A 227,081-nucleotide genomic window follows, 5' to 3' on the forward strand; every position below is an offset into this window, starting at 1 on the left:
TCATCATCGACTTCAAGCCGGTACAACCGGATTTCTAAAACTCGGCCCAGTTCAACATGCCAGACCAGACCAGACCAGAAGAAAAAAACACATTTTTTAAATAAAATTTTATATATTTTATTTCGGAAACTATTAAAGTGACATTTAGAAAATCAAACATGATTCTCTATCCAAGTAAATTATTTTATTTCTCAAGCCGGTTCAAGGATGTGCTAAATCATTGGGACCGGGATTGTACTACTCGGCCGGTTGATTGAACCAATACGGGCTTACAGGTTTACAAGTTTTAAAAAATCGACTCTTCGTCCTTTCCCAGATGGAGGGGACTCTGGAGAGGACTCTGCTACTCGCAACGAACAAGAAAAAGGATCAGATTTTCAATGCGATTTGAATGATCTACGGGTGGAAGTCTCTACGCTCAGGCTTTTCTTCCGAACAGAAGGTGTGATTTCTCTTTTCTCTTTCATCTCCTTTCGTCACCTGATTTATTTATATGTTAAGGCTTACGCGATTTCATTGTAATATCAAATTTTCTCCTTCTTTTAACTTTGGTATCGTAAATGATCTGTCAGATTAGGACAACGGAGGGCTAGTCTCCATGGCTCAGAAAAATTCTCTTGAAGAACAATTCAAACCGTCTCCTGTTCCTCATGCACCAGCACAGCGTCGGAAGGCTGCTGGAACAACACGTACATGGCTGGTTATCTCCAAGACGGGCGGCTCGCATGTTGAAGACGTTGGGAAGCATTCCATCATGCGCCGGACTGGTCTTCCTGGACGGGACCTGCGGATTCTGGATCCTATGCTTTCCTACCCTTCGACCATTCTCGGCCGAGAGAAAGCAATTGTGGTCAAACTCGAGCATATCAAGGCCATAATTACAGCCACGGAAGCTTTAGTCCTCAATCCTAAGGATCCAGGTGTCGAAGAGTTTGTTAAAGATCTCGAGTATCGCGTTTCCAATCTCCCTGGCACCCCTCAACTGGTAATCTCCTTCCACCTGATGGTGGCATCCGCGGTTTTCTCTTTTTCGAGTAACAAGGTTTTATTCGAATTTCTGTAGACTTCTTGTCGAATTGTTCATGTTGCAATCTGTCTTTTCTTTTGGAAAATTTTGTGAACTGTAATCTGCTGGCTTACCGTGTTGTCTCTGTTTATATAACTATTTTATATCAGTAAATTTCGATTGAAATGTTAATTTTCTATATGTTGCATTCCTGTGTCTTTGTGGACTATGGCATCTGAAGGTGAGAATGTTATATTGTACATCGAGATGTTGTGTCATTTTGGAAGCATCCATGTTGGTTTCCAATTGAATCTATAGCGGAGGAACGTATGTGACCATCTTTTTAAACTTGAGAGTTATTGAGATGGAGATCCTACTGAAGGTTGGATTAGTAAGCCAGCGTTTGGGTCTTGAGTCAAATAAAGAGCAAGAGAGAATTTTCTCTGCATATGATTGCACCACCTTTTCTACCTCTCTAAAGTCCCGGTGCTGGGAACTATCTACTGTCTGGCTGTTTCTTCTTATTTTATTCCTTCTGATGTAAAGCACATTCATATGCTAAATTGGCTTCAGCATTCATGATCTGAGTAATCCATCCTCTTGGCCACATCGTGGATGGCTTCCAATTCAAAAATTATTCATTGATTGCAGGACCATATTAAAAGGCAGTTATCTTCTTTTTTTTTTTTTTTTTTTGAACTCTATGGGCAGTCATCTTTGAATATGTGACATTAGTTACAAATTTTCATTAGTATGATTTTGTTGTACACATTGGTGTCTACTTTGTATAAAAAATTTATTAGTGTTTTTATATATCTTGTTAATATGTGATGGAAGATGGTTAGTTCTTGCTTTCATAAATAAATCTCAGTTACACGAGTAATGACAGTTTTACTCTATGTAGGTGACAGAGAGTGATCCTGACATAGGCTCACCCTCCATTCTAGATCATGGATCTGCAAGCCCCTCCAATATAGTTGTTTCTGAAATGCAACATTTGTCCTCAGAAAGCTCTACCATAATACCTGACAGAAAAGAAGGTGGTGCCATGCCTATACCTGCACTGTCAAGAGAAGTAGGAACAAAGATATTACCCTTTGAGTTCAGAGTGCTAGAAGTTTGTCTTGAATCTGCTTGCAGATGCCTTGAATCTGAGGTATATAATTAAAATGCTTAAAAGTTAATTTATCCCTATTACCTCTAAAAAAGATTTTTTTTACTTGGGGAAAAAATAAAAAGTGCATGCCTTCTTTTGCGCTGCTTGTTCTGGCAGGAACTACCCTTCACTTTTGATTTATCTAGTATATACCAACACTAGTAAAAAGGTTAAGCTACCTATGAAAGCATGGGTAATGTTACAAAAGAAATTGTTTCTTTAACTATTAAAGATCCGGGAGGATTTTGCTTGTTTTAGTTGTGACTTAGCTGCTGCTTCTACTAATCATTTCTTCTAGTCTCAGGATGGTATAAATTACCATTTTATAAATTATGATTGGGAGGCTAGAGAAAAAGTGTTCTTTCCTATACTTAGTACGGAAACAGGAATGAGTAGGTTTAGGGACCAGACCTTAGCAAAATACAGAATATAAAAGCATCACAAACAATCTTCTCATTCATTGTTCATTTTCATTGAAGGTGTGGGAGTTTTATGGTCATTGACCTTGATAACAATCTTCTCATTCAATGGGATGGTTTATTTTAAAATTGGTAAAAAGAGCTCTAATATAACATGTGTTTATCATTTTAGCTTTTCATTCTTCTGTAGTATAGAGAAACCTTTTTTGTCTGTGTTACTAACATAATTTGCATCACATGTCGAGCTTTGATGCTTTATTTGGGAAATATGATATCGTTCTAACTGGTTTTTTACTCGATTAGACCATTACTAACATAATTTGCATCACATGTCGAGCTTTGATGCTTTATTTGGGAAATATGATATCGTTCTAACTGGTTTTTTACTTGATTAGACCACTACTCTGGAGAAAGAAGCTTATCCAGCTTTGGATGAATTAACTTCTAAAATCAGCACACTTAACCTGGAACGTGTTAGGCAAATAAAAAGCCGTCTAGTTGCAATATCTGGCCGTGTGCAGAAGGTAAAACTCCATCTCTGTGAGTTCATGTATTTGTTCACGTGCACTTGTATGAGTTTAGGAAAAAAAAAAGTAAATGTAAGAGCGAGAGAGAGAGAGATGCAGTTTACACTTTTGAAACATCTAACTGGCAGGCCTTATATATTTTGCTTGTTAAGTTCCGCAGGTAAGGGATGAACTGGAGCATTTATTGGACGATGACATGGATATGGCTGAAATGCATTTGACAGAAAAGCTTGCAGATGAACAGTATGTGGAAGCCTTCTCAAAAGAAGATAACATTGATGATGCTGATGCTGATGCTGATGATAATGCATTTGAAGTTGAAGATGGGAGGTCAGTTGGTAGTGTATATTTTATTGAATTTCACAAAGTTCTCTCCGTAACTCAGCCATCTGGTTTCTGCTCTCACAGACCTTATCAGTAATTATCTCTGCCTATTGAACCGATTATGAAGTGCTTACTCCTTGTATAGAAAGACAAATACATCCAATGATGATCTTCTTGTCCCAGAACATTTTTGGATCATAAAGCTGTTTCTCTTATGAATTTGATCTGTATGTCAAAATTGTTGAAGTTCGGCAACTTGGGTCAAGGTCCATCTTAAAATGACTAACTGAAGTTAGAGGTCTCTTCCCAAATAATATGCATAAACTCTTCTAAATCTTGGATTTATGTGAGACTATTTTAACACTCCTTATCACTCCTTATCACTTGTGGGTCTTCTTTGTGACTTCTAAACGTGAATAATTTTTGTGAGAAGCCCCACATACAAGAATTGCTTTAATGCCATATTAAAGTTGGGTCAAGGTCCATCTTCTAGTGATTAGCTGAAATGAAGAGCTCTCTTACAAGTAATAAGCAGAGGATTTTTCTGACCTTAGATCCATGTGAGAGTATTATATCACAAGTTATCAACATAAATTCGTAATAAATTTGCTAAGACTTTTGAAGGAAGTTCATGTCATACCATTTAGATAAAGCGGATATATTGGATAAATGTAGTAGAATTCAGGTAGATTGTTAGCCTATTTTGGTATGGAGTAGGAAATATTGAGGTGGATGTTAGGCAAAAATAGGAAATAAAATTTCAAGTGACTACGTTAATGAACAGCTAGCAGTAGCACCAAATAGAGTAAAAAATAGAAAAGAGTCATGGATGATTTGAGGCATGTTAAAAAGAGACCAGTGGTAAACTGGTTTGGAGGTTATCTTAGTGTCTGATGGGATTTGAACAAGAAATGGATAAAAGTAATGAGGAAAAACTTGAAAGAAGCCAACCAAACAATAGAACTTACATTTGATAGAACAAAATACAAGATTCACATAGCAAGTGATGTTTCTGACTAGGCTCTTCATTACTGATTGCATACATTGGACCAAAGAAGCAATGGAGGCCACATAAAATTGTTTACTACATCATTATTCCCTCCCCCCCCCCCCCCCCCCCCCCCCCCACCCCAGATTTTGCACAACTGAAGAATCTCTAAAAGGAAGATAGGAAAAATCTGGAGAGTCTGAATTTGTTTACATGACCGTGTTGTCAGTGTGCCCACCTTATATAGCATGAAATTTGTCTACAATGCTAACCGCTGTCAATCAACCTATGCTGTGTGATTTCCTTGAGGTAAACGATTTGGAATCATCCAGTTCCAATTTGATTTGTAATCAGACTGGAATCTGCTTCCAAAACTTAATGTATTCCCACCATATTGATTAGGACGCAGATATTTCTACTACACGCATGCAAAACTTCTCTATTGTGAAAACTAGTCTTCCAAAATTAAAATCCATATTCTCCTGTGCATGTAGAATTTACTGTATTAGTTATCAAATTCATATGACACTTGTATTTTGGGAAAACTAGTCTTCCAAAATTAAAATCCATATTCTTTTGTGCACGAAGAATTTGCACATAAGTTGTCAAATTCATGTGTTCACAAAGAGCACAGTAATTTGTGGAAAACTCAAAATGATACACAAGGATCTGCTCGCCCAGTATTTATTTCCAACAAATACTTCCAAGTATCATTGTCATCTGATATTTTTATGACCACCTTCTCCGTATTCTTGTTCAGGTATGCAGAGTATAATAAGAGCAAGAGCAAAAGTTTCAGTGAAAGTGTGAGCGACTTTAAGCCAAATATCGAAGAACTGGAAATGCTTTTAGAAGCTTACTTTGTACAGATAGAGGGCACTTTAAATAAACTCTCCACGGTATGTCAGCACACTACATTTATTTGTAATTAGTCCATCTCAGTAGATGCCTGTTGCTTGGAAAATTCATATGACAAATTGCCCAGAAAGAAGGATATATTTTGATTATCAAATGGAGTGATATGTGGTCTGAACATTCTAAATATGTTCGGATTTTGATGATACAGATGAGGGAGTATGTGGATGACACGGAGGATTACATAAATATAATGCTGGATGACAAACAGAACCAACTGCTCCAAATGGGCGTGATGCTTAGTACTGCAACATTGGTAATCAGCATTGGCATTGTTGTGACGGGTATATTTGGCATGAACATCACAATTGAGCTCTTTTCATCTAGCAATCGGAACTTTTTGGAGACCACTTTTGGAACCGTTGCAGGTTGTCTGGCATTGTATGTCATAGCTATAGTGTTCGGCAAGAAAAAAGGACTAATTGGGTGATCTAACACTAGTCACCATTTTTGGATAATCTGGGAGGTCTTTCACGTTTTTCAACATTTTCTTCTGTAGGGAGATTGAGAGAGGTAGATAGAAGGAGAGCGTTTTTTGTGATTTTTTTCTGTCTTTTGATTACGATTTTATTTTAATGTGTCTCCAAACAACAGAAATTAAAATTTTCTTCTATTCTCTCTCATTTTCTATGGGCATCCAAACAACAAAAATTTACCCTTATCTTCAAACACTTTCCATGTATTACTTTATTTTATTTTTGGTATATTAATTCATCGGTATTATTAATACATTAAATAAATTATTTTGTATATCATTTATTTATCTATTTATATTATTTATCGAGTAAACAAATAAATAGTAATAAAAACATAAATTTATACCAAAATTTGTATATTATCAACTGGATAAAGTGAAAATATGGATTCTACAAATATGCTTAGAATATGCATTCGGGCAACATTTTATGACATCCATAGAAGCAACAATAGCAGATCATTATCATCACCTCCTTGAAACCATCTGGAATCACCACGATCAGGTTACCAATGAGATGCCACGAGTTGATTGCCTCTGACAACAACAACGATCTGCACAAGTACAAGAGTTGAAGCAACATGTAGAACGAACCAAATTAAATAATTAGGCAAAAACATCAAATGTCACAAATAGATCACATAGTCCTTTGAGGGGTTTTCTTTTCCATTTTTTTTATTTTTTTATTTTGGCCATTCGCTCTTCTTTTTCTTCTATTTTATAGGAAAAGTTTCAGCCAAGCCAGAGTGAGTCAAAAATAAATAATAAGACAAAATCATCAAATGTAACAAAATAGATGAAATAGTCATTGTTGGATCTCCTTTCTGTTGGAAACTGTGGTACTTCTCATACCACAAATGGTTTACTGATCCTTAAAAGGGAATGAGCATTCAGTATCTATTTCAAGTGATTTGTATTCTTCCCACTTCCCACATTGTTCAAGTACAAAGTGGGCTCTGCAGGCTCATCTCATGGCCCCCCAAGTGACTTCATAATAAAATTAAGGTTTTTACTACTTCCCTCTCTTGTTGGATGGGGAGGCAACAGAAACATCAAAGATGTACCTCTCTCATTGAAAGTTGATGATGAGGGTCATTCCTCAGACATAACATTGCAGCAGAAGCCATACACTCAATCTTCTCAACATCACTTCGATCAACTCTTTGATCCATCACCTGCTCAACAGAGCTACTCTCCAGAAGAGGCAACACCTGCAATTGCAAAGCAACTGTTTCACTGGGGATGGTATACACCGTCAAATCCAAGGATTCCAAGGACAAAAAGAAGCATGAAACTAAACAAATTAATGCCTACATGGGAGGATGCAACTTTCATTTCTGTAACGGCATTAACAATGGTTACCCCACAATCCATGCCTTCTGACCAGTGATCAGTTAAAAAGAAGGTCAATAATCATTTGACCATCTTAGGACTCAGGAGCTCCAGCGGGATCACCCACAGAGAGTCCTCGGAAGGAGAAGAACAAAAACATTGCTAGAATGTGCTGAGAATGCCTGATCAAGAATGATTTGTCAACAGCCATTTATAATAGCTGACCCGAAATAGGTCATCCATTTGTCCACCTCCAAACTACACAAAGGTGCTTCAAGCCCTCATAATAATGTACATGTTAACACTTAAGGCATTTGGTGGTGCCTCAATAAATAAAGGAATGAAGTTTGCTCACATTAATGATGACACAATAGGGCAAACAGAAAGTGTACAAAGCTGCTAAACCAATATTAGTGAGTGTCTATGTGCCCTTTGCTACTTGTGTATGAAATTCTCCACTTCTAACAATCACAATATTTTATTTCCACCTCAGCATCTATATTCTTTCCAAATTTTAGAAACTTGCATTTTTTAATTTCTCTCACATACACATTAACAAGATATCTTCGGCAATACCAGAGACTTGCCTGGTCCATCGGGATTTGTCTATCCATGCAGGTATCAAAGCTGACCACTCTTTGACCAGTAATAAGTTCCATCAATAGCAGCCCATAGGCCTGTACATCAAGTGATAGAAACTGTTCTGCATCAAGTGCTGAATACCTTCTACAATTATAAGCACAGAAAAAACTAGTCAAGACTTGAAGGCCATCCTAAACTTTGTTTAAGATATGAAGATTTTTTAAGTAGCAGGATGGAGATGATGTAACGTGATATCTTACTGGCTGGGCTCTTCCAAAGATGAAGATCTCTCGTTATCATCCAGCCACTTGGCCCAGCTGAAGTTGGTAAGCTTAAATATTAAGACAGGTCATAATCATATCATATTGTTGCAACCCTCAAGAAACCAAACTATTGAATGAGCCTTGTAAAACTTACTAGAACAGAGCCATTGTTAGATAACAAAATGCTGAAAGAGGATATAAAACGATGAAAGATGGGCCCACCAAGGCACTCTTCATGAAGATAACAGAGGCATCTACCAACTTCAAGTGCAATGTCCCACCTTGATTTCCAAGATAGATTTTTAGCCATATCATCACCTACAATGTTGACTCTCAATGTTACTAGGAATGAAAGATGACAAACAACATAATGCATCTACTGCATAATGTAGGGTGGATTCCATAATTGCTGCTCTAAAACTGTGGATAATTTTGAGATCTATAACCTAATCTGACACCAACAAACAGAGTGTCCAACTCAAAAGCACAAGCATTAGTTGACCAGCCTTGCCTACATCCCAATATTACACAACAGATGTGGATCAGCAAAATACACATAATGACCATATTTACCATTTTAAATTATGCATGAATTGAAAGTGATACTGAAGGGGCAATAAATAAGCTGGCTTGAATCTAGTCAATAAATAAATAAGTTTTTTAACGATTTATCTCAACTGACAATCAGCCAACTGAAGAATCCTAATTGAATGGCTGTACTTGTCACGTGATAAGATCTGTGAACCATAGCATGTCCATCTTGACCCTTTGCTACTTGTGCATGAACCACAGTGAGAGCTCAAAAGTCCTTTCAGTAAGGAGTGCAAAACCCCTTTTGTAGATGATTAAACTAATCATAACAGAATCCATTGAGCATAAAGAAAAAAAAAAAGAGTTCCTGAAAAGGCAATTCATATGGTGATAACAACTCTACCAATACAACTTTAGATGTTGGTGACAAAAAGCAGCCATGGTGTTTCTAAAGGAAATATCATGATCAGTGAAGCTACTTACACCTTAGGTGCACATTGAGAGAGCTGTTAGATGGATACTCGGTAACCAGAAACATACAATCTTCAGTGCAGCAATAGCCAACAAGGTTCAAAATATTGCGGTGACGGACCCTTCCACAGATCTTGAGTTCGGACCAGAATCTTTCATGGTTGCCAGAAAAACATTTGACAACAATAGAAGCATCACATAGCATGCCTCGGTAAGCTTGAAAATTCTCCTCCTCAAAGATTATATAATCATCTGCAAAGCCATTTGTTATAGTTTCAAGTTCTTCAATAATAAAGCTGCGAGGAAAACCAGGTTGCCATGAGAGTGGAGCCCAGCAAGGACTTGACAGAGATTCTACATGTAGAATGTTCCCTTCAGTAGAATGTAGATCCTCTTTCTTTAGCGGGCTTCGCTGCTGCTTCGTTTCTTCAGGAAATCCATTGGTTTCCATGGTAGGCTTGCTTATAACAGCATCATAGTTTGGTGAAGTCATTATGGTTGCGACACTTTGACTCTTCATAACCGCAATATTGCAGCCTACTTGGTCATATATAGAGGCTTTGTCTTTCTTTAAATGACTGCCAGTAGCATAAGATAAGTGATTCAAGAAATAGACATTGTGAAAGATCAAAATGAAGAAGTTGTGATATACTTGGATCTCAATTTAGCGTGGATTGGGTAAGGAAGAGATCATCAATTAAGTAGCCAAAAACCAATTTGCAAAAGTTTATTGCTGTAGTGCATATAAACACACTTGGCATAAAAAACAGTACACCAAATAATAAGGTTGAGGTGCCGCCATATCATGTCAACATGATCCAAACTCTCAGCCAGAGAATCTGTAACCTAACCCAAAAAGCAAACTCTCACATTTCCACAAGAGAATATCACGCAGAAGTAGACCAATCTCTTGGTAGTGGTTCATGTGCAAGATACAAATTAAAATGTAAGATAAATCAATTTTAGTTTGTAATGACATGTTACAGTTAGCTCAGAGTCAGTATCACTATGTTTTTTATTAAGTAAAACCGGTCAGTTACACTATTTTGAAAGATTAAAAGCAACACTGGAACACCTGTCTAATACAATCCAGTGAGTGTTTCTCTTCTGTGCTTCTTCGATGGTTAGCTTTTGAGGAGAACCAGCTGTTAGCTTCACTTCCAATTTCACCTGCACATGAAAACAAAATATCAATAAACCAACTCACTTATGTAATTTCTTTTGAAAAAAAACAAATTAAAATTTGCCAGGAACCTACTTCGTTTCTCCTGCACTGTCGAGAAAATGGTTGGACGGCATTCTGGTATTCTTCTCTTTTCCTCTCAATCTCCCGTGGAAGCAAAGGAGTCTCCAGCACTTTACGAGACCTTTCTGCAGATGACGAGAAGTCCAACCTCTCCCCTATATGTCATATGATTTACGAGTGTTAGATGTCAAGAAACAAGAAGACATGACGAGAAAACAAAGACAACTCCCCTGTTTCTTATAAAAACGCTGATCAGAATACGCGTTTTTACTTACTCTGGATGTTAGAAAACATCATTTTAAAGATCCGTGAAGAAAACAGAAAAAATTAGTCAACTCCAGTATCCTTAAAGAATTATCAGCCAAGAGTAACGGAAACAGAATCGCAAATAAGAAAGAGAAAAGATCTTATACATATAGCTGAGATGCCGATTCCCACAGGTAATGGAAAGCATGAGTTTTTCCTCCCAGTCCCAATCTCTGACATAATTCCAAGAACAATGACAGTGTCTCTTGGTCGGACTACACTGTTGAGAGCCCAAGTGAGGGCATCAAGATTTCCGCAGCTCCGAGTCGCGTCCAGGACCACAATCACGCTGTCGCCGGACGAAGAGGACTTGATTCCCATGTCTCCCGTTTCTACCTCTGGTGAAGAAGCAATCTTTGCCTGAGAGATCTTCGATTAAATAAGTAGAAGAATGCTCCATAGCTGAATCCGCCAATAAACCAAAATAGCAGATGAAACTAAAAAGAGATTCTCTTAGAAGCGACGTTGGTTCCTAAGGTCGAGAAAATCAAGGTTCTGGAAAGGAAGGCAGAAGTTACTGGTTGCCTCCAAACTGTCTCCTCTTTGCCCTTACGAGTCTCGACAGCAACAGTTGACGATAATCCATCGGAACGTCGGGCGACTTCGCCGAAGCTGAACAATGTTCAAGTTGGCAGTGATTGGTGGGTTCCAAATAAGCCCTTAGTGAATTCATTGTAGCTCGTTCTTATAAAAACCAAGCGAAAGCAAAATTCTTTCCTTCTCTATCAAAATTTAGTCTCTCCCATCACTTTTGTCTTTCGACCCTCACTCGTTCTCTCCCTACTCTTGTCTCTTCTTTCCCTGAGCTCGTTCTCCTCTCCCTATGATCTCTTCTCTCCTCGTGCTCGTCTCCTTGAGCTTTCGATTTCTTCGTCATCTCATGATTGCCCTATTCCCAATGCTCTCACTCTCTCTCAGTCAACCTCTCTTTTTCTTACAACCGCCCTCTCCCATATCTCTCTTTCTCTCAGCTACACCCTCTTCCTCTCCAATTTATCTTTGGCTCCCGATTTCCCTCTCTTTCTCCTGACCTATATCTCATGTCTCGTCCTCTCAACCCCTCTTAGTTGAATTTCAAAAACCCCCTCCGGCTCGGATCTTGTTGTGGTTTTGTGACTAATGTAGTTATTAGTGTTTTACAGTATAATTTGATGACCAAATCTAAGTATTTGTATGGGTTTTAGAAGGGCGGAGGAAAAAAAGAAATGGTATATTAGAGGAAAGTTCTAGAAGAATCTATGACTCATGGACAATTGATGAAGACAAAAAAATATTTGTTTTACTAAGAGAAAATCAATTTGGGCAACATGTTGCTAAGTAGAATTGGAAACATGAAGTTTTCTCTAAGTGTGTGAATAAGTTTAAGGAAGACACGATAAAAAAAATGATCAACTAAAAAACCGCACTAAAATTTGAAAGAAAACTTACCAAAATGTTATGGTTTACCTCAACACTAATGGCTTTGGGTGGGATTCGACGACTCGAAGAGTCACAACAAGTAATAAAGTGTGGCAAAAATACATAAAGGAAGTTGCGTTTGTTGCATTACTAATAATGAAAAACAAGTTTTTTGAAAAATATATATTTTTCTTGTAGGAACACAAATAAGCCAATAAATATTGGTGTGAAGGATATCCACTGTATGAAAGATTAGTTTTATTGTTAGAAATTCCATAGTCATAGGGATAACTAATAAAACAAATCTTGAATTTGATAAAGATCTCCCTGGAATGGGCATTAATTGAATATTAGATGAAGATTTATGAGCCACAACTTTGTGTACATAGTAAAAAAATGAAGATCAACAAAAAGATAATGCATAGTCAAATTATACGTTTGGAGGATCTTTTACTCGTCCTAAAAAAAGATCCTAACTGCCTCCAAGAGGTATTGAAAGGTTCATTGATGCGCTTAATAATATAACATCAACACTTGTGCAAATATTTAAACAAAAAAATGTTACTGTAAAGCTTGCATGATACGAGATTATTCTATAAATCTCTAACTTGCCTAAATAAGTGAAACTTTGTCTCCTAGTTGTTGGACTCAGTAGACTAAAAGGATACTTTTCATTTAAACGACACTAGAAGAGTAGTGTGAATGACTCATATTTAACTATAATGCATTGCCATAGATTGAGACATGATTGTTAATAAAGTTAATATTGATTTTGAAACATTATATCTAATTTTGAATGAAAGTCGTCGTCTGTTATTAATGTCATTGTAAGACTTAAGTGTGATTGTGAATGGATGTGTTTTTGTGGTTAAGATATGAACATCGAGACTTATTTGATGATATAAATTGTGTTTTTGTGGTTAAGATATGGATGTTTATTTGTATTTGAGTATTTATTTTTATTTTTTAATGTTCAACATTGCAAGTACTCATGGATAATATTTCAGACATTAGCATTATGATTACCTTTTACAAAGTTGTATTTGTTATTGTAAGATATTATTTACATCACGATAAATAGTAAATGCAACATTCTTATATTATGAGTGGTCCTATATATTCGAAAAAAGTATTATAAACATCACATGTTAAATTTAGAAAGATTTGCAGGACGAATCAAAATATTTTTTCTTAAAATGTTGAAGAGTAGAAGATTATTATTTTATAAAATAACTATTTCAATTGAAGAATAACATGCATATTTTTTGTCTTACTGTTGGTCAACAATTATCAAATGGTGTTACCTCAGAAATGTTTGATAGATCAAACTAGATTACCATTAAATATTTTAATAAGGTATTGGATGTTATTGTCAAACTACAGTCTGATTACATTGAATGAACTTCAAGACAAACTCATTTAAATATTTTGTATAACGACATGTACTATCTATAAAGTTATTTTATGAATAATTTTAGGTTAATATCAAATATATATTTATATTAATTAAATTAGTTGGCGTTATTGATGCATATTAAAACACATATTTTGTTTGATCAATAAGTAAGATATTTGAACTACGAATTATTTTGTCTTACAAAATATAATGGTAACATGTACATTTGACATACAATTCATTTATATATTTATTTGATCGGAGGGATCACTAATTTGATTCACCTGTACGAAAGTTTTGGAGAAATTAAAGCCATATTATTGTGATATGTGGCAAGTGAGTTTTTTTTTTGTTTTTTTTTTGTGTTTTTACCCGTCCGTCTACAGCCGAGACTGTGAGACAGTAATGCGAAAGTCAAAAGTAAGTCGCAAATGGCAAAAGAGACTTCGTGGCTGCTCACAGAAGAGGGCGTGAAGGCCCGAGGCTAAACATGATCAGCTCATGAGATTACTGACCTTTCATCACTTTTCTCGCCCATACGAATGGCGAATTTGCGGACAGATTCTCCCATCTCGCGTCGCATCGCTTCTGCTTTCTTGGATTTTCTGAAATCGGGTTCGCTTTCTCAATGTTGAACCGTCTTAGATTGTTAGGGTTCTATATTCTCTTATTATTTATCACTTCGAAGCTTCTGAATAGCTGCATCGTTGATACTTTAAATTAGAATGTAAGAGGATGTGGTTTTTGATTCTCAAATGAGCAACTTTGGATTTTCTGAACTTGACCCAAATTCTTTGTGGTTATTTAGTTCGGGGAGTACTTTAAACCAATGAAACAGTCTGATAAATTCTGACTCAATTAGATCATGCAATTTAGAATATTTGTAAGAAGTGTCCGGTATCATGAGTTTCTACGATTTCCACTTTTCGGTGGTTCAAGGTATTCTCTACTATAGTTGAAGAGATCTATTGATGACTTTAGCGTTGTGTCTCTGTTTGTGTTTGAGACATTGAATCAAGTAGTACTACAGAGTGTGCGTATTGTCGTAAGGAATGGAGGGTCGCGGCCTAGTAAGCGTCACTTATTCCTTTGGTGCAAGAGCCCCTTTTTACGGGTCTTTCATTGACATCAAATCTCAAAAGCCCTAGTTGGAAATGCAGTCGTTGAAATGATTTTATGCGTTTTTTTTTTTTAAATGAGACATCATATTAATGTATCCTAGATTTCTGTTATGGACATCTTTTGGGTTAATTATTTGTGTTATGTTTTTTTCATACTACCAATTTCTCCTTCCCTGAGACTTTAGGTGGTAGCTGCCGTTCAAAATAGATATCCTTTGTTTAAGTTGTTCCTTGGTCTTATTCTGGTTTTTATTTTTCTCTAGAACAGTGGAACCTGCTTCCGGTGTTGACACTGAAAGTATTGAGGTCATCAGTGAGTGTTTGGAAGAGGTTTTTGGGCTCAATTTATCATCAAGTGATGTTCGAACTCCACCAGGTTTGCTGGTTGATTTATTCAGATCAAATGGTGCCAATGGACAACATGAGTTCAGATCAGCTAATGCAGAAAGTTCATCAGCTCCCCTTTCTATGTCAACACTGCAAACCACGGCAAATGACAACACTTCAGAAGCATGGAGATCGATGGTTTTTTCTCTAGCTCTTGACAGTGATTCTGGATATTTGTCTATACATGCTACTCTCATGACGTTTTTCAGTGAAAATTGTTAATCGATTGGGTATTTTGATATGTGCGACCACCCCTTTTTCCTTAATTTTTTCTCTACTTTTACCTTATGTTTTATTTGATTTCATGGTTGATAATTTATATTTTTCAGAAACGGCTTGTTCTTGTACATCATAGAAATGACTCGACGTGGTAAAACTAAAATTTTATGGAGGTTTTGTTATGCACCTAGCCAATATTACCCAAAAGAGCGGCCTGTTAGGAGCGGAAGACATAGGTACATAACCCAGGACCATAACAGGTTTTATACAATACATCAGTTTCTTGATGGTGATCAGAGGGGGGAAAAATTCAAGTTTAACTTTAAAATATTTACTCCTGAAAAGAACATATAAATTTTTTCAAATCACCTTTTATTGAGAATTTCATTTAACTTTTGAAGCAACTAGCTTTTACTAGCTCCAGGTAATTACTTGTTTGAAAACGGGGAAGATGGGCATCGTTTTATTATACGACTCCCTTTTCTTATTACAAGAGCAACTTGCCATGATCGTTCACGGGAAGCACCTCTACATGAATATGGTGCATTCCATCTAGTTTTTGGGCATTTCCTTTCTAGGCAATTTGACCTTGTGAATATTGCATGGAAGCTTTTTTTCATCCTTAGCTTTTCTAGAGGTAGACCTCTCTTTTGTAACATTCATTTGGGTTGAGAAGTATACTAAAGAAGAGGAACTCTAGTCATTTAACCTCGATATTTTTTCCATGTGAAACCCACGGTTGTACACTAAGAATTTCTTTGTGTGCTGAAAAATTATTTCTTACGGTTGTGGATAAATTCTTTGAGACATTAATTCTTACCTTTGCTTGGTATTAAAGTATATAATTGTTTCTTCTATGTCCCTATCATTGTGGAATTAGATTTCAGTCTTTATCAGCTGGATGTCAAAGGGTATATAATTGTCAAGGTTTTTTCTACTAATTGTAGATGTATCTTAACATTTGAATATTTCATGGCATGTGTTCTTTCTAGCACCTTCTGGCTGATTCCTTGGCTTGGCAGGGATATTCATTACAACATCTTGTTTTGGGATATTCTCTTCCATTGGAATAATCATCACGTTTTGTATTTTTTGTGTTTTATTTATATTCTTTTCGAAATCATATATTTTTCCCTCCTTTAAGGAGTTAATGTACTCTTTATCTTAATAAAATCTCATTTCTCATTGTTTTGAAAAAAAATGGAATAAGGAGGAATTTTATTTTCTTGTAATTATTCTATTTATTTATTTTTTCAAGGGAGGAGGAACATATTGGCCCAATTGATACCTACTGATACCTACTGTAGAGTCCCCTTCAAGAATTTAAGGTGCAACTAATCTCTCTGCATAGAACTGAATGCCTTGAAGTAGAACCCTCAACTTCGCCACAATAGCATGCCCAATACCAAAAGAAGTCGAGCAGACAAGAAGGATGTTACCTGAGGAGCCTTTAAGAGTGTATTTCTATCTAATAGATATCCATTCTATGTACTTAAAAATACTTGCTAATATTTTGTGATGGTGCTAGAGATTGTTTCATGTTAACATTTTGTCTCAGTATCCCATCTTTACCGTCAACATTCATATTTCTGTCTTAACTGCAGATTTAATATTGAAGGATCTATAATTTGTATGTAGTGGTTCTGATTGTGGTGATAAATATGCTCTGAGGGAGCAATTAACATTATGAGGGAATAATTCCATATGGGTTAAATATCAGGAAACTCATGATGTTATTACTTGGAAAATGACCTCCTAACCTCAACCAGTGACACACCCAGTTTTTTTTTAGAGTGAGAAAGTTCAATTAAAGAAAAATTACTAAAGTTCAAAAGTAGGGCATCTTTAGCAAATATCTTTGAGGTGTGGGCTCCATAGTTTGACTTTTTTTGCTAGACTTGTCAAAACTAGCATATTATTTTCAGTGATTCAGTGTCACATGTTTCCAATTATAGGTAGTTGCTAAGGATAGTTTTACTAATGAATAAAGCTGTTTCAGGTTTCCTTGATGATTTTTTTTATGGAGGTGTTGAATAATGTTCTTGTTAAGTTAGTATCCGTTATAAATTTTGTAGCAATCAGGTGATATTTCATAAAAAAGTGGTCCAACAATTTAATAGGATAATGCTTTGTATTTTAAATGATTGTTTTCTTTTTTAAAGAAGCTTTAAATGGAGGTACGAAGCTGCATTCTTGATGAAAATCACATGGAGGGAGAATTTTCTGTTCTTTAGGCTTTCTTGACTGCTAAGAGTCAATTTGGTGTTCTCTGGCGTGACATAATTTGATAGTTTAACTATTTACCTTTTATGTTCTATGTGCTTTCAAGTTAGATTGCATCACGTGTAGCAAATATCCCTTGTAATTGATATACCTTGTTTTTTTTTTTTGCTTTTAACCAGAGTGAGGAGCTAACTGGAGATAATCATGTTGGAGGTATGATATATGTTTTTTATAGCTGTTTCTTGTTCATTTAGCTTTTTTTTTTTTTTGCTTTTTCATAAATGGAAGTGGAGAGCTTTACATAAAGTGAAAAAGTGGAACTAGATTTAATTGTTTTACTTCTTGAAATACTCCATCTTATTTTATTTCTTTATTTTTATCTTTCTGGATAAACTTATCTATGCTTGGACTTCGCGTATGGTTGTGTCTCTATATTTTTTAGCGGTTCATGCATTGATATTTAATGCTGATAATTTATGATGACAGGGGTTTTAAGTGATGAACTGTTTGGTCAATTCTGTGGTGCACTTGAAAGAATTCATTTTTTTAAGGCGACCCCAACTGGTGATGATGACCATGTTCAACTGGCTAAAGCAAAGCGCATATTTGATGAGGCTTTAGTGGTAGATACAGTTTCTTTAGTTATTGTTATCATCTGTATTATTTATGTTCTTTAACTGCAATCGGAAATCAAATCTTACATTATTAGTAAATTGCAACTCCTATGCTGTCTTTTCTCATCTGTTTCTCTTTAATTTAGAATCAGTGGGCACTCTGCTAGTTGCTACCTAAAGAGGATAATTGGATTTTGATAGGTAGCAATAAGGTCTGGAAACTCGATTACTGATGCCAAAAGCATAGCTGAGACATTAAAGTTGCAAGGTACTTCTGCCCTCCATCCGTTGACATGGTTATCATTTCAATGCTAAGCATTGTTATCAGGTTATATCTTTTTTACATATTTCAGGTAATCAAGCCATGCAGTCGAAGTCATACATTAATGCAGTTGAGTTGTACACTTGTGCCATAGCACTTTGCCAGAACAATGCCATATACTACTGTAACAGGTACATATTGGTTTGGCTAGGCTATGTTGATTATGAAGGACTAGTTCATATTAAACCCCAATGTTGGAAAGTATAATAAGAGTTCATTTAGTTTACTTTGTTTTCTAAAAAAGTTAATTCGTACCAAAAATAGTTGCCTGGGGTTTATGGGCTGTAGGGACATAAATGTCATTTTGTATATTATTTAAGTTATAAATAAGAGAGGAGGGTCCATAAGCCCTAATCTTTGCCATCTTTCTTCTTCTATAAATTCAACATGGTATCAAAGCAGGCTGTCTTCTAGATTCTAGTAAGCTGGATAAACTCACAAAGATGATGGCAAATCTTCCTCTTCCTCTTCGTATTTTCTCTGTTTTTTCCTTTATTAATTTCATCATAGTTTATTCGTACTGCTATGTTCTTATCACCATTGTTGAGGGTAAACCTTGGTACTTTTCTTTTTTTTGGTTTTTACATTCATCTGTTTTCGTCGCCCATGTGTTCTCGCCCCACTCCTTCGCAGTCTCTATCACTAAGCCTGCTTTTGGTATTGAGTTGAGTATTACGCTTGATTTGTGTTGTATTTTTTGGTTTGAACCCTTTCTATGTGAATTCCAATAATCCACGATACGCAAAGGAGATTGGGAGAATCAGTCATAACCCTCTAGCATCTTTCAAAGATCTGCTGTGTTACTGACTTCTCCTATGCAAGAAGACCTCATGACTCCTTTTGGTACTGAAACCATCGAGAAATTTTACTCACATGCCGACACTTTTGTCAGAGGTCAAGCAAAGGCAGATAAAGCCAAGGGGTGTCTGCACCTGTTGTTGTTGCTTCTCCAAGAGTATTCTCTGTTTCTATTTAATTAATGGAAATAGTTAGATATTGAAACTACGTGAGCCGAGTTTTTCTCATCAATGGAGAAGATTGGAATCAAGGTTTTTCTGGTATGAGGTTTATCGTGAAAGAATCAAAGGATCGAAGAATTGAAGGATCAAAGGGCAAGATACTTTCGTTATTGCAATCCTTTTCGTCATCATGAGCTTCATCTTCATCACAAATAGCTGGTGCCTTCAGCAAGGCCTCGGGATATGTAACAAGTTTTTTTCTCACAGATTTGAATTAAAACTACTGCTTTAATTCCTTATTCTCCACACGAATCATGTGATTTGCTCGAGCAATAATTTCGATTGAGGAAAGGAAGAAGAACTGAAATAAAGTTGCTTCATCTGTTTGGAAAATTTTCTTTTTTAAGGTCTGAAGGTTGTCCTCTTTTTTCAGTCTCTTCCTTTTCCCTTTTGGATTACCGATGCAGGTACTTGAAAATGCTGAAGTAAGGCTAGATGGAAACAACACCCCCCAGTTGCCACTAGTTGAAAAAACTGAGAGAATCAGCTATAGCAGCCAAATCCATACCAAACATAGTAAGCATGACCTGTGCCCTTTTGTCCTGGTCTTTATCATATCTCCTTTATTATGGCATTGCCTGTTTATTGCAATAGCCTTTTTGGAGAGTTGTGGGCCCTATGCTAAGAAGTTGCTTGTAGAAGGCAGTCAAGGCACATGTTATGCTATGATGAATTGTTGTCAAGGCATTTTATGAAGCTGAGGTGCATAGTGGATAGATGCGGGCCGATGTGGTTTATGATAGACTTCATAATTTTTTGTAATTAGAACTAAACTCACATGGGCCATGTAAAGGGGGGAGCTAGGGGAGTTAAAGTTAGAAATCTTGAAGTAACTTGGGTGCCAAGCAAGAAAAAAGTGGGGGGGAGGGGGGTTGGGCAACCTTTGAGGGTATTTGGGTATTCTTGGGAAAATAAAAAAGTTATTCAAGGATAGGGGTCTTAAGTTAGAAAGTCATGTTTAGGGTGTGAGTCTTAGTTATAGTTTCCTATTAGGAGTTTGTTAAAGTTCCTATTAGTAGTCCTAGTTTCCTATTTGATGTAATTGAGAAGTTATAAATAGATGAAGCTTGGCTAGGGCAATGCATTGCCTAAAGCCTTCATTGTTTTTGCGTTCTTGTTCCTCTCTTCCCTCCCCCTACTTGAGCCCTATCTCTTCTCTTTTATCCCCTTTCTCTTCTCTTCTTTTCTCTTCTCTTTTCTTCTCTTCTCATCTTGGTTTTTCTTATTTCTTCTTCCAACCCTCTTAATCTCCCTCTCTCAATCTTCCATTTGCACTTGGCTGAAAAGATTGGACCTTTCCAAAGAGTGTTCTATCAAAGTGGTCTCGAGCAGTCCTTCCTTGGGATCATTTCCAATCATTGTGAACACAAGAAGCATGATAAAAGATATAGAAGCAGCTGCTGCCCTTCCAACCCCTAAGGACTTAGCTGAAATTCTTGTTCAGCTCGAGAAGATATCTTCTTGGGGAGACTAGATTTCAATTATGGAGGTAAAGCTCTCAACTTTAGCACCCCAAGTTGACAAGCTTTCACTTTGGATGGATCTGTGAATGAAAGACTGAGTTTTGAGGCCTCCTTCCCCTTCTCATCAGGCACCGGAAAGGAAGCTTCATCAAGGTCAGTCCTTGCAATAGCCTCTTCACCCTCACCCCGAGTACCTTTATTGCCCACATCAAGTCAAGCTTACCTTTCAACCTCTCAACCCTCATACTTCTCTACCATCTCAACCGCTTCCTCTCTTTCCCAACCGAATCACTCCTTCCACTACACCCATGAAGCGCCCCTCCACCCTACCATACTATTTTTACCTTTACTTTGTGTTATCTGTATTTAATGCCGAGAAAATTTCTATTTTCTTTAGTGCTTTGGGAATTATATATTTCAATCCTTTGTTTGAGTTCCTTGGTTGGTTTTCTTGTTTTTTGATATATGGTTTTTATTGTCCTTAATTGGGTTTTTTATAGCTGTTCTTTGGTGACTGCCTTTTCTTGCATAGTGATTATTATCACTATTTTGTGTTTGAAATCCATTGTGTTGGTTTCAAAATTACTATCTAAATCAGCTATATTTCTTTTCCCCTTTTCTTGGGTTTTCCTTTCTAGTTAGGGTTGTAGTAGTCTATTTCTGCTTTAATATTTATTCTTGAGACACTTTGAGATGGTCTTTTATTAGGGGGAGTTGGAGGAAGACGATTGTTGTGTTTCTTTTTAATGTTCCAGTTGGGATCATTGCCATATACTTCTCAGCTGTAGGGGAGAAAGAGAAGAATAATTGTGCTAAGTGCAAGTTCAAAAGCTGAAAACAACAAAAACCACAAAAATCCACAATTTTTTTTTAAGTTTGAAATAAGATAAACCAATTTTTTTTTAAGATCAAATTTTTTGTTGTATACCAATCTTTGTATTTTTTTTTTACAAGAATTGAGAGACAAAACTCTTAAACAAACTAAAGCTATATGTTTCAGTTTGAAAGAGAGTATTGGAAAATATAATTAAATTTTATTTAATTTACTGTAGTTTCTAGGAAAGTTAGTTCCTATAAAAAATAGTTTCTTGGTTTGTTGGATGTAGGACATGGATGTGATTTTTTATATTGTTTAAGCTATAAATAGGAGGAAGAGGTCTATAAATCATAGTGTTTCCTATCTATTTTCTTCTGCAAATTCAACACCCAATAAAGAGTTTAGTGGCTGCTAACCATTTTAATGTTGTAAGAATTCTTTTCACTATTTGATGATTCTTCAGGACTCCCTTGCACCAAAGCCTTTGTAAATTTTACAGTTTGTTTGATGCTATAGTAAGAATAGAAGAGAAGATGTTTTGAATATTTATTGCTTAGTCTGTTTGAATTAGAAAAATCTGCTGCTTCTTTTGCCCATTCCTTTCTAAGTTTATGTTTTGCAATTTTGGACATCTTAAAGGTAAATAAATATATGTAGGTTGTGGTATTACTGTAAAGCATTTAATCACGTAAGAGTTCTTTTTCCAGGAATTTCAATTATTAAATGCCTAATTTTGCAGATATGTTCATAAATTTAATTGTTGAACCGGAGTAGTGGACTAATAAATGGCTTTCAGGGCAGCAGCTTACACTCAAATTCATAAATATTCTGAAGCAATTGCAGATTGCAAAAAATCTATCGAGATTGAACCGAGGTACAGCAAGGCATATAGTCGCCTTGGAATGGCTTATTATGTGCAAGGGAATTATAGTGATGCTATTAATCTTGGTTATCTCAAAGGTTGGCATGAGATCTCTTTTTGTTATCCCATGTTTTATTGTTAGTATTACTTTGCAGTTTTTTTTTTTCCTTCATGTGACCTGGGTTCCGTGGACATTCTCTTGAAATATGGGCTAAAGTTTTAAATTCAATACAAGGTGATGCAAAATTGAGTATGGAATTGACACCTACGGAGTGAAAAATGTTATATGCTTCTGAAGTAACAATTCCATCAATATAGTATAGTTTTTAGCTTTTCAAGTGTATGGGTCTGGACATGTTCCTTTCATTACTGAAATAATGACTTTCAAGCTTCGTTGTTTACCTAAGTCTATCTTTTGATTAACTTTTGGTTGGAGATTTGTTAAACAAACGGAATCGGCTTCCATCAAGATAGAAATAACACCTAAAGCTTCAGCCTACATCACTAAAAAGACTAGTGTGAGGGCGAAGGCTGCATGCCATGTGGGTATAGTTCTCATTGAAGGGTCCAAATGGAAGATCTGTTAAAAGCTGGTTCCTGGACTAATTTTATTAGTATGAACAGAGTGCACTATGAAGTGGTCATAAATCTTAGGTCTGTTCTCTTTGAGAGATGAATATTGAAACAAGAAGCATTAGATTTTGAATATGCAATAACTGTAAGATAGTCATATGACTATCCAGAAAAAAAAACTGGATGATAGTTATACATGAGTCAAACTACTCTAGTCTAGAATGTTGAGTAGAAAAAAGTCTTACATTGAGAAATATTAAGGAATATTAATTGGTTATAAGGTTAAGTAATAGGCCTTTTAAGTGGCTAGTCTTTTTGGGATGGAACCAGGATCAACTTGATGGTGGTATCAGAGTAGGATCTGTGTGTGGGCTGAGGCCCAATTTGTGCTCCCTAGGTTATTTGTGTGTTGTGGGCTCTATTAGGTGGAAGTTTATATGCTATGGGCTCCATTAAGTAGGAGTTTGTGTTGTGTGCTTCATTTGGAGTTTGTGTCCATGTTTCAGGCCCGTTATGTCTAAGCTTGGATGTGGTGAGGGGTGTTGAGTGGGAAAAAGTCCTATATCGAGAAATGTTAAGCAATATTGATAGTTTATAAATATTGAGCAATAGGCCTCCTAAATGACTAGTCTTTTTGGGGTGGAAGTAGGCTCAACTTAACGGAAGGATCATCCCGAAGATACTTGACGTTCGTTTTGTCCTCGTGTTTTTGGGTTTATTTGCTTCATCCATGTTGTCGGTTTAGTACATGATAAGTTGTCTCCATGATCAATCAAGTGTATTTTCCATGGGTATTCTCGCATCCAAAAAGGGTACAAGTGTTATTGTCTTTCCATCAGAAAAACTTGTGTCTGTTGATGTAACCTTCTTTAAAAATGTCCTTTATTTTTCACAATCTGATGAGTCTACCTCTTCACCTATTGATTTTGATCTTGTTGCTTTTGTTTCGGTGGAGGATGTTTCTAGTGCCACACCAATTGCTGCCCAACCGAAGCCCTTGCAAGTTTACTAATGACAGAAACCTCCCAAGTCACCATAAAAGGATCCTTCCTCTCTATCCTTGCTAGTTTCTTCTTTGTTGGTGGCTCCTAAGGGTGTCCTATTACTTTTCACAAGTGTCTTTGTACTTATACCCAACATCCCACATCTAAATTTGCATCCTTTGATTCGTTATCTAGTCCTTAAAAAAACATTTGCTTTGTCTTTGTCCTCTTCCTTCTTCAATGCCGGATGCTTTGTTGTCTCCTTGATAGAATCAAGCCATGGATGTTGAATTGGAAGCATTGGTCACTAGAGGTACCTGAACCTTGTGTGATTCTCACCTAAGTGCTCTACCATTGGGTCAACACTATGAAATATAAAGCTGAGGGTTTAATAGAATGGTACAAAGCAAGGCTAGCGACCAAAGAGTATAACTAACATGGTGTCCCTTGGTAATAGCCACAAAAATGAATATGCGACAAATGTCAATTGAGACATAGGCAAGAAGGTTTCAATTAGACATAAAAATGCATTCTTATATCAGGACTTGGATGAAGAAGTATACATGGAGCAATCATTGAGGTATGTTATTCTGGGGAAAACTAGGAAAGTATGTAGGCTAAACAAGGCTATTGATGGCCTCAAAAGCTCTACAATATGGTTTGATAAGTCCAACAAGGTGATTATTTCCTTAAGTTTTACTAAAAGCCACTGTGACCACTCATTATTTATTTTTTAGAGGGACTTAGGAGTTGTTGTGCTCATTGTGTATATGAACGACATAGTGCTATCAAGAAGTGATGTGAAGGGTATTGAAGAGGTGAAAGTCCATCTTGAAAAACATTTTCACACTAAGGACTTTGGTTCTCTCAAATATATCTTGGGATTGAGTTAGCAAGTAGTAACTCAAGGATTTTTTTGAGTCAAATAAAGTATGTCATAAATATGCTAAAAGAGTATGGATTACTAGGAGTAAAGCTGGCCGAGACACCCTTGGAAGTGAACTATAATCTCTACAAAGATGATCGTGCTGAACTCAAAGATAAGATTGTATATAGAAGGTTAGTTGGCAAATTCATTTATGTCGTAGTTACGTTGTCTGAAATCTTGTTTGTGGTAAGTGCAATTAGTCAATTAATGAAGCATCCAAGAAAGGTTCATCTAGAGGCTGTGCACAGAATATTGAGATATTTGAAGAGAGCACTGGGTAAAGGTTTATTGTTTGAGCCACATGGTTATCTATAGATTGAAGGATACGATGCTGAATATGCAAGGTCTAAGTTGGACAAGTCTACCATGGATTATTATGTGTTGTTGGAGGTAATTTGATTACTTGGAAGAGCAAGAAACATAATGTAGCGGTCTGATCTAGTACAGAAGTAGAATACCGGGCAATAACACACGTAGTTAGTGAACTCTTATCAGTTTGGTCAGTTTTGTAAGAGTTGAGCTTCCCAACCAAGGGGGATATGGTGATACATATGATGATCAAGTTGTGATTTTCCTAGCTAGCAATCTGGTATTTCATGAACGAACAAAGAATGTGGCGGTTGACTATCATTTCATCTATGATGTTGTAATGATTGGTGCATTGGCCACTACATATGCTAATTTTGTAGATAAGCTTGGAGATGTGTTTACTAAGGCTTTGAGAAAAAAGAGAATTTTGAAAATTTTGTAAAAATCTAGGGCTTCTAGATATATGATTCCAGCTTGAAGGGGAGTATTGAAAGGGTAATTTGGTTATTTCCCATATATTAGATCGTCTCTCTAACTTAGGAGTAAGTTTTACTTAATGTATGTGTCATATGGTTCAAGTTTGAGTTAATCTTGAGTTGTAATAAGAGAGTTATGGTGAGTTTAGGTTAGAGGGGCATTTATGTATTTTTCTCCTATTATGACTTATATGAGATTAATAAGAGGGGTCAATGTTTTGACCTCTTTACAAGTGCTGAGAAGTCGCACGCTTCATCTCTCTCTAGATCTTTCTTCTCTCCCTTCTCCTCCCTATTTCCTCTTAATCTTTCAATTGTAATATAATGGCATTCCAAATGTATGCTTACTTATGAAAAGAAAAAAAAAATCCCTTGGTTTGCAATTGTAGGTATTTCTTCTACCTATACTCTTCTAGCGTTAGTAGCGCAGTTGGTAGTGATTCTAAAGTTTGTTTAGTAGTGTTAGAAGTTTTAGGTGTATTTTTGTCTGATCTAAGATCATTTGTTATTGATCGTAGCTAGGGGTGCTACAATCATTTGTTGTCATAAAGAAGAAAAATGTAGGAGAGAAGGTTGCTTTTGGACATGACAAACAAAGTCATCTATGATTTTCTTTTGTTTTTGTTTATGTGTGTGTGAAAAGACACTGTTTATTAAAGCCCCAAGGCAAATTGCAACATTGAGGGGGCTCCCTTATAATGAAGAATTGGAGGGTAACCCCTTTCTAGCTAAAGAATCAGCTATACAATTAGTCGATCTTGGGATTTGAGTCCAATTACAAACAAAGCCCCTAGAAATGTCTAAAACTTAAAAAAAAAAAAGACATATAGGAACATTACTGAAGTTAATTACCGAAGCTCTAGGCAAGAGAACTAGTGTTAGAAGAAAAACCGGTTTATAGGCTGAAAATTTTCAACTGCTTAATAACCATATTGTATTCATCTCAAGTAATAGGCATCACATTATTATTCTGTATCCAGCTGAGGTTAGATTGCCCAAAAATTATCTCTAAACATTGCCCCATGTTGGCCTTCCAAATCTTCACTCTTCCTCTACCTTGGACTCTCCTAGGCTACCTATCATTGCTCTTCTAACAATTGCCACGATAATGATTACCAAAAAGTCAGAAGAAACCAAGTGGTATGCAACTTTTTGTATACAGTCACCATTACAATTTGAGGCCCTAATCATTGTTTGAAGTGAAAATGCTACACTTAAGAGGCAGAATCTCATCAAGGGTCAATACATGACTTCTTGCAGCAGGGTACTCTATATTCAACTCTTGCAAATATTTTGTAGATTCAAAGGCCCTCTCTTTCCTCCTCGTTACATTCACCCTTGAATTTTTGGGCGGACTTCTAATATTCTTTTAGTGAGCTTTCTTACTCCGTAAAGGAACATCTGTAACATTGACTCAACAACTCAGTGAGAGTAACTATATCTGTTGCGCTGCTCTTTTCGTACCAAAGTAAAAAAGTACTATTGGGGATTGGATTACTCTTGCACAAAATGACACTCCAGCGAACACTACCCTTTGTGTAGTAACTATGACAAGAAAATGCTTAGGGCTGATTGTTAGTGGGAATAGTCTCACATAAATAAGAGTTTAGGAAGATCCCGCAATTATTAGTTAGTGACTATGACAAGAAAATGCTTAGGGCAGATTGTTAGTGTAGTAACTATGACAAGAAAAAAGATGAGAGAGAATGAATGATCAAGAGAGCAAGGCTGAGAGGTGTCAACCAGCTTAACGTGGAGAAGAAGGAAAAAAAATCAAGGTAGTTGATCTCTTTCCCTCAGTCAGTGATGGGTATATACAGGGACCTAAAAAAATCTGAATTGCAACAGGCGCATTTGCTGATATGTCACCCCTATATCGACCTGTATTGGCTGATACAAGTGTACTGGATAGGCCAAAATCCTATACATATCAGTGATACTCCAACCCATGCCCTCAATATATAAATCATTTTAGTTTTTACAAGACAAATGACATGAATACTCTCTTACGAAACATGAAAATGTAATTACTGATAGAAATACCCTGACTCTTTGAGTTTCAACTTTATGCATATCACTTCCTTCTATTAAGTGTCAAATTCATTAATGTAATACACACTGTATCATATATGTCTTAATTGACACGTATTTGAGTGAACCGGCACAGCTTTTGACTCATGCCGCATTTTCTGCAGCCTTAGAATTAGATCCAAACAACAATTCCATCAGAGAGAATATTCGGGTATGCTCACTTTGGATAGCTATTCTGGATCAATTTATTTCTCTAATTGGCTTAGTAAGTCTTATCTTCCTTGTGGTTATTTTAGTTGATTGTGCTAACTTACATGGTTCTCAGGTAGCAGAACAGAAGTTGAGAGAAGAGTTTATACGAATGGAGTATGATCAGGTAGTCAAGTTTTACTCCTGTGGCTGGTTGATTGTTTCTGTTAAAGATGTGTTGCTTCTCTTGCCATATGTTTTTTTCTGTAAATGTGCTATTTGCAAACTGGAAATTTCTTGAATATTCTCGTTATACTGTTTGCACTGCATGGGCTCATACATGAATAGAAACCTGTAATGCTCATTCCCTCCCTCCGTCACTCCCTCTCTCTGTTTTTTAATGTTTATGCTACCATTCCATCAAAACTGCAACCTCAATGTGTGTTGCCTTGCTTTCTTTGGTAAGTGTTCTTCAACCACTGAAAGCATGACCAATACCTTTTCTTGTGTATCTTGTGATAGTTGTCAAGGAATAGTAATGATCTTGCATAAAGGAGGGGAGAGGGGGTGAGGTCTTAAGTTCTAATATCTAAAGAGGGTGTGTGTATAATCAACATTAAAAGAAAAAAAAAGCATTTCCTAAAAAATATTCCCATGGTTCAACTGGTGTATCGATTTATGCAGTACCTTATTTTTTTGTTAAGGAAAAGCACAAAAAACAGATGCAGTTTACAGCACAAATACATCCATTCTATATGGTATTGGAATGCTAATCACGTATCAGACTGTTGAAGTGAGTTTTGTGGGGATTAGTCCTACTACAATGCCCTGGACATCATTTTACTTGTTGCATATTTTGCTTTTGATTTGTCTTATTTTGTTCCTTCTTGAGATGCTTCTATTTTCTTTTCTTCATTTTTTGTTAAAATTGGGTCCAGGTCTTTTACCTAAATAACTAGCTAAAGTTAGGAATTTTCTTCCCAGCTAAATCTTTTCAGATCAAATTAATATGGGATCATACAAAATTCTACTTCATGTCTAGGCTTAAACCGATAACCTGACTAAAAAAAATGGAGAACTCGTAAACACATGGGCTATATAGAACAAACACAAAGGCCAAATCAAACAGTAATATGGGTTTTGATTTTGATGCCATGTTAAAGTTGAGTTCAAGTGCATCTCAAAATGTCTAGTTCGAGTTAGGTGACTTTTTCCGAATCAATAATAATAAGATCTTTTCAAACCCAAATTACTCTCAATCTTAGACAACTAGACTCAGACGTGGAGCACACGAACAACTATAGATTGGTTGCCACTGGACTGGGTTAGTTCATTCAGCTACTTATTTCTTTTTGATAAAAATCAAACTTAAAGAAGAGGATCATCAGGTTGCTCAAAAGTGGTGGATTGATTCTTCTAAACCTAGACAGGTTGTAGGATACTTCAATTTTATTTTCCTGATGTAGCTTGCAAGAGAAATACACTCAAATCTTCTAATTTATCTTTTCTATTGCATGCACAGAGCACGGAAGCAAGAAATAGCCAAGATCCAAATAACGATGGCAGTGGGGGTACCCCATCCGTCACATTTGGCGCAAACTTCCCTACCGATTTTGCAAATATTTTTATGAACATGACTTCAAATAGTCAAAGCAATAGTGAAAGATCGGAGAATGCTGCTACAGGGGGTGGTTTAAATGAGCCTGAAATAAGAGGTGGTAATATTAACTTGAACATCGGAGAAAATGTCCCTGAGGAGGTGAGTGGAGCTTTGAGGTCCGTGATGGAGATGTTGTCATCATCCCAGGGCCCACAAGGAAATGCACATAGAGGTTAAATAGCAGTTTAATGTGCCTTTGTAGTAAACACAACTGTGGCTCGTCTTTGTGTTTTCTTTTCTACAGTTGGGTGCCAATCCATGTGAAGCTCGTCCGTCTCACTTGTGTTAGACGGAAAGGCCAATCCATTTGTTTTGTTGGTGTGATTAAACGGTTAACACTGTTGTGGGGTGATATATGCTCTCCTGCTGCGCTGCTTGACACAATTCAACACATTTACCAGAAAAGAGATGTGAGCATTTTCTTTACTCTTTCCCGCCCCTCGCCGCCGCCCCCTCCCACCACCCCAACCCCCGACCCGACCAAATAAACAGTTCTTTTCTGCTTCTTTTTGGGAACTGAATTCGAGCATCTTCCTGGTTTTTTTTTTTTGCTTTTCTCTTTACAGAACAGAGTAAAGCAAATCATGAGCGGAGCCGTGAATACAAAATCATGATTTCTCTTGCCGATGCAGCTCACAGCTCTGTATTCGCGCCTTGCACAAAACTCGAGCAACATGACGACGATCAGGCCCACGATCGTACGGCCAGCACCCGAGCTGGTCCTGCACGTGCCTTTACTTATCGTGTTTGTAGACGTGCGAATTTAGTTTTACTTCTAGAATGGCGAGATTTGCACCTGTCTTAAGCTTTTTGATTCTGAAATCAATATATTAACGGTTGATGACTACGCGAGGGGCCCCGTATTTCCATTAGTAGTTAACTCTTTTCAATTTTTGCTTGGAAAATATTCATTATTAATTCATTAATTCTGCTTAAGCTATGCTTTTGACCATTTACAGTGATAAAAATATCGCGATGGTTGGTTGGTTCCATGGTCTTAAAAAGTAACTCATTATTAGGAGATCTGACGTTGATGATTATTTTACGAAGACCAATACACTCCCAAAGCGTTCAATGCAAGGTCGGGATCATCCAAATGCTACTTAGATGAACGGTGAGATCCTTAAATAATAGTGGGCCAAATCGTAGTGTAACTCGCGACCTGGGACAACGACAGCCAGCTCTCTTTTTCAGGCGCCATCGACAATATCAAGAGCATCTCTCCTCTCCGTGCGCGTTTTCTCGAGATAACCATTCACGTTCGTCCTTTTTCGCGCCAATCAATTTCCCGGGAAACTGAAATCACCCTTTATTTGGTTTGTTTTCTGGCCTCTCTCCGCTGTAATGACTAACGGGAAAATGATCCCAACTGCACATCTAGCGGGACCCACATACCTTTTTAAAATTAATGAGCAGATTAGTTTTCTAGCCTTAGCTACGGGTGGCCGGTCTCGCAATAAAATCGATTTTTTTCACTGCAACTGCACTGCTTGCAATTTTCTTATAGGATTGGAATATTATAAACGATCTAAAAGCCAAAACAAAAGTTAGAAATCGGAACCCCAAATTGAAAATTTACCAGCTCTATAAAGAACTGGGGATTCTCAGATAATTTCCATTAAAGGCAAAGATTTGAAAAGAAAATGTTATATGAAGAGCATGGAAACTGCAATTCGTGATCCTGCTGGTGTTCTGAGGGGCTTCTCAATACAGAAAGGAGACAGAAAATGATACAAAAGTGAGATGGAGATAGACTAAAAAAAGAAGCATCATCGTAGTTTGGTCGATCTACTAGCAGTTTTGCTTTTGTAAATTTATGAGCTTGCTTTTTTTAATGGAAATGGTTGGGTTCTCGTGCAAGGGAACGGAATCAGATCTTACGCAGAAGAGACTGTAATATCTCCAAAAGGCTATAAGTTTCGAAAAATAATGCAAATCTATTGAGAGCAGTGAAGCCCACAAAATAACTCGGAACTCTTTAGCGAATTCACTCACTGAAGTAGCTACCCCCTCTTGAAGCTGAGCTACTCGTTTTCCCCTGACCATCGACGCTCCCGCAAATCTGCTCTCCAATGGCAGAAACCAAAATCCAGAAAAAATCCACCAAGAAAAACCATCAAAAGCAAAGGGAAAACCAGAACAAGCACAATCAGAAAACCGGAAAGCCGCCTTCATGGGCAGTAATGAGGAAATTTGCCTGCTCTCGCTCCTTTTGTAGTATGAGAGATAACACGAGGGTGTTGCACAGGACTGAAAGCTCTTCTCCTGAGGCTTTCAGGAAATTGGTATCTGTTTCTGGTGGTAACTATTCTAAGAGAAGCATGAAGACTCCGTTGAATGAGATTAATGGGATTGTTTCATCATCTTCTTCTTCTTCTGCTTCTCTTGGGGGGTCCTCTAGAGGAATGCCGCTTAGGAGGTTTTCTGGTTGTTATGAGTGCCGCATGGTGGTGGATCCGAGTAATCGACTCGGAAGAAACCAATCTCTGACTGCTTCTATTTGCACTTGCTCCCAATGTGGGGAGGTGTTTAATAAATCAGAAAGTTTGAATCTTCATCAGACTGTTCGACATGCAGGTTTTTTTCTCTTTTTTCTTTTCCATTTGGCTCAACGGGGCCTTCTTGTTGTATGTGGTTGTCGTTTATATTACATTTTTCTGAATTATTTTTTTATATCTTACCTCTATTGATTCTCTTTTCTGTTATCACTTGTTCTTCTTGGGTTTGTCAGAAAGAACTGGGGCTCCAAATTTCTGTTCCCCATATTTGTTTTCTTTCAATCCCCCTGTTTTTGTGCTTTCCATGAATGGTGTCCTGTTTTGATGCCCAGATACAGACAATAAACTTTTGTCAACTTGGATTCTTTGATTTCTTAACACAATTTTCCAGCATAAAAAAAGATACGAAGGCCTAAATACAAAGATGAAGTTCTACGAATTTCATACAGGAAATGTCATCCAGAAGCTTGTGACTGGAGCGAGCTTTCCGTTTCCTCTGTTGTTGCTTCAAGGATGGCACTTGGGATATGAGGAAAGCAATACATTATGGTTTGATCTGTTGTTTAGTGGAACAGTTGCAACGTTTGCTCATAGATTGCACTCTTCCCTTCTATATCCTCTGTGTTTAAGTAGTTGTTCTTGTTTTATTATTTCATGATATGTATCACAATTCTCTCCAGTTTGGTATTTTCTACAGCACTTTATTTTCCCTTTGGTAGAACTAAACTCCCATATTTCATTTATCTGTTATCATAAGTGTCTTCTGATCATCTGAAGTGCAATTTTCTGTGGTTTCAGTAGAGATGCTCATTTAATTCACTCTTGTTATCTTTTTGCTTTATTATGCAGTATCTGAACTTGGTCCTGAAGACACCAGCAGAAACATAGTAGAAATCATATTCCAATCCAGTTGGTTGAAGAAGCAATCTCCAGTCTGCAAGATTGACAGGATCCTCAAAGTCCACAACTCACAATCAACCGTAGCCAAATTCGAGAACTATCGTGATTCCATCAAGGCAAAAGCTAACAAGCTCCACAAGAAACATCCTCGATGCATTGCTGATGGAAACGAACTCCTAAGGTTCCATTGCACCACTTTCGTTTGTTCAATTGGGATGAAGGGTTCCACCAACCTCTGCAACTCAATTCCCACTTGTACCATTTGTAATATAATTAAGAACGGGTTTAAAATCGAAGGAACTGGAGGGATCTGTACCACAGCCACCAGTGGGAAAGCACATGATAATACTTTGATTGCCTCTGAAAAAGAGAAGAAGGCCATGTTGGTTTGCCGGGTTATTGCAGGAAGAGTGAAGAAGAGCCAAGATTCAACGGATGATTTCGATTCTGTTGCAAGTCCAGGAGGAATCTACTCTAACTTGGATGAGCTCTGCGTATTTAATCCCAAGGCTATATTGCCCTGCTTTGTTGTGGTTTACAGAGGTTTCTAGTGTAACTGAGGACATGTTTCCTGACTATCAATTTACTTTTGTTCTCTTCTAATGTTCTCTTTACTTTTGCCTCTTCCAGTTGAGTCTTTCTCTCCCTCTATTAGGAAATTTAACATAGTATCAAAACAAGAGTTCTAGGGCCAATTTTTTTGCAACTCAAGTTACTCAAAGGAGGCTGCATGAAGACTAGTATGAAGGTTGAGAGAGGTGGTTTGGAACGAGCCACATAAGTACACTTCACTGAAGTTGTTTTTCCTTTTTTTCTTGTCCCTTAGCAGCTTAATTCTGGGTCTTAATCTTCTTTCTATGTGCACTACCATAAAGAAAAACTGGGGGCAATTTGCCTTGCCCAATTTATAGCTCTATCTTGATGTGGCCAAGTCTCAGATTCTCAACTCGTTTACAATACCTTTTTCAGATGATATTTGTGCCACAATGCTTGGAATTCCAGCCAAGGTGCACAGCCTGGTCTAAAATACCTAGAGCAAGTTCAAGGAATACTCGACCCACATTGTCCCTTGTTTGCCCTAAAACCTCGGAATTTGGGTTTGATTAGCGTAATTCGACTCAAAAAACCCTAGTTGACGTGTCCGTGTTTCATTGGTCAGTCGCTGTATTGTTTTGGTTTTGGTTGCTACCCATTTAAGGCCAGCCTGACCACCTAACTCGCGAGTTTCCCATGTGCTCAAATGGTCTTTTGAGTCCACTATCCGATCCTGCACCGCGAAGGCAACGCGTTAATATTGTCCACTTTATCACCTTTTCCACGTTCAAAGACGTAAACGAGTGCCTCACTCTCATGCTCTGGGCATCTTGGGTCTTGCCTGCTCCACTTCCATTTCCCTTTTCGAATGACAAATTCGATCTTTCGAAGTTGATTGGGGCATCGGTTTTCCAGCGACAGACAATTCGACGATGGAGGTTTTTGGCTGCATACCGAAGAGAACTGCACTGTCTTATTCTTGTCAATTCGATTTTCGAGGACTTCCCAAGTTCGGGTTCCCAACAGGACGGTATCCCAATTCTAGATTTCGGTTCAGGGCCGTCAGCAGCTCATCCGGAAACAGGTGGAAGTTAAACGATATCAACCCAGGTTGGATACTCTCTCCTTTTGGCTTGTAAGTTTGTAGCTTTACTGGAAATGCTTGCGTGACTTTTTTATGTGATTTTATTTCTCTATAGCGAAAGAATACATGTTAATAAATACCCTTGTGAACGTTTTGGTATGTTTTGTTCTTGGTTGTTCAAGAAGCTACTCCTTCCGTTAGTTATAAAATAATGGTACGTTGTCGTAAACTCGAATTTTTCATTGTACCTGAATCAATTTTAGATTTGTAGTTTTCCTTTCTGTGCTTCCATGCGATTGTGCTAATATTACTTACGAGACATGTAAAAGTGATAAACTAGATGTCAGCATGCTTCTTTTATAGAGGAAATCTGTTATTGTGAAATAGATGTATCGGTTGCTTACGTTGGCACCTCATTCATTACCGAGTGAAGAAGTAGAGTGGAGAATTCAAACCAAAAAAGCTTAGAACCACTGAATAGCATTTAATTTTTTTTATGTGGTATAATAAGTCAGAGAGTAAAGAGTCCACTTCTTGAACGCTGGAGAGATTTTATATTTCTAAATTGAATAACCTATTCAATTTTTATGAACAGTGATTGCGACCAAAATAATAAAATTTGGATTTTCACAAACTAAATTTAAAGGTTCTAGGGTTGCACCTGCATCCAAAGTCTGGAAGTTCTAAAGGAACGAGCCTTTCATCAATGAACTTCAACCTATTGTCCACCCAATGTGATTACCTGGGTTTCGTCTCACCTCTTCCAATATTCTGCAGTTTGATTGGACCAAGCCTTCGTCTTTGTTTGGATACTGGGGATCACTTAGAATAGATTCCTTCTGTTATTGTCTAAAGGCTCTGCTAGTATTCTATTGTCTAAAACTGTTTCTGCCCGCCTGTATTCTTTTTTTTCCTATAGGCAAAATCTTCCCCATTATAAGAAGATTTTTTTTATAAATAAAACAAAATAAAATAAAACTGGGTTGTTGCGGACTGAAAACTGCACCAGCTCATATTTAACCCTAAATCCTTAGCCAGATAGCAGTAGATGGTGCGCTAGGAGGCAATAGCTCACATAGAACTTTTGCGTATTGCATGACATGAATCCTAAGGATAGCCAGTGCCAAGACTGTCAGGAAACACTGAGAAGAAGATAGAGTAGTAATAGTAAGTTACAGGCAGAAGATCTGTGTAAATGCATGCATAATAGTTTTCTGTTGGTGACATTACCATATGAAGGTGAGGCTTTAGAAAGGACCTTCTGTATGTAGTAATGCACAAAGAATTCGTCATTCTCTTTATTGAGAAGAAACTGGTCCCTTGTTTTAGAGAACACCAGCCTTTGCATTTTATAGAACAAATTGAAACTTCTATTCACTTGGACACTGTGGTCATTGGATGTGGTAGTCAAATTGTTGGGTAACTTGTGGAAACACTGTCAGATTACCTGATAGAAGGCCTAGCAAGGAGGAAGTTCTTGCTTCTGTAAGGCAGGGCTGCAGTTTTTGGATGACTGAAAAGGATTTTTGGAGGAAAGTTAAGTTGGTCCATTTTCAACCCGAATTGAACGGCCATTTGGGAGGCCAGTTGTCTAAACTTATAAACCAACAAAATCTGATCCATTTTCAGATGTGGAACTTTTACCCACATTAACACCCCTCCCTTGTCCATGCCTGATAGAATAGATTGGCAGATGGGCCTGCGACATGGACTAAATGGATGAAGCACAGAACATGTACACAAATGGGCTTGGACTTAAACTAGCTATAATGCAAAGTTAAGTTAGGCCTAGTTCTATCCCAAAATGATTACCCATGTACTAGGTTTATTGGCCAACCTTGTAACTGTTAAGTTGGGTCTAAGGCCCATCCTAAAATGACGAGCTATTGCTCGATACTCAGCCTCTGCACTGGACTTAGCCACAACTGCCTGTTTCTTACTTTTCCAACTTATCAGGTTGCCTCCAACAAAACAACAGTAGCCTGATGTAGAATGTCTATCCATCTTACACCTAGCATAATCGACATCAGAATACCCAAGTACATCAATTTTCCCATTATGAGTATACAGAAGACCTTTTCCGGGTGCACCCTTCAAGTACTTCAAAATCCTCTGAGCAGCTTCTAAATGGACTTTTTGAGGATTTTTCATAAATTGGCTCACAACTCCCAAAACAAATGAAATATCCGGCCTGGTAACTGTAGCATAGATCAGTTTACCTACTAACTGTCGATATTGAGTTTTATCCTTGAATGTAGGACCCTGGGTGTCATGTAGACTATGATTAACTTCCATGGGGGTGTCTATAGGTTTAGCACCTAATAAACCATACTCCTGTAACATATCCAATATCTATTTTCTCTGAGAAAGAACAATACCTCGCTTGCTATGAGCGACTTCAATGCCAAGGAAGTACTTGAGAGAGCCCAAATCCTTTGTCTGAAAATGTGTGAACAGATATTGTTTAACTTCTGTAATACCATCAAGATCATCACCAGATAACACAATGTCATCTACATAGACAACCAAAACCGCCATACCAGTTTTCCTTGTAAGTAGGGATCACAATGACTCCTATAGAACCCAAATTGTAGTACCACATAACTAAACTTTTCAAACCAGGCCCGTGGACTCTGTTTAAGTCCATAATTAGCCTTCTGCAGCTTACACACCTTTTCTGTCTCCCCCTGAGCAACATACCCAGGAGGTTGCTCCATATACACTTCCTAATGTAGATCACCATAAAAAAAAGGCATTCTTCACATCTAGTTGAAAGAGAGGCCAACCCTTATTAACAGCCACAGATATTAAGATACGTACCGTAGTAAGTCGGGCCACAGGAGAGAATATCTCAAAGACATTAACTCCAAAAGTCTGTGTATACCCTTTCGCTACCAGTCGAGCTTTGTACTGTTCAATAGAGCCATCAACATTATATTTGATAGTATAAACCCAACGACACCCCACAATAGCAGCTTCTGAAAGTGGATCACATAGATTCCATGTTCCCCGAGACACCAAAGCACTCATCTCATCATCCATAGCTTGTTTCCATTCTGGAGAGCACAAGGCTTCCTGCACCGAACGAGGTATATGGGAAGTAGACAATGACATAGAAAGGACTTGAAGGATGGGGACAAAAAATCAAGTGACACATATTTGGATATCGGATGAGAAGTACAAGATCGTTTACCTTTTCGTAGATTAATAGGCAGGTCCAAATCCGAGACAACAGGATCTGCAGGCAATGAGGAAACTGGTGGATCATGAGGAGAGAGCTCTGTAGAGGTAACTGCTGGAGGCACTGCAGGAGTACGAGAGCGACGACTGTAAACACAAAGAGGCAATGAAGAACTCGATGATGCTGGTATATCCAAAACTGCAATAGGAATAGGACAGTCTGAAGGAGATTCAGGTGATACAGGAAGCTCAGTAGATGATGAAAAATATGGAGTATGTTAAAAAAAGGTCACATCGGCTGACACATATGTTTTCCGTCGAACAGGATCGTAACATTTGTACCCTTTTTGTTTACGAGAATATCCCAAAAAAACACATTTGACAGACCTAGGTGACAACTTATCGACCGAAGTTCCAAGCATATGAACAAAACAGGTACATCCAAAAATACGAGGAACCACACCAAAAAATTTACAATTGGGTTTTAAAACCTGAAGTGGAACTTGACCACTCAAAACAGTTGAGGGCATACGATTAACCAAGTAGCAAGAAGTTAAAACTTCATCTCTCCAAAATGATTTAGGAACATTCATATGCAATAATAGTGTCCTTGTAACCTCAAGGAGATGTCTATTTTTACGTTCAGCCACCCCATTTTGTTGTAGTGTATAAGGGCAAGATGTTTGATGGGTAATATCATGAGACTCACAAAATACTGAAAATTTATGGTTAAGATATTCCAAACCATTGTCAGTACGAAGTACATGAACACATGCACCAAATTGATTTTTTATTTCATTGAAAAAATTGAGGAATACATCAAATACTTCGGACTTCTCCCGTAGGAGATACACCCACGTGACTATAAAATCATCAATGAATGACACAAAATACTTAAAACCAAATGGGCTAGGAACCCGACATGGACCCCATACATCAGAGTGGACTAATTCACAATCAAACGAAATATTGGCCGGCAGAGAAGGAAAAGACTGACGCAACTTAGCTGGTGAGGGATGTCCCAAGCGCAGATGCCACAAGTAAGAAGAATCTGTAGTAGTGAGAGCTACAGCTTGAGAAATGGATACACATCCAGCATGTAGAGCCTTCCCTTTTCATGTCTTGAACCAATCGTCTTCTTCGTTTGCAAGTCCTGGAAAACACAAGAAGTAGGATAAAAGGTTACTGAGCAGTTTAAGGATTTAGTTATATGACTCACAGACAAGAGATTAACTGGAAACTTTGGTACAAATAAAACAAAATCTAAGGATATTTGTGGAGTAGTGCGAACTATACCCTTCCCCTGAATGGGAGAGGTGGACCCATCAGCTAAAGTAACTTGACGATATGAATGAGATAGACTAATGAACTGAAATAGAGAGGGCATACCTAACATGTGTGTAGAGGCTCCAGAATCAATTATGAGCTTATGTGGATTAAGTCTGTGCTTCTTGAGTTTGGTTTTATGTTACCTGACCCTATGGTTATGAATTATGATAACCATGCAGCCATTTTTATTGCCAGCAACCCTGTATTCCATGAGAGAACGAAACATATAGAGGTTGATTGCCACTTCATTAGAGATGCAGTTATGCAGGGGAAGGTGGTAACTCCTTATGTAAAGTCTTCAGACCAGTTGGGAGATATATTTACCAAACCTTTGGGGAGACGTGAACATGTATCCTTTAGTGACAAGCTGGGATTGTTTGATATCTACTCTCCAGCTTGAGGGGGAGTGTTAAAATACAAGTTCAAGGGTATTTTGGTCATTTATTATATTTTCAATATTACATTTTTCTCTTATAGTATGGCTATTAGATAGAGAATGTCTTATTTTATCTCTAGTTAAATTTTCATTCAATTTAGACATGTATTTTAGGAGATATGTAATTTTGAGTATTGAGGGTCTTGGACCCAACTTAACAGTAACCAACAGCGTCCCAAACTATTTTCAAATGTGAGATGTTTTACCCACACTAACAAAGAAGAAGAATAGACACTGGGCATGAAATGTTGTTTCTATTACAAGTTTATGCCTTTTAATTTCCTAGATGATTTCTTAATTACTTAATCAATTACATTTTCTATGTTACAGATGATCGTTTTCATCAAAGTGAGTGAGACTAAGGCTAGTTTATGGAATGAAACATCAGGCATCTATGAAATACAAAAAATACTATGTAACATATAGTGAAAACTAATCTTTGGTTTGGAGTGAAAGAATCAATCACTAAAAGCTAACAATTGATAAATTAGGTGGAATTATGGGGTGTGGTGTGCATGTAATCAACATTTAAAAAAAAGAAATGGGAAAAGTCTCATTCAAAAAAAGGGGGGAAAAGAAGAGAACTGTTTTATGGTGGAAGAACTTTTCTAAGGAAGAATCATGATGGTGCTTATGTTTGATCCATCATCGTGGAGAATAGGACCTGCTGAAATTAAGCCATGATTTTCTGCTGTCTGTCTCACTTCTATGTTTGAATTTCTGTTTCTTGATGGGCTAAACTGATAGTTAATGATATTTTTACCTTTTTCATAAAGGAACAGTGATTTTTTGCTTCAAATTGTCTTTCGGGTGACTATGACTTGTTGATTTTGTTTGCTGTGTATATTTTCTCTGTATTGATGAGCAGATTTGAGGAAGATAATGTATGTGATTTCTGTTAGACTTATTTGTGATGGTTATTCCTTATTGGCAGATGTGGTTCATGAAAGACTAAGCTCATGGCTTCTCAAGACCCAAAACTTTTTGAATGAAGTTACTGCTCCCTTAGCAAAAACAGGGCAAGGACGAAAATCTGAATATGAAAAAGCAATTGATAATTCTGATATTGAAGAAATCTTTATGGTTGAGCAGACTGTTCACAGTACCACGCCAAGGGGAAATCTTTCTTTAGCTGCTGTTGTTTCAATTGAGCAATTTAGTAGGTAAAGAAACTTATCTAGCTTCATAGTTAACTTTTGAGATAAATGGTATTATGAACCTTTTGGAAGTTTTTACAAGTCATATGGACCCTTGTCTTTATATCTGACAAGATATGTGTCCTAATAAGATAATAAGATCTTTTTATAAAAAATAAGAGAATGAGATCTGGAACTAATCAAATTCAAAAATGTTTGATGTTCTTTCATACTTTATGTGTCTAAATATCGAAATTCACTCAAAGGAGCTTAACTATTGTTAGTGAGAATAATCTCACATAGGTTAATGTTAAAAAGAAAATCTTGTGGTTGTTAGTTGGGGATAAGTCTTCCAACTTTGGTTAGTTATTTTGGGATGAACCTTGGACCCAAATTTAATGTGGTATCAGTTCAAGACATCTATTCAATTGGGTATAGTTTGTACTCTGTTTAGTTTGTGCCTTTTTATTTTGTCCTCCAGTTCATTGTCTATTTTTTAGCTTGGACATAAAGGGTAGTGTGTATGGGAGTAATCCCACATAGGTTGATGTAAATAATAATCTCAGTAATTATTAGTAGGGAAAAGTCTCCTAACCCCGGTTAGTCATTTTGAGATGGAGCTAGACCTAACTTTGACACGTTTAACTAAAGGACCTAGGATGAGCCTCTTATTCACATTCGAACCTCCTTTAATGAGTTGATGGGTGTAAATATATTTTATGGGCTTTGTTGCTAAAACTAGATAGGTCCACTGAATGGTTTATATTATAAGCTAATCAAACTACCAATCAGACAATGAAAAGATTGTTTTTTGTTTTAGACTTGCTGTGTTCTAAGCTATAAAGTAGGAAACGCGTACTCATACTTATATTGAATAGCATATTGTACATGTCTTGAATAGCAGTTATTGTTTATTTTTAGACTCATACTTGAGAATCCTAGATTACATACGATCTTTGAATGGATTATGAGACTTAATTTTTCTATCTTGCATGAGACACAGGTTGAATGGGTTAACAGGGAGAAAAATGCAGAAAATATTTGAAGCACTAGCTCCTGAAACTGTTCGAAGTGATGCTCAAAACTTAGTGGAGTATTGCTGCTTTAGGTACTTGTCGAGGGATAGTTCTGATATTCATCCTAGCTTGAAGGTTTGTGGAGTCTTAACCTTGTCCCTTTTTTCAGTTTAGTATAGGAAAAAAGATAGAAAGAGAGAAACACTTTGTTAAAAAGTGCCATTTGGAATAAGGAAATAAAATGATCAGTGACACTTTGCTTATGTCAGAATTTGGCATCATTTTCCTTTTCCTTTTCTAAGGCGTCATTGGCAACATGGCCTACTCTTGTATGTCAAAGATTGGATGGTACTTTTCTCTGGTGTTTAGTTTGGATTGGTCCAGTATAAAATTAGCCAATCTTTCTATCCTTCCTAGACTTTAATGGCTTATATATGCTCAGTTTCATCATACAGATAGCATATCCTATTTAGGAGAATGGATGAGGAGTGCTAATTTGTCCTTCAGAGAGGCTTTTGATGTAGCCTAAAATATCATTACTCTGGTCTTCATTTCAGTTCTTTCTCAAATATTTTGTTTAAAGAAATGGAATCCTTTTCGGGTACTGTTTTCTATGATTTTCTCTCCAATTTTTCGTTTCTTCTTTAGCTCATTCATTTAGATTGTTACTTTATGAAGGACTGGTATTGCACATCTTGATGGGAACAGTTAGCTTTGGTGATTTTCAGGAACCTGCGTTTCAAAGACTTATTTTTATAACCATGCTTGCTTGGGAGCATCCTTACAGCACCGATAGTGATTCTACTGAGCATTCTTCTGTTCAGGTTTGCTTCTTGACCAGGCACCTGCAACTCAGATGCTTATTTTATAAAAGACTTAGAATTAAACTACCCATTAAATGCTTATATGTCTGGACCTATTTTTTTTATTGTAACAGGAACTCTCAATTTCTAAACTTCTTTTTGGGTGCTATCCTACTTCATAGCTCACATATTTGCACTCTATTGCACCTGTCCAACTAGGTTATTTACTTGTTGTTTTATTTGAATTCGTATGTTGCCTCAGTTCATTCACTGAAGATACCTTCCATTCCAGTTGGTTATTTTTCACAAAAAGCATATATGAGATAACTGACCTCAACTTCATCAACTATGGGTTTCATTAAAAATCATGATTACCTCAACTTATCAGAGGCGTCGTAGAAGCCCTGCTTCTATTCCCCCTCTTGGGGACTCTTTTGGGGTTAACCATGGTCGGCATGATCAGGCCTTGGTCACTTCCCCCCCATTCCCACGGAGGACAACTTAGAGCAAACTGCAGCCACTCTCCAGTCGGAGCGGCACTAATATGATGATGATACCTGGCAGCAGATTATGAACCTTGCTAGACTCATGGGAGTAGTTTGCAAAGGCTATTTGCCCGGTGATGGTGACCCAGGAGTCCACAAACGAACCTAGAAATGATTGTTCTATCCTGGAATGTTCGAGAAGTTGACTCGCCCAGAAAGCGCGCCGTTATTAGCAAAGTGCTCGAATCCTACAAGGCCTCGATTGTGATCCTTCAAGAGACGATGTGTCAATGCATGACTAACTCCATTACGCGGGAATTGTGGTCTTGCCCTACCTTGGAGTCGTGTACTATTGATGCGGTGGGTCATTTCGGTGGTCTAATGGTTCTCTGGAACTCTTGCCTAGTCGACCTCACGGATCTTTGCCTTGGTCAATTTCGATTGGTTTGAAATTCCGTGACTGCTGCCTTGGTTGCACTTGGGGGCTTTCCGGGGTATATGGACCCACTAGATACCGACATTGTAGATCTTTTTGGGAGGAGTTTCATAATCTTCTTCAACTATGGTCGCTGCCTTGGCTCATTGCGGGCAATTTCAATGCGATCGGATTTTGCAATGATAAATCCCTTCCTGCCACTTCTATTTCCACTTCCATGAGAAGTTTTGCCGACTTTATAGGGGGTGCAGAGCGAGTTGAGATTGCTCTATCTGGAAAGACATTTACTTGGTCGAATGGGCAGAAACAAGCTATTGTCTCCAAGTTGGACAAATTTCTTGTGAGTAGCGATTGATTCTAGATCTATGAAGATGCTTCGGGCAGGGTTCTCAACCGGGTGGGATCTGATCACTGGCCGATTCTCCTTTCTACATCTTTTGGTAGATGGGGTCCTACCCCCTTTTGCTTTGAGAACTCTTGGTTACCTAAGGCGGATTTTGATCACCTCCTTGCTGATCGGTGGTCCGAGTTTACTGATGGTCATCGTGCGGAATGGGACCTCCCTCATAAACTTAAGCTTCTCAAAGGTAAGCTGAAGTCTTGGGCCTCCAACCTGAAGTCCTCCCTTGGTGCCGAGAAAATCTCTCTCACTTCCCAGATTGATGTCCTTGACCAAGCTGAAGAACAAAGGTACCTATCCAATTCTAAATTCTCTTCTCGTGCCGCTCTTCAGGCTCGTCTTTTTACTCTTCTCCCCTCGGAGAAAGTGAGATGGAAGCAACACACCTGCTTCAGATGGCTGAAAGAGGGAGATGCCAATACCAAATTTTTTCATGTTGTCGCCTCGGCGAGGCGGAAGACTAACTTCGGACAAATCCTCCTTTACTGATTCTTTGATCAAGTTTTATGCAGATCTTTATTCAGAGGAGTGCCCTCATCGTCCTAAGCTCCAACACCTCAACTTTGCCAAAATCTCCAATGCTGCCGCCTCCCTGATTGAGCTCCCTTTCTCTGAGGTGGAAATTGAGAAGGTTGTTCTTGGTATGATCTGTGATTGTGCACCTGGTCCAGACGGGTTTAATGGAGATTTCTATCATAGAGCTTGACCCTGTATTAAGCAGGACGTACCAATATGGTTTGAGGTTTTCACAAGAATGGCATCGCCTTCAGAATTATGGGGGCTTCTTTTATTGCCTTAGTCCCAAAGAAAGACAATGTTGAACAACCAGGTGATTTTCGGCCCATAAGCCTCATCTCCAGCTCTTACAAAATTATTGCTCGACTCCTTGCTCGGCGATTGAAGCCCCTCCTTCCCTTGGTCATCTACAATGGTCAAGGTGCTTTCCTAAGGGGGTGGAACATCCTTGACTCTTCCATGGCGGCTCACAAGCTCTTCGACCATTTCTCCCACTCTAGTAGCCCTCGGTTGGCCTTGAAGCTTGATCTTGAGAAGGCATTCGACAGGGTTAACTAGGATCTTTTAGATGACCTGCTAGGTCAAATGGGCTTTGGTGACCGTTGGAGGGGTTGGATTAGATAATGAGTCTCATCGGCCTCTTTCTCCCTCCTTCTCAATGGGACTGCTTGTGGCTTTTTTAAGGGCTCTAGGGGTATTCAGCAAGGGGATCCGCTTCTCCTATTCAATATTGTGGTTGAGCTTCTATCGGCCATGACTTATTGAGCTAGAGAGGTTGGTTGGCTTGGACTGATTAGCAGTTGTGAGGCTTTTGACATTCCCCTTCTCCAATATGTGGATGATACCTTACTGTTCGGGGTCGGATCCTTGGACTATATTGTGAAGATCAAGGCTTTATTGGGGCTTTTTGAGATTGTATCGGGGCAGAAAGTCAATTGGCAGAAAACATCTTTGGTGGGGTTTAACATCAACACAGATGAACTCCAATCCATGGATTTCTTGGGCTGTTCTATATCTACCCTCCCCACCACATACCTCTGTCTCCCTCTTTTTACATCCCGCATCAGCAAGGACTTATGGAACCTAATTATTGAGAGATTGGATCACCGATTGGCTACCTGGAGGGGTCGTTTTCTATCCAAAGCTGGGAGGCTTACTCTACTCAAATCTTGTTTGGCTCGGATATCAAACTATTTCCTCTCGTTCATGCATTACCTGGCCATGATTTGTAATCAGATTGATGGCATGATGAGAAGATTCCTTTGACGAGGCACCTCTTCCGAGTTGAAGTACCATCTAGTGAGATGGTTAGATGTATGTATTCCCAAATCTAGGGGAGGTCTGGGTATTAGGCTCTCCAAGGACATGAACATGGCCCTCCTCCTTAAGTGGATTCGGAAATTCAACACTGCTGGCAATAATCTATGGAAACCTATGGTGGCATCCAAGCTTAATCGGCATGAGATCTGGTGGACCTCGGGAGGGAGGAGAGCTTCTCTATCTCCTATTTGGAGAGCTATCTTTCCACTCCCATTGTTTCACTCAGGCATTCGTTTTCATGTTGGAAATGGACGCTCGATCCGCTTTTGGGAAGACTGGTGGGTTAGCTTTGGGCATCTAAAGGGCTCATTTGGTAGTATTTGGCGGGCCTCCACACAATGCGATATGTCAGTTGCGGATGCCTGTAGGCTGGATAGTTTGGATCTCCAATTACGTAGAGGATTGGATGACGTGGATGCCCTGCTTGCTGCTCGGCTCCTTGAGGTGATCTCTGACTCTAGGCCTCGTGACCCTGTGGAAGATTCGATGATTTGGTGGTAGGAGGCGAGTGGTACTTTCTCGGTCTCTTCCGCCTACACCCTCATCAAGGGTTGGACTTCAGTTACCCCTAAGTACAAGGTTGAATTTATTTGGCGTTTCTCCGCTCCCTCGAAGATCAAACTCTTCCTTTGGAGTGCCGGGCTCAACAAAATTCTCACTGCTGTCAACCTTCATCGTCATGGCAATCTCACTATTTGCACCTCTTGCCCCCTTTGTGGCTTGGAGGAGGAGATCTCTCGGCACCTATTTGCTACCTGCTTGTATTATTGGTCTATTTGGATGAGCATCCTTAGCCGGTTCGATGTCCAGCTTTGCCTGCCAGAGGACATTCTTGCGATTGGGAGACTACTCCTTGGGATCTTCCTCCCTAAATTGGGGAGATTGATCATCTCTGCATGGGTTGCTTCTCTTGGGGCATCTGGATTGAGTGCAACAACAGGCGTTTTAACGCCAAACATCTTCCTCGATTACTGGCCACATATATGCTTGGCTCCACTCCAAGAAGGAGTTCTCGGCTCTCTCTCAACTAAAATTGGAGCACCCTTGTCCAATTAGGAGTTCCGTTGAAGCCTCCAAAATTGCAGGAATGGCGTCCCCCTGATGCGAGCTACATCAAGATGAATTTTGATGGCAGCTCCCTCGGCAACCCTAGTGTGGCTGGCTATGGTGGGGCCTTCCATGACTCGGCCGGTACCCAGCTTTTGTCCTATTCCAGTCCTATGGGCATAGCAGACTCCATTGTTGCTGAGCTTTAGGCCCTCCTCAGAGGCCTCTTCATCTTTCGTGAGCATTTCTCTGGGCTGCTTCATATTGAGGGAGATTTCGCGGTGATCATCGGATGGTTCTCCTCTCCCTCTCCCCCACCATAGTGTCACTGGGATGTTTACCATTCCATTTTGGACATTCTCCCCTTTATTACCTGTATTTGGTCCCATGTTCCCTGTTTTGCAAATTCTGTTGCAGACGGTTATGCTAAGCAGGGGGTCTCCCTCCATGCTCCTCTTGTGAGGAGGAGGCCTGCTTAATCTTGTTTTGTTTTGTTTTGTTTTAATGAAATCATCACTTTCTCAAAAAAAAATAATTAAAAATCATGATTACAGTTTAGTATAGCAATGTGCAGTTAATAAAGGGTTTTAATATAGTGAAAAATTATAATATAGATATATAGATATATATTCAGTTTTCTTGGAATTTGTAATTTCATCATTGTCATGAAATACTTAATCAATGACAAAAGAAGAAAAAAGTTTCTGCTATCACTCTAATTTGGAATAGATCTTTCCAAAGGGAAAAAAGAGTTGGAATGGATTATGATTATTTATAGTTGTTACCAAAAAATGCTCTAGTTTTTTGGATATCTTGTTACTTCTGTGAGGGTCTTTGACAAATTATCTGGCATTACACCTACATATATGCATATTTAGATGCCTAGGGAGAAGAAAAAGAATCTTCTGTGTTTTAATTCACTTTTAGATTGTCATTTTTGTAAAATTTATAATACTATGCTATTCACTTTGCCCATAAAAGGTGCTTTCTGGATAAATCTTCTGAAGTGGAGTATTTCCTCTTGTGCATTGAAGAGCAAGCTTGTTGGTGAAGTGGCTTTCTTTCGTTTTGCTTCGGCTGTTTCTGGAGTTGCTGACAGATCAACCGCCCATAATCTTTTCAAGGCTCTTGTTGGAGAAGAAGCTGGACTGTCTTTGGGCTTGTGGACCACATATGTTACAGAACTTCTCAAGTTGGTATCCCTTTCATCATGATTATGCTGGGGACTATTATGTTGATTCTGGATCCTTTCTGCTTATTATCATATCGTCTGTCAAGTTGATAAAACAACATAGGAAGATCTGCTAAAAAAGTCTGGTTTCATCTTCCCATTTAGAATTTTAGTGATAAATTGTCTTATTTTATCTGTTAGAAATTGAAGTGCAATCTACATAGGCATGTTGAGAACGTACCATATGTGGTGTAACTGTCTTGTGAATGAAGGTTTAAGTGTTTAGCCCGTTGTACTTGTCTGAATTGTTGACTATGCCTACAAATATTCGAACCCTATACTTTTGTTCAGAGGAAGTGTCATATACCTGTTATCAAAAGAAGTGTCATGTACCTCTTTGAAGACTGAAAAACAACAATGTCTAGAATAAGCACCTTAAGTTTCAAGATTTAATCTGGCAGCATATTCTTATCATATCAACAATCGTTTGGATCAACATACTGCATAGAGCATTCGTTTCTCATGCATTTAATGGGCTATCAAAGATGAATAGGATGGTCTATTTGCATCAGTTGACTCATTTTGATGCCCAGATTTAGTTCTTCATTCTCATATCCTGGTTTCCAGGAGACAACATTTGCCTTGGGAAATTATTTATATTGGATGCCTCCATTGTTTCCAAAGTTTCTAATGTTAGCATATTTGAGGTTATCATGGACAATATGTGTCACTACTGTATTATGTGCTACTGTTGCACTTATGCACTTCTTTTTTGCAGAGTACACGAGGGAAGGAAGTCTTACCAGAGCCTAGACAGTGCTCGACTTCAGGATGAGCAAATCCTATGTATAGGTTCAAGCAGGAAGCGACCAGTGCTAAAGTGGGAGAATAATATGGCGTGGCCAGGAAGACTTACTTTAACAGACAAAGCACTCTATTTTGAGGTATGTTTTTGTATTCTTTATGGATTGTACATTTGGAAAACTTTCTTGGAAAGCACTTGGGTCAAAAAGTGTGCTTCATTTTGAAAATCATGGGTGAGCTTGTAACTTCAAGTTCGATTTTCAGTTTCATATCAACCCTTCAGATTTCAGAATAATTTTGAATTCCTTGTACTGTTGGCTCCATGCTCTTTTAAATTCAACTTGCATATCATGTTTGCTGCTGTATTTTTTTCATTTTAAAATACCTTCGGCTGCAATCTTTATACTCAAATTCCATTTATCAGGCAGCTACTCTGACAGGTCACAGAGAACCGGTAAGATTAGATCTCACCCGACAAGGTTCACGAGTGGAAAAATCAAGAGTGGGACCCACGGGATTTGTGTTTTTTGATTCAGCTGTCTCTGTCTTATCTGGACCTGAGTAAGTTTATTAATTTTAACTTCATGAATATGTCTAACTAAATATGACATTTACTTACAATTCTTCTATAAGTTTCATCAATTGTTTATTCTTGATTGCTCATCCTTATCAAAGATTTAACTGCATAAGGTATCGACCTATTAATATATGTAGGTTCTGTTGTGCCTTTTGTCTTCAAAATTTTCACTGACAAGGAGCACAGATACAGCCTCTTGCTGAACAAAGTGTTGATGTTTGAGGCATAGTCATAGTGTTATTCAAAGAGGAAAAGAAAAAAGAATGCCGAAAGCACTGACACCAAAAGTTTTAAAGGAGAATTAGGAAAGGAAAATAGCAGTGGTTAAAAAAAACGATAGATTAGAGAAGTGAGAGGTGGAAAGAATCTGTCAAACTTATCTCTTGGCTTCTTATTTCGAAAGAAAAAAAAAAAAAAAACTTATCTCTTGGCTCCTGTTGACCTCTTTAAAGAGGCTTTGAAATTAGGTCTGCATGCAACAGAGAATCCAAAAATTAAGTTACATATCCTAACCAATATTAACTTACTATGTACCACTCGAGTTGGGTTGAACTTCTGCCTTTGGGTTCGCTTGGGTGACAGTGGCTTATGAAGGAAGTGGGGAGAGAACTTTTTAAGATATGAAAGCTGTAGTTCATATAATTACTTGAGCTGAAAGTATATCTTGAAATAGATTGCAAAACTTACACTGAATTGAGAACATCGTTCTGCATATTGTACTTGAATCAGTTAGTTTGCTTTAGTGATGGTTCCATTCATTGTATCCTGAGCAGGTCTAAGCCATGGGTATTGGAATTTGTTGACTTCAGTGGTGAAATGAGACGAGATCTGTGGCATTCTTTTATCAGTGAAATCATTTCTGTGTATGGTTTTATACGTGAATATGGACCCCATGATGATGATCCATCTCTACACCATGTATATGGTGCCAATAAAGGGAAAAAAAAAGCTATGACAAGTGCCTCAAACAGCATAGCACACCTACAATCGCTTCAGTATATTCAGAAGTTACCAGAGGATCCATCCAAACTTGTTCAGTTTACATATCTCAAAAATGTTCCTCATGGAGATATTGTGTGCCAAACACTTGCAGTAAATTTTTGGGGTGGACCATTGATTAGGAAGGTGGACTACCAAAGTAGTAAAGAGGACAGATCTTTTGAAGGTGGGCCTGCCACCGGACATGTGTTTGACATAGATGGCAGTGTATACCTAAATAAATGGATGAAATCTTTATCTTGGGCATCTAGTACATCGATTTCCTTTTGGAAAAACTCCACAATAAGACAAGGGGTGGTTTTGGGAAAAAATCTAGTTGTAGCTGATTCGAGTCTTTTGGAAAGAGCAGCACTAACATGCAAAGAGAAAAGCCAGATTGTAGAAAACACTCAAGCAACAATTGATGCTGCAATGATTGAAGGAATCCCCAGTAACATTGACCTTTTTAAGGTAGGTCCGTGTGGATATTTGGATGTTGAATTCAGAAAACATCAGTGGATGCTTCTTGCAGCCTTAAGAAACTCCCTGAATGAGTAACCATGATAAATGAACTATGGTCTATTATTTGTTTACATCTCCCTGTATGAAATGCATTTCTTTCCTTTGTCATGCAGGAGCTTATGCTACCATTTGTTGTGATGGCCCAGAATTTTGAAAAACTTAGATGCTGGCAGGAGCCGCATCTGACCATCTCTTTTCTTGTCTTTGCCTACACTATCATTTTCAGGTAAGAACTTCTGACTGTAGGATTCTATCATCGTGCGCTTGTTGCTCCACAGTTTGCTAGTTGATGCCTTTGATAAGTTAAGTTTTGAATTTTTAATAAAAAAATACTCATGCACTATCTGGAATTCTTAAAAACTGTCATTGATATAACAACATCACGTGTAGGATAAAATTTTAATTAAAGAATGAAAGAGGAAAATTACAACAGCTCAGGTCAGCCCAAAGGTTCGGCAAAGCCATGAAATAATCTAGTTGTAATGAACCTCAGAAACTCATTTGGTCACAATGGCAAAGGATGATATAATCTTGTTATGTAAAAGTTTGGTTTTTCTTCTATGCTTTTTTTAGTATGTTGAACACCATTAATAAAATTGCTGGTTAATGTTTGCAAGGTCATTTCTCTATGTTCACTAGGGTGAATGAAGATCGAATATGAACATGAGATCAGCTTGATTTTTCCATCATTCAGTGCTAGCGTAGAGTGAGAGACCTCCATGTTCCTCTGGTTTAGATGCAATACATTCTCTAATCTTGGAAATATGGTGTTCTGCCAACATGTATCTTTGTATCAGGTTACATATATCATATTTCTTTGTGATCAAGTGGATCCTTCCCCTTTTCTATAGTGTATCAAGTTCCTTTTCTGAGTCTCCATAATAATAGCTCATTGCTGTTTTTCAAAAATAAAAATAAAAAACCATTATATATATCATATATATATATATATATCAGGCTATGAAGTGTATGATATAAGATGTTTCACCTGATAAAGGCTAATACTTGGGGTGGCTGTATCAGCCATAGTATCAGATTTTCATGTATCCAAATATCTGATATGGAAAACCACGATTGGAATAACTAGAAACATGTGTTCATCATTACTCATATTAACTGTTGGGTTGACTGAACATCTGGAAAGGTAGGTATTTGACTCGAATGCTCAAGTTTAACATAAAAAAGCCCAACCCAAGTTTTTTGTACTAGTTTGTGGATCACTTAATAAAAAGATGTGGTGTTATTCTGACCACTCTCATGCGTGAGCTTTCTTTATGGTTCCACCATGTGGTTAATTTTGATTGGAAGTCCAACTACTGATGGTGGCCCATTTAACCTGCTCTAATGCCATGAATAAAGATATCTAATTTAAAAACTTAAAACATAAGAGTAGAGATGTCGAACCCAAGTTCTTATAGTAGGCTGTGAATCACTTTATAATCGATGTGGGATTACTCTCAATGCATGTTGTTTTTTTACATACTAATCTTGCATTCTGGCTTTTCTGTAGTAAAATCTTATTCATCTTGTCTAAAATGAGTTCTAGTACTCTTTATATTCTTAGGCTTTACTGTGACAACTTTCTGTAAGTGCTCCAATATTGGAGGTTTCTGCGGGTCTCACATCATATATAATTCTTGTCAGAAACTTGCTGTCCTACGTGCTCCCTTTGGCTCTATTATCTGCTGCAACTGCCTTGTTACTATTGAAAGGGCTCAAAGAACAAGGGCGACTGGGAAGATCCTTCGGTCGAGTTACCATCCGAGATCAACCCCAATCAAACACAATCCAAAAGATCATAGCCCTAAGAAAAGCGATGGATGATATGGAAAATTTTCTACAAAACCTGAATGTCAATCTTTTAAAAGCTCGAACAGTCATTCTTTCGGGACACCCTCAGGTACGCTTGTGGGATGATCAAGTCATTATCTGATGTATGTTCTTTTGGAAGAAATTATGGCAATAAAGGAAATGGAGGCTAAGAGAAACTAATTAGAAGGGAACCGCCACTTGATTAGGATTCTTTAGAAGCCTCATTTTATCAAAGTTTATTTGGATGTTTAACATTGAATTAACTTGAAATGGTCCACTATTTGGAAGAAGGATTCTACCAATCAACCTAACATTGTGCCTTCACCGAATTCTAGAGTAAAATCCATGAGCTTAATTTTGAATCCAGTTTTTTAAATACATGAATTGGCCATCGATGTCAACTTTCTTAGCATGTTAGTTCTTTATTTAAGCTCTATACTTCTCCGTGAAATTTCTAGATTCGTTGCCCTCAGATTTGTTTTTCAGTTCTTTTGGACCTAAGATCTGATTCTCATTTTGTTTTTTTTGTTTTGTTTTCCTGCTTGTGTTGAACTTTTCACAGATAACAGGCGAGGTTGCATTGGTTCTGTTTTGTGCTGCAACCACTCTACTAGTTGTCCCTTTCAGATACATTTTGGCCTTTCTTCTTCTTGATTTGTTCACAAGGGAGCTTGACTTCCGAAGGGAAATGGTGTCGAAGTTCACGAGTTTTCTTGAGGAGCGTTGGGCTACGGTGCCTGCAGCTCCTGTTGTGGTGTTACCATTTGGTAGTAATGAAGCAGAAATGGGAAATTCAACCGAAGTAAATAATGGGAAGCCCCAAATAGTACAAAAAAGTGACTTCAGTTCTCAGTAAAAATGTAAAAAGGAACTGTAGCTGTAAAATGTATAGAAAGCTAGAAAGCTAGAAAGCTAGAAACCGAATGTACAGGCATGTGTAATAATCAAATGTGAATATTGTTACATTTGTTTTCACGTCATTTTCATATTTGAAGTACCCACTATACATGGTCTAGATCATTGCTGAAGTTCCTGAAACGTCTTCCACTGGCACTGGCTTTCATTTCCCAAAACCCGTTTTGATTTTGAAGACTCAACACATGCTGCAAATTAATCATACTAACAAGATTAAGACCATAAGAAGGTTTTTGGATCCTCTCAGTAATTGAAGGGGATCCTTGCAACATAATCTTGTCAACCAAAACTGTAATGTTGGCCACTGAAGGTGAAGTTTATTTGTAAGAACCCAAAGACCTTGCCGCAAACCCAAAAGACTCAACATAATTTCGATTATTCATGTGGGGGTGATCCATCCCATCTCAGAGAGGGAAGGACAACGAAAAGCTTTTCAGTATTGGATTTGTACAGAGATGCAGTTCTGTTTACACTTATCTGCAGCAAAAATTGGCTTTTGACTTGCTCCTAAGAAAACTACAGAGAAACACCTCATGTGATCCCACATCCCAAAACCTTTCTCGCTAGTTTCCCAAAAGTTGTGACAGTAAGGAGAAAAAAAGGACCACACTTGATCATCGAGCAGTTTCTACTTCTCCAAAGCTATGAGCATCGCCTGAGTGTCTCTGTGCAAGAGTCGAATTGCCTAAGCCACGGACACATGAGCACTCTGGTAAAGGAAACTCGTAAATAGATTGCCGACGCTGCCTCCATGCAATTCCTTTCAAGTCACTTTCCATAAGCATTTTTCCCATCTGATCCTTGAAGCGCGTCCAACTATGACCATCAAACAATACAAGGTTAACCATGACTTGAAAGAATAAAATTAGTTACTGAATTACTAGACGAGGAAGTTGTTCAGCTTTTGCAACAAAGAAAAAGAAGGGACCTGATGGAGGTATTCTGTAAGAGGAATACTAGCTTGCGTTTATCAGGTTTGATTGTTTTTGCATGCCCATCATAGAGGTATCGTCTGTGACCCATTAAGAAATGAGGAAAATTGCCACCTTGCGTTGTCACGAACACTTCACTCTTCAGACAGACAGTATAATCTAAAGCTGCCAACCTTGAGAAGTAGCCCTGAATAGAACAAAGATTCTGTGTTAACTTCACTGAAACAGGCGACACTATCATCATAATCAGCAGATTCATGTGGCTCCTTGATGTGGCTTGCTTCATCACTGAATAAGCTCTACTTTTGATATATAGTGTAATGGTTAACATACATGGAGCATGGCAAGCACTATTCAATCAAAGTGATCAGAATAGCTTTTGTAAACAATGAGAATCATCTGCTTACTGCAAACAGAGGAACTCAGACCAAAGAACACTAATTTTTGTATTGGAAAAAATCGTAGTTTCAATCACATCAAGATGCAATCAAATAAAGAACTCAGTTCTCCATTCATTACACAGTTCCCCACCAGGCATGGGTAAGATACAACTTGACCATAGAGAGTTTTTCTATTGAGTGAAGCTACTTAAAAGTTACCAGACAATAAGGCTGAACTAATGAACTATGAAGTTAATCATATAACTGAGAAAGTATACTTGGCTTAATTTATAAATTATCTCAAAATCACAATATAGTATTAACCTATAATTATACCCTTAGTAAAGGGGTCCATCAAGACACAATTGGTTGATTGTGTGCAACATACCAGAACTATAACAATATAAACCATGAACCAGGTTCAACACATTAGACACACATAAGAGTATTGTATGACACGGGGCTATGGATTATGCTGATATCATGAGTGCATGTCTGAAGAAAACTTCTGCAGCACACATTGCAGACTTGAGTGTAATATCATTCCTCAAAAATCAAGAAAACAGAACAGATACCGTAAAAGAAGCAAGCTCCTCTGGAGTTGCAAGTGATTCTTTGGTCTGAAGAAGAGGAAACATTTGTCGTAAAGGAGCTAAATTTTTTTCCTCTCGGTATATCTTTCCTGATGCTAAATAGATTGGGGTGTTGTTGTTGAAACCCATACCCCTTAGCATCATCCCCACCTATGCTGACAAAAAAAAAAAAAAAAAGATAAACAGTTAATATTTCAATAATGCCCTTTGTCATGTTAAAAATATGCACAAAATAAAGGAAAAACATAAAAGTTTATAACAGAACTGAGATTGCTGTACACCTACCTCCAATGGTGTTAATGGGCATCTCCCACTAATCCGATTTAGGTCAGGCCTTATTGTACGGCCTTTACGCTTGAACTTCCCTCTCCACCCTCTTTCTCTTGCAAGCTCCATTTCTTTATTTTCTTCCATTCCACCATCATATTCACAACAAGAGAAGGCCACCATATCCTGAAGTTAACCACACAAATCAACTTGTGGAACTGTCAAAAGGCATTTTTATGCTCTTCTGTATAAGGCTAATCTCACACATATGCAAGAAAGCTCAGCAACAAATTAGAGGATCACATGGAAAAGAAGACATGATCCAATAGCCTCACCAATCATCTCATCCTGAGATTTCAATCAATGATGTCCTGAATACGATAGCAGTCCATTAAAGTAAGAACTTTTATCTGCCAATAAGTAAAACTTTTGGACCATAACACATCTCTTATAGGTGAGGAAGTAACACTTCTAAGAGTACTCCTCTCAACTGCTTATAAATTCTACACTGCTTGATGGACCAGAAAAAAAAAAAAGTTGTCCTTAGTACCTCTTCAAATCGAAGGTGGACAGAGACATATTTTCCACCAGTGGAAGAACTGTTCTGAACCATGCGAGTCACCAACTGTTCTGCAAGAACTGTAATGGGAACTGAAAACTTCAGTGCCTCATAATTGGTTAAGCATCTGAGGTATTGAATACTAGGTGGAACCTCCAATGCCAGCCTATTTGCAAAAGGGGCTATGCGGACTACCCTGGAATCCAGAGGAGATGGAAATACTTTAGTCGTTTATAGGCGAAAACAACATGAGAAGCATCTTATAGAACATATTCTAGATCTTGCTATTAAAAGTCTAACAAATATAGGGATTCATCAGAAATGGACGTGAAGGACAGCATCAATGTGCTGGTTTACGGATAAATGACCTACCCCTGTTCCTTCAAGACTGGGTAGACAGATGACATATAGTAACTAGCTGGGGCCCAAGCTTTTACTCTGAAATTTAGAATATTGCTGACATTGTGATCAAATTTTTCCAATAAAAACTCAGGTAGCTTCCTGACAATTCTCACATGTCCTTCAAGTACTCTGATAAAATGGTCCTCGTTGTATATATCTCCAAATTTACTGAAAATAGGACATACAAATTAAAACTTACTGACAGCTTCAAAAATTCTTCTAAAACGAGTCAACCAGAAGCATAAAAATTGTAAGTTCATTGAACTACATGATGCAAATAACACAGAGCAAGACAATCATAAAAAAGGAACTCCCACAGAAAGCTTTATCTGTCCATTCATACTTAAATAGATAGTTTCTCCTTTCTTTAACTCACCTTGGGTCCTTCCAGACACTGTTAAGCTGAAATTGGGGTATCACAAGTGTTGCATTCAAGAGCCCTGCCACCGCCACTGCATTGCAGATCTGCACATCATAATAAAACTTCTGAACCTTTCTGGTACAAAGATAAATTAGTAAGCACGGGATGATGCCACAGATTCTCTACTTAGTTCATCAACTAATTTTAAGAAAATCAAGAGATTGAGCATACCGATGATCGCTGCTGATTGAGACCACCATTAGCCTCAACAATTAGAAAAATAGTTGGAGCAGGTGCCTCTGATGTTAATAAAAGATTTTTTAGGTACACAGATAAAGCTTTTGAGAATCTATATTCCATTATTCATCTTAGAGATCAGAATAGAAACTGGAAGAACATAAATAGCTAGATAATAAAGGTAATTAAAAGTCCACACCAGTAGAAAGACAAAAGGAAAAACTGGGACCAATATACTAATATGCCGTACCTGAAAGTAGTTTGACTGCGGCATTCAAACAAGTCTTTTCCGTTTCTAGTCTCTTACTATTCCTCCATACCGTGGTCAACTACAATACATAGTGGCTTCAGGTTCAGTTATACTTCAGATTTGGTTACAAGAACGTCAAATATTTTAAGACTTTTGGGAAGACTAAGGAATAGAAGTTGAAATTAACTCATGAAAGACTGAAATTTGGGATTCTGAATGTGACAGAGAAGAATAAGACAGAACAGTTCTAAAGCATGAAAAAGACACCAAATCTACCAGCAAGTCACAATTGAGACAGCCAAGATGATACCTAATTATCCAAAGGGGCCTGAATCACAATGAAGGTCATAACACTATAATCTTTTCATCTGAGCAAATAGAAATATTAATAAACATTTATATCACAAAAGGTTCCTGTAGTTATAGAGCAACAAATACCAACTGAGAAGACAGTTTATAAAACCATAAAAACACTAGTCTGCCGAAGACAATTTTTTCTAGTAACCTCGAGAACTTGTAGAACTTGTCCATTTACTGAGAATGAAACATATCGAATAACTTGTTATCTACTGAGAACCTCTAGAACATGTCCAAATACGCAGAACCTCCAAAGAAAATGAAAGAATGAAAACAACACTAGCGTAACTTGTTGTTGATTTCTTGGAGCACAAATGCATAAGCAATTTCAAACAATTTATCCCTGTTCACACTTCACAGGCTTTGCAAGAGGACCAAGATCAGAAACTAACTATAGAATATCTATATTAACCCCACCCCGTCAGTCTGAATCGGCAGAATTTCAAGCCATATCAAAACCAAGATAAGCCAAAAGTAGAAGCACAGGATTTTTTAGAACGAAGTCACCTTACTGTCTCCAGAAGCAAAAATGCAATCAAAATTCAGAGCAGGTAACATAGAACTTAAAAAATGGAAAAGAGAAAGAAAGTAAAAGAAAAATGAACAAGCAGAACTTTTTTTATTTTTTTCAGAGCATGACAACAGATAACCGCAGATCAATCGAAGAAACCAACCTTAAGGACAGAGGAATTGCTTCTCTCAGACCGCATTTCCGGCCAGAGCTTCCTGAAGACGTAACCACTGCGGTACAAGGATCCGGGAAGGGGACGACTGCGCACAACAGAAACCGTCCCGACGAGCATAAGAAGGCCGAAGACGTAAAGAACAGGAAGAAGAAGAAAGAAACTGATATGCCGACGAAGAAAGAAGGCGATGAGGGAACCCGAGAAATAAGAGCCGCCGGATTTAGTCCTATAGAGCCGGCGAGAATGTGCCCGCGAGAGACGTCGCGGAGAAGGCGGCGGACTCAAGGGGGGAGAGATGACCTTCCCATCATTGACCGCAGCTTGCGTTTTCATAGCCACCATACTCAAAGAACATGCAACAGAGAAAGCTCCGCAAGAGAAACACCCAAAGAAAAAGTAAAAAGCAAAATGAGGAAACGCTCCAAAGCCAGAGAAAAGAAAGCAATAGAGTCGAAGTTTGTTTGCGGAGAGTGGCGACAGCAAAAAGTGTTGCTTGGCAAGACTCAACACCCACTGACCAGTGGAGAGAGAACCAGTTTGGAATCTAGCTGAGAAACACCTTGAAAAGTAGAGAATGTGGCTGTGAATTTGGGGTTCAGCACTCTTGTTTCTTATCTACTACATACATGCAAGCCGTTTTCAATCCCATAACAGACCTGAAGATGCGCTCATCGTGGTAACGAAAAAAGGAAGCTGTCATTGCCCCAACAATAATTCTGCCCCGTTTGTCCCACTCATGCTTGGGAGTACGGGCATAGCTTTCGCCTTCAGGCTTGAGCAGGCCACACCTACCACCTATCCAAACACTGTACGAGACTGATCCCGCAATCAATTTCGAGTGATTTCCCTTCTTTCATGGCGCCCCATCACTCTCTTCCCCAACTTGTACAGTTTCTTCTCCCGTGTTTTTGCTTTTTGTGACATTAACAGCGCTCATAATCACGTAGACCTTTCTGCTTCTCAGATTGTATCAAACCATAAAGTAAGCATATCTGATATCACGGCCACGGCTTCGTATCAATTATCATTATCGAGTTATGGACGATAGATAGATAATACTGATATTTCAGAATTACTCGCAGTGGGTCTAGGCCGTAACGGAAATAACTGTTGAAAGAGCCGTCTGTACGCGTAGTCGGCTGAGCGGCGCGGAGCCGGACGTGGAAGCCGGAACATTCCTTTTTCTTGGAGAAACAAAAAAGCAAGAGAACGGAGCCCGAGGGGACGCCGTTGAACGATCGACATGAAAATGCCACCCGACTCCCCGATATCTCCTCCGCTTTTACCGCTAAGATGGTCCCCCTCACGGGCCCCCCTCTCTCGTGTAAGGCTGAAGTACCCTTTAAATACTGACTAATTTGACGGACTTGCCAGAGTAACATGAAAGTAGGGTTATTAATGTCATTCAGCTTCACCGGATAATTAAGAGCCGTTGAATCTTCCTTCCAAAGTTCCGGCTGAATGTGCTCCTTCCCAGCCGCTCCCTTTGCCGGACGTCGTGGGGAAGAAGTGTTGATTATAAAAAATAAAGCGAAGAACGTGGCTGTGGATCTTCTAGCAATTCCAGAAAGATGTTCTCATGGGTTCACCAAGACGTGCTCAACACGATCTAGACCATCCTTTTTCCTGGTTCGAGAGAGTCTGACCTGAGCGACGTGACTGTGTTTTCTGAAGAAAGAGATTTATTATGCTGAAGATGGATTCTTTGCGATTGGCGGTTGACTTCACTAAGCTTAACGAATTAGTTGTTAATTAAAGTCAAGGGCTTGTTAATGGAATATGTCGCTTTATTAACGAAGAAGGTTTGGCGAGAGAACCAGCGGTCGGTCAAGGGGCATCTCACACGCACATCACGTTCCTCTCACAAAGTGGACCGGTAGAGATGTCAGCCCACAGTGGGCCCACAACGTGGGACCACGAGAACATTTTGATAAGACAGAAGGAAACTTTAACAGTATGCGGGTGACAGCAGAATCCACGGTCTTGTGCGAACGAATCCGTCTCCTAAAATTATTGGGTTACAATGCCCACATGTATCAAATCGTGGGCCCCTTGACATTGAAGATCCGACAGACGAAAGTTTTGGAAAATTGAATGAAAAAAATTAAAACGAGAGGAATTAAAAGTGGCCCTCATCAGTAATGACATGGATAAGCGTCACTGGAAATGCTACTTTGAAAGCAAAAGCAATTTAGCGTGATACAACTCCAAAATTGGTTTACTGACTCAAATTGGGAATTAAATTAGAATCGTATAAATCGGAGTCGGATTGGGACTCGTATAAAAGGGTCAAGATTGACCCTAATATCTTCTTGAATCTGAGTCAATGAGGCCAAGTTACGAGTTGACTCGGATGAGTAAAACCAGTCTCTTAGCCTTAAGATTTAATCACAAATAACTATCATGGAGTAAACAGCAACTAAGCAAGGGTTTTGTTTAAGATAGATCTGAATATCCTGATCAGATTCACCAGAAAATGGAGCACCACCACATACTCAACAAGTTATACTGACGTTTCTGCCCCCAAAAGTAGTAGTAGAAAGTAAGTAACATTAGATATCAGCCAAGAATCAAATATAACTGAATATCAACTTTTCTTTATTTACGGAGCAGGCGATAAAATGTCAACATCAGACATCAGACATCACAGCAATTCTTCTGTAGACAGTAAAAGGTTGACATAAATGTGGCATAAAGGTTCATCGTCCATACCACAATATATGTAATATGTAAGATACACAATTCATCAAATACTCGGTAAAAGTTTAACTATCAGAAGAAAGCCCCTTTACCGAAAGGGAACAGAGCTTATCTACATGTACAATACTGAAGCTCCAACTCTATCCCGGGGGATCAGGCGTAATTCCGAACCATGCTTAAGGAAGACATTTCCTGCACATGCAACTTAAATTAGTGAATGGGTGAACCTTGGAGTAATTGAAATGCTCTAAGTGATCACTGCTGAATACCTACAGCGAGGTGCAACCCAAGCAAATGAGCATATGGAATAAGACTAATATATGATCCAAAAGAGCTCCTCCAGCAAACCAGAAACTGTCATTAATGCCTTTGATTTAGGCACTGTCAAGGAGAGCGAGGAACTTACTTATACCAGTGCCTGAGAATCCATCAGTGCACATCTCTAGTTGAGATTCCAACATCTAGAATTTTCATCAAGGAAGACAGATCTTTGGGCTTAAATGTGTGGGTTCCTAGGAATGCTAAAATTATGGGGAAAGTGTGAGCAAGCCTCTTCCAAATACCAAGCCGATGCCTCATAGCTATCCATTTGCAATATGAATAATAAGCTTACAAATAGATTTCCACAATCTTGAGACATGACAGCATATCGAACTTGGAGGGAGCAAAGATGGTCATCTTGATGCAAGTATTATTAAGAAGAACTAGAAAAATACAATCAAATCAGGGGATCTCCTTATTATTAAGAAGAAGGATGTAATCCAGCTTATAATTTGTTACAATTAGCTTCCTCTATAAACCAAATCTGCAAACCTATATCTTGAGAGCCATTTCAACAGAGACAGAGGGTCCATGATTTAATTTACAAATTACAAGACCACTTCACTCCACTTGGGAAGGCACCACTCATTCTAATAAAAGCAATTCATGGTTCCCCACCCAAGGAATCTTTTCTCAGCCACAATGCAATGATAGGAGATAGAGGTAGAAATGTAAGAGCTCTGCAAACGTGGCTTTGTTAGACACTAGGGATAATGGGGTAATTTTGATGTAGCTGGGAAAACACTAGCATTTTAGATTAAATGATGGTAATATGGTCATTTTATTGTGATCAGGATTATGGACGGCTTTTTGCCATTTGAAAGATAGGAAAATCTGAACAAGGAAATTGGCATCCAAGAGGGATTCTATTTTCCTAATCCAAGTGGTCTCTGTATCCTAGTTGGAGGAAAAGATCTAAAAACCATTATTATCCTAGTGTAGATAAGGTGGTTTCCTAGTTTGATAGAGAGATAGAGGATAGTTTCCTAGTCAAAGTTTAACTAAAAATCATCTAAAATAGTGGAATGGACGTCCTCGAGGAGCAGTTAAGTTCCCCAAAAATTGTTTCTCTCTTTGAAGGCCTATATTTCTTTGGCCTATGTTCACTGTATTTTTTATGTCAAAGCTTCATTCTTTTACTACCAAACCACTAAAATCTATCCAAGGTTAGGAACTAAATTAAATTCCTAAACAATCTCATAAGAATTGTCCATCCGACAAGAGAGAGAATTCCCTCACCAAACCACAAACCTCTCAAGAATAGAATTCCAAAGAGACTTGGGGTGGCAGCAACAAGAGAGAGGGACACCAAAATGATGGGAGAGTTCGAGTGACATGCAAGAGTGGTGGCCATGGCATCAATTAAAGTCTCATGCAGATTGGCATCAAGCAACAAGGCTTTAGACCAATTCAAGTGCTGCTTCTAGATGAGCTCATAAATAGGGAGAAGTGTTTTGACACTGCTGATTTGGTCAAGATGTTCATCACAAAAAGAAACCTTGTTGCATACAAATTTGAGGCTTGACATTCCTACCAAAATGAAGAAGATGGGGCTAACAAAGCCAGATTCTTTTTATAGGCAAAAGACGAAATAGAAGCAAGAACTTGCCTCATGAAGGGGTCACCTTGTTGGAGGCTGCAGGAGCTATTAAAACCCCATAAATAGATTGATTAATCAAGAGACAGAAAGATGCAGAAGATGGGCAGCCATTAATCTGCTTTCTCCATTTCACCCCAAGCCTATTGAACAAATGTAAAATATGATTTTCTTCATACATTGTCTTCATTTGCTCAAAATAGTGCCATAGCAGCTCAAACCCATAAAGTTTCAAGTAAAAAATCCATACCTTTTTTTAAATAGAAACCTTAATGACTTTTCACCACAAAAAACTATCTTGCCCCTTGTTCACTAAGATTCTCAATGTAGAAAAAAAAAAAAAAAAAAAACAAAGGACAAGCCTAATGAACATTTTCAAAAAGAATCTAATGAGTATAGGTGTTAAAAAAGATGTAATGAATTAAAGTGTAAACAATAATGTATACCTAATTAAGTACAAACAATAATACGTACACCAACGGAAACAGCCATTTTGATTGTTGATTTAGATTTCATAAAAATAGATATGACACCTTATAGTTGTGCTCAAAGGAGCCAAAGATGTATATTCTGCCTATCATCTAGATCCTTCTTTAAATTCTTTTTTTTCTGAATGATGATGGTTTCATTAAAAAAAAAGGGAGCAACAAAGAAGGAGTTCCTTCTTTGGAATTAGAAACTTAGCTGATCCAAATTGCACATATCTAATTGCAGGGTTTCAATTTTTCTTTTTCATGATATTTTGAAAATGTAACAATTAAATGACAGCAGAGCCTACTGTTTTAAAAAATCCTGATTAAAAGTGGTCAACCATCGTCACAAGCATACCAACTTCAATGGTAAGATGAAATCCTTGTTCTACTTGAATACTCGTGCAAATTTTTCACCTGAATACTCATGCAATACACAAGAAATTGATCAACCAACAAATCACCAGAACAAACTAACAATGTTCAAAAGCAAACCTTAAAAAAATCACAAGGATTTGCACTTTGTTATTTGAACGGATCTATGTAGTTCTTTGTTAGGATCCACAAACTTGTAGAGCTGGAAATGTAATTAAGGTTTTAAAAGGTGGTCATTGACAGAGTCCACTTGCCAATATTGGTTTCCAGTGTAAATCTAAATGAGCCATCAGGGATCCTCATCTAGAAAACTAAAACATCTAGAAAAACAAAATAACAAATAAATAAACATTGTTTTACGTTCAGTTGAAATTTCAACAGTATTTCCTAAAATTGACATTTTGTTAAAATTCCCAAAATAAACTTAACACGAAGTTTGATAGAGTAAAATAAAATAAAAAATACCTGCACTCTGCTGCGGATTGATGCCTACACCATCTACACACAAAACAAAACCTTGTCTTAGCATTGCAGCTTAAAAAAGGAGCGATAAAAAAACATTAGACAGATAAGGCTAAAACTAGACCATAAAATCCTTGTCCTCAATCATCATCGTCATAAAATCATATTTACAAAGCATGCTACTCAAAAAATACGAAAGGACAATAGTTTTATATTTTGAAAATCCTTGGTCATATATGTATGGTTTATACCATTGGTGATGATGGCGCTGGTTTGCGGAGGGACTTTGAATTCCTCGGCAGCAAATTTTAGAACTGCTGTGAAAGGAGCGCCTTCCGGAACACTAAAACTAGAAGGCATCAATGAATCAGATAAAAGTTAAAAAAATAATCGTAAAATGAATAAGCCAGAGAGAGAAACCCTAGAAGAGAGTTCGAATTTCATAGATAATTACACTTTGAATGGAAGTTTGGGATCGGAAGTGAGAATCACTTTGAAAGAAACCTTCCCACCTCCCGCCATTAGAAGTGAATCTCTCTCTCTCCCTCTCTTCCTGTCTGAAACTGAGGTCTTAATTTCCAGGGAGAACGGCCAAAGAGCGGTCAGGGAGTGGAAGTCGGGGCAGTCACGCGTTACAGATCGAGCTATTCTTACAATGAGAACCCTCCTAGACGTCTGGACCGGGCAGGTTTGGAAGGCTGCACTCGAACCGAGGCATTGTGTACGTTAATTTTAATGTTATTTATAGTTTTCCTATTCCACTCCCTTCTTTTTATTTATTTTTAATTTTATCAATAAATAAAATTAAATATTATTAATTTTAAAATACACCCGCTTAAATAGGGTGATATTATAGTAAATAAGACAATTTTCCAATAAGATATAACATGACTTTGTAATTATACAAATTGGTGTATGTTATTTTATATATATTTTTTAAGAGGTGTAGCCTTTAAGGTATTATTGATATTGTAATTATAAGGCTTCAACTATAAATAGATGCATGGGGGCATGACTTAGAAGATTCAGCTTCAATATGGAGTTTACTTTCGTAGTAGCTGGGTGAGAGGGATCAACATCTGATGTTCGCATTAGATGCACTGAATGGGTTTGTTCTCCCTAGAGGTAATATGTTTATTTTATTTAATTAATTTTGTACATGTTACCTTTATTCATATTAATCATTATTGTTGTTTCATATAGTATTGGTAGACGTCAGGTATCCTAAATTTCTTGGTTTTTTGGCACTGTTCAACTAGATATTATTTAAATGAATATTATAAAAATCATATCCTTCATATTGTAACAAGAGTTATTCAACCATCGACATTCATCGTTAAGAAACACAATTGAGATGACTTTTGGTATGTGGAATCAATGGTTTGCAATTTTTGGTCGAGTGTTTCCATAACTATGTAAGACTCAAGTGAAAATTGTCATTACATGTTGTATCATTCACAATTTTATACAGGGATTATCGGAGAGGATCCAATAAAAGCTATTGGGAATGATATAACATTTGGATAAGAACAAGAAGAGGATGAAGATGATTAGGAGGAACTAATGAACCAAGCTACAATTAGGAGAAGAAAGAGAATTTAATAAATTGAATTAACTAACCATTTTATTAATAATTTAGCAGCTCGAACGTGGGACAATTATGTAGAGTACGATAGTTGATTTAATATGAACTATTTGTCTTTAGATGAAAAAAGTTTTTAAATTTTGTATTTGATATTTTATTTTATTAAAAAATTATCGAATAAGTATGGTAATGTGTGGGATTAATTATGAACTTTTATATTATTTCCTTGAAAAAAACACTAACATGTCTATTTAATTTTCCTTGGAAAATTTTAAAAAATTTCATGTAATTTTCTAGTAAGGTACTAATTTTCCATGTATCCTAAGAAAAACATTTATAGCTTTTTCTGAATATAAATTTTCAACCACGGGCACTAACAAGGCCTAATAAGTAGATGTTAGTTTCTCTCATGATATTCAACATATTTTAATTCTATTATGGTTAATTTGATAGTCCTCTTGTCTTATGTTGCCATATTGAACAAGTTTATTTTTTTATTTGTACATGTGATTCCCAATATTGAAATACTTGTTATTTGGACTCTAAAGAATAAAGATCAAAATGAGTAAAAAATAATTTCTTTCCCAACCTGGCTACCCAATCCACATTTGTTCCCCCATTTTCATCCCTAATGAATAAGATGCATTTAATTAACTATCTCCCAATACCTGTGGGTAACCTAGAAAATGGATAACAATTTGGTAGATTTTTTTATTTAAAAAAAAGAGAATATAGAAAATCATAATAGTATTAATATAAATTATCTAGTAATATAAAAACTCAGGCATATAGAGTGAAAACATCCAAAATGAAGATGTACACAATACCCAGTAGTCAAATACAACTCAAAAAGCTGGCAAGGAAATTAATAAAATATTTATTAGCAAAAAAATAAAAAAATATCATCAAATTAAGCTAAATATAAAGCATCAATACATAAATATTAATTATATTAATTAATATGTTTAAAATAATTACTCTATAAAGATAAATTATTTTCTTAAAATTAAATAAGGAAATAATAAAATTAAAAAAATACTTATTTTTAGTTCTAAGCCACTTCTCTTTCATTTATTAAAATTATGTGGGTGACTTAATGAGGCTTTTGGCTTTGGTCATGGTCATGGTCATGGTCATGGCTTTTGGCTGTTGACTTAATGAGACTAGGGCAAACGATTGTATTATCTTTATTGAAGATGATTTCCTTTCAAATGGTAACAAAATCAAAGAATGGGCAATAAATCCCCAGAGCAGAGAAAAAGAAGAATTGAAGAAGAATACAGCAGATTCTCTACATTCCTACCCATAAAATTGTTGCAGTGGAAACAAAGAGCAGCGCCATCCGTCCCAACATTACTGATTTGGAGGCAACGGAACCACTGCATACGAGCTTCTTGTCATGGTACGAGCACACCGATTGCTTCCTACATTAAACCCCTCTGCAGGCATCAGAAAGATCTCTTCTTCTTCCAACTCGAACGAAGAATTAAACTATCAGAGAATGACGATTGGCTTCGTTGAGTTCTTACCTGTTGGAGCAGAACGTAAGGATATAATCCGAGCTGGAGCAGGTGAAAATACTGGTTGGGTCATCGTATGCGTAACTGTAAGACGTGGGACAGGCTTCCTTGAACAACTTCGAGTATTTCGTGGGTTGGCAGGTGGCTGCATTGCCGTAGAGTCCCCTGCAGCAGTACTCATCCTTGTTAAAAACGTCACACGCGCTCCTGCACGCGACGACTTTTCCGTTCGCCTTGACGGCGAGCTCCGCCGGGCAGTTCGTCCTTAGGTCCCCGTCGCAGCCGGCGGCCGAGCAGTTACCTTTGCCGTTGACGGGCGTTACGACTAACGGCAGGTTGAAACCGTCGACGAGGCTGACGTCGTAGAAGTCGAGGGGGGAGAGGGTGGCGAGGGAGAACTCGGCTAGCGTCGCGGGGGGTTCGCCGGAGGCGGTGCAGTTGAGGGAGTCTCCACACCTGCCGGTCTGGCATTTGCCATTCCCGGCATTGTCGAAGTTGCAGCCGGTTCGGCCCCAAATCCGACCCGACCAGGCGACCGGGGCCGTGAGGACGATGGACTGACCCGGTTTCAGGGGGAAGCCTCCGCCGCCGAACTTCTCGCCGGGAGTGATGGCTGGCCAGATTGTGTCTTTGCAGTTGTTGATTAACGTGAAAACTCTGGCTGCTTCCAACATTTTCAACCCTGGGCCCACAATGATGAAAACAATCTGTTATTCTTCGACCGGAAGCTTCTTCCCTGTCGATTGAGCATGGGCTTTTATTTCGCCGGGAAAATCATTCCGGTGAGATAAACTTTGAAATTTTTATAATAAAAGAAAATCAAAGAATCCTAATTTATGTGTAATTTTTATCAACAAATTATAATTTTTCTTTAAATTTAAACTCAAATTAATTTATTTCTGTTGATTATTCTTGATAGTTCTATAAATTCACTACGATTCTTACCCCTCCCCCCTCTGTATTATTCTCTGTGATCCCATTCTTCCCGCCGTTAAGTGACCTGACTGATCAATCTCTCTGATTAGTCTTTCTTCTTGTCTGGAACGAAAAAATTCGGGTAGAAGAAGAAAGATACAAACTGTAACGACCCATTTTATCTCAGAGCTAATTAAAGCGTTTCGCAATCTTCTTTGAGGTTCTTTCTCATTCACTAACAGAAGGTAACAGAAAACTCCAATCAGAAATAAGGAACGGAGAACGGAAGGAGAAGACAATTCATCTTACGGAAACCCAAAACTTCTTTTTTACAGAAGAGAGAAGGATAAAATTACCTGAGAAAATAAGAATCACGAACAAGGCTATGGTGAGAACACTGTGACGTTGATCCATGTCTTAATTTCTTCCCTTATACGCCCGAAAGCGAAAAGAGAGAAGAAAAACAAGCACAAACAATAGATATAGATGAGGATGTCTTTTGTGATGGTTTAGGGAGTGGAGAGCTTAAAAGGGGAGAAGAAGTGGAATACGTGCATTGCGAGTCCATGAAGAGCCGTCCATAAAGTTAAGGATTTGAGGCTACCTTACTTGTCTCATTGCTTGATTCCTTTCTCAGCCGTTTCCCGTAAGTTCCAATCTGCTTTTTTCCTCTCTTTCTCCTCTCTCTCCTCTCTCTCCTGAACTGTTCTTTGAATCAGTTTTAACTATTGAAAAGGGAAATATACTTGGGCAACTTTTGGCTCGTATTTTGTAGTCTCTACTATCTGCAGCGTTTGCTTCTTTCTGCGGAAAGGGAATTTTTAATCTCTTCTGGAATTTCAATCTCTTTTCTTCAGTACAGGGATTCACGGAACTAAAAAAATAAGAAAATAATCCAGTGTGAATTCGTTGGATATTATTATCATTTTTGTCTACAAAATCCTCGTGTTATCACAACTAGTGATCGTCACTGTGCTTAAACGCCTGAAGACAAAAACACTTAAATGATTGATCATTTTATAGATGGAGTTGACGTCTGGAACACGGGATTGAAAGGCTCGTCAAAAGCCCAGAAGTAATGAAGACAAATAGAAAGTGATATCAGCTGATAATTCTTCTTATTCTGAAGCTTTTGATTCTTTTTCTCCGCCACACTCTCATATTGTGCCTCTGTCAACCTGTCGACGTAGGAATCCTCAAAAAGGCCTCCGCCCGTGGGCTCATCCGGTTTTGTTCCACTCCAGTTCCTAGAGAAAAACTGCACTCTCTCAATCAAAAAGAGGTCCAGTGGGAGTTGGATCTGCTGCTTCTCTATTGAACAGCTGAAACAAACAACAGAAGCCAGAATCCAGTCTCTGCCTTTTTTCTATGTCCTCAGCATACTTTTAATAATAAGAGCAAAACACAATACACAAAGAATCCAAGGATCACAAACAGGGCTTCAACTCACACACATATCCTGTTTGTAATCCAGGGGTGAACGAAGCGTAGCCTTAGTGATCCTTCAAGGCTTAAAGCCTTGTGTGGGTGTTGGTGTACTTCCATAATAGGGGAGAAATGCCAGAGAACCATCAAAATACGTGTATAAAATTCCAAAATGCCAGTACGCTTCTGGTTTGATTTTTGCTTGTTACCTATGACCGTGATGAGGATGAAACGAATCTGATCAATTTCTGTCATGCGAGATGCGTAGCCTTAGTGATCCTCCGGCTTTCGTACGATACCGACGCTCCAACTTATACAAGGATCCATCATGCACAACGCTGTCCACTGTTTTAAGCTTCTTGAAGTTCGATCTCAAAATCTCGTTTTGCAGCTTTTGAAGCTTCTCCTCTTTCTCTAGTTGTAGCTGCAGCTAATTTAAGATATTTAGTTCTCAAATCTACCAAAACCTAGCTGGGCTGAAGGATGTTAATGGTACCTGCATTAGTATTTCAGCTTCACGGGCATGCCTCCTGATAATGCGTCTGTAAATCCTTCCGTTCTCAAAATTGGGGTCGCTAGGATCCACCCAGTGGCATTCTATCTTTCTCCCTGGTGGAGCGGGACGATCCACAAACATCTCAGCTTCAGCTGCTTCGACTCTCACAGGCCTCGGCATCCCACCAATCATAAAAGGTACTTCTTGCAGGCCTTGAATTATGGACTTAGCTTCCTTCTCGGTTTCCATCTCCACCAAGGCACACTGTGGGATGTTCCTTCCAGAGTAGTTTGGGATAAACTGGACACCCACAACGGTTCCAAACTGTCCAAAGGCAGCACGTAGCACTGCTTTTGTAACCTTTAGTGAGAGATTGTCTATGTAAATCGTCTTCCCCACCTTCTCCACAAATTTGGCATATTCCTGCTTGGCTGCTGAGGAGCTCTGGGAAGAACCTTCCATTTGAGTAGGATATCTCCTTCTTCTGTCATGGAAGTGGGTTAGGGACAAGTCAGGATGTTAATTCAAGTCGTCGTATACACAGAGAAAGCATATAAAATTTTCTTTTGATCACTGAGAAAAAATAACAGTACTACTACTCCAGGAAGCAAAAAGGCAGGAACTATAATTACTGTTGTATAAGAGCGTTATCAGTCTGTTAAATTTCTATAATTTCTTTCACTCCAAATGTCTTATTTGATCTGGTTCAGGCACAGTCATCAGTTATCAAGAACAAATTTCACTCGGAACCATTACAAACATCAAGTAGTCATGAACAAGTTATACATTCAACTCAGAGAAGAAAAAAAACAGTGGCACAGCAGACTTCACAAGTTGAATATTTACAGCAGTCATTCAGCGGACCTGCTATTCGTTTCAATGGCATTATTCAAGCCCCAGGCCTGAGAAATTACTCAAATGAAGCCACAGCCAATCAATGATCCTTACAGCTTCAACATAATCTAAAATCTGACGAAATACTTTTCAGAAGTGAAACCAAATCATGAAATGAACAAATAACTGTTTCCCTTCAGTTTTACAGCTATGCGTTAATCCTGCTTTTGACTGATAAGAAAATTTCAGAAATTTCAAGGATATTCATCGCGTGTTCTGTCTCATGCACAACCAAAAACGAATGAAAAACAATCACCATTACTAACGCAATATCTATACCAATTCAGCCATTAATAAGTAATAAAAACTGAAAAGTGCTGTACAAAACAAGAATCTACAAAAGAAAGTAAAACGAAAAGACGAAAACGAAACGCACCAGAGAAACAGAGTCTAAACAGAAAAAAAAAAAAAAAAAATTCTGGTTTCCACCACAACTCAAACAAAACAATCACAAACAAAGTAGAGGAAGGCAACCCGCAGAGAACAGACGTACCACAGAAATAGTTGGAAGTTTAGCTCGCGTGAGAGAGAGAGAGGAGTCATGTCAAGAATGGGTTTTTCTTCCTGTTTACGGTATCGTAGCCTGTGGCGTGGTTAGTCTTCCAAAATTCTGACGCGCCGTTTCCCATTCTGATTGATTTTGAGACGACCCCGGGGTGACACTCAGGGTGACGAATATCCTTTAAATTCAGTGTGGCACATCTAAGAACAATAATTGACTAACGATACCACACTTGTTTGGTTCTTGCTACTTGTATGGTGAGATATGTGGTAAAACGAAGTCTACACCTAATAGACATGTGACATATGGTCTTATAATCATGCTAAATGACACTCCTAGATTGTGTCATATTTTACTTGTTGCCTTAGTCTAGGGATTACTTATACAAAGTTAATCCCGACCATCTTGATTGGGAAGCTTAAAAGTGTGATCCATGTGCTTGATTAATTATGGTGCTTGATTAATTACGGTGATGTTAATGTGTTCCTGACTTAACCTTGGATGTTGACCTGGACTTACAATGTTGTTTTCAGTTCAATTTCTCTTGTTTAATTGGAACTTTTAACTCTAATCAATTTTGGAGTAAGTCTTGTGGTCTCTTCCGGTTAATAAATACCTTCGACTTTAGTTTTTACTTTAAGTTGACTCACATATCCCCTTGTATTACTAGTGAATGATGGGAGAGCCTTTGATACTTAGCCATAACCCGTTTGATCTAACCAGCCAAATGAAGCTCAAAGGTGAGGAAACCATCAAAGACTTGAGCAAGTGAAAAGCTTTTTTTTTCCCATGTTGCCATGTGCAATTCACCACTATCTTTGAGATTATGACATTGTAAAGCGAAGTTACATTTTGTATAATGAGACAGGCAGAGAGACCTATTTTGATTCTCATGGTCCTTGAGAGTAGGGGTAGCATCGAATGAGTCAGAGCCCGAACTTGCTTGTATTCGAGTTGAGTTTGATTTAAATAAATCGAGCTCTAGCCGAGCCTAGGATCGAACCTAAAATTGTTATAGAGCTCGAGCTTAATAATTTTAACCGAGTTCGAGCCGAGCTCGAGCTTCAGTATTTATTTAAAAATTTTTCAAAAAATACAAGTCTCGAGTTCGTGCTCCAACATACATTTAAAACTTTTCAAAAAATACATGTCAAATAAATTGTATATAAAATTATACATACATTTTACATAAAATTGGGAATGACCTCTATTTAAAATTGGCATAAGGGTAGCATCGAATCCAGTTAAGTTTGAACCTTGTTCAAGCCAAGCTTGATTTAAATATTTTGAACTCGAGCTCGATCAACCCTAACCTCGAACCTAAAATTGTAATTGAACTCGAGCCTAATAATTTTAACCGAGTTCGAGTTTGAGCTCTAGCTGAGTTCGAGCTTAACCTACATTTAATACTCTATATGAAATATATGTCAAATAAATTATATATAAAATTATGGATAAATTTTTAAAAAATAATGATAGGGGAGGTTCAAAATTGAATTTCAATAATGGATTATAACGCACCAATATTAATCTTTTTTACTCCAAATATTGTCTAACTTATTTTGTAATTTTTGAATCTCACCATAAATTTACTATGGCCTCCTTAGTGCCCTTAGTTGAAAATTTATATTCTAGGAAAAATTAGAAATATTTTTGCTATGATACATATTTCCAAAAAAACCTTTAAATAAAATCATATTACTATTAGTGACTTATTAGAAAATTACAAGAAATGTTTTAAAATTTTCTTATGAAAGTTAAATGGACCTCTTATTGCCTCTTTTAGGGAAATAAATAAAAATTAATAATCAATCTAATATATTACTATACTTATAGATAATTTTTTAATCAAATAAAATGTCAAACATAAATTGCTATGAAAATTGCCTCATGCTAAAAGTGTTACAGCATCAACTGTTAAATACTTATTCAAAAAATTTCTATACGGTTTTCTAGCCCATCTTGGCAGGAAAATCTTACTTAAAAAATTATATGTTTTCAATTAGAAAAATGTTTACAAAAAACATGAGACACTAATTGTCCCTTGAAACTTATTTCTACTAAAATTTATTTTCAATTTCTTCAAGAGCCATGAGGAAGAATTTAAGATTTTTTTCTTTTTTTCACTTTATGATCTCACACGTGCAAATCAAGGGGGGGAGGGGGAGGAGGAGGGGGACAAGGAACGACGCTGAGGGAAAAGCTTCCAGCGGCGCCGGTGATCGTCGGGGATAACGGTTGCGATGGAAGTAGCTTCGACAGAAGCGGTGGCGACGGAAACAAAGGTGAAGGCAGATGAGAGGGCAGAAATCGAGCGGCGGCCATAGAATCGGCAGAGGCAGAAAGGCAGAAGGCGGCCACAACAACGACCGGAGGGGCTCAGCGGTGACGAGGGAAGGAAGAATTTTTCTCCCATCGCTCCGCTCGGCGCTCTGGTCCCGAATCCTAAACCGCTCGTTAAATTAACGAGCCGGCTACTCACGAGTTTTCGAACCGAACCTCGATTCAGTCGAGCTCGGCTCGTTAATTTAAATGAGTCGATCCCGAATCTTGAACTCGGCTCGAGATTCGGGTATACCGAATCGAACGGAGCTTGAGTTGGCTCGGTTCGAAGCCACCCCTACTTGATTGAATGTTGAGCCCTGTTTCCCTCCCTATCTTCATATGGGTGTGAGTAGACGCCCTACCATGATTAACTCTTGAGAGGCTTCAGAGAGCTCACAACTTAGGTTAGTCCACAATGAATTTGAAATGAGGTGAATGATTCAATTCATCTTAAATGAATTGATTCAACTTCAACTCATCATTGGGTGTTAGTGTAGAACAGTTCAAGTGCACTGAAAAACAGATTCCAGTGTTGGTGCCCCCAAATGAAAAGTATGATATAAACAAGAGAATGAGTTACCTTTTATAATATACTTAAATAAAACATATACCTAAACAGATAATTAACCAAAACAGACATGGTTACAACACTTATAAGTGATTTAACGTGTAGTATTAAAATATATTAATATCCTAATTAATGAAAAACTTTATTATATTACTTAATAATTATATTTTATTATAATTTAATACAATAATTATGTGTGACTAGAATAAATTATTAAAAATAAAAAATTAAAAGTAAAAAATAACATAAGCGAATATAATAAATAAATAAATAATCTTTTAATAACATAAGATATATTTTAACATTAAAAACCACTAATTCAATACAATAATAAAAAATTAATATAATAAATACACACACACACACACATATATATATTTATCAATAACATAATATATATTTTTATGTAATATTAATTAATAATATATTGTCACAAAATTTAAAACCATTGGTTTAATTAATTATAGCAATGGGATAATTAAACCCAAACAATTTATCAAATATTTATTTCAACAATATTTTCATTATGACTATTAAGTAATTAATTTAATACAATAATTATAAAATGAATATACTAAACAAATAAAAATAGTTATTTTATAAATAAAAAATATGAATTATTATTTTTATGATGTTGGTTTAATTTTTTCTCACGACGCGCGTCGTCTTCCTCAGCGGTGGGAGACTACGGCGGGTTAGCGGGCAACAGCGACGGAGGGGGCGGGCAACGGCGACAGAGGTGGCGCTCTGACGGTACGCTGAGAGGGAGAAGAAAGGGAGGCCGAGAGAGGAGAGGTCGGGAGGCCAAGAGGCTCGGCTCGGCCTCCCGTGCTTTGCAACGGAGGTGAGGAAGAGGAGAGGGAGGCCGAGAGGGAGAAGAAAAAAAAATTGGGGGAGGAAGGCCGAGCGGGAGGGAGAAACGTGTGTCCCGCGCTTCATGTTAATGATTCGAAAAAAAAGGTCTAAATCAGTTTTCCCCGTTTTTTTGCCTGATTCAATGAACTGACAAGATTCAAAAAAAGTGTAATTCATTTTACACTAACAGCTTAATCTAATGAACTAAATAATACAGGAATAATTCATTCTGGTTCGTTTTGGACTAAGGGAAGGGAAAAAGGGCAAAGACGTATACATGAAGTCATATAGTTGACCCATTTTAGCTGGAAAACCGTGTTCAAACTTCAAACTTAAAATTCATGATGAAAAATGAAACAATTGGGGTTTTTTTTAATCCGTATAAGGGTATTTATTTTTCAATCAAACTGGGCACTTAATCTTAGAGCTAATAAATAAAACTAGAACTACTTTGATTGGTTTCTTTTAAGCAGAAGAATGCTGGCATTGTTTGCACTAATCTTCACAGAAAGACATCAAAGAATTCCATTGCTAATGATGTCACATAGTTTTTAACAATTGATTTAATCCAATGAAGGTTCCTTTTGTGTAATCATGAAAGATAATAATGACATAATTGGAAAAGATTCTGCAACCAAGCTGCACAATCCCACTTATTAGACCATTAACCTTTTTAAAAGAAAAGAAAAGAAAAGAAGCAGCTACTGCTTCTTTTCTGGTTTATCAAAATCCAACTTCTCTGCCAAGAAAAGAAAAAGGCTGATCATCTGGTAATTCGCCCATACAGGGAGAATTGTAACTGGATCAAAGGAAAACCCTCGATTTCTGACCAGAAGATGCTGTGAGGAAACTGAACAAACATGGAAAAAGAGAGGAGGCAAAGAAGTATTTTTAAGGAAGAAGAAGGCACTACTGCTAGGTGTTTGTAAGTTGTTTCTGCTCCTTCAAGTGAGGGCACTCCAAGCAGATCATGTGGCACGCAGCTTGGTGGATTCTCCAAGCCCCATATATTTCATATTTTTCAAGGGATTAAAGGTCTCAAAAATCCGAGATGCGTGGGACAAGAAAATTTTCAGGAAACCAGAAGAGAAAAAGAGAGAAGAGAAACTGTAAAAATCGGAAGAGAAGAATAAATGGGATTACCACTGTACAAAGCCAGTTGTCCCACGTGTGGTTTAATCATGCGAGGCAACAAGGCCACCCTTCCAGGGCAATCATTCAACTCTCTTTCTTTCACATTTCTTCAAGCTCCCACGGCTCACATCTCTGCTCTATCGCTTCGTGCTCTTCCCTTTACAAAAAGCAGGAGGTGGGTCAGCCCGCTCGTGGGGCGCTGCATGCTTGCAGGCCTCTCCGAAACGACTTCAACACTGTGAGAGAGAGGAGGGGAGGATCTAAGGCAGAGGGAGAAGCCCTTGCGTCTCCTTTATAAGCTCTGCTGCCATCTCTCCTTCTTGCTCAGACAAAAACACAAAGACATGGCGTCGGAGAAGGTCGAAACTGTGATAGCTGGCAACTATGTGGAGATGGAGAGAGAAGGTGCTACGAAATCCTCCAAGAACAAGCTGTCAAATTTCTTCTGGCATGGTGGATCCATCTACGATGCATGGTTCAGCTGTGCTTCGAACCAGGCACGCAAAGTCATCCCCGTTCTCTTTTCTGTTAGTTGTAGTGTTAATGCTTTGAGTTGTCTTCTTACGACTTCGATGGAAGGAGGACGCTGTGCCTGTTTCTCATTAATCACTGATATCAGAATTGTTATTTTCTTTTTCCTTCTTCTTGATTGTTGAATTATGAGTTTTGATTTGGTGGCGTCCTCTTTGCAGGTTGCTCAAGTGCTTCTCACGTTGCCATACTCATTTTCGCAATTGGGGATGTTATCCGGCATCCTTTTTCAGCTTTTCTATGGCTTAATGGGCAGCTGGACAGCCTACCTGATTAGTGTTCTTTACGTTGAGTACAGAACTAGAAAGGAGAGAGAGAAGGTGGATTTCAGGAACCATGTAATCCAGGTACCTGTGCTGCATATATTGCACACTGTTTATGGTGATTTATTTTCTTTTCTGTGGATCTCGTCTATTATTTATTGATGTTGAGATTCCAGAATACAAGATAAGAAAAAAATGGCCTCTCACTCAAATCACAGATAACTCTCTCTTGTTCCTGGTTTCATCCATAAATAAGCAATATTTTATTGCTGCAGTGGTTTGAAGTCCTAGACGGGCTTTTGGGGAAACACTGGAGAAATGCTGGTCTATTCTTCAACTGCACTTTTCTCCTCTTTGGATCAGTGATTCAGCTAATTGCATGTGCAAGGTAATTCATTCACAGTTCAGGCGAGTAAGAAATGATATTCCTGGTTCAGCTTTCATTTTTAAGAACTTGCTTCAATTTTTTAAAGCTGATATTCTCCTGCCCATTCTTATGCAGTAACATATACTACATCAATGACAATCTAGACAAAAGAACATGGACTTACATCTTTGGTGCCTGCTGTGCTACGACAGTTTTTATTCCTTCATTTCATAACTACAGAATTTGGTCATTTCTAGGCCTCTTGATGACCACTTACACTGCATGGTACATGACCATAGCTTCCCTCATCCATGGACAGGTAAGTTCTTTTCTTTCTGATCCTCTGAGTCCTGAGTCCTGGGTCAGATTCAAGAAGAGGTAGAAGAACTAGAAAACTCATGCTTCCTTTTTTCCTTTTCTTCTGTTTTGGAAATTTTAAGGTTGAGGGAGTTACACACTCAGGACCGGCCAAAATGGTGTTGTATTTCACTGGAGCCACCAATATTCTCTACACATTTGGGGGTCATGCAGTCACAGTGTAAGTCCTCTTTTATCTTTTCCAAAGAATCAAGGGTAAGTGAATGTTAGAATGCTTGCATCTTACATGAAACGCATCTCTTGGAGACTTTCAGGGAGATTATGCATGCAATGTGGAAGCCACAGAAGTTCAAGCTCATTTACTTGTTGGCAACCATTTATGTCTTAACTCTGACCTTACCTTCTGCAATTTCTGTCTACTGGGCGTTTGGGGATATGCTTCTGAACCACTCGAATGCTTTCTCTTTGCTCCCCAAGTCGGGATTCAGAGATATGGCTGTCATCCTAATGCTCATTCATCAGGTGAAAAGTCATTAAAATACCCACATTTAGGAGCTTCTTTTCTGTTCTCTTCGTTATCGTCAACATTATCCTTATGGTTATCTTTCCATAAAGATCAGCCTTTTTCCAAGAACTTTCCTTATTTTAGATAATGGTTCACATCTTTAATTAAGCTACCGTTTTTTCACTTTAAATTGATGGAAATGATGAGATTCCTTAATGGAAATCTAATATTGGACCGGTGGACAACCCCTGAATCATATCCGTTCCTGTAAAAGATTGTCAATCAAGTCAGCTGCTGAAAAATCTAAGCTTAACAGGGAACGAAACCAAATGGTTAATGGGTTAGTCTGGTGCATTGCAGTTCATAACATTTGGATTCGCCTGCACACCTTTGTATTTTGTGTGGGAGAAGTTCATTGGGGTGCATAAGACAAAGAGCGTACTGAAACGAGCCCTTGCCAGACTCCCAGTTGTGATCCCGATATGGTTCCTTGCAATCGTATTCCCCTTCTTTGGCCCCATTAATTCCACAGTCGGATCTCTTCTCGTCAGTTTTACGGTCTACATAATCCCAGCATTGGCACACATGATAACCTTTGCTCCTGCTTCAGCAAGAGAGGTTGGTGTTCTTATTCTCATTTTTTGCAGTCTCTCTTCTTCATCGTTTTATCCAAAATTTCACTAGCTGGTTTAATTTTCGTGATTTTTTTCATCCCTTGCAGAATGCAGTAGAGAGACCGCCATCTTTTCTGGGAGGTTGGGCAGGGCTGTATTCCGTGAACGTTTTTGTGGTGGGGTGGGTTTTGGTTGTGGGATTTGGCTTTGGAGGGTGGGCAAGCATGCTCAACTTCATCCAGCAAGTGAGCACCTTTGGGCTATTCACAAAGTGCTACCAATGTCATCCTCGCAAGGCTTAATTGGATTTCTAATTTATCCACAATAGTAAAAGTATAGTGTGTTGTAAAGTGTTTTGAGCCTCCTGTAAGATTTTTATTTTTCAAGTAAATGCAATGCAATCCTTTTGGGGATTCTCCTTCTTGCGCTTTCATCCTTACCAGTACATGATCCTTATTTGATGTCACTGTAGGAGTCAAAGAGAAAGAGAGAGAGAAAGAAGGCCACATGGTTATAAAGTGTACTTCTTGTAGTTGCAGTTCTCGTCTGCTTCTTTCTTTTACTCAGAGTGTAAGCCATGAGCATCTAAAAGCAAAGCTACTTTGCTCAGAAAAGGAAAAGTGGAAGAAACAAGAGACCCAAGGATCCACTGTATTTGCCCCATCCTGGAGATGATTAAGAACAGAGCCTAACCAGAGAACTGCGATCCGTGAGTTCAGTGTACATGATATCAGGGAAAAACTGGTTCAACGAATTCCTTGAGACGATGACAAGCAAAATCATCCAAGGAAGTAGTCTATTATCTGCAACTGATAGACCCATTGATAATTTAAATAATAAATAGACATCTATCGACTTCTACCAAAACGACTAATCCTAAAGTTAAAGAAGGGACCAGGAGAAGGGAAGGCCTGTCATGCGCTCCTGTTTTTACATCTTGTAAGGTTGCGAGAATGGAATCAGATCTTTCAACAGGTCTCTAGTCTCAGTCACTCGCATTGGAGATAAGGTAAGACATGTGGATGGTTCCCTTTTCGCCTAGGCCTTTCGTCGAACACATTTCAATGGGGTGTGTCCTGGCGTGATTGGCTCAATCATCTGTAGACAGATTTCATTACTGATGTGGGGGCCGATGTTTTCAGAAGGCAACATGGGTTTGGTCAATAGAGGACTCATGAACGGATGGGTTGGGATGGGACATGGAGGAGTTCCGCACTGCTGCCTCACTCCCACCCAGAAAGGTTAGTCCAAGGCTGGGGCTGTATCTTTACTTCCAAAAGGTGAATGACAAATTGAAAAAGCTGGAGAGGTAGGGCAGCGGTGGGCAACGCGCAGAGGAGAGAGTTGGCTCTGGGGCCTCGGCAGTGATGGTCAAGGAGGTTCAGTAGAAGCTTCTCCGCTGCCTTTACAGAAGCAAGGGAAGCAACTCTCTGTGTCCAATTCTATTTTAGAGAAATGGGCCACATTTCGCATTGAATTGGAGCATCAATTATTAGTGCACGAGCATAATGATGAAGCCTGCATCATTAGAGCACAAAAGTTGCGGAAAATCAGATCAAATTGCAAGCAAGCTTCACTTTATCTGGGGTTGCAGCTGAGATGATTCTCTTCAAGATGACCCTCACTCTCTTTTTCATTTTTTTTTCTCCTTATCATCAATATCAGTCATCCAGGAGGCCCAAGATTGAAAATTTGACAGGGTGATTTTTGTTTTTTTCCTTTTGGTAGAAACATAGTGGTCTTATGAGTAAGAAGGATTGGACCTTCTTCGTGTCCTTTTTTTTTTTCCTGAGATGGAGAGAGTTGGGACCTGCGCGAGAGGTGGGGGAAGGTTTGAACTTTGCCCCCAAATGGTGGGCAATGTCACTTTGAGGATTACGATCCATGAGCGCGGATCTACTTTCTGCTCCAGTAATCAAATTCACATGGCCACTTTATCTGAGTGTCTAGAAGGGGTCCAATGGCCTGAGCGAATCAATCTAGGTGGGGAAAAAAGTTGTAAAGGGAAAAAAAATGGGAAATGGAAAAGGATTCTTTTCAAGTAGCTGTTGTTTATAGCTTTTACGTGATGTAACATGGGGAATGATTTTGTAAGATCCTGAGTGGGACTTAACTAAGAACAGTGCATGCTGAGTGCTCGCTGTTATTAGTTCCACGATAACCAAGATTTTGATGAATCACAAGCTTGGCTCTTCAGAAAAGTCTACTGTGAAAAGAAAAAAAAAATCCAGGACAATTAGTGAAGACAGGGAATACTTCCATGAATGGAGGGAGGAAAGCTTCTCAACTGCTAATGAAGATATTGAAATGGGAGGCCTTTCACAACTATGGAAAAATGAGTCAGAGAGCCTTGTCAATTGTGAAAGAAAGGGGAGGCTCCCCCTCCCTTGCAGGTACCCTATTCCTGCATAGGCCCCTTGCCTTCACCAGTGGTGGGGAGACTATTGCCTCCTTATGGCATGCCAGGGAAGGCTTCCTTGTGTTTTGCCTATGTTGGTGAAGGGTGAACTTCCCTTAACCCTCACTGATTGCTTTGGGACCATATATTTGCTAAGAACTAACACTTTTTAGTCTGATAGAGAATTGACAAAAAGATGATAAACATAATTTCTATTATTTTATAGGGATATGTTATGGGTTTTTTGCCCTGGATTAAGAATTACTTTAAAAATAAAAACTTAACATGCTATAAACTTCAAATGGACAAAACTAGGGTTTAGGGTTTAGGGTTTAGGGTTTAGAAGTTATGCCTAATTTTAAATCAAACAAGTTTGAACATAGACAGATTCGGGCTAGATTGAATGCAACCCCTAGATACAATGTTAGGTCAATCTTAAATTTTGGACCCTCCACAAGGCCCTGGACTGAAATCCGGCAGCCCATACAGCATCCAGCATTTGGCACTTAGATAATTAGAAAAACAATAATGAATAGCTAATTCTCATAAATTCTTTTTTTAAATATTCATAATTGATATGAGGCTGTTGCAGAGACCCGACGGAGCAGATAATCTAAATTACAGTTCGTGAATGAGATTATCAGACTGAAACATTAGACGAGAACGAAATAGATGGAACGAGTTACCACATCTTAATAGAAACTCCATTAAAGTACTCAAGGTACTATTTGACTTCAAAAATCGGTTGTAAAGCAAAAAGAAGAAGAGAAGCAAAGTATATCTCTGTAAGCAATTTCACATGCCAAAATTCTGCAAAATACCAAACCAAAAATGACAGGATTAAGACCGCCAATATTCCCAAGCCGCGACAAAAACACAGTAACAGACCCTAGCCCACAAAAAAAAAAAAAAAAAGATCGATAAACAGAACTTGACACCTTACTCCTGCCCTTTAGGGCACTCCCTTGCAATGTGCCCCTGCTCTCCACAGTTATAACATCCTCCACCACCGCCGCCTCCCGATCTCCGACCACCATTTCCACCCTGAGTGCAGTCCCTGGCTAAGTGACCGTTTTGCCCACAGTTGTAACATCCTCCTCCTCCTCCTCCACCACCACCACCACCACCACCACCACCACCACTTCCACCCTGAGCACAATCCCTCGCTAAGTGCCCGCTCTGCCCACAGTTGTAACATCCCCCACCCCCGCCAAAAGATCTCCCGCCCCTTCCATAGCTCCCACCTCCATCACCGTAGCCACCGTAAGAACCGCCACTGGCTCGGCCTCCGCTTCTTACCCCGGAAAGAGGATCCCCGTCGGGTCCAGTCACGTCAATGGCCTTCGTTCGTCCGTCATCACCGGAAGAGATCTCGAACTCCACGGCCTCTCCCTCGGAGAGACTCCGGAACCCATCGCATCGGATGGACGACTGATGGACGAAAAGGTCCTCGCCGCCGTCCTTGGGGGTTATGAATCCAAAACCCTTCTGATCGCTGAACCATCTCACGGTTCCGATCGACCTCACACCCTGCGCCATTGAAAAAAGGAGAAGCTGAAACCCCTAACCCTAGAAAGCGGAAGAAAGGGGTGGAGCAGCGAAAAGAAACCAGGAAAAGGGAAGGAAGAAAAACCCTAGATCTGAGTTCTTATGCTTGATGAAGAAAGGGAACCCTAGCTTTTTATACCGACGGCACTTCCCGATATTCGTGCTTCCGCCTCTCGACTTCGAGGTTCGGAGGAGTCCGAAACGGTTTTAAATCTGTTTATTAACGGGAATTTCGATTGGCATAGATCGCACGGTTGGTATTCAGCTTGTGATTTGTGTGGAGAGATCCACCGTTGCATCTATCCGGTGTCCTTCCCAGGAGACAAGTCCTGGCATAAATGACAAAACTATCCTTTTCGATATCCAGAGCTGTTTTAGCTAGCTTTTACAGATCTAAATCGGAAACTGTGATTGGGTGGGGCCTCGCAGTCTTGGAAGCAAACTCTCAGGCTTCCATGCATGAAGCGGTCTGTCAGGGGTCCCACCATTGAGTAGTTATAGTTTTTGAAGTCCATATCCGCCTAGTCTCTTTTCTTTTACTTAAATCCAAGTTGAACAGGTTCAGGCTTTAGGATTTAAACTCTTAAACCTTGAACTGTTTCACCCAGCATCGGCATCGTTAACATAAAACACAAACTGGGTACTGGCCTTAACACGGAGGAATAGATTGACAAAGACGATGAAAGGAGAAAGATGTAACAGCCATTATCCTTCGTTTCTTTGGTCCAGTGTGTTTTTTTGAAACAGATAAAAAGGACATAAAGCAGCCATTCACTCCATTACCCAAATGCTGGTTGTTGTTTACAGGCCTTGAAGTGCAAGAGAAATTGAACACCTTGTGTGACATTTCAGTTCAGCTTGTGTTTGCTTGGAGCAGAAGATAGAAGCAATTAGATGATTTTAAGCAATAAAACTACATATATAATGAAGAACCGTTCATCAATGCAGGCAGAAGGTGGGGAGGAAATCGGCATTCTATCTGACCGTAAACATCAAGATTTCACTTATCTTAGAGTAAATGAAACAACAAAATGTGTAAAGAATTAATTTCAGCAGCCCAAGCATCGATACATATTTAATTACCCATCACAGCCAGAAGCCTTTTAAGACCCTAGTTGAGCTCCGAGGATCGGTGATTGAAGAAGAAACTGTTGAAGGGATCGGGTCTTTACCTTCTGTACTTACATAACACCAAACGAGCATGAATCCATTACTTCAGCTTTCAGAACTTCCCTGTTTCACCCAGCATTGGCATCTTTAACATAATCCATATGCTGCAGACTTCTTCAGATGGTAAACAAACAGTCTCTAAGTTAAGATCCCCTCTCATATCCTGTACTCAGAAAACCTGAATGTATTTTGGTATAATCACATCGGCAAAGAACCATTAAAATTCTAAAATCTCGCCTTCCTCTAAGTCCTCGTCTCCAATGAATCCGTTTTCAATGCACAGAAAATCATCAGGATTTACTTGCTCAATCAGACCTGAATAAGCATCCCTCAAATCTTGGGCAAACTCAAAATTGAAGTCTCCAGAATTTCCAATTTTTGTGTTCGATCCAAGAAACCCATCAGTTTCCATTGTTATAGGTGCTTGTAACTTGCCACCTATAGACAGTTTTGAGCGTTTAAGTTCTTTCTCATCTCCCTTATTTAGGTGGAGAAACACAGGAAGCTGAAAATTATCAACAGACTTTGGATCTCCATTCTCCATCAGATCAAACACTTGTGTCCCCAGGGTGACATCTTTGTCTATTTCCTCTTCCTTGAAGTGGACAATTTTTGGGCTTGGTAAATCATCTAGAGATTTAGTTGGTCCTTCCTTTGGCACTGCAGCTTTTTCAACTTCAAAGCTGTAGTTATGTGAAGGGAGGAAAACATGGATGATGGGGTACTCGATAAGGATAATATCAGCTAATTGATGACATAAAGGGGTATTTATGTCCAACTCACGGAACAAGGATTTAGGACCCTGTAATTGTGTGACAGATAATATAATTAGAAGCGCATTCTCCCAGATTAAGAAAATTCAGTTGAAATTGAAAATAGAACACCTTTGGGTTCTTTCTGATGAAGAATCTCAGATGCGCAAGGGGAACACTACTGAATTGGCTAAGTTGATGATTCCATGGACCAGCTTTTAAATGCTTTTCAATCACAGAACACAAATTTGTGTTCTCATCTACCCTGAACAAATAAACAATCATTAGTTTAAATATAATTGCAATCGATGTTGTAAGAACTGAAATCTCCATCCATTGAACCACTGGCACGGCTAGTTGCAGGTTCAACAATGTACAATCAGGTTCCACCACTAAAGTGTAATAGGCATCCGTATGAATCTTTCTTGAAGTTACTAAAAAAATACTTGTTTCTCTATACTTGTGCATAGTTAGAAACAGTGAAGAGGATAGAGATCTTGCTTCACAGAACCAGCCACTGAACCAACCGCAAGGCCAGTTCTGACTCAACAAGGTTCGGGTTCAACCAATAATATGTAACAGGTATTATATAGATATTTTTTCAAGATATTATAAATATACTTGTTTTGCATATATACACATAAAGAAGATAATATCCTTGTTTCTTTTGAGATCACAAGGTTGAGTTGCCTTTCTCTTTCATACTAAATTTCATATTTTAAATTTGAGGTAGAAATAAAAGAAGAGAAAAACCTCAGTCAAACTGAACAAGAACCTAGTGAGCAAGTTTTCTGGTCGAACAAGTGTGGCCATCAGGTCGACTGGTATTCCCAAAAAGGAAGTCTGACCTTCTAAGAATCAAAGAACACCATTCTGGTCCGACCTCATTGAACTCATCAGTCTGGTCCAGTTCTTTCATTTTTTGGTTCGAGTTCATTACAACAGGATATACCCAAACCCCCCACACCTAAGGAGGTTTGAACTTGAGCCCTTCAACTAGAAAAACCCCATGAGACAATTGAGCTGTGGCCTAAATTCTCACAAAATAGTGACTGAGAATGTGGAAGGAATTATATCAATTTTTAAAACTCAACTGCAAAATAAAAACTCATAAAATGTGAAACGAAGGCAAGAAAAAAGAATGCTTACCCATGGTCAACAAGCACAATATTTACTGAATTGAAATGCCATTCAACTGTCCATAAAATTGATTTTTTCCTGAATGAAAAGAGCCCAGGTTATTACATAAAGAAAAGAACCCAAACAAATTATAATTTAGGCAAAAGTGGAGAAAAAAATAAGGAGAGACCACATCAAGCATGCTCAGAGACCACCAAAAGAATGAACAGACTGACTGAGAGTAGATACAACGGTAATAGTCCAGTTGCAGATATGATAACTCTCCTCCTCTCTCTCCCCTTCTTGCTCACTCTCTAGTAACATAGTATTTGTGCTACCTGATCTTCCACATATTTATCACACACAGAGTCCAAAAATGGAGGACCAGGGTTTGGGAAATGAGCATCTTGGATGTGATTGACTTTGAAAATGACACCATGGTCTTTCCAATCAACATTTGAGATATTTCAGATAATTAGTAAAATTTAAACATCTTTTTGCTCAATATGTCCATGAGCCATAAGGATAACAATCTCATAGACTATAAAATGTAACCCGAGTTTCAAAATAAACTAGCTCTCTTCCATTATTAGGATAAACCAAATCGTGGGTATATGTTGTAATCAATTTTCAAAAAATTTCCAACCAATATTTGAAATAGTCCAGATAAAGAACTAGTATAGCAACAGCTTTTCTGCTCAATATGACCAAGGGTCATATTGGATAACAATCTCATAGACTATAAAATGTAACCAAATTTCAAAATGAACTAACTCTCTTAGTTATCAGGATAAACAAATTCAATCATGATATTTTCATGACTAGAATAATACGTGAAGCAGGAATTAATTACAAACAAACAGAGTAACCTTGTCAGAACCAAAAGTTAAATAAAATCAATCATCCAAAGAAGAAAGTAAATAGAAAGGGCAGCAACTAACTTTTGATCATACAGTGACTGGTTTTTCTCCCTCCTCGACATCCCACCAGGCAAAAGAAAAAGCCTAGTTTTCCGTCGACCAGCTGCATTCCTGAGCAACCGCAATTTAAATGGCATCTTAAAACGATAATTGCCCCCAAACCCGTTTAACATTCTCTCTGCAGATTCAGCAACTCTTTTTGTCTCTTCTAAGAAATTGTAATCTATACAATCAACAGAAAAGAAAGGATGTTAGGAAAGAATCCAGACACGATTTCTGAAAATGGTGAGAAGGGAAACAGAGAATTGATTAGGCAAACATGGTCAAGAGATAAACCGACCGGATGTGAGGAGGTTATCATCAAATTCAGAAAGAGGCACAAACTCAGTGCGGTTTCTTTTCCCAATGCAGTTAGTACGCTGTTTATGGGATTTAACACAGGGAAGGCTGCAAGTGCGGATAGAACAGCCAGGGCACTTGTACTTCCATTGATTTTGGTTGCACTCTTGGCAAAACATGGATTTATCAGGTTTTGATGGAACAAAAGGTTCCTTTTCTTCCATAGAAGTGTCCACGGGACGAGGGACTGTTTCTGAAAGGGTGAGAAAATATTAGTTTTCATAGTTACGAAACAGTAGCTGCAGAAACGGAGAGATAAATATAGCTATATCACATAAACTCAATAGTGTTTCTGGAGATTGCCCTTGTACTTCTCTTTTTCTGCTTTTCCTCAAGTTCCTTTGTAGTCATTAGCAGTAAAATGAAATGGGTTAGAGGCGAGAATCAAATGATAAAGAACTCCAGGTCTTACCAGTAAAAAAGCAAATCACCTCAATTTTAAAACCGAATGATACTCATTTTCCGGCAGGGAGCTACGTAAAGCAACACGAGAGTGCGAGTGGCAAGTAGAAGGCTTGCCTGCGGCAGAGAAGCGGTAGAACGGGACAAGCCGAGTAAAGAGGGGGGGTCCAAAAGATATGAAAAGGGGAGGGGAGATGTAAAAGCAGAAAGAACGACCGGGAGGTGCAGGTAGAGCAGAACTAGGCTCTTATGAAGCGAAGAGGGGAGAGAAGCGAAAGGGTACGCCGTCAGTAGTTTACCCTATCCTCGAGATGGCTAATTTCAGTTGTTTGATCTGTAAAGAATTGATCGAACGAAAGGCTCGAAATAATCCCTCATAGTGGGTTTTCGTTGGGCAGGTCGAAAAATTGCACTGTGGCAAAGAAAATATATGACCGATTTGTTAATAGATAGGGTTGCTGTGAGCAAGAATGGATGAAACCCCATTAGATAATAGTCTGGATCTACATGATCAAGGGAACACAAAGATGGTTAGTTTGTGGTAAGGATTTGAACGACAAAAGGCAAAAACAGAAGAGAAATCCAAAGGCGTTGAGATACAAGTTCAATAGGAGTAAATAAAGATGGAGTATGGATTCTTGTACCCTTTCGTTATAAACATAGCCATCCTTTAATCTCAAGTCCTTGAAAAAACTCAATCCTATCATCAATCTTCTCCAACATTCACAATGACAAGTGTTCAATTGTGTGATTGTAGAACAGGACCAAATATTGTTCAAGAGTGATAACAACTGTAGTTTGTGTTTTTTCCCATTAGTTAGGATTAGAGGACCTGAACACTTTCAAGATATGCGGATTCATGATTCTACATATTTTTTCCTTTGAGCTTGACGAGACTAATAGAACTCCAAGTGTCATTTGGGCAGATGGTAGTCAAATTTGTTAAGAATTAGAAGTTCTAATTTGAAACTAACGAGAGCAATAATAATCGTAAAAATAGAAAAAACAAGTATGAAGAATATAAGACTTATATAAGTTCCCCTTAAAGTAAGACTAGTCCATCCAATGTCAATTATTACCCACAAAAATGTGGCATTGGGAAAGGCAATTGAGAAGGTTTTTTATAGGAACTATAAATTGCTCGTCGCATAGTTAATAACATTTATGGCAACGTTTGGCATAGTTACGGTCTAAGGGTTAACTTTAGTGAGGATTATCATCAGTGTATAAATCAAAGTGTGACCATTGAATTGAAGAGTCCCATTTTTAATGGGTTTTTGAATGCACAAATGCGGCTAAATGACTCTATTTACCAATATAAAAAAAGATAAAAACAGTTTTTACTTCATGACCTGGGTTCTAACATATGTAGATAGACAAATGTTGTTTGGAAGATGAAACCAAAGAAGTCAAAAAAAGATAAAACAGTTGAAATTGAACTAAAATCAAAATGCAAATAAAATCCAACAGAGAATATCTGTGCAGTGGAAACTGAACTGTCATTATACATTATTACAAGGGTAATAGCATTAGAATATGCCTTAATCATATGCTTAAGAATGGCAATGGTTTGATACTGCAGAATGGAGAGCACTGTCCATCGTGTTTCATAAAATCCGTGCAATAATGGTGTAATTTATGATCTTACATTGGTGTAATGAATCTCCTCCATCGTGAATAGTTACCTCTATTTGACGGTAAAAAATTTTTATGCTTCTGATTGTAAGACCAACATATACAAAGTAAAGAACATTTTATGCAGATGGCTCAAATTGGCAATCATCAATGAAGCAGAAAAGCACCAAAAAAATAAATCCAACATATTTTTCCATTAATTATAGCAGAAACGCACATCAATTTTTGACTAGTAGGAAGAAGACAAGGTGGTCTTAGTTCAAACAAGTAGCATGTAGCCAGTAAAGAATGAAGACTCTGGATCCAATGGAGTGTACAAGATGAACATCGCAGTATTAGAATTTATAGGATTAAGAATATACAAAAGCAACAGGCCTTCGTCCAATGAAAATTCTGTCCGAAGGTTTTACAAGGCCAGAATCATGCTCTCTGTCCACGGGCCTCTATTTGTTGGCCAGGGTCCTTCTGATTGCTTCCACATAAACATCCTTGGGCATAGTACCAGTTATGGATTCAAGTTTCTTTCCATTCTTAAAGAATACTACAGTGGGAACACTCTTAACAGCACACTCAGAGGCAACTTCATAGTCTTCATCAGCATTGAGCTTAAAGCATTTGATTTCTCCAGCATACTCAGCTGCTATCTCACTGATAATAGGGTGGACCATCCTGCAGGGCCCACACCAAGAAGTCCAAAACTCAACAAGAACTGGAATATCACTCTTCAGAACGCATGTTTCCCAGGTAGATCCAGTAACCGCAGAAGCTGTAAACAATAAGATAGAAAACTTTAAGAAGCTACGTTGCATTACATAGAGGAGGAAACAACCAAAATTTAGAGTCATTGGACAAAAGGAAACTATCATATTAGTACATTGATAAATTAGCAAATGGTGACTGCCAGAACCGACCAAAATCCTATGCAGAGCTTACACCATTTCTCATTGGTTTGACTGAGAAGAATTTTTAGTAGTACATTAAATGATGCAAAGAAGTCATATGACTGGAGCCCTTGAGAATAAGCACTGGACAAATCATATTTTAGGAAGTGCTCTAAAGAGTCATGTTTCACAAGAAGTAGACCACAGTAATAACCCGAGCACAATCTTCTAATACCATCAGGCCTCAAGCCTCCAAGACTAATCCCATTGCATAATTAGAAATGAACTGAAATAGCATGTTATAGAAAATAAAATAGAACCAAATTACATCTCTAAGAAAAAGAAAAAAAAAAAAAGTAGCTAAGAATAGCAACTAAACAGCAATCAGCTCACACTTGGTCAGGTTAAACCAAAATCTACATCCTATTCCACCCTTACTATCTAACATTCTTAACAGGGAAAAGTAAATGAGAAGCTGGGATAGCTATTTCAATGAAGCAGTAAAAACAGCAAGTGCTTCTCCCTTTGTTTTCCATCTTCCTTTCTCCTGTTATTCTTTAGTTTTTCTTCAATTTTGTACACTATTTATTTACTTTATGCTTGCAATAGGTAGGTAAGCAAAAGGAACCCAGCCAGCACTCATAAACATTGCAGCAAAAGATAGGTATCAGATCCTAGTAGCAAATCAGGATATCAAAAGCATAACAGATGTATATTAAAGTTCCTGGAACACCTTTTAAGGCCAAAATTAAGTGTAGAGAGGTGAATGAAAGCCAAAATTCATGGGAAGTAAGAAGCTAATCCATTTCAAAAGGACAACCAAGAAATTTAAATACTTCCACTGTAGAGGACTTGTGCGAGTGCCCATAGTCATAGAAGCAATTCATGGCTCATGAAAAGAACCTAATGCAAGTCTTTGCTCTCGTCAACAACAGACACCAAATAAAATTTCAACGAAGAAACACAAAATTCTAGCAAGGATAGCAAGCATTATTTTAATATACTATGGTAATCAAGCCAGAAGGAACTAGTTCAAATAAATCAATCAAATGAAAGAAATGCCCACAAAAACAAAGACTAAACCATGACTCTGAGTATGAATCCATACACTGCCTCTAAATGGACCCGATTTATTGGAATCTTGATTCCATCTCAGGAAATATATTTTGACAGAATACATTCAAATGAATGAACCTGAAACTATATCAAGAAATTAACCGACGAAGAGTCCAAACCACGGACCCTTCACTTTGATAAGTAAAAACAGGAAACCCCCCATAGAACTATATCAAGAAATTGACGTGATGAAACGTTTAAAACACTTAACATTCACTTTGAGAAGTAAAAGCAGGATAACCCCATAAAAATATATCAAGAAATTCACCCCGATGAAAAGGGAAAGTTATTTAGAAGTAGAAAAAGAATAACCCCATAAAAGTTTGAAGAAAGAAAAGAAATTAAAAATCACTGAGATGTAGCACAACAATCAAGAAGTATGACTTTCAAGTCAGCACAAACATCATGACAATCTTCAAAAAATCCTCAAGAAATTTGATTGCGATTACAAACACTTTGCACCTCAAGAAAATTGATCAAACGCAAAAATAAAGGCGAAAAACTTCTTTAAGAAAGAACTTCGAGGAAGGAGCGACGAAATGTCAAGCAATATTCAATTCAAGATCTATTAGAATACATAAACACCCAACGATCATAGCACAGGACACAACACCAAAAGGATAAAAAAAATCAAAACAGGAACTAAAGCAGGCAATAAAATTAAGCAAGAAACACCATACATAAACAAATTGAGAGCTTACAAACGCGATCAGTCAGCGCAGAGATGATTGTCCTGGACCGCGGCGGCCTCTTCAAAGAAGAAGTTGAGAAATGGGTAGGCAGAGGTCTGACCATACACCCCTTGTGCGGCTGACTTTGCAGAGGGGAAGCGGCCGAAAGGATCCCTTGCAGCAGCGAATGATGAGGATGAGAAGAGCAAGGGTACTCTTCCACGGCAGACGCACATGATACGCAGAAAGGCACACGGTAAGCGAGAGCCATACGTCAAGGGAAAGAGAGAGAGGGAAGGAAGAAAAAACAGCAGCTAGCAGCAGAAAAAAAAACGTTTGATCTGCGGGTCTGCGGAGGAAGCACGCGGGGCGAGGGGGAACGAGAGGGGTTTAAATAGACCGCTTGTTCTGATCCGTAGGTTGGTCGTTATTACCGGTCCTGGTTTTTCAGTAAATTACTTCAATACCGGAGGAATCTCGACTTTGGGGGGCAGATCGCAATCGTACACCTGTACGTACTGTCTCGGATGATAAAAAAAAATTGAAGGTTATGATTATTAACAAAAAGAATGAAATGGAAATATACAAACCATGACTCAACTGAGACAACTCCGATTATTTATAAATAATTTAAGGTCATGATTATAACATAATTATTTATAAAGGTTATGATTTTCCAACACTGAGTCAAACCATGACTCAACTGAGACAACTCCGTTGAGTCGACGTGTCCCCCAGTCCTGATATAGGGTTTCACCCGTCCATCGAGTCAGTTCCCGTTCCTGAGTTAAATACAACACACCTAGAGCTTTTAAAAAACAGATCTTTCATATGAATAAAGTAAAGTTTAGGATTTCCACTGTTTGTATCCCTTAGCCCACACAGGCACCGAGTAGAACAAGGTGCCCAATACATACGAAGGAACAATGGTAAGGAGAGCATATATAACTGCCCTCCACTCGTGGTTGCTTTGGTACATAGCATAAATTTCTGCAACAAAGGTTGAAACTGTACTAAGACAGCCTAAGAACCCAAACTGGATGCCGTTAACAACTATATCGTACCGCCTTGTGTCTACCTGCACTAGGAAGACAACTAGTTAGAGACAGAGAGTGGAGTCAACAAGGTTTGGAAGTTGAAACTGTTCCTGAGGCTGCATATGAAGCAGTCAAAAGTTTATCTTTTGTTCAATGAAAGGGGTGATTAAGAGACAGTTTTTTTGTCAAATATGTCAACAAAATTTATAAATTACCTTCCGGTTCAAGTTCTTACCGCTTTCTTAGTGGTGGCTAGGGCTGCCATAAGGCATGCTGCAAGGATGTTGGCAGTGAGTGTCCCAAATGGTACCCACTTAAATGAGCGGTTCCTCCCTAGTAGACCCTGACCATTCCAGCGAGCCAAACGCCACCTGATCCACACACCAACTGGACCCACCAGGCATGCCAACCACAATTGAGAAGTACTATGGTTGTGTTTCAACTGGGACCTGAGCAGCTCCCCACTCACTCCCCACAGTATGCCCAAAACCAGTAACATGATGACTAATACAATTGTGTGGCTCTTACAGCTCTCTAACTTCCACCTTATCCCAGTCAGTCCTATTTTAGTCACAAGTTCTCTAAAGCCATTAGCAATCAGGACTCCTAAATAAATGGAGGAAACTGCAAGCATCATGCCTGTGGAGAAAATATAAGGTAGTCAATGACCATCAAAAAAGTATTCTATCTTAAATTCTGCTATTGATGATACTAAGACCAAGCACAACCTGATCAGGATATAACCTAAAGGAAGATTCATGTTTCCACTGAGTAACCATAGTGATATCAGATGGAGTCCAGTCTGATTATGGCGGACTGACTCGGTAGACATCCACTATTCTTCAGGAATGAAAGGTTAACATGGGTTAGCTTGATATGAAAAATAAACCACAAAAATATCTTTTTATATGAATTGTCATCTCTACAGTCCTAAAACTATGAAATACACGAACCAAAGTGTTAGTATTAGTTGGATAGAATCATCTTTTTTCTCATTAACAGCAAATTATTTTAGAAAGAGGCTACCCCACTTGCTTCACTTTTCTTGCTCTTTTTTGAGATAAACTGCAATATATTATTACCTTAGCAGAGGCACCGTAATGATAACCAGTGCTCAATGTGCACAGTTTGATGAATATTACAATTCCTAGGGTGCTATATTAACTTAAATTAACTTTGATACCTGCTAATATTCCAAATGCAGCAGCAGGCCACCGGCCATCAACTGAGAGATCAAGCATCTTCTGGTTCCAGCCACTGAATGTTGTCAGACTACCCAAAAATCCTGTAGTCAATCCAATGGCCAGAAATTCAGAAGTATGGCTTATTGATCCTTTAAAAACAACACCAAACCAACCCATGAAGAAGGATCCAACCTGTGACCAGAGTTATTCAAATATTCAGATGTTCTTAGTATTGATCTAACTAGATTGACTGTCCACTACAGAGAGAGAGAGAGAGAAAGAGAGACCATGTTAGATGGGAGGTCAAGATAGAGAGAACTCTGGTCACTTGTTATATCAGCAACGCTTGGGCCAAACAGCTTTTGCAGTAAGTACCTAACAAACACCTGCAACCAAGTTTCAAATAGTTTAGCCTGCCAAACTCCATAAAATGTTTAAACAAACTCATAATATAATATTCTGCATCACTTAAAACCATCTAACATATAAGTGTTCTAGTGAAGAAAGAGTGTTCCACAGTTATTCTAGTACAAGTGAGCAGAGGTCAATAACTGCAGAGTTTTCAATTCTAGACAACTCCAATTTAGATGTAAACTCAAATTGGAAACTTCATATAGTGGTCACTCAAAGATCCTATAATGCATTAGTGAAAACAAGTTATCTATTAACTTGGCTGATTTATGCCTCCTTCTATCATCAACTGGATAGGAATCTCAGATAACTTGTTGTCTGAGAGCCAATCATGTCCCGAGGCTCATTATTGTGGTCTTGGGCTATCCTAATACTTTGTGTCATTGTTACAAATTGTCAGATCAACTTTGATGCTCCAAGCCACAGAGAATAACATTGAATCAAAACAAGTAATTTAGCTGCATCTGATGATATGTCAAAGACATCAAATATAATCCTGCAGTACTTCAGGTCATGTTCCACTATCAAATATTTCTCTTTTCTCATTGATTGATTTTCAGAGAGTCATTACAAGCTTTGATTTTACTAAATTTCTCAATGCATTACCATCTTTTGTGGATATTAGTGATTAATGAAGTTGCAATATTTGGAACACTTAAGAGCTATAATATTACTTCAAATTGTAGAACCTAGCAAATATTGGTAGAAGAGTTGTTTCTTGAATAAAAAAGTGACAAAATAGACTGCGCACACAAAAGTTCATAGGAATTACCCCCATAATGCCAAAGACAGCCAAATGTGCAACACATGATATGTACAACAACAACTTTGGAACACGTTTCGTACCATCCTGAAAAAGGATAAACATCTTTGAGGCATAAACCAATGTTTGTACATAGAATTCACAACACGCCATTGGATGTACATAAGGTCTTGTAGTATCTATCATCCATATAGTGAATTAAGGCTGCATAATACAAGTAGGGGATTGTCCAAGGTCCTCACAAAAGCAACAAGTAGTACATCGGGAATTATAGATTGAAGTCTCATAACATGAAGGAAGACAGAACCCAACAAACATTTGAGATGTAATAGCATTTGCAGGCCAAACAACTGCTTGGCTACTGAGAACAAACAAATAACGAATTGTAGGACTAACACTTGAAAATGGATTAAATTTTTTTTTTTTTTAAAACAACCACATCCTATAATATTTAGAGATTCCTAGCTAGAGTCTGCTTTACCCTTCCCAAGGGCTTTTTCATGGGTATCCAAGGCAGCCTTGCCCACAAATGTCTTACAAGCTGACTACTGCAATGATTGAAAGAAACAAACATGTAAAAAGTTCAAGTCTATTCACACCCTTTCTATATAAGCTGATAACTTTTAGATTGGTTGAACAGGCCTAGCACTCAGAGGTTGTTCAGATTTGCCAGACACTTGAACATGCTAATTTTCGCTTGCAATTTTGATGAACTTCACTAAAAGAGTGAAGATATGACAACCAAATACAGATCATGGACAGGGCCATAGAGAGTACCTCTGTGTCAAAAGAGATATTCTAATGGGAAAAGTGCAACCAAATTTCCCTACCACAAGAACGTGAAATTGTAATACGACTGCGTGAGCATAAGAGTAAAAAAATTTGCAATATTTTAAGCTAAAACTGAAACTAATAAAGAGCTCGCAGAATCGCTTTCATAGATGTCCATGAATAATACTAACAGCATAGAATTAGGATAAAACTGCTGTGTAATGGAAATGCAGATGCATGCATTTAGACTCATTTGACATTCTTTCATATGAAATAAACTGACCTTCTCAGATGAGTTTGCAGCTTCCAGTTTATCTTGACTTTTATCTCCATTGTACAATACCGGATCAGTGGGCAAGGGAGACAGGATTTCCTCAGTAAGTGGCGACACTGGTGAAGGGTAATTTGGATAGTTTGGATCATGTAAGAACATCCCACAAGGCCAAACAAGAGCATCATCTGGAAAAGAGAGAGAATCATGTCTAAAAGATCCAATTTCTTGGAGTATTGAACTGCTAACAGCGTCGTATCCTTCCTCAGTCACCACACGATCCCCAATATCACCCGCTGTTGCATTAATCTCGCTTTGAATATCATCCGAAATTAGAGAAGAAACTCCCTTAGAGAAACTTAAAGATCCTATCCCCCAATGGCCAGAACTTCTCCGCCCTGAAATCGAATGTCGTCTACTGTTGAACGATTCCTGGGTTCGTAGACGTCCGTGCCTTTCCGTATTGTCATAATGAGCATATCTAGAATCGATTCCCTGTGAATTTAAGCCGCTTTGCACCTCGTTGTCTTCGACTGCGCGGGACTCGGGCGGGGCATATCTTGAACCAGAATCCATCTCGTTATGAAAATGAGCAGCGGGTAAAATCAGGCAAGAGACCCAGGACGCGGAAATAGCAGAATCTGAAGATGAGTACATTGAAGAGAGCAAAAAATCACCTCAAACAATTATACAATAATCAGAGAAAGTCAAACTGGGAATTCAATTCAACTTGTTACAACTTCACTATATTGCTGCATTCACATTATGCAGTTATCTAACAACTCTGTATAGAAAACAGACATATGAGACAAACCCACAAAAGCAATATTGTCAATATTCTCATTCGTGGGGCATTCAGTCTTCATCTTTCAGCAGAAAGAGTAAAACGTTAATCTCAATAAAATGTTAAATTGTTCGTGACAACGGAGGGGATCATCCATGGCGGTGCTGATTAGACCCCTCGAAAGGTTCATAATTGAATGAGAACTCTGTTCAGCCTGGCCCACTGTCTGCGAGCTAGCTCCGGGGCCAGGAGACAAGTCGGTCAGTAATTTCTTCATAACTTTCTGAGTTTAATAATCTAAGATCATTGTCACAGAATTAATGAAAGGATTGGGTAACACTTGAGTTTAATAATGCAATGATGCACTCCTTTTCCGTCAGACGTCGCAAGATTTGATATTTAAATATGGTGCTGACTGCATAATTAAACCGAGTCGGCGGATTCGGAGCTAAAGAAATGCATGAACAGAAATACAAAACCGATACAGAAAACTCCAAAAAGCAGTTGAAGCTATAAACTCAAATAAACTATTAGCTTAGTCAATCAGACGTCAAAACTCACCTTTATCCGCATCGAAGTGGAAAAACAACAAACCCCGAAAAGACACCCACTTATCCCGAATCAATCAGGTGAAGGTAATCATTCAACCACAGGGTTCAAACGAAACCAATCTTCAATTCCACGAACTCGAAACCAATCCACGAAAACAACTTTGAGCGGAAAAACTCGTATAAAGAGAACCCAGAGAAGAGATAAAAGAACGGAACCGAGAGTCAGCAAGCTCTCAAAAAAATGCGGAAGTGGGGACAGTTGGCGTCATACAGCATAGCGAATGGAAGACTGGGTGATCGGAGAAGAAAATGGAAATAAATTCTGTGTTCCTGTAGTTTTTCTTCCTCAAATGAACAGTAAGGATAAAACATAAAACCCATACATAAGGACAAGGATTCAAAAAATAAAATAAAAAATAGTCAGAGGAGCAACAGAGCGTACCCTTTCAGAAAATAAGGAGCTGTTTCTGCGTTCCGGCAGGCACTGAACAATTGGGTTCCGGTTTGGTGGTGCAGAAACGTAGAAGAAGACGCAGTTGACCGGAACATTGTCTGATGTGACAGAAAATTTGGTTGTCGGTGCTCAATTGGGTTAAAAGTGTGGCCAGGTTTTACTCCTCCACCGTGCATATCACGGCGGAGCATACATCGTCGTCTACGGCTGTAAAATAAAGATGCTTGGATGGAAAAGGACCACATACTGTCTCTGTGTCTCATGTACGACAGCATGGTTTTGCAGTTTTGTGCTTTAGCAACGTGAATTAGTTTACTTTGGGACTCGGTTTATAAATTTATAATCAAGGTGTTCCAGGCCGTACCGGGACCCGAGTTGGCCACCTGATTTTAGTCGGGTTGTCCGAGTTAGGCCGGTTTCGTGGATCTAGAAATAGACTTGACTCCGACGAGTCAGCAAATTGACTGGGTGGGTTCATTGTTGCTTTTACTTACTCATTTTATATGTTTTCATATTTAGGTTTTTTATAAATAAATCCATTATTTTCACTTACTTTTTGCATGTAAATTCAATTTATTAAATTTAAAATGTTATCTTATTAAAATTTTAAGTATATGCATAAGTCTCTATATATACCCAATCTTCAATTTAATCATCAAGTTCAAATAAATGACGAAAATTAATTCTCGTCTTATTTTACACTTTTTAAAAATGTATTTTAAATTTTTTTTGGTTATATACTGAAGATAATGTTGAAGATAAAGAAGCAAAATTGAGTGCATCCGATTTTTTCTTTCTTAACAAAGATATTATTTGTAAGAACACCATTGATTTTTTATATTTATAATAATAATAATTAATTATAATATATTTTACTCGATTTAAAGAGTTGTTTTATTTGAATCGAACATATAAAACATTCTTCGTGGAGTTTCAAAGTAATTAATTTCTCAATTTTAACTTAGTTGGAGATGGAATCCTCAATTGTTTACTTGAGGATAAAAATTTGTTTTCGAAGAGAAATAGGAAGACTTTAAACACTTGCATTAAGAGCTGCAATAGAGAAGATTTTAGCAACAAGGTGGAGAGAGAACCTTGGTTGGGGTCTTGGAAGGATTTTGACATTAATAGACTTGTAGTGGCCTCAATGAAGGATTTTGACATTAATAGACTTGTAGTGGCCTCAATGTTGCAATGCTAGGTATGTGGCTAGGAGCATCCTCCACAACACTAGGGACAACAATACCTATAATGACAAGTAAACAATTTGTTTAAGGAATATCTTCTAAAAATATTACATCGACAGTTACAAATATCTTTCTGTATATAAGAATAACCAACCAAGATAATTTATCAATAGAGGAATGAAGAGCTTGTTGTACTTATAGATACTTGTACTTTAGCTAAAATTACATAATATGAACGATGGGAGAGATATAATAGCTTGAATATGATATTCATTAAATCTCGCAATAAGACTACTAATTTATGGGTTCATTCCTAAATGCAAGAATGTTAAGGAATATATGAAGGCTTTTGATGAACAACTAGATATTCAAATAAGGCACTTGTTAACACCTTGATAAGATAATTATTATCTTGAAATTCACCAGCATTAGATGTGTATGCGAGTATATCATGCAACTGAGGGACATTAGTCGAGTTTACTGCTTGTGAAATTTCAATTTTTTTTGTTATTGACTAAGAATAATAAGAGTAGAAGTCAAAATAAACATATCAATTAAAGTATTTATCCATCAAGAAGTGTGTTAGATCCAATGAAGTACTCATAAAATACATTCATACAAAACAAATGATTGCAAATTTATTGATGAAAGACATGCCACCAAATTCGTTTAAGGATCATATAACTAAGATGAGCTTTTATTCAAATTGGTTACTTTTTATTTGATTTTAGTTGTTGTATTTGATAAAACTTCGAAACAAATTTGTTGTTTTTTATTTAGCTTTTGTTTTGACATGTATACACATATATTTGAGATTGACAAATGTTAATGCGTTTGATAGGATTCAAATACGCATTTTAGTCTTACTCATAAAGGGAAGGAGAAAAGAAAAGAATTCTAGCTCCCGAGAGAGAAGGTAAAAGAAAAGAAAGAGAGTTGTATGGACGAACTTGAACTAAGAGAAAAATGGTTAAATGTTCTACTCCATGTATTGAGACTACATTTATAGTTGTGTGAAAGTGTTTGCAATAACAATATGTTGGGTCCCGATTTCATTCGGGACATGACTATAAATATTGGTCTTGTTTAGACCTTTTATATAATTTCCTGTATGAAGTATTTAACTTCTTGTAACTTAGGTTTACAGTGAATAATCAAATTTTTCTCTCCCGCTTTGTTTCCCTCTGGCCGTCGTCATCTCTCAGAAAATCCCCAACATCTGGTATCAGAGCTGGTAAAACCAGTTCGGCGATGACTGCAGGAGAGAGGTTCCCGTTCGGCAACGACGCAGGGAGACTCCCAAATTGTTTTTCGGCGTCGGGTGGAGTATCTCCGCCCCGGAGCTTGACGGAGTTGTCGTAAAAGTCGGGTCTCAGTTCCCGTTGCGTATCGTCCCCAGCGTCGTTGCCGTAGCCTGACTCGCCGGCCACCTGCCCTACCGAACGCCGTTCCGTGCACGCCCTCCCGACGCTCACCCCTTTTTTTTCGGTTCCGTTGAAGGGACTCTGGCTCCTGTATGGCGCCGTTGCCAAGGAGAGAAGAAATTCTGGCTCCTGTCCGGAGCCGTTGCCGCAGAGAGAGAAGAAAGTCAGTGAGAATTTTTTTTTTCGTTGCTGCTGCAGTAAGCAATTGCCGGCAGAAAGAGGAGAGGAGCCTGTCGTGTGCTCGGTCCGACGACACTGTTCCGGTAATTTCGTTCCAGTAATTTTTTTTTTGTGTGTTCTGAATTTATCAATAAATTGTTGGAATGGAGGAGGGAAGTCAGAATCAGGGTACGATGATTAAGCTATCTTCGTCCAATTTCTCCATTTGGAAGTCCAGAATGGAAGATTTCCTATTTTGTAAGGATGCTTATGAACCGATAATGGGTGTGAAACCAGTGGATAAAACTGATGCTGCTTGGAATTTGTCCAATCGTAAAACTGTAGCCTTGATCAGACAGTGGGTTGATGACTCCGTATTTCATCATGTCTCAACAGAAACCGATGCCAAGAAGTTGTGGGAGAAACTTGAGAGTTTGTATGAGCGCAAAACAGCCCAAAACAAAGCTTTTTTCATTCGAAAACTTGTGAACATGAAGTATCACAAGGGCTCCTCAGTAAGTGAGCATTTGAGTCAGTTCCAGGACTATGTGAATCAGCTAGCTACTATGAAATTGGCTTTGGATGAAGAACTACAAGCTTTAATTCTTTTGAGTTCCTTACCAGATAGTTGGGAGACTCTTGTAGTATCATTGAGTAATTCGGCACCGAATGGTACTGTGACTCTTGCCATGGTGAAAGATAGCATGCTCAATGAGGAGTTGAGGCGTAAAGAGTTGGGCATTACAAACGAGTCAGTTGCTCTTGTTACTGAGAATCGTGGAAGGAGCAGACATAGAAACTCTCACGGACATGAGATCAATGATAAGTCGAAAGGGAGATCGAAATCTCGCAAGGACATTGTTTGCTACTATTGCCAAAAACCAGGACACATAAAGTTTGAGTGCAAAAAGTTAAAAGCAAAGACTAAGAGGGATCAGTCTAGACCCAGATCTGATGAGAATGAGAAGGAAAGCACCACTACCGCTGCCGCTGCATATGATGGTGAAGTGATCATTGCTTGTGATGCCGGTTTTGTCAATTTCACAAGTCATGACTCCACTTGGGTGATAGACTCAGCAGCTTCATTTCATGTCACTTCTCGACGTGACTTGTTCACTTCCTATAGGCAAGGTGATTTTGGCAAAGTAAGAATGAGGAATGATGGGGTATGCTACATCTCCGGCATTGGAGATGTGTGTGTGGAGACCAGTGTGGGGTGCAAGTTACTTCTCAAGAATGTTCGGCATGTGCCGGATATGAGGCTTCATTTGATTTCTGTTGGTGCTCTTGATGATGAAGGGTACCGTAGTCATTTTGGTGACGGGAAGTGGAAGTTGTCCAAAGGTTCTCTTGTTGTTGCCCGGGGTGAAAAATCAAACTCGCTTTATACAACGCGGGTTAAATTATGTGGTGAGGTGAATGCAGTAGAAGGTAACTCAACCGATTTGTGGCATTTGCGACTAGGTCACATAAGTGAGAAAGGGCTTCAAATTCTGGCTAGAAATGATTGTGTGCCGAGTGATGGTACATCTCTGACATCATGTACGCATTGTTTGGCGGGTAAGCAACATCGAATTGCTTTCAAGAGAAGTACTACCACCAAGAAGTCGAATGTCTTGGATTTGGTTCATACCGATCTTTGTTCCATGGGTGATAACACACTTGGAGGAGCTCTTTACTTTGTCACTTTCGTGGATGATCATTCTAGAAAGCTATGGGCTTATGCCTTGAAGACAAAGAATCAAGTTTTGGAAGTGTTCAAACAGTTCCTTGCTGCAGTTGAAAGAGAAACAGGTCAGAAATTGCAATGCATTCGATTAGACAATGGTGGTGAGTACCGAGGGCCATTTGAAACCTTCTGCAAGGTTAATGCAATCAAGCTTGAAAGAACGGTGCCAAAAAACGCCGCAACAGAATGGAGTAGCTGAGAGAATGAACCGCGCAATTTGTGAGAGAATACGGTGTATGCTCTCTCATTCGAAGCTTTCAAAAGCTTTTTGGGGTGAAGCGATGAACACCGCTGTTCATTTGATTAATCTCTCACCCTCTCATGCACTGGATGGTGATGTTCCCGAGCGGGTTTGGACCGGAAAAGATGTGTCTTATGGACACTTGCGGGTATTTGGTTGTCGAGTATTTGTGCACATTCCTAAAGATGAAAGAGCCAAACTTGATAGCAAGACAAAAGAGTGTATTTTCTTGGGTTACAAAAACGGTGAATTTGGTTACAGATTGTGGGATCCGATTGAGAAGAAGGTGTTAAGGAGTCGGGATGTAGTTTTCTTTGAAGAAGAAACTGTTGAGAATTTGGGAAATCCTGAAAATGTGAAAACCTCTTCTAGTCACTTTGTTGATCTTACACCCATCTCGAGTAACCAAGAAGTTGAAAGCAACCAACATACCGAAATTGAAAATCAAGGTGAGCAATCAGAAAATCAAGGTCCACCTTTACAAGAGATGAGAAGATCAAATCGTGAACGAAGGCCTACTTCAAGATACTCTCCACATGAGTATGTTTTGCTCACAGACGGTGGTGAACCTGAAAGCTTTGAAGAAGCTATGTGTCATGAGCAAAAGGGTGAGTGGTTTGAAGCTATGCAAGATGAGATGAATTCCTTGCTTAAAAATCTCACCTTTGAGTTAGTTGAATTGCCTAAGGGTAAGAAGGTACTCAGGAACAAGTGGGTGTTTCATTTGAAATCAGATGACACAGATTCAAAGCCGAGGTACAAGGCTCGGTTAGTTGTGAAGGGATTTGATCAAAAGAAGGGGATTGATTTTGAGGAGATATTCTTGCCCGTGGTCAAGATGTCCTCCATTTGGGTTATACTTGGTTTGGCCGCTAGTTTGAATTTGGAGGTTGAGCAGCTTGATGTGAAAACCGCTTTTCTCCATGGTGATTTGGAGGAGGAGCTCTATATGGAGCAACCCGAGGGATTTGCTGAAAAAGGCAAAGAGGACTTGGTGTGCAGATTGAGGAGGAGCCTTTATGGCTTGAAACAAGCACCGTGAAACTGGTACAAACGATTTGAATCCTTTATGTGTGACAACAATTTCAGCAAGACCACTTCCGACAGTTGCGTCTTCATGAAAAGGTACTCCAGTGATAATTTCATTATTCTTTTACTCTATGTCGATGACATGTTGGTTGTCGGTAATGATACAAAGGAGATAGGAGCTTTGAAAGAAAAGCTTGGGAATGAGTTTGCAATGAAAGATTTAGGTCCCGCAAAGCAAATACTTGGTATGAGAATCACTAGAGATCGGGAAAGGTGCAAGCTTTGGTTGTCACAAGAAAGGTATTTGGGAAAGGTGCTTGAAAGGTTTAATATGAGCAAATGCAAACCGGGTTCTTCTCCACTTGGTAGTCATCTCAAGTTGACACTTGATGATTGTCCAAAGGATGAAAAGGAGAAAGAAGAAATGAAGAAGGTGTCGTATGCATCCGTGATCGGTGCATTGATGTATGCAATGGTGTATACAAGGCCGGATATTGCTCATGTTGTTGGAGTGGTAAGTCGTTATCTCTCCAACCCTGGAAAAACTCACTGGGATGCTGTGAAATAGATTCTTCGGTATATTCGCGGTACTACTGGTTATTGTCTCTGTTACGAGGCTAGTAAACCAGTTCTGGAGGCATATACGGACGCCGATTGGGCCGGAGATGTTGACTCGAGGAAGTCAACATCCGGTTATTTGGTTTGTTTTGCGAATGGTGTTGTCTCATGGCAATTGAGACTACAGAAATGTGTTGCACTCTCCACAACCGAAGCTGAATACATTGCAATCACCGAAGTATGCAAAGAACTATTGTGGATGAAAAAGTTCTTTCAAGAATTGGACATTTGGCAAGAGAGGTATGTGTTACTTTGTGATAGTCAAAGTGCAATCCATCTGAGCAAGAATCCCACATTTCATTCGAGATCAAAGCACATTGATCTACGTCATCATTGGATACGTGATATGCTTGAAAAGAAAGAATTGATGTTGGAGAAAGTCCACACGAGTGAGAATGGCTCCGACATGTTGACAAAGTCTTTACCTCCTTTGAAGCTTGAAGCTTGTCGTCACAAAGCAGGTTTGATTGAGGGTTTTACCTCATGAATCGGGAGGAGGAGTTTTGTTGGGTCCCGATTTCATTCGGGATATGACTGTAAATACTGGTCTTGTTTAGACCTTTTATGTAATTTCCTGTATGAAATATTTAACTTCTTGTAACTTAGGTTTACAGTGAATAATCAAATTTTTCTCTCTCGCTCTGTTTCCCTCTGGCCGTCGTCGTCTCTCAGAAAATCCCCAAATCCCCAACACTATAATGCCCTTATGGCTACATGCTTCAAAAAGGAAAATAACATAAGAAGACATACACTAGCTTGCATAATTACCATTTCACGTCATTTCTATGAAAATTCTCCTAATTTACTAGTCATTCCACCATTACACACTTGGGTGTCTCTTAATAGAATTATTGGATATTGTTACACATAATGTTACAACTCTTCGGACCAAATGAGAGAATATAAGATGTAAACATATTTAGATGTACATAATAGTTATATGTAAACATATTTTATCTTAAACTCAGGATAACATTTTTAAAGAGTAACGCTTAAATCTGAGAAGGCCAAAGGCACCCTGCATTATACAAAAGTAGAGTGGAGTAGGTAAGAATAGGAAGTAGGAAACGCAACAACTTGAGCTTCCAATCGGCTTCAAGTTCAGTGGCTCGAGTTCACTGAATCGGAAAAGAAAGAAAGAGCCAAATCCTCTCTTGGTTTTTTTAAAGTGAAGAGCAAACCATGGTTCCGGGTGCGTTGGAGACATGGACTCATCGACACGTGCACCGCGCACTACGGTTTACCACGTAACACGTCAGTATTAGCGACTTACGGGACGGTCTGGAGTCGGGAGCCACGCCACGCGTTCACAAAGGCTTACGCTAACGCTCAGGCCGGGCCGGCGCCCTTGTCCACAATGCGCAAACTAGCAGGACACGGTCCTGATTGCTTTTGCAGTGGCGCACGACACCCCAATGCCGCGTTATCGTAAAGCAGATCCAGCTGGCGACTAATGATCGGTCAGAAATCTGACACCTCTTCCAGCATGCGCACATGAGGTGGGCCCCAATGTTCCTTCACTCCTCCGGCCCTTTTAAATTCAGCGGCCATTACTGCGTCACGGTTCTTACTTTCCACATTCCCTCTCCCAAGCTCCGGCAATGGCGTCTCCTCTCCTCAACTTTGCGCTTTCTCTTCTCCTCGTCTCCCTGCTACTCGCCAATGTCGCAGAAGGCCAGTTCGTCGATTCAAGCCTGCAGTTCATGGGCGATTCCCAAGAATGGCAGGCGGATAACTCCGAGTTCGGCTTCGGTGACGAAATGGAAGAAGTCGACGCCGAGGAGGGAATGAGCAGGAGATCTCTCTACTGGAATAGACATTACTATATATCGTATGGAGCTCTCGCGGCGAACAGAGTCCCGTGCCCACCTCGCTCCGGAAGGTCCTACTATACACACAACTGTTACAGGGCCAGAGGCCCTGCTCACCCTTACAGGAGGGGATGTTCCAAGATCACAAGGTGCAGGGCTAGCGCTTACTAGTCTTAGTTCAGCTATAGATCTTCCACCTATTTTTTGGAGGATTTGGTGGTACTCTCGCTAGTGGTTGAACATTGAACTCAGTCATCTGGATTTAGCTCCAGTTTTGTTAAACCTAGGGCGCATTTGACAATGAAATGGCTTGTATCAGTGGTTTGTGTTTGATGTTATAGAAACTAGGCTTTTTTGCATTGACAGAACGAAAATAAAATTGTACTCAAAATGCGTCATTCCAATTCAAGCATTGTGATTTTTATGTCTCTTACGCATGTCGACCTTAGAATTGAAATGGGTTATAGATTTAAATCACTATTTCTCCCTGAAGAACGATTTTTTCCGTTGTTGATTTTAATCACTATTTCTTCCTCATCTTCGTGTCGAGAGTACGCGTGTGATGGACGAGATCAACAATACATCCTTCCAGTCCCAGATTCTGAGACTCTGGTAATCACGATGCAGTCGTCTGTCTACGGGGTACTGGCTGTAGTCGATGACGCCAGACACAGGTGGCCGGTGAAAATAGTAAAGAGACGCAATCAGTGACTGTATGGTAATTTACGGATAGAGAATTCGGTGCGGCTTGAATGCGGCCATTAATTCTCTCTCTGTTTAAGGCTGAACAAGAGGGAAGACGATGTGGTGGCTTCATTTTGATCTCTGATTTTTAATGTTTACTGTCAGGCGCAGTTTGGCCTCGTCGAGTGGATGAGTTTTTTCTCCACTTTTCTTAGTTCGCGGAGAGGGAGAGAGAAGAAATTCGGAACCGAACTGGGGCGTGTGATCCGGTCACGGGTGTACAGTGATGAACGCATCCCAATGGTAGGCAAAACGACATGTTTTTTTCTTTTCGATCTTCATTACTCGATCGTTGTTATGAAACTTGGACAAATGTTCCAGGAATTGACGAAGATGCATAGCGGTGAGCAGAACCAGGGCGCATTATCAGTGATCAGGTCTTGATGAACCGTTTCTATTGGATTAGTTCAAGTCTATGCGTTAATTAATTCAGAGATCCTGTTTTTAAAGAGCCGTTTAATGAAAATCTAACCTTGTTCTTGTACCGAGTTGTCTATAATAAAATGAAAAATGTGGCTACTAAAAGTTTAGTCTTAGACCTAAACATTTAAAAAAAAAAATACGAAATTTAAAATTTATTTATAAATTAAGAGAGAAAGCTCTATAAATTAACATTAGTTTAATATGAATACTTTGAACTTGAGCTTAGCCTCGAACCTAAAATTGGAATCGAACTCGAACTCGAGCCGGGTTCGAGCTTTAACCTATATTTAAGATTAAAAATAAAAATATTATAAAAAATAAATAAAGAGAATATTGTGATAAACTTTATACCATTAGATGTTGAAGAACCCAAAAAAATTGAACTTTGAGGTTTGAGGTAAATAAGAGTAACTATCAACTAACTAATAAAGGAATTGATGAAAACAATTAGAGTAAATGATATTTTTGTAAACAAATCTATGATAAGCACGAGCTAACAAGTCGAGATTGGTTTGTTATACTTAATGAACCTTATTTCAAGTTTGAGCTTAAGTCGAGCTCAAGTAAAAACTAAACTTAGCCAAGCTCAAATGGTTTACAAACTGGTTTAGCTTGGTGCCACCCCCACTTACATCATCCACATGGATGGGTCAGCCATGTCTAGGGCGGACATTGGGTCGGACTCCTTATAAAATCCGACCTGACTCAACCCAAAAAACCTAGGTTTAGGTTTATAATTTCACCTTCTGGGTCAGTGGTGGGAGTGGGAAAAAAACCCTTTGGATTTTGGATTTTGGCTCAAATACAGGTTTTCCCAAATCTGTCTTTAACCCGACCCATATATGAGTCAAATATATAAAACGGGATTGAAAAGGGTCGAATTTTACGGGGACCAGGTGGGAATGGATCGGGTTTACAAGGATGAGGTTACAAAGATGGTGATCGGGCCAGGTTCAGATTTGATGAATTAAGTTTTTCAAGTTTTTTTAGGTTCATATTTCGGGGTTGGACATCGGGTTCGAGTTTAAGTTTAGGTAAACCCAACTTCAACATGACCCCTGCACAGTCGTAGCCACAGCTGCTCACTTCGCAACACAAGACCTCTGGTTTTTGCTCTCATCTCTCTTCCCGAAGCCGGGGGGCTCCCTCCTCATCTCTACATGTACAATCGCGCCCTACAAAGCTGCAATGCCGTGCTGTCAGACTCGCTCCGCCAACTGGAAAGGCTTCCAAAGTCATGTCGCCACGATACTTAAAACCTACGGCAAGCTTCACAGTGCACACATGACACAACCCACACCCCTCGCTTCCTCGGCCTTCAGATACACGGGGAGATCTGGTCCGCGGTCAAGTTCGGCAACGACTTAATCATTGGGATCATTGGTGCTAGCATCTAGCCGGAGAGTTAAGAGCTTCAATGACCGGAATAGGCCGCCCGTGCCGGCTAGGAGGAGGGGTCACTGTGAAACGAGCATTGCCTTCAATTCGTCCAACAGTGACAAGAATTTTACCCGAGCTCGATCATTTAGCAAAAGGTATTAAACAGTAGAACATCGCTTCGACATATCCATAGAATACGATCACAATTTCTCGGGGGACTTCTACAGACATGCGAGCAACACGGCATCGACGGCGGCGGGGAGGGGCATCGCGCCCATAGTCTGGGTGGCCATGTACAAAACTGTCCACACAGATTTGGCCAGTGTCGGCGCTAGACTCAGAAGCGATTACATTGGGAATTGTGGGTCCTGAGCTGGTACGAGATTGGATTTGGGAGGAAACACGTCGTTAGAAGCTCCGTTTTCTCTGTGTTGACAACTACAAGTCGGAAACAGAAGCTACTGAAGCGGCGGCGGAATTAAATTACAGTGGTTAATGTATATGATTTCTGAACTTTGAGTTTATGCGAATGAATAATGTGACTCACAAGGGTGGGTTTTACAGTCTCCGATCCACCCAGGAAAAAAGAAAAAAAAAAGAAAAAGAGAAGGCTAACGGGAAAAAACAAAGTAAAACCACCCACCCATGATTAACAAAAACCCTTCCTGGCATTATTCTGAACTAAGCTTCTCATAATAAACAACAAATAGATCCACTCAATCTCATCAGCCACTGTCACGGAATACAGCGTGTCTTCTCGAGCACTTTCTTCCCGAAACCGCGTCATTTATCTGTCCTCCACAGTTGGCCGGAAGAATCCAATGGAGAGACTTGCTAAGTTGGCAAGCCAGAACTTTCGTCCATTGTCATCATCCTGTTTTTGTTTCTTTTCTATTTGTTGGCTTTACTTACCGTTCACTCAATCGTACTTGCACGAGTTCTTCAGAGAAACAGGTTGGTTCATCTTTTTCTGATCTAGAATAACTGAACACTGGACATTAATGTAGAACTTGGGTTTGACTAGTTTCCCCAAAACGTAAGCTCTGGATCTGACCATGAAGCTTAGTGCTAGAGGAACTGGAGTATTGGTTTTGGGGTTCCCGTTTGGGGTGGTCAAGCTGGCTCCGCCTCCGTATAGAGGGATCTTGCTTCCGATGACGACAACGGTCATTGACCTATGACTCTTCCGAGATTGGTAGAAATTTTTCATCTGCAAAGTTATTGAAACATATGAGGAATTGAGATACTACTATGTGCACTCTGAGATGACGATCAATTTTTTTAACTTAAAGACTGGAGTACAGAAATGTACTTGGCCGCTAGCGACGTTGAGTTGGAAGTAAGAGAGCTCAATCGGTGTCGATGTAACATGAACTCCGAAAAATGTGGCTTTGTTCCGGAAGGTGAACTTTAAGGTGGAGTTCATGGAGAGCATATCAGTGGGGACCCCCGTTGAGTCTGTCCCTGCCTGGATGTTGAAGTTTTCGAACGTAATGCTCTGTCAAATCACAGAGGAAATTGTGTTCAACCGCTAAGCCCAGCGAGAATTTCATTAGAATAGCTGAAGATCAGTGTTTCAGGCAAGAAAACTGAAATAATCTAGATGATCCTAAATTCCTAATCACCGATCTGGTGGTGAAGTTCGGAGGAAAAAACAAGGAAATTTACAGAAACACAAATCTGAAAACGAAACGAGAAGCACCAAGTTTCAGACGAAAACAGCAAAAAAGGAGCACTTGGTGAAAACATAGAAAAACATGCAAAGCTCTCCACTTTACAGAAAACGAGCAGACATCCCTTTCAAGAAAAATCACCTCAAATTCCTGTTTTGAAAGAAAACAATAACGGAAAAAAGAAAGAGATCAAACGTAGCGTCCACTCACCTTCATAGTTATGCGCGGCTTCTGAGGCCGACTCGCCCCCCACAGAATCAGCGAAAATACCGAAAACAGAAACACAAACCCAACCACAAAAGCAAGGAAGTAACATCTTCGGGGTAGACCCCTCTCCCGATCTTCCTCTTCCAGCAGACCTTCCTCTTCAATTACCGCGCACTCCTTCCACGGCTTCGTGCTCCCCTTGCGAGATCTGGACGGGTCGTTCGGATTGATCTTCCTCGACCCGGGTTTAAGCGAACCCGAGAATCGGGAGGTGGAAGACTCCCGAGAGTGGCGGCCGATGGAGGACTGAGAATGCGGCGGCGATCCCATCGGACTGATCACCGGCGTCGAGTGAAGAGACGTCGTCGTCTTCTCCCCATCATGCGAGTCCCGCGAAGGGCTCTGCACGTAGTAGACCGGACGGCGAGGCGACCGAGTTGGTGAAGACGGCGCGAGGCTGGTAACCTCCGAATCAGACTTGGTGTGCATCTTCAGAATCGAAACTCGAAAACCCTTGTGGATGTTCTCCCTTCTTCTCTCTACTCCCCCTCAGTTCCCTCTCCTCTCCTCCCTGCCCTGCTAGTAGTACTCGATGGAGAGAGAGACAGGATGTGACAACGTGTAAATGCGGTCTGAGTTTCGGTGGATTGTTTAATCAGGAGATGAATAAGAGTGGGCTGGAGACAGCAGGGAGAGTGGGCTGGAGACAGCAGGGAGAGAGGTCTTTCCTCTCTTTATAGTTGATTTTTGTGACATGAAAATTTATATATATATATATATATATATATATCTTAAATAATAGAAATTATTTTAAATAAATATTGTTCGTTTTTATTCAAAATTGTAATGAGCGAGTCCGTGATGAAAGTCGTGGGGGTCCACACGGAACATGTGAGGACATGTGGTGCGGTAGGGCTAGGAAAGTGGGCACGAAATCTCCTGTCCTTCCCGTTGCCTCTTTGTCTCCTATTATTTTATTAATCTTCAATTAATGATTATTATCGTGATTAAGTGAATATTTACTTCGAGAAACCCATACAATTTATTTTTGTTTCTCTCTACCGTGAAGAACGGAGGCGTTGAATCCTGATCTCAACCAAAGCTGTCATCAATTGCTGACTTTTAGAAGCTTGGCACCGACCGGATTTCTTCGTCATCTGAGACCCACTTAATATTTCATGTATGGAAGAGGACTGGGATTTTAAGAAGCAGGTAAATGCACATATTAAGTGGCTCTTTTTTTCTACTATTGTTCTATGGTGTAGTTGCAGACGACCATTGGCTGGACGATTACTGCTGTTAATGACTGAAATCATTCTCTTTCTTAGAACTAGAACAATTACTTGTTAAACAAAAACAACATGTTTAGAAGCCTGATGTTTCCATTCTCATCTTCATCCTTTTGACTATTTCATTTGATTCGATTTAAAAAGTTTATCCTTTCCATCTTTTTTTTTCTTTTTTTGGGCCTCTTTTCTTTTATGAAATGGCATCCACTCTCGCACGGAGGTTCAAATTACTGAATTGAAACGCTTTCAAGTTCCTACTTCCGAGTGCCAACCTCCGTCATTCACAATTTACGGCCTCATAATTCTTTAATTTAGCTTCTCTTTCCGTACTTTCTAACCGGGGGCGCTTTTATTCATTCTGGTTTATACTTGGTACAGGTATTCGCCAACTCCGTCGCTTTCGAGTCCACATTTGCAGACTGCGTTTCTTACCTTGTTTGGAAAACCCGGTTCTCGATTATCAGAGGTTTGTGCTGATGTAAAACATAGAGCCAAATCTTGATGTTGTTTTTTTTTACGGTTCTCAACGTGAAAAATGACTTGTACTTTGCTTTCAATAGGTGCGTGTAGATTTCGAATATGAAAGGACGTTATTTTACTAAATACCCCAACTCCAGTTTGGTCTGGATTTGGTGCAGTTAACTGTTCATCTGTACATTTGAGAATTATGCATGTTCATGTTACACTTCAAGCTTTTCTTCCTTATAAATTTTGTCGGGTATGCTAATTCCAGCATCATGGAATTATCTAGTGTTGAATATGCTCTTATCTGATACTTTTACTTTTTTTTTTTTTATCTACTTCTTGCTGTCCTGTTCTGTTAAAAATCATTAGCTAAATACGTCGGCTGCTCCAAATGTCTGCATGTATCGTGATTGCTTACTTCAACTGTTCATGCCTCTTACCAGATGAGTGGTGTTTTTATTCTAACTTCAAATTATTTAAATCGTCAAATCAAGGTCTTGGATAAGATGTGAAAATGTAGGCTTCTTATCTAATACTGTTGCATAAATTCTGGGTTAAACCATTGTACAAAGACCAGATTACCAAAAGTAAACCAGTTATTACTGAATCCTTCTTTTTGTCACTTTGTTTGGATGTATGAACTTATTCTGTGTACTGCAGGAAAGATACGTCGGTTCCTGCATGTAATCATGTCCTAACTGCCCACAGTCTGTAATTATTTTTTTAATTTGTAATTTTCGAATCTGGAATTTGAGCATTGGAGTTCATAATAACATCGTATTAAGTACAAGTTGACAAATTTTTCATCCTGGGATTTTGCCCCTTGACACGGAGATTTGTTTCTCTAGTTGACCTATTTTTCCTATCATGAGTTAGTTCTATTTATTTTGGAGCTTAGATGATTGAATTCTCATTTGTTTTCTGTCATTTTTTATTTGATTTTAGGCAGGTACTTCTTGTGCCTGATGGTGGGAGTATTGCCCTTGACTTGTCGATATTCTCTGATGGTAAAGTTATATGTGTTTCTTCTGATAGTATCTGCTTGGTGTTTAGGTCTTATACTTCACAAATGACTATCGCATAGATATTTATTTACTATAAACCTAGCATTTGGGTCGAAACTAGTGGCTTCAAAGCTGCTGCTGCTGCTGATGGCAGTGTAACTATTTAACGGTTTCTAGCTTTAATTCTGTGCATAATATCACTGAAGGCAGATGCTTGGCATACATGTATGAGTTTCATGTCTGTATCTTGTGTCATTGTGTGTTCTGAACCTTTAGACTTACGGAAACTTTACATGTATCTTACAACAGAACAACAATAAGAAACCTTTTATCACTATTCAGAATAAAATAAAATAAAATAAAATGGATCTCATGCTATTTTCCCTGTTTAATAAATATATTGAGAAGACAGATAAAATGGCTTACCCCGTAATTTCTTCTACAGGTGCCATGGTTTCAAAGTTTTTCGTGTACATAAAGAGGATCCTACTCCTAATTTTGATAGTAATTCTGGTCTGACAAGTGATTCTGCTCCTGTGAGTATTTTTGTCATGTATGATCTTTTATAGTACTGTCAACTGAAAGTCCATAACTTCCAAAAGAACTAAAGATTATTCTCTTGTAACCTCTTTTCCTTTTAAAAATTTCTATGTTTGCAATCTGGGAAACCCAAGGATTCATTAATCACCCAAGGAAGAGCTAAAAGCTTTTCAATTTACTACAGTTGACAAAAGTCATGACTCCCTTTTTCTTCCATATACACTAGACACTGGTGGGGACACCAGTATGCCACTGGTCACCCGAGTTTATACTCGAAGGCATAGGGCCTCACCAGAACCCACCACATTGTGGTTGGGTGATTCCGTATTTTTGTAATTTCCTTATTTTATTTTGTTTTTATCTTCCTGATTTTACGAGAGTTATCAGTTAGTGATTTTATCTCTTTTGAATTGTGAATTTTAATTTCTCTTTTATTAATTGATTGTAATCGGATGGAAGATTATTGATGATGATATAGAAAATTCTCCTTCTACTGTTCTTCCCTTCCCGATCTTTCTCTGCTTCCTCTCTATTCTTCTCTTCTTCTTCTTCTTCTTCTCAATTCCTCTTTTCCCTTCTCTGTTTCTATTATTTTCTATTCCAGACTCCACGATCGGAACAAGCAATTTAAACAGTGCATCTTGTTCCTCATCAAACACTATACCAGTTCGTGGAACTCCCAATTATGTTAAGATGTTACTTGGATGTATCTGTGACCTGAACAAAAAATCCTGGTTACCTTAATCTAACTATAGCAATGGTAATGTTGGATCCAGATTCATCCCAAAATGCTATCTGAAGTCAGGAAGCTTTTGCCCATTAATTATTACTGGGTTTTTTAAATAATTACTGGGTTTTTCTTTAAGTTAATTTATGTGGTATTATTCGCTCCCCCCTCATGTTAAGGCCTAAGTAAATGAACTATAGGCTTAGGTAGAGAACAACACAAATGGAGTAAAAACTAAATGGGGCACGAACTAGGCCCAACAACATCGGGCCCTGGTACCATGTAAAGTTGGATTCAGGTCCATCCTAAAATGATTAGCCAAAGTTAGAAAGGCCTTCCCCAACTAATACTTACGGGATTTTTCTTGACATTAATCTATGTGGGACTATTCCCTCTTACAAGCAATATGCTAAGCATTTCACTCTTGCCCCTTTTATCATTTTCTAAGAAAAATTATATCTGGCTGGTTCTAAACTTTTACGTAATGTATCTAGAAAAAGTTCAAGAGTTTTAATTAAATACTAGAGTCATTAAACCAGACATAGAGTGGTTTTTCTATGTGGTATTTGTTTAATAATATGAACCCTAATGTTTGCCTTAGTGTAAATTTGTCCCATCTTTTACGATTTTATGTTGGTATGTCAACTCTTTTCAGGGAAAACCTGCAATCTCCATGCTTTTATTTCCTTTTGCTTTTTCTCCTACCCCATTATGGTGATAACTCTTCCTCTTGGTGCAGCTGGAGGTTACCACTTGTTTACATATTAGCTACTTAGGAGTCATGATGTAAGAATAATGTTCTTTTTCATTAGTACATTAGTCCCAACTCTAATAGGGTGGCTACTATGTGATTGTGATACAGAAGTAAAAGTTAATGACATTGAGTTTGCCTCATGACTGAGAAAATATTTTAACTGTTGCGAACTTCTCTTGAAAGTTTTAAGTACATCCAGGACTCAAGTTCTTGCCCACTCAATGCTACTCAACTATTTTCTTAACTTCCATATGCATTTCTCCTGGGAACCCAGTCATTATGATATGAAAATTGGTGAAAAGGAACTAATCCATATATTCAATGTACTGCTGACCGAGTTTCACTTGTGAAGATGAGCACGCTTGTGCATGAAGCATTTGGCAACTTGATATCACCTTAGGATTTAGCTTTGAGTTTAAGGTCACCGTCCATGTAAATTCAATTGGATATTGGGTTCATGTGGCTGTGTGTTCCACCGAATTTTTTGGACTGTTGGCCATGCAATAGGTGGATAACTGTCTTTTAATGTTTTTTATCACCATGAATTCAAAAGAAAAAATCATTGCCAATGTATAATGAAGTCCCTATTGGCCAAAGAGGAAGAAGAAGGCAAGGAGGAAAATAGGAAGAAATTGGACTAATCTGCTTGATGGACTAAACAGTTTACTCTTGTAAACAATTATTAAAGTAGCATGGTGAAATGTGGGACAAAGTTACTTACTTCAGAAAAGTTTTAAATTGTGTGGAAGCATTATGGTTATTCTCATCGTGGTTGAGCTTGTGTCCCAGTAGTTGGAATCCTTGTTCTTAGGAGTTCATGGGTATGTAAAATCAATATTCGCTAGAAAGAGTTGAGAAAGAAAAGAAGAAAAGGCAGAATAGTGCCTCTATTGGATTAGGGTTGGTATTCAACCCTGAATCCTCTTTTATTAAGTTACTACTTCACAACTACAAAAATGAGCCCCACCTCCACCCCAACACCCTCACTGCTAGGGTACATATATCATTGATTCTGGATTTCGAAAAGAAGAAATTCTTTCCTTGGCTCTTGGTGAAAATATCTCCTAATAGAGCCGTGGCCTTTCAGGCAAGGAGTTGAAATTGTTCCTTTATTAATTGCATCCTGAATAAAATAATAGTCCACCTCAATGTGTTTAGTCTTTTTGGGTGTGTAGCGCTTCTTGACATATTTTGATGAGATAAAAGACTTCCATAAAAATCTGAGAATTTCTTGGTTGCATACTCCTGGAGTGTGAATAGCGTAACCAATACTTTAGCTACGCACTTGACAGTTTTCAATGTTTTGATCTGTGGTGGTTTTTTGTATTAGCCTTCTATATGGGATGCACTGTCTCATTGTGTGTGTGTGTGTGTTTATGTAAATGTATATATACATACATATACAATGAGAACCAAAACTCAGATATCAGTGAATGAAGAATCCCATTGCTGCTGTAAAAATGGACTAGGGTTGTTAATTGATAATTAATCGTCCCTGTTAACTTAAAGATGGATTAGGATTGTTAATCCATATTCTAATCCTCTCTGTTAACTTAAAACTACCATGTATAAAAAATATCCCTCAGTAATGAAAGAAGAATAATCTTCACAAGTTATAGGTCAAATCTATGCTTTTCCATTACTCAACTGGTTCTAACTATACCAACTGAAGATACTATATGATGATCTAGATGTCCATCTTTTCATAGTTATCTTCAAAAAGAAAAAGAAAAAAGTTACGACTTGTCATAAACCTGATGTCTTGTTTAGATACCCTTCTTTTAAGATAAAACCTTGTTGAAAGTTCTGTTTCTTCACTGTTTACTCGGATAAGCTTTATTGATGTATATGTTATGTGAAGCATCTTGTTTTCAAGATGGAAAAAAGAGGATGGCAGGGTCGTTGTTTGCAACCATCTGGCTTTTGGTGGCATGTCTATAACTGTAAGTTTACTTCTTCCTGTTTTTGCATTGATGTTTTAACTCAATTCTCTCATTCAATCTCTTAACGTGAGTTCAAGTTCTGACATTTGGGTTGTCTATTAAACTCCAACTCAAACACATAAACGCTCACACAAGCATGTGTGCATGCACAGAGAGAGAGAGAGAGAGAGAGAGAGAGACACAAACAAAAAAAGAAAAGAAAAACAAATTTCTGAATGATGCATACCACAATGGCCTTAAAGCTAACTTACTATGAGGCATTACTTTGAATTCGTGATCAAATATTTTAGTCTCGATCTTAAGTCATGTTCTGGATCCACCATCATTACTCATGCAATAGGTTACCACCTTCATGAAAGCGGTTTTTTGTTGTTCTTAAAGCAAAAAAAAGATAATGCTACATTGATGAATAGAATGATTCTCCACCAATTCTTTGGCAATTCGTATGCATAAGTTTAATTAGTGAATGAGGATTCTTAAAATTTCCTTTTAAGTTGTAATTTTTTCTTTAATGTCTCATACAAGTATAGTTGGTCTTATGCAATGTCCACAGTCTGATCGATTATATAATGCTGGGTGGACAGAAGATTTACAGAAAGTTGTCAATCTGCTCTATGAAGAGCAACTAGACTCTCCTCCTTTTGCTGTTGGGGCAAGCATCAGTTCCAATATTCTTGTGTCAGTACTTACTTGCGACCTTCATTTTTCCACAAATGATCCCGAAAGCTATCTTAGGTAGGCTTAACAGGAGTTGTATAGTAATAAACATGAGATTCTCAATAGGTGCCATGGAGTTTCTATGATACCTTTTATGTAATATTCTTCAAGTTTACTTGCTAGGTTTGGGTTTATCTGTTGGTCAAGTTTCTAGATCTTCCACAAAAGATATTTTCTAAAATGTTTGCTATGGGCCTTTTACTTTCTCTGTTCTGCCATTTAAGGTTAAGCTTCTTGGAGAGGAGGGAGAAAATACTCCTGTTGTAGGGGCTGCATCTATTCGCTTCCCATGGGATCTGATAAGTTTCTCAAAAAGAAAAAAAAGTTCCGAAGAAGACACAAGTGTGGTTTATTTTCAAAGAAGACATGAGTTCAAGTTTCTTAGTCAACTAAGTATTGAGGGATCCCTTCAAAAGTTATTATAATAGAGTGAAACAGAGTGATAGTACCCCTAATTACAATGTTTTGAAACTTTCGTTTAAGTAAATCCATATGCACAAAAGAAAAATGGAAAACATATCTATCTTGAACTAGTCTAAGAGGCAAGATAGTTGGATTGTCGAAGCATATTTATTTTTCAACATTGCGAGTCAAATTGAGTGCTTGAGTGACACTATATAGCTCTTGGATGATGAAGATGAAATAAGAAGCACGAGACTATAAATATTTTTCATAAAATATTGCAGAAGCAGCATGTATTGTTCATTATTTGGATGATTCATGTCAGTGCTTTTTTAACTGATTTGCAATTTCAATCTCTCAATTCTGATCCAAAAAAGAACTGTAGTCAATCAGCTATTTGAATCTTTGTTTTCCATTTCCAATATTCAGTATGTGAACCTGCAATACTGTTTTCTTTTAGAATTTAACTGGAATATTGAAGTCATAGTTAGTGTCAAAATGGATGTCTTTCCATATTTGTGATTTTTATCTTCATTTTTTATGTCCAGATATTGGAAATTTATATTACAGGACCCCAGATCCCCTCATTGTTTCCTAGATAGATATCCAAATTTCTGAGTAATCGTTTTCAAAAATAAATAAATTCTGAGTGATGTTTTTTGGTATTGGGTATTCTCATAGTAAAAAAACTTACCTTTTTGGAGATAAATAGGAGTATCAAGGTCATTTCACAACAGGATTTGCTGGCATAGAGGTTGATGGTGGGAGTAGTGGAGGAGTGGGGTGCCATTGATAGGTGTTTTTTGTCCTTAATTGGAGATGGATGCATAAGCCCACACCTCCTTTGATACACTTCTAATGACTTTTGCTGTCTTGGTTAGGGTTGGTGCTTGGTACATGTAGTTAAATATGACTCAAGAGAGAGACTCTTTTGCAAAGGAAGTACCTCAGATGATGAAAAAAGGTGCATTCTCAAATAAGGTAACATCTGCAGAGACATACTTTTCTGGGCATTGGATCATAACATCAATATCCTTTTTGTGTCCTATAATACTCAAGGAGACGATTTATTAATATGTAGGCCAAAATAATGAACGAAACAAATGGACCCAACAACTCGAGGAGGTAAATCAGATAACTTACTCCTAGGTTTCAACAAATGCATAGGAATGTAACCACCTAACTTAGAAGACAACATTTTATCAATCAAATAGTAGGATGTGAGAATTGCATCTCCCTAGAACGACTTTGGAGTATTCATTTGGAATAAAATTATTTGAGCAATTTCAAACAGATGTCGATTCTTACATTTTGTTACCCTATTTTGCTGGGGAGTATACACACAAGATGTTTGATGAATAATGCCATGCCTAGTGCAAAAAATGGAGAACTTACTATTAGCAAATCCAAGACCATTGTTTGAACCAAAAACATGAAAGGAAGCACCAAATTGTTTTTTTATTTCAGCATAAAATTCGAGAAATACATCAAATACTTTTGCTTTTTCCAAAAAGAGATACACTAAAGTCACACAACTATAATCATCTATAAATGTCAAGAAATACTGGAAACCAAAAGAACTAGGACCAACATGGGCCTCATACATTAGAGTGGACCAAAGAAAAAGGACATTGACTCTGTCACTGCTTAGAGGAAACGAACTGCGGTAGTATTTCCCTATCTAACACGACTGCAGAACAAATGAAGTCTCTAAAGGTAGAGTAGGAACAAATTGATGTAGCTTGACTATTGATAGATGTCCCAAGCATAAATGCCATAAGGAGAGGATGCAACCTTTAATATAACAAACTTCTTTTCAGGAACAATGTCACAATAGTGAAACCCGTCTCATGCTCCCAACCAATCTTCGTCCTTGTCTGCAAGCCTTGAAACACACAATGAGATGGAAAATTTATGATTGAACAATTGAGTGATTGAGTAAGTTTGTTGACAGGTAATAAGTGATAGGAAATTTTGGAACATATATCACAAAAGTTAATGAAGTGCCAGATGAAGGGTGAACATCCCCTTCACCACATATGGATGAAGTAGAACCATCACCCAAGAAGAAGGAGAAGAAACACGAAATAGAGACATACCTGAGCTTGCCATTGTAGTATTAGCTGTTGGAGGAGTCAAGGATGCTTGAGAAGCTGGAGTAGTGGTCAATACTAGTTGACCCAATTGTTGCAGTATCTTTTGTAATGTTTCTTGGGCGCCACCAGAAGACCTAGTCTCACTATTATCCACTTTTCCACTTTCTACAAAAATACTTGAATTAGCCCAAGCAGGCTTCCCAAATTTAATCCCAGCATTTATATGAGAAATGCTTATATCTGTTACAACTATCCGTACGACCTCTACCTCTTGCACCACTATAATTTCGTCGTCTCGTACCTTTGAGTCCTCCTTAGACAATTCAATCCAAGAAGTAGAAGAAGAGATATTAGGAGCAGTTTCAGAACCAACAGTAGCTTTATCATTTTCATTGCTCCTTCTGCTTGAAAAACTCTGTTATAAACTCTCTTGAAAATATGATCTCCATTATCAACCAAAAGTCGAGCCCCGATAGCATCATATTTAGGTCCCAACTCAAGTAGAAACCAAGTAATCTGAATCTGATTTTTCTCTTTGAAGCTCAGCAGTATCCATAGTAAATGGATGAAAGGTGCTAATTTCTTGCAAAATGTCTCTCATCTCTGTAAAGTATTGGGTGAGTGTTCTATCACCTCTTAACATACCAAAGAACTTCGCATATAGCTTGTAAATTCTTGACAAATTCATTTCTTATGAAAATAGTTTTTAGTGTGTCCCAGGTTTCTTTTGATGTGTTACAGCTCATAACCTAGTCATTTAGACTTTCCTCCATATTATTTCCGAGCCAAGTAATAACTTGACTGTCTTCAACTTCATAGTCATCATTAGGAGAGAAAAGAGGAACCTCACTCAGAAGTTTCTACTTCTTTTTTGCCTTAAGAAACAATTGAACAAACTTGGACTAATTAATGTAATTTTGTTCATTGAGCTTAGCAGATAAGGATTCTCATACGATTCAGATAACATCTACTAAGCTCAATGAACAAAATTACATTAATTAGTCCAAGTTTGTTCAAATGTTTCTTAAGGCATTTGAACAAACTTGGACTAATTAATGCAATTTTGTTCATTGAGCTTAGTAGATGTTATTTGAATCATATGAGATTCCTTGGAATCTGAATTTCTTGAGCTCTTGGAGTGTGTAACCATTTCACAAGTGTCAGCATTGATCAATTCCCTACAAAAAATCCACAAAAAATAATTGTATTAGCTTGCTCAATTAAGGTGGGGCCCACACAATACAAAAAACATTAGGGCATCCAAACTGCAATTGATGCAATTGCTCTGATACAATCCATAAATTTAAGGAAAACAATGTCAAAAGAAGATAATTAGGGCTGGTGTCATCCCTAGTGCTGATGACATAGGCAGCCATAAAGTCTGTATGGCCCTTCTAAAAAAATTAAAAGGTTAGCGGGAATCTATATTAAATGGACCAGACTGTTAGCTTCCTTGAGAGCATACTAATCCGTGCAGTTTTGATTTCAACCTCTTGCTGAGGCATGCCATCCAATCTCTATTTTTCGTCAGTGTTTCTCTTAATGTTGTTATTGACGTCTGTGGATTCCATTTCCTCTGAAGGCTCTCTCTGTGCATGTCGAGTGCAGTTTCTTTGTATCGGTACTGAAATGCTGACAGCTTTGGATCTTCAGTCAACCAAAAAGAGTTTCAAAGATGACAGGTAAGAACCGGCTCCTGAGACCAGATGTACCACACCCACAACCCCTAAAAAATTCACCATAGGTGAGCGGGAAAAGGGAACGTTCTTCTTTGTGAGGACAAGCAGCGTTCGTGGAAGGACACCAGCAACAAAGAAAAAAAACAACCATTATGCAGAGAGCTCCGGCAGCTTACTCAGAAGATTCCCATAATGCAAATAAAAAACAAAAACGATCAACTCAGAATCGTATCTTTCTGAATCGCAGCGCTTCTTTCTTAATGAAACCGCTATCAGATTGGTTTGATCGGGCCCTGGTTGTTCTTTCTGGCGTCACCACTGCCGTCAGACGTCAAGTCGACAAATGTTTCTTAATCCTAATCTCTATGGTGGATCCCACACTCCATCACCTTCCCGATTCCAATTCAAGAACGTGCTACAAACCATGCGGGTGCGCGAACTGTGACGAAATAGCCATTTAGACAAAAAGCAAGGGAGAATCTTCTGTGATGATGGTAGTCACTTTTAATGGCGTCCGAGGAACTGCGGAAGGAAGAGCAAGAGCTCTGAGGCGAATGTGATTGGTAGAGATTGATAAACCAAATAATCTTTTAGAAAGGAGTCACAGCAGTGATGACTTCTTATTTGGTGCCTCTGTTCATTCTCGTTCCAGAAGCGATGTATCTTATTATTGATGCTGGAGATGGTTGTTGAATGAGACTGCATCAAGACGAGTCAGTTCTTATTAAAAGAACGAATCAGTCAACTACTGCTTATTGAGTGAAATTATTGAGATGGTTTTGTCTCAATATTGAAATCAATCCTATGCAATTAGACTTTAGGCTCAATATTGAGATGTATCTGATAAATCACTTTCTTCAGGTGATAGAAATTCCCTCGATGTGCACTAATGGATTTTCTGAACATTCTTTTGAGAATTTATCCCTCATCCCAACCTTTGATCTGAGTATTGCTCTAAATATTGTTTCTAAAAATCATTCTAAAAATTTTAAAAAATATGTTCTGGTGATAAATTCCGGCAAAATACACCAACCCGTTAACTGCAATGCATATATTTACATACAAAATCAAAATTAACAGGATCCATCTGATATAAATAGTTCTGGCCTATATAATATGAATTATCCATCTGGTTTCGAGAGACTTTGCTATTTTCCTGCCATGAACAGCATAACCCGCTAAAAGCCCAAGGCCACCGTTAGAGACTTTACAGTACTGTTCATTTCCTATGTGGCATTGGGGCTGATGCAGGTTGCAGATCGTTGCGATCGGCCATGGACGAGATAGACAAGCGGGACCGACAGGCCACTTGGTCCCACAGCTTCCTTCTTCGGGCCTTGCCACGTCTACGTTCAACGGCGGTGATGCGTGAATCACGGAAGGAAGATGAGGCAGAGGTTGCGTAGACTTCCTTCGCAGCAACTCGCTTTCTACCTCGGAAGTAAATAAAAACTAGTCAATGGTTGGAGTGGGGAGTGGAGTCACAGCTATGACCAGTTCGCCGTCTCCATTTAAGGGTCTGAATCTCTCCGCATCTCATTTCGAGGGATGTATGTTTTTAATCTCGTCTTTTATCATTTCCTTCTTCTCCCGCACGATCCTAATCAGTCACTGGAAATCGCATATCGAATCCGTAAGTCTCTTTCTCGGTTTTCTACTCTTTTAGCAGCACTCTAGTTGAAGAACTTTAAACTTTAGATCTCCGGAAGAATACCCATCTGGGTTGTATTGGAGTTTTTCATTCCATTAGTTGTTGTTTTATGGTCGAAGGTTTCTGTTGTTTGCACCTTTTTGTTCTTTGTGGGGAGCTGTTGGAAATTGAAAATAAGGTAAAAGGGGTACCAGGTGATCTGGGGAGTGGAATCTATGGCTTTTAAGTGGGATAAGAGGAGTTGAGGATTACTTGGGTCGTCAATTTGGGATTCTCAAGTTGAGATTGTGAATTGAAGATATATTTCCGGCAACGAAGTTGTCATTTTTTAGTTGATTTTCGATGGTAGAATCTTTTAGTTTATGGCAATTTGAGAGGCTACTGCAATAAATGGAAGATTTCGGGAAGTGATCCAACAGGTTTCAGAGGTGGCTTACTTTAGGAAATAAAGTAGGTTTTTCAACATGTTGCTCTGAATAAGCTTTCAAGCTTTTATGGATTGGTTTTGGAATTTTCTGATAAAACCGAAGCTTTATTGAATTTCTATTTTTCTTTTCCCCATAATAATTCTCTATTCCTCTCTTGAGATGGACCTCAAGCAGAAGCAATCTTCTGAAACTTTGACTAATTCTTCTAATCTGAATGAGCAATCGGAGAATTTCTTCCCTTCTCAGTCCTTTGCCGATATTGATTCACAGTATCAGAAGTGGGACATGACCACTGGTCCGAGCTATGATACCCAAATGGAACTACCTTTTACTGAATTCCAGCCCCTTCCCAACCCACCTCCATCTCAGTCATTTAGTTCTGAGCATGAGATTAAAAGAGCTGCTCAATTGAATACATCGCCAATAAACAGCTCTCTTCAAGATTGGGACCCACGATTGATGCTGACCAACCTTTCGTTCCTTGAACAAAAGATCCAGCAGCTTCAAAGCATCATTCATTCAATAATTAATCAGGAAAGTCCGATAAGTGATTTGGCTGCACATCAGCAACTTGCAACGGCTGATCTCACCACTATCATTATTCAGTTGATCTCTACAGCTGGAACTCTTCTTCCGTCGGTAAAGAACACACTATCAGGTACTTCTTCTACTAGTGGGTTGAACAACATACTTGAATCTTCTACTTATGTACCCATGAATGTTAGTTTACATTCAAATGAGATTTTGGCAGTGGGGCAGCACCATGGTATGGATCATGATTATCAAATCAAGGGCTGTAGTGCAGAACAGAATCAAGGTAATGAGGCAGAACACCTTGGCTCCATGGAGGACCATGACGGGAAAGAATACGAGGATGTTATGGATGGAGAAAACCTCCCACCTGGTTCATATGAAGTCTTGCAATTGGAAAAAGAAGAAATCCTTGCACCACATACCCATTTTTGTTCAATCTGTGGAAAGGGATTTAAGAGGGATGCAAATCTAAGGATGCACATGCGAGGACATGGTGACGAGTATAAAACACCAGCTGCACTTTCTAAGCCTGCCAAAGATTCAAATGCAGAACCTCTACTTATAAAACGATATTCATGTCCATATGTGGGTTGCAAGAGGAACAAGGATCACAAGAAGTTCCAACCTTTGAAAACTATTTTATGCATAAAAAACCACTACAAGAGGAGCCACTGTGATAAGAGTTACACATGCAGTAGGTGTAATACCAAGAAATTTTCTGTCCTTGCTGATCTGAAGACTCATGAGAAGCATTGTGGTCGTGACAAGTGGCTTTGTTCTTGTGGGACAAGCTTTTCAAGAAAGGATAAGTTATTTGGGCATGTGGCTCTTTTCCAAGGCCACTCACCAGTCCTTCCTGTGGATGAGCCAAAATTGGTATGGGCATCAGAGCAGGCGCAAGGCAATGAAGGGATTGGTTGTATTGGAAGCAAGGGATTTGATTTGGGATCAAGTAGCTCCAGTGGTGGGCCTAATGTGTTGGAAGTCAAGAATGTTGATGGTCAGCCATATTTCTCTGCAATTAAATTTGATACTTCTGATTTTAGTGGGATTCCTGAATTCTCTGAACCAGGCTTTGGAGTTCCCGAAAATTCATTTTCTTTTATCCAATCTGGGTCTTGTACTTTTGCTCAAAAAGATGTCATGAACCCAAATTCTAATATTTTGGGATAGTGACCATGTTAAGGATTAATTTGATATTTATGTTAGTTTTTTAAATTAGTTATGCTAAGATCAACAAGAGATTGGAGATTCTTGTCAAAAAAGGAATGTTATGTGCATATTTTACTTCTCTTGGCCTCCACTGACATCTTTGACATTTTCTTTTTTATTTTTCTTCTGATAAAGACGCTCTTAGAGCTTCATAGGTTCACTCGCTGACAAAAACAATATATGGGTAATGGATCCTCTTTCATTGTATGCATCTCCTCATGGAGGGTGGATGTACTTCTTATTGACTGTTTTAATTTACAGAGATTACTCAAGAGCATTTACTTATTGGATAAATGTCAGATTTCGTCACTAAAATCTCCTCAAACTTCAAAACAGCATATGATTCTTGCAATACATGTGGTGCTTTGGTGGAACCAAGGGCAGTCGGGCAGGTCAGTGAATGGCTTTAATTAGGTCCCAATGGTAAAATTGCTGGAGAAAGTCACTAATGCAAAAATGAAAATCTATGGTTTGGGACGCTATTGAGTAGTGCAAGTTCAACATCATCCTTCTTTGAAAAGGTCTCAAAACATTCGTGAATTTCATTTACAAATGCTGTCATTTTACAAGTTGAACCTGTTCCAGACAAGACCAAGTAGGTCTGCCTCTCTGCAAGATATTTGTCTTCCACAAGAACATGTATTTGGCTCACATAACTGAATGCATCTGGCCGTAGTGAGAATTATGCATCAGTATAAGCTTCAAACCTTTTGCACCCTCTCCTGCCCTTGTTGTCTTCCTTACAGAGGGCCAGTAATGACCGAAGCTTTCTTTTAGACATGCTGCTTCATCCAAGCAAGACCAGGTGGGCCCCCTAGGAATGCTTTCTACCCACAAAAATCTTTCTGAGTATGGGTTTACAAGGCTCTCCCGGAATTCCGTTGCTGTCTCACAAAGCAATCCCTGAGGCAGAAGTCAAAAGAGAACCTAAATATGATCTTTTCCAGAAATAACAAAAAAAAATTATGAAATTTATAGTGTACCTCTGCCATGGCCTTGATCTTTAGGGAAATGTCATTGGTGAGAAGAACAAGCTGTCCATCAGTATGAATCTTCTTGAAGAGGAGAGCACATTCAAGAACATAGTCTTCAGCAGTAGGAGAAACAATTTCCTGTAATCTTCCACATTTAGACAAGTGCACACCACCCGCTGTCCCAACACCAACCTCACTACCTCCATCACTGAACCATGAATGAGGAGATGATGGAGGAGTGGGAGCTACAGGCAGGCTTTCTCCAGAGCTCTGAACATGAATCCACCAATTTGTGTTCACCATACAGTCTTCAATCCATTGCAATGTTGAAGAAACCTCCTCAGACTTTTTGAACCAGCTTCCTCGTCTCTTAAGATAATCAAGTTCTCTTATGACTGCAAGAGGTGAAGAAAAAGCATTTTAGTGACAGAGCTAACATAATGAACTTACGAAAGTTAGAGACAGATTTTACCCATTCTTGGAATAATGAGGTGAGTTCCTTTAAGGCCTTCTAGCAGCTTCAGTGACGTCCACGAATCCTCATCAAGGAAGCAACTTGTGTCAACCACCATATGCCATTTCCTCTTTTTCTCTCCAACCATCTGAACCATTTGGGCTGCCGGCGTGTTCTGCAATAGGTTCAAAAAGCATCAAGACAGCTATTCTGGAAACTTATGAGGCACAATTACCATAAAATGAAGGTTTCACAGTTTTCAGCAACTTACCTCAGAAGTCTTGTTACTACTGGTTGTGTTCTGGGTAGAATTGCTTGAATAGTCAGTCTTTGAAGTGGCATTTGGAACTGAAGCACATCCATCCAAGGGGTTAACAGGTAGAGCCTGAAAGGGGATTCTCTCTGTTCCTCTTTTCTTTGCCTCTGCATTGAATCTTGTTTGGCTACCATGTATAGGTTTTTCTTTTTTTTTTCCCCCCAAAACTTTTGGTGTCAAGTTCTCTTTATCAGAAGAAAACATGTCTTCTTCGAAGTCAAAAAATTTAGAAGGTGAAGTATTTAACTCCACTTGCTTAAGTTCTCGCCCATTTCTCTTTTTTGAATCCCAAGCAGACACAGAGACATTTCGGATCTTGTTCTCCTTATCTGAGGTAAATGAATCTTCAGCCCCATCTGAATCAGGGAAAAGGACCTTACAGAAGGATTTAAGTCTGACTTCAACTGCAGCATCTGTATTTTCTTTGCTAATGTGTGCTTCTGGCCCAGCACCACAAGTCATGCCTGTCTTTCGGGTGCTTCTTGCTGTTTGAACCTTTATAAAGCTTGCAGATTTGCATCTTCTTGACCAAAGGGTAGAAGATCCTTTGTTTTGCAGGTTGGATGAGGGACTCCTGTTCTCTCTTTCAGCTAGGGCATTCGGCCACGGATCTTTCAGGCTCTGATTCTTGCAATTCAAATGTACCTCCGATTCTGATAGAAACTTTTCTGGCATGGATGAAATCGCAGATTCTGCCACTGAGACATCCTTCTGTTTCAACTGTCTGTTAACCTCTCCTGATAGTGCATTTCTGTCCATTAGAACTGCGGGAGTCTTGTTTTTCCCATCAAACGGTGAGACACTCTGTGATAGAAATTGGACGGGCAGAGAGGAACTAACTGATTCTTTCTGTGAAGGATCTCCAAGTTCTAAAAAGCTTCTGTGGGGGCTATGGTTATCCTTTTCAAATTGTACTTCTCTCACCAGAAGAATTTGAGTGATGTGATCTTCTTCCTCCACTTCCGAGGGGTTGACTGGTAGCCATGAACCCATGGACTCTGGCACTGATACATCTTTCAGTCCTGTGTCCCATCTTGGTGGGCTTTGATAGTCTCCATAAGTCAGTATTTGCTTGGAAGCTTCTTCCGGCTGAATGGGCATTTCAACAGCATAGTTTGCTTTCTCTAGTGAGATATCTCTCTGTCTTGATGGTCTTCTCTGAGGAATTTCATATTCTCCATCAACCAGCATTTGGCCGGAAGCTTCGTCCAGCTGCTTGGGCATTTTAACAGCAGAGTATGCTTCATCAAGAAATGGTATTTGTTCTAGTCCTCTTCCCTGTGTTGGGCTTTGATCCCCTCCATCAACTAGGACTGGGCTGGAAAATTCCGCTAGTTGTTTGGGCATTTCAACAGGGGAGTGCACTTCATCAGCGACTGATATTTCTTTCAGTCTTGATGAACCACTTCTGGGGCTTTCATTATCTCCATCAACCAGTGTTTTGCTGGAAGCTTCTTCCAACTCCTTCGGCATTTCAACAGCACAATATTCAGCATCAGGAATTACATGGTGCGAGGACTCCGGCAGCGGAGGTGCTGACGGGATCGTAGCTGCCCAAAACTCATCCTTCTTGTTCAATAGCTTAGGATTATGATCCTGCACCATGAAATTGAAAATCACAAGGATGAAATAAAAGAAGACGAATCCATGTCAAAGACCCTGCAAATCGGAAGAAAAGACATCTGATAAAAGTAAAACTCACGCGAAGCATATTTTCATTCTCTTCTGATTCTTCTCTTAACGACATAAATGGCTTTTCAAATTCGTAAGCCTGATCCGAAGAAACCCATCGCAGCTTGTAGATCCTTGTAGAGGCACCAAGCCTCAACTCATCCCCCTCCAGTAGTTCTTTTAGAACTTTTGGTTCAAGTTTTTGGTCAGACACCCAAGTCCCGTGAACTAGAAACAAGAAACAGATCGACGGTAAGAAAAAAGCAATAGAAAAGCTTAGAAACCCATAGGTCCGGCTAGAGAGACAGAGTAACTGGAAAAGTACCTGAGGAAAGATCAGAGACGAAAAGCTTCTGCAGCGATGGATGCAAACGAACTTCAAGATGAAATCGGCTGACGCTCGGATGATCCAACACGATTTGGCAATCAGGGTGCCGACCCATGAGCAGTTTTGTCGCTTCGCCGGTGATATCTTGAGAAGTTTCCAAATCGGGGTTAGGTGGGACGTTGAGAAAGATGTTCTTGATGATCAAACCCTTTTTCACGACTGTGAACAGAGGAATTCTAATCTCTTCATCATAAGGCTTTCGCTTGCGTTCTGCCATTTTCTCTTTCCTCTACTTGAAAGGAGAGACGGAGGAGAGAAGATGGACTGCCCGAGAACTCTAAAATGAATTGTTGAAGCTGAAAGGATTTTCAGACTTAAAAAAGTATTTGAATTAAAAAAAAATCGACCGTTGGCTTTAATTTAAACGTAAAACGGGCAAGTTCGAAAAGTTGCTCGAGCACGTATACCGGTGGTGGGCCCACTCCGGATTTCACTTCAGAAACCAATACCGGCTGAAGTTTTCTGAGGGCTGGTCACTGAAGTAGGACCCATCTCAATTAATGAGTTTGATTGGTCACCATGCCGAAAAGTGTCCAAGTATAAACCTTTAAATTTCATATTTTAATATAGTAATATTCATAGATACTTATATAATTAAGATATAATTGATTATTTGACCTTTCATTTACTATAAATAATATAGAAAGTAAAATTTTAATAATTACTTTATGTTTTAGAATTTCATATCAAATATGAAAAGAAAATTTATTTCAACTTTTAACTCTGCTGGCACATAGACTTCCCCATTATGTGCACTTTTGGTGATAGGTGTAGTAACCCACTCTTTGAGCTAAAAACACGGGTTTAGTGGTTTAGTGGTTTCATATAGAGCTGTCTATTAGGACTTCGGTTCCTAGCCCCTGGGTCCGGGAATAAACTAGTACAGTGTTGCAGCATTCATTAGTTGATTTGGCATTAACAGCTTCGAATTCCAGGGACAAATAAACTTAATTTTAAAAGGAGAGAGAAAAATAGCCACATTGGTAACACATAACAACATCGATTTAAAATTCAAAAAAAAAAATTCAGCTCTGTTTCGTTAGTCACTGAGATTGCCCAGCACTTGGGATGATTAAAAACTTTGACGGTCGTGATCAATTGTTGCAATTAGAACAACTATTCGAAGGACAGCAACAATAAAAAAGCACAAAATGCAAAAATTTTGCGTCAACCAATTATAAGAAATTGAAGAAGAATTCAACAACGCTGACACGAAATGCACCAATTCTTGATCATGATAATCGAGATCCAATCCTGTTGAGAAAGAAATTCCTTGGCCCATGATTTCAACTTTTTTTTTCATTGCCAAGGAGCTGACGGTTGCAAAAGATTTGAAGTAGGAGTTACGAGGCTATTCTCATCCAGGCTACTTGCTATTTTTGGTCAACGAGAAAAACAAGCTCGGGGACGGAAAAAAGAGGAACGGTCATCTCCAAAAACAAGGTCGTCTGATCAAGTTAGCCTGAGAATTAGTCTAGCTTGCCACGGGAAATCCTGGCTCGGTGTCTTAACTCCGCCTTCTTCCATCTGACTATAAGGTAGCACAGAGAAATAAGGGAGTTTACCTGAACAGGGGAAGAGAGAAGTAGAGAGAAATTAGAGCTAAAGATCAACATATATGACGAGAAAGAGACAAAAGGTAGAGTAGCTGTGGTTACTAACCAGATTTATGATAGATATAAGGATAAGTGGGCCAGACCAAAGTACAGAGAAAAAAAGTCCATGAGGGTCAAAATAATTTTGCCCTGCAAAGCTTCTCCAATTCTTTGCAAGCAGAGTATTGATGTTCTCAGCGAGATATACACCAGTCACTGAACAGCAGAGACAGGATTATCAGGACTATAAGATTATCAAGATTGTCATTTGATGTTGCTTCATACACAAACAAAAAAAAATACTCGCTAATAAGGAACTTATAATAATGCACCTTGTTGCGCAAAGGGGACTTTTTTGTTAAACTTATTTTACAAGTTTTCTTGGCGTTTTTATAAAATAAACTGGAACTGTCAACCCTCTCAGTCACTCTCCACTACACTGTTCGGCAGTTCAGGGATGGCAGCAGGGCAGGTTAGATGAAAGTTGTCCCTGCCAGGACCATGGGGAGACAATCAGGTGGGAGACCATCTCCCTAACGGGTGGGGTGGGGACAGGATCTAGTAGAAATCCCTGCAGGCGATGGGGCAGCCCCCTCTCTCTGCTGTTGTAGAGAGGGATGAAGAAGGAGGGAGTCCTTCTTCCGCACCTTGCAATTGCTTTTGCAGAGAGGGCGAGAGAGCAAAACGAAAGAGGGAGAAAGGAGATGAGCTTCCCCCCTCCTTGTGGGAGACAAAATGGAAGGGGCAAAAACAATGGTAAAAATTTCAACCCAATCACAGGCCCAATGGGCACAGCATGACAGGGCCATGGCTAAAATTTCAACCCATAATGGGAAGGAGTGGGGACAAGTGAAAACCTGCCCCAAACACCCCCAAACTCCCTAGGACAGTTGATCAAGGTAGCACCCATCCCATCAAGTCAGACCTAAACACAATTTTGGCCTCTTTGGAACCTGTGCGGAAGATTTTGTACTTTTCCGTCAATGCATCTAATCATCAGCCCTGGATATCTTGATGACCTGTCCTCATTTGGAGAATATTGATGGAGTCATTTGCATAATTGAACTGGAGAAGAGAAGACATGGATTATTGACCTGTCCTCAGATGTCTTCTGCGGAACACAAATCTCAAATTCTGGCTGATCCTTTTACAGATGGTACAAGCAGCCTCAGCAGGTCACTGCTCTAACAGTATTTCCTTCTGCTTCTCTAAAAGGAACTAAATCATTACCATTAGCGTAAGACATTTTGTGAGCTAATTCTATATTTAGGCTGCACTGGAGTAGTAGGAACCATCTGAATGGTTGTCTCCATCTACATCAGCAGCTATCAAGTTTTCTGAAATTCCACGTGAACAATTCAACAAATTTTCATAAAAAAAAAAAAAAAACAATTCAACAAAGTAAATAATGGCTCCTTCACTTTGGCAATTGATTGTAAAGGGCTAGGAATGAGATTAATTCTCATCTCCACATTGCAACCAAGAAAAAGCTAGAGGGAAATGGCAACGATTTTATAATAAATTTCAGCTTTAGAGACATGATATTGCTTACTGAAGGCAACTTCTACTATTGCCAGATCTTGTCTGATTCACAAAGCACATAATGTCCTTCTTTCTTCACGAACTTTTTGAGCCTATATAGCTGGCATGTTACACAGCTCTACCCCAGATCATTCCCATGGTTTCAACTGTATCAACATGTACTCTTGGTCATTTGGGACTCCGGGAAGTTGTGCATATGTTAAGAAGAACAATCCAAATTCGCCACTTTCGGTGTGCTGCAGAACCTATTCACTGTCTGATGAAATGCTCGAGCCACTTCCACTGTGCAGAGAAGAATCTCCACTGCTAAACACTAAAAGAGCCACAGTGGGCCATGTAGTAACTCATTGACAACTTCAACTGTTTTTCTGTCATCGGAAGTACTTCCAATACATGCCAAAGTTTCTGCAAGTCAGCTTCAGAAGTATGTGTTCGAAGGAAATTTCCTCCGGCTGAGGAATTTTGGAGGAATTTCCTGATTGGCATCTACCAGTGAATAACAAAATGAGATTTGCAAGTTGAGTTATTTGCATGGGATCACCTGATCTCATCGGCTCCCTAGACATCCTAACCATATTTGAAGTGTCAGAAGATGAAGTAAAATCACATAAAATTCCATTGTTCATAAAATGGTGACATTGTGATACATTTAGCAAGGGAACTCAGCTGGTCTAGAATCTTTACAAAGTTTCACACAGACTGTTAGTTTTGCTAGCTCCAATGCAGCCAGATCAAACTTGAAATGTTCTTCTACACAAATCCTCAATTTTAGTTATGATGAATCGGGGGAACAGCAGCATTATTTTTTTAATGCTAACGGGATCTTTAATATAACTAAACCAATCCTCTTTGCTGCATTCACTTCTCTGGCATCTTTACATCTACAACTGAAAAAGATATAAATTGCCAGCAAAACCCACAAGGTTTTTTTTTTTATCCTAAGAAAGACAATTCAAGCAGCAGCAAAAATTATAGCAGTTGAGGTTCCACAAGTTTCACAGGGTCCACTGAAGACATAGAGAGATGCAATTTTGCTTTTTCTGAAGTGACAATTAAAGGAGACTGTGCCATAACATTTTGTCCAACTACTTTGTCAAATTATATTGGTAAAATATGCCATTTAGACTCGGACAATCTGATTATAGAGCTAAGTCTCTCCTAACATATTTGGACTCTGAGAGATTCAACTCCTTTAGCCAACAACAATGGATGGTTTTCTTCCATCTCACAATGTTTGAATTGATTTTCTGAATTTTGGGCTGCTAGGTCAGCAGCAAGTAGTTCCACAGCTACAATGATTTCAGCCAGGAATTCCATCTCTTCATCTGCAAAGATAGATGTACTAGCACTAGATGCATCCATTTGAGTGTTGATTAGAATCAAGCTACGACTACCTATGCACCTCTCACACCATTTTCAACCACCCTAAAAGGCTTCAGTGCTTCTAGTGTACTTAGTTTTTGTCCTATTTTAATCTTCAACTCTTTCTGAAACTTTGAGTTATAATATATTATGTTCACTGCATGTCTGCATCCTCTTCCGAACAGTTCTAGGAATGAACATTAAAAAAAAAAAAAGGTTCCAGGAACGTGGACCAACGTGAGAGCCAATTCTTTGTTCTTACTATCCATACCATTTAGCCTCACCAGCAATTTCATCACTCTATCAAGGTTTAATCTAGCATTGACGAATATCTCACTGTTTGCTGGCCACGAAACCTCACCTTCAATTCCAACTGCACTAGATTTCTTGTAAGATATAAGCATATACTTTTCCTTGCAGTACTATCCCATTCAGAATCAATAACAAGTCGCTCCTGCCTGCCGATATACTTACGTAATTTCACACTCAATGGAACACATTAATCAAATTCCCAAAAGTGACCAGTGAGATTTCACATGTATACAAGCAACATGAGAAGAAAAGGGAACCTTACATGCCATGAGAAACATGCATATTTGAAAGTTGATGTTCCTCCTGGTAATGAGAACCACTAGAAGCAACACCACATGAAATGACATTAACCCAATCAACCAGGGCTCCTGTAGAAGCAACAATGATGAACAGTGGGAAGTACTAGAAAGGATAAATGCTAACAAACTAGTAAAATTGACAAGTATAGTTCACTCAAAAGAGAGTAAAATTAAACACTTGGAAGTCAATTCCTGAGAGATACTTCAAAACAAAAGCACCTATACCAACAAAAAATTTAGGGGTAGGCAAAAGGTGAGAGAGAAAGAGAGCAGCAGGTACCTTGTACTTTAATTTACGAAGTTAAAAGAGAAACAGAAATGTTGGAAAAACAAATTTAGAAATAATTTTTAACCGCAACACAATTTATTGAGTATCAGTAAGCACTATTCCAGTACAAAACATGCCATAAGATTGCAGTAATATAATAGGGAACAACCCACAATGAAATTTCAAGAAATTTAATCATCATGCAAAAAGGACATCATCTCTATTTTCTTCTTCTCCTCTCAGCGACTTTTTTTACCTTTCCTTAACTTTGGTTAATAGTGCAGTCTATGATTCTTTTTCTTGAGAAAGATAAATGAAAATATGGCAGGAATTAGGCAACCTAAGCTTTTATTCAACAATCCAGTAACAACAATGGGAATCTGGAAGGAATCATAAAGAGCACACCCAATAGATGGGGCTCTTTCTTTATTCACAGATAGGGCAAGATAGATGCAACCAGAACATTAAGTTCCCCCTTCCATACTGGTTCTGTTAGAGAGTAGTCTCACATAGATCAATGAGTAAATTGGGTTTGTTAGTTGCAAAAGATATGTACTAACATGCCTAGCAATGTTGGGATAGACCTTAGCCCAAATTTAACATGTTCCAAAGAAGATGGCAAATAAATGGAAGAATTAATTCAGTGTTACCTAGGTTTGTTGCCCCAAATTTGTTTGTGCCTGGCCATGTAAGTCCCCAAATAGTGAGTCTTAACTTGAAAAACTATTGGCTGCTGAGCTCCCTTTTCATCTGATTCTCCCTCTAGCCGAAGGAAGGGCAGGCATCCAGCTCATAGAAGGCAGGAATCTTGATCAACTCTTCTAGCCCAAGCTCTAGCTGAAGCTGTTTGTTCCACTTCACTTCAAACTTTTCACTAAAATTTTCTATTAAGTAGATTTTCTTCATGTTGGAGTGAATGTCAGTTTAGACGATTTAAGGAAAGCAAACACTGATGAATTGGTCTTTCAGCTTGATCAATCAGAGAGAAAATCTCTTAGGAGAAACTTTTCTTTTAGAGAGTTACACGAACACAGAAAGTCAAGCCCTTCTGATCTTTGTAAAGATCAGGAAGAAAATCAATTCTTTTCATGCCAGTTAGTAGGCTTCTTGATAAGGTAGCAACTTCGGGAATTGACTCCAGTTTCCATCTCTCTCAATACAGGCCTGCCACTTTTTTGGGCGGCTTTATTGACTGGGCAATGCTCTAAAGTTTTTTGGTACCAGGTGGTTTGGTGTACTAGGCAAAGGTTAGCTTGGGTGCTTTGTTCCCATTTGCAGGTAATATCAAATTAACTGAGATCCAATCTTCATAGCATTGAAGCCCCTTGGCCCTGACACATACATTAGAGAGTAGCCTCCAGACTATCACCCAAAGTCCCCCTGCTTTGGATTCCATGGTGCCAGGTAATTTTCATGACAAGACAGATACATTCTCTTTTAGCACATTTTACTAAGAATCAATCGAATAGTTTAAAGGATTAGATCAGAAAATAAACCATACTAAGTAATTAACTCCGACCATATACTGATCTTAAAGCTGAGAGTGGTCATAATCCTCTACGCTTGTCAGTCCATCAGTCTGTAATTTTACGGAAGGTCATGGATCTATGGGTAACGTACTCACATGCAAAAGTTCCAATCAGTTTATCAAAGTTTTCGACAATGTAACCTGAACATAAATTTAGCCACAAGACTCTGCATTGCATAATGCATAACAGAGAAAAGAACATTTAAGGAACAAGGCCAAAGAGATGGCTTCCGCTAACGAAGATCCAAACCGAACAGGAACATGCATATAAACTACCCAGAATCGAGTGCTTAGGGCTGCAGACAATAGCCACGACGAGAATTCGAGGTACACCAAAAGAAACAGAAACAATGCACGCATCTACTGAAGTGTGCTACTAAACAAGTAGAAACTAAATCTGGTCAGACGTGGCAATATGATAACAAGTAGATATTTTAAATTGTGAATTTCACCGACCAGATCATGTCTAGCAGTTGTACAACCATCGGCCCATGGCCACACAACATCTAGTGAGATTCCCAAACAGAAAGTTTTCATAGTAGTTGCTGCCTCTTAAGAGCAAAGATCTGCTTCTTTCACAATACCTTGGCGGTCAAAGGCATTTGATTTTCCATTTGTTTTCTTCCTAAAAGTCGAAGAGTATAATGCAACTATGAAACGTGCTGTTTAATACCTACCTTCCAGTCGATGGCATGAAAGAAGCCGATAAAGTTATCGTAAGCAGGTTGAAGCCCGGCACGAAATTCGGCACTGAGTTTCTCTAACAGATCGGCCATTTGGTCAATATGATCATTCATTGCAGCATACAGATCTTCCATGCCGGTGCAGAGCAACTCAAATTCTGAAGAAAAAAGGAAAGGAAATAGTAGAAAATAGTTGACGCCAGGACGGAGTGAGAGTCTTGATTCCGACCCTTGCTCTTTATCTGTACGCAGAGCTGGCTTGCGTCCGTGCTAATGAATACAGATTACGAGGTTGAAGAAGCCGCATGCATTTTTCTTGGCGATTCGAGAAGCCGACCTGGGTCGAAGAAATTGAGGAAATCAAGGGAATGCAGAATTGCAGATTTCTTCGTCAGAAATTTTAACCATCACGTTTAGGTAAGAAAAATGATCGGTAACCGGAGGCTGGATTGCATGGTGAGAAACCAGTTTAGTCCCACATGGGCAGAGCAGGCAAGAGTGCCGTGAGATTGTTGACAATAAAATGTTAAGCGAGGGTACGAGGATTCCCATCTTTGCGCTTGGGGCAATGACGCAGCTAGTGAGGTTATAACCGAGGCGCGTCAATTGCTGGTTGAAAACTATTTCCAAACCCCCTCCTTGGCCTGGGTTTGACCCAGGCCATCGAGAATTTCTGGAAGGGCTCCCTATCAAGGGTAAAGCCCTGCAAATGTATCTCAAATGTGGTCCTGTTTAAATACCGCCTTTGGTGTTTAAGATGTTCTATAAATAGATGGGAGAAATTGGTTAGTAATTAATTTTTTCTCCATTTTTGCATTATGATTTAGATTTATATTTACCATGGCCGATAGCCAATTAGAATGCACCATTAATCACATAAAACTTTTGCCTGAAATATTTAAGTACGAAACATAAATGAAATCTTGATTCCTTTAGGATACTAACAAAAAATATCGGGGTCACTAGGCCAGCTTTTGATGGGTACACGTTCTACTGATTGAGCCTGGCACCGGCTAACTGACTATGCGGTTGGATCGTATCGATCTCAGGGCGGCGTTTTAGCAGGCTATCGGTGATTGATTCATCCGTGACTATAACTAATCTTCCTATGGCTCCTCAAAAGACTGCTGTCTCCCTGTTCAGCTCGAGCCTCACACACTCTCAGAAGTATCAGCCATGGCGAACGTTAGGTGGTGCTCCCGGCTCTGTCATCTCTTGACCCACGGCGAGACTCTGTGGTACTGCCTCGCGGTCGTCTCCGTCATCTCCCTCCTCGGCCAGGAGCTTTCCCGCTGCTCCGTGCTCGCCGCTGACTTCGAAGGCTTCGGCGACGAAGCGGATGGGGATTTGCCGTCTGATTCCGACCATGCTAATGATCTGCCTTACGTTGCTCCTGTTCCTCCTCCCAGGATCACGCAGTCCGACTTCGAGACAGATCGCGGGCCTCCGGAGCAGCCTCTGCATGCCGATCCCACCCCGAAGCCCTCCTCTCCTCCCGCCACCGCCACCTTCGAGTATTGGAACGAAGACGAATTCGAAGGCCTACCCACTGAGTTAGCTCCTCAAAACCCTACTGATCATGAAATTGTTGCAGGCCCCCCGGCATCCGAAGCTGCTGTTAAGCCCTCCGTTAAACCACAGCTGGGCCCTCGTTCTTACACCGTCGAGATCGTTTGCATCAGTTTCCTAATTGCATTTGTCTTCAATTATTTTACTGGAAAGCGGGAAAATGAGAACATAGCAATCGCATGGGCAACGCAGTTTGCGACTAAAGACTCCATTTTCGAGAAAAATTTCAGTCTGTTGGGAACCGAGGACGGACAAGACACGCCGTTATTGCTGAAAGAAGGGCAAAACGTTTTTAAATTTTATGCGAGTGGAAGAAGGTTCTGTCAAGGATTGTTGGCCACGATGGAACTTAAGAGTAGGCACGATTTGATTTCGAGAATTTACAATGCTATTATACCGTGTAAAGATGAGATTACTTTTGAGGTTTATATGAATGATGATGCCACCTGATATAAAAATATCAAATTTATTTGCTCCAGCATTTTTTGTCTGATAACTCATGTGTTTATTTCTTTAGCGTTAAGGCACAGGGGGATATTATTGTATTTTTTTACTTTTAGTTGTCATCAAGATCGGGAGGAGACGTTGATTGCTTGAATCTATTGACATGATTCCTCCTCTTTGACACAGTACTTGCTAGTCTTTGCTGACTATTCCTATTATCTTCCTCTTCAGATTGCGAGAATGATGAGTAACAGAGAAAAGTTTATCTTTGTAAAAGTGAAAACAGCTAAAAGAATTTTTTTTTTATCTTCATCTTCCTATTTACAGCAGATATTATAAATTTTTCACTATGCTTGTTCTGTTTCTTTCCTTTATCTTCACCTATTTTGATCATTAATTGTCATTATAACTACTGTCAAACATGTGGTCTTTCTGAACTTTGTGGTCATCTCTGTTGCATGGTGACCTGATCATTTCAGGTACTGATATGAACCCATTTTTATGGGTAGTGTTGTTACCATCAATCACTATATCATCTCTACCAGTTCCTAGTTGCCAGTTTAGGTGCGCATTTCTGGTTAATGCAAGGGGGGTTTGTTCCACATAGCCTTGTATGCTGTTTAGTAACTTCTTTCTCAAGAAGCAGCAACTCATTTCTCAAATACCGATTGCTCTAATATATGAAGGATTTGTTTTAGAAACAATAGCCATCAGCTAATGCTTAAAAAAATCCGTAAGTTCTCTCCCCCACCCCCCCCTCCAAAAAAAAAAAAAAAAAAACGTGTGATAGATTTTCAGGAATCTGTATTTATGCGTTTATCTAATGATGAAGAAGTGTAAATGACAACAATAAGGTTGAAGGAGAGTGTAAATGAGATATCAATGCATTTCCTCTTCTTTTGGAACCTATGAACTTTTTTTCTTTTTTGAGAAATGAGATGCTTTAGTAAAAGGCACAAGGCCAAAGGAGATTACAATGCCTGAGAAGGAGAGTTTCTCACAATGAGGGATTGATGAAAGACTCCTACTCTGGCCAGCGAATCAGCCCAAACATTTTCTGAACATAGAGCATGATTCCAGGAGATTACAATAAACGCAAGGTCCATAATTTCAAAGAAAAGGTGGTGCAAGTGCCAAGGGGGAGAGGATTGCTTAGTACATCATTTAATTACAGATAGGGAGTCACCCTCCACAACAAGATTACCTTAGAAATGCTCTCTGAAAAGTCTGAGACCTTGAGCGAGAGCAGTTAATTCAGGAACCTATGAGCATGAAGTTTTATTAAAGAAAGATTGAGAAATTGCCTGTGTTTTTCTCCCTGATGATGGTTGGTGGTCCACATTCTGCTGTCTGTGCTAGATGGTGCCCCTAAATAAGCTTCTTATTTTAAGTCATCTTACACTGAAAATTCTAAAGAAGTCTAAATTTGAAATTTAAAGGATTGAAATTTTTTGACAAAATTTTAAAGGATCAATATAATTAGAAAGGATTGAAAAACCTAATGTTCTCTCTGATTTTATGAGCTAGAGATCTAGATAATTTAAGTATAAGTCATTGCAGTTATATATGAATTTTATCAAATGCTTTTTACTTTTAATCAACCTCCCTCTAATCAGCCTACTATGAACTCCTGGGACATGTGTGATTCCTCTAAATCTCTTTGGATCTCATTCTTGAGAGTTTGCTGGTACATTTTTCTTGAATGTTGATTAGACATGCACTCACCCCATTTATCCCTCGGTGAGACTTGAACCCAATAACCCCCCCGCCCCCTTGTGACCATTGAGCCGAAGGCCCAAGTTAAGTACCTTTTGTTATGGGAGTTTTTCTTCTCTCTCATGTCTATCATCATGTTCTTATCAAAGCTGATTTATGATACATTTTTGGCCTCATCCATTGCCAAATATAACACCTTATGGAAAAATTTCTAACTTAAGGAATCTTCAGATTGATATAAGTGTCACCTTGTTTCTTGGAGATAATAATGCCATCTGATGAGTTCTGCTGGAATTTATATGGGGTGAGAGGATGGTTGTTGGACTCCAAATAAAGAGTGGCAATCATAATCCACATTCTTTCCTTTTGGCTCCTGTTTAGGTGTCTAGCTGTCACGCGGTTAGCGCAGACCCGGAGGTCAATGTTTGATCTGGTACATGGGCTGGAGATGCTTTGTTGGCTGAAACCTATCTGAATTTATTCAGATTAGTTGAAACCTCGTTGTCACACCACCGGGACAATAAATGCACTATAAGCCGCATTTCGTGAGAGATCTCATGAATGAACAAGCTGTTTAGGGTGCCTTTTCTGCTCAATCTTGACTTAAAGCATATTAGTGCTGTGGGAAATGGTAAATCTCTGGTCCACATTAGGCCCCTTTGCTGTTGCCTCTTTTGACATCATATTATTCTTGCTCCACACGTGTAGCTCACCACAGAAGACGATGGCTGAAACAATTCTAGATGAAAGAACCTTGCTGTGGGTCACTTGAAATGGCAAGGAGTGCCGCTCGATAACTCCATACACCGGCTTTGTCCCAAAAGGATAGGTGGATTTGTAATTGAGCATTAATTGACTTTTCTTCATAGGTTGTGATTGCATTTCCACTCTTCCACCGAGTGACTCATTGTAGTGGTGAACCCCCTAGGTGAGTCTCCTTTAGTAATGTCTCCTGGAAACCTTACCGTGTCTTTGAATAGATTCAAGGCATCAGGCATAGCTTCTCAATGTTATTGTCTTGCACCCTCTGATCAGGTAATGTTGGGTTTTCTCTGTTTCTGGGACCGAAGTCTTGTCATGGATTTTGTGTTCCTTGTAATTCTTGTTACTTTTTATTCTTATCTTATAGTTGTTAAAACTTTGCTTTTGATGGTCTGTCCACTGCTCACATTTGACTAAAATTCACTAGCTCCAATTCACTAGGTGTCCATCAACTTATGCCTGTAATTACCTGAGAAATAATTTAAGTGAATGTGATTTCCTCTGAGCAATTTGAAAACTATCCACCTTTTAACGTTATAATTGGGCATTCATTATACTTTAATCAACACGTAATCAGTTAAAAGTAGAATTAAAATTAAGATATTAATCTTTTTCTTCTTTCTCTCAAAGTTAAAAGAAAATGTTACAAGTGGAATTGCTCATTGATAGGTCAGTGTGTTTTTCATCTTAGAGGGAGCAGATTCTCTATTCTAGAAAGGTTTGTAGAAAGGTTCCTTGTTTGTTTGTGCTCTATCTAATTTTCTGTTTTTGGTGTAAGTAGTTTTTATCACTTTAATATCCAAACTACTATATTTTAGCTTTAAGTATTTTCCATGTCCTTTCCTTATTGGAATGTGTTTCTACATGTCCTTAAATTGGTGGATTTACTTTCCTAGAGTAAATTATTCATTTTTACTAATTTTAAAAAATAATTCTATTTACAATTCTTTTTCCTTTTAGCATTAAGGAAGAGAGAGATGCTTTTCTTTTGGGCCCAATCAAAGAAGCAACTGCAACAATTGTTGTTGCCTATTCTGTGCATAGCCTTAATATGATGGTCTTAATAATTAACATTTATTTTCTTGCTTAATTTAGGTCCATTCTTATGTTTTTATATTTTATTTTTGATTTTTTGAAATTAAGCTTATGGTTTGTAAAGCTTTGTCCAATAGTGAATGGTTGTAATTATGCCATTACAAAGCTTTGCTATGTACATTGCATCAGTAAGCTTTAAAGGCCAAAAGTGGTGGGTTCATCACACATGAAGGTAATGGCTCAAAAGAAATACATAAAACTGTGTTCTGGACTTATTCATTGGTGAAAATACTTTCTAATGGTCTTTTATAGATTTCCTGAAGACCAGAGGGAAGTATCAAATTCTGAGAAATGAAAAATAGCAGATCCATTGGAACGCTGAGTAGTAAACTTTTCCTATGACCATAAAAAAACATTTGTTATGAAACTAAAACTGCCAAAGGGAAAAATGGGACTATAAGTGAGTAACCCTATCAGTATTTTACTTAGTGGTAATGTCCTTGTGCAAATGGGTGGATTTTTTACTCTGCGTTGAATGGTCTAAAAAACAAAGCTAAACAATTGTAGGGGTGCTTTTCATATGATCAGTAGTGGGTGGTAAATTTTTGAGAGGTGAAGTGTGCTAGAAAAGGAAATCAGAGTGAGAAAAAAAGAGAATCTCAGAGGAATCCAGTAGAATTGGTGTCAGGTGCCTGTCAAAAAATAATAAAATGAAAAAAAAAAAAAGGTTTGCAGATTGGTTACTAGCAAGTTTAGGGTTTAGGCTTTAATGCTATAAGTGGAGAAGTAAGAGACATCTACTATCCAATGGTTAGAAGTGATACGGTTAGGTAAAGATCAATATTCAAAGAGATTCTAAGTTGTTCCTTTTCAAAAAAAAGGTAAAGATCAATATTCAAAGAGATTCTGCTTCTATATGATTTTAATAGGCTTGTCTTACTTTATTGTGCATTTCTGCTTCTATCTCATCTGATTTCTCTTTGACCAAATGATTGAAGGGTTAACTAGACAAAAGAAGATCCATTTTAGTAAAAATGATGACTTCTTACTTATTTGTTACATTTTCCCAAATGCTGACAAAAGAAAGGACTTCATTCATATTTGTAGGACACCTAGATTAGATTCTTTAATTGAATTGGTTTCTTGCAGCCTAGTGTAGCAGGTTGTGATTCAAATCTGGATTTTGCAGGTTTTTGGAGATAAAGCTTTTGAAAAATATGGGAAGGGTTTCATTTCACTGCATGTCTCCGATCAACATGCAGGGTCACACAAGAAGATGCTGTTGTTCAAGTTTGCTCTTCCCTCTGCAAATAACATGGCAAACATGACGAGATTGGTGGCTCTTGTACCATACTACATTGATTTGGTTGGTAGATATAAACTTAGTCAACAGGTAGCGTTTTCTTTTATTATTATTATTTTCCTTGACAAGCTAATATACTTGCTGTTGGATAACTGATACTCATTTTACCGATGATCCTACAGGCACGCTCTAAAACAGAGGCAATCCGATCAAAATTTGCTCAGGTGGTGTTTAAAGAGCTTCAACTTGCAAGGCAGGAAGCTCTTCAGCAGAAGAAGGCAGAAAGGCGGAAGATCATAGAGGAGACTGAGGCTAAGCTGAGTGCTGAGGTACTTCGCAAGAAAGAAGAGAAAGACAGAGCTAGACAGATGAAGAAAGCCATGCCAAAAGTTAAGATGAGCCGTGCTCGTTAAGGTTAGAAAAGTAAGTACATTTATCATCAGCTGTTTAGGAGTTCTAAGAGGAGCTCTTTTTTTGGTAGCGTTGAATTTGGCCCTTTTCTTAAGCTTAATTAGATAGAATACATCTTCTATACCCTGACAAACTGTACTTTATCCTTACTGGAATCTGTACTGGAAACAGATCTGTTAAACTCATCGGCATCATTAGAAAGCCTTCAGCCGAAGATTTGGGAAATTATATCAACTCATCCTTCCAGCGTTCACCGCGCATTCCGACTGGGTCAATAAAGCTAAAAACTAAAGAAAAGGAAAGCAGTTCCTATCCTTTCCACCTACCCGAATGATTTCCCAGAAAGATTTGGTAATAATAACCAGAAGAACAAATTCCACTTTGACAGAGAGAACCTGGCATCTCGGCCGGTTTGAAATGGTCATGTTCAGATTGCTTGAAATCGTCTGTAGCCCTCTTTAAGACCAGCAATGACTGCACTTTCTTTGCTTCTTCGTCTTGTTCCTCCATTATCCAGAACAACTCTTCCATGGGAATAGGTCCCCGATGAAAAAGTCACTTTCTTCCAAAGAATCAAACAAGTGCACCAAAGGTGGCTGCTTCTTCTTCGACTTCGGTTTCTCACGTAACAGGTTCCGTCTCGATCTCAACAAGCCCGTGTTGACCCAGTCTTGATTCTCATCTTCTCGGCTAACCAACGGAGGTAGCGTATGAACATGGTAACGACTAACTGAAGGATTCTGTGTTGGAAACGCAGCCCTGGGTCTCAAATATTGTCCGAGGAGAAGCCAAACAAAGACGATTTACCCAATGAAGTATTCATTGATACCCAATGCGTTTCGATTTTGGAGAAACGAATCTTGGAAAAGGCTTCGTTTCATGGTGGAGGTGAGAAAAGGAGAACCCAGTTTGATGTTCATATTGGACTTGACTCGGACTTCATCAACAAATCCAATGATCACCTGGTTAACGACCGTCATTAGATAGCTCTTAACATCATTTTTTACTGAGACTGAAACATGGGTCAAGAAATTAGGGATACCTGTGTGGAGCTGATTTCAGGTTTATGTGGGCAAGTAACCCACATTTGATGAAATCATTTGAAGAAAAGTTTAACTTAATAGAACACAATTAACAGTCAAACTGGAAATTATGAGGTGGACTCATAACTCCTCGAAATGAATTTAGTTTAAATTTCATCCATTAGAAGAACTACATTTTTCTATGGACAAAATTGACAACTCTGTCAGAAAGAAAAGATCTTCAGTGAAATCAGAAAGAGCTCTAATCTGTAAAATATATATGGATCGAATAAAAAAAGTCACAAGGAGATGTTATTAAGCATTAACATGATAAAGATCAGAACAGAAATTAGTCCTCCTCACTCATTCAGTGAAGATTGGAGGAAACAACTGTGAAATTGTTATGAATGAAGCGATGAGCAGAATTTATCAAACACAATGCCAAACTGAGGCTGTTATTAGATGCCTATTTTGCCATCCTAAAGAAAGAGCTCTTCCGCTATCTCTTTGAAAAACCTTGAACCCTCCAGCTCCATGATCAAACTCTGCAGCTGAACAATGGCAGTTGATCTTCAAAAGAAGCTTAGCTTGGCTTACGGATCTTGAACTAAGCTTAAACCCCTTGAACCCCACACTCTCCATTCTTCCCTTCCAAGACTCTAACCTTTCATATCTACGATGATTCTGTTCATCTTTATCACTGTTTAGCATGCTCTTTATCTCTTTGCCTAACTGGTTCTTCTCGATTCTCAGTCTCTCCAAGCTGTCAGCAGGAAGACATTCGTCCAATGAATCAAACATAGCGGCGAAATAATGCAGAGACTCCATGAATCTTGATAAGAAGCTTTTTGGGTTTCGACTGCCCTCTTGTTCTACCAGGACTACGACAGATGGGTTGAGCGAATAAACTGACTTCAGTGTTTCATAAATTTTCGAAGAACTTCCCAGTGTATGTAGGTAGAACATTAGATTCACAGCAACCGTTCCGTTCTTTTTCGTTTTTAAACAGACTGGTTGTGTTCCTGTCAGGAATCCTTCAAATTTAAAATCTAGATTAAGGCAACCCTTTGCGAAGTTGACTAATCTTGTCTCGTTTTCCTTCAGCTCCTCCGAGTTTCTCCCGAACCCAGTAATGTGAAGATGGATACGCTTGCTGCTGGAAGCCTTATCTGAGAGCGACTGGATTAAGGATGGCCATTGAAACCCGTAGGAGACATCGAAGTCTATGACATGCAAAGTTCGATTGTTGTAGCTTTCTTCCTTTTCGAAAGCTTCGATAATAGCTTGATTCGCTGTGAAATGGGCGAATTGGTGGTAAGGGGAGGCGCCGTAGAGCTCTGTGAAGGCTGCGAAGTCTTCTTCAGGGGTAGGCTGCTTCATGATCATCGAGTAAAAGGGTGATTGTCTGCTCAGAAGTCTCGCGGCCAAGCCATCTGCAAAATACGCTGCTACTCTTTGGATTGAGTCACCGTTGAGAGAGACGTTCTTGAACAAATCAGTCAAGTAGTCGGCGGCCAAGCACAGCTTCTTCTCATCAATCGCAGTCGCTGAAATGAGCAGCAAATGGATCAAATGGAGGCCTTTGCCATCTTCAAGTCCTTGCCTCTTCGGATCCAGTTTCAGCATCACTTCTCTCATTCGAAGGAACTCAAACATCTTATCGTCTAAACAAAACTGGTAATTTTGAGGTACTCTCGTACCTTCGTGCAGCTTCCTTTTTTTCCCACCACATCCGCTAGAATCGACAGCCACGGCGAGGCGAAGGCCCAAAAGCTTGTTCTCTGCATCATGCATTTTGGGAAAAGAGATCGAGACCGACAAGGAGAGGAAGACGAGACGGGTGGCCTCTGCCTTTAAAGGTGTTGGAAGACTCGGAAATCAAATGCATGGAAATTCCTTCGAAATCGCCAAAGAGAAGGACGTGAAAAGGGTTTTGTCCGGGTACGTGAATATTTTTTGAAGAAAGGGATCGGTCTTTTGTAAAGGATTCTAGGTTCGATGGATGGGAATCGTTAAAGGGGAGCTTAAGAATGGTCGGAGCGGCTCAAAAGAAACCAAACACAGTCGACAAGAAAAGCGGGGAGCAGGGCTTGGAATCATACACCGTCCTAAAACGACTTGTCCCTTGTCTCTTTTGGGAAAGAATAAGAATAAGCCACAGTTGTAGAGGGTTTTCCATTATCCTCTTTTCCGGCCATCATTAATTCCTTCAAACTTCTCTTTTTCTCAAGTCGATAAATCTTGGCTGGCCGTTAAGCATCATGATTCATCACTGGTTTTTCTTCTTCTGTGGAGGTTTAAACATTTGATCCTGTTTGTAGTATCAAAGTTCAAAGTCACACCTCGATCCTTTTCTTTAACGATTCCCACTTAGAAACGAGCTTCGTGAAGGAAGCATCCCGACGAGATTGTGTTCTTCACTTCGGATCTCAGCATGACGTGATCATGGCGGACTCTTTCCCTCGTATTATAGAATTCATCCTTGGCCTTCGTCTCGTAGCCAATAAGGACAGTTAATTAGTGAACTTACCTGAAGAAAGCAATTAGCTTAATGATTTTGCTCTATCTCAGAGTGCCAGAGGGTGGGTTCTTGTGCTTACTAATAAAAGGGTCCAAAGTTCATAGTCTATACACTTCTGAAGTACACATTAAGTAGGAAGTTTAAGTCAACTTAACCCAACCTAACCTATTGCAAGAGAATATTAATGATCTCTATCCTTTGGGTACCTGGAGAAAAGAGTCGAATTAAAGCATAAGGGGTTAAGACAAAGAAGGAGTGCCGTTTCCTTCTGTTTTTCTTTGAAGCATATTCCCCAGTCTTCTCGTTACAGAATCTAAGGAAGCTCTCCTATGCTTGCTTTTGTCCAGACTGGGCGCAAATGATTATAAGGACGTTGTTATCTCATGAAATCTAATTCGGAGATTACATGAGGGTGGGATCCTTGCTCCAGATGTTCTGGTTGTCTCATGAAGTTTTCTGATGAGATTATTGTACATTACAGCATCAGAAGATAGAGAAAGAGAAGAGTATTAAAGGAACAGAGAAAGACCAGCATTGACTAGAACAAACTGGTGAGGGAAAACTTGGAGAACAGTAGCCTAATACTAAAGTTTGCTTAGGATAAAGCAAACAGTAGGAATGTAGAAATGGAACTAGTTGAAGTTATGGATTTTCTCAGCTGCAGGAAGACGATGAGAGAGAACAAGAACAAGTCACTTGTTATTTTTAAGAATCAAAGAGAAAACACGAAGGAAATAATGTACTGCCAATCATCAGGAAACAGTGTCGGAGTGTATTATCTATGGCAGGCACTGAAACATACTGAAGAGAGCAATTAGTACCTGAAAAACTCGTTGAAACCCAAACATTTAGGCACAAATCAAGGTGCAGAACCGGAGGGAGACACTCCTGCTACAGTGATTCTCAGATCTCTGGACATGTTACTACAACAAAAACTGAAGATTGTTGGAATATGGGCCGAAGCCCACACAGTCATGGGCTCAAGCCTACAAGACTAAGGAAGACCCATACATCTAAGAAAGGTAGAAGATGGGCTCAAGGCATAAAGAGAAGGACCACAAGTGATTGCGTTATGGTAAATAAAGAGTCATCTCATAAAGATGACATTAATATAATTAGTTGTTCTAAGGTAAAATTATAATATTGTAGTTTCATGAATCTATAAATTGAGTTTCAGGGGGAGGGTTATAACACAAGCCTATAACTTCTTTCTTCTTGTTGTTTTCTCCGAATATGTCGTCTCCCTTTTCCCTTAGTTAAATCCATGGAGTCCTAAAAATCAACATGTTTACTGTTAGGTTGTCAAGAAGTTTTGTCCAATAGAGATTGCTTGTCCCAACAGAAAAGAAGGGAGGTGGAACGGAAGTTGGGAGTCAAAATAGGAGAATATTCTTGTGATTCTAGATAATGTTTTGGGTTACCCATGTCCAACTATTTATGATTTAGTTACAAAGGGAAGAAAAATATATTTCACAAAGATTGTCTACTTCTAAATCTTCTGGAAATTGGCACATCTGATTGTCACAGGTAATGCCAAAATGGCTTAGCATGATCACCTTGTGCTAGACACATGCTCATTTTTACAAAATATGTCTAGTTGAATGCCTACGACCCATATCGGTTGCATAACGTAGAAGCTCAGTTGCTTGATGAACCAAAAACTTCATTTTACTCGTATAAAAAAAATATCAGATGGAATGTACCTGTTTACACTTTGTTCATGTCCTAATTTAAAACATATTGAATTTCTGGAAAAGAGAAATACTTCACTAATTTATTATAATTTGAATAAATGAGCCTCTATTTATAATAGATGAAACAATTTAAATTAAAATACAATTAAACTACCCTTATCCTAGTTAAAGCCAAAGTTAAATACTAAAAGATAAGTTCTAGAATAATTGAAGAAGTAAATATAAATAAAAAACAAATATAACTAAAATACCTTTAAGTGAGACTTACTTCTGTGAGACTCATGTGACTACCCTTATCCCAGTTACTAGATTAATTACATGTTTGTCATCTACTAAATTAACGAAACTCATTTGCTAAATCCTTTAACTACTAAATGAAAGATAACACACACCAATTAATCTTAGTGAGCATGGTTTAAATGACCAAATTAGATTAGGCCAATTAGTTTAAATGGAGTGTTGCATAGCAAGTAAGAGTACTCATCTTATTCATGTTTCTCTACGATTTCTAAACTACCACTACAGGGCTCCTCACGCTGTGACTTCCTCCATCGGTCCATGTAATTGAGCCATAAGAAACTTGGCCACCTCGCCCTTTGTTGTCTGTAACAGTCACAATAAAGCTCTGCTTCTCATAATTCTCCCTGAAGACCAATGTTTCCGGTGATACATCTACCTGAAATGTCGCCGGGTTTTCCACGGTGATGTTATAAGTTGCTCCCGCATCTGCCACATTAGTGACAGTTCTCTTGAATTGCTGCACTGTTGAGCTACTGTTGCTGAAGAAGGCAATGAAGGATGGATAGTTGAGATCAACAGAAGGGCTGCTGCAACTGTAGTTAGAAGACCCGACGATGGCTGAGATCTGGTTACTGGTGTAGTTCAAAGCGCAGAGAAGGTCCACATAGTCCTGTGGACCTGCGTCGTAAACTAGGCCGGGGTCGAGGGCTCTGTTGGGGTCGATGTGCCCAGCTCCCATGGCCAGTGGATTTGCAGCCTCGTAGTTGTTTCCGATGTCTTTGATCGGACTGAGAGTGTTGTCCAGTTGACTGGATGTGGTCATCATCGCCGATCGGATGGCTGCAGGGCTCCAGTCGGGATGTGCTCCCCTGAGGAGGGCAGCCACCCCAGCTGCGTGTGGACAAGCCATGGATGTTCCTGAGATGAGGTTGAAGTCACTGGATAAATCTAGATTAGGCCCCAGCTGAGCTGCGAATGAAACGGGCGACCATGCTGCTAGGATTCTAGTGCCCGGAGCCACCAAATCTGGCTTCAAGATGCCTTGGTAGCTCGGAGATGGCCCCCTAGAAGTGTAAGATGAGACTGCAGGAGCGGGTTTAGTACCCAAAACGGTCTGTTGAAACTTTATACCGGCTGTGGGTGCTACGCTGCTCTTTGCATAAGATATTACAGTGTTGGCGTCCTTCGGGTTGATAACGACAGCTGGACAAGGTAAATCGCCCGCTTCAAAGAAGAAGCTGTTGTTTGAGATGAATATTGCTCCCGTGACTGGAGATAGAAGAACGTTTCTGATTTGCTCAGAAAGATCTTCAGACATTTCACATAAGACGACGGAAGCTGCGGGTAAATTGGGAGTGTCGCACGCCTTCAAGGTCTCGTTGTAAACCAGTGGGTAATCGTTGATTAATCCATTTGCAGGGAAGAGTGACCAACCGGTAATTGTCTTCCCATTGCCGAGCGTCAATGTGCCTGCGAAGTCACGATCGACACTGCTAGCTCCAACTGTTAACGTCCATGGGATTCCGTTGTGGAGGGTATTAAGTGCTGGCCCTTCGTTTCCTGCTGACGAAGACAGGAATACACCGTTATCCATCGCTGCAAACCCCGCAATGGCGATGGGATCCTCGTACAGCGGGAGACCGTCGAATCCCATGGAGATTGAAATAACGTCAACTCCGTCGGCGATGGCTTGGTCAATTCCGGCGATGACGTCAGATGTATAAGCTCCTTCGTCCCAAATAACTTTGTACATAGCCACCCTAGCGCGGGGTGCAATCCCACGAGATGTACCCTTTGCGTAGCCGAAGAAAGAAGCGTCGGCCACATAGTTCCCGGCGACGGTGGAAGAGGTGTGGCTGCCATGGCCAAAAGTGTCCCTGGTGGTGTTTGTGACTTTTACGCCAGGGTCATTGCTAATCAAACCTTTGTTGAAGTAGCGGGCTCCGATGAGCTTTCGGTTGCACAGAGAGGAATTGAAGCCGACTCCTCCGTCACATTCACCCTTCCATCTTGCTGGAATTTCCGTCATCCCGTAGTCATTGAAGCATTCGCTCTCTGGCCAGACTCCGGTATCAATCACACCAACGATGACATCTTCGCCGTACTTGGAAGCAGGCCAGAGACCCGAGACGTCATTAAGGGAAAGAAAGTTGTATGTATGGGTGGTATCCATCTTACCAGTCACGTCAGGATGAGCAGATACAAAGCCAGGTGACTTCTCAAGCGCCAGCAACTCCTCCTTCGAAAGAGTAGCAGAAAAACCATGTACGGCGTAATCATAGGTATACACCAGCTTCGGCCCATCGCCGGCGGCTGCCGAACCGGTACTGCTTGTCAGCCTGGTTAGGGAATTCAAGGTTGAAGAGTACCAGTGACTGGAGGCAGCAAAAGATTTGGGCATGGCTGATTTGTCCATATGAACAACATATGTAGACCTCTCTGCCGTTGAAGGCCCTACGGCAAGAGCCAACAGTAGAAGGCATGCATGGAAGACGATCCCAAGCTCAGTCGCCAGGGCCATGGATGTCTGCAATGAAAAGACTACAAAATTAATCTTGGGTACTAGATTTGTGCGGGCTCTTATAGAACCATTTGCCGGCCTTGATACAAAAATAAGCGGCATTGGACGTTCGTCGTGATTTCCAAGAGAAGATTGAATCGCACGTCCATGACTTGAAATTGTCACTGCTACTCTGAAGGAAAGGAGACTACAAGTACAACTAGCGAAAAGCTAAACCCCAGAACAAGTTGGCAGCCTAGTTTTACGTCCTTAGAGTATTTGGGAACCTTTTGTTGATGGAATCAAGGACAAGAAACAAACTTTGGTCCTAAAGTATTTGCCGTCTTCAAGTACTAGGAAACATATAAACAAGAAAAATGGGTATTGCTGGCCAAATGGATGAACGCGGAACAATTGAGAAAATCAAATTGGTATAATGAGCTGTGTTCTCTCTGGTACTCGCATCTCCTCTGTAAATTAATCGAAAGTATCGCCCGGCGAGAGACTCTAGCTCTCGTTCTGGTTGGCTTTCATCCTATATATATGCTTGCATATTCCATCTCCGCTTAAGCCATGAAAATGAAAATGGATATGGAGAGGAGCTTCTCACGGTGGTCGGTGCATCGTCATCTGGTGCTATGGTGTTCACTGCTGGTAATATGGTCCAGCACTGTAACATCTGCTCCAGAGCAGCCGGAGACATACATCATCCACATGGATCCCACTCACAAGCCCTCTTCATTTTCCTCTCACGAATCATGGCACCAGGCCACCCTGGATTCTTTATCTTCTTCAAAACCTTCATCCAGCAGAGATAAGTTGATCTACTCGTATAACCATGTCATGCATGGTTTCAGCGCCACGCTCACCTCTTCTGAGCTTTCAGAGATTGAGAAATCACCAGCCCATCGAGCCACTTACAGAGAAAGATATGGAAAGCTGTTCACCACTCATTCGCCCAAGTTCCTCGGGCTGAACCATCGCTCCGGACTCTGGCCTGCTGCCTCCTACGGTCACGACGTAATCGTTGGTATCCTTGACACGGGAATTTGGCCTGAGAGTGAGAGCTTCGGTGACCGGGGGTTTTCTGCGGTACCGGCTAGGTGGAATGGCGCGTGTGAGAATGGAACCCAGTTCAGTCCTTCTCTCTGCAATCGTAAGCTGATCGGTGCTCGCTCGTTTAGCAAAGGACTGAAAGCCGGTGGAAGGAATATCTCGACGAAATACGACTTCGATTCACCGAGGGACTTCTTCGGACACGGAACCCATACGGCTTCAACCGCAGCCGGCGCCTTTGTGCAGAATGCGGACTACTTCGGATACGCAGAGGGCACTGCTAAAGGGTTGGCGCCTGGTGCTCGATTGGCCATGTACAAGGTGCTCTGGGCCACCGATACCTACGAGAGCGCCTCCACGGACGTGCTCGCTGGAATGGACCAAGCCATCGCCGACGGGGTCGACATCATGTCTTTATCTCTTGGATTCGATTTCTTGCCTTACTACGACGACGTTATTGCCATTGGCGCACTTTCCGCTGTGCAGAAGGGGATATTTGTTGCCTGCGCTGCTGGTAACGATGGATCCAACAACTCCACTTATAACGGAGCCCCGTGGATCATGACTGTTGGTGCTGGCACCATTGATCGGAGTTATTTAGCGGAACTGAGCATCGGCGAAGATCTTCAATTGAAGGGAACATCATACTATCCTCAGAGTCTCTACATATCGAACGCTCCTCTGTACTACGGAAAGAATGATTCGGAGAAAGCTCAATGCCTACGCTCTTCGCTCGACCCAGCAGAAGTCCACCGTAAAGTGGTTCTCTGTGACTTAAGTAACCAAACTGACATTTTTGGGCAGATCGAAGAGGTCAGCAGGGCCCGTGCCATAGCTGGTATCTTCTTAATGAACGGAATGTTCATGGACGTGGTAGATTATTATAAACCGAGCGTGGTTATAACAGAAAGTACAGATGCTGAAATGTTGCGGAGTTACGCAATGAAAGAAATGAATGCAACGGTTAAGGAGCTGAGGTTCAGGATAACAGAGCTGGGTACTAAACCAGCTCCACGAGTGGCCTACTTCTCTTCCAGAGGTCCGGATCCCGTCACTCCGACGGTTCTGAAACCGGACATTCTCGCGCCTGGCAAAGATATCCTCGCTGCATGGATTTCGAATAAGCCGTTCTTAAGTAGAGGAGCTGAGAAGTTGGTCACAGATTATGCACTCCTTTCTGGTACATCAATGGCGTCGCCACATATTGCCGGTGTGGCGGCTCTATTGAGGTCCGTTCACAGAGACTGGACACCAGCAGCCATCCGGTCGGCAATCATGACGACGGCGAGGAGTCTCGATAACGCTCGTTCGATTATTACAGACGAATGGACGAACTTGCCAGCCACTCCCTTGGAGTTTGGTGCTGGCCATGTTAACCCCAACCAAGCGATGGACCCTGGACTGATCTACGACGTGGGGTTCGAAGATTACGTTCAGTTTCTATGCACACTTGGATACACCGAGGAGCAGATGGCAGCCATTGTCAGACAGGGTCAATGGAGCTGCAACACAAGCTCTGCTGATCTCAACTACCCTTCTTTCATGGCGGTGTTCACCAATGGTACAGGCACTCCAATGGTGAAGAATTTCAGCAGGGTCGTGACCAACGTTGGAGATGACAATGCCATTTATCATGCCGTTGTAGAGATTCCTTATGGGATGACAATCCGAGTGGTACCAGATACATTAACTTTCAGCGGTAAGAACCAGAAGATGGGTTTTTCCCTGACGGTAGAGGTCGACAAGGAAGCTTGGAGCTCCAAGCCAGTAGCTTACGGATTTCTGAAATGGGTGGATCAGCAGAACCATATTGTATCAAGCCCTGTAGTGGCTATTTCTCTTTGATATATGCGTTGGAGCATTTCGTAATGAACAACAGTCTTCAAGTAGTCACGGAATAATGGAATGGAATATTCTTTGGCTTGTGTTATTCACTCTAGAATCTACATCCACCTCTAAAATCTTAACTTACGAATATTGTATTAAATTAAATTAAATAATATCTTAAAACAATAATGTAATGTATTAATTACATTAAAAATATTTTAAATTAATTAATAATCTATTTTATTTTATTTTATTATATTAAAGTGAAGGTAATGAACCAGATTATTTTTTATTAGAGTCCAATACTAGACGGATAAGAATCAAGCATAGCGGCCTAGGAGAAGCTTGGAAAAGAACTGGTCTCAATCGTCTTAGCAAAATCCACGTTGTGCGAGAGCCCGCAGAAACTTGTCACTGACCAGTGACCAGCCTATTAGTTTTGAAATGATCCAGTTTTGCCTTTCTGGTGCGAAATATTTCAAACACCCGTATTCTTTCATGAAGAATGATAGTTAATTCAGTACTAACATAGTGGATGAAAAAAGAATGACGTATATTTCTTATATTTCAAATTTTCATGCAGAAAAAATTTCATGATTGTTACTTTTCTTCTACACAACTTTTTATCATCTTGTTGATCTCATCTTTAAGATGCAAAGCTGTCCTTGAGCATTTTGGATTAATATAAATCAGCCACTCAATGAAACACTCTTGAGATCTTGTGATTCTCTGCCTACGGTGAAGCAGTCTCAAGTAAAAAGCTTCTGCTGCAGTATGATCTGGAAGTACTTGAAGAAGACTGAAGACATCTTCCTTCTCCACTGTGAAACATGGGATCACCTCTTTGGACCTTTCCCTTATAAATGGTATTTTCCTCTTCCTCTACAGCTTCCACCAAGCCACCATTTACTGGGTCCAGTGTCTCGTGAAGCAGCCTAAGAACCTGTTTAATGGACGGCCTTGTTCTTCCCTCCCTCTGAGTACACCACCTTATAACCCTAACAACTGTTTGAAGTTGTTCAAAGTTGAATGAGTCTGCTATTGCAGGGTCGACCAATTCACTTCCTCGAGAATCTGTAAAAAGGAACTTCTGTGACCACTCAACCAGATTTTTGTTCTCATGAATAGCCCGTTTGCCAGTCACTAGTTCTAGAAGCAACACACCATAGCTGTAAACATCACTCTTCTCAGTGAGCTCCTGAGTTACCACGTACTCAGGATCCATATATCCTGTCAAACAAAGCCGATCAGTTTTGTGACTACCAAGGGATATCTGACATCAAAGGTGAACATTGATGAGCTGACCAAGCTTTTGACTTTTCATTTAGTCTTGGCAGTGATACAGGTTCAACTCAGCTCAGCTAGGTTATAAGTTTAGCGTGCAAGTGTTTACACTTCAGTCACAGCACAAGAGCTAAAGTTTGAAATGAGAACTTTCTCCTTTTTTTTGGAAGTCATTTAGAACTCAAACTTACCCGGAGTACCTCGAATGTCAGTGTTCACTGGCTCAAAATTAATTGAACCTGTTCGTGAGGCATGTGCAAGGCCAAAGTCTGCAACCTGCACATGAGGATAGAATTGGTGACGATAAGAAGATGCCAACTAAAAAAACATACAAGGACCAGATAAGCAGCAGCCAAATTTTCCACCTTCGCAACCAAATTCTCATCCAGTAGGATATTGCTGGACTTAATATCTCTATGACACAGAGGAGGATCACAGTAAAAATGGAGGTATTCCTGCATGTAAAAACATTGAGATTACTGACTGCTCTTTCTGAGGGTAACAAGAACGAATGTACCCTATCCAACTTCTAGACAGTCAAGAGTGATGTCAGAAACAAGCCACGTAATGGGAAAAGTGGACATAGAACTGTAAGGTGGTGATCAATAGCGATAACAAAGTAAGATGTCATGAATCACCAGAGCATTGGCTACATCAATAGCAATTTGAAATCTAGTCTTCCAATTTAATGGAGTGTCCTCAGGAGCTGCAAGAATGCGGCATTATGTTAAGTAGTGTATAATGAAGATCCAAATGACATAATCAAAAAGAACTAAAGAAGTGGGCAGGGAGGATACCGTGGAGACGATCCTTTAAGCTTCCATTTTCCATGTATTCATACATCAGAAACCTATACAAAACGTTAAATTATCAACTGCCCCCTTGGGATACTTCAATAACTAGAGCAAGAAGTGACAATTCACCTCTCACGTTTCTCAATACAAAAACCCCTGAGGGTAACAAGGTGACGATGGTGAAGCCTGCCAAGGAGCTCCATTTCTCGGCAAAATTCATCCTCCCCTTGCTCAGAAACTTTGTTCATTCTTTTCACACCAGCCACAAAACCATCACTAAATTGAGCTTTGTAGACAGTTCCAAAACCACCTTTCCCTATGTTAGTACCAAAATTGCCTGTAGCCTTCTTTATTTCCTTGTAACTGAACCTTTGGAACATGGATGATGGACCTATATTATGATTTCCTCTGTCAGACTTATGACATACAGTTTGAGACTAAACACCCAGAGCAGCACACGTGATATTACCCTGTCATTGCCCATTATATTTTATTGTTATGTTGACAAGATTTGGCTATGAACTTTCATGAAAGAAGTAAAATAAACAAACCTTCCTGACATTTTCTTATCGACCATGAAGAGAGTGCTTTCCATGAAGCATCATTTGGGCCAGGCGAACCATTCGATTCTCTGTTTTTCTTGCGGATGAGAAGTATCAATATTATCAAAAGCAGGACAGCAACCCCCATAACAGCGATACCAATAGCAGGAATTAGTGTAAGATGGTAGGGATGGCGATGTTCTTTGAAGGCTTTGTCATTTACATTTTCAATTGGAGGTGCAGAAAGTGGAAACGGAGAAGCCACAGGTGCAACCAATGGTGGTGATGGCTCTGAAATATGAAAAAGAAGAAGGGAAAAACAGATGCAATAAGATCATATGTAGCGAAAAAATCAAAGAAACAAGTGAGAATACTGAATCATCTAATAAAGGAAACAACAGGTCCAGTACAACTAGACAAAAGTGTTGAGAGTGGACTTACTCAGACACAATATATCAGGAGAGGAATCAAAATATGAACCTGAAAGCAGCAATACTATATACATACTGATGCAAGTCAGACCATTTGGCAACAAGGAACATTCATGTTTCCCTAACTTATGTAACCCATTCTGAACAAGAGCCTTATGCGGTAATTATATTAAATCCATAAAAACGTGTCTGACAAAAATGTGAAATGACACTATTTTGACAGTATCTGAATTTATGCTTCTGTTGACCCAACTCCACCCATGACTACTACCTCTGCAGCTAGTACTAATTCCCGACTCAGGTCCAATAAACAAGGATGGTTGTATTGACGAGTCTATTACACTTTAGTTAAACAGTAGGACAACCTAATCGAACCATACATTGTCCAAGCTAGATCTGAAGATCATGATGCTTTCAACTCTATAAAGATCTCATAGAACCAAAGCAGAACTCCTTTTTGTTTATAACAATGAGAAAGAGGGCATCGATTCATTAAGCGGCTCTAGACTGAGCAAAACTTAACAGGATATGATAGTACAGAAAACATGGAGAAAAAACATCAAGACGAGGAGCAAAAGTAATAAAAACTACAATTTAGAGATGAGCAAGGAGCCCAAACAGTAAGGTGCTGCCTAGTCACTCCCTTGCATACTAGCATTAGCTAGAGTATGACACACCAAAATGATCAATTTGCTCATATGTCTTCAATCTCATTAAAGTAGCCCAAGAGCCAATCCAGGGGCCTTTCCCGTAAGCCCAATTGATAACCACTGCATGGTCCCCCCTCAGAAACCAGAGGGGAGGAGAATATACCAGTGATGAGTCTGAGCTCCTGAAGAGAAGCACTTAATTCGGCAACTGTTGAATCAAAGTGACTGAAAGGGGAAGTGTAGACAAAGAGGATGTTACAGGAGTATGTCCCTAATAACCCCTCCTCCACCAGCCAAACCATGGTCCAAGATAGCTACCATCAAAGTTGAGATTAACCCAACCCTCTTGAGGAGGATACCAAGAAACAAGGTTGTCAATGCGGCTATCAACTGAATTAATAACCAGTTTCTTCTTATAATGAGCTGGGAAAATAAAAGGACTTAATGTATTTACTTGCCCAAAACAGGTTAAATGCATTCTGTTTCCGATTACATCCCCAAAGCTTGTTTGTGTACCCTCAAATGCCTTCCTATTGCAGTCATTCCAAAGATTTCCAGTGATGGCAATGACAGATAAAAACCGAAAGTTCCTACCAATTTACCAATGCAGGACTCAACTCATGATCTCCTCTTGCACTTCTCTTTCATTTTATAGAATATAGATAGGGGACCAGACTTTACAGATTAAATAGCCAACTAGTTCAGTGGGTTATAACAAAAGATCTCCTATTAAAGCAGCATTTCATATCAAACTGACTGCCAATAAGAAGCAGTATGTTGGCAAGCATCTTTATCATCTTGCTATTTTAAAAAAAAAAAGCATGTTTATCATCATGCTCTTCCCAAGTAATAGGTAATCTAATGGATGAAATTTCTAAACTTAGATAAATCTTCATCATCTATGTTTTGTGCATCTAACTAGAACTGTAGTTAAGGTTAACTTGCACAGAGTTTTTTTTCTTCTTTCAGAAATGATGACATAACATTCTGATTAAAGTAACAGAAAACAGGGGAAAGCCAACGACATATGCAAGAAATAAAACAGAAGTAAGAAAATCAAAACAACCATTACAGGGGCATGAAGTCGTCCTACAAGGAATTTGACAACACCACATCTAACTGAAAGACTTCATTATGTGTTATTACGTAGATTTAGGTCTCCCCACTTAAAAATAAGGAAGAAGAACACTAGCCTGATGAGCTCTGTATGTGAAGTCTATCACTTATAATGAAGCAGAGTGATATTCATAAAACCTTCTTCACAGAAGAAAGCTTGCAAGGGGCCAAAATTTGTGCTAGTACCCCTTTCGGAAATGTCAAAATTTTAACTTGGGACATGCAACTTGCTATTCTCAGCCTTGACCAACTATTCTAGCTGTGCTTTTGAAGCATGAAGGAAGTCATTGAATTCCATTACAAGTTTGGCTGCCAAATCTTCCATGCAACAGATATCAGCTATTCTGTTAAGAGGCTTCAGAGAGACTAAGCAACAGTGAACTAGAGTTCATAAGAAATTGATACATGCCACACAGGGCTTCCATGATTGCTTACGGCCAACATATATGTCTGAGCATTTATGCAGAGATAGCAATATGCACTTAAATATGAACAAGTAACATGCAAATTTTCAATAGGCAGAGCCTTAGCTAATCTTATTCCATGTCTGCACTGTAAATTTCAGAATTCACACCCTGATAGTCTCATCCAGAAATATCAAGTAGGTTAAGATTTACAACAATTTTTCCAACAGATTTAGGTTGTTCAGCTGTAAAGGACGCTGTTGCTTTTGAAACTGCAAAACCTCTATACAAATGGAAAAATTAGTGAACAGCAATAGTTTAATGGACAATTAAGCCAGTTAGTCTATTCCTTCTCATAGAGCCCCATGTCTCAGTTGGCGCACATCTTGGGATTTAATCTAGTAAAAAAACTGTAGTATGGCATTGTTCTCCCTTTCATAAATTCGGGTGTCCTTGTATCATCTTTCCTTAAAATTGTACATGTGATACTCTGTAATTAACCAAAACTCACAACAAATAATTCAAAACAGATCAAAAACATCGTAATCAACACAAACTAATTGTTTTATGAGAATCTGAAAAAATTTATGAAAATTAGGGAGAAAAAAATCCTCCACATAAAAAATAGTAAACACTCTTACTCTGCCTTCCGATAAGGTCTAATAAACGAATACATATTGCAAAATGTCATTCACAGATACGCAGATACCTTTCAGTCACATTCTCTCAGACAAAAAATGCACATATGTTACAAAAAAGAAGATGACATGTGGTCCTAAAGAAGTACCTGGAAGAGTAACAAGCCCTTGAATCCCAAAGAAGCAACTAGCCATCCAAAGTGCAGACAAGTTATCATAATTGCTCGTAAGTGTAACAAAAGTTGCATCCCTGCACGTGCTAAGTGTCATATTATCTTCCATCCCTAAGAGATGGTGGAGATAAAGAATTCCTGCATTTAAGCATCTCCTACAACTCCCATCAGAAGAAAGAGGCAACTTGCAGCTTACTGTGACATTTCCAAATTTTGGAGATTCTAGCATTTGAGTTACTGTTGTTCGGCCTCTGCATTCATAATTAACAGGAATCTTTGTTCCAAGCCCACAGGAAACCATTGCATTGGGGGCAATTCCATAAAATTCTAAGGTTTGTGACACAGCTTGAAGACATGTCTCAGACAATTCTGGTGGGACCCCCAAATTGCCAGTAGAATTTGCATAGTTTGATATGGAAACTGCAACAAAAGCATTAATGTAGCGGCAGCACTTTCCATGGTCAGATTGGTTAGAGCACATAGAAGCCGCTAAAGTAAAGTTGGACTCACTTAAATCCAGGGGGCATTCTGCACAAGAGAAGATAAAACCAAGAGCACAATTAGTTTAGCATGAAGATGGCAGATAGTCCGCAATGTGAAACTAACACTTATACTTGAAGTCGTTGATGTACACAAAAGAAGAATTCCTGAGATCAACTAGAAGTATTCACACTATTTGAGCAATACACAAGAAGCAGGGTACTTCCAAAAACTAAAATGACAACTTATAGGAAAGAGTATAGTAGAGAACAAAGAAAATTGTGAAAAAATGAACATGGATAGAAGAATTCACTAAGACTCCCTTACAGTTAAAATAGAGGATAGGTGAGGACTGATGTAGAAGAGTGGCAACTTAAAGAAATGACACCAAGTGAGGTAAGGTTGTAATGTTAAGATTGTGAGATACTTATGGAGAGGGCCAAGAGGCTCTAAAATTTTTTAAAACTCTACAGGAACCTAAACCTTAAGAGATAATCTATTGTGTAAATTTTGATTGAGTATGACACCTCATGGCAGAAAACGTGATAGACCATTACATAAAGCTAAAATGTAGGGATATCATCAGTACAAGATTTTACTCATTGCCTAGTCAAATCCGCTGCGCAGCCTTCACAAAGGTTTGATAAATGGGACATGCTTTGTTCTTTAAAGTGTCACATTTTTTTCAGGGAAACATTTTCTGACACTTACGAACATTTACAAAGAAAACTTGTTTCCCAGTAATAGTGAAGTAAGAAACAAGTCAAACAACAATGTATCATAATCTCTAATCCAGATTCCTGCACAATCAGTCTTACAAAACAGCCAGAAAAGCTAAAACAAAATAGAGTTCCTGTAAGGGAAAAACTGGTTCTTGCGGGGGGGGGGGGGGGGGGGGGGGGCTGGAGCTAAAAAACCAACAAAAAACAGTACTGGATTCACCACATTGAAGAAGACATCAAATATTAGAGGTAACAGAGGAAAATGAAGTCCTATCACCGAGCGAAAATTAAACCAGCGAAAAAAATAACTTTCTTCATCGTTCCATACACTCTACAATTTTTCGAAAGAAAATCACCAGAAGAGAAATGCAATGACAGATATTTCCGTTCCAATTCATCAAAAAAGACACAGACCACCAAACTCAGTTCAGCTTTTACCATCTTCATCAAAATAAGTAACACCCAGAAGCAAATAAAGGTAAAAATAGACAGAATGGGCAAGCTCCCAGCTGAACAGTTCAAAGTAAAAGAAAGGAGTTCCATTTCTGTTCCGTTTGCCCATAAAGAGTAAATAAAGAAAAAACACAAACCCGTCGCCAGAACATGCTGCATTTGCAGAAAACACAGAATGCCGACAAGTGCGGCTCCTCCCCTCACTAACATGGCGGGGAAACACCAGAAACTGAGGAGCAGATGGGGAGTGAGAGGGAGGCGAATGCAAACAGCTTCAGCGCGTGAGTTGGGGAGTTCCAGTGGGGCCTGGATGGACACAGCAGCATGCACCGAGTTTTTTCAAACATGACAGTGCGAAAGCGTGCCGAAGAGTGGGCCAGAGCTCGAATTCAGACGAAGTGAGTGGGGTCCATTACGTGAATGTTCGAGGCCGTGTGGGGAAGAGGGCATGTCCGGCGGCGGCTCCGATATTTGGGGAATTGAACAGAAAAGGGTAGTTCAGTAACTCCTTTAACACAGGTTTATTTTCCAGAAACACAAAAAAGTCTCTTTGAATGGATGATTAACAAAGGAAGGGGGGGGGGGGAGTTTTACTCTCGCATTATTTGGTTAATTCAATTAGGTCGATAATCCAAAATGATTTCCACTTTATTTGAATCATGTCAGGTAATGTGCTTAAACAAAAATGGGAGAACAAGGTTTCGTACCTATTTTGAGAATCATCTACATGAATCGTGTATGATCTCGGCCTCCCTCTCTTTTCTCTCTCGGCCTCCATCGCAGAGCTACCATCGCAAATCATGAGAAATCGAGCCTTTGTCGCAGAACCTTTTGACCTCCCTCTCTTCTCCCTCTAGACATACCGTCGGAGCATTGCTTCCGTCATCATTGCCTGTTGACCCGCCGTTATCGGCATCGTGAGGAAGACGACGCATCGACGCCGTGTGGAAGACAATGCATCAGTACCGTGAGGAAGATGACGCTTGTTTAATTTTTCCTAAGTTAGGAAATATTAAACCGCATCATAACTTCTTTATCCATATTTTGTTATTTATAAAATAATATTTTTAATTTATTCAATATATTTTATAATTATTATATTAAATTAGTGATTTAATAGTTGTAATTAAAATATTGTTGAAGTAAACATTTGATAAATTATTTTGGTTTAATTATCCCATTGCTATAATTAATTAAACCAATGATTTTAAATTTAGTGGTAATATATTATTAATTAATAATATGTAAAAATATATATTATGTTATTGATAAATTAATATATTTATTTTTTTTATTACTGTATTAAATTAGAGAATTTTAATGTTAAAAAATATCTTATATTATTAAAAAATAATTTATTTATTTATTATACTCGCTTATGTTATTTTTTACTTTTTTATTTTTTTAAAATTTATTCTAGTCACACATAATTATTACATTGATTTATAATAAACTATAATCATTAAATAATATAATATAGTCTTTTATTAATTAATTTATTAATATATTTTAACAATACATATTAAATCACTTATAAGTATAGTAAGCGTGTTTATTTTGGTTAATTATCTATTTAGGTATATGTCATATTTAAATATATTATAAAAAATTACTCATTCTTTTGTTTATATCATATTTTTCATATTGAGGCACTAACACTGAAATTTGTTTCCCACGGAGAGAATCATAATCGGGTTCAGATAGATTGTGATGAAATAAGCGCAAAACGAAATTGAATTCAGATTTTTCAAAATGAGTAATCCGAATTCCAAAGTTAGTTTTTTTCTCTTAATCGTGGGTTCCTTAGCATGTTTATTGTTAACAAAATCCACAACTTTTAAGCAAGAGAGATCGAACTGCATAGACAGTGGTTATGCTGCAGCTTAAAATCCAAGATGGAAAGGTTTTACTTTTGGGCATGACCTAGTTGTCAAACAGAAGCTTTTATCTCCACGACGAAACAACGCTGTTATAGATGGAAAGGACACGGTCCCGAAGTAACCTCCTTATTGGAGGCGTTTCATAGAATACGTCATGTCCACCTGACAGAGAAGCTTTTGCGGTGGTGGATAATTAAAAGAAGACAAGAACACATGCGAAAGCACTGCGGAAAGCTGCCCTTTCGTTCACCAAACGAAAGAAAGTCGTTTGAGGAATGATGAGATTTTTTATCGCTGTTCAACCCTTTTTCATGGGTTCGCTCCAACTCCAGATGTTTGTCTCCACAAGCCGGCCAAAAATGATCAATAGTCATTCAGTGTCAGCCGTAACAGCGACCTTCATTTGGGACGATGAGAGTAAGCAAAGCTAATACCTGCACGCAGTTGCAACCGCAAATCAATACATGTCATTGTAGATCATCCCTCCCCAGTTGCAACCGCATACTGCGTTTAACATTCCAGCTTCTCTTCCTCCTCCAACACTCCATTTGGTTGATTAGTCTTAATTCTGGGATTTATTAGACCAGCTCATCCAGTCATATTCTGCTCCCTGTCCACGTAAGCTTTGATATTGAATTGCAAACTGGCTGCTTATGTTAATTATAACACAAGTCTCCGAACCCAGAATAAAACTAAATCATAAATGCAAGTCCACCAACAAACAGGTCAATTTGATACTTTGTTTTTTAGAAGAAGGAACTTTGATCTTACGGATTTCTCTTTCTGCGATCTGTGTGCTCTTTCCTTGGGTTTCTCGCCTATAAAAAGACCTGTCGTATGAAGTAGAAAACGGAAAAGATTGTCTTTGAAGACTTTAGAGGCTTCTTATAAATTCCAACCAACCAGAAAAGGAAAAAGAAATCCACGCTTTTATGGAAAAGTGGTAAAGCAATAAAAGCCTGGCAATAAAAAATTCTTTTTTAAGTAGGTCTCAGCAGGCAATCATGTAATTTAAATTTTAAAAGTTTAAAACGAGACAAAACCATGTGACCTTCCCACCAAAAGACGCCCGGAAAAACACTTGTAGCCGCACACATACAAATGCAGGGTTGGGTCCGGTAAGGTTGTGATAAACGTGGTGGTTTGAAAAATCAGCTACGCTCATTGGATTTTGATCTTAGGTTAGGTAGTCGTTTACGAAACTTGGAAGCGGTAAAGGGCGCTGAATCCCTGACAGTCCGACGCCGCCCGAGAAGCATCCTCCCACGGACATTGGTTCATTCTTTCCCATTTCCTTTCCTGGACATTTCCATTTTCTGGGACTCCCGTCGAGTCGCGGCAGATTATAGAAAGCGCTCTTCCCAAGGGTTGCCAAGGAAGGAACGAACAGTCATTCTCTCTCTCTATCTGTACCTTTGGAAATGGACGAGGCGAGTGATGTTCTTTTTCCTGCTATCGAATTTTGTTGAGGCATGCTCATTCTTTTAATGAAGCATAGTCCTAACGTTTTCTTTGTTGGCGCAGATAAGTTCTCGCTTTCGATGGCTGTCTATCACGGTTTTGCTTGTTTCCGCTTGTTTATTAAGCTCCGCCGCTGCTAACAAGGTTCTATCATCAATCTTTGAAGAATTCTTCCTTAATTCTTATTCTTTTTCATCTTGCTCTATGTAGTTTTCATTTTTGCTTTTCCTTTTTCAATTTTTCAGCTCGGTCAAACTTGTGTGGCGAACAGGAACTGCGATACAGGCCTCCACTGTGAGACTTGTACGGCCAACGGTAACGTCCGACCGAGATGCACAAGGATCCAGCCGCTGAGTCCCACGTCCAAGGTTTTTTTTTTTTCTTCTTGTTTTTAATAGTGGCAGAGCTTTCGATCCTAACTTGCTGTGTTTTTTTTTTTTTTTCCGTTGGCTTCGTTTATGCTTAACTACGATTCTTTGTCTTGGAAGGTGAAAGGGCTTCCGTTCAACCGCTATTCATGGCTGACGGCTCACAACTCTTTTGCGATTATAGGGCAGAAATCACCATTGGGAATCATTCCAATCTCACCGACAAACCAGCAAGACTCGGTAACGGAGCAGCTCAATGTAAGTCTTGATTGAACTTTGCCGGACTTGTGTTCCGGTTGTGTCTGCTATTAGGAATTGCTTGTCGACCAGTTTCCAGTTCTCGCCTGAGAAGATAAAACTACCTTCCGGCATTTTAAATCCCGGCTGGTTGTTTCGAATCAAATTTACTAAAATGGCCTTGTACTGCCGAAATGCGTACAAGGTTTCGTTCGAGTGTCACCGTATCAACGTTCCAGATCACTCAGTTACCGTGCTTTATGGAAGGATCCTGATTCATTTCTTGAAATCGGAAAGGCCTTTTCTGTCTTTTGATGCTATCATATGTAGTGGTGGTTGTTGCGTCCCGACATGTTTTCTTGTCCTTGAATAGAATGCTTTGAGTGCAAGAATATCATATACAGTTGGACTGTAACTCTTCGTTGACCACATTTGGTTATTTGTTTCTCTGGGGAATCATTAGGTACAGAACATGCTTGGTTGATAATTTAAGTAAATCCTTGTCACTTTTGTGATTATCCCAAATTGGAGCTTACTTTTCGAGCGTTTGGTTTCAGTTGCTTTTCCTTGAATCTCCAACTGTTCTTAGAACGTTTTAGCTGTAAAAAAAACTTATTTTTGGGAGTTTAAATAACTAGAAATATAGTCCCTTCAAGTGCTTCACTATGTCTGTCGGCGACATGTCAGATCAAAATTGTCAACTTCTTTTCACAAGTATGATCTGTGAAAATTCAGCTTTAAGGGTTTCTTTGTCTTAGGTTTTTCTTTGAGCTCTTTGTTATTTTTTCCCCTGTTAATCATGTAAACATCCTGTGCAGAATGGAGTTAGAGGCTTGATGCTTGATATGTATGACTTCCTAAATGACATCTGGTTATGTCACTCTTTCGGTGGGCAATGCTACAATGCCACAGCATTTGTAAGTTAGTCCTCCTGATTCATTCCTTATTTTCCAAGTAATCGACTTTGTTCTAATAAGTGCAATTTTTGGTGGAACAGCAACCGGTAATTAATGTGCTCAAGGAGATCCAAGTCTTTCTTGCAGCCAATCCTTCAGAAATTATTACAATATTCATCGAAGATTATGTCACATCTCCCCAGGGCCTAACCAAAGTCTTTGATGCCGCGGGCCTTAGGAAGTACTGGTTTCCTGTGTCAAGGATGCCCAAAAATGGAGGGGATTGGCCATTAATTGATGATATGATCCAGAAAAACCAGCGGTTGGTGGTTTTCACATCGAAAAGGGCTAAAGAAGCCTCAGAGGGAATTGCCTATCAGTGGACATATACTGCAGAAAACCAGTGTAAGTGCAATTCCTCTCTTAGTGTCTGTACCTACTTAACAAACTAATTCTAGTGAGCAGTCTATTTCTGACCGTAAAGTTGCTCTGAGGCAGACAAATCCACATATAATGCACTAGACCCAAATAATTCTGATCCCAGTTTGGACTGAATTGTTCTTATTTCCATTTTTTTTTTCTCCCTCGAGGACAGAGGATCAGTTACAGCCTGCTATCCACTTACACAAGCATGGGGAAGTGCTTTCATGTGCATGATTTTATACCCAGTGGAAACTAAATAGTTGAATAGGATATGACAGAAACAGTTATTCTAAGCCCGGAGTCCTTTTAAGTACTGACTGGCAATTATTAATAAGGGTTTCAACCTATACTAGAAGTTTCCGTTGCCTAAATGAGTAGTATAGAACTGTGTTAGTTACGAAGAAAGTCCACAAGGTCCTTATTTTTCTGGCTGAAACTGCAGATGGGGATGGTGGAATGAAAGCAGGTTCTTGTCCAAAACGTGCTGAATCACCTGCCATGAACTCGAAAGGAGTATCACTTACTGTGCAGAACTTCTTTCCAGATAATCCAAACTTGGCCAATGCTTGCAAGGATAATTCAGCTCCTCTTATGAGCAAGGTGAATGCATGTTATGATGCATCTGGCAAACGATGGCCAAACTTCATTGCTGTCGATTTCTACAAGGTGAATTGCATGATTTCTTTTCCTTTTAAATTTGACATCATGTAAAGAAATCTAGAAAAGCCTAACTGAACCAGATCTGCAAAAAAAATGGTAGCTTTCCCACAACCTCATAAGGGACACATGAAAGTACAAATAATGAAGATGCAACCTGTTTTATCATATGAAAATTAATATCGTCTGTCACTGGTTGCAGAGAAGTGATGGCGTAGGTTCCCCAGGTGCTGTAGATATGGCAAATGGTCAGTTGGTTTGCGGATGTAACAATATTGCCTATTGCAAGGTAAAATCTTGTTCTCTTATCAACCTTGTTCTCAGAAAAAAAAAAAAATAATAACCAAAGAGACCTGAATATGCATCAATTTATCCTTTATCTTCAGTTTATTCATTTATCATCTGGTTATGGTTCAGCTAGGAAAGTCAATTTAGTCAAGCCATGAAGTTGAGCATTATGATTGTGTGCACCCAACTTCAGTAAACAAGTGTTAAATTCTAGAGACTTAACACAAAGGATTTGGCTTAGAGAAGAGAGAGAAGAAGAGGAGGACGAGAAGAAGGAAGAAGAGACTGTAGCTTTGCTAGAGAGAGAAGAGAACAAAAAGAGGAGCTCCTCTCATTTCTCATTATTTATTACCTGAGTTTTGCATAATGGCAATTTTGCCCTTAGGTCAACTAGTAAGAAGTAAAAAAATAAACCAAGTAATTAGGGCTTATTACATGGCTATTTCTAACAACAATGAAACTGAAAACCGACTTAATTTTGATGGGCAAACTTTTTGGGAACGATGATCTGAGGATACTAACATGTATTTCTTCTTTTGGTTATTTGTTTCCTAGGCAAATGCGACATTTGGCACATGCGACATTCCTTTGGCGGCTCCTGCAGATGGACCGACCCCCCCTTCTCGAGCATCAGCAGAAGACTCTGGTGCTCCGTTTAGTGTGGCAGTAGTTACGTTGTGGTTGACGCTAGTACAGACGTCGTCTGTTACTTTGCTCATGTTGTTATGAATTCCTGCCCTAAGTTACCACTCCAGAGAGAATGAGATTGTTAACCCTATTTAATTTTTTAGGCCGTTTCTTCTAAGGTAATAAAGAAAATTCGGCCTGTGAATTGTTTATTTTTTTTATGTGAAAGATATTTGAGAGATCAGGAGATAAACTGAGTAATGAGGTTCAACTTGACTAACCCCCCTAAATGAAAATTGATAGGTAAACCCACATTTCATTGATCAAAAAGTTTTATTTTCTTGAAAATTGTTAAACGAACATTGGGTGACCATCTGAATTCCACTCCCTGACAGACTTCTCTATGTAACAAAGGGATTAATGATGCTTTTTCTCTGGTGAGGAATCTCCACGGGTTTACACGAAATTGCCGTAACACATATATATGAAAATCCTTATGATTCTGCAAGCAATGTCTCATCTGTTAGTGATCAGAATATTCTCCATTAGTTGGTGGTCCTTTTGTTTTGGGCTCTGCGAAGAAAGTGTAGGGGTTAGGGTGCACAAGTATTTTTGGAAAACATGACGGTTATGTGATGGTACTTTGATCAAAATTCCAAGGTGGATTACGAACGCCATTAACTAGATCCTTTAGAGCCTTTAAGATTTAGAAAAAGAGAAATTTGAATGTCATTTTTAAATATTGGTGAAGGTCATGCATTTTTAAATGTGCTTATGGTGCTTCATTTCTATCGCACTCTTACTTGACCTTTTATCTTTAGCCTCTGAAAATGAAACTGAGGAGACAAGCCTCCTCCCTAAGTCCTCAATTAACAGTTGAAAGCTTCGATTTCAAATAAGTGGATAAAATAACCTAGAGTTTAAGCACCAACTAAATAGAGGTAGCCAGAACAAAAGCAATACAAACAGCTCTAACGAATCTATTTCAGCCAATGCCGATGCAAGACCACAAAAACTCTTCACTCTTTCAACTGTTTTTGAGAAGATCATAAAGCAATACTCTTGCTTATACGCAACATTATCTTAATCCATAGAAGACGAGCCTGGAGCAGCTGCACTATAACTGCCGCCACCTCTGCCAAACCCAGGCCTGCCACCAGTTCCCTGTGAGAAAATACAGCAAGCTTGTCAATCTTTTCCGGTTTGCAAGAATAACGGGTGAGATTTAAGATTTTCTAATGCCCTGCTTCAAGCATACAAGCTGATGACAAAAAATCAGTAATTCAAGCTGACGACAAAAAATCAGTAATTCAAGCTGATGACAAAAAATCAGTAATTCAAGCTGCTGAATATCCATACATTATCTAATGTCATACAAATTCTTCAGTTCACGTATCTACTACCCCTAATAGAGTTTTCATAATGGAGAAAGACTGAAAACGCACAATATATACTTGCATAGAAGAGACTAACTTGATTACTTTGATAGAAGTTAGATTAAATGAGTAATAGATGAGCAAAAATAAACTCTTAAATAAAGTTCAACTTTTCAAACTGACTATTTTAACTTTAGATGAAGGATGATCAATCTGAGCAGTAGCAGAATGACAAGGCCTCTTTACAAACTTATTTTCAAAAAAAAATTAAAAATAAAAACTCTCAGCCCGCTGTCTCAGGTTATGCCCAATTTTTGGGGTTGATCGCATAACCTGAGACTGTGGGATGGGTATCTTTATTTTTAACTCTTTTTTAAAAATAAGTTCGTAAAGAGGCCCTACCAAAGAGACTCACAGATAAGCTGTTCACATTACAAAGGAAAGAATATAATAACAAACAATACTATAAGTTTACAAGCAAAATAAGAGAGAGAGGTCAACCCAAACACTGCAGAAAACCTGAAACGGCGGGCTGGGAATTTTTATTTTTAATTCTTTTTTGAAAAAAAGTTCATACAGAGAGCTTATCCAGAAGCTGATAGATAAGTTGTTCACATTACAAAGGAACAAAAAGAATAACAAATAATACTACAAGTTTACAAGCAAAGTAAGACAGCCCCAACGAAATCTCATGTTTGGGTGGGGCATGCAACCAGAACCCTGTCCTACACCACCCCAACATGTTGACTATTTGATCCTAGAGCATACTCATTCTTGCTATGATTATTTTTATTTTCTCTTCTGTGGAGATTAATAGTCTAGTTTTACTGCTCTCTATTAGTCTGTTGGATATACAATCAATCATCAACTCAGCTCTCATTGTAAGTGAATGCAATCTGCTCATGAATTGACAAAATAACACAGCATATATAAGACACATGATAGAATCGCAATCCACCCAAACAAGTACTTGTTCCTTTTATCTAAAACACTATATTTTCGTTCCTTAGCAGCATACAAGTTATTCCTTGTCTTAGTTCTTTTACAGAAATCATACTCTCAGCCAACAATAATTCAGTTAGTTATCACGAATTCATAGAACCATGGTTTGACAAAACTATTCAAGTAAATAAATATTCTTACAAGCTTCAAAGTTACAAATGAGCAAATATTAAATGTAAAATATGAGCCATGCTTCATACCCTAAATGATGGCTGAAATTCAGGTGGCGCTCCACCCTTGTCTCCAAAATCACCTTGACCTCCGCGAGGGCCTCCACGGTAGCTATCTCTGTCACCAAACCTGGGTCTGTCGCCTTCAAAGCGAGGCGGACCCCTGGAAAGAAACAGAAGTGAAAGCTCGTCAATTCTAATTAAATAATTTACCAAATATCCAGGAAACCTATAATTAAAGAAGAAATTTGTAATAAAAATAAAATCACAGGAAGAAAACCAACGAGACTTTCTCCAACATACTTCCAAGATAAAATGCGAGCATATAAAAAAAGGCCCATAAAGTTCGCAAGTCCCATACCTAGGTCTGTCACCACCAGGGCCACCCATTGGACGGCCCGGAGGCTTCACTGACTTCTTAAGTGTAGCAGGAACAATCTCAGACGGCAATTTTAAGAAAGTTCTGAGGAATTCGATCCCGTCATTTGTCAAATACCAGTAATAATGCATCCAACCGAAGGTCTCTCTCACGTATTCCTTCGACTTGAAGCTCTGCATTAGCTTAATCACTTGAAGGTTGGGGACATCAATTTCTGGATGTTTTGCTAGATTAAAGTCCTTTTTCGCGTATAGTACTCCCTCTGAAATAAAAAGGATACACCAAACATCAGAAACTAATAATAAAAAATCACATAACTTCAGATTCGATTACCCAATGGAGCAATTCGTGACCTTGGAAGAGATACTTGCAGATTTCATGACGGTTCTTCTTTGAAATAATCTGCAAAGGATAGACAATAGCAATTAAAACGAGAAGCTCTTACAGCAGGAGAAGACACTGGAGTGAGAAACGGTGACGATGGGTTACATACCATGGCTTACGAGCAGAAGACCACTGTTCTCTTAGTCCAGGATCTGCTACTCGGCAGAAGCAAAGTCAGAGAGGCCAGCAGAAACCCTAACCCTAGCTTTACTGGCCCCATTTTTATATGGTTTCAAGAACAAGAGCATGAGAAGGGTAATGGGCTTTTTTAAGTTGTAGCATTTTAGGCCCACTATATAGTCATAGGAAAACCTTTAAAGCCGCCAGCCTTTGTCAATGTTAAATTGATAAAAAAAAAATCGGTCCAAAAAGTCATTAGTTGGGTATAAGAAATAGGCCTCCACGAAGCTTCAACTCGGGTCTAAAGACAAGAAACCTGCCCTGGATTCATCATCTATATTTATCTTAAGATTTCGATGAAGATCATGTAGATGTATGAGATGAAGATCAAGATCAAATTTCCAGTTTGTTGACTAACCCCCCTAGACGTATGGGAAAAATTGGTGGGTCAACCGGTTTGCATGGTTTTATTGGCTATCTCGGCCATATGAGATAGTCCTTTCGTATATTTTGCATCAAATAGTGTTTCATATTTGATCAGCTTTCCATTAGAGTATACCCAAATAAAATAAAAGAAAAAACAAAGAGATTTGCTGATCTCTTTATATTAAAACTAAAACTAGACTAGCCGATGAACAGAGTTAAATCAGACCAGGTCCCTTGTCTAGGTTATACATCTATAAGACCAAAAAAGAAGGTAAAACCCAGCTGACCTAACCAAATTTCCTCATTTAACAGGCTGACTCAACTAGCTAATGAAGTCACTATTGCAAGGAGAAATTTTTTCATATTTGTAAATATAGAGATTTACACAAAGGAGAAAGAGGGAGGGGTAACCCCTCCTCTCCCTTCTCCTCATAACAATGGGATAGGGAAGGGCAGTCCTTCCTATATTTTTTCCCTCTCATCTTCTTCTCTTCTTCTTCCTGCCTTCTTCGTCAACTAAGCAATCAATCCCCTTCCCAGATTGGTGACGACTAGGGAGGTGTTTATAACACTAAAACCAGCCTAGCTGGTTTTCTTGAAATGTGAGGAGCATTTATTTATCTTAAAATGCTACGATACAAAACACTACGAGGAACCAACTTAAATGCAATGACACATAAAATTCATGTAACATTGATTGACAACTAATTAATTATATCCAAAGAACAACCTCAAAAGCTTTCTAGTCTTCACATCTGATTCCAGCACCTCCAGGCTCCCGAACGTTGCAACAATGGCCCACCATTATTCCCCCAGTCCTGCTGAAAAGACGTTTCGAAGTTCCCAATCCTTCATCTCATTTTGCACATCATGTGCGAGAAAAATTACAAAAAAGAATGCCGATACTCGGCCTGTCGGCAGCATACTTCCAAAATACTAACCTTTATTAAGAAGAGATTACTTAAACTAAATCTATACACTTAACGTTGAAAGACACACAAATTAGTGCAATAAAGTTTGGTAAGGATGGTTTAATAACTGATATTAAATCGAGCTGTGAGACCAGAGCGATTAAAATTCACAAAGTTGCTTCACTGTGTTTGGCAATTCCTTTGTTGAGATCATCACTCTCCTCTTTACCATCTTTGGCTAGTCAAAATTTGCTTTCGTTAGTGTCAAAGGACGCAACAACTTTCTTAAAGATGGAAAATAGCTTAGCTTTCAGGAGTCGATTCACTCCAGGTAACAACCAAACAAATGGAGCTTGGTCGACCTCATTTCTGCAACTTCCATACTTGTAATATCAGAAGGAAAATACAAGAATAAAAGATGCTTTCAACTCACAACTCAGGCGACCTCACATCCATGCTAACATTCACTCGTACAAGAAGCACATGGAACCAGCTCTGAGCAGCACTAATACATAAATGCAAAGGTCACCCTCATGCAAACAAGTAGAGGTTGGTGGTCGTCACAAAGGGGTCCCTTTCCATCTGGAAGGCTGGAACCTTTCCTGCTAAGAACAAATTTTTAAATGTGATGAAGCCTTCCCCTTGACCACCCTTTTATGACCTCTGCTACCAATTCATTGATGTGAAAGGTCCAGAGGTCCCACATAGAAACCATAACCAGCTGGCTGTGTTTCTCTATTCATAAACTAGCCTCCCTGCTCTCTTCAAGAGTACCCTTAGTGTCAGAATAGCCATCTGTAAGTAGGGTCTGGTTCATGTTATATCAGTCCCACATCATAATGTCTCTTTCACACTTGATGGGAAATTTACGTTTGGTCCACATTAGGTGCCAATATGTTGTTTCTTGTTGAAATGTGACACTAATGAGAAGTTGACTGCTTGTCCACTACTGTCCAGTAATTTCAGTTAAAACCAAAGAAAACGGATAGTCATTGCAGTTGGTGATCCTTCTCAAGTCAGATTGTAGAACTGGGTGTAAAAGCAGAGACTGTACGAAAGATGATCATGGAGAAGGTTTTGTAATGCTTTACTTCTTTTATGCTTTGTAAGGGTTTCCCACTTCTTTATAAAAAGGATTTGCTTTTGTTTTTGTGAGGAGTTTTATCCATAAACAATATATTCCACCACTACCACTATACGAAGGACGTTTTCTTCCCAAATCTGTTGCAAACACACGCTTTCACATTTTTGTTCAAAACAAACATGAATACTAAATGATATACCCTCTTTTAATTTCTCCAAATTTGAGACATTTTATGGGCAGGTAGTACCAAATAACCTTCATGCTATCCAACTCTTTTGCCAAAATAAACTAGTTATGTAGCCAATCAGAATACTAAATTCTTTTAGTTCGGATCTGCAGTGACAAAAGAAACGAACAAGGAAGCTGAGATAGAAATTTGGCAATCTTACACCTGATTGAAAAAGTAACACTGAACTATAAATACAGAGAGTGTCAATGGTACAAAACTGCCGGTACCCTAGCGCACCACAGATCCAATATGACAGTCTGAATTCTAAACACTATATGGACCACAGCCAAGAGTCTGTAATGCTACACACATTACAGATCACAAAAACAATGAATAGATAATTACAGGATATGTTTGGAATAATCCAACTCCATACGGAGAAAGACAATTTGAAAGATGAAAACTCACCGACATTCAAGTGTCTAGAAGCTGTCATGTTTTCAACATCTCATCAAGTTCGAACATGGCCTCCTTTAGTGCCCACCACTTTCAAGTTACGCTGAACCTGCTTTTCTGTTGATTTTGCATCTTCTTTTGGAGTTTCATGAGTCATGCGTCCAGGTTCTCGTCCAAATCGACGATCCTGAGAGTTGTGAAATAACCAGATGACGCATATAATCAAAACAATCCACTAAAGAAACATCTTACGGAAGAATTATCCTCCTGTGCTTTCAAGCTGATTAAATTAAGAATAAAACAAAAAATGACACATTTAAACAGATTTTTTTCGAGAACTCACATCTCGATACGGAAACTCATCGACTTCAAGCATGTGAATTACATGCCCCATCTTTGGCCGCTTCTGGACATCTGGGTCTACACATCGAAGCGCCACTAGTAGTGCCCTTTTCAATGCTCTGGAAGAAGGTTTCTCTGCTATCTTAGGATCCAACACACCTTCTGGATTCCGATTCCCAACCATTGTCTTTAACCACTCTACCAAATTCACCTGGAAAGTTTTCACATGAAAACTAAACACTATACCACAGAAAAAGTTCAAAAATAACATCGAAAAGAAACAACTCTTCTTCTCCAGTGTAGATAGATAGTATTTCAAAAACTAACCTCTCCTGGAGGTCTGCTGTAATCAACTGGGTTCCTCCCTGAGATTATCTCCATAATAAGAATTCCAAAACTATACACATCGCTTCTTTCATTCAACATACCGGTGCTAGCATACTCAGGAGCTACATAGCTATCAAGCAGAAAGAAAAGATGTTACCAACTTAACATATCATGATATTCTTATGAAAAGAAACTTTCAGGATAAACTGAGAATATCTGAACCAACCCAAATGTTCCCATTACACGAGTTGTCACATAGCTCCTCTCTGAGCCTAATAGTTTGGCCAACCCAAAGTCTGAAACCTTAGAAGTCCACTGCTTATCAAGCAATATATTACTTGATTTGACATCACGATGAACAACTTTTGGTTCAAGACCTTCATGAAGATATGTCAACCTGCATTTTACTAAATTTTAGTCTTGGCAAGTGGCATATAGTTAGGCTTTGTTTGGAATAAAATGAACTAGTACCCTTTTGCTGTCCCAAGTATTATGTTCATACGGATTTCCCATGTAAGAGGACTGTGAGGCCCCACTTCTCCATGCAGCCACTGCTCTAAGTTTCCATTGTCAACATACTCATAAACAAGCATCCTACCACCACCCAAACAAACCCATCAGGAGATTTGTATTCGACAATTCTAAAAGTTCTATAAAAAATAAAACTAACTAAGCTACCTCAAACTAAAAGCAAATAACACGAGAAAAAGGCTAATTGAGATTAGTACCTGTATGCACCCTCTGCACAATAACCCAGCAATCTCACCAAATTTTTGTGCCGGACACGTCCTATTGCTTCCACTTCAACCTTAAACTCTTTTTCAGCCTGACCCCTGATTAAACAAACTCATCAGTCAAATGTGTGCAAAAGAAAACGAGTGCAAAAATGCTTCTTGAAACCTTTCCCCATATGCAGTTGACCTATTTACAGATACAGAGCAGTAACATTGATGTTGTCAATCCGGCATATCTCCTTATTGTGCTTCATCAAGAATTTATATATCATTTCATATCTCAATGACACAAAACGAATTTTCTAACTAGGTTTGAAATATCAAAGTTGTACAAAAACGGAAATTTAAGTTTTTGAATAAATGAAAAATAAGGCATCATATTATGACTAGACTCTGGCCAAAGTAAGTAACAAATGGGACTAAAATGAATACAATAAAATAAATGTAAATACCTGTTATTAAGCAAGTTCTTCACAGCAACCGTAGTATAATCTTCCAACACACCGCGGTAAACAATTCCATACCCACCTTCTCCAATAACGTTCTCATCAATGAACCCATTAGTAGCTTCCTCAAGCTCTCTGAGAGTATACCAGTGGCCCCATCCCAAATGTGAAACCTCAGGAACACTAACTGCGACCTGATCAATGGAACGATTCTCTCCACTTGCAGGAGCCGAACCCGAAGCCGAACCGCTGCCCCGCTCAGGGTACGTAATTCTATGGTCCTTGCCAATTTCAATATGAATTCTATGGAGTCCAACTGGACTCTCTTCTTCAGGTTGGAAAAGCAACTGACGCTCGGCTATGGGCACCGGTTCTGATTCAGGCAGTGGGTGAACTGGTGGCACTTGAGAGTGATCAACACGAATTTCTTGGATCTCTTTGGAGACATTTGGGATCGTGTGTTTGTGGCCAACTTTCTGCTTCGTGCTGTTGTTTCTTTTGGATGTAATCCAGATTGATATCAAGAAAAGGAGGAGAACGAAAGAGGCTCCCACAGAGATTCCAATAATAACCCATAGTCGGAGCCCAAAAATTGAAGTTCTTTTTGAGAGCTGATCACTCAGAAATGCCGACTTATATCCAGACATTTTCCAGCAAATTTCAGGAATTATGTAGTCCGTTTAGAGAATCTGATTCAACAGCAACGTAAAAAAGAAAGGGCCTCGGGGAGAAACATAAAGAATGAAAATGAATGATAAAGAAAGATTGTAAGCAGAGAAGAGATTCGAACTTGGACGAATAGCCTGATGTGGAAGCGATTATGGTGAAAGGCACGAAGTTAATCGAAAGAGAAGGTGGAGAAAATGATGCTCACCAGGAATAATCTCCGAAAAAGGTTGACTTAGGATGGAAGGAGACAGTATCAAATGACAGTGCCAGTGCAAAAGTGACAAAACAGAGAAAAAAATGCACTTGCAAAATTACAGAGGGAAAAAAATACCAGATAGTGCAGAAGATGGAGGTGGAGAATGAGGGATTCGATCGGAGATTGTCACGAAGCTGAGAAGACGAAAAAGGATCGTCGAGTCAGTTCCTAGTGATATGAATACAATCAGATGTAGCCTGCTTTCTATCACATAGCTATTCAGAGAGGTAGCGAAGAAACCACCCAGAGAGTGATTATTCGCAATGAAGATATAAAGACAGGCCGGAGCATCACAGGGGCCCCGGGCAGAGAGGAAGAGAGAGGATAGCGATGAGGAGAGAGTAAAAGGGTGAGACCGGGAGAGTGAAGACTGAAGAAGAGGGGTAGCAGCTGTCAATGATGGGACCTCTGCTACAGAATGATCCCTCGTCTCCACTTTATCAAGTTTATTTAGTTGGGTTTCGGGGAAGCTTTTGGGACAGCACTGGGTGCTTCCCCCGGTTTCCCCATCCGTTTCTATTTGATTTTGATTTTCCTTTCTTCTATCAGTTTTCATGCCATCGCCGCAGACATGGCGAGTTAGCGACACGTGGATTTGCCGAGCCCGTAACTGTTAACAGTGAACCTCGAGAACACGACAGGCCGGAGTGGGTGAAAAGAAACCGATAATTAGTCTATAGATTATTTTTCTCTTTTGTCCTTCTTCCGCGTTATGCGCTTATCTTTCTTTCCCCTTTCGATGATTCATATACGAATTATAACTATGTATTCGACCATATTTTAGAAATATGACATCCAATAAGGTCTTATTTGAAAACTATCCTAATCAAAATATGTAAAACATCATTTATTTTTTTGTTCATAGAAATTTTATTACTAACTTTTTATTTTCAAGTGGCCCATTAGAAAACAAAAATTTTTAACTTATAAACTATTTTTCGATGAGTCCACCAACTTTCATTCACACATTTACTCTCTTCGGCCTTGTTAGTGCCCTTTATAAGTAAAATGTATTTCACTTACACTGGGTAAAATGTACTAAAACCCGTTAGTGCCCTATGTAAGTTGGGAGGGAAAGTAAATTACAAATGTAATTCGCTTTCCCGAAAAGTGAATTCAGAGGGGTCGAACTCTAAATTCACTTTCCATCTGTCAATTACATCGGGTTGTCGGGAGGGTTGTCAAACGAAAGCATAGAGAAAAAAAATTGGCTCCCCTCGCTTGCGACCTTCGGCGATTTCAATCGGCCCCTCCGCAATCTCTCCTCAACGCTTGTTGAACTTCTCTTCCTCTTGCCCGTCCACAGCACTTACGACCTTTGGTGACTTCTCTCCCCCCTCTACAACCTCTTCGACTAGATTTGAAAGAAACTAGGGTTTCTTCCTGGAAATCGAAGGTTCATTCTTTTTTGTTGTTTCTAGATCGTTTGTTTACTTCTCATTTTAATTTTCGACTCCATTTTCGAAATCGCACCTCTGCCTCTGCAACCCCTCTCATTCTATTCGACATAATTTTTGCTAGTTCTGTAAGTTCTATAAGTTCAAAATCGTTCCTTACCTATACCTTTGTTTTATGTCACATTGAGTCCAATGTCATATAAATTTCATTATTTGGATCGTGAGATGAAGGGATGGAAGCCATAAGATCCTCAAATTTCAGAGGTGAGTGTCGGGCAGTGTACTGGAACTCACAAAACCTACAGAACCTATATCTGACCACTATTTCCAATAGTGATGTTGGAGATTATCCAATATGCTTCTTTCTAGTGTGTTTGTGTATTAAACCAAGTAAGCTAATGATCTTGTTGATCATCTAGTACACATTGGGGTTTCCTGTGATCACCTAGATATGATCATCTAGTAGGAAGAAAACTTACATAAGCTATGATCATCTAGACTCTCTATACTAGTTTGGTGTTACGATCCAAATTCAACTCAAAGCTTAAAAAGCATACCACTAAAGAAGGAAGAAAATATAAGATGCAAATGTAGTTATTCTAAGGAGGTCAGAATTACATTCATATTATTTTTTTCTAGAGTACCCATCTACGTTATTTTTTAACTTAGATCTTAGCTATGAACTATGAGTCTGAGTCTGGACACACTGTACTAAGTAATTCCAATTCCACAACCACAAGAAAGTCATGAACAACACCCATACCAGCAGCAATAGCACTTGCATCAAAACTTTCTTTATCAATAATTGTATTGAAACGGGAATCCCTGTGTGAGAACCTTCTATTTCCGACATTGCTAGTCCTAGACTTCTCTTTTCCTATATTTGAAAGAGATGGAGAAGATTCAGCCATATTTCTTTTGGACTGAGGTTCACCATCAGCTTTTGCAATCCTAACAAATAAATGAGAGTTCCTGAATCGACTCAAGAAGTGTTTGAGTTATTTCGTTGTGTGTTTCTGGAGTTTTATTTTGCTGCTTACCCTTTTGGTCAACAATACCATTTTTACTCATGACAACAACAACCTTAAATGGGTTATAACTTCGATATCCTGCTTTGATGTGGAAAGACTGGCTAGTATATAAAGTTTTCACCTGCAGGTAAAATCAAGGTTTTTGTCACCAATACAAGTTCAACCTTGTTGCACCTTTGTCACGAGTACAAAATCAAGGTTTTTGTCACTAGTGAAAAAAAATGAATAAGATTATTCAAGTGATGATTCTGGTGGAGAACGTTATGAAGATAACAATGCAAGTGAAAATGAAGACAATGATAGTGGTGATAATGTTGAGGATGATGTAAACACTAAAAAAGTACTAAGAGGGAGTCTCCAGTGCAATCTCTAGGAGCATTGTATTTTCGAGATGTAGCATTTTAGATATGACAAAATTATTGACTATTATGTTTTAATGATATTAAATATTTTATGTATTATATTTTGTATGTATAGTTGTAGGTATTTTATATTAAATAGGTGATTGAGTTATATTTGTATTATTACGATGTTTGTATAGCACGTTGGGTAATGAATTTAAACAAATATAACTACGTATATACGTTAATTTAAGAGTGAGAATTGAAACACTTTTAATATAATAATTGCAATAAGTTTTTGGATATTAAATATTTAACTTTTTATAATTTATGTCAATAAATTAATATTATTTTGACATTACTAATATATATTAAGTTAATAGATATATTATAATATCCTTTTTTATATACTTATTTCATATTTAGATATTAAAAAATTACAATTTGATTACAATTTTAATAATATAAAAGTAAACATTTGTTTAATTGTTATATTTAATATATTTTATTTATTAACTAATATTAATTTAATTTTTTAAAGGTCAAATATATCAAAATATTTATTTTAATAAATAATATATCTGTATTTTACACCGCAATTTCCATTGTGCACACTAACACAAACAAGTACTTTACATTGTGCACGCTAACACAAACAAATACTTTATATTGTATATTTTATTACGCATACTAACACAAACAAGTACTTCACTTTCCCTCCCATTTTTTCTTAGCACTTACAAAGTGCACTCACCCCCCTCCGTGTGTTTTTTCAAATACTTAAATACGAGTTATTTATCTGTGTACTTTGATTTTGATAAATTAATCTCCCTCTCCCTCTCTCTTACGAGAGAGGTACATAATAAACACTTACAATGTGACTTGACCAATGGTTTAATGACCAAACTAGGGGTTTTAAGAAAAGTTTTTTTGTTAAAGTATGGCCAAACTAGAGGTACATAAAAAATGTATTTATCTTTAGCATTTTTAAGGAACACGAGCAATTAACACAAAGTTAAAGATATTATTTAAGGGTATTAGATTGGATTATTAATATCGTTTTACCCAACACCCAATATTCTAACTTATAATCGAATATATTTTTCGGGGAGGAGGTATCTGTGAAAAGGATATTTTTCGGGGCGTCGATGTAAGACGGTAAGAATCATAGCGAAGACAGTTTCGCGCCAAACGCCTGATTTTCCCGCCATCTCTTCGGCCCTCAAGACCAGTAGAGCCTAAAACATCGGCTCCCCTGTAGCCTCCTACCTTCTCATACTTCCATCTCTAGAAAGGAACCGAGGATGGAGGAGCCCGTCGTTAATGGCCGACGTCGATCTAAAGGCGCGGACGCTGTTGCTCGATCCAGTGCCCTCGAGCGCCTCAAAGCCCTTCGCGGCGGCCGCCGCTCCGAGTTTGGATTTCAGATTAAGGTGGAGGAACCTATCTATGATACAGTAGCTGAAGAAGATTATGCGGCTTTGGTCGCCAAACGACGCGAAGCCGCTCAGGAATTCATCGTGGATGATGATGGCCTCGGCTACAAGGACGAGGGAGAAGAAGAGGACTGGGCGCACACGAACCTTTCCTTTTCCTCAGATGAATCTGAATCCGAGCGACCAAGGAAGAAAAAATCATCCTTGGCTTCTACAAGGGAACCGCCCGCCAAAAAGCCCTCCGCTTCAACTGCTTCTCTCTCCGCTGCTGCAGCTCTTATGGGCAAACAGCGTCTGTCATCGATGTTCACATCATCGATATATAAGAGGAAAGGAGAAAATAGAGTTAAAGGATCGGCTGCTGAAAGTATCGTAGATGATGTTATTGCAGAATTTGCCCCCGATGAAGCGGATCGAGAAAGAAGGAGGCGGAGCCTACCGTCTGCGATTAAAAAACCCAACGGCATTGTTCAAGTTAAGTACAAAGTGAAGCCCGAATATGCTCATTCTTCAGTGACCTCTGGACCCCTTTTTATGGAAAAGGAAAGTCTCCGTGAGGATAGCGATTTGAATGATGGTAAAACGATGGAATTGCACAAGGATAAAACTTTAGAATCCGAGGTAGTTCCTGATCAAATCCCTGACCCATCCGTTTGTTCAACCAAAACAGTCATTACTGCTGAGGAGTCTAAGCATGATGATGTAAAGGGGCCTAAGGATAACGAAGCGAAGGTCCAAATTGGACAGAAAGAGGAATTTTGTGCACTAAATGCAAAGATAAAAGTGGAAGAGCATGCAGTTCCAAGTGCTGCTGCAGGATGGAAAGAAGTGTGTAAAGTAAAAAAAGAGAGTTTAAACGGTGGTCTGAATGGAGGAGTTGAGTCAAATCTTACCGGTGAAGGGGCTTCAGACTTTGTTTTAGATTCAGACGGTAGCCTGCCTTTTTATATGATTGATGCCCACGAGGAGGCCAACGAGGCTAATCTAGGCACTTTGTATCTCTTTGGAAAGGTATCTTGAACCGAGTTTATATATTTCTATATTCATTTAGTTGGAAGATATTCATTTTATTGGCTGCCTAAAGTATTCTTCAGCTTCGTTGTTGTCTCAAACTGCAATGGTGATAATCATCTTTTAATCATGATTGTAGACTAGAATTGTTTATTTTCAACTGCCGCTTAGTCCTTAGTAGTATATACTGTGTAAAGTCGACGAGCAAGCCATCAGTGACTCTTCAGAAAAATAATTGAATAATTAACTCAAATAACTATCCCCTGTAAGATTGTATTTGCAGTCTCACTGTTAAAAGGTGTAAATCTAGAAATCGAGACTTGGTCAATGGTTTACTGTGTACAACAAGTTCCAACTTTTCTTCCTAAATGGATATCTTAAGATACATTCGAAAGGTCAGAGAATTCAAAAAAATTTCTTCAGCTTATGTGTCATGTACTTGTCAAAATTTATAGCTACTAACGAAGAAGGTGAAAAAGAGATGGAAGCACTGTGTTTGAAAAGCATCCTTTGTTGAAGAATGATAGAGCATGTTAGCAACTAAGAATTGATTCATAATTGTTGGCAAATAATTTATTCATCAATCAACCTTTCAAACACTCACACATACAGAAAAAATTGGATGAGTTGAAAGTCCTTCATCGTCAGGAACAGGACCCCCAACAGAATTTTATTTTTCAACATAAATACCTCACCTAGTAAATCAAAATTCTTCTCTTTTCTAGAAGAAAGGAGTAACTCAAATTCTTCTAACTTGATCATGTTTCTTTTTAATTAATTATTTCTTCATTTGAAGAGTTAAATTACACTGTCAGTAGAGTAAAAGTAATGTTACCTTGTTTGATTCGCTTGGGGTAATTCTGAACCCTCTGACACAATGGCATCGTCTCATTGTCGTAAGGTTAAAGCAGGAAGTTCATACCAAAGCTGTTGCGTGGTTGTCAAGAACCTGCAGAGATGTGTCTATGCTATTCCAAGCGATTCAGTGTTTCAGAGTGTCGAGATTATGGAGCTCGAAAGGAATGCTGAAAATTCTAAAAGTTCATCCACTGTTTTTTGGTCTAAGCTGCGGGTAATTTTATAATTTACAGTTTCTAAGGCTTGGTTTACCATCTATAAGTAATACTTGTGTATAATTTTGAACCAGGGTATCCTTGTTTTTAAAGGATGGCATAATTATAATGCACTTGTTCCTTGAGGAAGAAGTGCAGGATCTTTGGAAGGTTTCTTGGGTCCTTTTATAAAGTTCTGGAGTAGGTCAATTTACAGGCCCCATTCTGTTTACTTCATTTCTTTATATTTTTTTATTTATTCTTTTTAGGAGATGGCTTCAGGATTAAAGGAAGAAATAAAGACAAAGTTATTGGATCTGAATGTGTCAACATTCAGCCTTGCACCTGTGAAGGTCTGTATGCTAGAATGTTTCATTTTCTGTCACACTTCATCTATTGTTCTTTCGTTATTTGCTTTGCTTTTGCTTGATAATAGTTGGTTTGTTTCACAGAGGCATTATGCATTTGAGAGACAAGATATACCCATCGGGGAGCAATATGTCCTTAAGATCAATTATCCTTTCAAGGTGCCTTAATCTAGTTAATAGTTTATTGTAACTTCCTGCTACAAGTTTAGAATGTGCTTTCTCAATTGATGCTGAGAACAGCTCAAATAAGAACTGATTAATGTATTGAACTTGTTTGTTCTTTTAAATTTTTTTGTTTATCTAAAAGTGCTCACTTTAGTGTCTGTTCAACACATCTGATGGGTGAATTGCATCATTTCTGCTGAGCAATATTATTTGCCATTGTCTGTCTTGGACAACCTATGTCAAAGTAAACTTCAGTAGTTGGTTGTCTTAAAGCATGTCAGACAGATTCCAATAGCTGTTTAATTTTTGTATGGAAATTGTGACATTATGTTGCAATCTGTCCGAGAAAGTACTTTCAATATCTGTGGATATGTTGCAAATACAAAATCTTTGTAAATTGTACATAAACCTCTTCTCAAATTCAGGATTCACCACTTCCTTCAGATCTTAAAGGAGAACATTTCTCAGCTCTACTTGGAACACATACCAGGTAGTACCCAACAACACGGTTCACATTTTTTTTTTTTTTGTCTTCTTTGCTGTTGACTAATTTGATCTGACTTGACTGTATCTCTATCTAGTGCTCTTGAATTGTTTATAGTGAAAAGGAAAATAAAGGGACCATCGTGGTTATCTATTCCAAAATTTCTCTGCACCCCTTCTAGCCAGCGGGTGAGGTTTGCAATCCCATGTGAACTTTTATATTTGATAGTGGCTCTAAGGATCTAGTCCTGTACTTTTAATTACTAAATAACGGTTGCTTTGAAATAGGTGAGCTGGTGCAAATTTGAGGTTACAGTTGATAGTCCTAAGGATGTATGTGTTTATACCTCTTCACAAACAGTTCTTGAGATCCCTCCTGTCATTGTTTCAGCTATTAACCTGAAAACAGTTATCAATGACAAAAATAATGTGAATGAGGTTGTCTCTGCATCCGTCATCTGCTGTCACAAGGCCAAGGTAAATGATATATTTGTTATTATTAATTTTCCTTCTATACTTTGAAGTCCTCTTACTGACACATTTTCAGATTGATAGTCCCATGGTAGCATCAGAATGGAAGAGGCCTGGAGTACTTACTCATTTTACAGTGGTGCGAAATCTTGAAGGAGGCATATTTCCAATGGGTTTCTCAAAAGAGGTTACAGATAGAAATTCAAGGGCAGGATCCAACATTCTGGCCTCTGAAACGAGGCAAGCTATTTGGGTTATAATATATTATCTAAAATGAGATTATTTTTTGCTGTGGTTGCAATTATCGATTAGTTCATTTCATTGTTCTTTTCAGTGAAAGGGCATTATTGAGCCGTTTGATGATTGAAATCCATAAACTAGATAGTGATGTTCTTGTGGGCCACAACATATCTGGTTTTGACCTTGATGTTCTTCTTCATAGAGCTCAGGTATGGGCTTTTCATGACTTCTTTAGACCAGAAGTATTCTTCCGTATTATTCTTTGCTTTAATTTAGTATTTTGCAGGCTTGCAAGCTACCAAGCCGCATGTGGTCCAAAATTGGTCGTCTCAGGCGTACAGTGATGCCTAAACTTACAAAAGGGAGCTCATTTTTTGGTTTAGGGGCAAGTCCAGGAATCATGGCCTGTATTTCAGGCAGGCTCTTATGTGATACTTACTTGTGTTCAAGGGACCTTTTGAAGGAGGTACTGCTTATTTAAAGTTTGCCTGATAGTGATTTTATGAGAATCAATACCTGATAAATTATTTACATAATCCAAAGTAACTTTTGGTAGTTTCTGTAAAACTTATCCAAAATATTTTGGAGATGGATGCAGGTGAGCTATTCCTTGACACAACTTTCAAAGACACAGTTAAATAAAGAGAGGAAAGAAATTGCTCCACATGAGATACCTAATATGTTTCAGGAAACAAAGACACTTCTACAATTAGTAAGTTCTTTTACTTGCTTTCTGAATGTGTGTTATTTGTTTTTTTTTATGCTTTATCTACTTTGACTAATGCTGCATAGGCACGTAGCCTTCTCTGTCTTAGTCATACAGATACTAGTTTTACAGGTTGAGAAATGAGATCATTTATCTCCAAGCTACATATTTTTTTATGGCCTCCTTTTATTAAGATAATGTAGTAAAAAGGAAACTTGTTTTTGACTCTATCCAACTTTATTCTGCTTCGGCATTCTCCGGAAAGAACGTGCTAGACAGTAGTAGTGTTTTAAACTGTTTCTTACATAGAATTAGGTAATGATGATTTAAACTTTGGAATCAGATTGAGTATGGTGAAATTGATGCTTGGCTCTCGCTGGAGTTGATGTTTCACTTGAGTGTGCTTCCTCTTACACGACAACTAACTAATATTAGTGGGAATCTTTGGGGGAAGACCCTCCAGGTGATTTGTTCTCTGGTTTTCTTCTTGTTGTTAGTAACATATTCAATGCTTCAACCATGAGGGCAATCTCAAGTTCTTGAGTTTTCTTTTACAGGGGGCTCGTGCACAGAGGGTGGAATATCTGCTGTTACATGAATTTCATGCAAAGAAATATATTTTACCAGATAAGATTTTTGCACGTGCAAAAGAATCTAACGTACCCAAGCGGAAAGTGAATAGTAATGAAGGTGCAAATGCTGATGGTTTGAATGTGGATGTCGATTTTGAGAATGATGGTCTGCATATTGTTCACAGTAAAGGGAAAAAAGGTCCAGCCTACTTAGGTGGATTGGTTTTAGAACCAAAAAAAGGGTTGTATGACAAGTATATATTGCTTCTGGACTTTAATAGTCTCTATCCTTCAATTATTCAGGTTATGTTTCTATCTTTCTCTCCATCCCAATAAAAAAGAGATCCTGTTAATCTATAATGTTAGGCTTATTCACACTCAAAAGTTCAGGGATTCTGTCTTTTTTTTTAATGTTTTTCTTGAAAGGATCAGATCATTTTGCAGGAATACAATATCTGCTTTACAACCGTTGAAAGATATTCTGATGGATCTATGCCTAGTTTACCGTCTTCTAAAACAATGGGAATTTTGCCTAAGGTATTTCCTTGAACTATGACAAGAATCTTGCTTTCATTTTGATTCTGATGTTAACTTTTGATTTTTCTTGCAGTTATTAAAGATTTTAGTGGAGAGGAGGAGAAAAGTTAAGGAATGGCTGAAGACTTCATCAGGTCTCAAGGCTCAGCAGTTTGATATTCAGCAGCAAGCTTTGAAACTTACAGCAAACAGGTTTTTCCTTCAATGGTTTCTGCAATGTGTTCTTCTTTGTGGTCTCAATGGTAGGAGGGATTCCTAGCTTGTGCTTGTTTGAAGCTTCCGTCTACTTTTTTTGCAGCATTTATGGGTGTTTGGGCTTCTCAAATTCACGATTTTATGCAAAGCCACTTGCAGAGCTGATTACCCTTCAAGTAAGAGCTGCTTTAGGGATAGTGCACATGTTAGGGTATGGTCCTTCAGTTTTCATTTGGTTGGTACAGATTCTTGCAATAGTAACAGTTTTCACTGTGTATCTCATGCAGGGAAGGGAGATTTTGCAAAGTACTGTTGATCTTGTTCAGAATAACATGAATTTGGAGGTAACCTTTTACGGCACATAAGAAAATTACTGCTTTGTGGTGACTGGTGTTGTAATTCTGTACTTCCATCCTAAAACTTGTGTTCCTAGTTCAAGTGAATCAATGTTTGTGGAAACATAGTTTGACATTGTTACCTTCTTTTTTTTGGTCTTTTGCTATTTTTGCTGGTCCTCTCATGCTTTGTTAATGATATGTGTCATTCTCGAGTTTGCAGGTGATCTATGGTGATACTGATTCCATTATGATTTACACTGGATTAGATGATATTTCAAAAGCCAGAACAATTGCAGGAAAAGTCATCCAAGAGGTATGTGCATGACACCAACCTTATCAATCCCTTCTCTCTCATTTAAAAGATTAATGAGCTTTCAAACTTGTCCTTACAGGTCAATAAGAAATACCGGTGTTTGGAGATTGATCTTGACGGATTATACAAGAGAATGTTACTACTCAAGAAAAAGAAATATGCAGCAGTCAAAGTGCAGTTTAAGGATGGGACACCATATGAGGTTGAAATGAACGTCAACTAAATACTGATCTGACTATCGAATTCCTATCTTTTCCTTGACACATGGCCTCTGTTATCTTCTTGTGAATAAATTAGATCATTGAGCGTAAGGGCCTTGATATGGTTCGCCGTGACTGGAGTCTGCTGTCCAAGGAATTGGGTGACTATTGTCTTCGACAGATACTATCTGGAGGGTAAGAATTTAAATATATTGGTCTATTTCACTACAGCTGTTTGATGTATCTCTTAGAATTTTGAAATTTGTAAATTATATGATTCTGTCTCCCTTTGCCTCTCCAATGTGGCTTCAAGTCTTCTAGTTGCAGAGAACCTTACACTTTTTATTCCTAACCTTTAATAATATTTTGACTGTTATAACAGAAATACTGAAGAAATGTTCCACAAAATATCAGACCAGAGTGTGACTATTTCATCAGCTTTTTGAAATTAATTGTCAGGAGGATTTTTATGGCAGTTCATCATAGAAACCTTAGAACGGTTCCCTAGCTCTATCATCAGGGAGGAAGGCTGAACCCCAACTTTGATGGTAGCTTTTGCGATAATTTGGGTTCTGTGGGTGGTGGTAGAGTTACTTGGGACTCAGCTTGTGACAGCTGACGAGTGTTCTTTGGTCTGTTTGGCAATGTGACTCTACAAAACCAGAGTTTAGGGCCCTTATCTAGCTCATTTGTGCATACATAAACAACAGCTTTATTGAGCTTCTCTTGGTAGAGGATGATTTGTAGTTGTCAACAATTTATCGACATGCTGCTTGTACCTAATTAGAGTTGGGTGCACACAACTAGGAGCACCAATAGCTTAGCTGATTCCTTGGCTAGAAGCACCATTTTCTGCTCAGTTAACAATCATCTAATTTTGCAATTTGGCATCTTATTGTTTCTCAATACTTTGTAGCAAAATGTATTGTTTCTTCCCAAGGAGCTTCTTAATACAATCACCTTTCTCATCCTTGTTTATAAAAGGAACCCTAGAAGAGTTGTTTGACTCTGTTTATGACTGTAGGGCTTGTGAAGAGGTCGTGGAGTCAATACATAACTCTCTTATGAAGGTGATGCGATATCTCTTTAGAGTGCATTCATTGATGACAATCTAGTGGTCCTCTTTTCCACCCAGGCTTGGTTTGAGTTAGCTTTTCCTTTGGTACTTTTGTGTATCCAAACAGGTGCAAGAGGAGATGAGGAAAGGCGAGGTAGAACTTGAAAAATATGTCATTACAAAGACCTTGACCAAACCGCCAGAAGACTATCCAGATGCTAAAAATCAGCCTCATGTGCAGGTTGGCTCCATGTTTGATGCTTTATATGTTTGGTAGTTGGTTAAACATTTTAGATTTTCATAAAGATCAATTCATGCAATTTACTTGATATTGTTGGCCTTTCATTAGGTGGCTCTGAGACTGAAGCAGAGTGGTTATTCAACTGGATGTTCTGCTGGTGATACCGTCTCTTATGTCATCTGCTGTCAGCAGGTAAATTGAATATATAACTTTTGATTTTGAAGTCCACTAGCTCTTGGCTCAAGTGGCATTACTGAAGCTCATGTGATCATTTCTTGGAATGACTTTATTCTTCCAATTTATTTATAGATGTTTTGGGTGTTGAACAGGGTACACCTGCTGGTTCAGCTACTGGAATAGCTCAAAGGGCTAGGCATCCTGATGAGCTAAAAAGGGACCATGGGGATTGGATGATTGACATAGATTATTACTTGTCACAACAGGTTAAATTCTTCTCTGTATGGTTCCTTCCAATTTATCTGGCAGAATCTCATCATTTGCACTAGCTTCTTGTAGATATTCTATCTTTTTTTAAAGTTGCAGCCTCTTTACAGATTCATCCCGTGGTATCTCGTCTTTGTGCTTGCATTCAAGGCACCAGCTCTGCACGCTTGGCAGATTGTCTAGGTCTTGATTCATCAAAAGTGAGCACCTGTACAGTCTGCTTGCAGACTTGTGATGGTTTTCTTACTCTACTATAAGGAACTTCTATTTAATTATGTGATGTATTTGTACCTTTTTGCTAACATGTAAGCCGTTGATTTTGGATAGTTTAAAAATCAATCAACAGAAGCTGGTAACAAGGACACTTCTAGTGACCTCTTGGGTGTTGTGGATGATGAAGAGAGGTAATAGGGTAACGTTAAAATGTTGTGGGAGGTTATTCTGGTGGCATGAGGGACTGGGGAACTAATAGAGATATTTTATTATCAATCTGGCAGATATAGAGGCTGTGAACCTTTCTGGCTATCATGTCCCAGTTGCTCTTGTGCCTTTGAGTGCCCTCCCATCGCCAGTGTGATGTTTTCCTCAAACCAAGAAAACCAGGTTGATCCACACACAGAGAAAGTGTCCAGTTGTTTTTGGCACAGATTTTCCTGCCCAAAGTGCCCAGACGAAGGAGGTGAAGGTAGAATATCTCCAGGCATGATTGCTAACCAGGTCTCTCTCTCTCTCTCTCTCTCCCCCCATATGTATATGTCTGTTTGTCTAACTCTATCTATTTGGACGTACTTACACATCCTAACTGTATTTTGACTACATTACATATTGCCACCCAGTGGCCATGCATGTCCTTAACCTAGGTGGGCTTCGGTCATAAATTTACCAATTTTAGACTAGTCGTTGGATCAAGAGGCTTTATTGTAATTTGAGATGTCCCTCGGTTTTTAGTTTAAATACTGAGTGATAGTTTTATCCACTTAAAATTCTTCATATAGAAGGCCCAAGTCATGCGCTGATTCACTTATCTGCTTGTTGTATGGAACTCATTCTGGTACATGCTCTGCAGGTGAAGATGCAGGCAGAGAAGTTTATTTCCATGTACTACACAGGCTTGATGAAGGTAGCTACTATAAATAAGCGGTGAACTAAGTGGTTTCAAACCCTTAATACTTGAAAGCTTCATGGAAGTTGCATTTTTATCTTGTTCTCAGCATAGTGTCTTCTTCTTCTTCCTTTTCTACCTCTTCTCAAGTTTTTTTTGTCCTTTTTTATTTTGAAGAAAAGGTGACTCCTCATCTTACATCTTCTCAAAATTACACCAACCCCCCTTCCCCACCCAACGAAAAAAGAAAAAATCTTGCCACATGCTAATATTTGGATAATTTGATTATTGACATCTTGCGGCATTTCTCTTACGGCTTACATATTGTACTTGGAAGGCATAATGCAGAAGTTGTAATAGCACTTGTGGCTTATGTCCATATATAGGTTACTTGTAATCTTTCCTAATTTCTATCGGGTCACTCTACCCTGTGGCCTTCCATGACCTTAACAGAAATGCTAGCACTAAGATATAATCACAAAATTCCTTTTTTGAATCGGATTTGCTATTAGCTATTTCTTATATGCATGTTTTTGTATTAACATCTCATTTTTTGTTTCAGTGTGATGATGAAATGTGCAATTACACTACACGTACTCTTAACTTGCGGGTAATTGGTGATTCTGAAAGAGGAGCCATTTGTCCCAACTACCCTCGATGTAATGGGCACCTTATAAGACAGGTTTGGATAATCTGGAAGACACTTCATTTGGTTTCTTGGTCGACAGTGTTCGTAGGAAAATGCCTAGTTTCAGCACATTATCTCGGAGAATAGCCACGCCCATATCAAGCATTTTAGCATCCCATGAATTTGAAGTTTAAATGCTTGTAATGGGTTGTGGCTTTTTCTGGTGGCTATCGTGATTAGCACGTACCATTCTCTCTGAACTCTTTGTTATAGGAGAGACAATAATTCCATTTTCAGATAATTGCTATCACCCGTTGTCGGATTAAGTTAATAGACTTCTATGCCATTTGCTTTTGAGCAGTATACAGAGGCGGATCTATACAAGCAGCTCTCCTATATGTGCCATTTACTGGATGCTGTACGATGTGTTGAGAAGGTAGGTCTATTTTGCACTGGAAAGATTTCTATTTGAGCAGAAAGTGTCCGCTGTCCAATGAGAACTTTAACTAGTGCTTGTCCACGGCTGCAGCTTGATTACAGCGCTAGAATTCCATTTGAGAAAGAACTTGCGAGAATCAGGCCGGCGGTTGATTTGGCAGCTTCAATAATAAAAACGATGCGAGACCGTTGCTCATATGGATGGGTTCAGATGAAAGACTTTTGTGTCTCTGTTTGACGCGACTGAAATACCCACCCTGTAGACATGCAGATAAAAGCAGTTGCACTGACGCGATCTTTCTGAAAAAACGAAATTCATTGGGCGCAGAGACCGAAGCTGGTCGCTTACATCACACTGAGAAAATTCCATGAGGAGCCAGAACGAAAGATTTTCTCACAGAAATGCATGCGGTTGAATGGTTAAGAATTTCAAGGATTAGGTAAATAGCATCTGATTTAAAAGCCATCCTTACACTTGTTGAGTTAGTAGCATTTTTTACTTTTAAGCAGGTGTACCCTTAGCTGCATAGAAAAAGATGCCTTTAGCTTTAGCTCGTCTGTTAAAGCTTACCTCAGGAAATGAGGTCGACTTGTGTGACTTGAATTAGTGTGTGATAGCATGAAGGTTATAAATAAAATAAAAAATTTAATACAGTATTTATTTATTTATAAATGGCTTTGTTTTTATTGGATCAGGCTAGAAGAAAAAACTCTCTTAAGAGGAGGCTCTCTAAAGACGAGAGAGTTGATGGGAACTCTCCGGCTAATGAATCTACAGCACTACAACGTAGGTCCTTAATTTTGAAGAAGAAATTCCATAAGAATCGAGTAGTTTTTTAATCTCCTTCGACAGCTGATGGGAACTCTCCGTTTTTAATTTTGAAGAAGAGACTACACAAGAATCGAGTCTGAAATGTTTCTGGTTGCGCTCACCAAGAAACGTAAGTGAGACAGCTAGAGATGCTATATTATCAACTACGACCTCTTAGATTGTAATTTTAAAATCAAATTTAATTAAATCTGATGATCACTATTTTTTTTTATAATTTCTGTAACATGAAACAATAAGTTACTACTATGATCCCATTATAAACATTTTAATTTTTTTATAAATAAACAAACTGGGCCCATTGTGTGAGCTCCTTCGCGCTTCTGCTTGAAGGAGCAACCAACCCAGTGTGTGGAAGGGGGAGCCCTCCATGCAGAACTTTCGTACACAATGGTTCTCCCTCCTTTTTGGGTCTGTTCATATTTTTTGTTAGTAAGATGACCTAATCAGAGTCCATCTGGCGTAATCTCGTCTAGCCATCTTTTTCTTTTTCTTACTTTTTTAAGTTTTACACAGTTTTTTTCCTGTCAAGTGTTTTGCAGCTTCCATTTTAACTCTTTTTATTAATTGTTTTGATTTTAAGGGGCTAAAATCAATTATACAACTCAAAATAAATTAACGATAAGAAAGAGAGGCTGAAAAAAAGAAAAAAGTGTTCAACAACAAAACTTGTACAAGATGATGCTCTCTCATTTCCATAGAGATCATTGCTGGATTCTTTTTTGAAGTAGTGTGTCCCACTAAAGTGCCGTAGATCCTCTTTTATTGCAATTCTCCAACCGGTGCCTCATTGAGCCACAGGAAATGAATGAAGTCGTAAAGCTTAGCACTGACGCTCACCTGGTAGTGAACCAGCTTTTATTTAGTAATTACAAGAAGTAGAAGAGAAATGATAAGCAAGAGAAGGAAAAGAACTTTAAAAGCATACAACCAATTCAAATCTGTACCTTGTAGGGTGTTGGATTTAACCTCCTCATGTGATCAGGGCGCATTTGGCTTAGCTGCTGTATGCATCGTTCTCTGATCTTCGTCAATGGAGGTAGTTCTTCTCTAGGTTTACCTATAACAAACAAAAGTTAAACCTTGTATGCTAAGTGTCACAATAAATATGATGAAACAGGTCATACCCAATCATGCTCCATTGACAATATGTTTGGCGAAAAATTATAGGAAAGCAGAGGACAAATACAATATGCTTATCAGTAAAAAAATTTAGTAGGGCCTGGAACATGATCTTTCAGAATCATTCAGTGTAATAGAAAATTATAGGTAAATTTCAAAGTGATTATCAATATACTAGTACAATCTAAACCTGCTCAATTTCAAACTCAAAACAACAAAAACATTTTAACGTATTCTTTTAATTCGATTATGTTTTTATTTAATGTTATACTTACCTTGGTCTTCCGCTGTTTATCAGGCATCCTTCAGCTTCACTGTGGGAACCCCATCCCTGAGACCCAAGAAGTTTGAAACATGCCACTCAACTTGCGGGTAACCTCCTTTCCCTGGTTAACACAACCACCCAAAATTGAATCCTAGCTGGCCTGCCCAGTTACTAGTCCTTCCCTTCCCCAGCTTTTGTTATTTCTAGCCAAAGGGTTATGGAGATTTGAGAAGAAAATTTTACCTTGTGGAGACAAACAATTTCAATCAATCAAAGATACCATGATGAGGATTTCCCCTGATGCAATTTGCTCAAGCTAAACTTTTCTTATGGATCAGAATCCATGCTTGTACTAGTGACAAGATTAAATTTTAGTTGGATTTAGAATGGGTGATGACTTCTTCTCTGTGATCTTTTTCATTGACAGTGAGCGTCACATATCAGTCCAGGCTAGGCTTTCCTCACCATAGCGAATACTGCTTGGAAGTTTCAACATTAGAGTGGACCTTGCGGATGTGGAAGCCTTCGAAGGAAGTTGCTTCATTTCCTCCTTCAGCTTCTACTATATCAGAAGTAAAGGTGATGTATACATCAGCATCAATAGGCAGTTTTCAGTGTCTTCGTGTTACAATTAGCATTATCCCTAGTCATCAGTCCATGCATAGAAAATTCCTGCCCAAACGCCAAAACATTCATTTTCCCTGGTGTGCAATCAAAGGCAGTGTCTTAACATTACACCTGCTTAATAGAAGTAGGATGTACCTTGATAATTGCCAAACTTTGTGGTGATGGACAGGAAATGCTTACAATATTTTCATTCATTATCCATGTGACGTTTTCTATTGGAGACTATTTTGCATTCATCGCAGCCCCTCGATCACCATCTGTTTGTTCGGTAGATCAATCATTAACTATCAAGTTTTAGGGAAACCCTCTGGCAATTGTCCAATGGTGCAATTGTATGAAGTATATGAGGAAAAGAGAAATAACAGGACCTATAATTGTAGATCGTTATCTGTGAAGGTAGTTTTCATGATCCATCACTTCCTTGGGCATTATCTTAGGACAATTGGAGGTATGATGATAATGGTTCTAATGCAACACTGGCTTAAGCTGAATTCCCAGTGTTGATTCTCAGGACTCCATGAATTTAGTTCACGGAGAAAAAGGGAGAGAGACCCATTGGGAGAAAACCAGAGGAAGAAGAGGTTATGGATTTGATGTCCTAACCCTCCCCCTGAAGCTCTATTTATAGATTAATGAAATTACTGTATTATAATAAAACCCCTGAACTTAGGGTTTAGGGTTTAGGATTTTAACCCTGAGACTTTAACCTAATTATAGAAATGTCATCTCTATGAGATGACCATTTATTTACCATCCTGCCTTCATTGTATGTGGGCCTATGGGCCTTCTCTTTGATATGTGGGCCTTGAACCTATCTTCTATATCTCTTGGATGCATGAGTCTTCCTTGGTCTTATGGGCTTGGGCCCATTTTCTAATACACTTGGATATGTGGGCTTTCGTTGGTCGTGTGGGCTTGGGCCCTGTCTTCCAACACTCCCCCTCAAGCTGGGGGTGAGAGAACAACATGAACTCCCAACTTGCTGCAAATGATGTATAAAATCTTTTTTGTATAAAATGGCACATATTTCAATATGCCTTCCTCTTCCAACACTCCCCCTCATGCTGGTGCTCTCGTTCATGAGGCCCCATTGACATAATATCAGTGAGAGTAAATCACTCCTAACTGCTAAGACATTGTTCCATACTCCAGTCTTAACTCATGCTGGATGTAGGGCACACTTCGTCTTCTGTAGGTAGTGTGTCTATCGGCATTGCTCTGAAGTGTCCACCTCCACCACCGTGTCTCTCTACAGGACAACGACTCTCAAGTGGTAGAGTAATATATGACATTAATGGGGGGAAGTAACAAAGATGTAATACTAAGTTACTCTGTCATGGTGTCCCAACCTTTGACATTTGATATTTTTGACGGGGTATTAAGTTCCTCTGTCATGGAATCCCAACCATTGGCATTTGATATTTTTGGTGGAGGTATTAAGTTCCACCGCCATGGAATCCCAACCATTGACATTTGATATTTTTGACGGGGGTATTAAGTTCCTCCGTCATGGAATCCCAACCGCAAATATTTTTGATATTTTTGTCGGGGCATTAATTTCCTCCGTCATGGAATTCCAACCATTGACATTTGATATTTTAAACAGGGTATTAAGTTCCTTCGTCATGGAATCCCAACCACAAATATTTTTGATATTTTTGACAGGGACAAATAAATAATGGTATGAGGCCACCTCTTCTTCAATAATAATGTCTCATCCAAAGAGACACAATAGCAGCAGCTAAAATGGGCTTGGGCCAATTTAACACGAACCAAAATAATCCTTATAAAATTGACCCATGAAATAATCTAATGCACATATTTGTACCAAATAATATACTGACCAACTAATAATCTGTCAATTTTTTTAAAATAATAATCCAGCCAGAGAAAAAATTTACCAAGTCACACCGAGTCAAATAGTAGATCAATATATCTGAGTTGTGGCAGAAATATGTATAAACATTGGTCCAGACATGTATACTGAGGTAGAAAATAAGTGGCCCGAGTCAGGTTGACCCGGAACGAGTTGACTCGGCTCGAGTTGGTCTGGGTTGACTCAATCATGCTGGTGCTGCTCAACAGCAGTGAGATGGGTCAAAAACCGAGCTGGGTTCGCTGGGTGAACTCGGCCCGGTCCGGGCGGGTTGGAACAAGCGCAGGACGGCGCTCGATTAATGCAAGTTTCCTAACTTAGGAAACTTTAATGTTGCTACAGTGTCTTCTTCCTCGACCGAACAATGGCAAACTAGAGGGAAACTTTCCGAATAACAATCAATCCAGTAGATTAATCGGCAACAGCAGTGGAGAGGAGTTTCCAGAAAATCGGCCAGCAGCAGAAGGAAACTGTCCGACCGCAACAGTGCGTCCTTCTTCCTCTCGGCGCCGAAGGACTCTTGGCGGAAACAGTCCAGAAACAGCAACTCAGTCATGCGCTGGATCCAATTCGGTTTCCTAACTTAGGAAACAATTTAAAACGGCAGTCGTCTTCCTCCCCGCTTCTGACCAGAGCGGAAAATCAGAGCTCTTCGGAAGGCAACTTTTCAAACAGAGCAAAGATATATCAAGGAGAGCTTTCCGGGAACAAAAAATTCAGTCCAACTGTTAATGATCAGCAACCGCAACGGAGCTGGCGCAAGGAGAGGAGTCAGCGAAAGACTTTCCGAAATTGATATTTCCTACAGAGAAAGTGCTGGCGGGAAGATAATATGCACCATAAAAATAATTCTGGATGGTAATGTCACTCAGCGGATTAAATCAATAGAGAATAGTCGTCTTCGGTCTCCAGAAACGTAAACAAATCTGTCGCAACACTGACTTCCAACAGAGCAATGCTGTTTGTAACACAAACAGATAACTCGGAAACCAACATAGAAGTTTTCTGAAATAATAGATAGCACGAGAAAACTCTCGACAGAGAAAAGTCCTGCTCGCCAAAAGAATGGAGCCCAAAAATAGCTGAATTATTGTTGACGAAATAATGTCTCAACCATAAACTCGACACGAAGGATGGAGATGCAGAATGGCATCGACACAAAATTGAACCTTTACTTTGAAAAAATAAAAAACTATAGTTCGAGAAAGAAAAAAGAGATTTAGAATTCTTAAAACTAAGGTGACTGGCGATCTTTGTAACAATACTACGAGTCCTAAAAATCCAAAGCTTTGATACCATGTTGATTTTCAGAACTCCATGAATTTAGCTCATGGAGGAAAAGGGAGAGTGACCCGTTGGGAGAAAACCAGAGGAAGAAGATGTTATGGACTTGATGTTCTAACCCTCCCCCTGAAGCTCTATTTATAGATTAATGAAACTACTGTATTACAATAATACCCATGAACTTAGGGTTTAGGGTTTAGGGTTTTAACCCTGGAACTTTAACCTAATTATATCAATGCCATCTCTATGAGATGACCCTTTATTTACCATCCTGTCATCATTGTATGTAGGCTTATGGGCCTTCTCTTTGATATGTGGGCCTTGAACCCATCTTCTATATTTCTTGGATGCATGGGTCTTCCTTGGTCTTATGGGTTTGGGCCCATTTTCTAATACACTTGGATATGTGGGCCTTCCTTGGTCGTGTGGGCTTGGGCCCTATCTTCCAACACCCAAGAAAGTTCAAGAGGGTCCCAGGCCAGACAGGTGAAGGTGGAGTCAATAGGGATTGTGGCAGGAGTTAAGAGTTGAGTTGAGAGCTCTTGTTTAGTGATTTACACTGTAAACTAGTTCTTTAACTAAGTTGTTGACGTTGGAGGTTAACTCTGAATTGTTATCAGAGTTACTAGATGCTCTCCCCTGCCATGGTGCTTCTTCAGTCAGTCAGATCTTGGTTGTCCAAGACCGCCACACTATTACTTGGCTCACACACCGAGAGAAGCCAATCACATGGCTTGCCCACTTGGCAGAGTTGGAGTTTGCCAACAATCTAGTTGGACTGGTGGAATTGGAGTTTGCCAACAATATTATTGGACATTCCATACACCTGGTGGTGAGATGGTACTTTGGACAATTGCTTCAGCTTGTACTAAACTTTTTTTTTTTGGCTGTTTTATGTGCTTTGCGTCTCAGATCATGCAGTGTTACAGTGTCCTTCGACAACTCCTTTCATTAATAATAGTCGGTGTTTTATGTGCTTAGTTTCCATTGTATAAAAAAATGTCAAACTGCTCAGCTACTACAGGCCTATGGGATATTAGGTGTTATAGAACAATAGTCAGGATGCGGTATCTTACTTTTTTTGAGATCTTATGAACTGAGACTTCGGAATTGTTCACAGAAAGCAGTTAGCCCAAAAATACAATGTGAAGTTGATCTATATTGGCAGTAATAGCCATATTTGGACAAGGTAAGCAAGAACTACCTGAATTTCCAGACCAGTAGCACTTCAGAAGCTCCTCTACTTGTTTTGGTACCACATATGCTCTCTTAGATTCGCTAAAAGGGTGACGACATAAAATCCGCTCAGCTACCTGTTGCAATTTAACATGGAGCCATTATGAGAGAGAGAGAGAGAGAGCATGAATACCAATAAATGTTACAACGCACAGCATAGCAATAACTTAAAGTTGAAAATATGTACCTTAGGTGGTTGTTCATTTTCCCCAGTCATTATGTCAACCAAAGGGTAACCTTCTCTTCCGTACAACCTATAACATCGTTTTTTACAAGGTATTGAAACCTAAAAGAGGATATAAGGCAGTTAAGAAATAGGTCAAGCTGTCAATCAATGGGAATAGAAAAGATAAAAAAATGTCATTCATTATTATAACAAAAAATATCAGACAGACATTCTGAATAAAGTGCAAACAGGAAAGAACCAAGAAGTACTTTGGATCTCTGAAAAATTATCAAACCTTAGAGACATCTTCAGAGAGTTTAATGCGGGGCTGATTGTTTATCTCAACAAGCTTGAAAACACAACCAAGAGCTGCTTGAGCATAGCATGTAACAAGATAGGTTCCAATTCCAAATGCATCCACTTCATGCCCCTACAAAGATGATAAGTTAAAGTTACAAGACAATTTCAGTTTCTCCTTCATATAAACGAATCAAGGTTCATCAAAGAGAAGTGATCAACCACCGAATACAGTGGTCATTAAAAAGTGCAATAATTTCATGATATATTACAAGAGATACAATGAATGGATTACTTTGGTGGAATTGTCAGGAATCCCTGAACAAAACTAACTAATGAGACTATAACAACAAGGCTTGTAATCCAAAACAGATGTATAAAGTTAGCTGTTCTTTTCATTTTCTTTTTGAGTTGTACAAGAGATTTATCATGAAAGAAGCAGAGATGCCCCCACTTACTAAAGAAGACAGTAGTCAGTGAACGGGTGGCAACAGTCAAAATTAAGAAAAAGTGTCAGGCAGAATCAGTCTATATCAGTTCAGTTGGCATGATTTGTTCATATTTTTAATCTCATAATTAGAAATCCTAAAAAATCTTACTTTCCTAAAAAACTTCTGCCAATGCACAATAAGTCTAATTTTTTTAAGAGACTCAAACTTACAGTTACTCTTGACAAATATTAATTATTTCCAGAAAATAATAAACTTACAGATAGGCAAAATTGTGAAGTACAATTGGTAACATCAGTGTTTTCAAAATACCTACCTGCTTGTTCAAAGCATCCAAAGTCTCCTCATTAAGGTCATTACTAGCAGCAATGCTTGTTTTTCCAAATCCTACCACACCAAATTCTTTTTCAATTGTATGAAAGAATTTCCGAGCCTCTATAGATAAATATGCTAAGTCACCAGAGTCCAACCTAATTCCAGTGGCTTTATATCTGCAGCAGCAAGGAACTGCAAATCAGTACTGGAAAACACTTTTCAGATGAATATTTCTACAAACCATTGCTCTGCAGAATCCTAAAGACAGCTTAAATAGTCGATGTTTAAACCCAAAACTCTAAATGCTGCTAAAGATAATGCTGTATGCAATTAGATATTGCAAATTCATACATAAACTTCAGTAGTTAGTACACCTTTAGAGAGAAAAAAAATGACGTCATTACAACAAGTGCAATGGAAATATGAAATTATACAAAAGAAAATAAAAATGTATCACATGCTGCTTAATCCAATTGAACAGAACCCTTCCACTTCATATTTCGTAGATAGAGGCGTCCAGCCCTTTGCTCAGTTACTTTTTCTATTATATTTTCCTCTCAGTGCATGCTAATCTTTTCAAAATCGAGTTTAAGTACAAAAAATTGAATTTTTTACCAAAATGAATTACTTGCAATTCAAAAAATAATGAATTACTTGCAATTCAAAAAATAGTTACCAAAGGCACAACATGAAAGTAAAAAAGAATGTCAAGTACCAAATTGTATGTCTAAAGCCACTTATTCATTGTGATTTTTTCTCTTGTATGCCAGGAATTATTTATTACTTCTCATATTTCAAATATCTTGCCTCTTAATCATGAAAGGTGAAATCCATTATGAATATCAGCAGTATTGCAACCTCTTTCATTTGGTCCTAACTGACACTAGAGGCAAAATCTGATGCAGCCGATTAGCAAGATCAGTTTTGTGGTAATGAAAAAACCCTGTTTTTCATGATCCCTAATTGAGTTATCTTCATATTAATATTCCTCCTCAGTCAAAACTGTTGTTCTGTTTCAATGTGGCACATTCTGTCCTTTTATCTTCACGTCTAAATGGTACATCAGTAACCCAAGGATCAATAAAACTATAGCATTTTAACAAATTCTGAAAAAGGATTTACTCTTATATAGGTATTAATATCAAGCATAAAAGTTCTGGGTAAAAAAGTTGTTAATAAAGTGTTTATAAGTATTACGATAAATGTTCAGTAGCCTTTCATACAAGAGACATCTGGTTCATCAGGATGCATGTTAGAGATTTTAGTGGATCTTAAGCATATCTAATCAAGTCAGCCCACAGGAATACTACCTTGGCTTAATGCAGAATATAAAATTGAGATTTTCTATATGTTAATTAATGCGAACCATTACCTATAACATTTGATATACTAATTGGAACTTTTCTCATATGGCTATGTTTAAAGATTAAATTAAAAACAAGAAAAGCAAAGTTTGCTTGATCATCATCATGAGTTGCATTCACAGTGCAAGGCTTACCCCAAATCGTTAAGTGCTAAAGCAACTGCACAATAATTTGGTAGGCCACTCCTCACCACCTGTAAGATTGGATGTCATAGAAAAGAAATTAGCAGGTTCATAGAATAACCATAGAATGCACTTAGAGAAATGAATGTTCCCACGTATTTTTTATCTTATCATGTTTATGACATTGATACATTTGAACCACTCATATCATGTAAATAGGACTTTAGCAGATGGCCCAATTCAAAGGTACGAGCCATTCAACCACCCCAACCATCTGATAACAGCAGTGAGAAGCATGAATCTTACTTGTCACAATGAGCCCCAGGATGTTTTATTTCAATCACAAGACGGAATAATATAAATTACCTTTGAATAGAAACAGGGGAAAGTATGAAATATCAAAACATTGGAATTATCTTTAAAAATAAAAGGAGATAAGATTATGGCATTTGGATGCCTACACAGGAAATTAGATCTTGTGGGTGTGCTGCTATATTTACCATCTTAACAATGGGCACATGCAGCAGTTTGTGTCCAATTAGAATTTTAAATTGCTTCAACACGAGGAGGGAAATACAAAGGTTATAGAGGCAAGTGTATTTAGTCGGTCCTTCTGAAGAGAGTATATGTAGTAAGTTAATATTATATACAACAACATTTTTCTTCGTATAACTGATAATTCAGGTTTTAATAGAGCATTCAACAAACTAATATCTGGCAGAACTCTATTTTTACCATTTAAATAGTTCAGGAATCCTTAAGAACCCTTAACTTCTAGGCAGTTTCTTCCTTTGTTTTTTCTTTTTCAATAAGGCGATCTTGTAATCTAGGCAGCTTCTTCGTGCGCTTATTTTTTGAAAACTGTGAGAATATTATTATATAAAAAGGAATAATACAAAGGTGCCAAGGACGCATGAGATGCAAGCCAGAAAGAATACAACAGAGGGGGAGAGCTGAACTTACATCATAAGTATCAACTAGGGCCAAAAAATTACTAGGGAATGCCAGTGCATATGAGGTGAAGGCTGCCAATTCACTTTGATTAGTCTCGCTAAAAATGCCTTGTAGCGAAGTTTCCCTCTGAAATTCAAACACATATTTCCACAAAAAGAGTCACAAGAACTGAATACTTGATGACAACCTCAAAAGCTGAATTGGCATGCATATGCAAAATAATTTCGAACTTCAAATGGGATGAATTTCTTTGGAACAAACAAAGATGCTGATAACAACATATGAATATATCTTGAAATGAAAAATGACAGTATAGAAAATGGGATCTGTAATTCATATCTAATAATCAATTTTGGTAAAACTGGGTCCAAGTCCACTCCAACATAACTAGCAGAATTTCGGAGGCCTTTTTCCCAATTAATAGCCTTATGACTTTTTCCTTATATTAACCCAATCTAAATTTATTATTTGCTGAAACCCAACTTTATTATTTATAAAATTCCAAATATTAAAATGTCTCCAACCCCTTTTTCATTAAATGATAGATTTGTTTGTAAGAGTATTTTTCAATATTTTCCTTCACATATAAACGACTTTACAGAAGAGGAGTTTTGTTAATTTATCTAAATGATTAGTTATCTGGTTTTTCCTCATCAGTATACACATAATTATTTTAAGCTGTCGATGACTGAAAATAAAAAAAAAAAGATAGTCATGCCCAGTAGTAAAACATGCTAAGAGTTGCATACAAAACCGGTAACAGTGGAGAAAAGGTACACATTTAAAACAGAAGATAATCAGAAAAAAAGCCCATAAACGGCTATTACCCGGAGTTTCATTAGCCAGTTCTGCACAAGGGCAACAAAATCTGAACATGTAAATGAGCTATCTTCACTACGAAGTGCTTTGTCCACAATCTCATCTGGACTCTACAAAACCCACCAACCAAATTAGACTCATGGATATTCAGTTATTCACAACTCCACACACATATTAGTTTCAGATAGCTGTCTGTTCTCCTTATAACAATTGAAGATTGATAAAACATTTTGTATGTTCATAAGTTTTCAACTTTTGTTTGCTGAACTAAATTGTGATTCCGAACCCTAGCAGGAGGCTGAGAGTCATTAGCTGCAGCTCAGAGTCATCATATTTTACTCTTTTATTAGTTAAAATGGACAATATCTTTCATGTTAGAATGCATGTGATGGATTCGGATTGTGGAGAAGGATATTACCTTCTCCATTTTTTAAATAGACACAGATATCCTGCTTTCACGATGTTGTAACGTCCAAAATTGGGAGAAAGTAAAGATGGGATTTAGTAAAAGGAAAGTTGACAAACAAACAGCAAACTTGGAACTTTTCTATGAACCTTTGTACCTTCCTCTCCATTCACATTGTTTTCTAAATAATTTTACCACCACATAGAAAGAAAATGCTCAAGTTTGAGATTGACTGGTAGGCTCCACAAGTATGGAGAAAAAGGGAGAAAGACTTGAAAAAACATGGTTTATCAATATCACTTCAGCACCAAACAACTATTGTTTCAATATGGGTCAACCCCTCCTCCCCCTTCCAAATACTCCGAACCCCATGACTTGCACCCAAGATCTCGTAAACACCACCCCCCCCCCCCCCCCCCCCCCCCCCCCCCCCAGACAACCACTAGAAAGAAATATATAGAGGAAGCTTAAATAGAAACTCTTTGAGACATACAATTCTGAAATGCATAAACTAAGGACAACAAATATTGGTTACCAATTACTGACATATACGAACCATGAATGAACTGATGAAAGCATGCGAATGTGTTCCACGGAGGGGTATTCCAAACAGTTGACCAGCTGCAACATTGCTGTTAGAACACCAAAGAAGTATAAGAAAAGCATGCATGAAGAGGTAAATAGGAAATTCTGTCATAAAAAAGCAGGCAACTTTGAATGAAGATTCCTCTTTTTCTTTTTTTGAGGAAAGGCAATGTGAATGAAGCATACATTAAACTTCTTACCAAAAAAATTTCCATTTTTTCTTTTTGGATAAAAAAGGTTTTCCAACTTTTTAACTAATATCAAGGAGGAAATCTAATTGACAAAGGAAAGGATAAACAATCTTAAAGGTATGGGAGCAATGAGGTGCTGGGCACAGACAAACAGGTGGGACTCAGACGGTTAAAATAACTATCATCACCACTTTTAGATTCAAGTTGAAGACCTTTATTATTTTCCTTTTTTTTAAAATAATTAGGCTGATAACTTATAAAAGATAAGATGGGTTTACAAGGGAGGGCAATACAACATTATAAAAGGCCAGAAGGAATGCCAAGAATCCCAAATTGCTTATAAGAGGGAATTCATCCGCTACATTACATTAACAATGAGAAACACCTCCCTAGGTTAAAAAAACAGAATGAAAGTAAGCCCTGCAAGGAGTGTTAATCAAGAAATGACTTATTTGTGTATATGACAGATTAGTTTTGAAATGTAAAACATCCACGAGTAGCAAACAGTTATGAATAAAACACAGTTTCTTGTATTCTTTATTTATTAATTTAATTTTTTATGATAATAAGTCTGCTAAAGAAGACAAAAGAAAAAGGTTTGCTTAGCAGTCTTGACATTTTCAGGCTATTTGACTACTCATAAATCAAACAATAATTTTCTGTGGATTACTAAAATTATTTATAAACAGCTTTGCCATCATTCTTCTCAAGTAAGATACAAGGTTTTGACATGTTTGTATTTCCTACTAAAATTCTGTCACATACGTCACATATAACTCTGGTTGGATAAACATATTGAATTATTTTTTATGACAACTTTATTAGTTTTATAAAGGACACAAGATGGCTGAAATATCAGATAGTGCAATCCTGATAAATGAAAATTAAAACACAGGATTGTTATACATTATATTGTGTTGAAATACATTTTAAGGGCATTTCAGACATTTCTTATTGGTGTTTGTGTCCCTCTAAATGATTTAGTGTTGTGGACTCAATAGCACACCGAGTCACACAACGAAGGAGACAACAACAACTCACTCAATAGGATTTATTTCTTATATTTCTTTGAGTAGGATTTATTTCTTATATTGTTTTAAGTAGGAGTTATTTCTAATTACTTTATATGTAAGGGCATTATGGGGAATTATTGTAACCCTAACCCTAAAACTCCTTGACGTGACCTATTTAAGGGAAATGTATGAATGAAATAGGTAAGTTTTGAGATTTTAGAATAACCTAGTCTAAACAGGTTGAGATCACCTCTTGATCTCGAGTTTAGGGTTTACTCCAAAAATCCAACCTATCCTTCACCCTCCATTGCCATCCATCTTCACCCAATCCATACTAAGAAGAGGAGCTTCCTGCCCCTTTTCCGAGCCCAAAGAGAGGATCTTCTCTCATCACCAGCATCAACAACAAGTTGGGATCAATTTCCCTCTTGACGAGCAGCAAAAGAGGAAGAATTCTGGTTCTTTCACATGAAGGGTTAGAACAACTCTTCTTGCAGGGAATTCATCACAGAAACAGAGCAAGGACAGCCATCAACGTGAGCCAAGGCTGCCCCCCCAAGCTAGGCCTTCAAGTCCTAGAACGAGCTGCATCAAATCAGGGTTGAAACTCTGATTAACGTGAGCAAGAACAGGTATTCCTCCATTCTCTCTCCACCTGAATTACTCCCATTCTAGCTATAACTTTAGCACTAGAATGAGATCATAAAAAGGGAGACTGATCACTGGTGGAAGAGTACCCAAAGAAGGGATCTTTAACCCTCCTTACCGAGTCCAGCAACTCAGTACCAGTGCTGGATTCACAACTCCCACGCCGTGTTACTCGATCCATGACCCGGGACCGTAACATTTAGTAAGTTAATCAACATGATAAGAATCTATGTTTCATGTTTCAAGTTATTCTGATAAGTATTTATAGAGTTATTGAAGTTTATGTAATGAGGGGTAATATTGTAATTTGTTTAAACTTTCTTTAAGTGAATTAATTAAATAGAGGGGGCTCGAATTCCAGCCCTAACGAGTGTTGCTTTCAACACACTCTTTTGTTCTCTCTCTTGCCTCTTCTTCCTTTCTCCTTCATCCTTCTTCTATGTCTCTCTTTTACATTTATCATGGTATCAGAGTAGTGAAGTGCAAGCTTGAGAATCTTATTGAGCATTGTTTTTCTTCTCTGCAAGCCTGCGACCCCTACTCTGAAGATTTAACCAATGTTGCATATCTGAGTGAGTAAAAGACCAATCTTTTTTAACCTAAGGTCGTTTGGTCTAGTGGTATTCTGTCTACATTAGGTGCGACAGGTTGCGACTTCGAATCGCGCCATGGTCCTCTCAAAAAAAAAAATAGTCCAATCTTTTCCTCTTCTTCTATGCCATAACTACTTGGATGATGGCTTGTGCTGCCTTTTGAGCTGTTTCTATTTTTGTTTGTGCCCCTAGAGGGTTTATTCCTGCCTTGACCTGAATTTGGGTCAGGCCTACACTTGCACAAGCTTTCCCAGTTTGTGCTCTGTATGTGCAGTTGCATTAAGTGAAGAATTGGCATATAGTTGGTGCCTAATTGATGTTAAACGAAGTTGGGAGTGTGGATTGATGTACTAGGGCTTGCCCTAGTTTGATTTTTGTCTGTGGGACTCACTTCCATATGCGCAAATTGCTTAAAGTGTATCTGCGCTGCTCTTCATGTGCCTTTGTTGGTTGTAGATTGTGGTGATTGTTTATTGGATATATAATTATTTGGCTGAGTAAAGATGGCCAATTCTAGGGAGGTTATTACTCCAATTAACTCTTTTGGGATTTTTGAAAGTAAGGATTATAATTCAATTCAAAGTATGATGTGATCTGCGCACAAATGTTAGTTGACGATGAAGTAACTAAGCCATTAATTGTGCAATTTGGGGAGAAAGCGCAGAGAGGAAGAATCTACACAAACTGAAGCATCAACACTTAATCACAATACTACTCCTACTAGATCTGACACAACTAGAGGTCGTGGAGGGGATGGATGAGGTCGTGGTTGTGGTTGTGGCTATGGTAATAGATGTGATCGAAGGGGTATCCAAGTAGGAGAAGTAATCATTTTTCAGACAAATGCTAGGATAAATTTCGAAAACATCCACATCATCATCCTCTATGAATCAAGACACCGGATCTTCATCCATTGCAAGTTGCATGATGGTAAATTCAGGTATGATTGCATTACATGCATCCTCTAGCCCATTTTGGATCATTGATTCTAGAGCGTCCACACATATGTCAAGTGTGCCCACTTTGTTCTCATCTATACTCCCTCCACAAACATATCGCATTGTCACCTTAACTGATGGGTCTTCTTCATAGGTCCATGGTGAGGGTGTAATCCAAACCACTTCACATATATTCTTGTCAAATGTCTTATTTATTCCAATTTCCGATTAACCTTTTGTCTTTCAGTAATATTACTAAATCTTTGAACTATTATGTTTGTGTGCTTTTTAGGATTTGTAGACAAAGAAAACGACTGGTTCCAGGCATGAGAATAGTGAGCTCTATTTCCTGGATGACGTGAATGTTCTGAAAGCTTTGGCCTTATCAACACATACTTCACCATATTTATGGCACTTGCACTTGGGGCATCCATCTGTAGCTAAGTTTCATCACTTCACCATAGTTTCAACACATACTTCACCTTAGCTTGGAAAGCATCATAGGTTACATTTTCTAGTTAGTTCCAGTCAAAGTACTAGTCCTTTTAAATTGGTTCATTGGTTCATTCGGATCTATAGAGTCCCAATCACATTTGGTTTTAAATATTTTGTGTCCTTTATAGATGACATTAGTAGAGTGACTTCAGTGTATCTCCTTTAGGAGAAATCAAAAGTCTTTGATATATTTACCAAGTTTTTCAATAAAATAAAAACCCAATTTGGGACATCTATTCGCATTTTTTGTATTGATAATGGTTTGAAATTTCTTAATAAAAATTCAAATCATTTTATCACTTGCACGGTATTATACATCAAACTTCATGTGCCTACATCCCTCAACAAAATGGGGTGGATGAGCGTAGAAATAAGCATCTCTCAAGATCACACTTACTTTTATTATTTCAAATGAATGTCCCTTTTGTCTTTTTGAGGTGATGTGGTCCTCACATCTTGTTATTTTAATTAATTGTATGTATCCTCTGACCTCCAAGACCATATTCCCATTGTAGTCCTAAAACCTCAATTGAAAGGTACTTGATGTATGTCCATGAGTTTTCGGGGTCTCCTATTTTGTTAGTCATAAATTGTCCCCAAGGTCTATTAAATGTGTTTTGTTGGGTTATTCTCACTATAAAAAAATGATACAAGTACTATAATCCTCTTACAAGGAGAACTTATATTTCTGCCAATGTCACATTTGTTGAGAATACACCCTACTTTTCATCATCAAGTGTGTCTTCTTCTCTCCCATCAGGTTCACATAATGAAAATTCAATTGTTCAACATCAAGTTCCTATAGTTGTTATGGATGACTCCAAAGCAGGGACACCACCACCCTCACCTTTGAAGCCACTCTAGGTATATCAACGCCGTTGAATACAACAACAAGAGCCTCCTTTTCATGTTCCACAATCAGATTCTTCATTTATTGATTAGGAATCTTTTGATTTTGCTCTACCTATTGCACTCTAAAAAGGAAAAAGGTCATGTACTTATCACCCGATATCTAAATATGTCTTTTGATTTCTTATCTCCTTCCTATAAAACTTTTGCCTTGTCCTTGTCTACTTCTTCTATTCCTCATACAGTGCAGGAGGCCTTAATGTTGCCTAAGTGGAAACAAGCTATGGATGAAGAAACGAAAGTCTTGGTTTCTAGGGGCACATGAACACTTTGTCAACCACCTAAAGATGCAGCCATTATGGGATGGTGAATGGTATATACCATCAAGTATCAGTTGATGGGAGTATTAGAGATACAAAGCTTGGTCAGTAGCAAAGGGATACACCCAAACCTATGTCATTGATGTATTTGAGACATTGTCTCCTATTGCTCGTCTTACCTCTCTCTGAATTTTGGTGACTATGGCTCTGCTTAAAAATGTCTTTCTTTATGGTGATTATGGTGATTTATAGGAAGAAGTGTATATGGAGCAACTTCTTGGTTATATTCCTCAAGGCAAACTGGAAAGGTACGCAAGTTACAAAAGGCTATTTATGATCTAAAGAAAAACCCTAGACTTGGTTTGAAAAGTTCAATAAATTTGTTCTGGATTTTGGGTTTGTACAAAGTCATTGTGATCATTCTATGTTCGTACTAAAAAGACAGTCAGGAATCATGGTTCTTGTAGTATATGTGGATGATATTGTATTGATGGGAAGTGATTCAAAAGAATTGATGATGTTAAAAAGTATTTCACACAAAGGACTTAGCACAGTTAAAGTACTTTCTAGGTATTGAGGTGGCAAGAAGTAAGAAGGGCACTGTTCTATCCCACGGGAAGTATGTTTTAGACATGTTACATGAGTATGATCTTCTCGGTGCATGTCCAGTAGATACTCCTACGGAAGCCAATGTTTGATCAGAGATTGGGCTTAAGGATAAAATTCAAAATAGACATTTAATGGGTAAATTAATTTATGCCACTGTTATGAGACTAGATATATCTTTTACAATGGGAGTGATAAGCTAATTTATGCAACACCTTCACAAAATACACTTAGAGCCTGCACATAGGGTTCTAAGATATCCCAAAGGTGCTCTAGGCAAATGTTTGTTATATACCACTCGTGGGAAAATTGATGTGCTCGGCTACTCTGATGTGGATTATGCAAGATGCAAGATGGATAGGAAGTCCACAACGGGTTATTGTTGCTTTATTGGAGGTAATCTTGTCAGTTGGAGAAGTAAGAAACAAAGTATAGTGGCCAAATCCAGCACTGAAACAGAGTGTAGAGCGATGACCTAAAGCAATGGCTCATATAGTGAGTCATGTGGGTAAAATCTGTTTTGGTTGAATTGGGTTTTCACATCACAGGACCAATGGTTATGAAGTGTGATAACCAAGAAGCAATTTTTATAACAAGTAATCTAGTTTTTCATGAGAGGATTAAACATATCGAGGTAGATTGCCATTTCATTAAAGATGTTGTAATAAAGGAAAGGTTGTTACACCATATGTGAAGTCATCAAACCAACTTGGTGACATATTTAATGACCTTCTTAGAAGAAGTGAGCATCATGTCTTTCTGACAAGCTAGAGCTATCCGATATTCATGCTCTAGCTTGAGAGGGAGTGTTGAAATACATGTGTAAAGGCATTTTAGTCATTTCCTATTGGTGTGTGTGTCCTTCTAAGTGTTGCACTAAGTTAGTCAATACGATAGAAATCTCTGTTTCAAGTTTCAAGTTATCCCGATAAGTATTTAGCGAATTATTGTAAGTTTATGTAATAAGGTGCATTATTATTATTATTTTTTACTTTCACTAAAGTGAGTTAATTAAATACAGGGGGACTCGAATTCCAGCCCTAACAAGTGCTGCTCTCCACGCACTCTTTTTTTCCTCTCTTGCCTCTTCTTCCTTTCTCCTTATTTCTTATACCTCTCTCCTTCACTTTTATCATATTGCTCGCCTGTCTGTTTGGATAGCCTTTCTTTAGTCCTAGTTCCGATCCAATCAAGGTTTTAAAAGTCAATCTTGCTTTTTGTGGTGACAAAACCAACAAGTACCTGTTGAGTACCACTATGTACGAATTTCAGTCACTATAAAACCTGAAAGAAAATGCAAGAACCAGACATCCATTGGTAGTTCTTCAAGACGCCGCTTCATTCTTATCTTGGAAAACAAAACCAAATAGCACCTATATATTATTTTTGCCTCACTAAAATTTAACTATAATACAATTCAGGCAAGGTAAACTGCAAATAGAAACTGGAACATTTTTGTCCAACTGTAGATTTGGTTTTCTTAGTGTTTAAATGCCAAGTCGTTGCTTCTTTTGCAGTTAAAAAAAATTTACACGTCAAAAGCACACCCTTTTCTCAAAAAATAAAATAAAAATCTACATGTTAAACTTGATGTAGTTGGGACAAGCTAAATGAATGAGAACAGCACTATGAATTGTAGAAAAAACGTAAAACAAGGAAATGCAGATTAGTTTGACTAGAGCACTGTCAATACATATACAGAAATCATGAAAACAAGTGGAAATCATCAAGCTCTGAATTTTAAAAAAGAACCTTGTTGCATCAAATCCACCAATATAACAGTATTTTGATGCACTAATACCACCATCAGGACCCTGCATGTAAAAAAATAAAGAAAACATTTATAAAAAAAAAATTCTTATTGTCTTTTTCTACTTTACAGGTCAAAGAGTTTAGTACTATAAACCTGTGCACGTCGAAGCCCAAACTCGAGTAGAATTTTGGACTTCCCAGCAACAAATCGGTGTCTTGCAGCATTTGTAGCAACTAAAGATGCATAATTGACTAGATTCACAAATGGGGTTTCAAGAAGTTGAACCACCTGAGAAGCAAAAGTAACATTTAACACATTTATTCAAACACGAATGTAATCAGAATTTCAGAAGCAAAGATGAATTGAAGCACATAATGCTTATCATCTTTAACTTTTTTTTGAAGAAAATCATCTTTAAATATGTCTGTTAGACAGGTCATTTGTGAAATGTAACAGCAATATAGCATTCCCTGCTATACCCCAGAAGTGGACACTGAAGATAGTGTCATACTTCTGGTCTACATAAAACCATTACAAATAGTCAAAATCAAGATAGTGTCGTGTAATGGCACTTACAGCGATTGGCCCCTCAACTCTCAGTAAGGGCACCTTCGGGAAAACAACTGATCCTTCAGGAACAGAATAAACCTCAACATCAGAGCAATCAATTCCCCTTAGATAATCAAAGAAGGTCTCCTGCAAACATAGCAGCATACACTAATCACCAACTATTTCTGCCATGAAAGTCACTGTTCAGGTAAAAAAAGTTACCACTAAACACAGATTTGTGATGTACAGCTGCCATGAAAAGTACAATCTCCTACATAGATGGAAAAATCACATTTTTTCACATGAAAAGACTCTAAATGCTATTGGCATGCGAGAATACTAAGTTTGCAGCTTCCTAAAATATTAACAAAGGGATCCACTTAATTATGTTTTATTTATTTTCTGTTCCTTATTTACTTTGTTGCCAAAGCTAACTTCAATCACTTCAAGTAGACTTTCTTTGGACTACTGTGTTTAGTCTCCAAATAAGAAAAAGAGCCTACCCCAGGTAACAACCTCCAGGTTCTGATACACTCTTCCCCAGAGTGTTGGTTTTCAATAATGCTTACGGAGAGGTTTTTCAAAAAAAAAGAAAAAAGTTTACAGAGAGGATCAACATGATTTCCCCTTTGAAATTTGTGCGCCCTTGCTTTTCCTTCATGTTATTCCTCCCTTCCCCTCTTTCTTTGCTCAATGCCGCAATTGAGGCATGTTGTCATCCCTCTTTGTTCTCCTCACTTGGTAAATATGATTGCCTCAACAGTTAAAAGGGAATAGAGTGTGAAAAAATAAGAGTACTGAATAAATGTTGCAGAGTAAACACAATAAAGTAATAGTAATAAGTTAATAATAATGTTGCTTATTTTATTTTGGGTTAGTTACCTACAAAACCCAATAATGTCATCAAAATAGCCTAAATGCCCCTGTTATTAAATACAGTGACTTAATTTTGGGGTAAATTGCCTACAGAACCCAACAATGTCATCAAAATAGCCTAAATACCCAGCTATTAAATACAGTCAGTTAATTTTAACTTTAGCTAGTAAAAATACATAATACCCATACAACAATGAAATTTTATCTCATCTATCGTGTGTGCTTATGATAAGAACATCTTCAAGGTCTTATCTTCACAGCTTCCAAAGAAAGAATTAAGGCTCTTCTAGGCAAGGGAGAGAGAGAGAGAGAGAGAGAGAGCTTTAGGAGAGGGAGAGGAGAGCAAGGCAAGGGAGACTTGTGGAATAGGCTTGATTGATTTTTCCTTCAACCAAGACCCTAATTTATACTTTTTTCGTTACCTGTTTAGGGAAACCCCTCAATCAATCAAGAGATGATTACAAAATCAAAAGAGAGAATCTAGGAAACTTCTAAATCAATTACAATCTTATCTTCTAGAGATTCTTCAACAAAGAAAAGTAGTATTCTAGGAATCCATCAAAAGAAGGAAAGTAGGACTCCCATTTCTACCCTTGACTTCTAACCTTATTTCCAATTTTGCCCTTGAGTTCCTACGTCCCCATGCATGTACATGGGTCCACATGTTTGACACCTTTTCTCTTGCTTCTTCTTCCTTCTTCCTTGATTTTTTTTTTTTTAAGATTTAAGGGTTTCTACCAGCTTAAAAATTGTTCAATATGGATCCCACAAAGGGACCAACTTTATACGGGCTGAAAAAATAATAATGTTAGGCCCACTACAGGTTCATTTATGTGGGCCCGACACAATCTTTGTGAGCTACTCATATGCACTATGTAAAAGAGATTTTATTTTTATACGGGTATTGTTGTTTCCTTACATGATAATATTGTAGTTAACTGACTGTATTTCATAGTAGGGCCATGCTTGTGGTGATACTACAGGGTTATGTATGTAATTTCTTTTGGCACAAGTGTGGGGGAGGGTGGGAACGGTGGGGAAGTGCAGTGAAGGGACATACAAATCTTCAGCAAATTGGGGCTACTAGGTGGCCTCAGATTTCTTGGTACAATCCCACATTTGGTGCTCTCCAAAAACTGGGCAGATCCATTGGAAGTTAGCATTGCCACTGTTTCATGGGAAATTTGTAGTGAGTGTAACAAAAGAACTTTCACCAAAACTTCCAGTTCTAGTGCAATATTTAAGGCATCTTTCTCTTCATTATACTTTGTGCCAGGCACTTAGAAGGATCTACCTTTTTTTAAAGCCCAATGATTAGATTTAATTGGAAGCTTAGAGCAAATTATAATGCTCATCCATCCCAAAACTCTGCTTGGGTGCATTTTCTTCCCTGTTGGCAGAAACTTACCTTCGGTGGTAGTTTTTTCGGGGAAACCTAGTCCGGCCAGGGTTGGAGGGTTGTTAGGGACCATGCGGCAGCACTAATCCTGTCTTCTTGGGGGCCATTGATACCTGTGACTCAGTTGAAGTGGTGATAAAGGCTCTACTTCAAGAATTAAGCTTACTCTCAACGTTTTCAATGCCCCAGTGGCCCAACTGTAATTGAGAGGAGGACTCAGCCATCATGATTAGCTGAATGCAAGACATGTCTCACCTTCTGAGGCTGGAAAACATATTTGAAGAAACTGTTGACCATTGCACTTGCCTTACGATCTCTAGGAACCAGACGTACACATTAGTGTTTTTTTTTTTATTCTTATGCTCATTTTATAATATTTTCTGTGTTTACTCCTAAGTATTATTTGCATAAACCAGACAAAATGGTAAAAAGATAATATTATCTTTTCTTTGCTTTCTGAAAATCAAGCCAGTAGTCCAGGAAAAGAATTTACACAGGTAGAAGAATAGGTTAAATATGTTAGCTGAGTACAGGGAAAGGGACTTTTTTATATCATGGTTCCAGATAATTATGTCAGTTCATCGTTTTATAAAATAAGCCAAAACAAAAAAGCATCATCCACAGCATTGAAGACTTGATATCTGTACTAGAATAGTACCTCACAAGTCGAAGGCAAGACAGACTTTAGATAGGAAAGCTCATCCTCCTTCAGTCTGAAATTGGCAATGAAGCGAATGCATTCTTCAAGGCCAGCAAAGACAGTATATTCACCTCCAAATGGGTTCTTCCGGAAATATAAATCAAACCTGAGAAATGTCCAAGTCAAAGAATGAAAAGCCGCATTCTGAGTCAGAGCAGAAGCAAGAGGCACGTCAAATGTCGGATATTCATTTTGTTTATCTGATTTTAGCAACATGTTATGTCCTTCACATCTGCATGAAGTTTTCAATTAATGATAGGTTACTTTTTTTTATACAGCTTATGATCTCATTACAATCTTACTTTGGCAGCTGCAAAATGCAAAATTTTGACAACTTCAGTAATGATTCTGATAAATGTCCTAACTAGTTCTGTACACAGCAAGTGCTCATCACAACGAGAAGCTGATGAGCATACAGAGATATGACGAGCAATCTGCTGGGGTGTTACTCATTCTAAAACATTGTGTTGAAAGCTTTTATACCAAGCTATCAATTGATAGTATAAGGCTAAAAATGAAGGTTGTGAATACTTTCATCTGAGAGCATCCTAATCATTGGATAACGATGTCGACGAGTTTAGGTTTTGTAATTCATAATGTGTATAGTCTTCCTGACATTTAAGAAACATGACGAGCCAGATAACTCAATCTACGTCACTTTGATAGAATAAATATAGTTCTGTCATCTTGACTGAGAAGTTTGTGCAAGACAGCTATTTGTTTCTGCTACTACTAAGTACTAACTCGACGGACAAAACATCTTTGTGATAGGTAACTAGAAAAACCAATACAAGAACAACACGCACAAGCAGACACAGTGCGTTCTATTGAAATTGACGATGCCTACTTTACCGATACAAATAATTTCAAAACACTTCATGTTTAAACCCGAGCCCAACTTTCCAAATAACCAATCGAACAACAAACATAAAACAAAATCTCAGACAAAAAAAACGAAGCAACAATTCGATAAAAGGCTACGTACACGGCTCGATCCTGATGCTTTCCGGCTTTCCAGTAAGCGTAAGCCATTGTAAACTGATAGAGATCCGTCAGAAGGGCAGATGCCATCGGATTAGTTGGTCCATGGAGACCATCAATCGATCCATTCCCATTCACCACCATTTCACAAGCGGCAGCAAAAAAAAAAAACAATTGAGGGGTTTTTTCTCCCACCTGTTGCTGCTTCACCGATTCAGGTTTGTGGTATTTATTGGAGCAGAAAGGAGGAAAAACGTCAGCGCATAAGCTGTAAAACAAGGGCTTTTGGTTATAGCGGTTGGAAGAAGAGGAAGAAACCAGTAGCAGTCTTGTGGAATTCGTTAAGAACGAAGAGGTGGAAACCAGTAACAGTCTTGTGGAATTCGTTAAGAACGAAGAGGAGCAGAAATTTAATTTAATTCCAACGTACTAACTTTTCCATAACGAATAGACCATAATTTGTGTCATCGGAGATTCAGAGAATTAGGTGGAGAAAATTCAGAAAATAGAATAATCTCCTCTTCCATCGTCGTTGGCCATGACCGCCGCCGCCACTTGCGGACGACAGTGACGGAATCACGGCGAAAAGTTGAATGACCAAACTACCTCTCTAAATTCTCTCTTAAACGGGTAAATAATGTTTTGGTTTTCCGTGGTTTTCGACTTTGATTTAGTATAAAAAATGCTGAAAGGTCTTCTTAAGTTCTAAATTGTAAAGTTAAATTAACTACGTTTTAGTTCGGTCATTAGCTGGAAAATAAAAGTTAATCTAATGCCTCTCAGCTGTGACCACCCATGCGTCCTCAAAACTTGATGACCACGAAAGCTCGGGGGATGACTCCACAGTACGTACAAATCGGGCAAATCGGGCAAATCGGGTCCGTCACGTTGTGGACCTTGTGGGTTGTGGCGTTACGTGCAAATCGGGCAAATCGGGTCCGTCACGTTGTGGACCTTGTGGGTTGTGGCCGTAAATCATAGAGTAAAAATATAATTTTTTTTATCTCTTTATATTGACTAAATTAAGAAAGTTGGTCGAGAAGGGTGGCATCGAGCCGAGCCGAGCCGAGTCCGAACCTGCCTATGTGAGCCGAGCTTAATTTAAATATTTCGAGCCGAGCCTCATCTCGAACCTAAAATTGTTATCGAGCTCTAGCCCACCGAGTTCGAGTCGAGCTTCGAGCCGAACTCGAGCCTCAACATACATTTAAAACTTTTCAAAAAAATATACCAAATAAAATATATATAAAATTATACATACATTTTATATAAAATTGGGCATAACTTATGTATATAATACATGTATAAGATTGGGCATACTTAAAATTAAGCATAATCTATATATATAATACCTATATAAAATTCGACATGATCTCTATATAAAATTGGGCATAATCAACATATATAATACCTGCATAAATACTCCATAAAATTGTTTATGCATTCCATAAACACTCCAATAAATTGTTTATACATTCCATAAAATAGTCTAAACACTCCATACACTGCATAATATTATAAATAAATTCCATAAAATAATCAAACACAACAAAATTAAATGAAATATCACTATCAATTTACAATCACCCAAATAAAAATTATAAATTTACAAACTATAGTTATTTCTCTTTATGCTAGAAAATAATATACGTCCTTGCTTGAGCAAAATCTCCACCTATGACAAAAACAAAAAAATAAAATTAGTTATTGTCAGATAAAAAAATACTCTTCCACTAGTAGTTACTTAATGTCATTAAAAATATTAAAATTACCATGATGAGAAAAACATGAAAAATCATGTAGCTGGTAGCATTATCTCTACACTCTTCTTCTCAGGCTGTAATCATAAAACAAAATTTTAATAAATAAAACTAAAAAATATCGTAATAAATAATTAATCAAAGAAATTCACCTTTTGATTTCTCTTTATACCATAAAGAGTCTGAACCCAACCAGTGCCACAAATCAAAGATTGAAATGTATTTGGTACCAAGGAAGAACTATACGAGTCTATTACTCTACCACCAGTACTAAATAATGACTCCGAATCTACTGTGGATATGAGAATTATAAGGGGGTTAATCAACAAATTTAAAATTTGAAGTTCATCTTCATCTTCTGCTTCAAATTCATTTAATTCCTCTACATGAAATTCAATTTCAAACTTGGTGTTAGTGTGGACAAGTTAATATACATTGGAAAACTGTTTCCAGTGTTAGTGCCCCAAAATAAGAAAAATATATAAAAAAAAAAATGAGTAACTTATAATAGTATACTTAATTAAAACATAATATTTAAACCCCAAATTAGGTAAAACAAACATGATTACAACACAAATAAGTAATTTAATGTATAATTAATATATTTATTAATTAAATTAGATATTATTTTATTTATTGATTGCTGTTTATTATACATTAATACAATAATTACATTAGCCAATTAGCTGTGTACATGATTAATTATAAAAAATAAAAAAATAAACAGGAAAATTTGATCAAATGCTAACTTTAACACATTATATTTTTACGTATTAATGCATCGTTCAGAAGAAAAACAGGCCGAGAATAGGATTTGCAAGTTTTTTTTTTTTTATAAAAACCACACGTGCGAAACTCGCATGTGTGAACTGCACGTGCGAGTTCGCACGTTGTGCGGGACGGAGCGTCGACGGGGGAAAATAATCTCCCCCCCTCAACTTAGGTCTCCGAACGAATCCGGGGGTTCCCGTTCCGGCGAGAGCGGTGGCCGGCTGATTTGACGGCGGCAACAGGCGGTGGTAGGGGGGTGACGACGACGGGAGAGGGTCCAGAGCAGCCGCTCTAGTTGGGGTACGACGAGGTGAGGGCGACGCTACGGGAGTCAACGACGACGACAATGAGAGGCAGAGAAGGCGATGAGCGGGGGGAAGGATTAGGTGCGGTGGCGGCGGAAGGGGCACTGGGGGCGAGAGGGAGAAGGGAGATGGAGGCCGAAAGAGGGAATTTTAGAGGAAAAAGAGAGAAGGAAGGAGGAGACGAAGAGAGCGAGGGCGAGAGAGAGACCGAAAAAAAAAATCGGGAGAGACGAGAGCGAGGGCAGGAGAGAGACCGAAAAAAAAAATTTGGGAGGGAAGAGAGCGAGCGAGGGCGAGAGAGAGACCCCCTATCCCGCTGTAACAAAGACAGAGTGGCATCGAAGCCCAGCCGAGCCCGAACCTACTTATGTTCGAGTTGACCTTGATTTAAATATTTCGAGCCGAGCCTTGTCTCGAGCCTAAAATTGTTATCAAGCTCGAGCCCAACGAGTTCGAGCCGAGCTCGAGCTTCAACATACATTTAAAACTTTTCAAAAAATATATATCGAATAAAATGTATATAAAATTATGCATATATTTTACATAAAATTAGGCATGACCTCTACATAAAATTGGGCATAACTTATATATATAATATGTGTATAAGATTGGGCATAACCTTTACTTAAAATTGAGCATAATCTATATATATAATACTTATATAAAATTCGGTATGACCTCTACTTAAAATTGGGCATAATCAATATACATAATACCTACATAAACACTCCATAAACACTCCATAAAATTGTATATACATTCCATAAACACTTCATGAAATTGTTTATACACTCCATAAAATAATCTAAACACTCCATACACTGCATAACATTATAAATAAACTCCATACAATAATCAAACACAAGAAAATTAAATAAAATATCACTATTAATTTACAATCACCCAAATAAAAACTATAAAATATTTAAATAAAATCCTATTACTATTACAGACTTACTAGAAAATTACAATAAATATTTTAAATTTTTCTTAGGAAAATTAAATGGACCTCTTATTGCCTTTTCTAAGGAAATAAATAAAAATTAATAATTAATCTAATATATTATTATATTTATCGATAAATTTTTAATCACATAAAATGTCAAACACAAAATTGCTATGAAAATTGCCTCATGCTCAAAGTATTATATCATCAACTGTCAAATACTTATTCAAAATTTTTCTATATAGTTTTCTAACCCATCTTGGCAAGAAAATCTTACTTGGAAAATTATATGATTTTTTAAAAAGAATTTATAATTAGAAAAATATTTTGAAAAAATATGAGGCACTAATGTTCCCTATATTTCTATTAAAAATGTATTTTCAACATTTATTGAAAAAACCACTAATAGTCTCTAGAAACGTATTTCTACTAAAATATCTTTTCAATTTATTTAAGAGCCATGGGGAAGGGACAAAGAGTTTTTTTTTCCTTGTTTATGATCTCGCATGTAGGGGTGGCTTTGAATAAATTATATATAAAATTATGCGCACATTTTTAAAATATATAAGGATAAGGGAGGTTTACGATTGAATTTCAACAATGGATTAAAATGCACCAATATTAATATTTTTTACTCCAATTGTTGTCTAGCTTGTTTTGTAATTTTTTAATTTGGCCATAATTTATATTATGGCCTCCTTAGTGCCCCTAGATAAAAATTTATATTCTAGGAAAAACTAGAAATATTTTTCCTTGTTTACGATCTCGCACGTAGGGGTGGCTTTGAATAAATTATATATAAAATTATGCACACATTTTAAAAAAATATAAGGATAGGGGAGGTTTAGGATTGAATTTCAACAATGGATTAAAATGCACCAATATTAATATTTTTTACTCCAATTGTTGTCTAGCTTGTTTTGTAATTTTTTAATCTGGCCATAATTTATTATGGCCTCCTTAGGGCCCCTAGAAAAAAATTTATATTCTAGGAAAAACTAGAAATATTTTTCCTATGATACATATTCCAAAAAAAACCTTTAAATAAAATCTTATTACTATTAGTGAATTATTAGAAAATTAAAGGAAATATTTTAAAATTTTCTTAGGAAAGTTAAATGGACCTTTTATTGTCTCTTCTAGGGAAATAAATAAAAATTAATAATCAATCTAATATATTATTATACTTATCGATAAATTTTTAATTAAATAAAATATCAAACACAAAATTGCAATGAAAATTGCTCGTGCTAAAAGTATTACAACATCAACTGTTAAATACTTATTCAAAAAAAATTTATGCAGTTTTCTACCCATCTTGGTACGAAAAATCTTACTTAGAAAATTATATAATTTTTAATAAAACATTTCAATTAGAAAAATATTTTAAAAAACATGAGACACTAATAGTTTATAGAAAATTATTTCTATAAAATTTATTTTTAATTTTTTCTAGAGGAAAAAGTTTTTTTTTGTTTATTTTATGATCTCGCACGTGCGAGATCATCTTTTTGTGAGGAAGGGGGAGATTATTTCTCCCTTGTTTTGGTTTTCCGCCGAGACGACGCGGAGGAAAGGGGGTTACGGCAACGGCGGTATAGACGCCGGCGAACAGCTATGACGGCGGTAGAGGCGGCGATAACGACTGATGGGAGGGGTTGGTGGTGAGGAGGGGGAGGAAAATTTTTTACTCCCCTCTCTCACTCCCGCTCCCGCTGGCTCGCAATCCGTTACCGATTCATACCGATCCGACTCATTTCGAGCCGGCTCGCGAGCCGACAAACCGAACTTAGCTTCGGTCGAGCTCGGCTCGTTAAAGTAAACGAGTCGATTTCGGTATTCGAGCTCAACTCGAGCTCGATAAATGACGAATCAAACTGAGCCAAATTGAGTCGGCTGGCAAACCCGCTCGGTTCAAAGCCACCCCTACTGGTCGTCCATGGGATTGGTCATATGCCGTATATCACTTGGTTTTTAATTTTCCCTAAAATCTCTGATCGTTTCTGTTTGGAAACGTATTCTGTAAGAGAAACTTATGGCTTCTTTCCCTTCTTAATGGATGCTTCTATTGTTCCTTGTTGGGGTTAACTTGGTGCTTAAGAGTTTGATTAATAAGGGAGAAAGGCCTCATAAGCCCACATTAACTTCCTAAACTTGGAGAGTCAACATCTAATTAGTATTTAAAAGGGGAAAATAGGCCTCCATTCAGCTTTATCTTCTCTTTGAAACGATAAAATAATGGCATTTCTTCAATCATTAACTACGAAGAAACTTAAAAAAAAAAAATCCTTTGATCGCAATCCGGTATATGTGGCACCCCTTGGTATCAAGTGGGTGGACGTGTCGGAGCAGACAGTCATTTTGTCCAATCATTTTCGTTTACTTTGTTACAAGACGCTGTAGCCTCGTCAAAGTGACTCGTCTCGATCACTGGGACAGAAGAAATGAAATTTTTTATTTCCTCCATAAAAACGTCGCTACTTCACATTCAATGGTGGCCATCAATTATTTATTTCTTTATAATTTGATATTTAACCCATTTTTTAGTCCTGACCGGTTCCTACCTCTTTAAGTTCCAAAAGTGACTTTTCGGCTTAGAACAAAGCTGTTCCAACCATTGCATCGTGTGCGTAGATTCTCTGCCTATGTCAACCAATTAACGGACTAATAAACGTTGCATTATTCAAACCAAATAAAGCGAGGGAGGGGTTCGATCCCTCGTTAATCTTCTTGATTTTTCACTTTGCACAACAAAGATCGATAGATAGATAGAAAGTGTGGTTAAGTGGAAGGCATCTGTGATTCGATAGACTCGCCTTAGAATGGACCCCAGGTCGAATCCCGCGCCAATTGGGTTTCCCTGCTCAGTAATTAATCACCTGGATTTTTATAATAAAGTTCCGTGATTAGATTAATGGAGAGCATGCCTGTCTTTTATTCCCCAGCCAGGAGTCTTTCCGGATAAACGGGTGCGTCATCCAATGTTTCCATATTATCGGGCTCCGCAAAGCCCAGTTTTTTATTTTTTTATTTTTTAATTTTCCAGGGAGTGTTTCTTTTAAGGAAGTTTTATGCGGTGGATTAGGATAGATTTTTAATTAATCTTGGTTTACCCGCTTTTGACTCTGTAATTTGGTTGGTTGCTTCGTCTTGAGCTGCGTCCGGATGTTTTTTTCTCTCTTGTTGCCATGCACGTGAACGCCGATCTAACTCAAAGATGACTGTACCGAAGGTGGGTCCCGCAGTGGTGGGCGCACTCACTCACGGGGAGTTTCAAAGGAAAGGCCGTGAATGGAGGAAGAGTGTTCCACGTGTGGCGGTGGGAGCAGCTTCTTGATTCGGCAGAAACATACTCTACGTCACACGAGCGGAGACAGGATCCACGTGGAAGCGGTTCAGAGGGTCAAGAATGTCCTCCGTCCCTGGGGTAGAGTCTGCAGGGAGGGAATAGGGTGTCTTAGACTCTTTAGAGTATAGGGATGGGCAGTTCGGTAAATACGTACACGTCAACAGTGACGTACACTCGTAGAGCGTACCGCATAGTAGAGAGGAATTCTGAATTCCGTACGGTAGCGGTCAAAGGATGGAGGCAGGTGGTCAAAGAATGAGCTGGAAACACGTGCTGGCGGGGGCCGGAGCACGTGCATCGCGAAAGGAACGGGGGGGTGACTGTCCCGGCAAGTCTGTTTGGTTGACTGGGGACACCAGGGACCTCTGGCGCGTGGGCTGTTCGGGCCCCACCGTCTCCAGCATCCGCACGCGTCTGGGCGCCGCTACCCGACGCGATCGTGTACACTTCCCATGTGACTCCTTAGCCACACTCTCCTCCCACCTCGGGTTCCGACGTCGGCCCACAGGGTAGGACCCAACAGTTTCCATTGTCGTCCAATCTGTCACTAGAGACAAGTGGGCCCGATTTTCTAGTCAAGATGTCCCTGATAAACATCCGCGCTCGTCCCCACATTCCCTCTTCCTCGCGTCCGTAATCTTTGACCGCAACATTCTCGCCGTGCTTCACTCTTCAATGAGAAGGATTTTTTTTTTTTTTATCCATTTGATTTTATATTGAGTTTTATTTGAAAATTTCCTCCCTTGGGATTTTGGATGAGGGGGTCTCGTCCTATCAGATCCATGACTCAC

At 38.6% G+C, this 227,081-nt stretch overlaps 27 protein-coding genes and 1 non-coding gene across 33 annotated transcripts; 11 read left to right on the forward strand and 17 right to left on the reverse strand.

Moving 5' to 3' along the window:
- The first annotated feature begins 329 nt into the window (after positions 1-329).
- On the forward strand, positions 330-5,948 carry LOC137955616 (magnesium transporter MRS2-F-like). Its single transcript, XM_068802637.1, has 7 exons — positions 330-442; positions 573-985; positions 1,911-2,162; positions 2,977-3,105; positions 3,269-3,438; positions 5,181-5,319; positions 5,487-5,948. Exons 2-7 carry the CDS (start codon positions 599-601, stop codon positions 5,763-5,765), a joined length of 1,356 nt encoding a protein of 451 aa, XP_068658738.1. The 5' UTR covers positions 330-442; positions 573-598; the 3' UTR covers positions 5,766-5,948.
- Positions 5,949-6,134: 186 nt separating this feature from the next.
- LOC137956396 (PTI1-like tyrosine-protein kinase At3g15890) lies at positions 6,135-11,154 on the reverse strand. The gene is made up of 10 exons (XM_068803882.1): positions 11,060-11,154; positions 10,649-10,901; positions 10,248-10,390; positions 10,065-10,159; positions 9,002-9,567; positions 8,142-8,305; positions 7,985-8,055; positions 7,730-7,868; positions 6,875-7,021; positions 6,135-6,364 (listed from the first exon to the last, which is right to left on the reverse strand). The coding sequence occupies exons 2-10, from the start codon at positions 10,860-10,862 to the stop codon at positions 6,317-6,319; spliced, it is 1,587 nt and encodes a 528-aa protein (XP_068659983.1). The 5' UTR covers positions 10,863-10,901; positions 11,060-11,154; the 3' UTR covers positions 6,135-6,316.
- A 2,600-nt stretch (positions 11,155-13,754) lies between these two features.
- Positions 13,755-29,957, forward strand: LOC137956123 (uncharacterized). The gene is made up of 10 exons (XM_068803470.1): positions 13,755-13,950; positions 14,725-14,981; positions 17,465-17,498; positions 17,772-17,908; positions 18,101-18,167; positions 18,253-18,352; positions 22,317-22,480; positions 27,847-27,893; positions 28,008-28,058; positions 29,394-29,957. Exons 1-10 carry the CDS (start codon positions 13,878-13,880, stop codon positions 29,706-29,708), a joined length of 1,245 nt encoding a protein of 414 aa, XP_068659571.1. The 5' UTR covers positions 13,755-13,877; the 3' UTR covers positions 29,709-29,957.
- A 1,550-nt stretch (positions 29,958-31,507) lies between these two features.
- On the forward strand, positions 31,508-33,489 carry LOC137957229 (uncharacterized). The gene is made up of 2 exons (XM_068804975.1): positions 31,508-32,108; positions 32,879-33,489. Exons 1-2 carry the CDS (start codon positions 31,604-31,606, stop codon positions 33,478-33,480), a joined length of 1,107 nt encoding a protein of 368 aa, XP_068661076.1. The 5' UTR covers positions 31,508-31,603; the 3' UTR covers positions 33,481-33,489.
- Positions 33,490-34,278: 789 nt separating this feature from the next.
- LOC137955478 (uncharacterized) lies at positions 34,279-53,509 on the forward strand. Its single transcript, XM_068802433.1, has 11 exons — positions 34,279-34,573; positions 40,427-40,655; positions 41,632-41,779; positions 42,373-42,468; positions 47,686-47,843; positions 48,601-48,766; positions 49,051-49,187; positions 49,977-50,652; positions 50,817-50,929; positions 52,348-52,603; positions 53,078-53,509. Exons 1-11 carry the CDS (start codon positions 34,396-34,398, stop codon positions 53,369-53,371), a joined length of 2,451 nt encoding a protein of 816 aa, XP_068658534.1. The 5' UTR covers positions 34,279-34,395; the 3' UTR covers positions 53,372-53,509.
- A 278-nt stretch (positions 53,510-53,787) lies between these two features.
- Positions 53,788-58,908, reverse strand: LOC137955479 (O-fucosyltransferase 10-like). The gene is made up of 10 exons (XM_068802434.1): positions 58,443-58,908; positions 57,412-57,490; positions 57,156-57,223; positions 56,940-57,028; positions 56,534-56,731; positions 56,153-56,357; positions 55,621-55,788; positions 55,318-55,485; positions 54,359-54,549; positions 53,788-54,246 (listed from the first exon to the last, which is right to left on the reverse strand). Exons 1-10 carry the CDS (start codon positions 58,794-58,796, stop codon positions 54,045-54,047), a joined length of 1,722 nt encoding a protein of 573 aa, XP_068658535.1. The 5' UTR covers positions 58,797-58,908; the 3' UTR covers positions 53,788-54,044.
- Positions 58,909-61,031: 2,123 nt separating this feature from the next.
- LOC137955480 (ubiquitin-fold modifier 1-like) lies at positions 61,032-65,065 on the reverse strand. 2 transcript variants are annotated; one of them, XM_068802436.1, is made up of 4 exons: positions 64,834-65,065; positions 64,631-64,728; positions 64,383-64,415; positions 61,032-61,346 (listed from the first exon to the last, which is right to left on the reverse strand). In XM_068802436.1, the coding sequence occupies exons 1-4, from the start codon at positions 64,899-64,901 to the stop codon at positions 61,267-61,269; spliced, it is 279 nt and encodes a 92-aa protein (XP_068658537.1). In that variant the 5' UTR covers positions 64,902-65,065; the 3' UTR covers positions 61,032-61,266. The 2 variants fall into 2 exon arrangements, with proteins under 2 accessions (XP_068658537.1, XP_068658536.1); XM_068802435.1 differs by having other exon boundaries at positions 64,631-64,722; positions 64,834-65,003.
- Positions 65,066-67,214: 2,149 nt separating this feature from the next.
- Positions 67,215-68,824, reverse strand: LOC137955420 (pathogenesis-related thaumatin-like protein 3.5). The gene is made up of 3 exons (XM_068802354.1): positions 68,756-68,824; positions 67,494-68,166; positions 67,215-67,388 (listed from the first exon to the last, which is right to left on the reverse strand). The coding sequence occupies exons 1-3, from the start codon at positions 68,811-68,813 to the stop codon at positions 67,256-67,258; spliced, it is 864 nt and encodes a 287-aa protein (XP_068658455.1). The 5' UTR covers positions 68,814-68,824; the 3' UTR covers positions 67,215-67,255.
- Positions 68,825-77,325: 8,501 nt separating this feature from the next.
- Positions 77,326-79,555, forward strand: LOC137955419 (auxin transporter-like protein 3). Its single transcript, XM_068802353.1, has 7 exons — positions 77,326-77,476; positions 77,668-77,780; positions 77,895-78,078; positions 78,200-78,297; positions 78,392-78,599; positions 78,943-79,200; positions 79,304-79,555. The coding sequence occupies exons 1-7, from the start codon at positions 77,339-77,341 to the stop codon at positions 79,496-79,498; spliced, it is 1,194 nt and encodes a 397-aa protein (XP_068658454.1). The 5' UTR covers positions 77,326-77,338; the 3' UTR covers positions 79,499-79,555.
- A 2,819-nt stretch (positions 79,556-82,374) lies between these two features.
- On the reverse strand, positions 82,375-83,320 carry LOC137955421 (glycine-rich protein 2-like). The gene has a single exon (XM_068802355.1). The coding sequence runs from the start codon at positions 83,131-83,133 to the stop codon at positions 82,534-82,536; it is 600 nt and encodes a 199-aa protein (XP_068658456.1). The 5' UTR covers positions 83,134-83,320; the 3' UTR covers positions 82,375-82,533.
- Positions 83,321-84,122: 802 nt separating this feature from the next.
- Positions 84,123-88,479, reverse strand: LOC137955984 (uncharacterized). Its single transcript, XM_068803249.1, has 6 exons — positions 87,915-88,479; positions 87,444-87,695; positions 87,125-87,326; positions 86,214-86,282; positions 85,197-85,329; positions 84,123-85,114 (listed from the first exon to the last, which is right to left on the reverse strand). The coding sequence occupies exons 2-6, from the start codon at positions 87,664-87,666 to the stop codon at positions 84,530-84,532; spliced, it is 1,212 nt and encodes a 403-aa protein (XP_068659350.1). The 5' UTR covers positions 87,667-87,695; positions 87,915-88,479; the 3' UTR covers positions 84,123-84,529.
- Positions 88,480-89,734: 1,255 nt separating this feature from the next.
- On the reverse strand, positions 89,735-92,553 carry LOC137957070 (uncharacterized). Of its 2 annotated transcripts, none has more exons than XM_068804771.1 (2): positions 92,238-92,553; positions 89,735-90,305 (listed from the first exon to the last, which is right to left on the reverse strand). In XM_068804771.1, exons 1-2 carry the CDS (start codon positions 92,476-92,478, stop codon positions 89,983-89,985), a joined length of 564 nt encoding a protein of 187 aa, XP_068660872.1. In that variant the 5' UTR covers positions 92,479-92,553; the 3' UTR covers positions 89,735-89,982. The 2 variants fall into 2 exon arrangements, with proteins under 2 accessions (XP_068660872.1, XP_068660871.1); XM_068804770.1 differs by having other exon boundaries at positions 92,217-92,553.
- A 253-nt stretch (positions 92,554-92,806) lies between these two features.
- Positions 92,807-98,503, reverse strand: LOC137956858 (fluoride export protein 1). 2 transcript variants are annotated; one of them, XM_068804510.1, is made up of 7 exons: positions 98,422-98,503; positions 96,657-97,285; positions 95,612-95,689; positions 94,716-94,814; positions 94,428-94,620; positions 93,480-93,883; positions 92,807-93,285 (listed from the first exon to the last, which is right to left on the reverse strand). In XM_068804510.1, exons 2-7 carry the CDS (start codon positions 97,218-97,220, stop codon positions 93,055-93,057), a joined length of 1,569 nt encoding a protein of 522 aa, XP_068660611.1. In that variant the 5' UTR covers positions 97,221-97,285; positions 98,422-98,503; the 3' UTR covers positions 92,807-93,054. The 2 variants fall into 2 exon arrangements, with proteins under 2 accessions (XP_068660611.1, XP_068660610.1); XM_068804509.1 differs by lacking the exon at positions 98,422-98,503 and having other exon boundaries at positions 96,657-97,415.
- An 11,134-nt stretch (positions 98,504-109,637) lies between these two features.
- LOC137955855 (NDR1/HIN1-like protein 1) lies at positions 109,638-111,754 on the reverse strand. Its single transcript, XM_068803031.1, has 3 exons — positions 111,062-111,754; positions 110,491-110,676; positions 109,638-110,388 (listed from the first exon to the last, which is right to left on the reverse strand). The coding sequence occupies exons 1-3, from the start codon at positions 111,545-111,547 to the stop codon at positions 110,098-110,100; spliced, it is 963 nt and encodes a 320-aa protein (XP_068659132.1). The 5' UTR covers positions 111,548-111,754; the 3' UTR covers positions 109,638-110,097.
- A 12,238-nt stretch (positions 111,755-123,992) lies between these two features.
- LOC137956243 (zinc finger protein STOP1 homolog) lies at positions 123,993-126,558 on the forward strand. Of its 2 annotated transcripts, XM_068803639.1 has the most exons (3): positions 123,993-124,307; positions 125,024-125,411; positions 125,505-126,558. In XM_068803639.1, the coding sequence occupies exons 1-3, from the start codon at positions 124,134-124,136 to the stop codon at positions 126,458-126,460; spliced, it is 1,518 nt and encodes a 505-aa protein (XP_068659740.1). In that variant the 5' UTR covers positions 123,993-124,133; the 3' UTR covers positions 126,461-126,558. The 2 variants fall into 2 exon arrangements, with proteins under 2 accessions (XP_068659740.1, XP_068659739.1); XM_068803638.1 differs by having other exon boundaries at positions 125,024-126,558.
- Positions 126,559-126,824: 266 nt separating this feature from the next.
- LOC137957103 (FHA domain-containing protein PS1) lies at positions 126,825-130,555 on the reverse strand. Its single transcript, XM_068804814.1, has 6 exons — positions 130,240-130,555; positions 129,946-130,142; positions 128,199-129,839; positions 127,946-128,102; positions 127,483-127,868; positions 126,825-127,402 (listed from the first exon to the last, which is right to left on the reverse strand). The coding sequence occupies exons 1-6, from the start codon at positions 130,517-130,519 to the stop codon at positions 127,148-127,150; spliced, it is 2,916 nt and encodes a 971-aa protein (XP_068660915.1). The 5' UTR covers positions 130,520-130,555; the 3' UTR covers positions 126,825-127,147.
- An 884-nt stretch (positions 130,556-131,439) lies between these two features.
- Positions 131,440-138,286, reverse strand: LOC137955996 (uncharacterized). The gene is made up of 4 exons (XM_068803267.1): positions 137,886-138,286; positions 135,376-135,481; positions 131,965-132,113; positions 131,440-131,867 (listed from the first exon to the last, which is right to left on the reverse strand). The coding sequence occupies exons 1-4, from the start codon at positions 138,024-138,026 to the stop codon at positions 131,772-131,774; spliced, it is 492 nt and encodes a 163-aa protein (XP_068659368.1). The 5' UTR covers positions 138,027-138,286; the 3' UTR covers positions 131,440-131,771.
- A 155-nt stretch (positions 138,287-138,441) lies between these two features.
- Positions 138,442-138,594, forward strand: LOC137957403 (U4 spliceosomal RNA). Its single transcript, XR_011113371.1, has one exon. It is a non-coding gene; the product is annotated as a U4 spliceosomal RNA (small nuclear RNA).
- Positions 138,595-139,039: 445 nt separating this feature from the next.
- On the forward strand, positions 139,040-145,434 carry LOC137955218 (uncharacterized protein At5g49945-like). Its single transcript, XM_068802083.1, has 5 exons — positions 139,040-139,901; positions 142,490-142,548; positions 142,601-142,655; positions 144,580-144,810; positions 144,903-145,434. Exons 1-5 carry the CDS (start codon positions 139,068-139,070, stop codon positions 145,131-145,133), a joined length of 1,410 nt encoding a protein of 469 aa, XP_068658184.1. The 5' UTR covers positions 139,040-139,067; the 3' UTR covers positions 145,134-145,434.
- Positions 145,435-146,582: 1,148 nt separating this feature from the next.
- LOC137956209 (GRAS family protein RAM1-like) lies at positions 146,583-147,947 on the reverse strand. Its single transcript, XM_068803592.1, has one exon. The coding sequence runs from the start codon at positions 147,945-147,947 to the stop codon at positions 146,583-146,585; it is 1,365 nt and encodes a 454-aa protein (XP_068659693.1).
- A 2,929-nt stretch (positions 147,948-150,876) lies between these two features.
- LOC137955219 (subtilisin-like protease SBT3) lies at positions 150,877-153,129 on the reverse strand. Its single transcript, XM_068802084.1, has one exon. The coding sequence runs from the start codon at positions 153,127-153,129 to the stop codon at positions 150,877-150,879; it is 2,253 nt and encodes a 750-aa protein (XP_068658185.1).
- A 564-nt stretch (positions 153,130-153,693) lies between these two features.
- Positions 153,694-156,009, forward strand: LOC137955220 (subtilisin-like protease SBT3). Its single transcript, XM_068802086.1, has one exon. The coding sequence runs from the start codon at positions 153,694-153,696 to the stop codon at positions 156,007-156,009; it is 2,316 nt and encodes a 771-aa protein (XP_068658187.1).
- A 566-nt stretch (positions 156,010-156,575) lies between these two features.
- On the reverse strand, positions 156,576-163,898 carry LOC137956208 (probable receptor-like protein kinase At1g49730). The gene is made up of 9 exons (XM_068803591.1): positions 163,816-163,898; positions 162,000-162,551; positions 158,621-158,902; positions 158,199-158,460; positions 158,073-158,125; positions 157,914-157,981; positions 157,641-157,730; positions 157,467-157,551; positions 156,576-157,221 (listed from the first exon to the last, which is right to left on the reverse strand). The coding sequence occupies exons 1-9, from the start codon at positions 163,886-163,888 to the stop codon at positions 156,725-156,727; spliced, it is 1,962 nt and encodes a 653-aa protein (XP_068659692.1). The 5' UTR covers positions 163,889-163,898; the 3' UTR covers positions 156,576-156,724.
- Positions 163,899-166,705: 2,807 nt separating this feature from the next.
- Positions 166,706-170,762, forward strand: LOC137956125 (PI-PLC X domain-containing protein At5g67130-like). The gene is made up of 9 exons (XM_068803473.1): positions 166,706-166,988; positions 167,083-167,163; positions 167,265-167,387; positions 167,508-167,645; positions 168,443-168,541; positions 168,622-168,925; positions 169,386-169,609; positions 169,803-169,889; positions 170,444-170,762. The coding sequence occupies exons 1-9, from the start codon at positions 166,980-166,982 to the stop codon at positions 170,615-170,617; spliced, it is 1,239 nt and encodes a 412-aa protein (XP_068659574.1). The 5' UTR covers positions 166,706-166,979; the 3' UTR covers positions 170,618-170,762.
- A 622-nt stretch (positions 170,763-171,384) lies between these two features.
- On the reverse strand, positions 171,385-174,021 carry LOC137956054 (small ribosomal subunit protein eS10z-like). The gene is made up of 5 exons (XM_068803359.1): positions 173,936-174,021; positions 173,796-173,844; positions 173,425-173,704; positions 173,094-173,226; positions 171,385-171,679 (listed from the first exon to the last, which is right to left on the reverse strand). Exons 1-5 carry the CDS (start codon positions 173,936-173,938, stop codon positions 171,599-171,601), a joined length of 546 nt encoding a protein of 181 aa, XP_068659460.1. The 5' UTR covers positions 173,939-174,021; the 3' UTR covers positions 171,385-171,598.
- Positions 174,022-176,706: 2,685 nt separating this feature from the next.
- On the reverse strand, positions 176,707-180,171 carry LOC137956053 (probable serine/threonine-protein kinase At1g01540). Its single transcript, XM_068803358.1, has 7 exons — positions 178,848-180,171; positions 178,390-178,494; positions 178,133-178,255; positions 177,888-178,058; positions 177,662-177,791; positions 177,336-177,545; positions 176,707-177,179 (listed from the first exon to the last, which is right to left on the reverse strand). Exons 1-7 carry the CDS (start codon positions 179,486-179,488, stop codon positions 177,048-177,050), a joined length of 1,512 nt encoding a protein of 503 aa, XP_068659459.1. The 5' UTR covers positions 179,489-180,171; the 3' UTR covers positions 176,707-177,047.
- A 3,644-nt stretch (positions 180,172-183,815) lies between these two features.
- On the forward strand, positions 183,816-195,717 carry LOC137956052 (DNA polymerase alpha catalytic subunit). 2 transcript variants are annotated; one of them, XR_011113205.1, is made up of 32 exons: positions 183,816-184,982; positions 185,884-186,054; positions 186,304-186,387; positions 186,487-186,561; positions 186,993-187,057; positions 187,149-187,239; positions 187,339-187,527; positions 187,598-187,761; positions 187,856-187,970; positions 188,048-188,227; positions 188,360-188,473; positions 188,811-188,930; positions 189,025-189,342; positions 189,484-189,576; positions 189,650-189,768; positions 189,875-189,947; positions 190,059-190,115; positions 190,330-190,422; positions 190,502-190,624; positions 190,720-190,817; positions 191,647-191,692; positions 191,807-191,920; positions 192,029-192,112; positions 192,250-192,363; positions 192,475-192,564; positions 192,692-192,768; positions 192,862-193,081; positions 193,431-193,484; positions 194,029-194,148; positions 194,456-194,530; positions 194,624-194,972; positions 195,229-195,717. XR_011113205.1 is itself a non-coding variant. In XM_068803357.1 (31 exons), exons 1-31 carry the CDS (start codon positions 183,840-183,842, stop codon positions 194,768-194,770), a joined length of 4,626 nt encoding a protein of 1,541 aa, XP_068659458.1. In that variant the 5' UTR covers positions 183,816-183,839; the 3' UTR covers positions 194,771-195,199. The 2 variants fall into 2 exon arrangements, 1 of the variants encoding a protein (XP_068659458.1); XM_068803357.1 differs by lacking the exon at positions 195,229-195,717 and having other exon boundaries at positions 194,624-195,199.
- A 166-nt stretch (positions 195,718-195,883) lies between these two features.
- Positions 195,884-219,769, reverse strand: LOC137955830 (nicotinate phosphoribosyltransferase 2-like). The gene is made up of 15 exons (XM_068802996.1): positions 219,164-219,769; positions 218,137-218,284; positions 215,231-215,350; positions 214,808-214,942; positions 214,654-214,715; positions 207,220-207,295; positions 206,266-206,367; positions 205,448-205,564; positions 204,497-204,555; positions 203,000-203,174; positions 202,233-202,367; positions 201,959-202,057; positions 201,740-201,848; positions 196,309-196,421; positions 195,884-196,201 (listed from the first exon to the last, which is right to left on the reverse strand). Exons 1-15 carry the CDS (start codon positions 219,301-219,303, stop codon positions 196,124-196,126), a joined length of 1,668 nt encoding a protein of 555 aa, XP_068659097.1. The 5' UTR covers positions 219,304-219,769; the 3' UTR covers positions 195,884-196,123.
- Positions 219,770-227,081: the final 7,312 nt, after the last annotated feature.

The sequence above is a fragment of the Aristolochia californica genome, unplaced genomic scaffold (genome assembly GCF_029961685.1).
Source record: "Aristolochia californica isolate CCGP_79_NKW_82.1479 unplaced genomic scaffold, dmAriCali1.0.hap1 SCAF_2, whole genome shotgun sequence".
Taxonomy (NCBI): domain Eukaryota; kingdom Viridiplantae; phylum Streptophyta; class Magnoliopsida; order Piperales; family Aristolochiaceae; genus Aristolochia; species Aristolochia californica.

Coding starts and splice junctions, on each gene's coding strand:
- LOC137955616 (XM_068802637.1), top strand. CDS start 599: ATGGCTCAGAAAAATTCTCTTGAAGAACAATTCAAACCGTCTCCTGTT. Junction 986..1,910: donor TCCCTGGCACCCCTCAACTG/GTAATCTCCTTC, acceptor TACTCTATGTAG/GTGACAGAGAGTGATCCTGA. Junction 2,163..2,976: donor GCAGATGCCTTGAATCTGAG/GTATATAATTAA, acceptor TTACTTGATTAG/ACCACTACTCTGGAGAAAGA.
- LOC137956396 (XM_068803882.1), bottom strand. CDS start 10,862: ATGGGAATCAAGTCCTCTTCGTCCGGCGACAGCGTGATTGTGGTCCTG. Junction 7,869..7,984: donor TCTTTGGAAGAGCCCAGCCA/GTAAGATATCAC, acceptor TTATAATTGTAG/AAGGTATTCAGCACTTGATG. Junction 7,022..7,729: donor GACAAATCCCGATGGACCAG/GCAAGTCTCTGG, acceptor TTGCAATTGCAG/GTGTTGCCTCTTCTGGAGAG.
- LOC137956123 (XM_068803470.1), top strand. CDS start 13,878: ATGGCGAATTTGCGGACAGATTCTCCCATCTCGCGTCGCATCGCTTCT. Junction 17,909..18,100: donor TATTTGATGAGGCTTTAGTG/GTAGATACAGTT, acceptor GGATTTTGATAG/GTAGCAATAAGGTCTGGAAA. Junction 18,353..22,316: donor GCCATATACTACTGTAACAG/GTACATATTGGT, acceptor AATGGCTTTCAG/GGCAGCAGCTTACACTCAAA.
- LOC137957229 (XM_068804975.1), top strand. CDS start 31,604: ATGGCAGAAACCAAAATCCAGAAAAAATCCACCAAGAAAAACCATCAA. Junction 32,109..32,878: donor TCAGACTGTTCGACATGCAG/GTTTTTTTCTCT, acceptor TTTATTATGCAG/TATCTGAACTTGGTCCTGAA.
- LOC137955478 (XM_068802433.1), top strand. CDS start 34,396: ATGGAGGTTTTTGGCTGCATACCGAAGAGAACTGCACTGTCTTATTCT. Junction 48,767..49,050: donor ACAAAGCACTCTATTTTGAG/GTATGTTTTTGT, acceptor TCCATTTATCAG/GCAGCTACTCTGACAGGTCA. Junction 50,930..52,347: donor GCCTACACTATCATTTTCAG/GTAAGAACTTCT, acceptor AATTCTTGTCAG/AAACTTGCTGTCCTACGTGC.
- LOC137955479 (XM_068802434.1), bottom strand. CDS start 58,796: ATGGTGGCTATGAAAACGCAAGCTGCGGTCAATGATGGGAAGGTCATC. Junction 57,029..57,155: donor TCAATCAGCAGCGATCATCG/GTATGCTCAATC, acceptor TATGATGTGCAG/ATCTGCAATGCAGTGGCGGT. Junction 54,247..54,358: donor TTACAGAATACCTCCATCAG/GTCCCTTCTTTT, acceptor TGATGGTCATAG/TTGGACGCGCTTCAAGGATC.
- LOC137955480 (XM_068802436.1), bottom strand. CDS start 64,901: ATGGCGGGAGGTGGGAAGGTTTCTTTCAAAGTGATTCTCACTTCCGAT. Junction 64,729..64,833: donor CCCAAACTTCCATTCAAAGT/GTAATTATCTAT, acceptor GATGCCTTCTAG/TTTTAGTGTTCCGGAAGGCG. Junction 64,416..64,630: donor CAGCGCCATCATCACCAATG/GTATAAACCATA, acceptor TTTTGTGTGTAG/ATGGTGTAGGCATCAATCCG.
- LOC137955420 (XM_068802354.1), bottom strand. CDS start 68,813: ATGGATCAACGTCACAGTGTTCTCACCATAGCCTTGTTCGTGATTCTT. Junction 68,167..68,755: donor CGTGATTCTTATTTTCTCAG/GTAATTTTATCC, acceptor TTGTGGGCCCAG/GGTTGAAAATGTTGGAAGCA. Junction 67,389..67,493: donor CTTACGTTCTGCTCCAACAG/GTAAGAACTCAA, acceptor GGTTTAATGTAG/GAAGCAATCGGTGTGCTCGT.
- LOC137955419 (XM_068802353.1), top strand. CDS start 77,339: ATGTTATCCGGCATCCTTTTTCAGCTTTTCTATGGCTTAATGGGCAGC. Junction 78,079..78,199: donor CTTCCCTCATCCATGGACAG/GTAAGTTCTTTT, acceptor GGAAATTTTAAG/GTTGAGGGAGTTACACACTC. Junction 78,298..78,391: donor GGGGGTCATGCAGTCACAGT/GTAAGTCCTCTT, acceptor GGAGACTTTCAG/GGAGATTATGCATGCAATGT.
- LOC137955421 (XM_068802355.1), bottom strand. CDS start 83,133: ATGGCGCAGGGTGTGAGGTCGATCGGAACCGTGAGATGGTTCAGCGAT.
- LOC137955984 (XM_068803249.1), bottom strand. CDS start 87,666: ATGGAAGAAAAGGAACCTTTTGTTCCATCAAAACCTGATAAATCCATG. Junction 85,330..86,213: donor ATTGTGCTTGTTGACCATGG/GTAAGCATTCTT, acceptor TTATTTGTTCAG/GGTAGATGAGAACACAAATT. Junction 85,115..85,196: donor TCATCAGAAAGAACCCAAAG/GTGTTCTATTTT, acceptor ACACAATTACAG/GGTCCTAAATCCTTGTTCCG.
- LOC137957070 (XM_068804770.1), bottom strand. CDS start 92,478: ATGGCTCTCGCTTACCGTGTGCCTTTCTGCGTATCATGTGCGTCTGCC. Junction 90,306..92,216: donor TAAGCTCTCAATTTGTTTAT/GTATGGTGTTTC, acceptor TATTGTTTACAG/CTTCTGCGGTTACTGGATCT.
- LOC137956858 (XM_068804509.1), bottom strand. CDS start 97,301: ATGTACTCATCTTCAGATTCTGCTATTTCCGCGTCCTGGGTCTCTTGC. Junction 94,815..95,611: donor CTGTCTTTGGCATTATGGGG/GTAATTCCTATG, acceptor ACTTGGTTGCAG/GTGTTTGTTAGGTACTTACT. Junction 94,621..94,715: donor TTGACCTCCCATCTAACATG/GTCTCTCTTTCT, acceptor CTCTGGTCACAG/GTTGGATCCTTCTTCATGGG.
- LOC137955855 (XM_068803031.1), bottom strand. CDS start 111,547: ATGCACACCAAGTCTGATTCGGAGGTTACCAGCCTCGCGCCGTCTTCA. Junction 110,677..111,061: donor AGCCGCGCATAACTATGAAG/GTGAGTGGACGC, acceptor GTGATTTGACAG/AGCATTACGTTCGAAAACTT. Junction 110,389..110,490: donor TCAACGTCGCTAGCGGCCAA/GTACATTTCTGT, acceptor ATAACTTTGCAG/ATGAAAAATTTCTACCAATC.
- LOC137956243 (XM_068803638.1), top strand. CDS start 124,134: ATGGTTGGAGTGGGGAGTGGAGTCACAGCTATGACCAGTTCGCCGTCT. Junction 124,308..125,023: donor GGAAATCGCATATCGAATCC/GTAAGTCTCTTT, acceptor ATTGATTCACAG/TATCAGAAGTGGGACATGAC.
- LOC137957103 (XM_068804814.1), bottom strand. CDS start 130,519: ATGGCAGAACGCAAGCGAAAGCCTTATGATGAAGAGATTAGAATTCCT. Junction 129,840..129,945: donor AGAATGAAAATATGCTTCGC/GTGAGTTTTACT, acceptor TTCATGGTGCAG/GATCATAATCCTAAGCTATT. Junction 128,103..128,198: donor GTAGTAACAAGACTTCTGAG/GTAAGTTGCTGA, acceptor AACCTATTGCAG/AACACGCCGGCAGCCCAAAT.
- LOC137955996 (XM_068803267.1), bottom strand. CDS start 138,026: ATGGAAGATCTGTATGCTGCAATGAATGATCATATTGACCAAATGGCC. Junction 132,114..135,375: donor ATGCATGTTTCTCATGGCAT/GTAAGGTTCCCT, acceptor TCTGCTGTTCAG/TGACTGGTGTATATCTCGCT. Junction 131,868..131,964: donor TTATATCTATCATAAATCTG/GTTAGTAACCAC, acceptor TCCCCTGTTCAG/GTAAACTCCCTTATTTCTCT.
- LOC137955218 (XM_068802083.1), top strand. CDS start 139,068: ATGGCGAACGTTAGGTGGTGCTCCCGGCTCTGTCATCTCTTGACCCAC. Junction 139,902..142,489: donor AGGTTTATATGAATGATGAT/GCCACCTGATAT, acceptor TTTTCTTCATAG/GTTGTGATTGCATTTCCACT. Junction 142,549..142,600: donor TGTAGTGGTGAACCCCCTAG/GTGAGTCTCCTT, acceptor GTCTTTGAATAG/ATTCAAGGCATCAGGCATAG.
- LOC137956209 (XM_068803592.1), bottom strand. CDS start 147,947: ATGCATGATGCAGAGAACAAGCTTTTGGGCCTTCGCCTCGCCGTGGCT.
- LOC137955219 (XM_068802084.1), bottom strand. CDS start 153,129: ATGGCCCTGGCGACTGAGCTTGGGATCGTCTTCCATGCATGCCTTCTA.
- LOC137955220 (XM_068802086.1), top strand. CDS start 153,694: ATGGATATGGAGAGGAGCTTCTCACGGTGGTCGGTGCATCGTCATCTG.
- LOC137956208 (XM_068803591.1), bottom strand. CDS start 163,888: ATGTTAGTGAGGGGAGGAGCCGCACTTGTCGGCATTCTGTGTTTTCTG. Junction 157,552..157,640: donor ATGAGAATTTGGTTGCGAAG/GTGGAAAATTTG, acceptor CCTCATGTGCAG/GTTGCAGACTTTGGCCTTGC. Junction 157,222..157,466: donor TGACATTCGAGGTACTCCGG/GTAAGTTTGAGT, acceptor TTTGTTTGACAG/GATATATGGATCCTGAGTAC.
- LOC137956125 (XM_068803473.1), top strand. Junction 167,388..167,507: donor CGCTGAGTCCCACGTCCAAG/GTTTTTTTTTTT, acceptor TTGTCTTGGAAG/GTGAAAGGGCTTCCGTTCAA. Junction 169,610..169,802: donor TTGCTGTCGATTTCTACAAG/GTGAATTGCATG, acceptor CACTGGTTGCAG/AGAAGTGATGGCGTAGGTTC.
- LOC137956054 (XM_068803359.1), bottom strand. Junction 173,705..173,795: donor CTGCAAGTATCTCTTCCAAG/GTCACGAATTGC, acceptor TTTTTATTTCAG/AGGGAGTACTATACGCGAAA. Junction 173,227..173,424: donor CCTGGTGGTGACAGACCTAG/GTATGGGACTTG, acceptor GTTTCTTTCCAG/GGGTCCGCCTCGCTTTGAAG.
- LOC137956053 (XM_068803358.1), bottom strand. CDS start 179,488: ATGTCTGGATATAAGTCGGCATTTCTGAGTGATCAGCTCTCAAAAAGA. Junction 178,495..178,847: donor AAGAACTTGCTTAATAACAG/GTATTTACATTT, acceptor TTGTTTAATCAG/GGGTCAGGCTGAAAAAGAGT. Junction 178,059..178,132: donor ATACTTGGGACAGCAAAAGG/GTACTAGTTCAT, acceptor AGTAAAATGCAG/GTTGACATATCTTCATGAAG.
- LOC137956052 (XM_068803357.1), top strand. CDS start 183,840: ATGGAGGAGCCCGTCGTTAATGGCCGACGTCGATCTAAAGGCGCGGAC. Junction 189,769..189,874: donor TTGAAACTTACAGCAAACAG/GTTTTTCCTTCA, acceptor CTTTTTTTGCAG/CATTTATGGGTGTTTGGGCT. Junction 193,485..194,028: donor ACTACACAGGCTTGATGAAG/GTAGCTACTATA, acceptor TTTTTGTTTCAG/TGTGATGATGAAATGTGCAA.
- LOC137955830 (XM_068802996.1), bottom strand. CDS start 219,303: ATGGTGGTGAATGGGAATGGATCGATTGATGGTCTCCATGGACCAACT. Junction 205,565..206,265: donor ACTGGCTAATGAAACTCCGG/GTAATAGCCGTT, acceptor TTTGAATTTCAG/AGGGAAACTTCGCTACAAGG. Junction 204,556..205,447: donor CCCTAGTTGATACTTATGAT/GTAAGTTCAGCT, acceptor CCAATCTTACAG/GTGGTGAGGAGTGGCCTACC.